The following is a 259,626-nucleotide window of genomic DNA, read 5'->3' on the forward strand; positions in this document are numbered from 1 at the left end:
ATCAGGCACGTTACAAGCGATCTTGATACGAGGGGGACGAAGATATGTTTTTGTACCCGATCAGAGATCTAAAGTTTAACTATCACCTGTATTGATGACTTTGCTTGTCACGATACAGACTCTACCCCAGGGGCGAGCACCTTTGATTGTTTTGGGGAAGTGTTATGTCGCCCAGACTTGGGGAGTTAAAATCTCTCATATGTATACGTAGTTGCACCCCTACTCTACCCTCTGTCTCAATTTAGAATTCTTTAGGGAGAGGGGAGGTTTCCGGGGTGCTATCATTCCCATTATTTTAACCACATTTCCCTTTTCAATGTATACTACTTGAAAGTTAGCCGCCCGTTTCGTCCCTCAAATGTTTGTGACACCCCCTCCCTCCCCGCACCTCTGGCTAAGCCACTGGTTCGAAAATGACATCCTCACGCGAAATAATCACTATATCCGAATTACCCGGTTTTTTATTTCGCATTTAACTTATGTGCAAAATAAATATTGTGTTATTTTTCAATTGATATTCCTGTAGTGTTGTTATTAAGTGTGAGAGAAGCTGGAACATGGCCGAAACTTTAACAAACAGAGGACAGTGTGTCACTAAACCTTAAGCCATGCAATTATTATTACAATCAAACCATGAAAAAAACATTTAGTAGGAACAAACTGCAATCAAGATCGAAGTATGATAATCAATTAAAACTTAACGAACTTGTATCATTGTTATCACAAAATTAAAGTCCTTTTCGTTAGTTGTAAGATTTCTTTAGTCTCATAATCGCCCAGGTAAGCGGACTTCGTGTAACAATATTGCGTGCAAGTGCCCATAAGCTACGAACACGCCTGTGAGCTTGCATGCTGACGCACTGGGTGATTGCCTATGAGACATGTTACAGCACCGAAGGCTCTAGGTACTTGACTTCTTGATGTTTAATTTGTGCGGTGTTATGAATAATATTTATGTTAAATATTTAAGGTGCATCGTATATTGCAAATAAATTGGGATATTTCGCTTGACAATTTTTGTTTAATTCACCAAGTTTCAATTACTACAGTATATATATATTAGTTGTAATGTACCAAAGGTCAATATTCAACTTACAGTGCGGAGCTATAGTAGTAGTAGTAGTAGTAAGTTGAGTCTCGTCTATCCGACAATGCTCAGTGATTAACCTCCGCCACGTATCACGATCTTGCGCAAAGTATATTGCTTCCTCGAAATTGTTAATGTTAACGTCCTTAAATTGCGAAGTAGTCACATGTCTTCCTACTGGTTTCGCAGTACGTCTCAATGCTTCTCTTAAAGCAACGTTTGCTGGAGCGTCCTCCTGGAGTCTTGCTACATGACCGAAAAATATAAATCTTCTATGTGCGACTAAGGATGACCAAGGTGTTTGGTTGGTTACATTGTAGAGCTCATCGTTTGATAACAAATTGTTGGTGAAGATACACTGTTGCTTACGACGGATGTTGTCATTTGTTTTGTACACAGACATCAAAATTCATGAACTCTAAACCCTAAAAAGTGTCTTATTTTTCTTATTTCTTGCAATTCCTTACACCTTCATTAAAAAAACTCACGAATTCTGAGTTAACAGTATTATATAGCTTTCATTGACCTTTGAAGACATTGCAAAGAGCAGGTACGATTGAAAGTGAAGTCTCACTGAGAAATTCCTATATAATCCGATGAGGTGTACGAAAACATATTCTGGCGATGCACATCAAGTACTTCAATGGTCGTAATCGTCTAGCAAATACCACAGGTATTTATTGGAAAGACAACTTTATGACAATTGTTTTACAAAGTTAGTGTAATGATAAAGTTCCACCTTACTGACTTAAGCGTTACTGACTTCGCGATGGCAAGTCTCATGGCCTAACCTATGTACGCTGTGTATGCATGGTTATGCTACTGCCGATATTGCATCTCTTTGTTTAGGAGACCCTCCATCACGTTGGGTTTTTAACGTTCACCTGCATTATCCCTTCCTTACTTTTAAGGCATGATTTGACAAAGGAAAGCCTAGTTCTGGGTCCTTGGTTTAGTAAAAGTTCCGCCGGGGTTTCGCCCGTTGTGTGAAGTATATTTCAATAGTGCAATAAAACCTTAGCAATTTTATGCTGTAGAGTCATACCCAGTTGAAAATTTCGAAAACATTTGTTTGAAAGTTTGTTTTTCAGCCAACCCATTATTAGCTGGGTGGTTGGGAGTGGGGGGTGGTTGTTTAATTCGGTTCGCCTTTAGATAAGACTTGAACTATGCAGCAATAAACTGTGACCAATTGTATGTTACCACTTGTCTTAGGAGTCTATACCTGATCATCAAGGACCTCATTACTGCAATTGTGGCATTGGCAATGGTACACTGCATTTGAATGACTTCTAGTCACTTCGAGTCGCTGCCAACCACCAGACAAATAATTGTTGAAATTTGACCTCTGTGAAATCTAGACGGATTCGCTGCCAGGGTTCAATGGCCAACAGAGTGGCCAACAGAGGATTGACCGGAGGTGTGTTTTGAGTTTTGATGCACTCTAAACAGTATCTTCTATGTCCTGATCCAGTCCAAGCCACCAGACAAAGGAGCAGTCCAGCTCCTTCATTTGACACATGCATGCGTAACATGCATGCAATTCCTAAAGCATTCGCTGTGACGACTCTGCGACCCCAAAGCATTCATCCGTCATGAAGGGTTAACTCAGCCCGAAAAAAGTACTTTCATAAACCTTTGTTGGCACCTTGTTTTTGCTAATGCTCCGAGCAAATTCACTTGCAGTTATTGGTAATGGTTCTGCATCTGTAGTACTAGGTAAGAGCAATCGAATTAACAAATCCGAAATCGCATCATTCCTATTCGTAGAGCGATATTTATTATCATATTGGTATCCTGCTAACATTTTTCACCTAGACCGGCTCATTATTCACCTAGACCGGCCCAGTATTTTTCACCTAGACCGGCCCATTTTTCACCTAGACCGGCCCATTATTCTTTGATATGTTACCTCCATATATGATCACCGTCCTGGGGGAGGGGTATAAGGGGAGGGGGTTTCCTCGCCCCATTGAGATTTTCTGAAGTTAAGGAATGCCCAGATGCAAAATGGTGCTATATATTTCTCAATTTTATAGGTTACAATAATCCTTTAAAAAAGACCCAAAATGATTTTCCAGAAGCAACCACTTGATTTAACTGAGAAAAGTATAGACAAAAATATATGTCCTAGACTGAATATTATTTAGTTTTTCAAGCATTGGTGACAATATGCGTGAAAAAATGGGAAAAAACCTAAATAAAATCCACTAAAACATATATGTTCAATAACACGATTACAAGTCATGTCTACGTGAGTAAGAGCCTACTCAGTTCGCTGCTTCTGGCATCCACACCATCCATGATATTTTTAGTTTCAACTTTGGCCAAGATCCTTTCTTCAACAGACAACAGACGTCAAAATGTTCTTGTGTCATTGTACTTTTCAAACGGTTTTGACTCTTCAAGGCAGAGAAATGAACGTTCACATGCCACTTGTGACACAGGTAGCGTTAGCAGCAGCTTGTAGGCAAGCCCAATGCTCTTGTAAGCATCATGAAAATAGTTAAACTTGGGAAGCACCTTGTAGCAGCAGAGAGGACAGTCTTTACATGACTCACTTGATAAACTCTCTCTGTCCTGTTCAGACTCACCGTCACTGTCCTCCTGCAATGTTTAAGCAGCTGCTACTGATTGTTTCAGTGTTGACCACTGTTCTCCAAGGCTTCGCAGTTTTGTTCGTAGTTGTTCCGCAGTGACAGCATCATCAAATCTCAGCAAATATTTATGCAGCCCTTCCATAGCTCCCGATGGCACCTGACCAAAGTTCCTGGGTGAAGAAATGTAAGATCAGCATAGAATGACTTGACGTCCCTCTCTACACGTCCCTCTATACACGTCCCTTTCTACACGTTCCTCTCCAGTCTCCACACCCCTCTCTCCGCGTCCCTCCTTCCACGTCTCTCCTTCCATGTCCCTCTCCACATGTCCCTCTCTCCATGTCCCACTCTTCATATCCCTCTCTTGAGTATCTTCATGTCACATTCCGTACTAGGAAATCATGATTTTCTATAGGGTAGTCCCCTATACTTACTCACACTTTTGTCGCCCTATTCAATTAGTGTGGGGATCAATTTCGCGAAATCGGTAAACCGAGGACAAAATTTAATACTCAAATTCGTCAACTAACATTCGTCTAATTTGATAACCAAACACCCTACTTTATGTTGGTCATTTTTATTCATACATAATCTCTCAGGACGTAGCTACTGATTGATATCCAAATAATCTAATAAGATTTTACCTTTTTTACTTCGTTTTCTGGAGGACGAGGTGCAGATTAATAAAACCCGTATTTTCTGCCAATGCTATGTATATGTCATAATGCATTGGTCACCTGACTTTTATATTTTGTCGTAAAATATTAGCACGGACGGGTTGCCAATAGCACGTTCTATTGTTACGAACTAACATGGTGATTTCATGAGCTGATTCCACAGTTAAAAATATATTTCTACACAGCCCGTCTGTATTCTATAAAATACTGTGAAAATGTGCTGTAATTTTTACCAGGCTCCCCAGCCCACCGGCCCACCGGGCATTGCCCAAATGCCCATGTGGTCATTCCGCCACTGCTCTGTAGTGTAGTTCCCAAGGGTTGTAAGGTTAATGTGTAACATGTGTAATATAGAGCTATTATCATTCTCTGATATCGTGGAGCTTAAAGCTTCTGGATTGACCTCCATTTTGATATTCTTTCCACCCACATTAATAGCTATCATGGATGGTTTCACCTTACCTAAAGTAGAATAAATACTCTCGCCGACACTGAACATCCGATGTCGCTTAACTAGCCCCAGCTATGTTATCACCACTAACAGTGTCACTTAGGTCACTGCGCACTATCAACAATGTTGACTTCTTGTTTATCACGTCATTGCTCTTCTCTCAGCTGCTTTGTTTGCTTTGTTCAGTATCACTATCATTATTTATTTTATTTTTGGGGTTGCATATTTTGTTTGTTTTATTTTCTATCTCTTTGTTTTTATTCAACCGGTGTAAATCAGGGCTGAGGGGATGATATAAGCGAGTTATCCTCAATTAAATAAATTATAAAATACCAGCGTAACGGTTTAGCATACAATATATCAATTAAATAAAATCCAACAAGAAAGGGAAAAACCTATATATAACCAGTATACGTAATGCATACGTACTTTCTTTACTAGCATAAACATTTTTTGAAGTTTTACGTTCGATTGTTTACCTCCTTGACTTAAGAGCAAAAGTTGTCGGTGATATGGTTGGATATAGGGATAAAAAGGTACTATCATGCCTCTTGCAAAATCAGCACGCTGTCTATTGAAAGGCCGATTCTCTTTTGTCTGATAAAGTATCATTAATTTGCTCATTCCCCAAAACGAAGAAAACGTTTATGGAAAGGAAAAATATATAATCTTGTTTTTGCCTGTTTAACTGTGACAAACGTATTGGGAATAGTAAAACATCATTTTTTCATTAACAGGCTTGGTTAACTTGGTATAATACTTACTTAATTTGTACGGATTTAATTTTAATTCCATTTAGAGCTGTGGTATTGTTTAAGTTTCTCAATGAAGAATATATAAACTTATTTGTAGCAATGTCCATTGTATTCCGTCCAAAACTTTGGACATCGAAATTCACCGTAAGTCTCTGCGAACGTAGAGACCGACAAAACAACAATGACAAGACTGGTCTTCATGTTTCAGTATTGATAGAGAAAAAAATGATTGAATTCCCAGAACGACATATATCTTTATAATCACCAAATTAGACAACAAAGTAATGGGCATATACAATTGGTACAGTTCCAGCTTTCGACGACAACCCAGTTGTGCATTAATTCTGACTGATTTTAAGATAGAGAAATAACCACCTATCTAGTGACGCAGTAGCGGACCAAACGGCTAGTATTGATCTTAAACGTGCAGTCATAAAACCAAACTGGACACAACTAAGAATTCCTTTGGGTCTATGGGTGCAAAATATCAAAATTGCTCTCTTTGGACTCACTATTACTGAAACGGGACCCATTTGCTCGCTGCGACGCCACTGCTCCGTGTAAAAATAGAACTCTTTATGACAGGCAAAGACGTTAGTATTAATGTTAAACGTGCTTCAACTCCTGTCCTTGGGCGCAGTTGCTCTTTTTTTATGGCCCTCTGCCTCAAGGTTCTCTAATTCAAGGTAAATCCAAAGCTTGATTGGAAACCATAAATCAAAATATGATATGTTGCTGTCAGAGTGTAACTATGATATCACATCTTTTTGTATCAAGTACACTTATCTAAAACCAATATGTGACATTTTCGGCTAAATATATATGGTAAACGACAGTGGAGTAGCCAAGGGGGGGGGGGCGTGGGGGCGACAGCCCCCCATGAAAGCTTGTGGCCCCCCAGTCGCCCCCCCCACTGGGATTTTAGGTGTCGAAAAAAATTACATGTGCGAAAAATATATCATTGGTCTGAATGGTCTCGAATCTCCATGATGACCACTCATGAACGACCATTCGACCGCGGAACGGTAGTAGGCTATAGTTGCTGATAAACCGGACTTGACATAGCGCATAGGCCGGGTTTTCACTTCTGGGACGTACCCTGATGCTCTTAAAACCGCTATAAAAACAAATTTTTAAGAAAGGAGACAATACTATCGCTGAGAATCAGTCTTTCACCCTAATAATGTTTCAGAGGGATGTTGAGAAAACTTTAGAGCAGCTTACAAGCATGGACGTCAATCCTGGGGTGGGGCGGGGGACACGTCCCCCCACATTTCGATGGGTGGGGGACACACTATCAAATGCCCCCCCCCCCCCACACACACACATTTCAGTGTAGTGGCTCTATTTGGTTAGGGCTTACACATCTCAGGCTTCATATCATCGAATATTAGAAGTTCAGTTCTATGAAAAGTGACCGAGATTTTTCACATCGGTATGACCTGCAACTTTGTCTGTGTGTCGCGACGAGCAAAACTTGAGATTGAAACCACACGCTTTGTGCGGATAACGGTGCTGCCGACGCCCACAACTACTTCAAGAAGTCATGGCACTTCATAGCTAGAGCCAAAGCCTGTACAGTACATATTTGTTGTTTAGTTGTAGATGGTGTTTCAAAGAAGGTGCCCGTTCCCTAATATTGGGGAATTGAAGAAATAGGGAGCATATTCCGTAAAAATTAAGGCCGCATGAACTTTATTACAGATTTCCTGAGTGACGAATTGTAATTTTCTCCCGAAATCACGCAACTAGATGGCTGCTACCCAGCCTGGCATCTCCAGCGATCTGGCAGGTATTGAAATCTGAAATTTTCTTGGTACGCTGCGCGCCAACCGATGGTGGCGCTCCGCTTAGATAGTACTTTCGGCCGGAATAAATTCGAATCGATCGCGTCCCCCCACGTTCCAAATCGGATTGAGAAGGCTTTGGGAAGTGTCATTTCCAACAATGTAGGAGGCTTTTTCAGCTAAACATTTTCGGTACGCTGCGCGCCAACTCAAGGTGGCGCTCCGCTTAGAGGGTAACAAGACGCCCTCCCAGGAAATGGTCAAGCCCCCCCCCCCCCAGCACCCACCCCACTGAAAATATCCTTGCTACGCCACTGGTTAACGCTATGTAAGCATCCGTATTTATGGTCCGAATAACCAGCGTTTGAATTTTCAGAAAGGCTGCCAGACGTGTGGGAGAGAGAATAAAGTGTTGTGGGAAGATTGCCGAAGGTGCAAAAGTGAATGTTTGAAGGAAAGAGGGGGGGGGGGTGGCAAAGTCGGAGAAGAAATGTTGGCAAAGTCTGTAGAAATTGTTTTCGTAGGTTTATATATCCTCCTCCAAGAGGCTTTATGGCGTTTTTTATTTTGTATGTAAAATGATAGTCTCTTCATCTTTGTAGCAGTAAGTGGTCCTTCATGCTGTTTACAGAACTTACTTTCCCCTCACTCCGATCCTTACCGTTGAAAATGGTCCCAAAAAGGTTACTCTGTGGTCTCAAGTTATAACAAGCTTTTCTCTTTCTCTGAATATTTAAAAATAAAGTAAATCATTTTTAGTCTTTGGCGCATTCCAAGAAATAAACTTTTAACTGCAATTATATTCTTATTGGCAATAAACATTTTTTTCGTTCATCCTCTGCTGACTATTTAGGTATTGTTATTTATCAAAACCTCACTTGGCAACCACATATTCCAAAAAGGTACAGAATCATTAATCGGCTCAGATTCTAACTTTTTTAATTATCTACCTCTTGCTCCCCAAACTATATTATTATTATTCACCTTAGCTATACTGTAATATTGTTTGAGGCAATAACTATATTTCCCGTCTACAAAAAGCGTGTTCTTCTTCAGAAGACAACAACACGCGTTATTGCTAGACAGGACACTACCGTTCTCAAACAGCCCCAATTTTTGCCACTTTGAATTCACTCTCTGTTTTTGACATCTACAAGCTGCATATCACCAAATTTGCTCATCAATATATTTTGTTATCTTCTTCAGCTGATTCCTGAAAATGTTCACAGGTTGATCCACATTTCACAACTGCAACACAAAACATATCAATAATCCACTATATATATATACATCCACCCACAAAGCACTTTGTCTGTCTCACTTGCAGGGGCACAACTACATAAGTACTTCTTTAACTCCTCCTTTAACTCCTGTTTTCAACACAAATGTCAATCTTAGGAATGGTCTAAACTATAGGTTCAATCAAAACGGATAAAATGTTAAATTTTCCAATTCCAGGAAGGGGGGGGGGGGTGAGCTTATCATTTGACATCCCAATGGACTTTCCACAGTATTGTATAATATTATCACGTGGGCCTACGTCCTTTTTACCACCTGCCTGTCGCACTTGTTAAAAGAGGAAATGGGGGAGGGAGGGGAGGGGATGGGGAGCTATTTAAATCGTCCCGAAATGTCATTCGGGATTTAACCTTACGGTAAGATTTGATGTTGTTTTGCTATGTTTTGTTTGTTCTTCCCTTCTTTCTATCTTACTGTTTTTCTTTCCTACTACCTTTCTTTCTTTGTTAGTATTTATAAGTGTTTAGCCTTACTGTTTACATAGAGTACCATCCATTACCTCGATCACCTCAAATCTTTTTATCCATACACGGCATTTTGTCTTAAACAGACAAACAGAGGTACAACAAATGCACTGTTTATTGCACGTTTTATCAGCCAAGAAAAGAGTTCCCAATCACCAAGCTACTCTATTACTGATTGGATACCAATTTTAGAACTTAGTCATTATTATCATCCTAGTATTCACAGATGAATCCTTGGCTGTAGCCGCAGTTTTCGTCATCCCATTTTCCGTAGTCAGAAGTTGTTTTCCAAATCACCGCACAGTGCTGATCCCCATTTAAATTGTCCGGCTGACCACTATCCCATCTGGTGTAGGAGCTAGTACTTCCATCGATCCACCGCCATCTTCCCTCTGAACCAATGTCAGTGTAACCGATTCTGACATGCTTTTTAAAAGAAATTATAACGAGAACTTGTTAGGAAGATAGTCGAGAGGAAAACAATTTACAGATGAGACAGGAATTATAATTATAAGCATTCTGGTGAAATTTGCATTCAGTTCCTATGTATCATTCTCCAGATTCCAGCAACATTTTGCAGCAGAAGTGAACTTGAAGTTAGCAGGCGTAATGTCATAGAAGCACACTAACAACTATGTTTTATGTTTTTCTTGAAAATGTAATTTCAATTTTCAAAATTGAGATGTATCTCAGTGTGAATACACTAGAAATGGGTGTTTTGTTAATAAAGCAGGTGTTATGTCATAGAAGCACACTAACAACTTTGTTTTATGTTTTTTTTTAAGAGTGTAGTTACAATTTTCAGTATGAATATACAAGAGATGGGTGTTTTGCTAATTAAGCTAAATTAAATTATATTTAAGTGATTTTTGTTTTATTAAAGTAGAATACAATGAAATTGAAATTTAACTTAAGCTTAAAAGAAAGCTGTTATTTTAGTTAAGTGGAATACAATTTAGCTTAAGTATAATACAATTCTTCTTAACTGCAATTCATCTCACATAAACTGAATTGTATTCTACTTAAGTGGAATGAATTCTACCTGAGTCAGTAGAATAAGGAGGTAAATGTTAAAGCGGCTTGCCATAGGCGCCCCCGCCCCCCATGTCATCTGTGCACATTGGTCACTCTGTCTAACATCTAAGGACGGGAGTACACTTAATCCTCTCACTCGGATCGCAGTATTATGAGTGGGGATGATAGGCGTCTAACTACTTCTCCTAAGGGCTTCGTCTAGCATAGACATCAACTAGTCCTTCAGTAAGGTGTTATTCTATACAACTATTACCCAAATACTGTTTGGAAATTAATATAATTAATTTATGTAATCTTCTTGCTTGTCTCTGCAGATGCATGGCAGCTTGGAGTGTCTTGGTGAAGGGTCACCATACATTACTAATATTGCCAATACATAACAATTACAACTACACACAAAGAGACAAGGAGTCAACAGTTTCTTCAATAAGAATACTAACTAATAAAGCAAAATAAAATAAGTATGAAATATGAATTAATACATACAAAGGCCCGACTTGACACGGTAGACTCTCCTACCTTTTGCATAAACAAGTACACAAGGGCAATAACAAATAATGACATAACTAACATATACAAGATCCAATCTAGTCACCTCCGCCAGAGTGAAACATAAATGTGAATCTTACTTTACCTAACCGATATGGTACTACGTAAAAAGTATCAAATACATTGATAGTAAAGTGAACCTTCAAAAGCATTTACAATAATATGCAACTGGTCGATCGTTAAACATACAATGACTTGCCTATGTTGCTCACATGACAGTAACATAGTGCTCAATAAATAATTGGACTGTCTATCCCTAGTCGGCATAGCAGTGCGTATCTAGGAATGTCGCTATAGATATACAACTAGAAGCTGGTCACCCTAGTTCCACTATCAGGGGCGCACAATTAACTCTAAAATCACTTACACGAGGTCTAAAAGTGACATTGTATACTAACTGGGAAGTCCCTCTAGTGGGCTAGTAATCAAAACAACAACAGATATCACACTAACTACTGCAACCCATGCATAACTAATGACTTAGACTACAGGTTGCCATGGTAACTAACACATTTTGTTAGGCTGCAGGTACCGAAATATTCCCTGGGTTTCACAGTAAAGCAGACACTATATCACCTAGCCTATCTGCTATATCTGGTCAGATTGAATCTGTACCATATATGAGAGAGGCTAATCATAAATTCTAAACGAGCCTTAGGGTAAGGTTTGATTGAGTTTCTACGGCAGCATCACACGTACGGATGGTTTACATGATATTGCACAATTGATCATCAGTGTACATATTGATCTCGAAGAGAGAAGACGTCTTTGACGTTTCCCCTCTTCGTATAATTATTGGGCGTCAGGAGGCTAATAGGGCTTATCCTTGCTAAGGTTCTAACAGAACAACCGCAGTTCACATAATACACAAAATAGCAACAAGTCTACTAACATCTTGCTACATCTTCTACAACCTACTAGTTTATAAGAGGTTCGGCTATTCCTATCACCATGGCAACTAGTAAAAGTTAAAATTGCATCATGGGATCTAAACATAGCTCGAACAGGCGACATTTTGTTTCAATTAAATAGTGCATATGAGTACATTACAGTAAACGGGGTATATCAAAATAACATAAAAGCACATAATAAAACTTGCTCGTGTTATTTTAGTGCTCCACTCAGATAGCGTCATCATTGTCCCTGGAAAACAACAACCCTTCTCCCCCCCCCCCCCACCTTCCCACACATCTACTTTTGTGTAATACTTCCATATTAGTATGCAGTATGCAGTTTGCAGTTTAATGTTAATGTTGCAAAGTGGGGAAATATTCTAGGCTTAAGTTATGACCTAGGCTAACCTAAGGTAGACCAAGGACAAGGCTACGTACTTAGGCCTATGTTAGGCTAAGCCAATATTCCTAGTAATGAATCCTTAGTGTTAAGTGCAGGACATCTTAACATTCATCCCATGTTATTCTGGCATTGGATCGATCGTTTGGGATATAGTTTTATGTAAAATGAGGTAGTGATAAATTTGTGTAATTAGGCTTTAGTCATATCGCATCCGAAAGGACAGCCGTAGCCGGTATAGTGGCCTAGGCTAACTATATCCAGGGTCCAGTGAATAGCGGTACAGCAGATGAGCAACATGACTAACATTTGACTTGCTTGTATTATTTTAGTGCTCCACTCAAATAGTGTCATAGCTTTATCTGAAAAATGCATTGAATAGGCAAACCTTCCCCCGCCGTACTCCCCCTTGTCACACTCACCTACTTTTGTGTAATACTTCCATAGTAGTCTGTGCATGCAGTTCTTAGTTTAATTTTAATGCTTTAAAGTGGGTATTAGCCTAGTTTTCCTAGTATTGAATTGTTAGTGATAAGCCCAGGACATCATAACCGTCACCCCATGTTATTCTGGCATGTAGATATATCGTTAGGGATACAGTTTCAAGTAAAATGAGGTGGTGATAAGTTTTGTAATTAGGCTTTAGTCATATCGCATCCAAAAGGACAGCCGTAGTCGGTCTAGGGGACTAGGCTAACTATATCCAGGGTCCATTGAATAACAATACAGCAGCCGAGCAGACGACACTAGTAAAGTAATTAGATTCCTATGTAATTGCTTCTACTATCGCTTCCTAAGAATTACCTGTGAAACTGCAGCCTACTGCTACATTTTTGAAGATTTTGGCACCCAAATGAGGCACACAATATCACTATATCGAGTAATGTGTGTCAACTTTATCGCTTTAGTAATGTCAAAGACGTAGGGTTTGTTTTACGCGCCGGTACTTTCTTGCCGTACACGCAAAGCGCCACCAGTTGGATGGTTGGTTTCAGTATATGTATCGCATGACGCCATTCTCCCTACTTCAATTTCTATGCCGCCAACACAGTAGGTGTGAAAAAGTAATTAGAAAAGTCCTGGAAATTCTGGGAAAGGTAGTTTTGACTTGTTATTTCACTGATGGTGTAAAAATATTAGTCTCTACTATGAGGTCACTGCACAATCTCAGGGTTTATTTCTCCTTTAAGCGAAGAATAAAACAAGCCTCGCTTATAACTACTGGATTCGGAAGGGGAAAGTGTGGTTAACAACACCGTCTCCCACAGAATTACTTTAAAACAAAATAATAATAATTATTATTATTGTAGTGATTGTGAATAGAATGCAAATTTCACCGGTATGCTTAAAAAAAATGTGCTCCTTTTTCATCATTCAAAAAAAAAATCCTCTGGAGTTTCATTCAAGAAGAAGAAGAAGAAAAACACTTAGTTGCATATTTTTTAGAAATGCACCCAGCAAAAAATGTACCCTAATTTTACCGCGGTAAACTATGGTAAATGTGTGGTAAATAGGGTAAATGTGTGGTAAAATTGTGGTAAAATCAACCGTGGTACATTTACCGCAGTTTTACCATGGAATTACCGCGGTAAAAGTATGGTAAAAGTGCGGTACATTTACTGCGGTAAATTTACCGCAGTTTTACCATGATACTACCGCGGTATAAGTAGGGTAAAAGTGCGGTACATTTACTGCGGTAAATTTACCGCAGTTTTACCATGGTATTACCGCGGTAAAAGTGCGGTACATTTACTACGGTAAATTTACCACAGTTTTACCATGGTATTACCGCGGTAAAAGTAGGGTAAAAGTGTGGTACATTTACTGCGGTAAATTTACCGCAGTTTTACCATGATATAACCGCGGTATAAGTAGGGTAAAAGTGTGGTACATTTACCGCGGTAAATTTACCGCAGTTTTACCATGATATTACTGCGGTATAAGTAGGGTAAAAGTGCGGTACATTTACTACGGTAAATTAACCACAGTTTTACCATGGTATTACCGCGGTAAAAGTAGGGTAAAAGCGTGGTACATTTACTACGGTAAATTTACCATAGTTTTACCATGATAGTGAAAGTAGGGTTAGTTTATATGGTACATAAACTACATCTGTGAAATTCCTACAATTGTGCCATGATTAACCACAGTAAAAATAGGGTAAAACTATACGGTGCAATTATACTATGGTAAATTTACCATAATTGTACCATGATTTTACCACAGTAGAACATATATGGGTCACACTATGAAACATGATGGTACATTTACAGCAATTTTCCATGATTTTGTCCCATATTTTTGCAATACTGATATGACAAACCTTTTGTTCTATTCATATCTTAATGTTGGCAATATAAATTACCTGTGGATATGAGTTGAATAAAGAAGAGAGACAAACTGTTATTCTTATATGTTATAGTATGCATCTCTTTTCCTAAAAAAAAACAAGCAGAGGATAGATACATAGAGAATTCCTTCATGGAATCCCTGATATATTTGAGAGGAGACACCAATTAATTCTTTTTTCATTATTAGGGAGAACCTAAAAGCCTTTAAAATGAAAAAAGAACTATATAAACTAGCACACATAAGGCATAGCTTCTCTGCCTCAACACTGTGGCACACAAAAATTGACCAATCAGTGTCCTCAGATTTGGGTATTCTCTGTCAGGTCCATTAAATGACTTGACAAGTCTATGTATCTATGATCAGAGTACTCTTTCCATTTAAAACAAGTCTTTGAGGACAATAAGAGATCAAAATCCAATCTGGACTACCAATTAAGTCAAAAGAAGAGAGTCAGGAATCATACCATCTAGGGTAATTGCAATTCAACAAAGCTTTCTCATGTGTGAAACCTCCATGGATTTGATGAATTAAAAACTGTTGCATTCTACAACTGAGGACTTACATGTCAGGCATACAACCATTACAATAAGGGTAAAGGCATATAGCCAAATTATGATACAGTACACTGATGGGTGAAATTCAAAGAAATATATGGTATTATACATGCTGATTGAAGTTAGGACAAAATCATGTTCAATGTTAGGTAAAACTGTCCTACAATTAGTGTAAAATCATGGTAAATTGAGGTAAAACTAAGGTAAAAGCGTAGTAAATCTACGGTAAAATTGGGGTAAAAGTATGGTAAATTGAGGTAAAACTAAGGTAAAAGCGTGGTATATCTACACTAAAATTGGGGTAAAAGAACGGTAAAACTGTGGTAAATTTATGGTAAAAGTGTAGTAAATGCGTGGTCAATCTAGGGTAAAATTGGGGTAAAAGAACGGTAAACTGTGGTAAAAGCGTGGTAAAATATGGTAAATTGAGGTAAAACTAAGGAAAAAGCGTGGTAAATATACGGCAAAATTGGGGTAAAAGAACGGTAAAACTGTGGTAAATTTGGGGTAAAAGCGTAGTAAAAGTGTAGTAAAAGCGCGGTAAAAGTATGGTAACACCGTGGTAAATTGCGGTAAAATTGGGGTAAAAGTGAGGTAAAACCATGGTAAATTTGTGGTAATTTACTGCGGTAAACCGCGGTTTACCGCGTCCATAGGGCCAAAACACCGCGGTAATGTACAACAAATTTACCGCGTTTTTACCCCGGTTTTACCGGGGTAAAAGTGTGGTATGTTACCGCGGTAAATTTGAGGTAAATTTTTTCCTGGGCAAGTTAAAGGGTTAAAGCCAATCCTAATTTATCAACCAAACTTTTTCAATGCTAAACGATTTTACGTATACCTCTCTCTTTTACGTATTATTTGTATGCATTGTTGGAACGTGGGGGGGGGGGGGGGCTACATCACACCCTGCCTTGCGATCAGTCCCCTTGACATTTTCTTCAGGATGTAGAATACTCGTTTAAAAATATATCTAAAAAAGCATCATAAATAGCTAATGATCCAGCAAGGCCATGAAATACTTCTTTAGCTAGGAAAATGTAGGTTCAAAGTTATACAACCGCTCCAACCCCTCCCACCTTTCAAACTGGGGGCAGCGCTCCTCCATGCCAAGCGTTATTTAAATATCGTGTCTTGGATTGTATCACACGTTTACACAACTGAGGCTTTCAGTACGTGGAACAGATAAGACCAACTTGAAGCATATGTTTGCTTTACTGCGTTCAAACTGTAAGCATCAACACGCCCCCTCCCCACACAAATCTACCCGACTTGCTTTCACACCACCGACAAAACACATAACATATGAAAGTAGAGTTAACTAACTCTCTAACATATTGATGACGTACCTGTGTGTCGGAAATTGGTTCTCTTACTGACTTCCACCATTCATGGAGAAAGGTGTTCTCTTCGGATGAGTCGACAGTCACAAGACTAGCACGCTTACAGGAGCAGTTTTCAGGGTCCAATCTGAAGTTTTGGCAGTAGGACTGCGATGCGTCAAAGTTTAGGCGAGGCTGGTTGAAATACCTGGATGTTCCAAACAAATCAAGTGCTACAATGAACTATCAATTGTTATGACTTGTCGTTTGGTTTATTTATTTATATTATACTGGCGTGGTTTTATTGTCTTCATTTCTATACTTCATTCTTGTATTTACTATCTAACAAAAAAAAAGAAAGACTATCCAACAATTACGTCTTAAAACTTCCTTTACAAAAAAACCTTTACCTACTGTAAACAGATTAATTTCTGACTAATTGTATGCTTCATAAAACGGCAATTACTTTCGTGTAAATAAGAATGAATACCACAACTGCTCAACCTGTAACACCAAATTTTTGATTAATTTCAGTTGATAATGTTCATTTGCTTTAGAGACCATTCCGCTATATAATTATATATATATATATATATATATATATATATATATATATATATATATATATATATATATATATATATATATATATATATATATATATATATATATCTATATCTATATATATATATATATATATATATATATATATACCGATTCTGTGTTTTTATGATAATAGTGACCATTTTCACTTTAGTTTGAGCATAAACAAGTTTTCAAGCAATAGACACATCCTTTCATATCAAATGTAATATTTCTAACAACCTACATCATAATTTAGACATATTATGTGCATAATTAAACACCGAAATCAAAACGAGAATATAACACACGAATTTCGGTAACACCTTCTCTATGGATTTTCAAATTGAACAGTGTCCGCTGTATGTTAATTGATACTAAACAGTAGAGAAGTGTAAATGTACATGCATAGGAGGGTTGAATAATGGGTATCAAGTCATTATATCCACGATAAAGACAATGTGTGTTATTTAATACTTTATTCTTAACTAACATTATGTAATTAAAAGTGCATTCTCACTGTTATTCTACGTCTAAAACGACCTGTATTTTTACAGAACGGGCAGTGAACGTAAATTAAAGATGAATGCACATGCTATAAAATTGTCCTGCCGTTAGCCATAAAACACTGTTATAAATACAAACGGCGAGCCACAGTAATATAACGTCGACATTTTACCTTAAATTTACATTTTTTTCCTTATTTTTTAACAGTGTACGTTCATAACGTATTAACATAAGAGATTGGAAATTTTCAAAACGATTTTAGCTTAACCATATTGGATTGAGGATCAAATTCAATCAAACTTGATATTTTAGTCTGTTTTTCAGTAAAGAGGTTGATCAACTTACCTGTAGCAATGTCCATTGAATTCCGTCCAAAACTTCGGACATCGGAATTCACCGTTAGTTTCTGCGAACGTAGAGACCAACAGAACAGCAACGACAAGACTGGTCTTCATGTTACAGTATTGATGGAGAAAAAGTGATTGAAATCTAGACAGTCATACCTTTATATACGGTAAAACTCGTCTACATTTAAGGGGTGTATACCCTTACAAATTAAAACTGTCCCAGCGTTCGAAGCTTACATGCCAGTTTGGCGATAATATGACAAATTGGTGTAAATTAAGATAAAGTGATGAAAGCATTTTGTTAAAATATTTTACAAATCTAACCAAAAGTATACATTCTGTTATTATAAAGTTAATTATTAAGTTAATGCATCACGTTGAGTTGATTTCAATTAGTTTTTCTATACTAAAATTCCATAACAACTGAAGGTCAAGGTCCATTTGAATAGTAAAGTGAAAACTTTAAATTGTTCGGACGATCAAATGTTAATTTTAAGCAAACATTATCGAGGGGCGGGGGTATATATACCCCGTTAACTCCCGGCTTAAAGGCCCCATATAACACTTACTCGGATGTATTGATTGATCATCATCATCATTACATTAAAGTACATTATCTGCAGCCGGCCAGATGATATGACATCGCATAACAAAAGCAGCTGCTTGAGACAAAATGAAATTTCTCTGGTTAACAAAGGTAAACAACATTGCCCTACAGTTCGCAATGAAGTCAAATGATAGGCTAGATTCTTGCGGGTCTCGAAACTTCAGCAAGCAAACACCTTCCTCTAAACTAGACAACTGTAGTGATAAAAGTGCCAAAAGCAATTGACTGTGTGTTGCAGAAAAGAAACCTATTGAAAGTACGTCCTGGGGACACATGGTCACTGCGTTCATACCAACTGTAACACAAATTACTTGACAACCACTCAAAATGGCATATAGCGGCCTCATTTTCCTGTCTCACAGTTGTGGCTTATAGTTTTATCAAGGCCTGAAATGTATTTAAGGGTTGGTGTGAAAGTTACATGGCACAAACATTGTGGCCTCCTGAAGTTTTTGGTGCACGGTAGCACGGAATTAAAATGAACTTGAACTGCCCAGTACTTTAGTAGTACTAGTACTAGTAGAGCTAGGGCCCTATCATCACTAGCTTTTAGGGTTAGCAGTATAGTAGCTGTATGACGATCAGGTCTATCTAGAACTAGGGGTACATCATAGGCTATCCCGTCTAGCCCAAGCTAAACTAATCAAGTCAAACTAATCACTTTGGTGATTAAAATTGAATCAATATGGTTCCTTCATCCAGTCAGTATGGTAACTAATTTCTAAAACTTCACGAACGAAGTTTTCGACATAATGCAAGGCAGAGGGCATAAGGCACAAGACAAGGGGTGGGGGGGGGTTGGAGGAAAGGAAATTGCTCTTTATACCTCATATTTCTTACATTTTTTCGCACAAAAAAATGAATGAACTGCTCAGAAATATTGCCAAATAAAAAAAACTGCTCAAATAGAAATCTAATTGTTTTTTGACAGCCTTGAAGGTAAATTGATATGACCACCAAGTAAGGAAGGAACTGCCGTACATGAAAGAGCGAAAGAGAGTAGAAAGGGTAAGATTATTAACTCCAATTGTCCTGTTACCCACTCCACCCCGGCTTTTATACTGCTCTCTTTCCCCTTCACCTCATACCCTTCACACCACTGGGTTAATTGTTGGTTAAAATTAATTTTAGTTTGGTTAAGAGATCTAAGCCAGAACATATGTGAACTTACTGAGAGGTATCCTACCAGCACATGACAATTGAAAAGGAAAGTTTAAAAAACATTTTGCTTCCTTTGCAAACAACATCATGCAACTTATTGTCTTCAACTCATATCACTATTCCCTCTTTTTATAGATTTTTAATATTTATTTATTGGGATTAGAGGACACAGAAAAAAGGCTTCCCAGCATCAAAACTGGTAGGGTTATTTGTCCTAGCATGCCCTCACGAACATAGGATTGCTAGCGTTGGATACTTCATTAGCTCAAAGTAGTATTACATCTCTCACACAGAAAATAGTTCACACTTGGCCTGGCACATTGTTTTATGTAAAAAAAGAGAGGTATGTACAGGTTAGTTCTTCACAGCTGCAGTACAGCTAGTCCATAAAAGATCCATGATTTGTACCTCGTAAGGAATGTGCACCCAGTAGGTATGTCTGATTCTTGTACAGGACCCCGTAAGGACTACACTCATTCAACCACCCACACACATCCCACCCACCCACCCAAACACGCACGCACACTTAACGTTTTGATTTAACTTCCAAGGGCACTGTATTCCCTCACCCCACCTCTGCCCCACCGGTTTTGCTCACCAGACCCGTCCATCTTGCTCCATCATTCTCATGATTATTGAAAATAGATGAAAAGAGAAATTGTTAGCACTTAATCATAAAATGTATCAGAGAAACACAAAACATTGATTCCGTCTTGGATAAGAGGTAGGGTATTTACAGCTCAGTAGCTAAAGGGTTTTTTACTGGTCAACATGTTGTATTGTTTTGCTTTGATTTTATTGTTTAAAAAAAACTGTGGACTTAAATTGATTTCTCGGAATTCGGCCCTCAAAAAGATCGAAAAAAAGAAGAGAATAGTTAACGGCTTGGAAGAAACCTTCAGTACTGACCCTCTGCCGCCTCCCCGTCAACAATTCCCACGTCTCCCGACAAAGCCATAAAGTGTCGGAATATTGTGTTTGTCTAACGAGGTCTGCATTTATTTTAATCTCCCACTTTTTTTCTCTCAAATAAAACAAAAGAATAAACTGTCTGAAGGGAACAGTTTCTTTAGGCAATAAAACAAGAATGAATACCTATATACCTATTTCAATGCCACCTGTTTATTTCCACGGACACTAAGCAAATGTCAATTTTATAAATTGTCATTAAAACCTCTTAACAACACATGTTACAAATAAATTGACTATGGTTTATAAATATCCTGGCTATTTACATATTTTTTTCTTAAATATTTTCACCAGCGATATACTTTTGTTCTTAGGCTCCCAACGCGTAAAATACGCAACTACGTGTCAATACTTTGTAAGCGAAACAAAATGAGATTTCAATTACAATATGAAATCATACGTATCAATTAATAAAACATTTGTAACCGGAAAATAAAGAGAAAAGTATGACAATAATTTTGAATTAGTTCGTATATTCTGAAATGGTGACGGTTACGACAGTTGTGTCTGCATATCTAAGTAGTGATGGCGCTTTCTGTATATGGGGGTACTGTCGGGTGAAGGTGTCTTTGATGAGAGGAGAGGACTCGGTGAGGAACTTCCTCCGTGTTATATTTGTTTTCTTCCTTACCACCAAGTCCAAAGGCACAGCGTTGTGACGTTGCACACGCTTAAGTTCTGCGCCCATCGTGTTCTAACCTCGATGGGGGTAGATGTCGTCTTGGATATTCCATTTTCCACTTTTCTAAAAAAAAAATTATAATGCGCAAACTTTGAACAATATGGAACTGATTGAAAAATGGCAAAATCCAAACTTTGAACAAGATGTAACCGGTTGAGACGATTCTTCGATGTGAACAATGAGGTATTTTGGAGCATAATCTGGAGCATCATCTAGAATGTAATGTCGCTTGTTAACTTCTGCTTATACTTAGACATCGTTTGATAGAAATTACTCAAATAACAATTTTGGAATTTGAAAATTAACATTGGGGAAATATATCACTTAAATATATTCATCGTCGCGTAGCTTGGCAAGGAATATAGCAGTTATGATGTCATGGCATTAGTTGTTGTACAATATAAGATTTGAAAACTACAAGAGAGCACGTCACATGACCCTACATCATGGATGGTATGGTAATTTGTGTGGGTGGGGGAGGGGGGTGGGACGTCCGTCTCCTAATTGATGATTATTACGAACTGTCGTAAAATTAAGAAATTAATAAAACAACAAAACATAGTCGGTCATCATTTATATATACGCCAATATGTAGTTGCACTGATGGCCACTGTAGTTGCAGTGCTCTTTTGAAAAATTTTAACCACTTTTTCAATCCTAATTGTAATATACAACGCCTACAAGAGAAACAGTCAAAATAGTCACAGTGGAACAAGGAAACATCATTTCTATATTATCAGACAAATTGATATATTGTTCCAGCCCTTTAGCTGAATTACACAGTAAACTTCAACGTATGCTCGAAGTTAGGGAAATTTATCTTGCTCCAAGGAGTTTGACTACCATCTTTACAAGTGAAATTCTTTCTATTTCTGACGAAGTCAATTAATAACAACTAGATAAACCACAAGTTTTCCTTATCTCTCTCTCGCTCTCCTTCCAACTCCCTCTCTTGCTGTCTAGTTACTACGAACTGTCGTAAAATTAAGCAATTTATTAAACAACAAAGCGTAGTCTATGTGGAACACTTCTGTTAACAGGCAGAAACATGTGTCCTTAATTGTTTAAACTGAAATCTTGATGGTGATAACAAAACTGTATGGAAGGTTATTAATTTTTAAAAATTAATAAAATAAATATTATGTACAATATATTTACCACTCCCTCCCTCTTACAATCTCTCGGTTGCTACTTAATTAACGAGGTGTCATAAATTTAACAATTACCGGTAAATACTCTTACTCACATGCAGACTGTAACATCTGTCCGTAATCGTTACATTTGAAGTTAAGTTGGTGAAGGTGGTTAATCATCTGGACATAAAAACTGCTGGTTTACGCAGGGAAAACTCACAAATATGAGCAGACTAAATTATTTCTCAAAAGTGTGGTATAGTTTGACCTCATTCAACTTTCAACATTTAGTAACATTGTAACCACAACGAAAGAGCTATTTGTTAATATTTGTTAAAGTTGAGTTGTTATTATCTTTAAATCGCCTAACTTTTATACATAAAAGACAAGTAGCCTAAGTTAGCCTATGTGTGGCAATGTTTGGAAGAGGCTTTATCAATAACTGATTTCATTGTCCGTTATGCCTAACCGTTGCTGCATTTGCTAGAAATATGTTTTTCTTTTCTTTTGTGCTTCTTTACTTTTAATTTCTTTTCATGCAGAATTTATTTCAGTTTGTTTCATCAATCCCGCCCCCCCCCCCCCGCCACATCTCTCCCTCCTCTCCCCTATGACATCGTCACATCCGGCAGACGTAGATTATCAAATAATTAATGATATTCAAGGAGCATCATACCCTATCTGGAAAAGAGATAGAAAACAAAACTGACTTCTGCGTGGGATTAAAATTCCAAACCTTTCTTTCTTGAAAGAAACTGAAACTCAAAACCTGGTTAAACTCTTGGTAACGCTCATAGAAGGGGAAGTTTCAAGTTACTTAATAAACAAACAAATGATATGGATTTGCAAATGCAGTTTTCTACCTAAATATATTTGCCAAGAAGCAGCACTCCTTCCTGTACTCGGTGTCTGATGTGAAATTGTATATCTTTGAATATCATTTTTTGAAATATTCGTTTTAATTTATCAAAATGTACGGATGTTTTACCTCCTTTCTAGATATAACGTCAATTTCCAGCTCACTAATTGATGGCATTAGCATTGGCTCTCGAACCACCCCACCCCTCCCCCTCCTCCTCCTGCTCCTCTATACACCCCAACGAACAACGGAATTTGAAATGATGGTAGTGTCGTTTAAAAAAACTTTCATAAAGAGATAAAACAGGTTTCAAAATATGTTCCCCACTTAATTGAACCTAATCAATCACTGTATGCCGAATGCAATCGAAAAACTAGGCGTTTCTATATATTTTCCATATTTCTTATTTGTAGCTGTCTCCAATTATGTAATATTTGTTACATGTGTTTATCAAAAGGTTACAACACAGCCAGCTTTAACGACAGTTTATCACCACCAAATCCAAATTTTGCTTTCAGAAGACTGACGTGCATTTTCTGTAACACATTGCAGCCAAGGAGGAAAGTATTATATACCCCTACCTGTATAAAAATGGCGGAGATATTTCAGAACAAATAAACATCAAATATATATAACAATATTGTTTCATGTGTTCTCAAGATGTTGCGACACGCCCTCTACTAACGGCAATCTCCTGTTTGGTCTCTGAGGACACACAATTATGTAGTTGACATTTAATTGTATGTGTTCATGTAGATTAATTGTTATTTTATATTTCATACAACTTCAAACGCTTTTTTTTCTATCTTGAAGATATATCGACGTCTTAGATCATGCACACGTACACCTATTGAACTCTTCATAGTCTCGTTGAAAGACGAGGGTTGGATGATTGGGGGGGGGGGGGTGGTTATATATGTTTATGCTCTCCTGTTTTAGTTTTCTTCTTTCTTGATAGTCTTTTACTTTTTTCTATTATTTATTAATTTCTTGAGAGAAGCGGATACCAGAATACCAGTTCTATAGACTTGTCAAACTATAATACCTAAGCCAAAGTATATATTAAGTCTATGCGAAATCTTTTTATCTAGTAAGTTGGAATGACCTAACGACATATCCTGATTGGAATTATATTTTGATGTGTCTCTCATAGTTGAAATGATCGGAGTAATGTTTTGAGGGGCGGCATAGATGGAATGGTAAAGAATATGTTGAGAATAACCAGTGGTGAACTGTTTCTAAGGCAGCTCTTAATCTTAGGAGTGCGGATACGCCAGGGTTTGATAGTACTGTTGGATTTTGAAACCGGGAGTTTGGACCCAAGGGCAATTAAGGGAGTCGGAGAAAACATAAAAGGAAGGCCTGAGTAGGGAAACGGGGTAATTTCGACTGAACGTTTGACAAGGAGATTATTTGCAAGGCGAAGGCTGTGTAAAAGTGTTTTGCTTGGACCCTTCAATCAATCAATAGTCGTAAGCCAAATTGGCCCGTTGACCTCCCCGAAGTTTATAAACAATCTTAGGTTTGTAACCTTTTATAATGTTAATCCGGTGCCTGCCATTTTCGAGTAGTTGGGCTGCAGAACGGCCGGACCATTTGGTTAAATTGTCATTCCATCGTAAATGCGGTCGGCCTGGCTTACGTTTGTAACCACAGGGTAGCCCACAGAGTACAGCACATGTAAGGCCTCCACAACGTACTGCATGTCCGAAACCTTTTGCGTTATGTTGAAGAACAGTATCAGAAGAGAACAGCCATCGCCCGCGATCTTCGTATTTAGTTCATCATTCGACACATAGTCTCTCCATGTGAGACCAAGCAAACGACCCTTGTGACAGGTCAATTTTATGTTCCTCATTAACAAGTGATAGGTTTAGATAACGAAAGTCTAACAGTAACGCCAGTCTCGTAGGGAGAGTTTACTCCGGTTGCACACGAAGTGTGCCGCGCTGAGATTTCACGCCGGTTACGCACGAAGCGTTACGCGGGTGAAGCACGGAGAGTTTTAGCTGGTTAGGCACGGAGTGTAACGCCAAGGACGCATAAGAGTTTACGCGGAGTGTAACGCCAGTGACGCACAGGGGGAAATTTCGCTGGTTACGCACAGAGTGTAACGCAATTGACGCAAGAATTTTTGCCGGTTACGCACGAAGTGTAACGCCAATGACGGACGAGATTACGCACGGAGTGTAACGCGTGGAGAGTTTAAGCCGGTTACGCACGAAGTGTAACGCCAGGGATACAAGGGGAAGTTACGCCGGTTACGCATGGAGGGATACACCAGGGACTCCATAAATTCTAATCAGCTTGCTTATATCTTTATTATCACCAAATTTGACAAATAATTAATGAGCATATACAATTGGCAAAGTTCCAGCTTTCGATGACACACTCCAGTTGTGCATTATTTCTGACTGATTTTAAGGTAGAGAAATAACCACCCGTCTAGTGTAGCTGGTGTTAGGCAAATCGACTAGTATTGATGTTAAACGTGCAGTCAGAAAACTAAACGCGACCCAACTACTTATTCTCCTGAGTCTACGGGTGCCAAATATAACAATTTCTGTCTTGGACACTCTCCTGACGCCCCTCTCTATTACTGAAACGGGGCCCATTTGCTTGTTGCGACGCCACTGTCCAGGTTGAAGATGGAAATCTTTGTGGCAGGTGAAGAGGCTAGTATTGTGCTTCAACTGCTACACTTGGGCGCAGTTGCTCTTTGTTATGACCCTCTGCCTCACGGTAAAGTTGGAACTCATTCCAATTGAAGGTGAATCCAAAGCTTGAAAGGAAACCACTAAATCAAAACATGGTATGTTGCTGTCAGAGTGTAATTATGATATCACATAGGCCTATGTTTGTATTAAGTAAACTTACCTAAACAAAAGATGTGACATTTTCAGCTAACAATATCTGGTAAACGCTATGTAGGCATCAACATTTATGGTCCGAATAACCAGCGTTTGAACTTTCAGGGAGGCTGTCAGACGTGTGTGAGAAAGAATACAGTGCTGTGGAAAGCTTACAGACGGTGCAACAAAGGTATGGGGTATGATCTGCCGTTGAGTGAATCGTTATTTTGAAAAGTGAGAGTCGTGCACATAGACTTGCCCCTCCCTCACAAGTTGAAAGATTGGGACGGCTGCCCCTGGTCCTACGCCTATGTAAAGGAGTTGTTTCCAACAAAAATGTCAATCTTAGGAATAGTCTAAACTATAAGTTCAAGCAAAATCATGCGGGAGAATGTTATAGTTTCCCATCCCAATGGGGTGGGAGGGGGAAGGGGAGCTTATCTATTGACATCCCAATGGACTTTCCACTGTATTGTATATTATCACGTTTACCCCTTGCCTCTCGCACTTGTTAAAAGAGGCAAGGGGCGGGGAGGGGGTGCTATTTAGAACGTCGGAATGTAGCCTAACCTTGTGGTAAGTTTCGATGTTTTGTTATGTTTTTTTTCTCTCTTAGTACTTATTTTTGTTTAGCTTTACTGTTTACAAAGAGAACCATTCCTTCCTCGATCACCTCATATCTTTAATCCTTACCCGGCATTGTGTCTTACACAGGCAAACAGAGGTACAACAAATGCACTGTTAATTGCACGTTTTATTAGCCAAGAAAAGAGTTCCCAATCACCAAACTACTCTACCACTGATTGGATTTCAATTTTAGAACTTATTCATTATTATCATCCGTGTATTCACAGATGAATGCCAGACTGCTGCCGCAGATTGTATCATCCCATTTCCCGTAGTCAGTAGATGTTTTCCAAATCACCGCACAGTTCTGACCCCCTCTGGCATTGTCCGGCTGACCACGATCCCATCTGGTGTAGGAGCTAGTACTTCCATCGATCCACCGCCATTTTCCCTCTGAACCACTTTTAGTGTAACCGATTCTGACATGCTTTATAAAGGAAATTATAACAAGAACTTGTTAAGAAGATACTCCAGAGGAAAACCTTAAAATTTACAGATGAGACAGGAATTAATATTATAAGCATTCTGGTGAAAATTGCATTCGGTTCCTATGTATCATTTTCCAGATTCCAGCAAAATTTTGCAGCAGAAGTGAACTTGAAGTAAGCAGGCGTAATGTCATATTGGCACATTAACAACTATGTTTCATGTTTTTTTTTTGAAAATGTAATTACAATTTTTAAAAATTGAGATGTATCTCATTGGTGTATTGCTAATGGAGCACATAGTTAAAGAACCGGCATGTGCTTGTAACACAACTACAAGATACAGCTGATCAAGGGAGGCAGGGTGCCAACTTCTGCAACGAGTCACATACCTTTGCGAGAATATAACTACAAGCAGGGCTAACCCTCCCGCCCCCCCCCCCCCCACACACACACCATATTCGCCCATGTAGTCGGCAAAATTCTGCACCAGTCGGCAAAATAAAGGAAAGAGCAAAACGAGGGGAAGGAGAGAGGAAAAGAAGAGAAAGAAGGAAGATAAAAGGAAGGGAGAATTAAGAGAAAAGAGAGACAGTGGCGTACGGTGTGCGGTTCTTCGGGTTCCAGTATGCCATGTCATGTGTTAATATAAGATTAAAATATGACACTTAACAGACAAGGCCTAACATTAGCTTGTGGTAAAACCTACCAGAGACTACAACAGGGAAGAGTGTGCTCCTCTTTAGCAGAATTGAAACAAGCAAACAATGGGGCTTATACGGATACAGAGTCACTGAACTCTGGGAACATAACTATGTAGGGGACAACAAGGAAAATGAGAAAACAAATGAAGAGGAGGAGGTATGCCATACAGGGGAACAAAACATATAGACACTGAAATTGGGGGTGCTATACACTAACTTCACACCCTCTTGAGTAAAGTTGGAATCCTTACCCGATCCAATTTGTATGTATGTATGTATATTAGATCCTCCTGCAAGCAGGAACTCGCGACGAAGAAGCCTAATTGGCTTATCAAAGCCGCAAGCTGACCGAAGTCAGTCTCTCACATTCATATTTAACGTCCATGATTATTAATTGTCAATTGTCAACAACTCTGTAACTGGACGACATACATTAATCTGGGAGTGACTCGAACCGGGGACCTTATGATTGAAAGGCACCGGTGTTAACCACTGAGCTAACACTCCATGAATTTCAAAACAATAAAGTGAAAAAGTAATTGAAACAAAACATTTTGCTGTCAATGTGTAACTATGGCATCATAGTTTGCTTCAAGTCTACTGATGGTACAAACTATGACAGTTTCAGCCGTCAATATCTTGAGAACGACATGTAGTGGTTGTGAATAGGATGCAAAAATTTCACCAGGATGCTTACAACGTGCTTCTTTCTAGTCATTCAATAAAATAAATTTTCCTCTGAAGTCTCATTCAAGAAGAAGAAAAACACTTAGTTGCATATTTTTTTGAAATGCTAGTTAGGCGGTTAAAGCCAATCCTAATATATGAACTAAACTCTTTCAATGTCAAACGATTTTGTATACCTCCCTTTTTAACTTATTGTTTGTATGGATTGTTAGAAAGGGGGGAGGGGGACCTAAATCATCACCCTGCCTTTCGGTCAGTCCCTTTGACATGTTCTTGAGGATATAAAATACTCGTTTAAAAATATATCTGAAAAAGCACAAAGAATAGCTAATGATCCAGCAAGGCCATGAAATACTTCTTTAGCTAGGAAAGTGTAGGTCCAAAGTTATCCTACCACTCCAACCCTTCCACTTTCAAACTGGGGGCAGCGTTCCTCCATGCCCAGCGTGATTTAAATATTGTGTCTAGATTGTCTCACACGTTTACACAACTGAGGCTTTCAGTACGTGGTACAGATAAGACCAACTAGAAGCATATGTTTGCTTTACCGCGTTCAAACTGTAAGCATAAACACCCCCCCCCCCCCTTCACACACACACGCACACGCACACACGCATACCCGACTTGCTTTCACACCACCGACAAAAAACATAACATATGAAAGTAGAGTTAACTTTCTAACATATTGATGACGTACCTGTCTGTCGGGAATTGGTTCTCTTACTGACTTCCACCATTCATGGAGAAAGGTGTTCTCTTCGGATGAGTCGACAGTCACAAGACTAGCACGCCTACAGGAGCAGTTGTCAGGGTCCAATCTGAAGTTTTGGCAGTAGGACTGCGATGCGTCAAAGCTTAGGCGAGGCTGGTTGAAATACCTGGGTGTTCCAAACAAATCAAGTGCTACAAAGAACTATCAACTGTTACGACTTCTCTTTACCACGTCTGTGCTCTTAATTTCATGTCTTTTAGTGGATGTCTTTCTTTCTTATTGGCGTGTTTCTATTGTTTTCATTTCTGTACCTAATTCTTTTATTTACTTGTTATGATGTTAATGAGGGCTGGAGGCAAGATATTAACTTCTGACTACCCAGTAATCCAACAATTACACTGTAAGAAAAAGTTGTATTTTTGCGTAAACTACCGGCAGCCAGGAGGACGCATGTGCTATCACGTTATTTAAGAGCAGTGTCACAAGTAAAGGAGTAATCCCCCACCTGGACACGTCTCAATCTGCTTAGCGCTCGACACTCGAGACGAATGACATAAATAAATGACAAACTACCAAGAATTTTGCGAAATGAAACATATAATTTATTTACAACTCGACCAATGACTTTTTGGTCTCGACAAAAGAAACATATATATACCCAACACAAAAAATACACACGTCGGTTAGCATTCGCTAACCCAACCAACCCTTCCAAATAACTCTACTAAGGATCTGCCCTATCGCTTAAGTCTTCCCTATCGCTTAGACTTCTTCCCTATCGCTCAGACTTCTTCCCTATCGCTCAGACTTCTTCCCTATAGCTTAGACTCCTTCTCTATCGCTTAGATTTCTTCCGGCTGGTACCCTGCAGGTAAGCTCCAGACGGTACGGCGAGCCCCTCACACCAGCGTAGCCGTCGGGCCCCAACACTGCAACCCTATATGACAAAAACACAACAAAACTACTCCCAGGCATGCGCCAAATGGCAAACACATGGCTATACTTATATCTATACCAACGAATATTGTCAAACTATGACGTCAAGAGCCCCTATCTGACGTAAAATCAGCAAGCAAAACACAACCAATATGGTGTCACTAATTACCAAATAATACCAAGAACCTCCGGGTCAACCCTTACCATGAAACACATAATAGCTAATCGATACTATATATCACAATAACAAAATGGCGGCAGCCCGATGTTTGGAAACAGAACATGGTTAGAACGCCCTCAAATTGGCGATAACTACCCGTTCCACTACATGATAATATACAGAATCAATCAACCCAACCAAAGGCACTAAGGCGAACTTATAACTCGTACACACTTATACGACCTAAAAATACCTTAAATGCTTTAAACGCATTTGACCCTAAACAATTACAAATTCGTATGCCTAAGCATGGATAAACATTTAACAAAACTGACTGAATTGTGAGCCATAGATCGAGGACTCTTTAAAACACAATACATTAATTTCTCCACAAACCCTACTGTGCCATCAACAATACAGATACCAATTAAATGCGTAATACGGACAAAAAAAATCAACTTACGGGATCGTCCTATTAGTAAATCCCGGATTAACTTGGTCAAACGGCCAGGGACGTAACACACAGTAAAACGGCCCTTTGCGGTGTACATATACACAGAAATGTGTCCAAAATGATTTCGTCGAATAAGACAAGAACGGATACACACAGTAATCCTCGGGATACGCTGATATGGCTTAGGGTAAAACACAACGCCACAAAATATCAACGTTCCCAGTCTTTAGGCTCATACAAAGAAGCCTAGGCTCATACAAAGAAGCCTGGGTAACGGCTAACACACAGAAGCCGAGGAATAAGACGGCGAAGACCGGACGGTGGTGAGACTCACACAGAATGCCTCATCCAACCACACCCCAATCCTTATATAGCGACCTTAAGTTGACCCCTGCCCTTACCCGCCAAAGCACAATCTACGAATTCCGATGGACCCGTTTCCCATTATGCACTTGCTCGGATCTACATACATTACCCGAGAAGAACCCGTCTCCCCATTGTTCACCTCCTAGAATTTGCATAAATTACTCGAAAGAAGAAATGAACAATTTGCAAAGGCATAGGCTACCCGGTGGAAATTTCCACCCACAAGGAATGCTAAAATACAATACAGGCGTGACAAGCAGTTTGTGTAAATCGGTGGGACGGTTTCTAACTGGTACATTGACAAATATCGTCGTTAAAATTCCGTCAAAAGAACTTACCTACTGTCAACAGGTCCATTTCTGTTTAATTGTATACTTACTTCTTAAATCGGCAATTAATTTCGTGTAAATACGACTGAATACCACAACTGCTAAACTTGTAACATCTAATGTTTGGATGAATTTCAGTTTTAAAAGTTTTATTTATTTAGAGACCACTCAGCATATATATATATATATGAGAAAAAAATCTCATTTGGAGCACCAAATTGCATCTAAGTCAAGGTGAAAATGCAAAATTATTTACAAAATGAAGTGGGTGTTGAAGTGTGCTATATTGCACCAAATTGCATCTGAGGCCACCTGGAAATGCAAAAAATTTCCAAAGGGGAGGGGGACACCCCCTAGACCCCTCCCCCAGGCCGGCCATCAGTCTTCAGCCCCCCCCCCCCACTCAAAAGTACCTTCCTACGCCACTGGTTCTTGATATTCAATGAAAGGTCTTTGTTGCTGCAACTCCTGTTGAAGTTATTTCGGTCACGAATAAGCTAGTTCGGAGTTTGGCCCTTTAACGTAGACCAAGGCTAGGCTATATTGTATAATGTTTATAAACAGTACTCAACGCCGATCCGCTACAGATTTAGTGCGTAACGAACCTGTGCAATTGAAATACCTTCAGAGTGTATGTCAAGCTCCATTGAAAGTTCACCGATCAGCCAAGCAGTTGATTGAACAGGACACTTATAAATCCCACTATTGAAGAGAACAAGCGCACTACAATAACAAATGAAGGACAAACTCTATACATGTTTAGCTCACCTGAAAGCGTTCAGCTGAGGTATAGTTACCATGCGATTTTGACGAAATTCTTTCACTTTTTTGAATGGCTACCATTTCGTCATTTTTCATTCGATTTGGCCGATATTTCCTAATAGGTTTGTGTTAGTTTTCATAACACGGGATCATATTTTATAAATTTGAAGGTCATTGGAGGTGACGAGAGGTCATTTCTGATAAACGTAAAAATATGCTACTCATCCCAGAGCTTTTGTCTAGATTTGCTGAAATGTTGTGGATATAACAAACATGGTATCTACAAGCTTTTAGCAGATGTTGCCAACTGTTATACTTAGATAGGGACTTTATTGATATTATTGTTGGTCAAGAGTCATGTGAAGTCAACAGGATAAAACAGTGTAAAACATGATTGTAACCACCTTATCTCAAGAACAGGAACATGTAGGTTACCTATTCTGAGTTAGACAAACCCCTTGGTGTTAGTCATTTGACGTCAATTAGCTCAAATGTGAAAACGTTGTGACCCCCAGAGCAACGGAAATGTAACAAATCACAAGTCTCCTGCTTCCATGAGAAGGTATCATTTTGATAATAAATGTATTGCTTTTGGTGAAGGTCAAAACTCGTCAAAGGGTCAACAGCATCTGAAGAACTCATATAATCCAACCATTTTCAAGATATCTTACAATGATAGCATTGGCTCATACCATGTTATGATGAAGTCATTCTTCAAACCTCAATACAGTTTTGAATTCTGGTTTAGAGATATTACAAAGGTAGCTCTGCATTTTATGTATTCAAGAACACAAATTAGCGGTAATTACTGCCTTTTTGACTTTTCTTCTTTTTTGAATTTACTTCAAACTTGTATCATTGTCCATTTCAATAAAAATAATAAAATACATTTATCTTTACGTTTCTTTTTCAAAACAAATTCTTACAACTTTCTTTAACATTGTAACAAACTATGTCTACTAAGAAGGAAAATAAGCAAGGGGGAATGAGATGGGAGGAAATGGCACCTTTATACCGCCTATGTCTTACATATTTCGCACAAACAAATGGATAAACTGCCCAGAAATATTGCAAATCAACGCAAAATTCTCAAATGGAAGCTTAGCTGAGCTTCTGTAGCGTTGCTGCTCCTGATTAGATATAAAGTACAGTATGTTTCAGCTTTCCTCTGTCCGCGATATATTGAAAACTACTGATGGATCTGAAATCAGAACAGGAACGGATTAGCAAGTTACCGGTAATAGCTTAAATAGATCATTTTAAAAATCTATGGCTGATGTTTTGATAGTACTAGTGACTTAGTTTAAGCAATTTTTCTGTACAACTAGCCTAAAATGATAAATAAGGAGAAAATGCAACATCAAAGCATCAATTTATGATTTATATTGAACAAGGAAAAATATACAAATCAGACACTACTGAACATGAAATAACCAATAGCATGTACATTGCGACAATCAATCTAAGACGACAAATAGTGATTCCTTGCCGATATGAAGCAAGTTTGGATGCAAGATTTTTCAACTTCCTGCGGTGTTGACCCAACATGACCTTTGACCGACATTAACAACAATATAATTCATCTAATCACCAAGTGCCAACTACATACCAAGTTTCAAGTTCAAGCAACTTGAGATTGTGCATAATAATTAGGAAGCCATATTATTAAAGCTCAGTAAACATTACTATCTTTTAATGAACTTTCACGATAGAAAGAATCAACCCTTCATAATAGCCCATGTGTATGGTGTACGTACCCTACATCTCATTGCAGCTTTTGTGAACGGTCTTCTTAATTACTATACGCAAGAAGCGTCACTGGTTTTACTCTTTTGTTATGTCCAGTGTCTATTGGCATTAAATTGTGGACTCTTCTGAGTACTGTTATTGGGTAGGCTAAGTAAGCTCCTGGCTGCAATTGAGAAAACTATTTGAGGATTCAGTCAATACGTAAGAGAATAATACAAACTCAACATTTCGCTTACTAATGTATTCTGCTTAAACTATTGATTTGTATCATATAAAATAGCTGAAGTTACAGGTGCTGCATGTTGTTCAACAAGTTGCTTGTAAGATTCACTATATGTCTAGATTCAGCTTTAAATCTGGTTGACTGAACAAAGGTGAAATGAGCCATTGGATCCAAAGCATTATGAAATACATCCCATTCTTTGAAACATCATATTATAGATAGATATATAGATAGATAGATAGATAGATAGATAGATAGAGATTTATTTCGTCCATAAGATATGGAAATTTGTCGCCAAAGTTTTAAAGTTACATACAGAATACAGTTAAATATTAGTATAAACAAAACACAGAGAAGTTGAATGAAAAGGTAAAAATATCAATATGTATTTGAACAACATGATGGTATGTTATTAACTGGACTGGAATTCTTTGTTCTTTTATTTGAATATTCTTGTCAGTCAATCCATGCCATTTTCTCCACATCGAACATCATGGATGTGGCTGAAATAGTGTGTTGCCACATGTCCTTAAGGGCTGTTAAGTTGCAAAGGGATGGGTCGCTCAGCTTAGATACAGAGGATACTTTTCTTTCAAAGAATCTATACATAAAATCATAACAAAAGGTCAAAGGATATTTCTGAACAAGAAATGCTGCTAGTGAAAATTGTTAACTCTGTGAGCCTATTATGTGCAGTTTTTTGTAGGTGTCATTGTTGAACATAGATTTCCAAAATCTTGTGAAATCAATTTCAAAATAATTTACTTTGCAAACTTTTGGTATTTACTTTACACAAATAGAGCAGGAGCCCAGAAGGTTTGGTGAGCTGGGAAGGTAACCAATTGCTTTGTACATCACAATGTTCACAGTGCATTCCTGTATATGAAACCAGACGACTGGCAAACCTGCTGTGGTGGGTGTGGCTGTGAGGGCAACTTTAAATTCGTCTAAAAGCTAAACTAGATCAGCTTTCATTGGTAACCCCATCAAAGTAAGTACAATGTGTCAGGTATGGCCCCAAAAGCAACAAATGGCCATAGCCAGTGATTATTGGTGGTGGGATAGCTTCGCCAGTCATCAAAAATTGACCTCTCATGGAGGGCCTAGGTCAGCTCATGAGGTAACCACTTGAAACATACTGGAAAATGATGGTTCGGACTCCAGATACAAGGGATGGGCATCTACAGTTATTTCTATTGGTGGGGTATCCCTGCCAGTGGACCCCCAAAATGCCCATCTCTCATTGACCTAGGTCAGCTCATGAGGTAACCAGCTGAAAACTACTGGAAAATGATAGGCAGGACTCTATATGTAAAGGATGGGCATTTCCAGTAATTTCTATTAGTGGGGTACCCCTGCCAGTGGACCCCAGAAATGCCCCTCCCCTCATTGACCTAGGTCAGCTCATTAGGTAACCAGTTGAAACCTACTGGAAAATGATAGGCAGGACTCTATATGTAAAGGATGGGCATTTCCAGTAATTTCTATTAGTGGGGTACCCCTGCCAGTGGATCCCCAAAATATCCCTCCACTCATTGACCTAGGTCAGTTGATGTGGTAACTAGTTGAAACCTACTGGAAAATGATAGGTATCACTCCATATGTAAGGGATGGGCATTTCCAGCTAACCAAACCCTCTGGGCTCCCGGTCTATAACGCTTTACAGTGGCACATTTCCTGATTTTATTTTCTAACACAGAGTTCGCAGTATTCGTAGTGAACGTATTGGTGGAAGGTTTTGGAGTGCTTTAACGAACATTCGGCTTATCGAATAGGCTTTGTAAGTTTAGAACATTCGATCTTTGTTACTAGATTAATTCATGCTGGCTAAAAGTACAAGTTATTGGCGGATATTCAAATGTGAGGGTGTGATTTACATGCTTTTCTTGGTAATATGTTAAAAAACTCTTGTGAAGTTGACTTTATATATTTATTGTTATTATATTTCTTTAGCTACTAAGATTACGTAACAGTTCCATGATCAATTTTGTCCAGGTGTTATATATTGTAATCAAATCTTTACAAGTTCGAAATAAAGAATGAACGTGCACGCGCCGAGCACGAGTATTAAATAAAATATATCGCAGTACTGAACCAAACATATCCCATTATTAATAAAATATATACCAGTATTATAGTCTACCAAGTATATCTCCCCTTATTAAATCGAATATAGGCCTATCCCAGTATTTAATCAACCAATCACATTGAAGGTACGGTTTCTTCTGAGACCATGGCACGTGTCATGGTCCGTCTCGTGGTGTTCTTTTATTCACAAACCTTTCCAGGACTAACTCTCTTCGAAAAAGCCTTAGCCTAACACATATTAACATAAGACTGATTAATTTACTGGGCATATATGTATTACATACACATCGTCGGTACAGCACTAACTTAGTGATGGTTGCAACCACTGACACTAAAATAACGGTTATCATCCTTCCACGTTATTTTAGTTCCGTGGTAACAACTTACTTCGCTATACTGGATTAGTCATTGCGCAAAAGAAACCGTACCTTCAATGTGATTGGTCGATTTAATACTAAAATATATAAAATTTAATACTGGGATGGATTTTAATTTAATACTAGCATATATTCCATTTAATACCAATATATATTATTTTTTATACATGGGTATAAATTCGAATTAATACTAAGACATATTCGAAATAATATGGATATATTTCCATGAAGTGTTGGTATCTAAAAACAGCCCTGTGATTGGCTGTTAACTATCCAAGGCTTACCTCGAACTAATCCTGGTATAAATTTTAAAATAACTGTGGAGAGACCATCGTACTTTGAAATGTATTTAGTCGATTCGGATTCGCTACACTGGTGAAGGGAATGGTGAAGGTTTATGTTGAAAACCAAGGGAATGGTGAAAACAAATCCACTTTCAAAACAACTTTCTAAATGAATTACCATATGGCATATCATTATCTTAAATGATTCGACATACGGGGGAGGTAGAAGAGGGGTCAATCTGGGGTGTGGTGGGATGAGAGTGGGCAACAAACGTCGAGAGGCAGTGGAGCGTACATGTGACTAGAATTTCAGGGATGAACTTCAGTTAAGTGAACACAAAACAAACATGCTCTGTGCATTCCGTATAGAAAGCAAATTTGAACTTGATTGTAAGTGTTTTTGTCAACAAAAACGCACATTTTTGTTTTCTTCCTTAATTTTTTAACGACATGCCACTGTTTCATTACAAGTGTTAATTCTTCAACATATTCCAGATGTAGTCTTTTTAACAATTGGGCACAGTTTATTTACAAAGAAAGTCGAAGCAACAGCTTCGATTGCCCAAAAAAGTGGCATTTCTTTATATATGTGAAAGGGATACTAATGAGGTTTTCTCAACACCCCTGGCTCCACAGTCCCTGCTGACATAAATACAGTACTTTTACCACTTTTCAACTAAAAGATGATCGAGATATTTCTTGACACAATGCTCAAGCTCAAAAGATTAGGCAATACATATAAATTAATGACCACGTTTCCACTGCTTTCAGGAAATCAGGAATGAAGATCGATCGATTGCTTAATGTATATGGATGTATGTTGTTTTAGAACCTCCTGCAAGCAGGAACTCGCGAAGAAGCCTCATTGGCTTATCAAAGCCGCAAGCTGACCGAAGTCAGTCTCTTACATTCTTACATCTCTGGACATTAATTGATTGAGCTTATAGTGTAGTGTTGTTCACGTTAGTACTATATCACAACTGTATCATGAAACAGTTTGTAAAGGGGACTAAACCATTCCTTCTTGTTTTACTTTATCTGGAAGATGATCTTTGTCAAGAATAACTGCCAGAAACAGCTAAGAAAAAGTTTGATCTATTTTATTTTTTGATATATCATAGTTTAAATGTCCTGTTTGGGACTAGCTGTCATTTTGCGAATGTCTTATGTCATAGTGCCACTAGAATCTGAAGCCTGTTACTTGTTTTTTTTTTTCTTTTTTTCCCCCCTTTTTCCTTTCATATTTTCAGGTAGAATATGACTAGTTGTGCTGACATTGCATGAGACCAATGCCATCAGTGTAGGCTAGGTCTAGTAAAGGTCTCCAATATTTTAGATTAAAATGTTGTAATACCCATCTCCATGCATGAAAATCAACCTTTGAAAACTTTTAAAAAATAAAAATAAAAAAGAACATGTAACATCACATTTAGACTTAATCAATTTGATTAAGCCTTGTGTGTGAAGGAACATGTACTTTAGAATCCTCCTGCAAGCAGGAACTCGCGAAGAAGCCCCATTGGCTTATCAAAGCCGCAAGCTGACCGAAGTCAGTCTGTTACAATTACATTTAACTTCCATGATTATGAATTGTCAATTGTCAACTACTCTGTGACTGGACGACATACATTAATCTTGGAGTGTCTCGAACCGGGGACCGTATGAATGGAAGTCACCGGCGTTAACCACTGAGCTAACACTCCTAGAACACTAAGTAGAAGTCATATACTCTACAATGATCACGAGGAAGCCGGCAGTCGGATATTTATACATCCTGCAAATACATTCCAGCTCCAAACAATGTAGCCGTCCTCTACACATCTGACGCTAACTGTCTTGTTATTGAATTTGGGTTTTATCAATTATTTCATCAGTTATTGAAAGATATGGATAGATTTTGTCAGATTTTATTGTTTTCATAATGTAGGCCGAAGTATTTTGACAAACCTAGGTCCTTAGGTCACAGGGGTGAATTCAGTCGGCTGGGTGGGGAAGGTTAACTGAGGGAGGATTGGAAGTCTGTGGGGAGGGTATTATTTTTGGGGGGCGGGGGGGGGGTCTGACAACCGCTTTCCAAACTCATCTTTTTGTCAGTTTTCATTTAAATAATGTACTGGTGTGCTACTTTTTAACTTGATAAAGTTTGGTACATGGGTCAGATAGGTTCAAATCGACCATACGTGGGGACTTTTCATGGGGTCTGGACACTTTCAAGAGGTCTGGACCACCCAACCTCATCTGGAAAGAAATTGTGAATGAATCGTAGTTATTTTAAGGGGTCATACCAGGGGCGTATCTAGGATTTTCTATCCCGGGGGGCACGAGTTACTATCTAAGCGGAGCGCCACCATCGGTTGGCACGCAGCGTACAAAAAAAAATTGGTTTTGATACCCCCTAGATCACCGGAAATGACACTTCTCGGGCTTGAAAATGACCAACCAGATGTACACTTTTGCCTGAGAACCAAGTATTTCCCAATAGTTCTTTCCCAATCCATAACCTATTTGAAGATTTTCACCAGTTACACATCATGTTCGACCTCGTTGCCTGTCCTGTGGATCATTGCTTTTGTAGGTGATTATACGTCGCGGCCCACAATACCCGACAGCCCCACTTTTTAAGGTTTTCAGCCCATTATTTGTTCCGAATTTGAAAATTCACATTTCTCGTGAATAAATTCACTTCAAAACATACCCATAATGTTGCAAAAAATGTCATCTATGGACAACCAATATAGAAAAACCTCCTTCAACCCTAACAGACCGGTCAAAATTACACCAGTAGTGGGAAGTATGATTAAGAATGTCGGTCAGGTAATTTTCGAAAATAATTTATTGGTGTACAAATATTAAACCTTCTTATAACGGCTATTATAAAACTTGGTTGGAGAAAATGAAAAAAATACCAGATATTTCCGAAACCGAACACAACACACATAGGCGTAGGATGCGGGTGGGGGGGGGGGGCTACTGAAAGAAAAATAAATTGCAATGATGTAGCCAAAGGAAATGAATCTCCTTGATAATTAAAATTTTAGAATTTGACATAATTTGACCTCCATGCTTTTACTACATCTACATAAGATATTTCGTTGTTTACATTAGCATCCCGCTTGATACTGCGCAATTTCCACGGACCGTACGGTACACGATGGCATGCGATAATAACCGATGCTGCATATATGATATTGACTTTAATATATAGAACGCACGCGGAGCACGCGAAAAACTTTAGGTTATATTTTTCGGGCAAGTCGTTACAGCCCCCCAAATCAAATTTGGTTCCTATGACTACACGCACATCGACAGTTTTACGAGCTGTTCAACCTGGACCGGCAATTTTCATGCTCACTGATATGATGTGATATCTGCTGTTTGCTTTACAAATTCGAACAGGCGAGTAGCGAATAATTTGCCAAGGGACAGGCGAAGCCTGTAGGCAAAGTACGCGCAGCGCCACCACGAGTTGGCGCGAAGCGTACAAGAAAATGTTTGCCGAAAATGCCTCCCAGATCGTTGGAAATGACCCTTGCCATGCCTTCTGAGTTGCATCTAAGCATTTTCTTTTTTTAAATTACTAGCGATATCATAAAAAAATACATACTCATGGGGGGGGGGTGGCGTTCGCACCCTTCCCGAAATGCGTCATGTTCCCCGACGACTCGGTCGAGTTCGAGACCAGCCACAGTTGGTTTCATAGCACAATTGTTTAAGGCGTCCATACAAACACGCGCGTTATGATAGACCATATATAGTATATATATATATATATATATAGATACATTAGTGAGAGAGGATAAATGGAAACGCCAAAAATAGGGTTGGGGTAGGTAGAGGTGCATGCCCCTTCCGAAATCCTCGATCCGTCACTGGCTACCCGGCCATGTGTATATAATAGGGATCAGCGCTGTAATTATGTCACCGTTCCCCTTTCTCTTCCCTTGGCGTTTTTTTCTTTTACTCTCTCCTTTTCTCCTTTTTTCTCTCTTTCTTCTTTTTTCCCCTTCCTTCCTCTCCTCCTCCTCTTTTTCCCCCTCTTTTTCCCTTTTTTCTTCTCTTTTTTTCTCTCCTCTTTTTCTTACCCGGGGGGCGCGCGCCCCCAACGCCCCCCTGGATACGCGCCTGCATACCTGGGTGACATAGGATGAATTCTTTTGTCGCTCCCAGTCTAAATAGTTCAAGGTAGTTCCTCCACTATAGACGTTGCTCACCAGTCACCTGTATGGCAAGCCGTTTTATCATTAAATTTACTCCCTAATTTTGCTTAAGTAACATGCATCCTACTTAAGTGAAATTCAATTCCACTTAGAATTGAATTTTACTTACGTCGAATTGAAAATGCAGATTCCACTAAGTAAAATAGAACATTTGTATTCTCTTTAAGTGGAATTCTATTTCACTTAAGCGAATACATTTGACTTAAGTCGAAGACTATTTCACTTCAGTTGAATTGAATTCGACTTAAGTAGAAAAGGCCTATATTTAATCCATATATATCGTTATATGAATTCGCCAAGCAGGCACATTTCTTAGCTCAAAATACTCTTTTAAATATGAATAAATTAATCGCTTCAAGTTAAATTTCGATATAAAAAATAACCCTGGTTTGTCAACGTAAGTACCAATTCGTAACAATTTGAACATTTTCCTGCTGCTGAATTAATTAGCGAAAAACTCCTATACCCCTACTATTCCCCCCCCCCAACCAGCCCCCCCCCCTTCCTCACTATACTGACATTTATACACGAACAATATTATACGCAAGAGACGAGAGTTTTTTACTTAATTAATTAATACTTTATTTTGCATTCACGTACATAATGCATTGATAATGTTTATTTCACATTGACGCACGTTTCAGGTGAACTTAATGATCATACGGCATTTACGAAAGATCACTCCCATGATGCGCTTGGTCATGCAGTAATAACTACCGGTTCATAAATAGCAGATTGAGCTCTCAAATTTTTCTCTCCGTAATCAACGGCGGGTCAAACCTTCCGCTAAATTATAGGTTGCACTGCAACACATATGAGTCTGGATCAGTTGTTATAGATCGGAAGAAACACGCTATTGTTCATAAATTCCTTTGTCTTTCAGAGCAGACAAGCAAAGATTATTTCCCACCATGCAATTCACTCAGTCATCACATTATACCAAAGGATTGAGTCAATTATCTCAAAATCTCTCTCTCTCTTTATCCGTTTGATCACGTAGGATCAAAACTTGTGCTCAAGAATCAGCTGCACCGTAGCACTGCGCGCCTGGATCAGTGGTGATCGATCCCGAAGAACCACGTTATTGTTCATAATTACCTATGTCTTTCAGAGATAATAAGTAAAGATTATTTCCCATCATGCATTGCAATCAGCCATTACACAATGCCAAAGGATTGAGTCAATTATCTCAAAATCTCTCTCTCTCTCTTTCTCGGTTTGATCCACAGAGGATCCGAACTTGTGCTCTGCCATCAGCTGCATTGCAGCACTGTGTGTCTGGATCAGATGTTATAGATCCCGAAGAACCACTCTCTTGTTCATAATTCCGATTATTTCCCATCATGCATTCCACTCAGCAATTGCATAATACCAAAAGATTGAGTCAATTTTCTCAAAATCTCCCTCTCTCTCTTTCTCTGAGTCAATTTTCTCAAAATCTCTCTCTCTCTTTCTCTGTTTGATCCGTGGAGGATCCAAACTTGTACTCAGGCATTAGCTGCATTGCAGCACTGTGTGACTGGATCAGTTGCTATAGATCCTGCAGAACCTCTCTCTTGTTCATAAATTCCGTTTTCTTTCAGAGCAGACAAGCAAAGATTATTTCCCACCATGCAATGCACTCAGCCATTGCATGATACTAAAGGATTGAGTCAATGATCTCAAAATCTCTCTCTCTCTTTCTCTGTGTGATCATGATCCAACCTTGTGCTCAGCCATCAGCTGCATTGCAGCACTGTGTGTCTGCATCTGTTGTTATAGATCCTGAAGAACCACTCTTTTCTTTGAGAACAGACAAGCAAAGATTATTTCCCATCACGCATTTCACTCATCAATTGCATAATGCCAAGGATTGAGTCAATTTTCTCAAAATCTCTCTCTATTTCTCTGTGATCCACGTAGGATCCAAGCAAGTGAAATTTTATTTCAGATATCTGAAATTGAATTCGAGATTTCTAAAATAGATTTCGAGATATCTGAAATTTTATTTCAGATATCTGAAATTGAATTTGAGATATCTGAAATTGAATTCGAGATATCCGAAATTGAATTCGAGATATCTGAAATTCTATTTCAGATATCTGAAATTGAATTTCAGATACCTAAAATTGAATTCGAGATATTTGAAATTGAATTTCAGATATCTGAATTTATAATTCGAGATATCTGAAATTGAATTCGAGATATCTGAAATTGAATTCGAGATATCTGAAATGCATATGTAGAACTACAGGTGGCTGCCATCGTTGCGTCGACGTATGGGTGGTATTGAATCTAGCTTGCTTGCTGGCTAACATTAGGCCTAATATACATAATATGCATATAATTAAGTAGTTGTGGAATTAATTCGAGATATCTGAAATTCTATTTCAGATATCTGAAATTGAATTCGAGATATCTGAAATTCTATTTCAGATATCTGAAATTGAATTCGAGATATCTGAAATTATATTTCAGATATGTGAAATTGAATTCGAGATATATGAAATTTTATTTCAGATATCGGAAATTGAATTCGAGATATCTGAAATTGAATTCGAGATATCTGAAATTCTATTTCAGATATCTGAAATTGAATTCGAGATATCTGAAAATGAATTCGAGATGTCTCAATTATTTGTAGATATCTGAAATAAATTGGAGATATCTGAAATTTAATTTGAGATATCTGAAATTATTTCAAGATATCTGAAATTCCTTATTAAATGTTAAAACGGCTTTCCATACGCCCGTCTCCTTCGTCGCTTAGCATATATATACAGCGCCCGATTTTGTATCGCGCTGTGGCATATCTCAAGGTAAATCTAACATGCGCACCAGTTTCTTGGCAGGTGCGTATCCAGGGGGGCGTTGGGGGCGCGCGCCCCCCGGGTAAGGAAAAGAGGAGAGAAAAAAAGAGAAGAAAAAAGGGAAAAGGAGGGGGAAAAAAGAAAAGGAGGAGAGAAAGGAAGGGAAAAGAAAAAGAAAAGAAGGAGAGAAAAAGTAGTCCTAAATTCGGTTACAAGTTGTTCTCTAGTTATTTATACATTTTTACAGAGGTGCCTTTCAGTAGTGTACCCTAAGGCAAAGTAATTACGTTACCTTGTTGATGAAATATTCAAAATTATTTATCGGTCGTCAACATAACAGCAGTATTAAGAAGGGAGCGCACTTATAGTAAAAAGAATAGGTAGGGCTCGAAAATGTATATATCGCTGAAAATATTCTCGAATGGAGGATCGGAGGGTGTCCTGAAGCGTGGGTTCTTGTAAAAACAAAAAAGGACTAGAAGACAACTGAACTGACTAATACCAACCTTCTCAGCTATTGTATGTTTGGAGGAGGTGGAATCAAAATATACGTGGTGTGATATGAGCTGAAGGATATAAGGAAGTACATCGGATAGAGATCTCGTTCAATAGATATATTCAGTGCCGGTATTTTACAAATCGAGTTAGTTACTTGCAAGGCAAAAACATTATGATGAATAAGTCACTTTCATCATAATCATACTTTAAGACGTTGGGGAGGCCTGTGTTTGTAAACGTACACCTCCACAAGGTACTTATTTAGATAACAGCTATCTTTTTAACTTGCAATATTAACACTAGCCGTTTTAATGATTCTTCAGAGAATAGTCTTAACAATGTTGTTTCGAGAGGAATCTGACGACATGGTAAAACATTCAAGAGGATGGACGAATTTTCATCTCAACAGAGCTGACGTTGCAGTTATTAAACCACTCAGAGAAGATGTTTTCTCCGTTGCCTCCATTGTAGTCGCCATTGAGGTTGTCATTAGTGCAAACTGAGTGACAGTTCCCGTTGTATTGGAAGCGATCGCAATAGCTGGTCATACTATGGCAGCTGTTACAAACATTACTAGCGTTGCCATGCCACCAGCCGCTTCTGTGCTTCTCGGCGCAGTGATAGTGACCACATGCGTCATTGTCTCGGTCATGCGTGCTGAATTGTTTTCCCTTGCCAAAATCGAGTTGACTACCTGCAAATAGGAAAGAAGGGGGCTCAGTTGATAAGACATGGCCGATAATGTTTGGGGAAGGTAGGTGGGGGAATAAATAAATGACTATGTAACATTGTGAACCAGGCTTCGACTTATTCAGTTTAAATTTTTAACTAGTTGTTAGAGATTGCCGAATTAATTTTTATTGTTAAATTTTTTGCTTGTTTGTTACAAAGTCGTTGATTTAAGAGGGACAATTCAATTTTAGCCATTGTAACCATTATTAAACTTGAAATTCATACACGAATAAAAATAAATAATTAAATTTCGATCAGTTTCTGTAGAAAATTGTTTTTTCCGGCTGTTTTGTCGTTGTTGATATACGTACCATTAATATAGGTCTATGTATATGGTATTATCAAAACAGTTCAATAGATATCTGTATTCAATTCGTTATATTAAAATTGGTCATTGTTATAGGACTAAATTGAGGACTGGTGTCTTTTGCATATCAAGGACAGGTTTGTTTCACTTATTATTACAGTCTGTATTCCGTGAATATAAGTTAAAAATAAAAGTTCAACTTTGTCTTCGTATGTTTGAAATAATAATCATTGTTTTAACATTCCTTCAACTCGTTAATGCTTTAGGTCTTGATAGTGTATTTATAATACCACGCAATCATGGCAATGTAGGGAAAAGGATTGTTGGGTTGTTAACTGTGTATATTAGTGTAAGCATTGCAAGCAATGCATGCCTGTCTGTAAATATTTGAGGAGAAATGTGACTAACATGTCCTTACAGGCACAGTTAAGTTTTGATATTTAACTCATAATTAGATTATCGGCAAGGTAAACGGTTGTGAAATAGAAAACAGCACTGTGATACTATGTGTGAATTTTCTGTCTGTGTGAAGGAGAATAGGACATATGTGTAAAGGAACTGTTATCTGAAATATGTATTAACCTCACAGTTCTTACTGAAGTTACCTAAAAACAAAAAGCTTAATAGCAACATGAAGGGATTAACTGGAATTAACACCAGTAAAATTCTATACATATATTTTAAGTCACTGATATTTCCAAATAATTGCTGTTGAAACAACAAGCAATATATATATATTCGATTTTCGGTACAGCTACAGAGGACTGCATATATATATATATATATATATATATATATATATATATATATATATATATAGATAGATAGATAGGTTTTTATTTTCATAGTTAACAGGAAAGCCACTTTGACTTAACCTATCAAGTAAAGCAAACTCCAAACACCAAACAAACCTGTGTTTCCACTGCTACGATCGGCGAGTTTATTCATGGTATAGTTGCTGCTTTCAGAATCTATTTGAAACTCTGGATATTCAGCATATTTAGCAGATCCGCTAGAAGTAGTGATGTCAAAGAGAAGCTTGTAGTTTCTCTGGTTCGTCAAGTAATGAAGCTTTTCATTTCCTAGCCATAAGTTCCTGCTGTCACCAAAACCTTCTTTGTACGCAGTCCAGTTTTGATAAAAACTAGTAGATCCATCAGTACGACGTTGAAACACCTGAAAAGATAGCGAGTAAATATAATAAAAGAAAGATAATGATGAGAGTCGTGAAGCATGCTAGCAGACAAACCTAATTTAAGAAACACCACACGAATATATATTTATAGAATACTATTTCAGTAAGACAATTGTAGGACTTTTCTTTTGTTTTCTTTAGGGGGTGGGCAAGTTTTTAGGATTGTCACACTCTTGCTTCCACTTAAGTTATTTTGATACACTCAATACCTGGTAAGGTATTATAAAAGTGCAACTGAACCGAAAACAAAAACTTGGACTTGCATTACCGTCTACAATAGACTTAGTCAACAAAACTCACAGAAACATACTTGAAATATTCATATTGTTTCAATCAAGACTTACGGTCCATCCTCCACCGTTTTCCATTTTGCAAGATACGTTGAATGGTAAACCAGGCCATCCAGTAGGCATGATTGTATAAACGCCATCTTGTCTATGTCCAGCGTCATAAACATCCTGACAGTCTGTATACAATGGCTCGCAAGTTTCACCGTCACCTTCGTATCCCTCATTACAATAACACTGTCGTACTTCATTCTTGACATCACACACAGCATTAGTACTACAGCTGTAGTCATCTTCACAGATCAGTCGGTTATTGCTACAGGAACACTTCTGGGTGCAGTTATCGTTAACGTATGTTTTTCCATTCTAAAACAGATCAAATGTAAAATGTTAAGTTGGAAGAAAAAAATGTTGTCAGATAAACTTCATTCTGTGATCAAATATCCATTAGAAATGTTATCTGACATTTAAATAGATGTCAACCAAACTCACCGATATAACCAAGTTGGCCTCTGTAACGAAACAGCTGCATCTACTCGCACTGATACAGTCAGTTCCATTCAGCATTAATCCAGCTTTGCAGATACAACCCGTGCTACCTAAACAGGTACTGTTACAAGCAGACTCTCCTTTGGGATCTTCACATGTTGCTTCACAAGTGCAGTTTCCATAGATCATGTTCGGAGGACACGTATATATCGAAGAACCTGCATGGAGAGCAGTTTAGCTTTTAAATATCATGATTATTATGTTTTGTTTTTTTTTTCCATGTAGTAACATCCTGATATGAACTTAACGACGGAAAGCTGATTGAGACTTTAAAGAAAGCATGTAAATTAAATCGAAATGCACATTAATTCAAAATTAATGAGATTTATCCTATTATCACATGATATGGGTAGTGCGCTTGATATGCTACGGGACCTACCTAGAGTCGTGCCTTGTGGTTCAGTAGTAACTGTAGTAGTTGGTTCCTCTGATTCTTGCATTGTCTTACCTAAATAAGGATAGTAAGGATGTTTACGAAAAAATGTAATAATGCCATAATTAATGTGATTTCTTCTATTATCACATGATATGGGTAGTGCGCTTGATATGCTACGGGACCTACCTAGAGTCGTGCCTTGTGGTTCAGTAGTAACTGTAGTAGTTGGTTCCTCTGATTCTTGCATTGTCTTACCTAAATAAGGATAGTAAGGATGTTTATGAACAATTTAATAATGCATAATTAATGTGATTTCTTCTATTATAACATGATATCAGTAGTGCGCTTGATATGCTACGGGACCTACCTAGAGTCGTACGTTGTGGTTCAGTAGTGACTGCAGTAGTTGGTTCCTTTGATTCTTGTAATGTCTTACCTAGAAAACATGATAGGAAGAATGTTTACGGACAATTTTGTATTAATAGTAACGCTGTAAAGTGGGTTCAATTAAATAAAAATAGAATTGTCTTGAATGAGGCCCCTTTCTGTTTATTTTGCACTACAGTTTGGACCATAGACATATCTTCTTTCGTAAGAAAGTGGTATAAGATGGTGGAAAATGAGAATATCATTAACAACACAAATTAATTAACGGCTAATTGATAACGTATTCCCCTCTAACCAGATAATAATAATTTTCAAATCTAGTGGTCTTATTTTCGTCATGATGTTATCTTAACATACCAAAATGAAGAAAAGCGGATGTTTAAAAAGGCTGTCCATGTAGACAGAATGTTGCTAATAATACTTAAATTGTTACATCCTACTAGCAAGTTTAATGGGGGCGATATCTCATAGACCAATAATTTATATTTGCAAACTCACCCCAGTAATAATACTGTCAATTTCTATAACGAACCAACACATACCGATATTAAATGATGTGTCTCAAACAATGGTATTTTGTATTAGTATATTTGGTTTAAATGAAAATTGAACGAGCTAAGAAGACGTCAAGTTGGAAAACCACCTAAATCACAGGCACAGGAAATTCATCAATTTTGTGGAATGTTAAACTGTTTACAATATATAAATAATAATTTGACAACATTCTGTGTTCTGTTTACTTTTTACTTACTTTTACAAGGTGAAGGTAAACAGTGGCTTCCTTTACATGGAAATTTCGCAGCAAAATCACACAATTCTATGGAAAAGAAAAAAAGAAGAAAAAAGATCAGAAACAGCTACATACACAAGCGTTAAAAATACTCAGCAACAAAAATAAATTATGATAAAAACAAGACAAGATAAGACAAGACAAAACGAAACAGACGAAACGCAAAAAAAGCAGAACAGAACAGAACAAAACAAATGCTTAAGATTTATTAAAATGGTTAAGTGTGTGGTAATGGTTATAAATATTTAATTCTTTATAAAAGAAGTAAATAAGTAAAATTTAAATAAAATTGATGGTATAGAAAACCAATATTGAATCGTCAAAACGTTAATTAAGTTACTAGTAGCAGTTCTCGTACTGCAAATCCCAGCCCATATATGTTTCTGTACATGTTGAATTGACTGTACTGAGAGTAAAGAAAATTGTCCCGGTATGCTGGCAAGTTATGTGGTAACTTTATACAACTAATCTATTTGGCAGTTTTGTGACATTGCTTCCCTGGTAAAAATACCTAGAACTAGACTAAAGTTCTTACGAAACGTATTACGTAATCAGTCAGTCCATGAAAAATAATGCACAGTGTAACGACTGCGCAAATTAAACCAAGACATGGTTATGACGGTCGGGAATATTTGAAGTCGGCAAACATTGAAGAAAAACAAAAAGGTTGATTTTTGTGACGATATTTGTTGATATTCTCTTTGGATGACTGGTGAATACATTCTCCCTTACATTGCGACACCCCCATTGACCGTTAGCCTAACCTTAGACTTAGCATTGAGTCTACGATTAATAAATCAACTTTAAACTTTAAAATACCAATATCGTACGCGAACTACAGTATACTCGGTAATATATATCTTAAAGATGAAAGGGTGATAAAACACTCACAACTCGGCCATTAGGATTGTCATATATCAATAGCCATAGGAATTATAAACAGCATATTCCTAGATACCAACTGGTGTAACTATAAAACTCCAGTTAGACATGCATAAGTTAATAAAAATATAGGTGAGCCCGCCGATGGTTTATATTTTACAATCAATTTTCTGTAATCCAGACGGGGATATATGTAGGGAGGTGTAGTTATGTTAATATTCAAGCAGCTCGAGTACTCATAAAAGTGAATTAATCTTGAAGAACCCTTGCTCGAAATTTGCTGAAAGTTGCCTTGCTCACGTTGCTCCTAATTCACAAGGTTGCCAAAATAAGCCTTTAGAAAAACTTCAAGCCTGCTGCAGTATGTCTAAGAATAATGTGATATAGAAAAGTGGAATTCTACATAGTTAATCGAACATATATATTTTTTTAAAGAACACGATGTACTTTATGTATGCCCAAACCCCTCAACCAAGACAGCCTGACAACCCCACGGGAGACTCTAAAAGACTCAACATATTGTTATTGGTAATTAGAAAGAAAACGGAATCCATTACTCTTATTATCATGTAAAAATATATACTTACTTCCGGCATCCGTCATATCGATGAGTATTAGTGCCATATGGAAAAGATGAAAAAATTTCTTTCTCTCCATTGTGTTCTAAGTTGACCGCTCTACTTGTCATTGATGTTCTCTGTAAATTTTTAAATGACCGAGTTGGATGATGTGATGTCTTTAATATAGACTAAATAACATAGTCTCAACAAATATGTACATGTATTACCATAAATCTGATTGGACGAATCGAATAAGTATCAATATCAGAGCACGAATTGTACAACGTGAAACGTACAACTGTGATTACGTCATTGACGGAAGGTCAGCTTTTGTCACTTAGGTTTACATTAGTTATCTTCATTAGAAGTAGACAATAAATCAATCTTCCAGCAATATATAACGTATACTTATATAGGAGATCAAGCTTGGCGCATAGAGACTCCCGGTCTATTCAGTAGATATATTTTCAACCGTTTCTTATTTGATTTACGTGATAACCTTTTATTTATTCCCAGCTAAAGCAGACGCGCTTTTGTTACTAGACAGGCTTTTTATGAATTCGAAAAGTAATTAAAAAAGAGGTTGAATGTTAACAAAATAACACTGAAAACGCATATGCTCGATATTTTGAAGCAATGAATGGGGTTACAATGTAAGCATTGTTATGACTCTGAATAGAGAGACTGGTTAATTACCTATCTTACAGCAGATATATTAATGATAAAATAGATTGAAGCAAATCAATAAAAAGAGAACTGACTAAAAGGATTAATGACCATTTTTCAATGAGCATCCCCTTTCTTCTTTGCACATATCACCTTCGTTCTTAAACAAATATCAGTATACCAATATAATGTAGATTGGTCCAAAAGTGGTAATAAGCTTTGAAAATGCTTATATATCAAATGACTTGTATTAATATAGTAGTGCAATGAGTATTTCACCTAGCACTGCAGTAACTGTGGATATATATCTCTATCGTTAGTTTTTTTTAGAGTTTCATTCTTCAGAAATTTCATTTGATAATGTCAGAACAAACTTAAAGACTATATCTATAACCATGAACAATCTACATATCTCAACTATCTATTTCTATAACCATGAACAATCTATATATCGCAACTTTCTATTTCTATAATAAACCTCTTTAAATACTTTGTAAATATTATTGCTATGGAGATGGAATTCTTGGGCGTGAGCCAGTGAAAGTCCGAAAGTTGGTGCTTATGTAGGTCAGGCAGGATGAAGGAAAGATAAGGGGAGATGGGGGTCAAGAGGGGTTAGAGATGTGTGTGTGTGTGTTTCTACAGTGTATGCTATATGTCCAGACTACTTGTGATATTATGTGAGAGGAAGGGAGTTCACTGTCCACTTTGACTTTGACTTGGACATTGGCCTTGTGTTGTTGTGCTGGCTGTTGGGTAAATGAAGGGTGTGGCTGAGTGAAGTGACTGCAAACTGATAGAGACCTGAGAGATTGAGTGAAGGAGTTTGGGACTGGAGTAGTGAAGGAATAAAAGTCACAGAACATTATAAATATTCACTATTCTTATCTTTGGAATTCACGCTTCCGCATGAAACTTTGCAGCTTTGTCGGGACTAAACTAACATCGATCCTCTACTCGGCAGATAATGCTAAAGTTTGTGCTATTTGAATATATTATGCCTACTGTTTTAGACTGTGGGGTATATTGTGGGGTATCTTGCTATGAGTAACTTTCAGTTAAGTGGTTATATGATTAGCCTTTCATGTGTAACATTGAAACTGAGAATATTGAGCACTTGTTTTGGAAATGTCCCGTTACAGCCTCTTTCACTTTATATGTTGAAAATTTGTTGCTTAAGAAGCAGTTCTTTTTTCAAAACAAGATATCTTTTTTGGTTATAACAACGGGAAAAGACATCCCTTCAAATTTCTCATACTTCATATGAAATACTATATTTATGATGGCAAACGAATTGAACGAAATCCAATTATCGATGAGGTTTTCTTTAAATTTAAATTCATAATTAGAACTGAAAGGTTTAACTATTTGAGAACTTGCAGATTAAGAAAACATAAAGTTACTTTCGTGGAACGCCTTTTCCTTATGTCCTGATTTATACAGTTAGGCTTTTTCGATCTGTTTGCTACTTGTACATGTTCTCGCAAAGTGTTGTTCCGTGTTATATACATATACAAAATGAAGAATAGATGTTACAAATCATATGCAAGTTTCTGATCACATTGATGATAAACGATAAATAAACGTAGGAAAAAAAGAAAAAAAGATCATTATTGTGATATCATCATCGTCATCGTCGTCATGATCATCATGATCATGATCATGATCATGATCATCATGATCATCATGATCATCATCATGATCATCATGATCATGATCATCATGATCATCATCATGATCATCATCATGATCATCATCATGATCATCATCATGATCATCATCATACTCATCATCATGATCATCATCATCATGATCATCATGATCATCATCATGATCATCATCATGATCATCATCATGAGTATCGTCGTCGTCATCGTCATCGTCATTGTCACCGTCATCGTCATCGCCATCGCCATCGCCATCGTCATCGTCATCGTCATTTTCATGTCATCCTCATCGTCATCGTCAACGTCACCGTCACCGTCATCATCATCATCGTCATCATCATCATCATCATCATCATCATCATCATCATCATCATCATCATCATCATCATCATCATCATCATCATCATCATCATCATCATCATCATCATCATCATCATCATCACGAAGTTGATCATGATCATGATCATCATGATCATTTTCACCATGATCATGATCATCATGATCATCATGATCATCATGATCGTCATGATCATGATGATGATGATCATGATGATGATGATGGTGATGATGATGATGATGATGATGATGATGATGATGATGATGATGATGATGATGATGATGATATTGATGAAGATGATGATGATGATGATGATGATGATGATGATGATGATGATGATGATGATGATGATGATGATGATCATGATCATGATCATGATGATGATCATGATGATGATGATCATGATGATGATCATGATGATGATGATGATGATGATGATGATGATGATCATAGCTATGTCTATACTGAGGCGAAAATTATTCTTTGTCTGCCCACGGCAAGGCGCTTCATTTATTTACCATTGAAGACTTTTATGACACGATAAATCTGACATTGAACCTACGATACATTTTTTTAACTCAATTGTGGGCAATATATGGTACCGGCGAAGCGTCTGTTTTACAGAAATGTCAACAGACCTGAGCAAAAAAGCCATTGCTCTATTATATTCTTTAAATAAAAAATATGAGCTTACATTACAGAAAAAGGAACAATTCACTTTTTGATATAATGGCGCTTCGTTCATAGCACACACGGTTTTTTTTTTACTTTGAACAAACGTCGTAGAATTTTCTTAACCCAATAGAGTAGTTAAATTGATATAAATCTCATAGCCTATGTATGCATAATTTTTCTTTAATTAAATGGAATATAGAATATTTACCACTCTTACAGGTATAAACATATTTTCAACAAAATGTTGGAAAGGAAATGTTTAGTGGGATGCCATCTCTTCATTATTGGAAGATAGTGAACATCCTAAACAGTTCTTAAATGCAAAAACAGCAAACATGTTCGATAATTTATTATAAATTAATAAGTTGATGTAAATACGTATATAAATATATATATATATATATATATATATATATATATATATATATATAGATATATATATATATTTATTTATTTTTAATTGTTATTATATACATATATTCTTAAATATATTATAAATATATATGTATGTATAACTATATATATTTAACTCGGTGCCTTCCAATCATAAGTTATATATTAATATATATTGCTGATTGAATGTATATGTCTGTTTTGACTTGCTAAGCCCTTCATTTTTTCTAGGGTGTTCTACCATACGTGGTCTGCAGTGATGTCATACTGGGAAAAAATCGATACCTTTGCTATATCTATTAAAATCTCCTGTTTGATTTATCCATAAACCTGATAGGCCTTTAGTCTCAACATTAGCTTGGCTGTCGACGTTCACAGTATTTAAAGTTCATTAAAATTCAAGTTTCCTGTTTGTGGAAATCGTATTCTTCCCTGTGTACATGCAAGTTAAATATTATATGTTAAAACAAGAAGATTTTTCAGTTCAATTGCCGTGATGACATCATTCACTTTACTGTTGCCAGATGCATTCATATATACAACCGAATTTGAAAACTTAATATGTGTACCAAACAAAATACTATCAGGATTTTGTTTTGACATCAAGATGCAAAAACTCCAGCATTTTTATTTAGCAATCAACTCCTAAATATCATATTAGCGTGTACCGATCATTATGATTAATTCTATATCTCCATCTTTTACTTTCATATTCATAGTTTCATATATCGGAAATGAGCTTATGGACATCCGTATAATCTAACACTGAAAATACGAACATGTTTGCATTGGCTTCAACGTGCCGCTCGGGTGCCTTATTTTGCGTGCAGAAAAGTGTACTTTGTAGTTAGGCGGTTCTATTGGACGTTTTCCTTCGTATTTACTTCAGGTTTGGATGTAGTTTCGTTGTGACCAGGCAGCGTTAATGATCTCAACAGATCTTCTAGTTAGATATTTTACTATGACCAATCTCAATGCGAAATAATTGTGTAAAACGGTCTAAGAATCCTATTGCTTGTGAGGTCAAATCTCCTTTTGGTCAACAGAGGTCAAACCCTGAAAAAACCTTTTACATGATATCTAACGATGGAAATTGTGGATACCTTTAGTACTTGGTGTGCGGATCAATAACATTGAGTACAATACCCCTATTGTTTTTGGTGAAGTGGGGGTGTAGGCGGTTTTACACTATCTAACGCAACGTAGTAGCCAAGAACCTGAAGTATTTTTAAGGGAGGGCCCGAAGAACATGAACTTATAGCATGCTCCCCATGGTGAAACATAATTGCACCTATTAGGTGAATTGAGTGTACTTTTAATAGTAAGAAAGACTAGCGTAGGTTCTTATGACCAACTAGACCGGTTTCTGCTCTCAACTTTTATAGGAGGAGCTTCATCAGTAGTAAGCCTTTGAATTTTTTATATTCGGCATGAGCGTCTCGTTCTCAAAATGCATCTATTTTCTGTGCACGAGTTTTTTATGAACTCATAGTGCATCTATAAGAGCATCTAAAAGAGCTTCGTGTGAACCTTGAGAGTCAGCTGATTCTTCGTTAGTACGAAACCTTGAGTTAACAAGTAAATCTTTGAGATTTTGGGCCCTTTTGTAGGCAAGAATCGGTTCTTTTGGAAACAGTTTGGATAATTCCGCGTGTTGCGAAATTAAGTGCCAATGTTTCAAAAGTGCTTTTTTCAAATGCGTGGTTTTGATGTGGGGTGTATAGGTAAGCTTGAACACCAGTGGTGGTTCCTTTTGTTTAGGATTGGTAGTGAGGTATTGCCTACGGTTTTCAAATTTTATGCCTTTAGTGGCTGTGGCAATTTCCTCTTTCTTATAGTTACGGAGTATCAGTTTCTCTGTGAACGCATTCTTTTTCTCTAAGAAGTCAGTCTCGTTGTTACAGAGACGTGCGTATCGTAATATTTCCCCTTTAATGAAGCCTTTAAAAGTGGCAAGTGGGTGTGCAGAGTTTCTGTCGAGGTATTGGAAGGTTTCAGTGGGTTTGGTGTGGACTTTAGTGTCTAATAACCCATTGGTTTCGAACCTTGTACCTTTGAAGATTTTCAAATTTAGGTATGTTACCTCGGTGTTTGATATTTCTACCGTAAACTTTAAGAAGCGGTGAATTTCATTCAACCTTTTTACTAGGTGTTCAAGCTCCTGATGTGTACCGTCGTAGAGCAATAGAATGTCATCTCTATAGCGGAGCCATTTTAAGATTTTATTATCTGTCGGTAAAATCTGGTTTTCAAGTCTATGCATGACAATATCGCAGATTTCCGGAGAGGCTTAGCTACCCATGGCGCAACCGATCTTTTGTAGATAGAATTGGTTATTGAACTCGAAACAGTTTCTTGTTAAGATGAGTTCAATTAGTTTGCGCATGGATATGGAAGATATTTTATTTATTCCATATTCGCTTTGTTCCGTCTTTTCATAGACTTCTTGACATATATCTAATGCCTCCTCTTGGGGAGTATTGGTATACATGGCGACGACATCGAGTGTAGCGAGTACTACCGTTTTTGGTAACGGGGTGGCTTCCAAAATTTGCAGAATGTGATTTGTGTCTTTCACATAAGTGCTTTGCTTTATTACAATAGGAAGCAAAAAATAGTCCACAAATTCCAATATTTTTTCGGTCGGTGATCCGTTTCCTCTTGTTATCGGTCTACCGGCAAATTTTGAGTTAGCCGGGGGTGCTTTATGAATTTTTGGTAGCACATATATGACCGGTGTGCGGATCTTGTGGCTATATGGTGACAAGTACGCGAAGGTGCTTTTATCGATCTCTTTTGCAGAGAACATATCAATTAGTGTTTCCTGGACTAAACTTTTAGTTTGAAACGTCATATCACTTTTTAACTTCTCGTAGTGGTGACTAGCTAATTGCCTTTCAATTTCGGCTTGATAGTCTGAGTGATTCAATATAGCAATGCCTCTACCTTTATCGAAGGGTTTGACAATAATAGAGCGGTCGTTTTTAATTGCATTTAGTGCAAAACGTTCCGCCTTATGTGTGTTGCTATTGGCGTTTCGGATAGTAACACTTGCCAATTCGGTTTGTGTTGCTTCCAAATAGTCCTCTAGGTTTTTACTAAAAGTCATGTTAGGTGACCATGTAGAAGGTAGACGGAATTTTGTAATCCCTTTTTGCATTTTATTCTGCATGATGAAGCGGATTCTCATTTTTCTTTTTAGGTCTTTTAGTGACTTGAGAAGATCACTTCGTTTAGGTTTTACTGGAGTTGCTTTGAACTTCAGACCTTTTCCCAACGCAATAAACTCTATATTGGACATGTTTCTGTCTGATAGGTTCTTTACGAACTTTTTTAGTGTTTCTGCTTCTTTTCGAAGATTTTGGGCTTTTGAGTGACAACGTATAGCCTGTAGCTCCCTGTTGTTGGTGCGGAATTTTTAGGGGGTTTTATTAGCTTTCACTGAACGGACAAATTTGCGTCTTTTAGATGACGATGGGAGGGGTTGACAGAGAGAAAGTACATTTTGCATGTTTGGAGGAGAGGAAGGTAGCTCTTTCTGGAAAATTTGTTGGCCCTAAAAATGGCCGTTTTTCTTGAGCAACTCCTACTTATACCTTTTATAAGGTTGCTTTCTGTTCCTGGCCTTTGGACGGCGTGCCACTCTGGTCTCCTCTCTTTTCGCTGACTTCTGGAGGATGGTCTTCAAAAGCCTTTGTGCTTCAGGAGCTTCCAGTGTTGACTCTAAGTCTGTCTCAGCTCTAGATCTCTTCTCGAGAAACCTGTCCCGTTGCCTTTTAGCTTGGCGAGATAACTCTTCTCTCCAGATTCTGCGGAGGTTCCTGCCTGCTCGTTGGAGTACCTGATTCCAGGAATCAAGAAACTCCTCCGAGTGGTTCAGTTGCGCCGGGAGTCTGGGTGGGTTTCTCTGAACCTTGAGTTGGTGATAGGTAGCGTTTTTATCGCCGTCTATCCGGGATATCTCTGTAGTGAGAGTGATGAGATTGGACTGGAGCCCCTTCAACGTCTCTGCGTGGCTTTTGACCTTCTTGTAGGTGTCCTCTTGAAGTTGGATCCTGGTGTCGTTCTTTTTTGTAGGAGTTTTTTGCCCACACGGTATGTCTTCTTCTGAGGAGAAGGATAAGTCTTTATTGACTGGTGAGGCAGGGATCTCTGGGATGAATGAGTCCATGACTTGAAGGTGTGTATAGCCACATACAGTAGACTGACCTGTGTTTATCATGCAATGCATAGTGGCAGTGTAACAGCTAGTTATGGTTATAGTTAACAAGCAGAAGTCTAGTGCATTGAAGTCATCGAAACCTCAATGCACTTTGCATTCTGGTTTATATTCATATTCCATATTTAATGGTAATATACTTAGCCTTTTACTTTTAAGCTCAATATACACTCTCGTATTAATAATTTGCGTGTACCGATGATAATGGTTAATTCTATATCTCCATTTTCTACTGTCATATTCCAATTTTAATGGTAAAATACGTAGCCTATTACTTTTAAGCTCAATATACGTTTCCGTATTAAAAAAAAACATCGTTTAGCGCTTGTTTTCATAGAATATGGTCCATTGTTTACTATCAAGACGCTACAAAGAAAGAATTGTCGTATGTTTACGTTTCCTTGCAATATTGTAATACATTAAATATAACATCGATCAAAATATGCCCATAAAAATGTTTTCCTATTGTGTTCCTGTATACATGGATATTAATGCAAATAAAGGTTGACACAAAATCTTTTGCAGTTGATTAACTACACCGGCAGTGTCGACTCTTTCTCAATCACGCGACGTGATAAAAGATGTAATGACCCTTTTTGAATGGAAATTTAAATTCACATATCAATGCCAGCTGCATATAAAGTATAATAAATATCCAAAAAGAACACGAAGCCGTGGCATTGTTTTCTCTTCGTTAACAGATAAGTCTTAACTTATAAGGTTGCATGCACTCTGTATTGACGTTACCACGAGTTGGTTGACAAGTTTTGTATTCCATCGCCGAAGAAATTATAATCCTAATGTTATCATGGTAATCGTAATCAACTTATTGGGGCTATATTTAATGTCATTCCAATTGAATGGAGGAGGTCTTGTTTTAGTAATGTTAACTTTTCAAATCCATCTTCTGAATTGTTTAAAAGGTGTATTCGTCTAATTCAGCATTTCGATTCTGCTGCCCACTCTATCTAAAAAAAAAAACTCTAGGCCACCTACCGCCATTCACAAGTGGCAACATACTTTTGTTTGAAATTACCGAGCACGACTGATGTCGCATTTTTATATTCCTTGGAGCACCCTTCTGAATCCAAGCTTCCATTTTTGGTTCCGAGTATAATCGTAACCTATGCATTCATGCAGGCGAAGGGTGTGTGTATGCGTGTGTGTGTGACGCCTCGCTTGTAAACACAATATCTCAAGAAAGGAAGCTTGGACCAATCTTATACTTGGTGTACATGAGTACCACATTGAGTAGAAGAATCCTATTGTTTTGTGGGGAGGTGAAAGGTAATTTGGTGTCACCAGGGGCCAAATAATGAAAACCCTGTAAACACGATATCTCAAGGAGGTAAACTTGGACCAATCTCATATTTCGTGAGTAGGGGGACCAAATTTATGAGCAACAGCCTATAGTTTTTTTTTTGTGGATATCAAAGGTTATTTGGGGTAACCGGTGGATAAATTGAATAAACCTTGTAAACACGATATCTCAAGAAGAAAAGCTTGGATCAGTCTCGCATGTCGTGTGAAGGAGTACCACATTAAGTTCAATGCCCCTATTGTTTTTGGTGGAGTTCCAAGTCCTTTTGGGGTCATTAGTGGTCAAATTGTGAAAACCTTGTTTAAGGCCCGGTCACACTACAGCGATATTTTATCGGAATATGGTCCGATTTTAGGCCGAAGAGTGAGGTTTGTGGTAGTAAATGTAATGAATGAAGTGGAATATTCGAATACCTTCTCAAAATCTGAGGGGTTCTGGAACGGACTACATTCTGAAGTGACGTCACATCGAAAAACGATAAAAATCGGAAGAGAAATCGGATAGCTATCCGATAAAAGGAAACGGAGTCAATATCAAAAGTTAGGAGAGGGCTTTTCCACATCGGAATGGCTCAACAGATAGCAAATCATGTCCTTTATCACTGTGGCTAGAAGACCCGAACGAAAAACTGGCTGTTTCGATTCCTCTGGGAAAATCGGATAGTATTCCGATAAAAAATCGGTATAGTGTGACCGGGCCTAACACGATAACTCAAAAAGGTAAGGTTTGACAAATCTCATATTTAGTATGTAGTTGGTACACGGTCAGTACAAGATTTTATTGAGGTCAAAGGTCAGTTGCAGTCACCAGACGTCAGATCGCGAAAACTTTGTTTTATAAGCTACCGTATATCCCACATACCAGCCTATCAGATAACATGTGGGTTATGCTTCATAAGAATTGGAGGCAATTGGCAATTGGAAATGAGCTTATGGGCATCCGTATAATCTAAAACTGAAAAGACGAACATATTTGCATTGGCTTCAACGTGTCGCTCGGAAGACTTATTTTGCGTGCAGAAAGGTGTACATAATGACAGCGGTTCTATTGGACGTTTTGCGTCGTATTTATTTTAGGTTTGGATGTAGTTTCGTTGTGACCAGGCAGCGTTAATGAACTTAACAGTTCGTCTAGTTTTATTTTTTACTATGACCAACCTCTATGCGAAATAATTGAGTAAAACGGTCTAAATTTGGTAGTGATTTCACGAACTTTAGTCTGGATAGTCTCTTCCATCAGTTTCAGCATAGAAAGTCTTAAAAGTTAAGTTTGACTTTCGTCACGTTAATGATTATGGGACAACTTGAACAAACCTAGCTAGGCCGGTGAGCAATTTCATGTTGTCTAGGCCAGCAACGGTTGGGTGATATAGGGTTTGTTAACACAACAACGTGAAGAATACCAGTCAGAATACCAACACACTTAAGATGGCAAAACATCTCCTTAGATATTTCTTAAGGCATTTTCCTACTGGCTATCAGTCATAATTTGTAAATTATCGAACAATTTAAAGGGGTTTTGAAACAAATTTGCTGTTGTTGCTGCTAGGAGTTTTGGAAGATAGATGCTGTTACAACTTTAGATTTTCATTGTATCAAGAATTAATTTTCATGCTGCAAAGAAACATAACTTTCCAATGCGCAATTACGTAGCACCATATACTTCCTTACTGCCTAACCATTGTCCATAGAAAGAACTGATGTTGCAGATCTATACTTTGGAGACCTGAAAAACAATGATAGGTCTATTGGCGAGTGAAATTGGGTAAATAGATGTTTAGCCAAGGTCGCTAAAGAGCGAGTACTTTTAAAAATATTTGTCGAGGCCTGAAAGCATTCAAAATAAAATTTCTCATGGTTAGAAATGATGTATATTTTTAAAAATAAATGGTATATTGGATTTGTCATATTAGTTACAAGATATTTATTGCTTGTGAGGTCAAATCTTCTAAAGGTCACCAGAGGTCAAACTCTGAAAACATTTTACATGATATCTAACGATGGAAATTGTGGATGATAATACTTGTACTTGGTGTGTGGATTAATAACATTGACTACAAAACCCATATTGTTTTTTTTGTGGAGGTGTGTATAGCCACGTACAGTAGACTAACCTGTATTTGTCATGCCATGTATATTGCAACAGCTTGTTCTGGTAATACTAACAAGCAGACGTCTAGTGCACTGAAGTCATCGAAACCTCAATGCATTTTGAAATGTGGTTTACATTCATATTCCATTTGTACTGGTAATATATACAGCATGATACTTTTAAGCTCAATATACACTCAGATCTCGGGATAATAATTTGCCTGTACCGATGATTATGGTTAATTCTATATCTCCATTATTTACTATCATATTCCATTTTTAATGGTAAAGTACTTAGCCTATTTCTTTTAGGCTCAATATAGGTTTTCGTATTAAGAGAAACATCGGTTAGCGTTTTTTTCCATAGAATATGGTCCATTTTTTTACTATCAAGATGCTACAAAGAAAGAAATGTCGTATGTTTACATTTCCTTGCAATATTCAGGTGCGTATCCAGGGGGGGCGTTGGGGGCGCGCCCCCCGGGTAAGAAAAAGAGAAGAGAAAAAAAGAGAAGAAAAAAGGAAAAAAGAGGGGAAAAAAGAGGAGAAGGAGAGGAAGGAAGGGAAAAGAAAAAGAAGAAAGAGAGAAAAAGGAGAAAAAGGAGAAAAAGAGGGAGTAAAAGCAAAACGCGAAGACACCGTGAAGAGAAAGAGGAACAGTGACATCATTACAGCGCTGAAGGGTAGCCAGTGACGGATCAATGATTTCGTAAAAGTGTGACTCACCTTACCCCTTATACCGACAACTCCATTTTTTGACGTTTCCATTTTCCTCTTTCACTAATGATCTATATATATACTATATATGGTCTATCATAACGCGTGTGTAGAATTGTGCTATGAAACCAACTGTGGCTGGTCTCGAACTCGACCGTGTCGTCGGGGAACATGACGCATTTTGGGATGGGGGCGACCGCCCGCCCCCCCCCCCCAATTCAGCATTTTTTAAATGATATCGCTAAGTAATTTCAAAATAGAAAGTGCTAAGAGGCAACTTACAAGGCCTGGGAAGTGTCATTTCCAGCGATCTGGGAGACATTTTCGGCCAAAATTTGCCTGTACGCTTCGCGCTAACAAATGGTCCTGGGTAGTGCCATTTCCAGCGATCTGGGAGGCATTTTCGGCCAAAATTTTCTTGTACGCTTCGCGCCATCCTATGGTGGCGCTACGCTTAGATAATTTGCCTACAGGCTTCGCCCCTCCCTTGGCAAATTCCTCGCTACGCGCCTGTTCGAATTTGTAACGCAAACAGCAGATATCACATCATATCAGTGAGCATGAAAATGGCGTTCCAGGATGAAAAGCCTCAAAACTGTCCGACTTGCCTGAAAAAATAACCAAAAATTTTCGCGCGCGAACAGCGCGTTCAACGTGTTCATGTCAATATCATATAAGCAAGCAGCGGTTATTACATCGCATGCCATCATGTACCGTACGGTCCGTTCAAATTGCGCAGTATACCGCGGGATGCTAATGTAAACAACGACATGTCTCATGTAGATGTATAAAAAGCATGGAGGTCCAATTATGTCAAAACTCTCTTTTACATTAGTAATGGCGAATTAGGGCCTGCACCCCGCCGCGCAGTGGCGGAGCGTCCATATGGTCAGGGGGGCGAATGCCCCCCTGACGGACTCAAATGGACTGCTGGCGCCTTTTTCAGCTCTTTACCACTTTTTAATTATTCTAGATTATTGACTTTTTTATTGCGCTCTCATCTACTTATTGACATTTGTCACATTTTGTTGGTGTAATTTGGCGATGACACCTTATTCTTCGTTTATCTGCAAATTAGCCAGGCCCGGAAAGGGTCATTTCCTGCGATCTAGGGAGTATCTTGACTCAAAAATTTTCTGTACGCTACGCGCCAACCAGTGGTGGCGCTCCGCTTAGATAGTGTCGAAAGCGCCCCTTCAGACCATTCTCGCCACTCCTGACCAATACCCCTAGCTCCGCCACTGCCGCCGCGCCTCCTACGCCTATGTGTGTAGTGTTCGGTTTCGGAAATATCTGCTATTTTTTCATTTCCTTCAACCAAGTTTTATAATAGTCGTTATAACAGGTTTTAATATTTGTACACCAATAAATTAACTGTGTCTGAATTTTCGAAAATTTCTGACCAACATTCTACATCACACTTCCCTCTACTCGTGCAATTTTGACCGGTCTGTTAAGGGTTGAAGGAAGTTCTTTTCTATATTGGTTGTCCATAGATGAAATTTTGTACAAGATTATGGGTATGTTTTGAAGTGAGTTTATTCACGAGAAATGTGAATTTTCAAATTCTGAACAAATATGGGGCTTAAAACCTTGAAAAGTGGGGCTGACGGGTATTGTGGGCCGTGACGTAGAATCACCTACAAAAGCAAAGACCCACAGGAGATGCGATCAGGTCGAACATGATGTGTGCCGGGTTGACAATCTTCGAAAAGGTTATGGATGGGAAAAAAAACTATTAGGAAATACTTGGTTCTCAGGCAAAAAGTGTACATCTGGTTGGTCATTTCAAGCCCGAGAAGTGCCGTTTCCGGTGATCTGGGGAGTTTCAAAACAAGAAATTTTCTTTTACGCTGCGCGCCAACCGATGGTGGCGCTCCGCTTAGATAGTAATTCGCGCCCCCGGGTTTGAAAATCCTGCATACGCGCCTGAAAACGATATCATGAACATAAATGATCTGTGACGGGATACAATATTGAAAATATATATATTCTGGAATATACACGTCTTCGCGGAAATATTACATTAAAATCTGAAATAATTACTCTTATGATACAAACCATTTAGACACTTTCATAATTAATCATCAAGAAGATTATTTGTCTCTGAAATTCGCTTACATACCGTGTATACGCCATAATTAACACGACTGAACCTTGCTCATTTTTATTAATAATAGGCCTATATGCACAGTATTGATAAAGCCATATGACAATAAAAATATCATATATGGAAACATAATAAGAAAATTCTAAGAATAGATATATTTACCTCAAAGTAGATTTACCATGCTTTGTGGTGATAAATAATAAAAAATTGTAATAATCTAAAGAGATACAGAAACCTTCCCAATTATACCGTATTATGTTGAGTTTATATATTGCTTGTTGAATCACTTAAATGGCCAATTCAAAGGAACATTTCTGTCTCAATAGATATATCCTACTGAGAGTACAATGGCCGCACACATGGGTTTGAAACTGATTATCTCTAAACACAATTAAAATGAACGACAATGGGTTGATTATCGGCAAGTGTGTCTTTAAACTGTTCATTGTGAACAAATAATCAATCTTGATAGAAGCAACCACGGCTTCAAAATTCTACATTATTAAAAAAAAAAAAAGTCGTCCGCTTCAAGATTCTTACTACCTCATTAAAATCATAGCCTTAAGTTAAGTTCATTTTTTTGCGATTACTGATTTTTAATTGTTCCTCTTGTAAACATATGAGACGAAATGAACCATAATTCTTGGCTCCAGTGTTTAACGACAAGGCGTTTTATATAGCCTTTTCTGAATTGCAAGCAAGATGACGGTTGTATTATTGCTTAATCGCATAATAGCAGATGTAGAAAGAAACTTACCGTATATGAACAAAATAATCGAGTTCAAGGAAGAGGGGAATGTAAGAGGGTGAGAAGGGGCTGAGGGGATGTAAGAGGGGGAGAAGGAGGTGCATGAGGACAAGAAGGGGTAAGGGAGTGTCCAAGTTAAAACAGTAAAATGTATGCTATATAATAATTGCATTTATAGGTCTTTAAGATCACATTTTAAAACGGTGACGCCCCACCCTCCACCGTATCCCTGCTCCTAGTAGAAAGTGTCCAATTGTTAATATAACAATTGATATATATATATATATATATATATATATATATATATATTTATATTTATATATATGATATTTGATTGTGTGATGAAACGAGTTTATGTCATCGGTGAAGAGTTTTAGATTTGCCTCGCCATGGGTCCATATCATGAAGATGAAACGTAACCACGTGTGTGGTTTCAAGTTTTGTCGAGATAGAAATTCTTTCTCGAGGTTTGCCATAAAGATGTTGGCAAAATATGGTGTTATTTTGGTACCCATTGCGGTGCCACGAATTTGGAGGTAGTGTTTGTTGCCAAATGCCAGATTATTGCATTGCGGGTCAAGATTAGCCGCATGAATTCAGCCAATTCTTCCTTCGTGGGGGTTTTGTATATACAAGTAGATTAACTCAACAAAGGATAACAACACTGGACAGTTTGGACAGTCAAGCTATATATATATATATATATATATATATATATATATATATATATATATATATATATATATATATATATATATATATATATATATATATATATATATATATTTTGTGTCGTGTGTGTTGTGTTGATCGTTAATAATATTTTCTGAAGCCATACCTGTCTAGCTAAAATCGAAGAGAAAATATTGTATTGATTTACATCTTCTTTTCTGTTCAATATACCATTCAGAACATTCATTAATGGCGTTGATTAATTATCGCTCAAACTCTTGTGAAGAGACAGCAGTAAAGGTAATATAAATACCGTCCAATCAGATATCAACAACGTAATAATGAAATGTTATTTTCGGTTATTCACTATCAATAAAATTGAAGAAAATCGAAGTTTTTAATAAGGTGTGATTCTCATCTTACCATATTAAAATTGGTTCATTGGCAACTGCAACAAAGATATATTTACAAAACCATTCTAAATTTCTCGATAGTCATGCCTGTCCATCGTAACCAAAAATCGAAGGAAACATTTTCTTTAATAAAGCTTCTTTGTGTTCAATACACCAATTAATATATTCATTATTGGCTGTGAGAACTGACTATTTGTTTTAATCACAGCTAGGCTTTATGCATTAGTTCAAAAGGTCAAAGATCCATGATGGGATCAATCACTTATAGAAGATCATCATGCCTGGCTTCAGTAAATCAGCTTCAAGGTACACGCGAAGAAGCGGTGATGTACTTAAACTGAGGTTAAAAAAGTACGGAAGGTTAACTGTAATAAACAAATGCACACGCGATCATACATTTTGCCGCTACAGTTGGTTTTGTCCTACAAGCTCTCGCCAAGGAGGTGTTACCCCTTGTAGATTGATCCAGGGCTCCCAAACAATGGCCAGAACTTCCAACATACTCATGTTTCAAACTTTGTATTTGCAATGACGATATAGGTACAGTACCGTAACGATATCGATGGTGCCAACCTTACAAACCAGAATCAAGCCATGTTATCTCTATGTTGGCGTTTCAAAGTTGTGGAAAACAATGTCGACGTCAGCCACCTCACTTTGTTCTACTTTGTCATAGTTTTTATTTACCATTCTGTCCTTTTCTAACTCGATATTGGTTCAAAAAGGTATCCATCAACCATATACACTCCCACGCGTGCAAAAAGTACCGCATGTGTTTTAGGTTACGTCACATGAATTGAAACGTGTGTGTTGTTGTGATTATAAAGCTGGTGTAAAGTGATATTATCTGATCTGATGAACAGAAAATCCAAAATAATTGTATATATTAACCTGAAATAACATTATGGTAGCCAAACCCTTGCTCACAGCCTCCAATAAAAAGTCTTGACCATATCCGTTTAAAAATCTATATTTAAACATTTATGAAATTGACACATTTACGCTTAATGGCATCGTCTGTGTGAGCGATATGTAATGATCGGATGTGATGTTAAGGAAGCTTCATGGCAAACTCCATTAAGTGCTTAAAGGACGTGGACAAAACATGTCGGATCTATACACTATATGTTGTAAGATACTGGAAATTTAAGTTTCATATCTCTCATATATAAAGATGATTGTTAAGTGCTGAATTCGCCTCTTAACAGCATCGACGTCGTAGTTACTCCTCGTTCCATTCTACTGTTTTATTTTAAGTTGTGTCAATATTAACATTTACAATAAAAAGTAAGTTGTGTTTCTGCAAAGATTGAAGCAATACCAATAATTTCGGTTATCACGGTCAATCAGTATAAATAACATGTTATCTCACTAAACTATTGTGGTTCAGTGATATTCTTGCTTCGTCAATGGTATTGGTTGCGATCTCTTGAAATTACTTATTTCATATCACTGTCTGAAAACCAGGAACCGAGTGATCAGGGTTTCATGGGAAGGGATGTCTCCTCACCATTTTGATCCACTTCTGTAAAAAGTAAGGCTGCTGAAATGCAAAATTGTGTTATCTTTTGCAATTTACAATAAACAACTACTTTCAAGAAAATCATACTGGGGGAGGGAGTGGGGAAGTTATTCAATCTTGGGGGCACAACACTTAATTAGGGTGCACAATGTTTATTTGTGAATGCTATCAATGGGGAGGGGTCTAAGGGGAAGGGGTTCCCCCCCCCCTGAGATTTTGTAAGGGACCTTAGGTGCAATCTGGTGCTATATTTTGCAACTTGAAGTAACTTTATGTTCAAGATTTTTTGGGCTTAGTCTGTCCGATAGTTATGTTTCTAATTGAGGCGGATATAAAAGAGAAACAAAATATAATTAACCCTTTGGCATTGATAATGTTTTTACGAAGATTCATGCAGGGTAATAGTAAAGATTAAGCAATAGCGGTTCACGCCGGGGCGTTTCTGACCTTGTAAGTGAGAAAACAACTGGTTATTGTGATGGTCGGTGGAAAGAAGTTTACTGATGAACATAATACGTTTCGTCCTTTGCAAAACAGTTTTTGTTTGAGTAATTCTTGTAACACTACAAATCGCATCTTGGGGGCAACTGGGGGCACGACTTTTTTGGTTGGGCGGGTACGTGCCCCCCGCCCACACCAGGCCACCCCTTGGCCACGCCACTGAGTAGGGTGGAGGTGCTGATGAAAATATTGCCAGTAGCTAGTCACATGGTAGATAAAGGGTAGATTACGTTCGCACTAGGTTTTCATTAATTCGATTTGTGGGTGTTTCCGTTCCACAAATGGAAACCATTTCGGTCGATTTCAAATTGCAAATAACATATTATCAGTAGTTCGACAAAGAATTAATTCAACAGAGATCCAGTTGTACACAAACCATTATATTACAATCTGCATCGTAGTGCAGGTGCGTATCCAGGGGGCGTGCGCCCCCCGGGTAAGGAAAAGAGGAGAGAAAAAAAGAGAAGAAAAAAGGGAAAAGGAGGGGGAAAAAAGAAAAGGAGGAGAGAAAGGAAGGGAAAAGAAAAAGAAAAAAGAGAGAAAAAGGAGAAAAGGAGGGAGCAGAAGATAGCCAAGACTTCGGGAAGAGAAAGAGGAACAGATCCTTATCCTTATTATATACACAGGGTAGCCAGTGACAGATCAAGGATTACGGAGGGGGTGTGCGCCTCACCCTACCCCTTACACCGACAACTCCATTTTTGACGTTTCCATTTTTCCTCTCTCACTAATGTATCTATATAAATACTATATATGGTCTATCATAACGCGTGTGTGTGTATGGACGCCTTAACAATTGTACAGTTGTGCTATATGGAACCAACTGCGGCTGGTCTTGAACTCGACCGAGTCGTCGGGGAACATGACGCATTTCGGGAAGGGGCGACCGCCCCCCCCCCCCCCCGAGCAAATTTTCTTTACGACATCGCTAGTAATTTCAAAATAGACAATGCTTAGATGCAACTTACAAGGCCTGGGAAGTGTCATTTCCAGCGATCTGGGAGGCATTTTCGGCCAAAATTTTTCTTGTACGCTTCGCGCCAACTCATGCATGGTGGCGCTTCGCTTAGATAGTTTGCCTACAGGCTTCTCCCCTCCTTTGGCAATTACTCGCTACACGCCTTTTCGAATTTTTAAAGCAAAGAGCAGATAAAACATCACATCAGTGAGCATTGAAATGCATGTTCCACTATGAACAGCCTCAAAAACTGTCTGTGTGTAGTCATAGGCGTAGGAGCCAAATTGGATTTGGGGCTGTAATGACTTGCCCGAAAAAAAGGCCAAAATTTTTCGCGCGCGAAGCGCGCGTTCAACACATCGATGCCAATATCATATAAGCAAGCATCGGTCGTTACATTGCATGGCATCGTGTGCCTTAAGGTCCGTCAAAGTTGCACAGTATACCGATGCTATGTAAACAACGAAATGTCTTATGTAGATGGAGAAAAACCATACAGATCCATTTATGTCAAAACTCTCTTTTACAGTATAGTAATGTCGGCCAAGCTTACAACTTTATTTTAATTACCAAGGAGATCATTTTTAAGCTATTCATTGCTATTTATTTTTCTTTCAGTAGGTGCCCGAAAAAATGGGAAAACATTTGGTTGCGGGAAGGGGGAGGGGTGGCTGCAGCCCCGCCTCCTACGGGACCTAAGCCTATGTGTGTAGTGTTCGCTTTCGATATACCTGATATCGGAAATATCTGCTATTTGTCATTTCCTTCAACCAAGTTTTATAATAGCTATTATAAGAGGTTGCAATATTTCTACACCAATAAATTAACTGTGTCGGAATTTTCGAAAATTTCCTCACCAACATTCTTCATCATACTTTCCTCTACTCGTGCAATTTTGACCTGTCTATTAGGGGTTCAATGAGGTTTTTCTATATTGGTTGTCCATAGATAAAATTTTTTGCAACATTATGGGTATGTTTTCAAGTGATTTTTATTCACGAGAAATGTGAATTTTCAAATTCTCACAAATAATGGGCTTAAAACCTTGAAAAGCGGGGCTTTCGGATATTGTGGGCCGTGACGTAGAATCACCTATACAAAAGCAATGATCCATAGGACATGCAGTGAGGTCGAACATGATGTGTGACTGATGACAATCTTCAAAAAGGTTATGGATGGAAAAAAAAACTTTTGGGAAATACTTGGTTCTCAGGCAAAAGTGTACATCTGGTTGCTCATTTTCAAGCCCGAGAAGTGCCATTTCCGGTGATCTGGGGGGTATCAAAACCAGAAATTTTCTTGTACTCGCCGCGCCAACTGATGGTGGCGCTCCGCTTAGAAAATAATTCGCGCCCCCGGGTTAGAAAATCCTGGATACGCGCCTGCTTGGTAACCATACACGACTTCTGCAAACACACATATCACTATAGCTGTATATAGAAATTGATAAGGATTCTATGAACTGTACTTATATGGCGTTATCGGGCGGCAACACTATATTTAGTCCGACAGCGGCAATAATGTTTTGTACACTGTCATCCATATTCCATGTTATATCATCATTCCGATAGAGAGGATGAGATATTGGAGTGTCATTAGAGTTGCTCACCGGTCGCCCGTATGGCAAGCCATTTTAACATCAAAATCATGCATTTTAATTTCTACAAGTCATGAAATTCAAATCCACTTAGAAATGAATTTTGCTTAAAAGTCGAACTGAAATTGCAGATTCCACTAAGTAAAAGAGAACATTTGTATTCTCTTTAAGTGGAATTCTATTTCACTTAAGCGAAGACTGTTTCACTTAAGTTGATTTGAATTCGACAAAAGTAGAATATATATGAATTAGGAGGTAAATGTTGAAACGATTGGCCATACACCAATTCGACAGCTGTGAAAAACCAACCCATCTGTACTAGACTGTTCACCAGTAAAACAGGATGCGGACATTTATTACTCAATAATTCGAAACATGTTACCGTGTTACTAATATAGGTCAGTTTTAATCGAGAACGGTTCCTCACCTTTACCAGTTTTAAGTTTCCCACCGTTCGTAGGCTTTTCCGTCTATACAGTAAAAACGAAGCGCTCAGTATAAACGATATCTGCATAGCCCCACCTCGTTTCTAAGCAAGCAAATATCATAATCTGAGCTGGCGCGACAGTCAAAATGATTGCACAATTACGATGTGAATTTCGTCTTTCATGATTTCTGAACTCGCTGAAGGGTCCAATTCAATACCTCGAGTCATCCGGTCAATGTAAAAGCCGCCAGGTTGACTATATTAAACAGTTTGATCTTATAATTTTGCAGTCCAAAATGCGGACCATGTTACGTTCATCAGGAATTCGTAGGCCTTATTGACTTTCAGTTAGGATAGGCATAGCCTAGTCGTTCACTAACATAGAGTTGGTGTATTGTCTCTGTACACTAACAGTAACAGTTTCACGTAAATTAGGAGTTTTCGCGCATTAGATACGCGTACAAATTAAATACGGGCAATCAATTACTGCGTTGTCGGACAATTATCGACATTCTGTAGGATAAGGCTACATTCCTTTAATTTAATAAGTGAGGCCACTACTAGTTAACGCAGGGCGAGATTTAAGAGGTATTGCGATCCCCCCAGACGACCAAATGTCTGTTGGGGACAACAAAAAACAGCTTTGGTGATTTCAGTCTGTGATCGTTACTCACTTATTGTTACTTGGGGTCACACTAATTAGCGTCAACAGGCCGATTTCACGACAACTCATGACAACTCAAGACAACAAGTTTAAAATACCATCAAATACAATTGATGTTATCAGAGCATATCTGGAAACACGTTTATAACTGACTGGAACCAGCGTGCATACATATTTTTCATGGGAAAAAATGTTTTTGTCGTAAAAATCGCCAACTTTTTCCTAACGTTGAATTACACGACGTGATGCTATTGCGCTTGCGCAATGACATTGGTCCGAACCATTACACAACAAGTAAGTGTAATTTTTCATTCGAGAATGGTGCCCACACACAAAATAAAATACACAGAGAGAATAATAAAACCAGGCAAAATGATGGTAAGCAAGACTCTGTAAAGTTGATAATCACATATGTTAATTACAATGGAAAAACAATAAGAAATATTCATTATTTTTAAAACATTAAATAATTTGATTTCGAGTTCATTCACCATAATTTGGTGCTTTATTACTACGTCAACCCACCTTCCGACACTGTACACTGCAGTTTCCAAACCTAGCACAAACCAACCCATATTATAATGGTTCGGTCCGATGGCATTGCGCAAGCGCAATAGCATCACGTCATGCTATTCAACGTTAGGAAAAAGTTGGCGATTTTTACGACAAAAAACATTTTTTCCCGTGAAAAATATGTATGCACGCTGGTTCCAGTCAGTTTTAAACATGTTTCCAGATATACTCTGATAACATCAATTGTATTTGATGGTATTTTAAACTTGTTGTCTTGAGTTGTCGTGAAATCGGCCTGTTGACGCTAATTAGTGTGACCGGTTACTTGTGTACATCAGATTGCAATGTAATTCTCAAAAATATGTTAAATGATAAATTGGTATTGCCCTTTTGAGATACTGAAACAAACAAGAAATGGTTGCATGCATATGATCCAGTAAAGGGTTTGTGTTAGGCCTTAAGTATCAGTATCAGAACTCAACTGGCTTAGGCTAGGCCTTATTTTAGGGTGTTACTGAACATTGTATTTTTATTTTTATTAATCATTATGCAGGGTGAACAGATTAGACAGATGAGGTACTAATAAGTATGATAAATGGATAAATAAACAAAGCAATAACCATTGATAGGCCTAGATGTTTCCAAACACAGACATTTGGTTTTAAAGTCACTAATACTTAGGCATATTCATTATATTGGAAGTGATAATTGATTGTTTACTTAGGGAATACTGGAACAATGTGCTGTAATACTTACCTGGTACAGTTTTTGATTTTAAAGATAACTGCTTTTACAGTAGTTCACTGATACACTTGCAGTCCACTATAAACTGTTTGTTATGTAATATGTGAAAATATAAAACTACAGTAGACTGAGCAGATATTAGAGTTTTTGAGTGTAAAATATGATAAAAAATATGTTACTATTCCTGCCAAGAAAGTTTGATGAAATGCATATAAAGTTCACCATGAAATGTGTATGTACTATACTGTATGCTAGATACAATTTGTCACCATTATATCCATACATGTGTTTGCTGCACAGTAGCTCATTTAAAGGATTTCTCCCCTGAACGGTCCCAGCTAGGGTTGTACATAGGGTGCCCAAAGGTCCAGCTTTAGGCCAGACAGTCAGAAATTCCCTGTATCATCCTCCCTTCTGGCATGACCTCTTGGAGGACATAGTTTTGTCCAGCATTTCTAAAGAAAAAAAAGTAAAACTAACAATCAACATTTCATCTTTACAGAATCCACACAGCTATGCATTATTAAACCTTGCAAGTGATCTAAACTGACATCGCCATATACTGTATTGATGTATATGCACATGCAATTTGCCGTTAATACCACTGCAAACATACATGTACAATTTCCTTAGTTTTTATAATCTTTCACAGCTTTATATATGCCTTCAGGAAATTGCTTGCATTTATTCCGTATGTCCAATGGGGCATTGCACTGACAGGGTCATAAAGATGAACACTTGTAGGTTACAAAACTTTATCAATATATGACTGAGAAACATTATTGGGGTAAAATATCACACATACACGTGTTGGATTTTTAAAGCAATTGCATAAGACTCAGTTTTTATACGGATGTGTGTCCTTCATAGTATCATCAGATAACTGGCGAAATGAGCAGTGAACATTCAGTCTTACTACAGTATGTGTAACTGTACTGTACATGTATATACTGTATGGGTCATTCCATATCAAATCACCAGATTTTGGGGTATGTTGTAGTTCGACATTTTTGAAAAATTCCCAAATTTATTGTATGAGTGGACCACCATAAAATAAGCATATTCTGAAAATTTCAGTTGCATTGCTTTACAATTGGCCGATTTATCACACTTTGAAATTCCGCAATTTGACGCCACCATGGCAATTTGGCATTTTCTTGACTTTTGGGGTCTCATTTCTCAGCAATTACACATTCTACTACCTTTCTATTACAGATGCCTATAGAGTCTAACCCAAAGAACAGGAAAGTAAAAAATTAGGCTACAAATATATTGTCTTGTGGAGTTAGGTCAACTTAAAAGTGTCAAAATATTTAATTTTTGTACTTTTCACTAAAAAATGTGCTATTTTGAGTGATGAATTGCTCCTAAACCATTGCTTCAGGGTACTTGATTCTTTCAGAGGTTATTATGTCTAGTACAAACATTACAAAATAATGATTACAATGCTTTCAACCAGGAGCAGACAAGTACATTGCAAATAGTATTTTGTTATATGAAATTAAAAACTGCACAGTATTGAACTGAATGACCTTGAAAAACAGTACAATACCCAGGGTCAAAACTCATGGAACATCAAATCAGTCAAAAAAGTTTTTTGTAAAAATCCCAAACTTTGAGGATTTTTCATTTCAAAATAAGGCAAAACACCCTCCTGAAATTTTTTGTACAAACAGGGTGGTACTATATCTCTTCCAGAAAAATTTATCAATTTTTTTTAATTTGACGCGTTTTGAGTTATTGGCCGTCAAAAACGACCTCTTTTGTACATCGGAGCAACTTAACAACTTCATAAATTAATATTGAGAACAGCTAGAACCCTGAAATTTCTTAATGTGTAAGAACTTTATACTTATTAATAAAGTATAAACCCTGACACCTCTAACATGGTTACTTTGGTATAAAGAAATTGGCATCAAAACCCCTACCTCATGCTGAATCGCAGCATGAAATAGCAACTTTAGAGTTGCACAACTTGCAAACATATTCTAGGAAAGCATTGTAATCATTATTTTGTAATGTTTGTACTAGACATAATAACCTCTGAAAGAATCAAGTACCCTGAAGCAATGATTTAGGAGCAATTCATCACTAAAAATAGCACATTTTTTAGTGAAAAGTACAAAAATCAAATATTTTTACACTTTTAAGTTGACCTAACTCCACAAGACAATATTTTTGTAGCCTAATTTTTTATTTTCCTGTTCTATGGGATAGACTCTTTAGGCATCTGTTTTAGAAAGGTAGTAGAATGTTCAATTGCTGAGAAATGAGACCTCAAAAGTCAAGAAAATGCCAAAATGCCATGGTGGCGACAAATTGCGGAATTTCAAAGTGTGATAAATCGGCCAACTGTAAAGCAATGCAACTGAAATTTTCAGAATATGCTTATTTTATGGTGGTCCAATCATACAATAAATTTTGGAATTTTTGGAAAGGGTGCAGCAACAGCCATCCGTGATTTGACATGGAATGACCCGTATAGCAACATTAGCCCTACAGTATATGCCCATAGCATAAACCTTAATTAAAGTAACTAAGTTGAATGCACCATAATGGATGAAGGGGACCCACTAAAATTAGTAAACAGATACCGGGGAACATTTTTTTTTACCTTTTTGCAATTGGATACAAGACTTTTCCCTAGCTTGTTTTTATAACAGTTTTCATTCACATCCATACACATGAAATATGATGTGATGCAGATAATACTGCCGCTTAGTCGCTTACCTGTAATGACATTAGGATAAAATTAGGCATCCTGTTGAGATGATAATTTGATGGTTTTAAAAGTACTTTATGAAAAATATGATACTTTAATTAGTTGTTCACCTGCTGTCTTCCTAGTTCCTACCCTCATTCTCTTTCCTTCCAATCCTTATTCCACTGATTTATAGAAGGCTCAGTAATAGTTGGGGAACTTCTCATAGACTGACAAATGTAGGTGAACCTTCTCAATTGAAACAAGTTTTATTCAACTAGTATCAATACCAGTGAGCCAACTGCAAAGTAAAGTGGTCAACCAGGGTTCTGAGCTAAAGTGAATATTTGTATCAATTTAATCCTTTACCTAAGGTGAAGTCATACAGTATGTATAACCAAAGCAGTTTTTTTCATTTTTCATATTTTTCAATTTTTCATAACTTACCAACAATCACACAGTTTGTAGAGCTCTATTTTCATGTCATAAGATCGAAATTAAAGAAGGGAGAAGGTTTCCATGAGGAAATTGGCTCCTTAACAGCACTCTTAGCTCAATTAATGGGTGTGTAGACTTGCACAAAATGAAATGTCTATTGCCGTTAGACACCACCATTGATCCCAGAAAATATGCACACAGCTTGCTACCTTCGGTAATTAGACACTAGTGCACAGTCAGTACATACAGCTGCAGTCAATACCCACAGCACAGTGTAAAAACGATACAGCGATGGACATCTCAGGTCCAGCTAAAGATAACAAGGTACCATGTTTCATTACAATCTGCATTTTGTAGCGACTAGCAGAAAACTTCACTTGCAAGCAACGGAAAGTTAACTTTTTCAGAGCGCGGCACGCGTTTTGGAGCGAGTCTTCAATGCCTTTGACAGCACTCTTATCTAAATTAAATGATTGGTAGCAAACTTGTATAGCATTTGCATAGGGCCTTTAGTATGTAATCTTCACAACATTACACATTGAACCAATTTCATTTTCCAAAAGTGTCAAGGACGAAACTCACAAAAGAGTCTTCTTTCTTTTCTCGGCAGTGTGTGATCATGGCTCCAATTGACTGGGACCGTGTGATGACTGCCAATGTGGAGGGCCTCTCGGAAGATGATGCGGATGAATTTTACGAGGTCTTGGCAGAGGTAACACTTGCATTGTTTGATATGGCCGACGTGGTGCACAGACTACAAGTTTCCGTTAGCCGACTATTTCGTTATCTGCCTTTTGCTAGACTCAGTTTTGATAACATGAAATTTGTTACTGTATATCTCTTTAGATTTTAAAAACTGTAAGTAGGTCAATGCAGAAATGTTCTTCTAACACACTCGTACAAAGAGAGAGTATTACGAAAGGTTTAACTTTACTTTAATATGCTCTACGCTTTGGGTATTATGTAGAAATTAAAATGGGCAAGTTCAATCACAGCGGTATTCACTAAGAAATCTTAGTTAACTTACACTTTAACATTAAGTTTTTTAATTGGAAAACTGCTGCCTCATTTACTGGTATAACCAATTCCACCCTTTTCAAGTAGGAGAAATACCTCAGGATGTTAAGGGTTCAGAAGAATGCAGCAGTGGTTATTAATGGTAGTGGATTATGGTTTTTTCATTACAGTAATGACATACAATGCTTTTAAGGGTTAGAGTTTACTCTTTTGATGAATTTAATACTTTCATCCTTCTCTGCCCATCTCCTTTACACCAGGCTGATGATCCAAAGGGTAGCGATGAAGAACAGCTCCTGAAGCTGTTTGAGGTCACTCGTTCCGTCATGCTGGTAAAGGCTACTCAGGCCGTGGTTGCTCTGGACGAGCTCGAGAAGATGGCAGCAAATCAAGGAAAGGAAAATGTATACAATGGTGAGTAGTCATGATGAAGGTGGTGAACGGTTACACCTTTTTTTTGGGGGGGGGGGGGAAATAATTATGGCATATGTGACGAGAAAATTGTGATGAGGGGGTGAGTATTGTGATGAGGTATAAGTAATTGTGATGAGAAATGAGTGTTATGTTAAGGGATGACTAATTGTGATGAGGGGGTGAGTATTATGATGCAGGTGGTGAGTAATTGTGATGAGGGAATGAGTAATTGAGAGGGAGAGGTGAGTAATTGTGATAAGGGATGAGTAATGTTGATGAGGGGTGAGTAGTTGTGATGAGGGGATGAGTATTTTGGTGCGGGGTGAGTAATTGTGATGAGGGGATGAGTAATTGAGAGGGAGAGGTGAGTAATTGTGATAAGGGATGAGTAATGTTGATGAGGGGTGGGTTATTGTGATGAGGAGATGAGTATTATGATGAGGGATGAGTAATTGTGATGAGGGGGTGAGTATTGTGTTGTAGGTGGTGAGTAATTGTAATGAGGGGATGAGTAATTGAGAGGAAGAGGTGAGTAATTGTGATAAGGGATGAGTAATGTTGATGAGGGGTGGGTTATTGTGACGAGGAGATGAGTATTATGATGAGGGATGAGTAATTGTGATGAGGGGGTGAGTATTGTGTTTTAGGTGGTGAGTAATTGTGATGAGGGGATGAGTAATTGAGAGTGGTGAATAATTGTGATGATGAGGCAAGTAATTATGATAAGGGATGAGTAATGTTCATGAGGGGTGAGTAAATTGTGATGAGGAGATGAGTATTATGATAAGGGATAAGTAATTGTGATGAGGGGATGAGTAATTGTGATGTGGCGGTGAGTATTATGATGAGGGGTGAGTAATTGTGATGTGGCGGTGAGTATTGTGATGCAGGTGGTGAGTAATTGTGATGCAAGTGGCAAGTAACTACTGTATGATGAAAAAGTTCATTTATTCATGATACACATTGTGAAGAAGATAGAAGGAGTGGGGTGCTGGAAGGATGTAGAAAATTACTCTACAAAGACAATGTTTTTTAACTGGAAATTATACAAAACATCCTAAATCAATACAGAACAAATTCCCAAATATGAACAGAAAGATCTCAAGGTGAGGAGTGCTTTGTTTTTGTATTTGGTAGGGGGCTGTAAATCTGAATCAGATATTCTGAATTATTGATTTTCTCAGCTTTACCTACAACAAGTTTTTTTCAATCTCTCTAAAATGTTTATACTGTACTTACCTATTTGCTATAGATTCTTATTTTAGAACTCTTTGTGTGTTACATATTCATAGATCAAGGGCTGAAGGACCAAATCCAAGAACTGGAGGAGGAGAACAAAAGATTGCAAGTATGTGAACACTGAATGTCTTATTATAAGTACAGTTTTTCAATGTGATTTGCTAACGTATACCTCTCGTCACAACAATAATGTGTGGTTAGTCTGTTATTTAAACAATTGTTGACCATAAAATCAAGTGAGTTGAAAACAAATCTGATAATAAAGTGCAGTTAGGTAATAATTAGCATCAACAATTAATGTCAAAACAATGTCTGCCCCTGATCCTTGTATGCAGAGAAGTCAAGGCTCATGGATTTGGTTTTATATGCTTCAGAATTTGTTTTATTAAAAAAGTCTGGATATATTTTGTAAATCAACAGTATGTATGAAGATCACTTTTAATAATCACTCTTGTGGCCTAAGGCCAAAATTGATCACTAAGGTTCAAATTTCAATCATTTAAGTTTTCTCCAAACCTATATGCCTCATTGAGTCATCTAAGTATCTAATTTATTCCTTCTCAATGGCTAGGAAAACATTTGGCAGATCAGAGCATCAAGGGAAGTACTGTTAGCAAAGAATTAGCATGATAATACCACAGCATGACCTTTAACCTGATGACCTTTGATCAGGGTTCAAATTAAGCCACAGTGACAATGTCAAATTATTGTAATGCTCTTCATAATGCTCTTTTACAGATGGCTGAAATCCATGTCCCTTGAATCAAGTTTTCTTGGTCCCATTTCAAATTTCAGAAAATTGTCTCGCTACCCTAAGTTTGAACTGACAAGTTACTGTGGTGTCCTGCAGCTTTGATAAAAATCACAACAGAATTTCTTATTTTCCCCTCCCCCCCTCCCCTACTCCCTAAAGGAAAAAGGTTATTTCCTTGATACTTAATTCCAGCCATGAGTAGTAAACTAAATTTACTACATTTCTTTTTTATTTGCAGAGGATGGGGGGAGGAGCTGGCTCAAGAGACATGCGTTCCCTCCAGAATGAGATCCACGAACTCAGCAGACAGGTGGATCTCTTGCAAAGAGAACTAAAGGACAAGGACAGAGAGCTGATGAAGGAGCGAAAAGATGGGGAAAGGGTATGATTTATCAACTTCACTAATCCCTGTTACCCCCCCTCCCCCTCACTGCTTTTATACTGCTCTCTTTACCCTTCTCCTTCTTCCCTTCACACCACTGGGTAAAATTGAACATTTAGTTATTAATAAATGTGGTTAAGAGATCTAAGCCAGAACATATGTGAACTGACTGAGAGGTATCCTACCAGCACATGACAATCAACAAGGAAAATTTCCAAAATTTTTTTTGTTTCCTTCCTTTGTATACAACATCAAGCAACATAACTGCAAAATACAAGAAGTGCTTTTAGTTTTTTGTCTTCCATTCATATCATTTTTTCCCTGCTTTTTTTATATCTCATATTTTTCTTTTGTCAGTTTGCACAAAGAGCAGAAGATGCAGAGAAGGAGACCCGAGAACTGAAACGTGATGTAAGTAACATCTATCGTCCGCTTGGATTGCAGGACACAGTGGGGGCGTTGTGGTCAAGTGGTCAAGGCAGTGGACTGGTGATCTAAGGATTACAGGTTCGAGCCCTGGCCAGATCATTGCGTTGTGTCCTTGGGCAAGGCACTTTATCTCCATTGCCTCTCTTCACCCAGGTGTATAAATGGGGACTTGCGAGGTAACTTGTAAATATAGTTGCGTGCACCGGTTTGTGGCTGCCCTATGGGAAGTCCCCCGGGAGACACGTGGTTGTGATGCACTGTGGTGCCCCAGGAGAGATTGATTGAATTGCGCACACTTTGGTGTGTAGGTGTGACAAGTTACCAATGACCAAGGCTAGGTTGTCAAAGCTCTACGATAAGTGTCTAATATGTATGTATGTATGTATGTATGTATGTTTCATTATTAGCCATTGGAATCCTTGAAGACCCCATAAGGAAATGCCACTTTTGGGAGTTGATCAACTTTTGGGAGTTGCTGCACAGTGGCAAAAAGTTGAAATGAAGATAATGTGTGCTGTTCATGGCTTGTGAGACAAAATAGAACAAAGTTACCCCCCAACTGGCTTAAAGTGGACGTGAATTAAGAAACTTGTATCTCTTCTTTTGCAGTACCTTGAAAGTTGAAGTTTAAGAGTACGAAGAGGCCGACTAAACCTATGTATATTTGATACAGAAAAAAGTTCACCTTTAAACAAAGTATCAATATTTAATGGATACTCCATGATTCTCAGCAAAAGATCTGGTTTTTAAGTACCACGGTGACTCTTGTCATATTAAAAAAAATATTCCTATTTAGAGGTTTTTTTTTCTTCTTTCAGAACGATTTGTTGAAGAACGATTTGAGGGATTACCAACGGCAGATGGAATCTCAGAGGGAGAGCCTGCTGCAGAAGAGGGGCGATGATGTGGAATACCAAGACAAACTCCGACAGAAAAATAGAGATCTGAATGAACAATTGGAAGAAATTCAGGTACCTTAGATCAGACATGACAGAAAAAAGGGCTTCCCAGCCTCAAACCTGTGAGGGTTATTTTTCCAAACATACCCTACACAGCCTAAAAGTTAATGATTGCTCGGGTTGGATACGTCATTAGTTCATAATGAGATTATATACGTCTCTCACACAAAAACTACTTCACAAATGGCCTGAGGCTAGAGCAAACAGTCTTACTACCCTTGCACTTTGAGATCTTAATTCTGTCTGGCCCTTGCTCAAACTGATACTTATTTTTATTCTCAGGTCGTTTGGAGAAGGAGTTGAGAACTTCTGTTATACTAGGTTATTCAGTGTTGTGAACTATGTAAAGGATTATCAAAATTAAAGACCTACATGTTTTAATCTGTATGCATTGTTTCAGTCCTACTTCACAGTGCAGTTGATTAACCATTGCAGTTTGGACAAAACTTATGTTTAACAATCTGCTTTCTTCATAAAAGAATCTGACGGAAGCAAACGATCAGCTCCAGAAACAGGTCTCGGACATGTCCGAAAAATTGAAGAATGCAGCAGAAGAGATGGAGTGGATGTCTAAGGACTACTCTAACCTGAAATTAGTCCTACAGAAGTCAGACACTGTCACAGAGAACCTGAATCAGGAGAACATCATCCTGAAAGAACAGGTAAATAGCAGTGAGCTTTGTTTGTCTCTTGTGTAACTGTAGACAGCACACTTCACTTGTGAAACATTACCAAGAGATGTCTGTGAAAAGCGTGAGATGTCTGTGAAAAGTGTGAGATGTCTGTGAAAAGTGTGCGATGTCTGTGAAAAGAGTGAGAGCGGGGGATGTCCGGGGAGAGCGGGGGATGTCCGGGGAGAGCGGGGGATGTCCGGGGAGACCGGGGCATGTCCAGGGAGAGCGTGAGATATCCGCGGAGAGCGTGGGATGTCCGGGGAGAGCGTGGGATGTCCGGGGAGAGCCGGGGATGTCCGGGGAGAGCGTGGGATGTCCGGGGAGAGCGTGGGATGTCCGCAGAGAGCGTGGGATGTCCGCAGAGAGCGTGGGATGTCTGCGGAGAGCATGGGATGTCCGCGAAGAGCGGGGGATGTCCGCGGAGAGCGGGGAATGTCCGCGGAGAGCGGGGGATGTCCGCGGAGAACGGGGGATGTCCGTGGAGAGTGGGATATTCCTTTGTTGGTTTACACAAGTGGAAATAAGCTGACCCAAACTGAGCTGAAATGTCAGCATTGGAGGCTTGACCTTTGTGCTACAGGAATTTGTAACATTTTTGCACAAATTTCTTCATTCCTGTGCCATTAAGCTGGGACTTAACCACCAATATATGAATGAAATTGTGCACACATAGTGCATGAACAGAACTCCTTGAAATGACTTGATCAAACTAACAACATGGTCTAAAATTGACCTTCGCAAAATAAACTTTGCGTCACTTACCCACAACTGCTGGTTAAAATTCCTCCCCAAATTTGGCAGGTATTACAATACTAGCACTGTTTGTGACCATGAGTAAATCTACAATGTTGGCATGTCAACCCTACTGGTTCCTTTGGCGCATTACACCTGTTCCTGGCAGTTTCGGTGCAGGGTCAGTCTGCCCCTGTTTTGCAACCTATTCTATCACCTAGGATGGAGGAGGGGATGGGAGGAGGGGGGGGGGAAGAGGTGCAAAGATGCAACAAGTTACATTGGTCTGCACTATTCTGCTGTTTAGAAGTTGGATCTTGTTTCATTTTTCAATTCTAGATATCTGAGCTGTCCGAGCAGGTGCAGGCAAACACAGGTACAGACGATGAAGTGATGCAGGCCCTGAACAAGAAGGTGGATGAGTGGAAGGTAAGCTATAATACATCAAGCCCTTACTCAGCTCTTTTGGGTTTGGTCAGTATTTTTTAAGCAAACCTACAAGAGTATTGCCCAAAAGAAGATAGCATTTGATGAAAGTTTAGATGGCTTTGTTGAGTGTCACCAAAGTAAGGTTTTATCAAACAAGTGAAATAGATATTGACTTTTACAATTGATGACTTTCTTTAAGGTATTGGCCTACATTGTCGTAGGTTCTCAGTTTATCTTCTATGTGGGCTAAAGCCAGACATCGAGCCAGAGGGAGTTAAAATACTCACTGTTCCTATATTGAGCAATGAATACCAGTACGTAGGTCGCTCAAAGCCTAAAGCAAGATCATGGGCCATTTTTTTTTTTTGTCACTGACCAGACTGAACGCATTTCAGGGCCTGATTTGGCCCAGGAGCCACCTGTTGAGTGCCCATCGTTGGATTTTAGTATTGAATAGCCTTGACTCGATTACCAAGCATATCTTCAAGGAACTGCTTGAACAGCAGATGACTCGATCTGCAGCATTATGTCCCAGACAGGCAAATAACACTTCAGCACTAAACACAGATTTAATCATGGCTGTAAAGAGGTGTATAAACTCTTGACAAAACAGTTCTAAAGCAAACATCAAAATGCACCCCAGACCCACCCATGGATATAAGCAGAGGTACTCGGTATACATTGCATATATCCCAACCTTCTTAGAAGCTCTTGATGTCATTAACTGATGAAGCGATGAGACTAAATGCAGCAAAAAGTGAATGAAAATATTAAACGAAATATTGAACGAAATATATATACGAAATATAATAAGAAATATTAAACAAAATATATTGAACGAAATATTGAACGAAAAGATTAAATATCATTAGCTCTATCCATAGCATTGCATTAGTAAGTACAGGTTGAGTGAGTCTGGCGAAGAGTGAATCAATCTGTCACAAAAGAATGATGATATGTGCATTAGGTTTGCGTAAGGTGACAATTCATTTTACAAAGATGTGGACTTTTAGGAACTTGTATAACGTTCAGCATCCCTCATGGTAGTTTCAGTTAGTTGCAGTTTTGCCCGTCACTTCAACTTTCTTTGCATATCATTTTGTAGTTCACTAATTTCAACTGATTTACGGGTTTTTGTTCTTGAAAACGTGAAAAAAAAAAAATTATATATATTTTTAGTATCACTCACCTACCTTACTCTAAACCCTCAGTTTTATTAATATTTTCCTGATTTTACAGACTGCCATGAAAGTTAAGGATGAAGAGATAAATCAATTAAACAGGGTAATTCGAGGACTCCGGGACCAGCTGACTGCCTCTGAGATTGACACAGATAAGACTTCAGTGCAAGCTCTAGCAACGGTAAGTTTCATTCACCCGGATTCTTCTTTTAATCTGAAAGAGACCAAAAAGAAAAATTCAGTCATGCATTTGGGACTGTCTCCATCTGGTAATAATTTTTAAGTCTCATTCTCTTGGCCACCCTCGACTGTTATTTAACAAGTATGCCGCTCTGTAGATTTGTTCATAGTTTTTTGTTCATAGTTGTTACAGAATATTTTACAATTGCACTTTGCAAAGTAAAATCATTGGGTATTTAATACACAGCAATGGAAAATGTTTTGAAGCATTGAATCATGCTTCCTTGATTTCTTACTGTACATTTTTGATGCTCTGGTAGTTTTTTCTGTTTTATTGCCATTTTTGCTTGTCATTGCCCCTCTCATTGATCTTCCACGGATGGTATTGTTGAAAGCTGACAAATAGTATATCTTACTTCTAAACTAATCAAACCGTACAGAAATGTTGCTATTGTAATTACTCCACCAAATATTCACAAAACTGCAGCTACTGATAGTGCAGTCCTGCACAATGTAGTAATGTTTCTATATATATTTTAATATCTCTCTTTGATGGAGGAAAAAAATGCTATACGTCTTGTAGGGTAAATGTTTTGCTTAAATTTAAAGAGATTGCTTGTGACTTTTGAAACTAGATAGAAAAAACAGGGAAGAGAACTGTGGAATTCTCCTAGCATTTTTTTAAGACTCTATAACACTTCTTATCCTGTTTCTTCTCTATTTTTGGGGGGTATCATTGGGCTGTTATTTGAATCCAAAATGTGGCAAATAATAACAATAAAAAAAAATAAAAAAAATATGTGACCTAAAGTTGCATAAATGTTTGTTTTGCTACACAGGCATTAAAACAGAAAGATAGTCAGCTAGAGGTCTTGAAACAGGAACTGGAACAATCAGCTCAGGAGATGGAAGAGCAAGCTCAAGAACTGGAGCAGCTCAGACAGGATGCTGTCAAAGGTGGAGGTGAGTCCACCTTGTGCCCCTGACCCTGCCCCCTCCTACAGGCACTACCAAGGATATGGTAAAATGTGTAATAATGTCAAACTAAATGGCTCCTAAAAGAAACCTTACTACACAAGGTATGAAGCCAACTTGTTGAACTAAAGAACATCACGTTTAAAACAATCAACAATCGTCAGTCATGTATAATAATAAAATGCTAAATGGTATACCAGTTATGAATTATCCTAACCCAGCTACGCAATGTATGAAGCTAACTTGTTAAACTAAGAAACATCACATTTAAAAACTATCAACGATCAACAGTTATGTATAAAAATGTAATACTAAATAATATACCAGGTACGACTGATCCTATCCCAGCTACGCATCATATGAAGCTAACTTGTTAAACTAAGAAACATCACGTTTAAAACAATCAACAATCAACAGTCATGTATAATAATGTAATACTAAATGGTATACCAGGTATGAATGATCCTAATCCAGCTACGCATCATATGAAGCTAACTTGTTAAACTCAAAAATGATCTCCTCTTATTCTGTAATATTGTCATAATCTGAAAGCTGTTTGTTGTTTGATGTTGTTTTTGTTGATGGATAGACACTATCATATCGTTGGGAGTGCTTGAAAACACTGAACATAACTGAAATGCAACCAACCGCTTTTAATAGAGGAAATGTAGGAATAGTAGAAAAGTTTTATAACCAAATTCTACTTCCTTTTGGATCCAGTAACATAAATCTGACAATGTTCCAGACAAAATGCTATGAAAATAGAAATATACTTCCCTCAAGAGAAGTGCAATGAGCTGTTATAATTAACCTGTAGTTATTAGAAACACTTTGCTTCAGTTCCTATGAGCACAAAATATGGCTAGAACATTTGAGTGCACATTTGATATGAAAGTATGACATTTTTTGTTGTTGTATCGTAACAGTCTGGCCCGAGGAAGGGAAGGGTGGCTGCACTACTGCACTTAGACATGAATGCAATGTATGGAGAAACATGGTGCGGTCTACTGAAGGTTTGCAGTCTTGTTCAATGCCAAGGCCCTCTCAAACGACTTTACAACTCAATCCTGGTCATTGGTAACTTGTCACACCCACACACCAAAGTGTGCACAATTCAATCAATCTCTATATTTACAAGTTACCTCGCAAGTCCACATTCATACACCTGGGTGAAGAGAGGCAATGGAGGTAAAGTGCCTTACCCAAGGACACAATGCAATGATCTGGCCAGGACTTGAACCTGCAATCCTTAGATCACGAGTCCACTGCCTTAACCACTTGACCACAGCGCCCCCCACCCCACTCCTTCTGTAGTAGTCTATATTCATGGCGAGAGGTCTTACCTCTAGCTTACATCAGGCATTGATCAGTTGTCAACTGATCAACAACTTCATAATGTGATAATATTTGGTCTTGCTATGTGCATTACACAATCGGCTCTCATCAGACCAGGGTCGATTTTATAACTTTTCTCGCAACAGTCGAAGGCTGTCAATTTTTCCATGGACCAGCCTAGTGCAATGATGGTTTATTTGATAATTAATGTTGTCATACTTGTCTACTTTTTCACATTAATGTAATAACCAGAGCACTTGGCGGTTCACTAACTGTGATCGGTAACATTATTGCCATGCACAAGTTACGGCTTATTGAGAAATTGCAAATTAACGAATTACTCGATTCCATCGATTGTATCTTCACAGCTCCTCAAGTGAAACTACAGAATCAGGTGAAACAGTTAAAGGAAGCCATGAAGGAGCAAGAGAGGGAAGCAAAGGCTGCCGAAGAAAGAACTCAGAGAGCTGATGCAGATGCCAGGGAGAAGGACAGAGAACTGAATGAAGCTTTAAACAGAATGAGAGAATATGAAATGGTTGGTCATCTCTGATTAGATTATTGTATGTGTCTGTTGGTGTTGATATGATCTGTCTGTATGCATGCATGGATGTCCTCAGGAATATTTGAGTGCCAAGCAGATTTGTGCAGTAGTGTGATCCACGTCCTGGTGGAGGGGTCTCAGGGGGTTGCCCCCGTCCCCTTTGGAATTTTTTTTTTCAAATGAAGTATGCTTAGTTGGTAACTGGTACTAGCTTTTCCTGTCCTGGCGGTAACCTCTGTGCCAAGTATTCACCCATATATTGGTTATGATAAAGTCGGTTAAATTAATCATCAAAAAGAGTGCCGGACGGAAATGTTAAAAAGAAAAATGTTTGCACTGGGCAGCATTCAGAACTGCCGGGCGCAGCTGCCTGCCGCTGCCCGACCTGAGCATATCCCTGTGTATGTAGGTATGCTTGTTGGCAAGTAATAAAAGCACAAGGAGATGCCAGGGAAAACAGTAGCCAGAATTTTTTTTTTTGCCGAAATGCCTTTCAGAATGCCGGAAATTGCACTTCTCAGGCCTTGTAGTTTGCATCTAAATAGTCTTTAGTTTGAGAGGAAAGTTAAACCTGGAGGGGAAATTCGATATTGTGTCCCCCACCCTTCAGAAGTGGGGGACGCCCCTGGTGACATCTGGGTTTCGAGCACTGTGACCTCCGGGTTTCAAGCACAGTGACCTCCGGGTTTCAAGCACAGTGACTTCTGGGTTTCAAGGACAGTGACCTCTGGGTTTTAAGGACAGTGACCTCTGGGTTTCAAGCACAGTGACCTCTGGGTTCAAGCACAGTGACCTCTGGGTTTCAAGGACAGTGACCTCTGGGTTTCAAGGACAGTGACCTCTGGGTTTCAAGGACAGTGACCTCTGGGTTCAAGCACAGTGACCTCTGGGTTTCAAGCACAGTGACCTCTGGGTTACAAGGACAGTGACCTCTGGGTTTCAAGGACAGTGACCTCTGGGTTTCAAGGACAGTGACCTCTGGGTTTCAAGGACAGTGACCTCTGGGTTTCAAGGACAGTGACCTCTGGGTTCAAGCACAGTGACCTCTGGGTTTCAAGGACAGTGACCTCTGGGTTACAAGGACAGTGACCTCTGGGTTTCAAGGACAGTGACCTCTGGGTTTCAAGGACAGTGACCTCTTGGTTTCAAGGACAGTGACCTCTGGGTTTCAAGGACAGTGACCTCTGGGTTTCAAGCACAGTGACCTCTGGGTTTCAGCACAGTGACCTCTGGGTTTCAGCACAGTGACCTCTGTATAGTATTAGTGAGCCTAGTAGTGAGTTTCTTATAGCCATTTATTACAGCATGTCTAAGTGCACACACTATCACCCATCCACTGAACCCTAGGGAAAATTAAATGTTTGTGGAAGCCCCACACATAGGGAGTAACTGGAATAACCTAAGGCCCCACCATGGTTGGAACTGGGGCCAGGAAGATGTCAGGTTGCTCTTGTCAGGGAGATGTTAATGCGCCCCTTTTGCTATTACTTATCCCGTTGCCCTCACAGACCCAAGTGTGTTAAACATTGGTTTCAAACATTGTTTTTTTCTCTCCTTGGGCTGACAGGGAGAATATGGATTATCAGATGCCGTCCAAGAGATCAAAGAATGCAAAAAGAAAATTTCTCAGAGAGATGTGTGAGTAAAATAATATTCTTTTGTTTAGAGACATTCTACTCTGATTAAATTTTAAATTTGAATAATCAGATGATTTTCTTCTGTAATTTCTAGTAGTTTAATTCACAGATTTTCTTCAAAACATTCTTTTATTGTTCTTACTATTTTGTTTACTCTGTGATTTTTTTTCTTTTTTTTGTACTACACATCAGTGATTATCTTAAAGAGATGCTCAAAAGTATTGCAATGACTAGAAGTTTCACCAGTATGTGAAAATCCTTATAACTTTTCTTACCAAAACTTGCATTTGACATATTATGTAATACAGTTTTATTCATGGGGTTGACCGTTTTAATCATTTTGATCTTTCCATAACCCCCAGAAATATTGAGCAGTTGACCCAACAGGTCAATAAACTTGACCTTAGGATGAATGACCTCATAGAGGAGAATGAGGAACTTCGTGGTCGGTTAGGCTTGGATATCAACCAGCCAATAGACATGGACCAAGCTAAGCTGTCTAGAGGACTGCAACATCAGCAAGACAGAGCTCTAAATCAGGTAAGTAAGCTATTGAATATTCATTAGGCTTTGACATAGACCAAGCTAAGCTGTCTAGAGGACTGCAACATCAGCAATACAGGGCTCTTAATCAGGTAAGTAAGCTATTGAATATTCAGTAGGCTTTGACATAGACCAAGCTTAGCTGCCTAGAGGACTGTAACATCAGCAAGACAGGGCTCTTAATCAGGTTAGTAAGCTATTGAATATTCATTAGGTTTTGACATAGACCAAGCTAAGCCTGCTAGAGGACTAAAACATCAGCAAGACAGGGCTCTTAATCAGGTTAGTAAGCTAGTGAATATTCAGTAGGCTTTGACAAAGACCAAGCTTAGCTGCCTAGAGGACTGTAACATCAGCAAGACAGGGCTCTTAATCAGGTTAGTAAGCTATTGAATATTCAGTAGGCTTTGACATAGACCAAGCTAAGCCTGATAGAGGAGACCATCAGCATGACAGGTCTCTAAATCAGGTTAGTAAGCTATTGAATATTCAGTTGGCTTTGACATAGACCAAGCTAAGCTGTCTAGAGGAATATAGCATCAGCAAGACAGGGTTCTAAATCAGGTTAGTAAGCTATTGAATATTCAGTAGGCATTGACATAGGCCAAGTTAAGCTGCCTAGAGGAATATAGCATCAGCAAGACAGGGTTCTCAATAAGGTTAGTAAGCTATTGAATATTCAGTAGGCTTGACATAGACAAGCTAAGCCTGATAGAGGAGACCATCAGCAAGACAGGTCTCTAAATCAGGTTAGTAAACTATTGAATATTAAGTTGGCTTTGACATAGACCAAGCTAAGCTGTCTAGAGGAATATAGCATCAGCAAGACAGGGTTCTAAATCAGGTTAGTAAGCTATTGAATATTCAGTAGGCTTTGAATGGACCAAGCTAAGCTGTCTAGAGGAGAACATCAGCATGACAGGTCTCTAAATCAGGTTAGTAGGCTATTGAATATTCAGTAGGCTTGACATGGACATGGACACCATCAGCAAGATAGAAATCTAAATTAGTTCACGACAGCCAGTTAGGACAATTTTCTAATGCTAATACCATTCTATACTGTCCTCTCATATCATGCTTCAAAGCACTCGAACACTGAAAGTACAAACAGTTCCTAACCTTTATCTTACAAGTAAGTGACATTCCTACTGTCAGTATGAGTGGAACAGGTCTCAACTACATGGGCCAGACTATGATGTCTGGAGGCTGTAATATCAGTAATACAGCAATCTTAATCATTCAAATAAGCTCTTGAATATTCAGTAACCAGTTGACATGCATCAGGCTAAGCTAAGCAATATATGGCTGCAAACCACATAAGCTATTAAATATTCATAAAGCTTGGATGTAGATCAACCGTAAGATTTGGTCAAGCAACCTAAAGATTACAGCACCAGCAAGATAGAGTGACCTCAATGTTCTTGAACGATAACATGTGTGGAAAAAGTGGAAAAAAGTGACCGGATATCACAAATCCTGAATCCTTTCGTCTGAGCTGGATCTGATGTTGCTATAGTAACTGCTTTTTCCTCTGGACATATTTAAGTGTCGATTTATCCATTGCTTTCCTCTTACTCTTCCCGACTTTCACAATTTATTCCCCAAAGTTGCGAACAGATTTAGAAATATTGATTTTTGATCAATCTTGTTACAGGTGCTGTCGAAAGAAGTTGAGAGATTGGAAGAGGAGAGAATTGTGCTCAAGAAGCAAATTAGGACATTAGCATCACAGAGAGCTCAAAGGTAGGATTAAAACAGATTAAACCACTTGAGAAAGTAAATCTTGCTATTTCTTATCTCATCTGCTCAAAATTTTCTTGTCAGTGGCTCTGAGATTATTACTCTCCTGGGATTACATTTGCCTCTCATAAACAGTTGTTATCAGTTTACATTGATGTCATCAAACATCTGGCTCAGTTTCTCTGATTTCACAGCTTATTAATGTGCCTTGTAGTTGTCTTGATTGATTCAGACACAAGGAGAATACCATTGTGAAATTAGTTTCAGCAGATTTGGATTGTAATCAATAGATCTGGACCTTTTTTGGCGGTTTGTCTCCAAATGAAAGGCTGCACAAAATGTCTGTTAACATCATGTCCATAGTGCAAGGTAGCTCTCATGAATTCTGCACATCGAATCAGAGGGTTGGGGGTGTCTAGTCAGTCATGGCTCAGTTCTCACTGATGATCCTAGGTTGTTGGCCTAAAAAGTTAATGGAACACTGCTGTTAGACCGTGTATATGTTACATAAAATATGTAGTGAACAAGGGTTTTGTAAACTGATTTTGTGAACTGAATATAAGGTACTGTAACCCATCTGCCACTGTTTGAAACAGAATGTTGACAATACATCATTGTTAATAGCCAAACAGGAGGGAATGCCCCACTTATAACTCAAAGGTTTATGCGACTTCCTTGTCTTACTTAAAGAGCTGTAGCATTGGGCTTGACTTCAGACGATCTAGTGGCCCTAGACGAATATGCCGTGGAGCTGAAGAATCGCAAGAAGGCAGGTAGTGGTGCTCCTGAGGGCAGTGTTAGGACCGTAGATACAAGTCAACTCTCTGATTCTCTCCGACTGAAGGTGCGTGGTTGTTAATGAATCATTTTAGACTCTTTACTCAAAAAACTTTTGTTGTCAAACTCTGTGATGCTGAAACATAGCTAGGTATTTTGCATGAGGTATCCCATCCACATGAGCTGGATAGGAGCATTGTATAGTGGAAGTGTAGCTTCACATGTTCCTACAATGCAAAACGGTGCTTATCATAAATAATTCCATTTTTGTAATTACAAAGACAAGGTAAGCCCATGGCTTGTTAGTATCTGTATAATTTCTTTCTTGATTAGAGCAAATTCTATCAAAGAACAACATATGAATTTTCTCCCTGGACCAGCTACAAATTAAACCTGGTATTATTCCACTGAATTTGATGAAGTCGTTAAGAAGCACTTTCTAACTTCTAGACACATTTAGTTTTGGATGCACAGTACCACTTGTTTAAATTTGGTATCTTGTTGCAAGCAAAGGCCTCTACATACACTGTGTCATTCTCTTTGTGTTATAATACTTTTATCTTTCTCTAGGCTCACCGATTAGAGCAAGACATTGGAAGAGCAGAACGTGAAAGTGAACGACTCAGGCAAGAGTCGTCTCAGCATAAAGTCGAAAATAAGAGACTTCTAGAGGAGAATGGTAAACTGGAGAAGGAGATGAAGAACCTTGTGAGGGCAGTACACCAGAGTGAGGGCAGTGGAGTTAACATGGATATCCTAGGACCATCTCTAGAGAGATTGCTCGCTGTAAGCATTTGTTTGTGATTAATTTCAGTTTCGATACGGTTTCTACTCTGGTAATTTGAAGATAATTTCCTCTTCTGCTAAAAGTTAGATTTGTAAACTCTAACAAGCTGATTGCAGGAAGAAATGAAAAAGCAGGAAAACCTGTTTGCTTTTGCTAAATACTTTCAGGTTTAATTCCAACTTTTTAGTAATCTGTAGGCTATTTTTGTTGGCAAAACATTTTAACAAAAGATAGTTGTTATTATCCCTTTTTCCCCTCTTTATTGTTGTTGCCATATTTGCAAAAATGATTTTCCCTCAGTCATATTGATTTCATAAAGTGAACAAATAATGTAGGCCTACAAATATAGCATCAGCTTAATTCTTGTAGAGGGATGTTAAAAAAAAATCATTTTTCTCATAATTCCCACTGGTAACCTTTTTCACCTTCTATTTTAAAGTTTTTTTTTTTTGAATTTTTGTTGTTGCCATATTTGCAAATGATTTTCTCCCAGTCATATTGATTTCATAAAGTGAACAAATAAGGTAGGCATACAAATATAGCATCAGCTTAACTCTTGTAGAGCAGGGTTGTCCAACCTACTGCCCGCGGGCCACAGTCCGGCTCGGCGCATGGTTGCATCCGGCCCGCCAGAGATGCTCTACGGTGCGAAATGTAGTGAGCAGATTTATTGATAACAATTTAAGCTATATAATCAATCATTTGAACCTTCTGGGTCAAAAAAAACACAGGTCAGTTTGTGTGACACTCTCTCAGCGGAGGGGGGGGGGGGTGACGGCTGGACTTCATGTTTTATCAGGAAGGAAAATAAATCAGTGCGCTCCGTGCGCAGTGCTCATATCTTGTTGCCTTGGGCTTCGGGCAAAAATCGAAAAATCGAGCGTAGGGTTCATGCGGCCCTCCTCTGCAAAAGGTTGTACAACCCTGTTGTAGAGAATGTTAAAAAGAAATCAATTTTCTCATAATTCCCACTGGTAACTTTTTCACCTTGGTTTTTAAAGTTTTTATTTTTAAATTTTTTTCCATCTTTATCTGATCCCAATCAGATGTTTGAAAAGAAAACAGGGAGTGACTCTGTGGATTACGAAGCCCATGTCTACTTGAAGGCGCAGGTGGACCAGCTGACAGGGAGGAACGAGGAACTCAGGAGGGAGCTGAGGCAGGCCCGCAACGAATGTGACAAGTCCATGGTGGAGTTTGATAAAGCCAAAACAAAGGTAACCATACCCACAACAGTGTAGACTCGCTGAAAGAGAAACTTTTCTTATAATGTCCGAAAATATTGCTCTCTAGTGTTTCTTAGTACAATTGTGAGACGATGAGAGGTAAAATATTGAACTATCAATTGAATAACTTTTTGCTGTTGTTTATTTTTTTTATCATTTTTGTCTGTCATTTCTCTTTGAATCGGTTGTAAGGCGACTGGTGTCATTCTCATTACGCTTCCATTCCAGACAGTCACATGAAGGTAAAATATTTGGAAGGGTCCAACTTCAAGTTGGTTAATGGGTGTATCTTGTAGTATACTGGATCAAGTCTGTTGACATATCACAGACTTGTCAGGACCTAATTAAATCATTAAATATTCATTGCCATGTAGTCTCGAATGATATGTTTACAGTGCATTACAAATAATCCATGAAAAGGACAGATGGTGATGAAATTCTCTTTGTTGGGTGTAATTCTGTCTGTGTAAAGCTAAACAAAATTTATAAGGAATAGGTAAGACAATAAGTTTATGTAAACAATAAGGCTTTACACCTAGGAGCTAAAATCCTGTCCAAATTTTTGCTAAAAGAGCATTCTAGACATTAACAATTTTAAGTTGTTAATATCGTCAAAACCTATATAAGGATGACAAGTTTTCATTTCAAAATTTTTCAAAATGTAGGTTTTGTGTCTTAATGATTGTAATGTTAATAATGTCTGCAGGTTGATACATGTTTGAGTAGTCATTATCATGTTTGTGAGCAAACTTGGTAGGTCAAAGGTCAAGCTGTCACTCGACTCTATCAACGTCTCCATTGTCTCTGGATATAGGGAGGAAGAAAGAAAGAGGTTTGGTAGCACCTCATCTAGTAGAAGTTATTATTTTCACCTGAAATGCATTGTTCTTTACAGATAACAAGATTGGAGCAAGAATTGAAAGATCTTCGTGACCTAGGTCAAGGGGGAGGAGTTATGACTATGCAACAGATGCCCCTCCCCCAGGGGTTAGCTGTTTCATCGGCAGAGGTGATATCTTCGCTCAATGAGCAACTGATTCAGACCTTACAGGTAAGCCCATCATCGTCGTTGTTGTTGTCATAGTTACTGTCATCCTTGACTCATACCAAGATGTAGACTCGTGAGTTAATCCAATCAAATGTCTTGCATCTGTTCATCTGTTTTGTGGTTTAAATAGTTCTTCCACCCATACACGATCTTACACAACTTGAAATTTGACAACCCCTGAGACAATGATTCTTATCTTTATTTTGTAGAATTTTTGTTTATTGTTTAACGAAGACAGTTTGACATTTGTACAAGATAAGATATTTGTTCTGCAATGGTAAATGGTTGTTGTGTTATTTGTCATCAGTACCTAGCCCTTAATTATGAGTCCTTTTCATGAGGTAAATAAAATAGTTTAAAGAAATAGTTTGTGTCCCTTGGTTCATATAAATGTTACTTTAAAAGTAACATTGTCCTGAATAGCTGACCTTGCTAGAGATGTGTGATAGCTCAAGATGGTAGTGGATGTGACAACAAGAACACCTTTTGATGATTGACAGTCATGATTATCCATCTCTCACAGGGCATCTGCCTCCTGTCCCCTCCCGTCCTGTCCCCTCCCGTCCTGTCCCCTCCCGTCCCGTCCCCTCCCGTCCTGTCCCATCCTGTCCCTTTGCTGAGTTTGCTGACTTGTGTCCTTTGTTTCTAAAGATTTTAAATTAGCCAAATTTGTGTGAATGTTAGTAAACTTAGAATGGTATGTACCATCAATTGTCAAACATCTTCCCTGCCACCACCCACCACCACCAACCCACCACCAGCCCACCATCAACCCACCACCAACCCTCTGTTGTGAAATTTCTGAATGCTTAACCGGCCACTTAAGTGGCGCAGTTCGTAAAGATTTTTCATTTGTGTGAGTAATATCTACACCCAAGGCAACACAATTCATTGATGCCTTATTTTCTATCATTATTAGGAACTCACAACAAGGGAAGAACAGCTCAGTAAATGCGACAGCGCCCTCGTGATCTTTCGTCGAAAGTTTGCGGTGCTGCGCCATCAGCAGGGTCTGCTGTACAAGGAGCAGCAGCAGACAGAGGACGAATGGAAGAAGAAAGAGCAAGAGTGGAAAGATGATAAAGTGAAATTACAAGAGGCAAACTCTCTCCTGGACTCCAGAGTTAAAGAATATAATGTAAGTGCAATGATGCAATGTGAGGGAAGTAAAGTTGACCACACACTGCCCCCAGACTGAACAAGACCCTTCTGACGTTAGGGGGGGGGAAGTATAGCTGACCATACACTGACCCGGACTGAACAAGACCCTTGTGATGCTACGTAATGGTGACCACACACTGCCCCCAGGCTGAACAAGACCCTTCTGACGTTAGGGGGGGGGGGGGAAGTATAGCTGACCATACACTGACCCGGACTGAACAAGACCCTTGTGATGCTACGTAATGGAAGTAAAGCCGACCACACACTGCCCCCAGACTGAACAAGACCCTTGTGATGCTATGTAAGGGACGTAAAGCCCACCACACACTGCCACAGGACTGAACGAGACGTTGTGACGTTAAGGAGGGGGGGTGGAGGCAAGTCCACTACACACTGCCCCATATTGCACGAGACCCTTGTGACACTATGTAAGGGTAGTAAAGCCCACCACACACTGCCCCAAGACTGAACGAGACCCTTGTGACGTTAAGGGGGGGGAAGTAAAGCCGACCACACACTGCCCCCAGGCTGAACGAGACTCTTGTGATGCTATGTAAGGGAAGTAAAGCCGACCACACACTGCCCCCAGGCTGAACGAGACTCTTGTGATGTTAAGGGGGGGGGGGAAGTAAAGCCGACCACACACTGCCCCCAGGCTGAACGAGACTCTTGTGATGCTATGTAAGGGAAGTAAAGCCGACCACACACTGCCCCCAGACTGAACGAGACGTTGTGACGTTAAGGGGGGGGGGGAAGTAAAGCCGACCACACACTGCCCCCAGGCTGAACGAGACTCTTGTGATGCTATGTAAGGGAAGTAAAGCCGACCACACACTGCCCCCAGGCTGAACGAGACTCTTGTGATGCTATGTAAGGGAAGTAAAGCCGACCACACACTGCCCCCAGGCTGAACGAGACTCTTGTGATGCTATGTAAGGGAAGTAAAGCCGACCACACACTGCCCCCAGGCTGAACGAGACTCTTGTGATACTATGTAAGGGAAGTAAAGCGGACCACACACTGCCCCCAGACTGAACAAGACCCTTGTGATGTTAGGGGGGGGGAAGTAAAGCCGACCACACACTGCCCCCAGACTGAACGAGACCCTTGTGACTAAATTTTGTATTGCTATCAAGACGCAGTTTTACAAGTGACACATACACTGTACGACTGATGAATGTTCACATGACTGCTTCCTGAAAATGAAGGGAAAACATGAAATTTGAGCAAAAATGTCAAAAGAGTTATCATATGACGGATGGAAGGATTTTTTAGTGAATTTGAAATGCGACTGACTGTCTGCATTTGCTTGCAAAATGAAATATGTTAATTTGTTCGTAATAGACACTTAAAAAACTTAACTGCACTACATTTTATTATTGTCAAAACTTGACATCAGGGGTATGGGAGGAGGTGGGGGGGGGGGGTAAACTGTTTAAGATGAGTTGGGATTATGACTCTCCTCTGTATGCATTGTTTTATCTGTTCAAAGAGGCTTCTGCTTTCCCAAAGATTTCCTCTCAACCTTGACTAGCCAACTTTAATGTGGAATAACAGAGATGTTATGAGCTAAATGAACTGTCTACTTTTACCACAGCTTTAGCTGTACAGTGCAAGATTAGACAATTTCCATTTTATATTTCAACCTACAACGTTTAGAGAATATCTGAAGTTCATTATAAAAGAATTGCCATCCATTTAACAGTAAAACGTTTGATGGATGTCACATTTGAAATTCGTTCATAGAGAACTCATTTACTTTTTGTCTAGCTCTGATATTTTCTGCATCAAACATAAGTTGAGGGTCGCAATCTGTGAGTCTATAATTCTTTTATTTGTATTTGAGTATTTGTATCATTATCTTTGTATTTGTATGTGAATATTGGTATCCTTATCTTTGTATTTGTATGTGAGTATTTTTATCCTTATCTTTCATGCCCTCCGATTACAGAGATTATTGGACACTCTGAACCAGAGCGGGGATGAACAGCAGAAGAGGATGTCCGATGTGACGAGAAAGATCACCGTTCTGAGAGTGAATGAACAGGCACTGACCAGAAGATACAAGGCCTGCCAAGATGCAGAAAATATGTTGAGAAAGGTAACATGACTGGTTATTGTTTATCTTGATTGGTAGCATTCATGAAACTAAATCAAGTTGAAAAACAAAGAAAAGTTTATGTTGGTTACTAATGTTATTACTGGGAATAACCTCTTCCTCTCCCCTCCCTCACCTTGAGAACACTCATGTGAGCCAAATTTTAATATTCACAAAATGTACAACCCCAAACTGTTCTTTCCTCTCGTATGCCATCTACACCCTCTCCCGGCCGTTTCTCTTTTATCCGTGTTATCTAAGTGTAGTATTCTTTTGTCATAAAGGGGAAGGGAGAGGAAGGGGTGGTTCTGTTTGTTGTTTTGCTTCTCTTTTCTAAATGTAAAGTTCTGTTGTTTTTTTTGGCAGGGAGTGTCACTTCCCAACAAGCCCTTTAGGGTATTTTAGTACACTTCCTTTCACAAGTTTTATTTCTTATCTCCTTATATGTTATATGTCATACTTATGTTGTGATAGAACAAAAATAAATGAAATGAAAACTGCACTTTGCTCTTCTGGACCATTTGTCACACCCCAAACTAAAATATGCTGGTTTCATGAGGTTTTTACTTTGCAACCTCAGAATAGTTATTTGCTAGCCTGGATCATCCCCCCCCCCTTCACTATGTCTCCCCCCTCCCACCCTTCAGGTCCTATTTAGTCTACATTGATGTGACTTCAATTTAAAAATCCCAAAATTAACAACTGTAAACTTTTGTTTGGTCATCTCAGATCTTTCACACATCTCCTCTCACTGCACCAACTTATCTCCAACCCCATCATCTCCCACCCACCCTCCCCCTTCTTCTCCCTCCCTACTCCCTCTCCCTCCATCCCTTCCACCCTTTTCATTGAAAGCCATGTGACCTACAAATTTGTAACCCACAATTAGGATACCTTTGTATCCTGTGTTTCTTATACCTGTTATGAAATTTTTAACTTTTAGGAAAACTTGAAATTAAGAAATGAAGTTGTGGACATCCAATCAGCTATCTCGGAGAGGATGGGATACTTGCAAAGACAAAAGGTTCCTCTCTTTTTATTCTTTTAATTATTGTATGTAATTTAATTATTGTATGTAACATCACTACATCATACCTCTGTTGTTATAACCTGATCAGATTTGCAAAAATCATTCATTAGGTACAGTTTCTCCATTTTTCCTAATAAAATAAACTGAATGCATTTTATATTGTAAGTAAAGTAAATCATCAATAGACCTACTGACTGGAAAAATTATAACCAATCTGAGAAAAAAAAAAAATGTATACAAAATATATATAAAAGATACGTATTTTCCTTAGCATTTTGAACGACTGAACTGAATTGAAGAAGATTTTTACTGTGCATTGTTGCGATGCACTTGTAGATGCTTGTTTCATGATTAGATATATTTCACAGATTTACCAAAATGTTATTGTTTTGTTTGGTTTGATTTCCAGGAAATGTTACAATTCAAAGTGGCCTCGCTCCAGCGGTCGTTAGATGAGAGTGTGCCCAGTGCTGACTTGGAGAAATATGCTAGAGACTATAAAGAACTAGCTGTAAAGTACAGAGACATGCTTCAGAATGATAACAAACTGGTTGCTAGGAATGCTAGAATGGATGAATTGGAGGTAAACTTTTCATTTTCTTTGATGAATGTTATAAGACCTAATGTTAGATTGGAAAAGGAAAGGTCTTTGGTAAAACTGTAAGGATTAAAACCAATGTTTTTCAAGTTTGAGTGAAAGCAAAAGCAAATTTACATGCAATACTGATACAACAGTGAAAGAAGAATTATGGAGTGATAGAACATCTGGATATATTAATTAAACTTTTGTATGATATTAAGTTTATTTGTCAGCTTTATAATTCATTACCCTTTTTTGAAGTTGTTTTCCTTCTGTAACATCAACACCATAATAATACTCACTTGAATATGAATCTCAAAGCAAAAGAGAAATGTTATAATAAACTTAAAACCGAATGTGCCTATCCATAGCATAAGTTGGCCTATATTTTATTTGTTTCGGTTAAAAGAAATTTTATGGTTCCATAATGTTGTTTCTTCTACACAGTCAGAAAATGCTAAACTAGAAGAAAACGTTGAAGTTTTAAAGAAAGAACTCTCCACAGAGAAGGAGAAACTTCACACCTTGGAACAAGCTATGCAAGAATTTGGAAATATTGAAGGTAAAAGGCAGAGGAATCTCTAGGAATTTTAACTGAAGCTGCTGTAATAATGAATATTGATGGTGGATGTGAGGGTGTTAGAAGTAGGACTGTAGGAGTTGCAATGTTGGCAATGAAGAGTATTAGTTTGATCGTGGATGTGAGGGTGGTGCGAGTGTAGGAGTAGCGATGGTGGTTATGAAGACTATTGATGGTGGATGTAAGGGTGTTAGAAGTAGGACTGCAGGAGTTGTAATGTTGGCAATGAAGAGTATTAGTTTGATCGTGGATGTGAGGGTGGTGGGAGTGTAGGAGTAGCGATGGTGGTTGTGAAGTCTATTGATGGTGGATGTAAAGGTGTTAGAAGTAGGACTGTAGGAGTTGCAATGGTGGCAATGAAGAGTATTAGTTTGATGGTGGATGTGAGGGTGGTGGGAGTGTAGGAGTGGCAATGATGGTTATGAAGACTGTTGATGGTGGATGTGAGGGTGCTAGCAGTGGGACTGTAGGAGTTGCAATGGTGGCAATGAAGAGTATTAGTTTGATGGTGGATGTGAGGGTGGTGGGAGTGGTGATGGTTGTTATTAAGACTATTGATGGTGGATATGAGGGTGCTAGCAGTGGGACTGTAGGAGTTGCAATGGTGGCGATGAAGAGTATTAGTTTGATGGAGAGGGTGCTGATGAAGATGGTGGTGTCAACATCCTTCAGCATACTGCAGATATCAAAATTAAATACAGTTATAGTGAATACTGGTGATGGTAGGGGTACTTCAGAGGTGAAGAGGTATGATTGAGGAAATGTTCCTAATTTTGACCATCACTATTAATTTACTACAGAATGATGGTTGTGGCAGTGATCATGATAGATGGATGATGATAATTGAAGGTTTCTGTTCTTATTGATGATACTAGTGTACTAAAGAAATTAAGATCATGTTGATGATTGTGGTAGTTATCATGATAGATTGTTGATGATAACTGAAGATGGTTTCTGTTCTTATTGATGATACTAGTGTACTAAAGAAATAAAGATCATGATGATGGTTGTGGTAGTGATAATGATATTTGAATGATGATAATTGAAGATGGTTTCTGTTCTTATTGATGATACTAGTGTACTAAAGAAATAAAGATCATGATGATGGTTGTGGTAGTGATAATGATATATGAATGATGATAATTGAAGATGGTTTCTGTTCTTATTGATGATACTAGTGTACTAAAGAAATAAAGATCATGATGATGGTTGTGGTAGTGATAATGATATATGAATGATGATAATTGAAGATGGTTTCTGTTCTTATTGATGATACTGGTAGTTATTGTCTGTGTAACATGTGGTTGTATGATACAGTATCCTCACAGTCACCATGTATCACTTTACTTGTCTACCAAGTTGAATTCTACCAATCACTGTAGAAGTGTATTTTATCAGACATCAACCAGCAAGGTAGGTTCAATTGTTACTCATACAAGATTTTTGGAATTTAATGTGAGGTTAAAAGCCTAAAAAATGGTCTCTTGTCAATGCACAGAAAATTATAAGGGTAGAAGCTCAGGAATGGATGAAACCAGATCTCTGAGTAAGAGGCTGACCGTGGTAGAGATGAAGGAACTCAATGAGAGGCAGAAAGCGGATCATGCTGTCCGGATGCAGGATAAACTCAGAAACACTGTACACGAACTGGAGAAACGTAACATGGAACTGGAGGACAAATTTGAAACAGTAAGTTTTATGATATTAAAAGGGAGGTGGGAGGGGAGGGGGGGCTGGAGGGAAAGTGGGAGGAGACTTGATAAAAGCATGTCCAAAATAACTGTGCAACCATGGTTTGTTGAAGAAATATTACAACAATTCTATTCTGGATAGAAAATTTGAATTATTATTAATCATTCACACCATCATTATCAGCAATGGTGTTTGTCATTTTGTTGGGAAGTTAAAGGCATTGAAGACTCGCTCCAATCCCCATGCGGCCATCTGAAAAAGTTAACTTTCTGTTGCTTGCAAGTGAGGTTTTGTTTGTGTCGCAGACAGTAATGAAACGTGATACCTTGTTATTTTTAGCTGGACCTGGGATGTCCATCGCTGTATTGCTTGTATACTGTGCTTTGGGTATTGACCGCAGCTGTATGTAGCGGTAGAAAGCTGTGTGTGTATTTTCTGGGATCGATGGTGGTGTTTAACACTTCTGTTACACCTGATTCGAAACTAGGTCAAATTACCGGCATTAGATGTTTCTTTTTGCGCGAGTCTTCACACCCTTTAATAAGTGAGACCTATAAATATATACAAACCACAGTCAAAGTTTGTAATCAGTTTTACAAGCAATTTTTTTTTTTCCTTTCCAGCTGACGAAGATTAATCTTGCCGCACAGAAGACTGAGGAGGAACTTCGAGATGAGTTGTCCAAGTGTGTGACTAAAGCTGTCAGTGATATCGATAGGAGAAAGATTGTCGACCTAGAAAAATCCAATCACACTTTAAGCTTAGAGAACGAAAGACTCAAGGTACGGAGAGTTGAAAGTTCTTATTGATGCCGGATTGTGAAATTTTTTCTCAGTATAATTTCTAATGAATTTTTCGGTGAAAACAGGCAGTTTTCCAGCTGGAAAGGGCCCTGAAAGATTAAAAAAATGTCTCAAACTGCATCTGGTAAGGCCTTTTTTAGCCTCTGTTGCCTTTTAAGCTGCAAATCGCAATTTCAGTAAGAACAGGCAGTTTTTGTCTGAAAATGGCCACAGTAGGTCAGAACGGTGCACTTTACCATAAGCCCATATTCTTTTCTTGGCTTTGAAATCCATTTTGTTATGTATTATTTTTCATGCCTTTGAAAGTTATGTTGTAAGCTCTTTAAGCCTGAGGTTTGAAAAAAAAAAATCATGTTGGAATTATTTTAAGAACTTTTGTAATTCTTCTACTGGAACATAAACTGGATACAAGGCTCAAAGTAACTGACTAATAAAAAAAGTTAGATACAAACGGATTGAGGGTCAACTCAAAAATGAACTCTTTAGAGCAAAACAAGTGACACATTGACTCAAACAGCAATTGAGGAAACGCGAAAGGAAACAAACTGGAAATTTTATAAAACTAACGAGTTGATATTCTTGGATTAAATGGACTGGACCAAAATAGAGTGTATAAAAGTAAACTCTACAAATTGTTTGCTTTTAGTTAAGTAGTGTATTTTTCAGCATAAAATGGTAATGGTAATTCTTGTTGTTTAGTTGATGTGAATCATCATCCGCAATTCTGCTAGAGAGGTTAAGAATGGTCACCAATTTTCAAACTTTTTGTTAAACTTTTCTGTCTCCCATTACCCTGGTACAATAGTGCAATCCTCATCAAAATTTTTTTTAGTTTCCATGATTTCCTCCATTTTGAGACTTTGATTAAATTTGAGGAATACCACTGCCAAGAAAATACATGTGAGATATGATGTGAAAGGTGTCGGAGAAAAGTACATCTCTGTTTCATGTTCATGCGCTAAACTTTGTAGACGATACAGTTGAACTAAACAGGCTCTGGATACAAACCTCTCATGTTGAACTGTAAAAAATGCATAAGAAATAAACAGATGGTAAACATAATTTACCTTTACTCAGTTTCATTGAAAACTGTAAAAAGTGGAGAGAAATGGGATGTAATCCTTACTCTAATAGGTAGTGCTGAATTGACTTAAATTCTTTTTTCAATTTTTTAATTCACAAGAAATGAAATATGCCTGAGAATTTGTGAAACAAAAGTTAATTTTTCGACTTTTTTGACAGGAAATGGTAGATGTGTCCAACTTTCAGAACAAAGCCTTGGAAGCTCAGCAGATATCAAGAGAAAAGGAAGTGCAGTCTCTGAGACAGCAGCTGTTAGATATTCAAACGCAAAGTGATGAAAAAGCCATCATCGGTAAGGTCGCATTAAAACCAACCCCTAGCATAGATCTCTGTGAATCTAAAGAGTGTGAAGACTTGCGCATAAAGAAACGTCGCATGCCGGTAATCTGACCTAGTTTCGAATGAGGTGTAACAGAGGTGTTAGACACCACCATTGATCCCAGAAAATACACACACAGCTTGCTACCGTCGGTAGTTAGACATTAGTGCACAGTCAATACATACAGCTACGACACAGTGTATATAGCAGCTATGGACATCTCAGGTTTAGATAAAAGATACCAAGGTATCACGTTTCATTCTGCATTTTGTAGCGACAAGAAAAATCCTTTACTTGCAAGCAACGGAAAGTTAACTTTTTCAGAGCGCGGCACGCGGTTTGGGGCGAGTCTTCAATGCCTTAAAATATACTATCCCCTTGACAAACCACATGAAAATGTAGTACATTAGCCTGTCAAGTTTTCCATTTCGGATAATGCAGAAAAATAAAAGATTTGAAACAGTTCTGAGTTGATCCTTTGTAAGTGATTAATACTTCAATATAAAAAAACTATAAAGTGTTTGGCAGCAGTGCTTGTATACTTATTTATTCGTTCGTTTGTTCGTTCGTTCGTTCGTTCATTCATTCATTCAATCATTTATTTTATATTTAATGAAGACCTTTTTGATGTGAAATGTTATAATTGTGTTTTAGTTTGGTCATTTTCAATCTTACTTGAGTAATACTGGTAGCTTTCGTAAGTTGCTTTTGGCCTAATTTTAAATTTTAAATTTATCGAAGACTTAGGTTTATAGAGGTTTGTGACTCTTCGAGTACTTGGTACTTTCCAAGTCATTTTGCGGAGAAGAAATATTTAAATGACACTGAAGGAGAATTAATCCTATGACCATCATCATTAGTCTCAGTGATAGAGATAACCGTGATGAGCAGCTCCCCCCAAACGGCTGAGAAAAAGTGTAATTCATTTGGGAGATAGCAAAGGTTTAATATATTCCTTCACGAAAAGGCTTAAGACTTGAGTAAGTCTAAGAATGACATCATTGAGGCACATATGCTTGAACTGTAAATGGTTTTTTATTTAGTAGTATGTTTATTCTGTTATAGAGACAGTTATAAAATGATACATCTACATTGATGAAGTTTTAAACAGGACTGGATATTGGCATCGGTTTTATCGTCCATACTCCCTAAAATCCATCTTGAAAGTATGAAAAGAAAACAAACGGAGAGTAAAAAACGTTCACCTTCTAGTTTGCACTATTTTATCTAGAGTACAAAATGGCTGCCCACTGACACGACATTTATGCCATGATATCTCCAAGGGAGCAAACTTTTTGTTTGATTATTGGGGGAGTTCAGGCATTGTCCATCTCACAGATGCCTACTCTTAAGCTAAAGATTATAAAGTTTTGTCTTCTCCTTTAGTATGGAAAAATGTGCTAATCACTTGAGTGAATTTGGTGGGAAATAGCACATGGATAAATTCTGTGACTGTCCAACCTTTGTGACTGTCCAAAATAGTTGGTGAATATCTGTTAGGATAGAATTTGACCTTTTACCTTCTTCCATCATCTACAGGCAAGCTCCACCATCATATAGTGGCACTCCAGGTCAGCGAGGGGACTGCTGTACGTAAACTGGAAGCAGCGACAACCAAAATAAGACAACTCGAGGTCCAGCTTTTACGAATGGACAAGCACCTCGATGAGAGAGAACAGAGCCTCTATCACTGCCAAGTGGATTCCAGAAATCGTAGTCGGCATTTGCGACTCACAATCCAGGTATGAAGTGGACCACTCTTTACCTGTGTTTGTGTGACTACCATGCTGGACTGGAGTAATCGTTGGGCCAAAATGGGCCCTGTCACAGCGCCCATGTTCTACAGTGTCACCAAAGTGACCAGGCAAAAAAAAAAAAACGGGAAAAGAGGGGGGAAAAAGGGGGGCGATTGTGATGTATAAGAGTGTGTTTAGATGATCGTTTTTGTTGCCTCTTAGTAGGATGTTCCTAAGTACAAGGAATAGCAAATGAAACATCAACAGGATGTCATTACAATGCACCCCGATACTGGATGTATACATATAATACATAGGGATTAACAGTGCACCTGGATGTTATAATGTCAACGTAATGTTAGCTTGGTTTCCCTCACAGCGAGTCGGAGCCCCAATATTTATGTCTGGGTACCCTTCTAGGTAAATCCAGCCCTGTTTACATGCAGTGGCACTTTCAGTACGGAACAACGGAATAGTGGGGCATTAAAACTGCTGATCCATATGGTATGGTATTTTACTGTTTCTGTATAGCTCTTGAAAATAGAAGAAATTATTATTATTATTACACCGGTGCTTATATAGCATAAAATCCCAGGGTTCAATGCGCTACAAAACATATACAAAATACAATTCAGGGGCGGATCCAGGATTTTGAGAAAGGGGGGGCCGACATCCCGATGGTAGCACTTTAGTGATCTGTGTACTGGGGGAGGGGTCTAGGGGGAGGGGTTGTCTTCCTCCCCCTTGGAAATTTTTGGTTAATTGTGAGTGCTTAGATGCAAAATGGTGAAACATTTCGCCAAAAACTAGAAAAACCAGAAACGTTGCAGACACGCTTTTTTGTGCACATATTTTTTCTTGATAGACACATATTTAACAACGCTCAACAGTGCATGTACAATGGATACACTATTATTGCGTCGATTCGTTTTTTCTTTTGCGCGAAAATTATGACACCAGATTCACCCCAAGAAAAAACATAAAACAAGATATATTCAATGAGATAATTATGATATACTTATTAATGAAAGGGGGTGTAGGCGGTTTTACACTATCTAACGCAACGTAGTCGCTAAGAACCTGAAGTATTTTTAAGGGAAGGCCCGATAATAAGCGGAAACGGATCACCGACCGGAAAAATATCGGAATTTGTGGACTATTTCTTGCTTCCTATTGTATTAAAACAAAGCACCTATGTGAAAGACACAAATCACATTCTGAAAATTGTGGAAGCCACCCCTTTACCAAAAGCAGTAGTACTTGCTACACTCGATGTCGTCGCCATGTATACCAATACTCCCCAAGAGGAGGCATTAGATATATGTCAAGAAGTCTATGAAAAGGCGGAATAAAGCGAATATGGAATAAATAAAATATCTTCCATATCCATGCGCAAACTAATTGAACTTATTTTTAACAAGAAACTGTTTCGAGTTCAATAACCAATTCTATCTACAAAAGATCGGTTGCGCCATGGGTAGCCAAGCCTCTCCGGAAATCTGTGATATCGTCATGCATAGACTGGAAAACCAGATTTTACCGACAGATAATAAAATCTTAAAATGGCTCCGCTATAGAGATGAAATTCTATTGCTTTACGACGGTTCACCTCAGGAACTTGAACAACTAGTAAACAGGTTGAATGAAATTCACCGCTTCTTAAAGTTTACGGTAGAAATATTACACACCGAGGTAACATACCTAGATTTGAAAATCTTCAAAGGTCCAAGGTTTGAAACCAATGGGTTATTAGACACCAAAGTCTATACCAAACCCACGGAAACCTTCCAATACCTCGACAGAAACTCTGCACACCCACTTGCCACTTTTAAAGGCTTCATTAAAGGGGAAGTCTTACGATACGCACGTCTCTGTAACAATGAGACTGATTTCTTACAGAAAAAGAATGCGTTCACAGAGAAACTGTTACTCCGTAACTATAAGAAAGAGGAAATTGCCTCAGCCACGAAAGGCATAAAATTTGAAAACCGTGGGCAATACCTCACTACCAAACCTAAACAAAAGGAACCACCAATGGTGTTCAAGCTTACCTATACACCCCATATCAAAACCACGCATTTGAAAAATGTACTTTTGAAACATTGGCACTTAATCTCGCAACACGCGGTCAGGGGCGTAGCGAAGGTTTTTTTGTTGGGGGGGGGTATGGAGGATTTGATTTTCCGACGGATCTGGAAGTGGTGACTGAAATGGGGGAGGGGTCTAAGGGGAGGGGGTTCCCCCTCCCCTTTGGAAAATTTTTATTTTTGAAACGCCCTTAGATGCAATCTGGTGCATATTTTAAGTCAAATTTGGCACCGTAGAATTTCCATTTCGATATTATTTTTATGGCAGTCGGCAGAAGAAGAATTAATTGGGACCAATTATCGAACTGTGTTTTCTCTTTCACCGATCGTTGAAATAGTGAAACTTCGTGATGAAAATGTTCAGAAGACTTTCCGGTAATGAGAAATAACAACATTCATTGATATACAAGCGAGAAACGTTAAAAATTGTGTACAATTCGTGAGCCGTGTCCTTAAGTTTTCCACGGAGAACGAATGACATCTGCGATGACGTCATTCTGAACAGAGGCTAATAACAACACGTTGTCACACGATAGCACGACTCATGGGCTGCGGCCTATACGGAAGCCTTTAATTCCATTTCTTTCACTGAGTTGCCGGCGAATCTGGCACTCGTCTAGCTGAGCCTGGCTACAGTAGCTATACTGACGGCCGTGACATTATCAGTTATTTGCCGAGAGGTTTTTAACTTGCAGGCGTCGGGTGATTGGATTGGTGAAGGAGTTTATCAGATGAATAACTGGAAAATCGAAATAACCGATAAAGAAGCTCCCGTTCTCCTTTTCTCTATTCAGCTTTCCTTCTTTCTTCCCCTTCCGCTCTCTTCACCTTTTCTCCTTTTGCCGACAGACCCAAAATTTGCCGACAGCAACCAAATTATTGGGGGGTGTGACACCCCCTCACCCCCCCCCGCTCGCTACGCCCCTGCACGCGGAATTATCCAAACTTTCCAAAAGAACCGATTCTAGCCTACAAAAGGGCCCAAAATCTCAAAGATTTACTTGTTAACTCAAGGTTTCCTACTAACGAAGAATCAGCTGACTCTCAAGGTTCACACGAAGCTCTTTTAGATGCTCTTATATCTGCACTATGAGTCCATAAAAACTCGTGCACAGAAAATAGATGCATTTTGAGAACGAGACGCCCAGGCCGAGTATAAAAAATTCAAAGGCTACTACTGATGAAGCTCCTCCTATAAAGTTTGAGAGCAGAAACCGGTCTAGTTGGTCATAAGAACCTACACTAGTCTCTCCTACTATTAACAGTACACTCAATTCACCTAATAGGTGCAATTATGTTTCACCACGAGGAGCATGCTATAAGTTCATGTTCCTCGGGCCCTCCCTTAAAAATACTTCAGGTTCTTGGCGACTACGTTGCGTTAGATAGTGTAAAACCGCCTACACCCCCTTTCATTCAGATAATTATGATATACTTGCTAACTGTGCATTGATTTTCCCTGACAGTAATAGTCAGCACTATAGTACTGAGCCGTATCTAATTAATACGTGATGTCGCGTAGGCCTGATAATTGCCTTAGTTTCAAATTTGGAATAAAAACGATCGCGTTTCAGGAAAGAGCAGCTGGATATATATTAGGCTTTTCTTTCACCAAGTTATGCCTATTAGGAATTTGAAGTACTCCCACATAAAAAAAAACGCAACTGATTTCCAAAAAGGGGGGGCCGGGGCCGGGTCGGCCCCCCCCCTGGATCCGCCCCTGCAATTGACTACACTTAAACTTAACCATGGGTTTGTTTGAAATAAAACGTCTCTAAAGCTGATTTGAAAGTGCTGAAAGAAGTGCTGATACATCTGACAAGTTTGATTAAAAGGGAGAGTCTTATGGCATTCAAACTCCCGTTCACCAATTACATTCTATTATTATGATTGTAGTTGTATTGATATTTTCTGTTGTCTTCTGAAATATCTTTTTTCTTTAATATTTGTTGGACGAACAAAACAACATAGCATCATCAGCTAGTCCACATCGGCCAATGTCATTTCATTTCATTTGTTGAGATCCTCTTAAAGGGTGTGAAGACTCGCGCAAAAAGAAACGTCTAATGCCAGTAATTTGACCTAGTTTCAAATGAGCTGTAACAGAAGTGTTAAACACCACCATCGATCCCAGAAAATACTCACACAGCTTGCTACCGTCAGTAATTAGACACTAGTGTACAGTCAGTACATACAGCTGCGGTCAATACCCACAGCACAGTATACAAACGATACAGCGATGGATATGTCAGGTCCAGCTAAAGATAACATTTCAGGTATCACGTTTCATTACTGTCTGCATTTTGTAGCGACACGAACAAAACGTCACGTGCAAGCAAAAGAAAGTTAACTTTTTCAGATGGCCGCACGTAGTTTGGGGCGAGTCTTCAATGCCTTAAAGTAACAATATGTTGGTTTGCTTCCTGCAGGAGCTGAGACGGCAGTACAGCGGGACAGCTCCTCTAGCCGACCTTGAGAAGTTCTCCAAAGTGATGATGCAGTTAAAACAAGACAAAGAGAAGATGGAGAAGGAGATGAAAGTGGTAGGTTGCCATGGAAATGGTAGTAGCCTGGTAAAACCGAAAGCCTCTTTGCTTTAATACATATTAAACTGCTTACAGTACTTGTTATGTTAATAAAAATATATATTTTGTGTGAGAGATAAATGAAATTACATAACACATTAATTAATATTCCATAGTAGCCCTGAATTTTTTTACTATTATTGAGTTCCCTGGCGAAAAAAAAAAATACATTTTTACGACGGTGATAGTGTGTTAGTGCTATCACTCCATAATACAGTACATGTTTTTACATTAATTGGTTTTTTGGCAGTAAGTTGCCAAAATATTTCACCTTCTAGTGATATAAAAACATTCATTCATAAAAACTGTCAAGGGGTCATGTGGTCGAACTAATTTGTTAGTTCAATTAGGTAAAAAATAAAGTCCATGGCTTGGCAGTGCATCTATGTGACTATGCCACACAGGTAGACTTGTTCTGGGTATTAGAGATAGTTTGGTATAGTACAATACATCAGGCATATGACAATATCAGGTTGACACTTATCGGTTGGTTGGTGTTCGTAAGTGAGTGATATCTGCAATAGGTTAAGAGAGCTGGAACTCTCTGATGATCCACAAGTAGGATGCTGAGAGGGATGCACACACTGGATGTATTCTTTATTACTGTGTAGTTCATACAATGGATCACACAGCTGATCTGCAGAGATAAGCCCAGGGATGTGCCCACACTGGGTGGCACTGGGCGGCCCTGCCCAGTACTAAAAATTACCGCCAGCACTGTCTTAAAAATTGTGAATCCCGCCAAGCACTATTTTCATCTAACAATATATTCAACATAAATTGGGCCTAGCCTATGCCAAATCATACAGACTAATAATGCATCAGTTACGCATGCGAGAAACATTACTTACGGCTCTCAATCGGTCTCTTGTAAAATTGTAAATTGTTAGCAAAACTAGTACTTGTGTATGTGCTTAAAAAGCTACACAAGTGCCAGCATTTGGCATCTGAGTACCTTCAAAATTCGAAAAATTTCTCAAAGGGCCCTTTGAGAATTTTTTTAGAAACCTCCCATAGGACAGCGATCAGTATACCCGGCAGTCAGGAAATCCTGGGCACATCCCTGTAAGCCCTATTGTTTGATTGTTTTGATTGGTCCTAGCTGAGTAAGATCTTTCAGCTGCTGCAGCTTTTCTATTTAACACGATGCCCTCGTTCTCTATCATGGTTGCTCTATCAAGTAGGTAATTGCATGTAAACTATTCAAGGCAAGGAAACACACAGAGCCTCTGGACTTTCGGAATGATATTTCACAAAGATGTTTATGAATAAAATCACCTTTTTGATGTCTTTTACAAAATACAAGTAATAAAAATTCCCTCTTTCAGATAAAACATGAAAGAGAAGAAGTTAACACCCAGCTTCTGGAACTGGAGGTGAAACACCAAGGATTGCAGGAACTTATCCAGACCCTGAAGGACAGTAGGGGGGCAGCTAAGGTATCGGAGTGGCACGCTAAGATGCAGGAGGTCAGGTTACAGGACCTACGACTGAATCGACAGATCAGTAGATTACAGCAGCAGGTAATAACGTTTGGTTTTGTTCTTACTCTTTGAGAATCCAGATACTATATAAACATACTCGGCATTGAGCAATACATCAAGATAGCACTGTAATCAGTGCCAAGGGGGGTTGGGGGTGGGGGAACTGTCAAAATAACTGAAACTTAAAGAATTTTTTATGAAGAGAATTTTGCAAGATTCGTACTGCTATTTTGACAAACCACGAAAAACAGACAGCTAGCCAGTAATGTGATGACTGCTCCCCTCCTTATTAGAATTTTGAATATGATAATCAAATACAAGGCTAAATATCCCAAGCTAGTTGTTTTTCAGTGTTACTGCTATGTCATTTTCTAATGACCCTTGATGTTGGATATTCCATACTTGTAAGTAATAGGAGATCTCCAGCCTAGCTTGACATAATCTCTGGCTGGAGATGTGGTTTGAATCGACCTAAAAAGAAGTGAGAGGGGGAAAAAATGAGCTTTTAATCGATTGCAATTCAGAATGGTAGGGAGATATTCAAATTTAAAGCTGCAAACGCCTGCATCAGGTGAGTAGAGTTACTGTTTAATTTTTCTCTTACTGCAAATCTGCACCTTTGAGCTGTTCCTTTGCACCGAATGACGGTTTTCTTTGAAATTTTTAACATTCCAGTTTAAGTACCAGGAGAACATGATCTCTACTCACGAACAGACCATCAATAATCTAGAGAAGGAGAACATACACATCGGCCATCAAGCTGAGGAGAGACAGTTGCTATGGGAACATAGAGAGGCAGAACTTGAGCGTATGATTGACAGTCTTGAGAGGCAACAGAAGCAGATGGCAGATGCAGCTCACAGGGTAATCACAAAGGAAAAGTCGATGACGGGATGTGTGTTAATTAATACTCCGTTACTGGTTCTAAATGAAGCTAATTCATTTTAGTGAATGTACAAATACACAGTCAACCTAATTCTTAGTGGAGGGTATTTCATAAATGTACTATATCGTCAGTGAAGGTATTAAACGTTTGAGAATACCAGACAATATTTAAAAACACGAACTAGGATTTGACGAACAAAAACATAATAATAGTAATATCAAAGCAGTTTATCAAGAAGAATCAAAATCTCACTATACCTAGATTTGAGCAATGTGCATAGTAAGCTGGGCAAGTCCTCAAGCCAAAGGCCTTAAGGGCCCACATCATCCTGATAAGCGCAAGATAGTGGGCCAATTTTCTTTGAGGGCCAGAGTAAAATCGCTTTGGGGGCCGGATTTGGTCTGCAAAACCCATTGTGTCATAACAAAGCAAATTGGTTACCTTTTGTATGCCCATTTAGGGTGTCACTCTTTTAGGGTTTTGGTTAACCTTTAAATATTTGTATCAAAGATATTTAATTTTCCTCTACTGACAGATGTTTGTATAGTGCAGGTTCCACAGAAGTTATACCATGCTCGATGTTGACATACCATGTAGCAATGTTAATGTTGATGAAATATTATGTGGACATACCATGTTAGACCATATGACATTGCAATAGTTTTATATATATATATATATATATATATATAGATACATCATGTAGCTACACATGACGACAACTCAGTTTATTCTTGATTGGCAGCTCGATATCCTTTCCCAGGGCTGACATTTTAAGAAGGCTTTCTGGTTGTTCTTTGAAAGGGGTGAAATGCAAGCAAATTAAACCTGAATAGGTGTTTTTTTTTGGGCGGGGGGATAATCAGTTAAGTTGTCTATGAACACTGGTCAGCCTAAATACTTCTGGCCCTTAATTAGAAGGTAGGATGGAGACTTTAAATATTACTGGATGTCCTCCAAGGCAATCTTAAGACTGATAAACAATCCATGTAAATCTTGAAATGTTTCATCCCATATTTCTTGGTTTCTAGTTTGAGGAGGCAACAGGTTCACTGCCAGATCCAAGTCTACCCGTGGCTAGTCAGCTAGAACACGCTATCAGGACCATCAAGATACATATAAAGACAATACTGGACTTCAAAGAAGAGAAGAAACAGTATGACAAGGTTAGTCATATCTTCATCTATAGATCTATTAATTCAAGTACTAATAAAAAATATCATTGCCTATATATATATATATATTTATATGTAAATGCAAGATGGAAAATGGATCCCCATGCTTGTTAAAGTTGTGACATTTTGTGATCTTCTTTTGAGGAGTGATGTATGTTGGTTAGTGTGCAGAATAATTAGAAGCAGAAAGTGTTAATACAAGGATTCTCAAACAAATGATGCCAAATAATCTAACTTTGAATGCAATTAAGTAATCATATAGTAAGATTAAAAGAGTAACAAAGCACCTTCCCATTACCTTCCTCTTCTCTCTCTTTCACTTCCCCTGCCAAAATCGGATTCCAAAGATGCTGCTAACCGCATCGTCCTGTAACGTTACTGTTGAAAAATCTTTGAGAACCATCCTTGGCAAAATGCAGTTCACTTTCTCTGATTATACAGTCTCGTTTATATGTATGAGGGTTGAGAAAAGGAGGAAAGCTTCCACAAAGTGTTTTATTTGGGTCACTAATGTTCCCTCTCTCTTTTCTGCATATTTTTGCAGAAACTCAGCGAATCAGATCAGAGGCTTAAAGAAGTGGAAGCAAATCTCCTCACCAGAGACAAGATAATCAATGAACTCCGACTTCGTCTGCCAGCATCCTCCGATCGGGATGAAGTCATCAAAGATGGCATGTCAGCAGGCGTGGCTTTCAAGGAGATTGTAGATTGTTGCGAGCATAAGCAAGCATTGAAGGTCGCCCAGACACAAATAGAGGGCCTTCAGGTATGATTTGTATGTGTGTATGTATGTATGTATTTTAGATCCTCCTGCAAGCAGGAACTCGCAAAGAAGCCTCATTGGCTTATCAAAGCCGCAAGCTGGCCGAAGTCAGTCTCTTAGATTCATATTTAATGTCCATGATTATGAATTGTCAATTGTCAACAACTCTGTAACTGGACGACATACATTAATCTTGGAGTGACTCGAACTGGGGCCTTATGATTGGAAGGCACCGGCGTTAACCACTGAGCTAACACTCCTTAAAGCTCTTTTCTTGTAAAGCTCTCTTATAAATTTAGACATCAGGATGAGAGTGTATAGCTAGGTAGCATAGAGGTGTTGTAGCCTTAGATAGTAAGGAGGAGGGACTTGGCTCTAGATAGCAAGGGACAGGGTTTTTTCTTGTATTTTTTTGGTTTGTTTCTTGAGCAGACAACTTAAAATTTAAGGAATAGTTGGCACTATTTATAAATACATAAGAACTGTGCAGCCTACTTCACTGAGTTTAAACTACCCTCACTAATGCTCCATATTCCAAACTGCCAATTCATTGGGAAAACAATTTAACATTACAACAGTCACAGCTTTTTGCTGCCCAAATTAAAGAAAGTTTATATTTGATGGTGAATGTTAGCTTGATTCTAAAAGACTGACTGTTCTTATTCAATGGCAATCTACTTTGTAGATACTTTGTTAAATTTAAGTCTTCATTGAGTGTTTATTGGTCAGAATGGGAGGGCTGGCTTAATGTAGGATTGGTTTAGCTCATTGCTACGGTAACCCCATAACACTATCGTAGTGAGCAGAGAACACAATGTTCCGTTAAGCTATTTGACAACTCACGGCCATTCGTTCTGCAGGTTAGTTGGAATTAATATGTCATGTTAATAACCAGTTTCCAGGTTTACAATCATAGTGCATATAACACTCCTCACCAAAGATTAAGTCTGTCAAAATGTATGCCTGCTGACATTTAACCACATTCTGTACTTTTAATTAGTGATGTAATTGACAAAATATCACCTGCTGCCGACCTAGCCACTTCACTGTGGTGAAGGCATGGTGAAGCGGTAAGGGTGTCTTCCCCCTCCACCTTCCCCACCCCCTCCACTTCCCATACTCCTCCCCTTCCCCCTCCCCTCCCCATCCCCATTCCCCTACAATCATTAGGTTGCAGGTTCCAACCCTCATCAGGAACCAGATTCTCTTGACCTATATTTTCAAAGTTGCTGGTTAACCGGAGCCGTCCGTGGATTTGTATTTTCTGGTTTTGGTATTATGGTTTGCTTCTCTCCTTTCAATGGTTCCTCTTTGTTCACCAAAGCTGCACTGCAGTGATCGTGAATTGAGTTTCTTCACCTACCTCAGTATTTGAGAAAGTGGTCAGTGTGTTGAGGCACACACTGTGGTCCGTCGGATCATGGGGAGGTTAAATGGCAGTCCCAGGAGCAGGAATGGGTGCAACAATTACACCCCTGCCCTGTAACTCTCTGATCACTCATCGAAGAGAGAAGGCTTGGTACAAGCCGGTGTTCATCCAGGATCATCCCAAGCAGATAGGGTTGCAAATACTAAGCCTGGGAATTACTAAGCTAGACTAAACCAAACCCCATCAATCCTTCCTCTTGTCAAGTAGAAGTAATACAATATATTTACACTGAAACTGTATCTCATGTTAAAAAAATGCAGTTTCATTTTATGTATTTTGTTTTTGTTGACAGATTCGCATCCAACAAAAGGAAGAAAACCTTCAAAAGTACATCGATTTATTGGATCAGTCAAGACAGGTAAGAAACTGAAAACTTGAATCGTAATTATTCAAAATTATTCCTCGGAGAAGTCTCTTTCTCTTTCCCATGGTACGAACCAAAACCAAAACTTTCTAAATGTGTCTTTAATATGTATTAAAAAGCGCATCCATCTCTTCTAAACTTATTTTGGCCCATCTAATCTTGACATGGTTTTCTTTCGTCACAATCAAAATATTCCTTAGACGAAGGTGGCCAAGCTGACACTATCCTGCGTTAGGATGTGCAACGTATATCCCCACAGATTTCAAGCTGGGAAGATTGTTGTGAATCAGGAATGAGGCTAAGAGAAGGATGCTGTGTGCAATTTTGTCTTGTCCAATGATATATTTGTTAATCCTTTGCATCAATTGGTTAATATATTTTTTATTTTTAATTCTCAGGAATCTGCGGATGAAAGCAAGAATTACATGCAGGAGATTCATCAGCTGCAGGTTAAGCTTCATGCGCAGTCAGACATCGCATTCAACAAGTTTAAAAAAGCTGCTATGGTAATATTTTTATATTAATTTTCAAGCTGCGTCCATTTTCTTTTTCGTATTCATATTTTAAGGGGTTTTGTCATTTTGTTACTTAAATTTACTTAAAACTCACTTTTTTCTTTTTAGGAATTTCACTGTAAATTCTATTTTTAAAATTATTCCTTCGTTTATATATATATATATATATATATATATTATTAGAGAAAACCAGAGAAATAAGATATGACTCATAATTGACAAATAAGGAGTAAGTTTTAGAAAATACTCCTTATTTGTCAATTATGAGTCATATCTTATTTCTCTGGTTTTCTCTAATAATATTTTCTTTTGGAGTAAACGTGGATTTTTCGTTATATTATATATATATATATATATATATATATTTTATATTAATATTTAAGCTGTGTCAATTTTATTATTCATATTTTAAGGGTTTTGTCACTTTATTGTCATTGTAAAGCGCCCTTGAACTTGCTTAAGCATGAAAAGAGCGCTATATAAATTTGGTAAAATAAATAAATAATAAATATATGTTTTATCTTTTTTACCCTTCATTATAAGTCTAATCGCCTCTGTGTCTGTTTTTACAGAAGAACAAGTGAGTGAGCCAGGGGTGGGGGGGGGTGGAGGGTGAATTTGAATTGCTTTTGGTGTCTCACATCCATCCATTGATAAAATTTTCATTACCATGATATTTATTTTTATTTTTATTTTTATTTTTTTTAAACTTTGTGATAGGACCTAGCCAGTAAACCTGCTGCCCCCGTACCAGGCAGCAAGGAGTTGGCCAAGTTACACGAACTCGAGGATATAGTCGCCCAGCAGGATAACTCGTTGGCAGCGATGTCCCTGAAACTGAAAGCAGCTCAGACCGAGACTGCCAAATGGAAGGATGTTCTTCAGAGAACACAGGCCGACAATAAACAGAAAAAGGAGAGGTTAGTAATCAATGCTGCAGTGACCAATGGAAAGTGTCAATGTTTTCTGGGTTAGATTTTCAAATCCCACTATTGCTACTGAGGAGAGATATAACTAAATTACTAGAATAAGATTGGGAGGAGAGGTACCCAGATCGTTTTGTTTGTTCCCTTTGGCAAGGCACTTTTTATCTCCATCGCCTCTCTCCATCCAGGTGTATAAATGGAGACTTGCAAGGTAATTATAAATATACATAGTTGTGTGTGCCGGTGAGTGGCTGCACCCTATGGGAATTCTCCCAGGGGACAAGTGGCTGTGGTGCACTGTGGTGCCCCAGGAGAGGTTGTTTGAATTATGCACACTTTGGTGTGTAGGTGTGACAAGTTACCAATGACCAGGGGTTAAGTGTTGTAAAGTCATTGAGGGGGGGGGGCCTAGACCTTGAACAAGACTGTAAACCTTTAACTTTAATTTAACCCTTTGCTAGTATTTCTAGAAAACAAGGAAATCTCACAGGTTGCCAGCAATCTTGATTTTACATTTAAGTAGTGTTTAATTGTTGTTTGGTTTCTCCCTTCTATTTTTCTTTAAACCCCATTTTTTTCTTTTTTTCAGACTACAAGAAATTCATGAGGAGGAAAAAGGTGAACTTCAGAAGGAGATAGAGAGACACCTAATTACCATATCTGAGAGGGAAGGAGATGTAAGATTAATCCTCTATTTATTGATTTTTAATTTATAAATAGGACTGAAAACATTGTCCAGGGAGACCTTTAGAGTCATCAAAAGATTTCAGATTGTTCTACAAGTATCTGTTGAAATTTATTTCCCAACTAAGTTTGAGCTTTCAGAAATAACCGTTTTGGTAAAATACTTGTAAACATCACGTTACATCGACTGGGTCTTATGCAGGGAATACATTCAAAGACATTTTAATTACTCTGTTAGTTATGTTTCTTAATAATTTCATGTGGAGATATGTTACCGACTTATACATGTTTTCTTTGATTGAGAAACACTAACACTAAACTAGTTTGTCAAGACTGTGTGATAGCTTCATATTAACTAACAACTACACAGAGAAACCATCTGTAGAGTGAGTAAGTGCAAGGGGAAACTTTTAGGATGCTAAATTTGTCATTAAACAGGCATCAGCTTTTTCCGCGAATTCGCGTAATATCCGTAATTTCTTTTCTACCTCCGAGATTTAAACCTCTCCATTTCCGTTAATTTATAACAACAGAGTTGTATCATTTGATCCGTTGTTCCCATGTTTTTCATAACCTATGGATATCCAACCTGCAGGGGGACAAAAACTATTATCCTAACACGCTGTAGCATAAGCAAACTGGAGTGTTTTTTTTTTACCTCAGGCTCATCCCTGATTAAAAGAAACTATGATAAATTTGTTGCTCTGCGGCAAGGTTTTATCCTGGACTAAATGAAGGGTAAAGGCTGGTAAGGCCTGCAGTTGAATATGAGACCGCGGCTTATGTTAGGGGGGGGGGTGGTTGGAGGCCGGGGACTACATCTTACTTGTGGCCAATGCAGAAATTTGCCTGCATGTTTCTTGATACTGTGAAGGTTCTTTGGCGAGTGTATTATTCCCTTTCACAGGCTTTTCTTTTCATCTAACTATGAAACTATTTTTCATTGCTCTTGATCAGGCCTGAAAACTTATCTTTATAGGCTTGAGTATGGGCATTAATCTTATTCACATTACATTGTTTTATTCACAGTACTGTGCCCATTTTTATGGATATTTATATTTATATTTTTATGTTCTTTATTGTGGTTTATAACCCTGTCTTATATCATGTTTTTACTTTTACTGCTGTTGTTATTACTTTTAAGTTTTCCTAAGTTTGGTAATTTTATATTACAGGTATTGGTTCTTTTGTACAGTGCTCTTGAGCATGTTTTATTTCATGATAACAGCACTTTAATGTATGGTATTTATTATTATATTATTATTTTTATATCAGATCAAGCTACTCAATGAACAGCTTGATCAGCAGATACAGGCAAATACCAAAGCACCCTCAGCGACAATGAAGGCTCTAGTAGAACGACTGAAGAATGAATTAGCCCTGAAAGAAGGGCAGCACAAGGTAGGGACTACTTTATGATGGCTCGTCAAATTAAAAAATTATGCGTCATCGTAATAGCTTGGAAAATTATTGCAAAATATATGTTCCAAACTTACCTCTATTTTTCAATGCAAAGTTTGAGATCATTTCATATTAATTGTTAAAGCAGCTTTTTTTAGTTTGAATTTGAGAAATATTTCAATAATAATCAATAATAAACCTCACCGCAAAGAAATTCATAGTTTGTTTTTGTCCAGTTCCATTTCAAGTAGTGAAGCAAAAGCCGAAAACTTTGAAATTTGCTTCTACTTGTATTTTTCACCACTAAGAAAAGTGTCCGTCAGACGAAATGTTGCGGATTTGAATCAAATTCATTAATCTCTCACTCAACTACTAGAAAAAAAATCTAGAAGGAGTCTTGGTATGGTTTATTAATTGCAACTATTAGTTGAAGAAATATTTTGTTATTTGTTTGGTAAAACTTTTTCTTTGTATGTTTCAGTCATTGAGTCAGGCTCTGCTACAGCTAAGAGCTGACATGGTAGAGACGGCCCAGGAGAGTGCTAAGGCTCACGCCTCCGAGCAGGAGCAACAGATTAACGTACAGGCGCTAGTAGACAAGGAAACCAAGAAAATAAAGGTATTCATGAAGTTATATTTCTTGCAACATCTCCTCGCTGGTTTGCAAACCAACACCTTTAATTTTGATCAAAATGTCCTGTATGTTCTCTCATTATTTCTTCAAATTAAAGATTCTTGCATTGTGTATTGTCTGCTGATAATTGGTTAACTTGACAATGTTCTAAATTTATGTACAATTAATATATAATATACACGTCATTCATAATGCAAATAGGCTAATTTATTATTTGCCGTCTAGTAATAATTTGCTCGATTATGCCACAGTTTTGGTGATGTTGATCCATTTACTCTGGCCAAATATGTTGATTTTACTTCTCAACTGTTGTTGACAGTTGTTGTTGACGGTATTTTCTCATTTGTTTTCATTTAGTACTTGATTAGGTATTAGCCTATATAAACCAAGCCCATCAATCTTCTGCACATGCAGATTACAGAAGCCAATATTGTGGCATGATTCTATAAATACCATTAACCAGGCTGAGATCATATCAGGGACTTGTAGTAATTAGGTATTAGCCTATATAAAACAACACCATCAATCTCCAGCACATGCAGATTACAGAAGCCAATATTTTGGCATGATTCTATTAATACCATTAACCAGGCTGACCTCATATCAGGGACTTGTAGTAATTAGGTATTAGCCTATATAAACCAACCCCATCAATCTTCTGCACATGCAGATTACAGAAGCCAATATTGTGACATGATTCTATTAATACCATTAACCAGGCTGAGCTCATATCAGGGACTTGTAGTAGTTAGGTATTAGCCTTTATAAACCAACCCCATCAATCTTCTGCACATGCTGATTGCAGAAGCCAATATTGTGGCATGATTCTATTAATACCATTAACCAGGCTGAGCTCATATCAGGGACTTGTAGTAATTAGGGATTAGCCTTTATAAACCAATCCCATCAATCTTCTGCACATGCAGATTACAGAAGCGAATATTGTGGCATGATTCTATTAATACCATTAACCAGGCTGAGCTCATATCAGGGACTTGTAGAAATTAGGTATTAGCCTTTTAATATAAACCAACCCCATCAATCTTCTGCACATGCAGATTACAGAAGCCAATATTGTAGCATGATTCTATTAATACCATTAACCAGACTGAGCTCATATCAGTGACTTGTAGTAATTAGGTATTAGCCTTTATAAACCAACCCCATCAATCTTCTGCACATTCAGATTACAGAAGCCAATATTGTGGCATGATTCTATAAATACCATTAATGAGGCTGAGCTCATATCAGGGACTTGTAGTAGTTAGGTATTAGCCTTTATAAACCAACCCCATCAATCTTCTGCACATTCAGATTACAGAAGCCAATATTGTGGCATGATTCTATAAATACCATTAATGAGGCTGACCTCATATCAGGGACTTGTAGTAATTACTGTAGGTATTAGCCTTTATAAACCAACCCCATCAATCTTCTGCACATGCAGATTACAGAAGCCAATATTGTGGCATGATTCTATTAATACCATTAACCAGGCTGAGCTCATATCAGGGACTTGTAATAATTAGGTATTAGCCTATATAAACCAACCCCATCAATCTTCTGCACATGCAGATTACAGAAGCCAATATTGTGGCATGATTCTATTAATACCATTAACCAGGCTGAGATCATATCAGGGACTTGTAGTAATACTCCAGTCTGTACTTGTACCCACACTGCAGTCCTGTTTATGTACTAGTACTGGTACTTCAGGTTTCTACCCATCCTTTAATAGGGAAACCAAAACTTTGTACTCCTACGCACTCACGGCTTTGTACTCGTGGTGGCTAATTGGCTAAGGCGTCGGACTCGTGATCCAAGGATTGCTGGTTCAATTTCTGCCTAGTTCATTACTTTGTGTCCTTGGGCAAGATGCTTTATCTCACTTGCCTCTCTCCACCCAGGGGTTAAATGGGTCCCTGTGAGGTAACTTGTCATTGGGCGCAGTATATAACTGCTGCCGACTGGAGGGATTGTCTCTGGGAAAGGTTATCATTGACCAGGGGTAATATAATGTCTGTAAAGCGCTTTGCGACCTATTGAGACCTATTACTCGTCTATTGCTTTCGGGATGTCTTTCTCATATTCAGCGTGTTGAACAAGCAATCTAAAGCATATTACGTACAATAGCATATGGACGTAGCTTCATCAACACGGTATTTTTTGTGGGGGACCCTAGCATTCCAAATTTTAGCTGCAGTTATTGGCCACTAATTGAAAGGTCTGTTCGTAAAGTTTTGACTTGTGAAAGTAAGTATGAAGGGTTTTGATCTTTATCCCAAATATTTGTACCATTTTTGTACTTCTATTTTAATCTTAGGAACATGCAGATGAACTCCAAGCCAAAATGGAAAAGGCAAGAAAAGAAGTCAAACGGCAGAAAGATAAGGTGGCCAGTCTCACCGATGAGCTAGATGGCCTGAGGAAGGAGGTGGAGAGAAGAAGACATGTGTCTACAAAGGTGGAGGAGGAGAAAATGGAAATGGAGAAGAAGATGAGAGATTTGGAATCATCTCGTAGCGACCTTCATCAGGTGAGGTTGACTTCAATTGTATGGTGGTCTTTACCATTCGGTAATAATGTATGTATAAAAGTACTTTGGTGGCAGGATTTATGGAGTATTCATCTCCCACCCTGACCTCCCCCCCCACCCCCCTTCCTATGTTTCATTTGAGACTGATGAAGCTCGTAGTCTTTAATTTGTGATAAATAGGCTGTTTTAGTTTTCTTTCTCCACAATTTTTGCTTTCCCCTCTGTTCCCAGTTTTAGCCAACCTATATCTATGTGACATCCACAATATAACGGAAACCGTTTAGATCAAATTAATACATATTTGGTGATAAATAATAGACAGTATAGACATATACACATATTACACACAGAGTCTTAACAAGTGCAAGCTGTATTTGATCTTGGCTTCCCCTTAATATTTCACCCTCTCACCAACATGTTACAGGAATGCACTAAAAACTGGGTAGCTTTTTGAGACTTAGTGGCAGTAGTAATAGTGGTAGTGGCAGGAGTAACAGTGGTAGTAGTAGTGGTAGTCGTAGTAGAGACAGCAGTGGTAATAGTAGTAGTTGTAGTAGTAGTGGTAGTAGTAGTAGTGGTAGTCGTCGTAGTAGTAGTAGTAGTAATAGTGGTAATGGTAGGAGTAACAGTAGTAGTAGTGGCAGTCATAGTAGAGACAGCAGTGGTAGTAGTAGTAGGAGTAGCAGTAATGGTAGTGGTATTAGTAGTAGTAGTAGTAGAGACAGCAGTGGTAGTAGTAGTAGTAGTAGGAGTAGCAGTAGTGGTAGTGGTAGTAGTAGTAGTAGTAGTGGTAGTAGTAATAGTGGTAGTGGTAGTGGTGGGAGTGACAGTTGTAGTTGTGGTAATGGTAGTAGTGGTAGTAATGGTGGTAGTAATAGTAGTGGTTGTGGTGGTGGTGGTGGTTGAGGTGGTGGTAGTGGTGGTAGAAGTGGTAGTAGTAGTAGTAGTAGTAGTAGTAGTAGGAGTAGTAGTAGTAGTAGCAGTAGCAGGAGCAGTAGCATTAGTATATTATAATAATTTTCTTTTCACTTTTATATGAGATTAATTTTGGAAGAAGAAATCTTGTCAACAGATGTTTACACTTTCTTGTAAACAATTGTAGCTGATTTAAAGATGAAATTTGTTCTCGATATTTGTAGGTTCCTGAGAAGGATGTCCCTGATGTGGCTGTTCTTCAAAAGAGGATAAGAGCTTTACAAGGACAGATCAGTGATTTGAAGAAAACTGAAGGCAAGGAAACTGAGGACCCTAAAAGAATGCAGGTAAAGTTTACAGCCAAAGACCAATTTTAAATTTGATAATTCCATTATTTTCTCTCTGTTTTCCTCTCGCTTTTATGTCATACAAGTGCTCTCATGACTACAAGTACAAGTTTCTTGAACAATTTCTACGTGAAATTATTTTCTTGTCACCTTGCAGGAGGCCTAATAAATAAATAGACAGCTATAACTGTTCCTTATTCCAGACTAAGTATGAAAAAGAGGCTGTTGGACCTTATCTGCTATGATATTTACGGCCTTGGTTTAGTGCTGGTAATCGTGTCATAATAAGTAACTTAACAACTTTGTGATTTAATTATCTGTTGTGACAAAGCACGACTTCAGTATGCTCTTGCATACTGGTATAGAGGAAAGTGTCAGTTGTAATTACAAGCAGGCTTACATGTTAAGTATACTGTACATTCCCGACTTTACTATGCTCTTGCATACTCATATCGAGGGAAGTGTCAGTTGTAATTACAAGCAGGCGTCCATGTTAAGTATACATTCCTTTCCGTAGTCTGCAGTGGAGGTTGCTAGATGGGAAGAGAGCAAGAAGTGGGAAAAGAAATTGGAAAATATGCGAAGCAAAATCAAGGACAAAGACAAGGAAATTGATCAGCTCCAGAAATCTTACAAGATGATGAAGGACATACACGAGAGGTGATTTCAAGATTAATTACAAAATAACTTCGTAGTTTTGCTACTTTTTGATTCCGTGCCAGAGGCAAAAGGAATCTATGCAGTCACGCTTGATTGTGTGTGTGTGTGTGTCTGTCTGTCTGTCTGTGGCACTTCCTGTAAACACGATATCTCAAAACATTGAACTTTGATGAAGCTCATACTTGGTATATTGATCCCCATTGGGAGTACATGGTCCCTGTTTTTTTGTGTGCTAATGTCATGACTATTAATGAGTAGCCGGAGCTTAATGCCAAATCCGTCAAACATCAATATCTCTGCAACCATACACCCAATTTGTTAAAACTTGATGGAATAAGTTCAAGGTGGTACATTTGCTTGCAATTTAATTTAATTGATACTCGTGGGCCGAGCTTAAACAATATTTTGACAATTTTGCCTTTAATCAAGGCCATATAACCTATGGATAAATCTCATACTTAGGTTTTCGCATTGTGAGAGTACAACCCTTAATTTTGGATGAGGTAAAATATCATTTCAAATTGTTCTGATTCAGACAAGGTTTAAATCCAAATGCAAGGAATCACAAAGTCATTGACTTTCTTGTTCTTATGTGCAGCTGTGGTAATGTTGATGAAAACAGCTCTGGATTAGGATCAGCAATGCTAAGAAGCGAAATGTACTTATGTCAGATACTGGGATGGCTTTGACTTAATGATTAACATCAAGAGGCCGATCAAATAAACATGTTTAACTCATTTGGGATGAATTTTGTTTTACAAAAAGGTTGGAAAATATTGGCCAGTGCATATGAGCAAACTTTGGAATGTTCTTTGATAAGCAGTCACACCAGCAAGCTACAGCTTAACCTCCCCCCCCCACCCACATCACCTACCCCCATGCCCAGCCTCCGAACATTTCCTTTCAGGTAGCATAGGTTTGAGAGTATCTATAAAGATGTCACAAATGTTGTTTTTTTATTTCCTGAGAGTGTTCTACTTTCTTTATAAATATGAGGGTTTCCCTGAGATTGCTACAATTCACAACCTTTCTTGTATGCCTAATCTACTTGAATTATCTTGTATTTTGTTGATTATACAAAAACAATGTATCAAATGAATGTAACAGATTTATCTCTGTTAATCCAGTCTTCTCATTTTAGGTAAAGAATGGCTTAAAGGGCACAATAGATAAACCATTGATTGTTTCTAGTGATTAATATCTATGTATGTTGGTGTCCCTCAGATCAGAGAGAATAAAAACCAGCCGAAACTCTGAGCTATTCTCAAAACAGGCGGGCCCAACACAGGCCGAGATGGATGAATTGAATGAGAAGAACAGAAGACTACAAGATGAGGTAGGTAGAATCTGTAATTAACACCGTTAATAACCCCTTTAAGGTCATTTCACACTAGGCGCTACACCATGCGACCAAAAAAATTTGCAATAATTTTATTATTTAGACCCATTTACACTAGGCGTGATGCAAAGCGGCACGATAAATTTGAATTAAAATAGTGTCAACTTTTGTCGCTTGTCATTTTTCGTGTGACCAATCAGTGCCCTCTGTAAGATCACATGATTAGCCAAGAGACCCTTTCTAATCAGGTGTTGGTTATAAGCAACTTCCTGTATGTCTTGTTCCGAAGAAAATCTAATCCTGATTGTTCAGGATCACACCGAGATATGAGATGTAGGCAGCAGAACATACAGGGAGTCTGAGAAAATTCAAAATGTCTGGAAGGAATAGCAATCAGCCTGAATACAAGCACTGAGTAAACTTATTATATTTGAGTTGGAAATTCAACGCCATCCCAATACATGTGCATACACCTATACACTTGTTGAAGGCTCGCATTTTCACAGGTCGATTTTGAAGGGTCAGATCGAACAATATGGCCTACATGATTGATGTCAGAACTAAATGTTCCCTGACACATTCTGCTTTCCATCCAAACAAAGTTATTCTACCAGTCGGTGGTATTTGCCGAAATCATTCCTTTCTTTCAAGATAGGGTGTAGCCACAATGATCTATTTCTCTTCCGTTTAACTATTTTACACAGCAAAGCTATATCATCTAAATCTATTGCATCACAAGTTTGTAAAACCTCTTGCAACATCTTCATGACATGATGTCGAGTGTCGTTGTACAAATATTGCACATATAATTGTTAAGTATACATATCATCATGTGAACCGGGACAGAAGAATTTCCCGCCATGAAAAAAATCGCAGAGCGATAAAACAAAAGTCACCTGTATTGTGAAAGCTAAACATTCGCCTGGTGACTTGTTTATCATGTCACATCACATCATGTCATTGCACCTAGTGTGAAAAGGGTCTTTATTCTCAGTTTGTACCTGAAATCATTGCATCAAAGGCACTTTTGTCAAGGCAATGTTGAAAGTTGTTGATTTTTTTTCAACAAGTAAGATTTTCAAATGCAAGTTTTGGTAAAGTCAATTAATCCACATTAATTACTCAATTAATCAAATAATCAATTAATCAATTAATCATTAATCAATTAAAACCACAAAAGGTCAATACCACGTTGTATTTGGAAGAATTAGAGAGAGACTCTTTGTCAAGAAGTAAAATGTTATTAAGCAAATAGAATTCTAAACAAACAGTGATTATTAAACATGAGTGAATATTAAAAAGAAATTATTTTGAATAATCAGTCTGGACATGAATGAAGAGTTTAACCATTCAATGTTCATCCTTCGACTGTTGTGTTTCTGTTGTGTCTCTAATATTCCAGAGAAAATGCAATTATTAAAACTGGTCACCACTGAACATTTTCTTCTGTTACAGGTTTTCACTCTAAGAAGACAACAGTCCTTTACTCAAGATTCGGCAGTCCAGGAACTTGAAAATAGAAACCAATTTCTCACGGGAAAAGTTTCAGATTTACAGAAACAACTCATCGAAAAGGAAATGGTTACGTCAAGGGTAGGACTTAGTATCCATATCTGTAAAAAGCGACTTGCTTAGTATCAATATCTGTAAATATCTGTAAAAAGGACTTACTTAGTATCAATATCTGCAGATATGTTAATTGTGTGGAAAGGAATAAAAATATTGAAATAATAAGCAAGAACTTTTCTTAGTAGCTTCTTAAGAACGCCAGTATAATTTGTTTGTTTTGTAAAGAACAAAAGACTACTCTAACACTGATAAGATCTACTTTGGACGCATACACAATCTGTGACTTTAAGTGTAGCCAACCCTTTTATTGTGTGTGTGTGTGTTTTAGTGCAAGTTTCACACATTTTAAATCTGCCTGTGAATAATTCCTCTGAGTTCACTAATTTTAAATCTACCCACTCTGCCTCAATTCAGCCTGCCTCCGTCCTCTCTGCGACTGCTCCGAGATCGTCGTCGCACGACGAAGATAATAACCTCCAGAAGAAGGTTCTAGAACTCTCTCAAGAGAACATCGAGCTCAGGTTCGAGTTAGAGCAGGCAAAGGTGGACTTGCCTCGGTTAAAGGAGAGAGTCACAGACTTGCAAAAATATAACGATGCCTTGAAAGCTGACTTGGAGAAAGCCAAGAGAAAATTAAAGGGAAGTTCAAGCCACGGTTCAAGTAAGGTAAGATACAGTATAGTTCCTGCAACATTGCACAACAGGGATGTGCTCATTAATATTTGAGTGCTGAGCAGATTTGTGCTGTATTGTGATCCAAGTCCTGGGGTAGTAGTCATAGGGGTGGGGGTGCCCCCCTCCCCTTTGGAAAATTTTTGCAAATGAAGTATGCTTATATCTCAAATGGTGCTATCTTTTTCCTATTCTGGCGCTAACTTCTGCGCCAAGTATTCACTCATATTTTGGTACTGGTAAAATGTGTTCAATTTATCATCATAAATAGTGCGGTGCGGAAATGTTTAAAATACTGTTTGTGCTGGCGGCATTCAGAACTGCCAGGCACAGCCGCCTGTTGCTGCCCTATCCCTGCACCATATTTGTCTTTCTCTCTTGTTTTAGGTGTACCATGTGATGTTTGTAACCCAGTCGAAGATCATTAACCCTTTTCACAGGTTCACACATAAACATAGACTTGACTTATTCTGACAGAAAAGTAAGACGGTACACAACATATCTGGGAGCTCATTAGGGAGGGAGATGGGGTGGGGGGGGGGGAGGAGGAGTTTGCTTAGCTTATTTTTTACAGTATTTTAGGAAGATATGCTTTTCAAAATATTGTTCTGTCCGCCAGAATGATATAATAAGATTCTCTGCTCCTCGCTGTGTTGCTCTAATATGGAACATAACACTCTTGGTATAAAGTGTCCGCATAATACTTGCTAAAGCAGCTTACTGAGTTGAGTTGAGCTCATTTAACCTTCATTTGGTTGGGAAAGTCAAGACCAGTGTCAAAGCATGGGTCAATTGCAATCCTATTTTGAGCAATACCAGGCAGGTTTGGAAAAATTGCCAACAACTGAACTCAACAAGCTGCTCATTGCAGAAGCTCATTGTATTAATTGTGAGTTTGGTTTGGTTGCTGATAGAGGTTCTTTCCGTGCTTGTTTAGGACTTGTTATTAATTCCATGGTATCTTCAAACAGGAAAAGGATTGTTTGTTGTTCTTTCTTAGCTGTTTGTGAGCATGGTTTGTTCACCACAGGGGTTTCTATCACATATCCTTCTTCCGGTAACTTGGTTCTCCGCTATTGATACACTTGGCTCACCGCTATTGCTACATATTGCTCCATTGAAAATTCAAACTTAAATAGATACAGTTGAAGTCAAATATTTATTATAAAGTACAGTATTAAGTCAGATAAGCTTAATAATTAATGTTTTCCAGGACAAACAAGAAAACTTAAAACTGGCTAAATTTAATTAGTATCAATACTTTCATTAAGAATTTGTCTTTGTGAATGCCTAATTGTGTCACATGGATTCATCCCCACCCCTCTTCACCTCCGTACCTTTTCTCCCCTCCCTATCCACCACCATCACTGTGATACCTTTGCCAGCTCTGGGAAATTGTGTCATTAACAATTTGCATGGAACCTATAAATTACAGGCACCTGGTCAGAATGGTAAGAATGAAAATTACTAAAATTTGATGATGTCAACTTTTACATATCGATGAATTTCTGGGATTCATATCCAGCAGGGCACCAGTGGTAAATCTATCCCAGAGCTTGAAAGGACCATCGGACTGATGAAGAAGGTCGTAGAGAGGGTCCAGACCGAGAATGAGACCCTAAAGAAGGCGCCAGGGGTGACCACGCAGACAGAGATTCACTCCTTACGTGAGGAGAACAAAACCCTTAAGGTGAACAAAAAAAAGTAAATTACTGGCCGATTCCACCATTGAGGAAGAGAAGGATATTTAATTAGTTTTATTGATCTTTTTTTGTCTGTTTATCATGCAGTTCTCTTTTACTCAAAAGGACATATGAAGAGGGGGGTGAGGGGAGGGGGGCAGGGGGTAATAGCAGATTCATTTGTAGGTCAAAAAGATGTACTTTATTTATCTCTCATGATGTAAAATTAATGTTACAGTAAGTAACTGCTATAACCATCAGAAATTACCACAAATGTTACATTAATGTCATTTATACCCATAATGCAACAGTCAGATTCACTTTAAATCTCGCTACATTTCAAAAATTCATGGTCTCAATTCCTTCTTCTTTATCAATTACATTCATCTATCTTTTTTTTTCTTTTTTTTTCTTTTTGTTCTTTTTTTTCCTTTTTTTCCTTTTTTTGGGGGGTTCTCCTTTCATTTATGTGGCATTTTTTTTCATTTCAGAGCGAACTTGAAAAGTTGAAACTTCAAGTCGGAGGACAGCTGAGTACTAGATACGAGAACACCCAGAGAGGCATCGCAAAGATGGTCACGGAGAACGACAGGCTGAGGCAGGATCTACACAGGGAAGTGGAATCGGCAGAGAAGCATCGAATCAACCACAGCAGAGCTCTGAGAGACAAAGAGAGATTGGAAAGACAAATTGAAGAAGTAAGAAGAATTTAATTCACTTCATGAATAAATTATCGTTTTCCAGAAGTGCTGTCGTCCATCACTCAATTTCATTTCAACTGTATCATTTATTTCATTCCAGTATAGATGTAAAATGTATTAGTAAACTCAGTTCTTGAAGCATCATTTTCCTTTCACTAAAAGTATATCGTAATCTAAACTGACTATCCTTCGTCAAAAAGATGCTAGTCTGTTTACACTGCATATTAATATGTTTGGACCAACATCTTTGCTGTTCATGCAACCTTCCAAGATAGTTACAGTTATCCAAATGATAACACAAGCACTGCCAAAAGAATGATTTGCATATTTACTACCAAAGTAACTCTTTGAAAATTTAGGTTAGCGATATACTGCAAAGTTTGCGATTTTCTTTTCTTGCACACAAGATAAAGAGTGGTGTTATGGGTTAACAGGCCCCATTCAATTTCTGGTTTTCACAGTTAATTTAAGGGAGGGGGTAGGGAGTGAGGCAGAGGTGTAAACCGTAAAGCTTTGTCCCCTCTGAATTTTTGACACCATTCGGTTGTTGTCGTCTTATTTGTGCTTGCAAAGCGATAAACGATTACACTGACTTTCTTTCAAGGTCAAGGAAAAGCAAGAGATAGAGCAGGCCAGAGGACCAAAGTTAGAAACAGCCGACTCAAAGAGCTGGAAATCCATTGTGGTGACTCGAATGTACGAAGAGAAGATGAAAGGAATGGAGGAAGAAATGGATAAAAAGGTATCAGTGGGTTACTGGCAAGATGAGATTGGTCACCACCAGCCCCCCCTCCCCCACCCCCATCCCCCTCTAACCCTAGGGTAAAATGAATTTGATTCAGCTATTATGTGTCATACTGATTGCATTGTTCATGCATGAAGGCTTTTTAGAATGTTTGATTTGCTGCCGTTACTAGTGGTTTGATATGCTCTCAATGTGTCATCACATTTGATCAACTCCTAATTCTCTGTTTAAAGTGATATGATATGAACTTCAAGCTTCAATCCCTTCCTTTATAAATAATAAAAATAATATTTGCTTTTTATATAGCGCTTTATACCAGCGGTAGGTCTCAAAGTGCTTTACAGACGTTATATTACCCCTGGTCAATGATAACCTGTCCCAGACACAATCCCTCCAGTCGGCAGCAGTTAAATATACTGCACCCAAAGTTCCTCACAGGTTCCCATTTAACCCCTGGGTGGAGAGAGGCAAGTGAGATAAAGCATCTTCCCCAAGGACACAACGTAATGAACTAGGCAGGAATCGAACTAGCTATCCTTGGATCACGAGTCCAACTCCTTACCCAATTGGCCAGTGATTTGTTCTGCCATGAAAGTTTAACTGATTTGATTCAGGCTTTTTGAACTTTTTTTTTCCATCATTTTGCTCTTAATTTCAGATGCTTTGACAAGATTGAATAAATTTGAAATCATTTTCTTGCCTTTAGTTTTAATGATTTGTTCTGCTATGAAAAAGTTTTAAAATGAATTTCATTAAGTTTTTAACTTTATGAGTTGAATAGTATGTATCTCATTGTTCATCATTTATGATAGAACTCATCTCTGGGAGACATGAAGAGGTTGCTAAGAGATGCGGCCCATAGGGAACAGGAATTACTCCACGAGGTCAGGGACCTTCAAGAGAAAGTCTCAGTCCTGGAGAAATTCCCAAACGACATCACTTCGGATTCAGATCTCGTTCAGCAGTTACAGCACACCAGGTAATGTGGATGGATACATACTGGTTTGAAGATTAGAAGCTAGCATTGGAATGTCAACTGTTACCACATAGGGCACTGTATTGGGATTACACTATAACTTTTGATCATGCAAATACTGTATTAAATGTATACTCCTGAACATATTATTAAAAAAATAATCTGTGTAAAAGTAAGTTGGCCTGACATTTCGATCCTAGCAGGATCTTCTTCAGAGGCTAAATGAGTAACAGTAACAGAAGGGTCAAAAACATGCACAGAATACAAACAGGTTAATGAGCATGGTGAACACAAAGAGATAGATGTAAGGGGATTAGTAGACAAGGGATGGAGAGAAGAAAGCAACAGGGGAAGAGGAAAGGTAGGAGATAAACAGTGGAGGGACAAAGAGAGGATTAAGGAAAGGGGGTAGGGAATAAATTTATCTAAAAAAATAATCTATGAGGTGGGGCTTATAACATGGCTTACTACTTTATAGTGAGTTATCAACCGTGTGAACCGACAGAGAAAATTAACATAACCATAGGTCGATGTGTGATTACTTTGTTCCAATTACGAGCAAAGGAAGTCAAAACAACAACAAGTCATCAAATTGGTCATATTTTCAGACACATTGTCTTTGGTGACAAGAGTATGGTAACACAAGATTGGGCCAAATTCGACACGGCAGTTCGTTGTTTTACATTTAACCTCAAATGGCGATATTTGGTTCTCGCTGTTTACTCGCAAAGGAAGTCTCAATCACTTTTTGTAATCATTTTGTAATATTCATTATACATTACCAAATACCACTATTTTAAGCATTTCTTCAAACTTGGCGAAGAGCAATTAAAAAGAGAAAAAAAAACAGCGAACAAACTTTCAAAAATTTCGTTCTTTAATTGTTCTTCTCTAGATTAAAGGTAAATCGTCTGGAAAATGAAAAAGCAGAACTTTTAAACGAGATGAAGATTAGAAAACTACAGACTGGTGCAGAGAATGGGACAGAGGTAAAGCAACTTCATCTTGTATCAGTAAATGAAGGAGGATAAGTTCGATTATGTATTTAAAGGGTGTGAAGACTCGCGCAAAAAGAAACGTCTAATGCCGGTAATTTGACCTAGTTTCGAATGAGGTGTAACAGAAGTGTTAAACACCACCATCGATCCCAGAAAATAGACACACAGCTTGCTACCGTCGGTAATTAGACACTAGTGTACAGTCAGTGCATACAGCTGCGGTCAATACCCAAAGCACAGTATACAAACAATAAAGCGATGGACATCTCAGGTCCAGCTAAAGAAAACAATAAAGGTATCACGTTTCATTACTGTCTGCATTTTGTAGCGATACGAACAAAACGTCACTTGCAAGCAACAGAAAGTTAACTTTTTCAGATGGCCGCATGTGGTTTGGGGTGAGACTTCAATGCCTTTCAGGAGATTTGAAATGCTTTCTGGTAAATCCCTACTTTTGATCATTCAACAAGGATCCCTTCTTTGGTACTGGGAAAGTAAACGAAATGCAGGTCATTTTCCTTTGGCAGGGTACATAACGTTTATTTTACAAACACTAAGGTTTTAAGATATTTGTGTGATTATTTTCATCCACAATCTTTGTAATAGGACTCTGAATTTGTCGAGAGGCTACGTAGCAATACGAAACTTATGGAGGAAAATGTTGAAATCAGAACAGAGCTGAAAACTAAAGAACTGGAAAGTGAGAAGATCAAAAGAGAAAACGAAAAGGTTTGTTTAACGTTCTGATGATTTCTCTCTGTCGGTCATCTGATCTTGTCCAGAAAAAGTTTTATTTTGACGTATCGGCTGGAAATTTTCACGATTTTACCATAGCAACAGAAAGTGAGTCCAGAGTGTGCTATTTAGTAAGTGTCTCAATGTGTTCTTCACAAAAGTGATGTCAAATGATGGGCAGGCATAAATTCGCAAAGCTACATCCAAGACATCACACTATCCAGTAACATATTTTTTTTTCTTTTAGTAGCTTACATGTCAATTCAACTGTAAAAATTGAAAGAAATATGTAGAGTTGTTTTTTCTGGATCTTTCTTGGTTTATTTCTGTTATTTGTCTTGATATAAGAGATTGGTACTTGTAAGTCATGCTAGGCCACTCCAGTGAAGTTTCTGATGCATTCCACTATACTTACACTATATTTTAAGGAGAATGTGCATAATACATACCAAATGGCAGTAATTATTAGCAGAAGATTGTTCTATTGCATATCCCCAGTGTCCACCAATATTTTGTCGAAATACGCAAATATAGATTTGCAATTTGTTAATACATTGCAAAACCTAGATATGTAAATCACAACTAGAGAAAGTTATTTGACAATGAGTACACAATTTGCCCATTCAAAGGTCTTGTGTCGTAATTGAACCCAGCACGATTGCTACTGGTTGGAAGTATTGAAGGGGATGTGGAGGGAGTTGTGAGCTCCTAGGTCAAGTTCTATATACATCATGTCCCTACTCCACCAGTCCACTGTTGACTCTTCCCTTTGTCTTGCTTGCCCTGTGACTTTCCTCTCTTCTCTTTTGTTCCATTTTGTGTTTTCTAAAAAAAAGACTAAAACATGTCCTTCCATCTATGTACGAGTTGTGTCTCAAGCGAATGAATTTTGTACATGTGTATTAAACACTTCTTTTCTTCTCTGTTCACTACAGCTAAGAGGAGAACTTGAACAGTTTGATCCGTCCTTCTTTGAGGAGATTGAAGACTTGAAGTATAATTACAGAGAAGCCATGCAAAGAAATGTACAGTACGAGGAAGAACTAAGGAATCTGTCTCAGCAGTTTGGTGTGACTGTACACATTCCACCATAGCAAGGCATGCATACAATAGTTTATAAATGGCAAGCTGAAACATGTATTCATCATAGACAAGCTACCATGTGGGTTCAGATATTCTATTGTGACATACAGAGTTCAAACTATTTAGTAGAACAATACAGGCTATCTGTTCAATCTATGTTGTATTGCTAAAGGGAATGGAAAGTTCGGTTGTGCACGGAGCCTATGTGACCTAGTGCACTAGATACTACAGAAAGTACTACTTGAAATCTCCTTAAAGTAACTGGTTGGCTTCCAAACCTGTAGTCCACTTTTATGAGATACACTCATGTAATATGTGAGCAATTTTCTTCATGAAGTCTATGATTTTTGGTTACATTCCCCTTCTCCCCCTCCCTGCCCCTCCTCAGCTCTCCCCTAGGTGCTACTAGCTGACTGTTAGCCTCAACAGTTTTATAACTTCAGCCCAGATTCTTATATGTAAAGTAGGCTACAGTAGAGTAGTTATCTCTAGCAAAGTGTTGTTAATAGATCATCTTGTAAAGATACCTGTTGTGTTACTAATGCTGCATGTTAGCCAGTTGGTGTTACAGCATATAAGATGGCAAAGTGAATATGTCTGATACCAATGCAACCACCCCGGTTGTCCAGCTATCCTGCCAGTAGGTGTTACAGCATATTAGATGGCAAAGTAAATATGTCTGATACCAATGCAACCACCACAGCATGTCCACCTATCCTGCCAGTAGGTGTTATAGCATATTAGATGGCAAAGTAAATATGTCTGATACCAATGCAACCACCACAGCATGTCCACCTATCTTGCTAGTTGGTGTTACAGCATATTAGATGGCAAAGTGAATATGTCTGATACCAATACAACCACCACAGCATGTCCACCTATCTTGCTAGTTGGTGTTACAGCATATTAGATGGCAAAGTGAATATGTCTGATACCAATACAACCACCACAGCATGTCAACCTATCCTGCCAGTTGGTGTTACAGCATACTAGATGGCAAAGTGAATATGTCTGATACCAATGCAACCACCACAGCATGTCCACCTATCTTGCTAGTTGGTGTTACAGCATATTAGATGGCAAAGTGAATATGTCTGATACCAATACAACCACCACAGCATGTCCACCTATCCTGCCAGTTGGTGTTACAGCATACTAGATGGCAAAGTGAATATGTCTGATACCAATACAACCACCACAGCATGTCAACCTATCCTGCCAGTTGGTGTTACAGCATACTAGATGGCAAAGTGAATATGTCTGATACCAATGCAACCACCACAGCATGTCCACCTATCTTGCCAGTTGGTGTTACAGCATACTAGATGGCAAAGTGAATATGTCTGATACCAATGCAACCACCACAGCATGTCCAGTTTTCCTTTACTTTGATCTCTGTCCTTTTTCCTACTCGTGTGTATTAAACAAAAAAACGTACAAAGTTTTGTTTTTTGGCTGTTTAATGCATGATATCAAAATGCAGGGAATTTGACGGGAAAGTGTGTGGTGACATTATCTATGTTTGCCAGAAGTTGTCAAAAGTACTTTCCTGGATGATTCTGATACTGCATAGTACTCCATTTAATTGAAGATAACTAAATAACTCAAGAGTGCACAACTTCTTTATGATTGGCCACAGTAAAATGCTTGTTAAAGTTTGGGCATGGGTGACCATTATCTGACTTACTAGCATATTAGGGCTCAATATTGATGACCTTTAAAGTGGAGGTGTGTTTTTCAATAATATTCACCTTTAAGAATTTCCACACATTTGTTTATCCACTGTGAGCTGTTCAGTAATTAATGAATAAAATAAATGTTATATGTCTTTGATATGTATGTAAGTTATCAACGGAGGATTGAGCTATTCTTTGTTACATACATGCTATGAAACCGATTCTTTCAAATAATGTTTATTCTGAAATATATGCATAAAGCTACTACAATGTGATTGTAAACTGTGTTGTTGAACTGATCAATGCTTTAAATTGCTAGATACCACTTAAAGTTGGTTTGCTTTGAAGCATCACTGTGAAGCCTTAAAAATGATCTTTGCTCTAAAATAAACTTGACATATTCGATGAAGTTCACAGGTCGGAAGAGTTTAAGTCCACCTTTAATACATGTTGATTATAGCTTCACAACTGAAGGGTCAAATTTTCAACAAAAGACATTTGTAATGTGTATGATAAAACACCTTGAAATTTCTTGTAATATTTGGTTTTTTGTGCAATTTACTTTATATATATGTAAAAAACAATTGTACAATACACAAATGATTAAAAGAACTGTGCAAGACTTTTTATTTTTTATTTTATTTGTTCAACTCTTACTACACATTTTCTACAGAAATGATATATAATATCTTGTACACGATGTTTTTTCCCCCCTTCAACTTTCAGCTTACCCAGTCATTATTTCACTGGCTCACTTCAGACTTTGGTACATTTCTGAGCTGCTGCAAAATCAATTCAGAATATGAAGAATATATTGTAACATTTTCCATAAATATATGAAAATGTCATCTCATCCATTCCATCCCTCTTTTATAACACTGTTTAATTATTCCTATTTTTTTAATATTCTATTATTTTCAGGCTGTTTTAAAGATTTTTGTGACACTAAATGTTAAAATGTGTTGCACTATCCTTTAACTTGCCTGTTATAAGACAATACCCTGTGAAATTAGTGGCTGGCTGTTACTTTAAATATAGAAAATTAGATTTACCTCCTCATTTACATTTGTACATACACATATGCCAAAAGTCACGTGAGAACCCATTGGTGAAATACTCTCCCCCACTCCAGGAATGTGAGCTGTCACACACAGACCCATAGGTGAAACTTCACAATCAGGAATGTGACGTCTCAGAATTCTCACATCAGTAATGTGAGATATGTCACAAAAACCCATTGGTGAACCAATTCTGACACCAGAAACGTGAGTTGTCCTACACAAACCCATTGGTGAACCAATTCTGACACCAGAAACGTGAGTTGTCACACACAAACCCATTAGTGAACCAAGTTTGACACAAGAAATGTGAGCTGTCTCACACAAACCCATTGGTGAACCAATTCTGACACCAGAAACGTGAGTTGTCCTACACAAACCCATTGGTGAACCAATTCTGACACCAGAAACATGAGTTGTCCTACACAAACCCATTGGTGAACCAATTCTGACACCAGAAACATGAGTTGTCACACACAAACCCATTGGTGAACCAAGTTTGACACAAGAAATGTGAGTTGTCTCACACAAACCCATTGGTGAACCAATTCTGACACCAGAAACGTGAGTTGTCCTACACAAATCCATTGGTGAACCAATTCTGACACCAGAAACGTGAGTTGTCACACACAAACCCATTGGTGAACCAAGTTTGACACCAGAAATGTGAGTTGTCTGACACAAACCCATTGGTGAACCAATTCTGACACCAGAAACGTGAGTTGTCCTACACAAATCCATTGGTGAACCAATTCTGACACCAGAAACGTGAGTTGTCACACACAAACCCATTGGTGAACCAATTTTGACACCAGAAACGTGAGTAGTCCTACACAAATCCATTGGTGAACCAATTCTGACACCAGAAACTTGAGTTGTCACACACAAACCCATTGGTGAACCAAGTTTGACACCAGAAATGTGAGTTGTCTCACACAAACCCATTGGTGAACCAATTCTGACACCAGAAACGTGAGTTGTCCTACACAAACCCATTGGTGAACCAATTCTGACACCAGAAACGTGAGTTGTCCTACACAAACCCATTGGTGAACCAATTCTGACACCAGAAACATGAGTTGTCACACACAAACCCATTGGTGAACCAAGTTTGACACCAGAAATGTGAGTTGTCTGACACAAACCCATTGGTGAACCAATTCTGACACCAGAAACGTGAGTTGTCCTACACAAATCCATTGGTGAACCAATTCTGACACCAGAAATGTGAGTTGTCACACACAAACCCATTGGTGAACCAAGTTTGACACCAGAAATGTGAGTTGTCTGACACAAACCCATTGGTGAACCAATTCTGACACCAGAAACGTGAGTTGTCCTACACAAATCCATTGGTGAACCAATTCTGACACCAGAAACGTGAGTTGTCACACACAAACCCATTGGTGAACCAATTCTGACACCAGAAACGTGAGTTGTCACACACAAACCCATTGGTTGAACTGTATCTCACACCAGAGATGTGAGCTATCACACACAAATCCATTGGTGAAACTTGATCTCACACCAGAGATGTGAGCTATCTCACACAAATCCATTGGTGACACTTGATCTCACACCAGGAATGTGATTTGTCACACACATACGAACATTTTTCCTCACCAGGAATGTGTGAGTTATGTCACAAACATGCATTGGTATGGTCAACCTTTTCTTCACACCAGCTATGAAAGTTGGCAAAACAACTCAGAACCAGTACGGTGACAAACTTGCATTTGAGGAAACATCAGCTATTGGGGTACCAAAAATCCAAAATATCCCACACCTCGCTTCAGCAAACTGAAAGTAGCCCTTTTGCCTATCATGAAACGTTTTCTCTCTCTTGAGAATTTGCCGTTCTTTTGATACAGGATTCTTGATGCCTTCTCTTGGCACTTGGATCTGAATATGCATTACCACAGTGTTCGCATTTGAAGGGTTTCACGCCAGTGTGTATCCTCTCGTGCTTTATCTTGTTACTTCGATCCGCAAACTCCTTTCGGCAGTACAAGCATTTGAATGGCTTGTCACCTGTGTGTGTTCTCTCATGTAACTGCTGGGACCTCGCCCTATGAAAGTTCTTGTTACAAAAACGACACATGAATGACTTGGTGCTACGGTGAAATTTAAAGAGCTCTGAAACAGGAGTGTGAGGTGTTTGATTTATAGAGGAAGTATCGTCCTTCGTAACATGCTTCTTGCTTGCTCTAACAGTATGCGAGTCTTTCACCCTGGACGATTTGTAACTGACTGGGATCATCGGTGAGGAAGTGGATGGTACAAGTTGCAATGAGCCATGATCTCTACATATTGCATCATAGGTCCACTGACTAGAGGTCGTCGGATAGGCTCCAGAGAGGTCACGTTCTAGACCCATCTCAGCAGGTACTGATACCAGTGAATCAGCTTGGACGCTGCCGTCGGGGTGTCGTCGTACGATCATTGTTACTGTATTCTCTGTCATATCGTCCTGATACCGCCTAGAACTTGCAGCTGATTGGTGTAAACCATGGTAAGACGATGAAAGTCTGTCCTCTCCGAGAGGAGTGTCGACCGGTTCGTGGAAGCTTGCACTGTTCACTTCGACGGCAGGCTCCCTTTGGGTACTTTGATTAAGACCACTGCTAGACCATCTTTTAGCTTTTCTTCCTGTGAGACTTCCTCGCATATGGTTGTCTATCAGCTGGAACGAACCACCAGATTTACCTTGGAACTGGCGAAGGCCATCATCGGTGGGAGTACCTGAAAGCCGTTGGTTGTTATCACTACTTTGTCGATTGGTGCTATGGTTAGATGATTGCATGCCGGGGTGTGCAGTCTTGATAATTGATAATTCCATGGCACGTGTACTTTTGGAGAGGGTCATTTTGGACAGAAGCTGTTGGTCCCTGCCATTGTGTTGAACAGCCATGGGGAGAACATTGTTAGGTGGCTGGTGGTGGTGGCTTGCAGTAGACTCTGGGTTTTGGAGAGAAGTCAGACCTGAGGAGATAAAACATAAAGAGACAATAGTGTGCTAAGCAAACATACATTTATTGTTAGTAGTTGCCCATGAGGTATGATCAGTTCCCATATTTATAATGTTATTCTCAGCCGTCAGTGTGTAAGTTTTCGCAAAATCTATCATTTCATATTTGATCATAACTCCTGACCTTTGTAGGGTGTCATTCCTGTTTCTCGACTATCTTGAGATTGCTCTGCGGTATCAGTCACATCGGCCATTTCACCCATTTCTGCTTTGATCACAATGTCTTCTGTCCAAGAAGAAAACGACAACTGTTAGTCATAAAACAGTTACATTCAGACATGCATGTTCAGCGATGAGCCCACGCTGGGCGGCCCGGCCCAGCACTAAAAATTTACCGCCCAGCACTGTCTTAAACATCGTGAATCCCGCCCAGCACTATTTTCATCTAAAATCCCGACATTCCTAACAATATATTCAACATAAATTGGGCCTAGCCTAATAAATGTCAAAATCATACAGACTATTAATGCATCAGTTACGCATGCAAGAAACATTACTTACAGCTCTCAATCGGTCCCTTGTAAAATCTCTTTGAAAACAAACTAACAACTTTTACCAGGTACGTAATATATTTCACTTAAAAAAATGTTTTAAATGTAAATTGTTAGCAAAACTAGTACTTGTGTATGTGCTTAAAAAGCTACACAAGTGCCAGCATTTGGCATCTGAGCACCTTAAAAATATCACGCCCTCCCATTAGACCCCTCCCCCAGGATGGCGATCAGTATACCCGGCACTCATGAAATCCTGGGCACATCCCTGCATGTTGCTGACCTCTGTAAGAGGACTGGGTGATTGGAAGAATCAAGGAGAAAATGAAATTCTGTTGATAGCTTGTGTAGCAAAGAGTTTAACAGACACAGCCATTGTTTTGCAAACACAAACAATGGCGCTGATGATACTGGAGAAACTTGATCTTCAGACTGTGTTTTCAAACAATAAAGATAATTACAAAACTGAATTGTATACATATCTGTAATGTAACATTTAACACTTTGCGAATACGTAGGCATTCAAAAGTGTATTGTCATTCAATAACTGGAAGCATCATGACTCATCAATTAAAGTGGTATGACTATCCTAGCAGTCTAAACCACACTGTCACACCATTAGGTTAGTTCCTCAGATGCAATGCAAAAGTCAATAGGCACGAATTAGATTTCGATGGCCTCAAATAGCATCTTTACAGTGCAATGCAAATCTGTTGTCAAGGACAACTGGTGTTGAATGTCATCCAAGGAATCTCTGTTATTCTTCAAAAGTTAGAAGGAAGTTTGAATTTATAAAAACAATAGATTAAATCCAGCGAATAATTTGGTGTTAAAATCTTATGTAGCAGTTTTGAAGGTTCTGAAGTTGTTGTCTTATAAACTAATATGGTTCCTGTGTGCACAAACACTGCTATACATCTTTAGACTTGTAAAATTGAATTAAATTGACCCACTTTGCATAGTATTTTGCTATGCGATACTGCATAAATTATTCCCTGGATTATCATTAATGATAAGGCCTGCACTAATGAGGGAGTAAATGTCATCAACAATGAAGCTGTGAAGGATCACTTTTAGAAATGTAGCATAATTTAAAGTAGAGTATCCTTAAAAACCAGAATAGCTAGAGAAACATTACCAACACTTGAATATTTCTCTTTTCTTCCACTTTTGACCCATCAAGACTAAAGTTCTGCCTAATAAAGTTATCCTTTAATGTCACTGGCCAAATTTTCAACTTAGCAACCATGTCAGCTGTGAATCAATGACATACACAACTGCTTATGTTAATGTAATAATTTGACTGACCAATGAGAATCAGAATTTTCTGCACAGCAGCAGCTGTTATGACAGTTTACTTGCAACTGTTCTGATTATACTTGGGCCAACCCAAGTCTGAAATGGTTGCCATTTCAGAATCAGCCTACAGCTGTAAGAAGAGAAAGTGATAGATCCGACCAATCCCATTTCTTGACATCCAGATGGACTTTTTAGTCAGTTTAACACATACATACATACATATTAAACACTTATATAGCGTTGCTACATCGAGATCGTAGCTCTTTCACAACTTAGCCTTGGTCATTGGTAACTTGTCACACCTACACACCCAAGTGTACACAATTCAATCAATCTCACCTGGGGCACCACAGAGCACCACAACCACATGTCCCCCAGGGGACTTCCCACAGGGTGATGCCACAAACCGGCGCACGCAACTATATTTACAAGTTACCTCGCAAGTCTCCATTTATACACCTGGGTGAAGAGAGGCAATGGAGATAAGTGCCTTGCCCAAGGACACAACGCAATGATCTGGCCAGGGCTCGAACTTGTAATCCTTAGATCACCAGTCCACTGCCTTAACCACTTGACCACAACGCTCTCTCTTAATGTCACAGGCTGCAGGCTAGGAAGAACGTTACGTTACAAACTAATGCCTTCTTCGTCCATTGTGATATCTCCTACATGTTTTCTCCTGCTCTCATTGCTCAGATCACTGAGACCAATAAGAAGTCAACAATTTAAATGATAATACTGCTTCTCACCTTGCTCTGACACAGTCTCACAAACATCAAGATCTTCCTCAAATTCCTCTTCGATTCCCACATCATAATTGACAGATTCTGTAAATTCAGCATCTGCAATGGACAAGTACAAAGATACCCTTATGGGCTTATTGCACTACACCCTACCTATCAAGCTTACAGAGAGAGAAGAAAGAAAGGAATTCAAATCCAGAGAAAAGGAGTTACGAGGCAGATGTGTGTAACTGTCGCAACCATTCCTGCTACGGGACCGCCATTTAACGTCCCCATCCGACGGACGAGAGGGTACCTCAGAATCTGACCCTTTTCTCAAATACCGAGGGAGGTAAAGGCACCCGATCCATAATCACTGCAGTACAGCTATGATGAGCACAGTAATTTTGCAGCCATTGTTTATAATACTGTACCATAGGACAGTGAACGACCTATTAAACCCATGACAAAAGGATGACCTGAGTTAAACACTAAGTGATGCTCTGTCATAGATTAACAACAAACAGAAAAATAACAGTGTAAGTTATGCTTTTACGATATTCATCTTTAGGAAATGTGCCGCTTTAAGGCTGAATGAAGAAACAGAAACTATGTATAGTCATTTGAGTAAAACAAACCATTATTCAATTTGATTGCTTTCCAAATCATAAATTATAGCATCTGCATGACTGATGCCTTTGAAATCGGTCATGGAAACATCAGAAATGGAAATGATGCACACATCTTCAGACAAGCTGAGCCAAGCTCAAATGATATCATTGTGCTCCCATGAGCTATTTTATGAAGAGACAAATATAAATTGGACCAAATACTGATATAAGATATAATCTCATATGAATACATTTTGCAACTCTGGAGTCATTTCATGTGACAATGCATTAAATTGTAAATCAATCTTGCCAACAGTACACGTTCATTCATACTTGTTAATAATTCTCGAATCTGATTGGCCCCTTGATGTCAGCTGACCGTGCATTAACCAATGGATAATGCACAATAAACTCACCAGCGGATTAATATCAGTTGCACCGGAAAAATAAGCAAAGTATCTTGGCAAGCTAAATCCTGATCGCAGCTAGATGCCTGAGGTAAGTCAAACTACCAAACAAAATCAACAAACCCCTTTCTGAGAAAGCAAACTCTCCGTTTGATTGAAGTATACTAACCATACGATTCGAGCAACTAATCAATTGAAATATCATAGAAACATCATTACAGGACTTGCTCTAGACTAGTGATGCCTACATGATAAAGTATGAAAGTGAATACTGTTTCATTCTTTACTGTACCTTGTACATTATCAGAGTAATAAAGCATCCGAGGTGTTTTAACAGTATACCCTGTGATGTAGACTGTACCTGGAATGAAACAGAAAAGAAAAAAGCATCCTATTATGCTGATAGTAGTATGTTGAATAACGCCAAGAAATCATAACGGTTTGCAAAGTGTAAGCCATTAATTAAAGGACTGTAGATATCTGTACTTCATCATAATATTATGCTTCCTGTAAGATTCATTCATGGGACGTGTGCTGTGTGAACTCTATGTTGAAATTTTGTTCTTATTGTGCACAAGAGACAATTTATTAGCAACCCCTCATAGTGACAATATTAAACATGTGCAGCTCAAATACATATTCTACAACAAGTGACTGTAGGCTAGGTACAACTACTCTCAATGTAGATCTAGGCTAAGTTCTAATGTGTGTTAAGAAAAATATTTTAGAATTTTAAATTTTAAATTAGATTTGAAACGTGTTGTCAAATTAATGAGAAAAATTAACAGTACAAAATCTGTTTAAGGACATTTGACAACAAGAGAAGATTTTACTTGAGAGGTACTTGCATTGTTGAAAATTTATCATTCTAAATGTATGGTAGAATTAGGCTAAGTTCTAATGTGTATTTAGAAAAATGTTAGAACTTTCAGATTTGAAAAAAGTCTCAGTTCAAGGAAATTTGATCACAAGAGAAGTTTTTACGAGAGAAAAATGACAGTCTTGGTGCTGTCAAGCATATACAAACAAAATTATTCTATTCCTAGCAATATTTAAATTTAACATGGAAATAAACACTTTTTTTGCAAGTTTCAGCCATGAGTGATTTTTTTTAGCCTAATCTCAGAGAAAGTTACTACTCTGTGAAACATTTTAGTCAACTTACTTGACCCTTGAACTTTGAAGGTGACCTTTTCATCTGGCATAAGCTTGAGGTCAAGGCATTGCTGAAAGAGCACTCCGTGTACAAGGGTGCACAGTAATTGTTCAGCTTCCTCGGTTGCAAGTACGACCTGTGAGTACGACTTATTGTCAACTGCAAAAAAAAAAAACAGAAAATAAAAAATGGAATTAAAAGAATATATACATCCTACTGTGTATACATGTACACTTGTGTCATGATGGGTGACAATATACCATCACTGAACATTTTTCTCTTAAGCTTCACACAGAAAGTCAAACATGCAAAGGTAAATGTCCTAAAATATTTAACAGTTCTTGGCTCAGCATAAACAGGATATTTTGTTGGCTATAATTCATAGTTTAACAATATTGCTGGAAATTTGTCCAACCCCAGTAACTTTGTGGAGTTAAAAAAAAAAAAAGAGGACATTGGTGATTGTCTAGGAATGCATCTGAGTGACGTCAATGATTGGATGAAAACAATACTGATGAAATAGTAAATGCAGACAAGTTAAGATATCATTTATGATGACCGAGCAAACATTTCAAAGGTACAGTATCCGATTTGAAGGATAAAATGATAACAGTACTTATGATGGAAAAATGAACCTTTTGAAGTACATCTCTCACAGTGACGGCACAGACAACCTTGCTGGAATAAGGACGGCATTATCTAGTAAACTTAAATTACTAAAAAAATACAAACAACCACATTTAGAATGAGGAACATGATATTGAAAAGGGGTTTTCAATAACGAGTGTAGAAGAGTTTTGTTGCTCCTCCATGTTAGTGCCCCATTGTCTGCCAATGGACTTTCACTTCAATGAAATAGTAATATCCACTTTCCTGAATTCAGAGAGTGTCGTACTGTAGGTCTTGGCCAACTCGTTTTATACAAGATCTCATGGAAAGTTGCGAGTTAATCCAAACAGATCAACTCTACAATAGCATTTGGTACAATTGTATAGTAAATAATGACAATCATTTTGGCCCATTTGCTGTGATCCAGCAAACGAAAAATTCAAATCAAAACAAAAGTGCCCCGTTCTTTGTTACTGTTTTGGTTGAGATGAAAGCAAGGGTCCCACTGTGTTATTATCTCGACCAAAACGATAGCAAAGAACGGGGACACTTGTGTTGGTTTGAGTTTTGCATTCGTTCGATCCCTGCAAATGAGCCCAAATTTTGGAAAGTCTGAGTGCATCATCGTGATGGTGTGATTATTTACTACACAATAGTACTGTACTGAAAAAAGGATTGTTAAGACCGTCAAGATGGAATGCATAATAGAGCTTTCAAAATTTGAACTAAGGATTGTGCTACATTCTACTATCAAAGACGATCAAAACGCACATCTACTTGAATGTTGGGACAGTTAGCAGCTAAGCTATAGTGGACTACTTTAATTCTGCATTCAGTGTATGGTAGGTCAGTCATAGGTAGCTCTTTGAGGATGAAGGGAGAGTGAGGGGGGAGGGGAGAGGTAGAGGAGGGGAACTAAGTTGTGACCGTAATTATTGATAACAAAATGCAATCCTTGGAAGAGAGCAAATTGTTTTCTTCCTTAGTTTATACAATGCCCAATAGAAAAAATTTCTGGGGCAAAAAACAACAAACTATGAAATGGATGGATTTACCATCTTCTAGTCTGCTCTCCAAGGCTGCAAGAGATAAATGAACTTCCTCACTAAGCTGCTCAGTGTACGATTGACCAGGCTGCAGAGTGCATCCTGTAGAAGAGAAAAAACCCTGTTACAATGATGACATAATGACATTGAAGCGTCTGTCAAGTGAGACGGCTTTGTATTAAAAATATGAACTGGTTTACAGTACTCACAAATGACATTTCTTGAATTCAATATTCCATACAGAATGCATAATGTAGTTCACTTCACGATGAAGGTAACATAGTGAATATTTCTCTCATTCACGTGAAGACCTTGAGCACTTAACAATATGTGCCTTAAAAGTGAAATGCTGGGGTTTAGCAAGGACCCACATTCTATGACTATATCAAATAAAACTGTATTTGCATGCATATAAACATGTTGTATTCTAGTGCACATGGGGAATGATGGGGCATGTAAACTGGTTGCAGTTGGTCATTCATCGTTGCACATTGGCTACAGTGTCATTTAGTAACAAAACGCTGTTACGACATTATTAATTGTGGGAAAATTAAACTTTTAAGGTATAAAGATATTTTGGCAAAGTTATGTAGCAGAATTTGTTTGTAGGCCTATCCTAGGTTTTATTTTACACTAGTCGTGTACTTATATTCAGAGACTTATATTTTGGGACTGAAACTTCCCGAGACAGGGTACAGTAAATGGGGTGGTGTCAAACAGGTGGAGATTGGACCGATACTTATGATGGAGCTATATAAGCTGGAGTAGACTTAACCATTAGCTCAGACTGTCTAACTTGCATTGTGACTCACAATCGCTAGTTCACAAACACAAGTTTCATGAATTTCAACCGGACTTCTAAGGATGCTCCCTAAGATTTAACAGGCCTAAGACCCACCTTGCTACATGTATAAGCAGGCAATAATTTGTGCTCGAATTTCGTACAGCAATCTGAGTGTATTCCCGTACCTGTGTACAAAAATTGCTATACATGTTTGAACTTGTATAGCTATTTACCCATATTTGCATGGCATTTTGTGATGCAATATTAGATAAATTATTCCCTTTGGCTTTAGATGGGCCTGCTGGATCCTCATGGCTGTGTGGTATGATTGTGTATACAGCTAAAGATCTCACAGGCCTTGTATTCTTGAGGCTATGTGACAGCGGGTTGTTGTGTGTGTATTTGATGCAACAGTCTAGTTTGATGGCATTGAACAATATGCTCACCATTGAGCTCATGTTATGAAAGGCCACTAATTCAAGGTAACCGTATCACTTTACTATGAATCAGTCTGCTTGATTTCTTTAATCCCATTCCAGATGTATACCGCGGCAGAACTGTTGCAATCACTGTGCATTGACATTTTTGCAAAACTCTAAAAACTGTGAAATATCTGCTGTTTAAATCTATGTATGATTGCCCTTCAAATGGACTCATTTACATTATGTGCACTGGAATAGCCATTGTGAGACGGAACACCCTATATACAAAGATCTTTCACATAGCTGACCCTTGTTATTGAAATTCATGATGGTAAAATATAGGAAACTCTTACTTTCACTGACCAGAGTAGTGTAGGAACCACTGTAAAGCAATAATGCTAATATTGTAGCACCTAACAATAATTAACTAATCATAGGCTTTGCTAAACTGAGGGCAAGATTTTAATGTTGTGATCAAGTCTAACAACTCAGGTACCAATTGACTCATATCATGGTACTGTCACTATTGGCATATTGCTTAAACTAGGCCTAACTTACATAGGTCAAGCCTACCTTATTCTAGACTGAGTTATGCCTAAAGAGTGCCATGCATACAGTAGCCTAGACTAAGGACAGGCCTAAGTTCGGCTTCAGTAGGCCTGACGTGAGATCTATGCTATAGTTAACTTAGTTCAATTCAAGTTGCGTTACTTTCCCCAAATCATGATGACTCAAATTCGACAAACGTCACCCAATTTTAATATAAAACGGATTATGCTAGCAACTCAAGCCTCATTCGTTCACTTCTGTCTTCTTCTATCGTTTCCTTGCTCTGCCTCATCTACAGTAAAGAGCTGCATACTGTTTTGCTTTTCGAGACAGTGTTGCGCAACCCACCAAGGTCTAATTAGGATATAGGGTGTACCGAAACAAAGTTGACTCTCTTGGCCCGTGGCGCTATTCGAAGCACGGTTACTCGCGAGAGTAACCCTTGCGAAAACAGACACAAAATATAATATTTACAACCCGTTTAAACGGGTCCTTCCAGAACCACCGGTATCCGCCGCATAAAGTTGCACCAAATTTCGAAAAGACAATAGGGATGTGTTGTTTTAAACTGTTGGCGATATGTGTACTTTCGAATAGCCGAAGCCTTAAGCCGAGTTATTAAACATGATGCGCACGGCACATTGCATTCCGAAGTGACAGGATCAACTTAATTATACAAAACGTTATCATAACATTTTTAAAAGAGCCTCTGAAACATGTTTTTATAACGTTAAATGTGGTGTTATAAAAACGTCGGCATAACGTTTTTATGAGATATTTATGTTATATTAATTTTATATTAATGTTTTAACGAAAATATGTTTTGAAATCATAGCCTGAACACGTTTTCGTGACATATTTATTACACCACAAATAACGTTATCAAATCAAAAGACGAAACGTTTTAATCACGTTTTAAAACATTTTTGCGTTTGCTGGAAAGTTTATATACAAACAAGATGTACCCTTATATTAATCTGCAACAATTAACAATTAACAATTGTCTTTTTTCTCTCTTAGCAATCAACGGACTTCTTGTATGATTGATTTCTTATATTGAAGAGGTAAATAACAGGCTAGCAGTATATTAATGACAGCATCCTAACTAAAAAATGGCTTATGGTAAGAAAACCCCAGCCCAAGCATACATGCAGTTGCTCGCTTCCAGTGGCGTAGCCAGGATTTTTTTCAGTGGGGGGGGCGCTGGGGGGCTTGACCATTTCCTGGGAGGCCTCCCAGGAAATGGTCAAGCCCCCCCCCAGCGCCCCCCCCCCCCGTCCGGGCGTCTTGTTATTATCTAAGCGGAGCGCCACCATGAGTTGGCGCGCAGCGTACCGCACATTTTTAGCTAAAAAGGCCACCTAGGTCGTCGGAAATGTCACTTCCCAGGCCTTGTTAGCAGGGGCGTCAATCCAATTTGAAACGTGGGGGGGGGGGGGGAACGTAATCGATTCGAGTATCCCGGCCGCAAGCCATATCTAAGCGGAGCGCCACCATCGGTTGGCGCGAAACGTACCAAGAAATTTCAGATTTCAATACCTGCCAGATCGCTGGAGATGGCACTTGCCAGGCTGGATAGCAGCTATCTAGTTGCGTGATTTCGGGAGAAAATCAAGTAAAAGTTCGTCACTCAGGAAATCTGCAATAAAGTTCATGCGGCCTTAATTTTTGGTGGATTATTTCTGTTGTTAGTGATTCAAATTGACATGAACATTAGAACCCAGTGCAAGTTGACAAACGAAGCGGCGAACTGGAAATCCCAGCCCCATTTTGCCCTATGTTTCAGGATAAAATACCCCTCATTTGTTCGAGCCCATGACAACTAACAATCTGTGAATAAATTTACTTCGAAATGGGCACATTATATTGCACCAGTTCGGTCAAGGAATGAACCCAAGGCCTCAGATATAGGCCTACAGGAACGATGTCCCAAAATGTCCCCGGACAAGCTAGTATACTATAGGCGAAGGAAGCTATCCGCCGCGACTGCATGTGAGTTTCTCGACTTGCCATCCTGGGAGTCATACCACAAAATGGTGCGTTTCCTCATACGCCATTATTAATAATTTAAATAAGTAACTAATTAGGCATAGTCCAGATCCGAGTTCATATAGTGAGTTTAGCGCAAATTTGGCTAAAAGTCGTCATACGCCAGCATGTTAAACCACCAAGTTTAAATGTTTTGCTATGTCTACGAGAATACATTTCTATGAAATTTGAAACAAGGATGGCAAGACAAACCACTTTAATTATATTTTCAGGACCTCACACATGTGCATGTACTGTCAGACTTAGAATAGGTCCATGTGAGTGGTGGCTAAGTGATGAAGGCATCAAAATAATGCTAGGTGGGTCTGCATCTGGTAATCGGGTGAATTCTGGTCGGAGCGTACTATATAACCACCGTGTACCCAGTGTTCTCACTGTCGGGTATACTCTGGTATCACTCAACAACTAGGTAACATGGGATGCGCTGCCACGGAATATGCTCCCTATTTCATTTCCCCAATATTAGGGAACGGGCACCGTCTTTGAAACACCATCTAAAACTAAACAACAAATATGTACAGGCTTTGGCTCTAGCTTTGAAGTGCCATGACTTCTTGAACTAGTTGTAGGCTCCGGCCGCACCGTTATCCGCACACACTGGCTTGTGGTTTCAATCTCAAGTTTCGCTCGTCGCGACAAACAGACAAAGTTGCAGGTCATACCGATGTGAAAATTCTCGGTCACTTTTCATACCACGACACTAAATGTGTGTGTGTGGGGGGGGGGACATCTGATAGTGTGTCCCCCACCCATCGAAACGTGCCCCCCCCCCCCAGGATTGACGCACATGACGCTTGTAAGCTCCTCTAAAGTTTTCTCAACATCCTTTATTTTGAGATCCCATGTCTTGATATGGTCATCAAATAGTTTAGTGAAATAGAAAGAAAAACACCAGTCTGGTAAGTTACTTTGAAATATCATGACATATCTTTTGTGAGTTTGACACAGGCATTGACATTTTGCGACAAATCTGCAAATTGCGCGAGGAAAATAAGGAAAGATTGACTGTGCTCAGCCAAGTATAACATACTGAATGACCGAACTATATGTCAAACTGACATCAAAGATTGCGTCTGAAGCATTATTAGACTAATTCTCAGCGATAGTATTGTCTCCTTTCTTGAAAATTTCTTTTTTTAGCGGTTTTAAGACCATCAGGGTACGTCCCAGAAGTGAAAACCCGGCCTATGCACTATGTCACGTCCGGTTTTTCAGTAACTAAAACCTACTGCCGGTCCGCAGTCGAAGGGTCGTTCATGAGTGGTCATCATGGAGATTCGAGACCATTCAGACCAATGATATATTTTTCGCACATGTAATTTTTTTCGACACCCAAAATCCCAGTGGGGGGGCGCGACCGTGGGGCGACAAGCTTACATGGGGGGTTGTCGCCCCCCCCCCACGCCCCCTCCCCTTGGCTACGCCACTGCTCGCTTCGATCTCTGTAGGGATAAGACTACATTTAATCGATACGCCGCTGCAATTATAGATGCTCTGACCCTTTACCATTTTTTGTCTTTTCTCATTATCGTTTTTGATCTCTTACTATTAACAATAACTACAACTTTACCATACATGATATCGTTGTTCTCGGTAAGAGTACTTAATATAGTGTAAAAGGTACAGGTGAACTGTTGACAGTGAGGAAACTAGAAACGTACGTGCATGGTTACGCAAATTGCACAAACACTGTCCATGATCGATATATTGCTTTTCCAGAAAATGTTTAAATGAAATTAATTTCACATATTGAGACACAGAAGACATGGCTAACTTTTTCTTTATAGCAAACGTTTAATTGAAATGTGCAAAACGAACGGAAATGAATGTGTGTAGAACTTTCTAACATGCTTCTAATCTTAATAAATATAAAAATAAAACTGTTAGCAAACTGCTTATCCACTAAAGAACCTGTAAAAAAGTAAGTTGGCCTGAAGTTTCGATCCTAGCAGGATCTTCTTCAGAGGCTGAATGGCAAGTAACAGTAACAGAAGGGACAAATAAACGAACAAAATACAGACAGGTTAACGAACATGCTTCTAATCTTGTAACAGTTTAGGATACATACTGACTATCACAGAAAATACAAATAGCACAGCTACAGTACTTAAAATAAAATATAAAAATGTATGTATGTATCTGAAATGATCGCATAAAAATACATGGCATTTGCCCTCACCAAAAACAAACAGGTTTGAAGTTAATCGCACAAAAGTGACAAAAATGCATACATGGTAGGATTTATAGTAAGTTGTTGCTACTAGCACGGAAGATGGCGTGGGTATGACTATTTTACATGCATAGCGTATGTGCGCGCGCACCGTATCTGCTGGTAAACAATAAAGCCAGAAACAACATACCGTACTACATTCAATGCGGAAGCTTCTTTCCATGTTCTGTTTTTTCAGCTTTTCAAATAAAAAGGACAATTAATATTTGCATATTTCTTAAAATTGAATATTTTCTCGAAATGGGAAAGAGAAACTGAAAGAAAAGAAGTAAAAACGTTGCAAAACTTTACAAGTACCGATCCAGTGTATGCGAAATTACCGTTTCAACAGGCGGTTTATATGTAAACCAGGCACCTGACTCCTCCTATCACTCAGACAAACAACTACAATCATGACCGAGCGTCCGAGCCGCGCCAGATAGCAAATGATTATCGTACATCAGATTTGGGAAATTAAAATGTAGCTCTGCTTCAATATGATTCCAAAATTTATTTCTGTGGTCTGTGAAAACGAACAGACATTCATTTATCATTTGGGCTATTCATTTTATTTCTGGAAAAACGAACATTGAATTATTATGAATTTCATTGTACTTTGTATTAATACTCATTCTGATTAATATGAAAATGTTCCTTACGGTGTAATTTAAGTTAATAATTTGTTTTAAAGCCAAGTCCATTGTTGCCTCATCTTCCAAAGCCATGCACGTAAACGAGATGTGGGATGTGTTGAACGAGATCGGCAAATCTACCTGTACTGTGTTAACGCGTGACGATGTACTAAGCCGGCTACATCGTGGACTTACGTGTTGGTGGGGTAGTTGATAGCAATTCAAACGTTATGCGTATCGAAAGAAAACACTATGTTTGCAATACTGACAGCGATTTACATACAAATTACAGCCAAACTTGACGACATACTTTCTTTCGGCTGCCCATGATTACCTGACACAATGAGCTCCAAGGCAGCCCTATATATGCAATGTTAGCCGAGTGTCACTGAACGAAAAAAAATGTCATGTGGTATTCAGGGGAAGCCCAATATTTGACTCGTGTTTGTCATAGCCAGTAATAAATCATCGTCAGCTGTGGTGGTGAATTAATACAGATAGATCATCAAAGTAACCCCATTGGGTAAAGTATTACACAAAATTGAGTAGGGTATTTATTTTATAGAAAAGTTGCTAAATCTTTCAAAGGTACAGCAATAATGCCGGAAGCGCTAAGCAACGTCACTTGAGGCCATTTGGCGTGCCATACGAGCGATCACCTAGTACCAAGCTGTAAGCGTATACAATTGGCGGAAGGACCTATTCCATAATCGTTAAAAAAAGTAGTACATTTAACGATTTTCAGTGGCTTGTTAGGTGATATTTTTGTCTTCAGCACAACTATTCTGGGTGTTCACGAAACTTTTTTGAAGCAATCTATGCTACTCTCACAGTACGGAGGGTGACTTGTAAGTATCCTAAACTTTCGGTTAGGCTATACCTAAGGCTACAGTAGCATGGTGACTTCGAAGTTCGGACACTTAAGACTTAAAACACCCCAAAACTAAATCTTCTGGTATAAATCACCTGAAAATATACTTCATATGGTGGGAGAATTGTGTTATAGTACGATACACGGCCAAACTTTCTTTCCTGCAAACTGTTTTCACGTTGTTTTCCAAGAAGATTCTTCGTGATTGTGGAACTGGTATTTCTTTGCTAGAGTATTGTGAAGTTCGGACACGCAACCCACAGTGTGGCGCTGGTGATAAATTGGTGGCGCTGTTGCTCTTTCAGTAATTATAACAGACTTCATAGATCTTCGTCATTTTATTGACAAATATGTAATTTCTTGCACACGGGTCATTTTGGAGAGAAAATAACTGTAGCTTCGTACTTTTTGGTGAAATTTGGCTCTTCCTGTAGGTTTTCATGGTGAAATCGTGTATTTCTTAGGGTGTCCGAACTTCGCAGTATGCCGAACTTCGCAATACTGACTACTGTACTGTAGATAAAGGCTTCGATACGCCGTAGCCTGTAACAAGTAACACTAAACAGGACTAAAATTTCAAGTTTACTCTAGGGCAGGCTGTAGAATAGGCCCATTACTAGACTGTAACGTAATGGCACAACGCGAATGTCATTGTATATTTTGGCCAATATCTCGGTACAATTATCGAATTCCTCGCCTTTCAGAAGGCTTTTCCTTTTTTTTGTACGGTAATTATGACTATCCGACCGTGACCTCAACTCCAGCAAAAGTTATCCTGTTACTGTAAGGAATATATGTAGACCCCAAAAGCATCTATGAAGTACTTGATATAGGCCTATGTTACTGTAAATGTAATGATAATTTCGTATTTCCCCACTGTGTGCATATTTGGGTATGTTGCAGGTGAAGGAGTGATTCAGCATTGTTATATGATATACAGTACTTGTAGCATGAAAGCTGATACTTCAGTAGTAACCTTGTTTACCAAAGCTGACCAATTGTCAGTTGGTAGTGGGGTTGAACTTAAAATGTGCACATGAATAGGAGTTCAAAGGTCATATGAAGTTAGTAATGTTCAGCCAAAGCGAAGAAAGCTTCAAAGCAGCATTTCAAGATGAATTCAAATGAATGATCAGATTCAGTAACCAATGATTCAGTCCATGTAGTGGCACAAGAAACAGTACAGAAATATAATTCAAAGGTCATGATTGACCATGTGATGGTGAAAAACAGGGGAAGTCGGTTGCAGTACATGTTAACTTGTCACAGTCAGTCTTTTAAGGGTGTGAAGACTCGCGCACAAAGAAACGTCTCATGCCGATAATCTGACCTACCGTACAGTAGTTTCGACTGAGGTGTAACAGAAGTGTTAGACACCACAATTGATCCCAGAAAATTCACACACTGCTTGCTACCGTCGGTAATTAGACACTAGTGTACAGTCACTACATGCAGCTACAGTCAATTCCCCTTATACAGTGTATATAGCAGCGATGGACATTTCAGGTCTAGATAAAAGATAACAAGGTATCACGTTTCATTACTATCTGCATTTTGTAACGACAAGAAAAAAACTTCACTTGCAGGCAACAGAAAGTTAACTTTTTCACAGGGCGGCACGCGGTTTGGGGCGAGTCTTCAATGCCTTTTACAGAAGTATTACATAGTGTCAAAGGTGACCTCTGTGTGGGCAGCATTCAAGCTTAGTTCTAAGTTTTATGCAGGGGTCAAACTGTACAGTATGGTTTTTATTGTTCGAAACAGATTGTCCTTTTCAAAAGTCACTTTGCAGAGTCACTTTGCAAAAGCACATTGAGCTACAACATTATTGATGTTCTAGTTTGGAGAAATTTGTCACTGGAAGTTGGAATTGAAGTGTTAAACGTAATTTTTACTCACACCTAGAGTTAACCTGACATTGAATGTTTGGTGAATTTGTTTTAGGTTTTATTGACCACCCAGTCAGCAAACTTTATACTGTAGTTAGTATCTAGAAAGATACAACTTTTAATTGAATGACTGGTAATAATATGGTGTTCAAATTTTGTGTAGCAGTCTTAATTTAGCTATGAATTTTCTTTGATAAAACCCTATGGTTCCAGACTTCCAGTGTGCAAAACATGCTGTACATGTATATTTAAACTTGTATTATTGTATAGCAATTTGCCCATTTTGAATAGCATTTTGCAATGTGATACTGGATAAATTATGCTCTAAGGTGTATTTTAGTTTACCTTTGGATGGAGTGTGATCGAAAGGTCAGGAAATCTCACACTGTAGGAATTTTTATTTTGTTGTTTGTTAATGATAACTGGATTTATAAGCATACAGTATCTAATTGAACTTGTTTTTTCTGTTGCTTTGGACACGAATTGATCAAAACTTCAGGAAATGTTATAGGTACTTTGATTTTGTTTCTTGTTAGAGATAACTGGATGAGTATAAATCTTAGAATTGAGCTGTGTTTTTCTTTTGCTTTGGACAAGAATTGATCAAAACTTCAGGAAGTGTTATAGTTGTCTTTGATTTTGTTTGTTGTTAAGGACAAGGATATTTCTTCCCGATTTGCTGGGATTAAGGATATTTTTCTTGATTCGCTGAAATTAACAGTTTTGCATTATACTGTATTGTTCTCTCCTTTAACCTATCGTAGTAAAAACTAGCCTAGGCTTAATCAATATTTCATGTTAGTTACCAAGAGTTTGTTTACTTAACGTTTGGTTTAGCTGGAATAAAGATCATATTAACTCTGATTACTTCTTTTGCCTACGTATCATGATTTCAGTAAGAATTTTTCTTTGTCTTTACAGTAGTTGGAAGATGGCAGCTACAATTGAGAAAAAGCACAAACTCTCAAGTACAGAAAATCCTTGCCCAAAGAGAACCTACGTGACTGCAATATCAAACTCTGCAGAAGTGGAGAAGAACACAAAAACTATTTTTAAGATCATTTTGAAGAGCAAGTTTAGTCACAAACAACATGCTGGAAGTCCAATTGTAACCAAGGAAAGAAAAGAAACGAGTGAGAAGAAGGAGAAAGTCCAAGTATCTAAGCGGTCATCGACTGCGACTGGAGGCCTGATGTTTGATGGCTTACGTGATGATGATACCTTTACGGCACAGTCAAAAACTGGTACAGTAAGATATGAGTCAGTGTATTGACAGTACAGTATGCTGGTTTCCATGGTGACATGGTTTTGTTTATATTCAAGTGTGTACAAACATAACGACCGACCAAGCTGCAATTTGAACGTGGGTAGCAGAATCTGCAATACTTACATACTTTTTAATAGTCATTTGTAAAAAATATGGCTGACCTTGTTTAAAGGAAAAGTATTAACTGAAGTAAAGCCTAGCTTGTATTCTCATTGGGCAATGTGACTATAGATGACCCAGGGACGAGTGTCCAGGGGTTACAATGTATGCAAATCTCAAGACTGAAGTTTAATAAACATTACATATATTACATGTATTAGTTTTGAGATCTCTGCTCTTTCACTGTAACTGTCTGTTTTCACTGCAAAATCGGTTGTGACTTAATCCTTTTTCAGTGAACCCTAAATGGATTTTTATGATGGCACTGAATAATTCCAATATCTGTTTTGTTGAAATGATATTAAAAATTAAGGACCTTTTGTTGTTTCTTCACCAAAATGGGTTAAACTAGCTAAAAAGAAGTTATGAAGCTATGACAAACTGTATCTAGTGTGAAATCAGATATGATGGAATAAAGAAAAAAAGAACAAAAAAACTTCCTCAAGAGACCAGTGGATGACTTGTTACAGAGTGTCAGTTTTTATATTTTTAATACAGTAGAGAGTAATGAAGATGAAGAAGAATCTCAAGAATCTCAAGAGGGGAGCCTAAACTCCCTTAAGTTCACATCAGATATTGAGAGCGATTCCATTGGTAGTGGTGCAGCGAAGAGCGGTGGCGATGGCGATGAAATAAGGAGGGCCTTAAATGAGGAAGACGATGAGGAAGAGAACGGTAAGATATACCCTCCTAAGTTCAGTTTAGTGGAGATTGGGGGTGGGGGGGGGGGAGGATCAAGAAAGAGATATAAAATCCCCTTCAAGGAACCTATACAATAAAAATGTAATCACATATACCTCAATTCCTAATGTTTGCAATTCTTCAAAATTACAACCATCCGAAGTACATATTCTTGAAAGGCATTGACACTTTTAGCTAGGACAACCAAATCAGGTAAAGCATTCCTTCATTCACAACCCTCTGATAAAAAGAAGTTATATATAAAGAGAATTTATAAATATGAGAGATTTTGCCTTGTATCTTTGCATGTTATTCTTTATCTATAAGCCAAAGTAACATTATACATCATAACTCCAATGTATCCAGCTCCCAAGTTAACAAAATTAACTAAATAGACAAGCATCCTCGCTCTCGAGTGAGCTTTTCGTTGATCTGTTACTTTTTAGTGTTTTCATACAGTACAGTGGTGTGCTTCTTTTGACATATATTCTTACAATGTTTTCTTGGCGTCCTCTCTCCTTAGACCCTGAGAGACAGAAAGCATTCGAAGACGTCGCTACCCGATTGGCAACAATCGGTGATGACGTTCAGGCAAATTGCCAGGTAAGAGATTTGTACAGAGATTTTTTGCGCATTATTTACGTATGTTAATAAACAAATTAAACAACGGCACAGTGACTGGAATCTTAACCAAATTTTGAAAGAGCAAGAAAATGTTGGCTTAAGTATCAAAACCAGTTGACCTCAGGGATATATGTGTTCTGTGCTTAATTTATCTACTGAGCTGTTGTATATACTGTAGCACTTCGTTAGTGGATCCTAAGGTAAGTGTTTGCTTGTAGAGGGTGACAGTGAAAAGCCACAGTACCTTGCACACCATGTAACAAGTAATCACACCCTTGCTTCAATGGATATTAAGTTCTCAGGAAGCAGTAGGGAAGCAGTTCCAGGAGAATATTTAGACGTTTTACACAGACCTTCTCTATTCTTAATTTCGTTTACCCACCCATCTTGCTACTGTTAATTGCCCTATAGGGTAAAAGATGGTCAAAACAGAACCGAAACAATCTAAGATTCAAAAGGTAGAGCAAAAAGGAATTTTAAAAGAATGTCAAGTCATCTCCATTCAAGTGTTTACTGAACATTTCTGTATGAAGAGTTAACGCATAGGTGGCATTCTGTGAGGTCATAGGCATCCAGTATGTAACTCAGGCTGTACACTGTATGCAATGTAGTCAATAAGAGTGGCTGAACTAACAAGTCTAACCCACGGACCATCAGGTCCCTCAGATGCAACACAAAAACGGTACATGTGAAGGAAAATAACAGACAGCATTTTGCAGTTGATATTTCAACAAACCATACTAGAAGAGATAGAGAAGGGGCTCAGTACACAATAGGTCTTCAACAATACCTACATTCATCCAGGAAATGAAATCTGCTTCAAAGAATTGCTACTCCTGTGTTGGGTGATTTAAACACACTCAAGTGGCCCTTATCAGTTTTCACCCTCTGAGCTTCAAGGGGTCAAAATAGGCCTTATTTTTTCTGATTTAAACTAAATGAGCGTAAGTGTTTTTTAAAAGTATTTCACATAGGAAGACTGTTCTTGGTGGATTTTAAAATCAAAATTCTATATTGTAAAGTCCTTACAAGTGAATTATAATTGATTGTTGCCCACAAGGGAGTGCTACAAATATGAGCTAGAAATCTCTGATCTTTCTGGTTCTCACTTCATTTCTTGGATAAATTTAACTCACTTACTCCACATTAATCAGATTGGTACTGTATGTGGAATTGTGTGCAAATTATATGGCAAGGAATTACAAAACCAACTCGCTTTCCGATTCAACCAAACCTACTACTTCTATCGTTCTGTTTAAAATACCGAAAATTTATACATCTTTGTCTGCATCTGGGCGGAATCGTCCATTAATACTTTCAAAGGAAACACTTCAGCTACTACACCTTCCTGAATATAACTTTCAGTTTACACTGAAAAACCACTAAGATTATCTTGTTTCTTTGTTTCTGAAGGGGGATGGGGCCATCTTCGAGCAGGAATTGCTCTCCTGCGCCACCTCCATCACGTCCAAAACAGTCTACCAGTCATTTGAAGCCACAATGGACACTTTTCTGAACAGCCAACAGCAGCGTCTGCCAGACCCTAGTGACCCGTACAAAGTAGCTTTGGTGATGTTGTGTACGCAGAAGGCCATCAGCTTGGCCAACATATCAGTACAAGCAGCTAGCAGTGAGGCAGATGAATTAATCAACCTTGCTGTGAGATTTGTCTCCAATCACTTCCCAACCTGGTTGGGAGGCTCAATTTAAGCCTTAATCACACTCCCAGGGAATGGGAGAGTTTTGATTTATTCATGAAAGTATTACTGGAAAATTAAGGACATATCTGTTTCTATAACAACAGTTGCAACTGGCAGAAAGTTAAAAAAAAGGGGTGGGGTGAGGGGAGGGGAGAGGGGGTGTTCAAATTTGTTGGGTTTATGACATTTTATGGTAATTATATCTTTTCAAATATGCAAATTAGGTCACCAATTTGACTTTTGGGGGTTGACCAGAGTCAAAAGGTTAACAACTTTGAGGTGGCATCAATGAAAGAATGCCTGTCAGGTTGTATGGTGTTTGAAAAGGATTTTTATTGTATTTAGAGTACTATGGAAGACATAGTATTTTATAATACAGTTTAGTGAAGTGTGGGAAAATCACAACATTAGGTCAATGACAATATAGTGGACGCACTTCCTTACAGTAAGAATAAACTTTGAGAAGAAAGACAGAAAAGGAAGGACCTTTCTAAATCCTTCGTAGTCTGAAGATTTGTGATTGTAGTGTACCGAAAATCATGTTGCCATGGGAATAAAGTACATAGGCTGATCCAAATCTGGATTATCTGTTTGTCTAGAGCAGACATGATGGAATACAGGATGCTTGTTTGACAGAGGGGAGGTGGTCCAGCAATTCCAAGGTTGAATGTATGGGTTGGGTGCGGGGAGAGGGATTTTGTTTAAGATGGTTCCAATTTTCATCGTATAGCGTGAAAGATTGGTTCAACTGTTCAACTAGAGCTAATTGCAGATAATGATACAGTGTTAGGGTGGTCTGTTAGTTTGACAGCTAAGCATGGATGATCCTACCATCATCGGAGTTCATGGTAAAGGATCATCCTAATCAGGATCATCTTGTTATGTAGTAGGGATGATCCTACTAGTTGGTATGGTCTCGGTGGTAAGTTGTGAGAAGCCCACGTTGTCCTGTACTGCTAAACGGGTGAGTGTTGCCAAGATGTTAGTCAGGGTTTTTATCATTTCCAAAGATCACCTTACTAACACCAATCATGTGTCTTCTATATAAGTCAGGATTTGTACTTCATTTCAAATCTGTGTTTGGTGTTGTCAACCTTATGAAGTATGCTATGTATAAAGATGACGACGCATTTCATTTGTTTCTACAGTACTTGCTATGTCTTTGTCTCGTACTAGTCTGAAATGAAAGTCTCAGACGTTAATCTACATCGATCATTTGTTTTATCTTTTTATCAAGATCATATTTTAGGATGCAATTCTATTGAAAGTTTGTGAAATAATGGTACTCAGTTAATGATAGTCAGAAACACTAACTTGCAGCTGATATATATCTATATAACAATATTTCTTAATTATGAAATTCAACTCTTTCATCATTATTATTTGTAAGAAATTCTTAAGAGAATCTGTGGTGTCTATGCCAAAGATACACATATGAAATGAAAATATTCACATTTTACTTAAATTTTCTTCATTTCTTTGTTAAATTAAATGATTACAGAAATTCTGATATTGGTCGTTTGCAAATGTCAATTTTTAGATTGTTATTACAACAACATTTTGAGTTGTGCCAAGTGAAATTTTAGTTTTTAATGCTGTTCGAAAGCAAAATGTCTTAACGAGGTACTGTAGGTTGTAAACTTGTTCGATTATGGCAAGTTTCATTTCAAAAATTAACTAAAAAGTAATGTTTGATATTTCCCAAACTGCTTGTAGTTGTGTTTATTCTTCAGTGAAATTGTCCAGATGAAGAAATATTGAGAAATTGAATGGAAAATCATTAATTATTTGCTCTTTTTAAAGGATATTTAGAGAATAAAATGTTTAGGAGGAGGCTCATAAATTGATCAATTGCAAACACAGTTTTAGAAATACTCTGTAGATGTTTTGTTTTATCATAGTGCCAACCAAACTAAAAAAAGATATTTTAAAGCAGAGATACAATTTCTGCCACTGCAGTGTATCGTTTGTCATCTTCGTGTATCTAAGAGCTCATCATAGCTGATTTTTAGAGGTCTAATAATTAGGTTAATTCGATAATTGGAGTTTAGAAAATTGACGTTTTGAAAAGTTAATACATCAAAGCCACATAGAATGATGATGTAGCTGTTGACACAAATATTTTATTGTTTAATTTCGCTCAGGGCTGTGTAGACCTGCTATTGTACAATATTGTTTTATCCCTTGAGTATTTGCTCAAATTCAAGTGTGCGGTTACTTTTTTTCCTATGTATATATTTTCGTTCGAGTGTCATTGTTTATGGTTTCATTCTTTAGAAATTTGAAAAAGCATGAATTCTATAACTTTTTTTTCAGTTCTTTTACCCTTCTTTTATCTTGAGGGAAAATTTCGTGTTTTCTATAAGATTACTAATGTAATAGGCTAATAACACAGATGACTGGGTAGTGTTGTATCAACATGTAGGAGGGTTGGGACCAGAGGTAACAAGTGCTCAAAACCGAATCGTAGAACTTCTACAAGTTGATCAGTTTTTTTAATTCTCCTTCCCTGAATTTTTTCTACACCCTTTTGTTTACGTTAAAATATGGTAAAAGTATATTCTCATAGCTTTTGTTATGACCAAAAAAATTGCACAACCTAGAAGTTCGTTTTTGAGGCGAAGGTGCTGTTCTTATTGCTCAAATAGTCAAATAATGTTTAACAAAAGAAACGAAATGTATTATGTTTCTTATCTCCATGGTAATAGAGACAATAAACTTAGAGGCTATACCTTGTTTTGTTTCTAAAACTCAGTCACAAATGCTAAGTCACCTTCCTCGATATTTTAAAAGTCTGTAAAACTTTGCCTTTAATGTTCCCTGCATTTAAGGTCACTGCCGTGAACGCCATGTACCTTGTGTGTGATTCATCATTTATTACATGCATGTAAAGGTAAAACAGTAATACATTAAGAAGACAATTTGTATTATGATGAACAGAATAATAAGTGTTGTTTTCTTCTTCGTTCATTTTCTCTACTTTGTTGTGTTGCTGCTTTCTTATTTATTCCTTGACAAAGGCAAAATGAATCTATGCTATACTGTAAAATCCTTACCAGTGAATTAATTGATTGATGCCCACAAGTGAGTGCTACAAATAAGAACTGGAAATCTTTGGATCAAGTTTACCACACTGGCTCTACACCGGTCAGGCAGTTAAGTTGAATTTATAGCAAATTATGTGGCAAGGAACCACATTCCCTTCAGGATTTCTGTGAACTTGTTAGTGCGAACACTTGCAAATTTAGGGGGCGCTCATCCACTTACCAGAGCCCGCTCCACAACTAACCCTACGGTACTTGAATAAATTATATCATGAATCAGGTTGTGAAGTACAAATGATAATGGCGTGATGCAGCCCAGACGGAAGCTTTGATGAATTATGATCCTACATCAGAATATATCTGAGTAACTTTTTCAATTTGTATTCAATTGTATTGTGAAACAATTACTTAACAAACACCGTACCCATTGAAATCATCGTTCACCATAGTTACCATTGCATCACTTACTTGGCCGACGATCGGGAAATAAGCAGACAGCCAGCAAGTTCAGTTAACCAAAGAATGGGTGATGAGCTAACAACATTCTGTAAACAAGATTTTCAAACTATGATCTCTGTCGACCTCAGGTAATGACCGAACAACACGGAAGTGGTGTACTCAAATGCGTAGCCCAACATATGAGGCTTTTTTTTTAAAGCTTTACTTTTGGAGTATTTGTGTTTATAGAGTTTTCAAACCAAAGTTGACCACATATGACATTTGAAATCCATCCCCACTACTCCAAAGGTGGATCCACATACTAATTATGGAGTTAATCCAAGCTATACTTTGAAGTCATTACGTTCAAAGGGTTTTTAAACTTTGACCTATGTTGACTGAAATGACCTTTTGCATCCACAGAAAGTAATAAGACTCTTGCCCTCAATAATGTGGATCAAAATATCAATTATGAAGTTTTTCCAAGCTTTACTTTTGAGTTATTGTGCTTACTCGGTTTACAGGCTTGACCAATGTTGATGTTAAATTACCTTTAGGCTTTAACCATCACAAATGTCAATGGGGTCTGTGTTCTTACCAAGGTGGGTGGGTCTACATACCAACCTAAAAGTCATCGATGCTTCACTTTCTAAGTTATTATATTTACAAAGTTTTCAAAATTAGAAATTTGTCGACATCAAATGGCCTTTGACCTACACAGAAAAAAAAAGGTTTTGCTCGTGTACTCAAGATGAAGTCTTCGAGTTATCTTTATTTGTTAACATGCTTTGACCTATGTTGACCTCAAATGACCTTTCATCTCCACCAGTTTAACTGTGATCCTTTTACAAAATACGGGGAATCCATATACTATAGGTAGAAAAGGTCATCCAAGCTTTGCATTTTTAGTCAAAAGAAAAACGTCATATACAAACATTAACTATTGGTGAGAGCATGGTCGTATATTCAATATTTAGCCATGAATGGTAACAACATAATTGCCTTTATAAAATAAGTTAGTACGTGATCTCTGTAGTGTGAAATGTGTACGCTACACCATATATGCATTGCGATGCTCAAGCAAGTTGAATACCTGTCAGTAATTTTGTCATACAGTTTTACATCTTCATGCAAGTTCGCCCCATGGTATTCGATGACCGTGTTAAAAGTATCTTTGCTGTAATCGTAAATATAACAGCGCTGTATTTATCACCCATTTCCCGCCAATCTCAATGTCACTGTGTCGCGGTTCTTTAGTTTAAAGGGATTGGTTAAATCCATGTGATTCTTGAGCAATGATATAAAAAAAATTACTTTCAATCTGTTGATTAACTTACTTGAATTACTATCTATGTTGTTATCTGTATGTTTCGTGAATGAGTAACTCTTCAAATCAATTAAGACGAAATGGCTCCACCAAGTAGACCCATGGTTAAGATTTTCCTTTTTCCTTCCTAGCATTATACATAACAGACTTGATCAAATCTGAAAACGAAATCACAGAGCCATATGAACTGGTGCTTGAAGTCTTTATTGTTTGAACTTTCTTTTAATGCGTTACTTTGGTTGATGTCTTCGGTATATATAGTGGTAGCCGTGAACATTGTTTCGAAGTTTCTTAGAATACATAATACTATCACTTATAGCAAATAGTGCATACGTCTATCGGGACAATTTGAGAAAACAAAAAACAAGGGGAAATAAGAAGTTTGATTTTCTTTTCACACAATGCCTTCATTCTTTGACTTTTAAACCATCATTCAAACTGAACGACACTTCATTTTTATTCTTTTGTTGAGACAAACACCGAACCATCTTTATTATTGACATGATATAGTTAACTGTAACGTACAATTTACCCAAAATGGTAAGAAAAATAGTATTTTACTTGGTAGATATCACGGATCTAATGGTTCTTCACAAACATCGGTGAAGACTTGATCAAGTCCAAATATGACATCATGGACACCCGGATGTGCTTTCAATCGTTTTTACGTGTCTGTTTCCTTCAGTACAACTGTTTTATTTTCTGTAATAGAGATGGATTTTTACAAATGTTGAATCTAAAACATTGTAATGCATGATGCTGCTGGTGTTATTGTTAACACTGTTCACACTGTACAATGAAAATATGAACAGTGAAAACAAAGACAGTGTAAATGTTTCAGATCGTATCGTGGCACTCTGAAATAACAGATTAAAACAATGATAGTTCTCTGACACGACATTTAATCAATTGAGGATGTCTCCCAAACGGACAAAGGTGTTGTCTTAGCTGTTTAGGGGGATCGAGTTGTTTCTAACTGTTCATAATTAACAAGCATCTCTTTCAAACCGGACCAGTAACGTGTAATGGACATCACGAAATTCACAGTAAGTCGGCGGTATCGTTTGGTACTTTATTTTAGCTTGTTTTTTAACTAGACTATCCCTTTAATATGCACAAATACACGAAACGCTTGGCAACAAGATGTAAATAGAAAGCCAGCTACCACAAATATCAAAAGGTAACTTGATATGTTAAACAACTTCGAGGCTGTGAGAGAGTTCACATTTTCGGGCAAAATTATGATCGGTCGGGTCATGAACAATGAACAAAAAGAGAAATACGACTTTCTTCATTGAGCGTCTTCGCGTTTATTATTTTATTTTAATGGTGCTATCGACAGTAAAAGTACCACTTACGTGTTTAATGCCGTAAGTGTTGTCGCAAAGATTTAGACCTAGTTTAGCCATTTTTCACTATAGTATCATATAGGCTATTAAAATACTGATAAAGTAAGACGAAATTAGCATAAAGGAGTAAATGTAGTCTCCAGGCACCGTTTGTATTGTTAAGTGGATAAAATCCCTCGATGGCCAGTTGAATCCTTCTCCTATAGATACATATGCCATTACCCTATGAATAATACATAATTTTCGATCCCTTCGGCTTATTTCACGTCTTAAAGGTAAAGATGGTTAAAAAGTATCGGTCCCAAGGTTGATGCTGTTTTCATTCCCTCTCAACTTCCCACAGCCACCCCCTATCTTCTCCTCTTGATTACGTTACTTGAACATTAATGCGTTTGACCATTAATGAGAAACCTCGACACAACAATCGCACGTAGAAGGTTCCACAGAGGTTGCTAAGGCTAATTGGTACGAACAACTCTATACTACAGAACTGGAGCCTTCAGTGGGGATTCTGGGGAATCAGGATATTTAGTAAAACACTGGGATTTCCTTTTAAAAGGGCAACTGTTGATTTGCAATTTGGCAAGAATGCAATAAGAGAAACATTAGAAATAAAATGAGTTTGGGTTACATATTTTTCTTTTTCGGTTGATCTCTAATCTTCGAGACATTTCTTCGACAATGTCATTTCAGTGATGACATGTCCTGTCAAGAAAAGAAAACAAAGAAGTATATCAAGGATGATTTTAAGTCCCAACTAGGAAATATGGATTCTCTCATCTTATTATATATCTACTAATATTTGCGAGAAGTCAAAATTTCCGAAGTTGTGTATCTTGCAATAGCACTGTCCAATATATTTAATTTCTCTATATGTCACGAATCTATGTGTCATTTTATATCTATACTTCTTAATCGACTTAAATCCATTGTTTAAACTTGGATGAAACTTGCCAAACAATATCGGGAACCGGGAGATACATACATCTTGTCATATATTCATAAATTCTTTTATTTCAAATATAATTTCAAGTATCATGATCCCATACATTTCATGTATGTTTTCAAGTATATTTTGTTTATTCCAGGATATTTCACATACCGTGACCATGCACTAATACAAATGTTGGTATATATATTTCGCTGCTTTCACTGCTTTCGTGTTGTTCACGGAGATTTTACATACCGTGAACATAACGTTTATTTCTAGTATATCCCTTGTAGCTTATATTTCTACATGTGTGATGTTTATTAGTTATAATATATTGATAGTCTGGTAACTTTGTTTTTAAAGCAACCTCAAGCGTCGCTGTCTACAATTGTATTGACAACGGATTGTCTCTTCCTCTGCTTCACGCTGTGTAAGACATATTTTATGAATTTTGACTAGGAGAAGAAGTCTTCTACCTTCTTAACTCTTTTTTCTTTTCATTATTCAGGGCGTGGTGGGGGTGGAGGGGGCGGGGTCCTTTCCTATACTTACCATGATTAATTTTCACATCGTCACATACTTTTTGATAAACTCCGTTGTCCCTGATCCTTTGAAATGCTTCATTCCACCAGAGGGTCAGTTTGTTATCTGGCCGAGTCATTATCGGCGATGAGGACTTACTGCATTTGTCTTCTAAGCCGCCTGCTGTAAGAACTTGAAGATCGGTTTTGAGTGGCTCGATATAAAACATGAACCCACAATCGACCTGAAACGTAATATGGATAACAAAAAAACAAGAAAAGCAAATGAGCAAACTAGTTGTTGGCTAGAACGGGGTTCGAACTAGCGATCCTCAGTGGATTACAAGCTCAGCGCTAGAACAGGGCCTGCAATCCACACAGAGGTCACTCGTTCGAATCCTATTCTACTTACAAATTGATTTGCTTTTTCCTTTTGCCTAAACCTTGCCAGGCGTTTTCCGCTATTCAATTACTTAGTTTATATATAAAATAATAATAACAAAAAATAAAGAGTTTTAACAAGTAAGACTGAAAAAATGAAGGAAAGAAAAAACAACACAAGAAGACATTAGGTAAAAGACGATTAAACAAAGCGACTTATCAGCATCTTTTCATCTGGATCAATAATAACTGGTTTATTTTCTATTCTTTTAAATTCTTTTCTGATGTACGCAGAACACAAAAGGCATCAAATGCATTGGTGTTATCTCATAAAGTACTTAATTAAATATTGTTGAAGGACATAAAGTTCATTACTTTGTCGCAATCCTCCTAGTAACATGCAATTAAGTATATAAACAATGGGGACAACTATAAGGAATAGTTAAAGAATCACTTTAAAATTAATTTTGAAATGTTGTAAACCATTCAAAAATACTGCATATTAGACTAGATTGTATTGTTATATAATTAACATGCTTTTTTCTTACAAATGCCCCTTTAAACAGCAAGGGCCGGGAAAATATGAGATAAATGATATTGTATTTTCATTTTCATAAAGGAAATCTGAAGTGTAGAGAAAATGGCCTCTTTGTCATAAATTGTCCACGGGGCGCAACCAGACTCTCGACTCCTCTGCTCCAGTATAAGAAAAAGACTATTATTAAAATTATTAAAATAAATAATTGTCATTTAGGGTTAGCACAGCGTACCTCTCCGCTAGCAATAGCTCGTGTGAGAGCTTCCAAAGTTTGGTAATGGCGAGCATTTGATCTGCTGAATCCCTGAGAAGAAAGAAAAACGATAAAGAATGTAAGAAAAGGGATCCACGCTTTCATGTGCCGGGAAAATTGATACCAATCATCACAAGCAAAAGTATGACATTTTAACTAAATTAATAGTAGAAACATGACAACGGACATAAAGAAATTCCGAAAAAGATTATATCCGCCAAAAATGTTATCCACGATTGGTTGGGCAGACCTATCCAGTATGGAGTAAAATACTTTTGAAGCTTTTAGCGGAGGGGTGAGGGGGGGGGGGGAGTTGTTATAGTAGGTCTCGTTCACCTTTTGGTCAGGGCCGTCCACCTCAAGACAACACCACTACCATGAGTGTAGTTGTCTAACTTTCATTTAGTACATAATGTGACCTCTATGGGAATTTCTATCAATGGTTCGTAATAAAATGTGTATAAATAAAGTGACGTCATTCCCATTCATATATTACCACATATTCCTTAATATATATTAGATATATATATATATATATATATAAATATGTTAGATGCAAAATATCATCAAAATTCGACCATAACAGACGTTTTTGATGGATTTTTGTCTTTACCATACCAAATCACTATCTGTCATTTCTGTCGGAAAAACACAGTGCTTTGGCGAATGTAATTTTATCGAGAACATGTAACAACCTATGAACACGTGACTATAAAGAACGTTTGTAACTCAAAATAGTCTGTGCTCCGATCGGGTGAGATTTATTGTTCTGGTGTTTAAAGCCCCAAGCAAACTGTACGATTGATCCCGAACACACTCATCTCGACCGCCATTACTTGAAAATTCTTAATCATGTTAAATTTTTCTTCTTTTGTCAAAATTCTTAAAATCTGTAATGACCATATTCCTGAAGCAGAGAACTTGATAACCCGATGTCAATACGTTTCTCGACAACGACGTTTGTGGTTGCTTATGATACAAAGTAATCATGACTACATGTAATATTCGTAAAATATGCGAAACATAGGCTACTAGATCATATACTAGAAATTACTTAATGGTACCTAATGGTACCGGTATGTACTGAAAATATTCGTGACATACACGAAATATGCCTCAAAACTATAAAACAATGAACTACGCGAAATATGTATAGGCGTATACATAGAATGTTAGTGAACTGGGTTTGTGTATGGTCACGGTATGCGAAATATACATGAATCACACAAACTGTATTGTTTTTCAAGGGAATTTCAATTTTTTTATTTATTTTTGCACAAATATTCTTGTCATACTGAAAAATAATTTATCTCACGACGATTATGTTCGGTTTACCGTGATATCGTCATACATCGACAGACAAGTGTCATCGGTTAGCCATCCATCTAAGAACCCGACAGTGAGGTTAGTCAGATCCCACCAGTTGATTCCTGATTTTGATTTTGCGGTATAAATAGCTAATTTAAATCGGTCAGGTACTGATCACTAAACTTGAAGGTATTTTGTCGATTTGCGGTATTGGCCCAAGCTGAAAAAATGGGGAAAAGAGAGAGACAAAGAGGATGTTTACTCGATTTACATAATTCTTCATAATGTTACACATAGTTGAGATAATGTGAGTCGAGGTTTCAAATGTCAGAGATTTCTGTCTATGAGTAGCGTATATATTCAGGTACATTATAGTTATTGATACATGATGACGTCATTTGCAGATCTGTCCAAAGACACATTTTATTACAAGTCATTGCTATGACCCCTTTTGGGAATAATTCTCCGCACCCCTCCCCCCCCCTTCCTTCCCCCACGAGAGATCAACACTCATTTGAGTGTTAGCTCTGGAGTATTAGCTCAGTGGTTAACGCCGGTGCCTTCCAATCATAAGGTCCTCCAAGATTAATGTACGTCGTCCAGTTACAGAGTTGTTGACAATTTATAGTCATGGACGTTAAATATGAATCTAAGAGACTGACTTTGGTAAGCTTGCGGCTTTGATAAGCCAATGAGGCTTCTTCGCGAGTTCCTGCTTGCAGGAGGATCTAAAATACATACATATCCTACATACATTTGACTATATTTCAAACAAACACTGTTGAGAACACCCCTTGAATACCGACCTGTGCATCCGTCGTACCAGCGACCCAGTAGACCCTGGCCGCCATGAGCTGCCATTCCCGTCCCTGAGTCCCAACAGTTCTCGTAAAAGTCCCAAATAATTTCACAATATTTGTCTGCTTCTTGGCAAACTTTTGAGAGAAAATAATGAGGATTCACATTAATATGCAACTGATAAAATGTTATCCCAACTTATTTTATATATAAAAGTATGTTAATATCAAGAATTTGAAATATTTAACCTTCAATCTTATTATTTCAATTGCATGTACAATGTACACATAGAAGAGCAGCTTTCATGCACCGGTCTTTTACCAGATTCACTACAGCGGTTGATGTTGAGTGAACAAGCTTCCGAGGAGTGTTTCACCTTTCTTTGTCAATGTGACCCCAAATGACATTTGTCCTCAAACGATAACAAAAGCAACCGAGAATCGTCTTACCATCTCCATGATTCCGTTTGTATTTGATAAGGAATAATACCTACTTGTTGGTCCCCCAAATGGTAAACCTTACGTAGCCTATGTGAAACAGTTCGTATCACCTTAACTTGCTTTCCTTGTGTATGGAGGTGGAGGGTGGGGTAGTGGTAGGGGAAGGTGAAGGGGGTGGCGCACTATATGGTTGCGACGATCTTCGTTCAAAGCTTACAGGTCGGTTCTTATATAGCATTTTAAATGGCTATAAATACATTAATAGTATACAAGATATATGGTGATACCTATATATATTTGTTCATGTGTAAAATATATCAATATTCTCGTCTTACCTGCGTTTACTAAATCGATCGAGAAACCTCGAAGTTGTCCGCTTCTTTCATCTCTAAAAGAGTGAAACAGAAAATACCTTTGTTATTCGTCTATCAAGATGAGTCTACATCAGTTCACAACTATATTAAAACTAGGTGTTTACTGTAGCAACATGATTTGGTGGGGGGGGGGGGTGTTTAGGCAACAAGGTGTAATGAAACAGACATGATGCGCAGGTCCTTTTGGGTGGGCATAGGAGAACAATATTTTCTTTATGTGAGTAGTATGAAGAGCAAACGTTGGCAATATTTTCAGCTTTTTTTCTCCCTGTTGGTAGATAGGACAGGGCTAGGATGGGCGAATCTACTGATTTCTAATTTCATTCAAAACGAGGGTTATCAAAATGTCAAATTTAAATATTTTTATTCATTTCAATCTAACCGAACACCGGCTCGATACTCGATGTGAATGATTGAGAGGTGGGGTTGGGGGGGGGGGGGGGGCGGTGAGCAGTATTTTCTACCGATACCTGTCTACAGGGTTCCCTTTTCTGAGAAATTCTGGATTCGCCAATAGCTATAAATGTAATTTTTGAGAACGATTTGTTTTTAGAGCTAAATTGATTGTTTAATAAAATCTTCGCTAAGGACTATTCTTTTCAGGGAACTGAATCTAGTAGTTTGTCTAACTAGGATCTATAACACCTTATTTAAAGGTATACACGAATTAATTGACAGATTGTCGGAAATTTCCTTTAATGAACTCACATGTACTCCAAAGCGTGTCCGGAATGGCCTGCTGCAAAAGTCCATACATAATCATTTGTGGCAGCTGTATCTGTAGATCTGTATGTAGGAGAAAACACATGGTCACCATTTGTGACGTCACTCGCAACAAAATGCATGTAATTACTGATAAACTATTCATCGCTACTAGCCTACTAGTGTATATATATATATATATATATATATATATATATAATATATAAGAAAGAAAACATATGCATCATTTGTTTTTTTCAAAAAGTACTTTCCTGGAGGTCTTTACTCTCCAAATTGTTCTCAGACATTTTTAAGGAACACAATGTCCCAACAAGGACAATTTTTTCGAAGGTTGTTATAAGCACAGTTTAAGAATTTTGGCCAAAGGTGACCATATTTGACTATCTAGCATATTTGGGGCCAATACAGCATACCTTTAAGGAATAAGGTTGTCGTTAATGGTTGTACCTTTTACCCAAGTTATTCATAAATGAGTGTTTCCATCTAGAATGACCTCCATACTGTAAATTAACATAGATGATATTAAATGTATTATATCATATGACTGAGTGTGACTAAGGTTTGACAGGAAAGCGAACAATAACATATTTGTTCTCTCAAAGTGTTGTTCTAATTACAAAGGGCGCAAATTTCATTTGTGTCTGTCCGTCTACGTAATAGAATGTATTTGTTGAATGTATTTGTTGAATGTATAGGAAAGGGGTATTATATTTAAATATAGTACAAATTCATAAATATTCAAATATAAGAATTATCAAGACTTTTAAATAACATTTAGTGCCATATCAGACAACGGTTAAGAAAATGTTAATTGATTTTCACTTTTTAACTGATAATTCTCCATTCAAGGGATATTCCGGTGGCGGATAATGTCCCTAGGTAAAGTATATATATAATGTCCCTAGGTAAAGTATAGTTGATTGAATGTAACTTATTTTTGACTGGCTAAACCCTTGATTCATCCCTGGATTAGATCACTGTAGATATATAGTCTTTAATGTTATATCGGCAAACTGGTCTTCAAAAGGTTTATTTCCTGTTATATAGTCTTCTTGTTGATTTAACCTTGAAAACAGACACATGTGGAATGTTTGCTTAGCTGACAAGGTTCACTGTATTTAAAATATGCACCATCTTTCTAAAGATATTATTTTCTTCTGTATATATGGTCTAAGTGAGTTCATAATTATTATTAAAAAAAGACGATTTTAAGCTGAAGGGCCGTGATGACATCATTAACCCTATACTTTTGCCAGATGCCTTCACAATATTGTTAATATTATGTTCCTCTGTATATAAGTGAGTTCATAATTGTAACGAAAAAAAAACAAAACAAATTTAAGCTGAAATGCCTCGAACATTCTTCCTATACTGTTGTCAGTTGCATTCACAAGATTCTTAATAATTTTTTACCTCTGTTAGTGAGTTCATAATTATAACGGGAAAAACGTTTTAAACTGAGATGCCGTGATGACATCATTAACCCTATACTGTTGCCAGATGCATTCACAAGATTCTTAATATTATTTTCCTCTATATATAAGTTAGTTCTTAATAATAACGAGAAAAAAAATTAAGCTGAAATGCCATGATGACATCATTCACCCTATATACTGTTGCCAGATGCATTCACAAAATACCACCAAAAAGGTGCAAATTTTTCTCCAAAGAAAATGCTATGAGGATGGAGGTTTGACCTCTAGATTGCAGACAAATGCAGTTTTATCAACCAATCAACGTCAGCCAACGGATATTCCATTTAACAATTCAAATCCTCAAGTTTCAACTGAAACTGTCAAAAGATTAGAAAGCGCTAAAATAAACAAATGGAAAACATGTGGAAATTACGTACAGCCTATATAACGGTGAGCCCCTCCCGTTTGATCAGTTGAAATTTGGGGTTGAAACATTCAAGGTACACATATCACCGAATGGTTATTGATTTATTGCTAGTTTGGAGTGTTGCAAGATGAATAATATACCATAAACACTAACCGTAACCCTAGATCAAGGTTTTGGGCATGCGTATTAAGTTGAAAATGAATTATGGAAGGCACGTCATAGCGAAACCATGTACAGGGATAAAACGCAGATCAAATTGAAAATACAATATAAAATCGAATGCTTATATATACTTTGGCATACCTTTATCACAGTGTAGTCTTAGGCCAAACACAGGTGTTGCACTCGTAACCTAATGACCCGAAATCGTGACATTGTATATGTATATTGTGACAGAGTTATTTATTACCCATATCTCTATCTCATCGGTAAAGAAATTATTTTTTTTGACCTTCCAATAGGACTCAGTTACATTCCACCAGCATCATGGTTAATCATACCATCTTTATTATACCGCAATACTTGGCAAGATTGGAAGGAATTATTCTCAGGTATAGAGATGTAGCCTCCTATAGATATACAGTTTACAGTGTCCATGGATGATAATACCCTATATGCAGTATTGTACGTGATCCATCAAAATACATCTAACTGTATTCCTTTTTTCTATATCAATAGATAAGTGGATCTTTAACAGTTTACTTTGACCTTCAATCATCTTCTTTACGAAGCCCTTCTGCCAGATTATTAGCTCTACATCGCGCCACTGTATACTAATCAGAAAGCCAGTTAGCTTTGTGATTCATTGCCATACAATGTGTTCAAAATTCCACATAACTATCTGACTGTAGAGCAGCTGAGTTCAATTTGTCCAAGAATTAAGAGAGAACCAGAAAAGATGTGTAGCAACCCTTGTGGGCATCAACCATGTCATTCACTCATAAGCCTTTTTCAGTATATACATAAAATTGTTTCAATATCCAGAAATAACAGTCTTCCTATGTGAAATATAGACATGTTTTACCAAATTTGAGCTGGCTTATCCCTTCAATTATTGTTGAGAGTAACATGACATTGTTTATACACTGTGAAATAGTTTTGAGAAAATAGCCAATTTTTTCCACCATTTGAGATAACCTGTTGACCCCTCAGAGGGTGAAAACTGATAGGAGGTTTAAGTACACGTTTTAAGCACGAGTATGACCACTGACGCAGATTTCATTACCTGGATGCCAGGTATGTTTCGTTGAAGACCTATAGAGCCCCTTAACAGACTGAACGGAAGTGAATTTGACCAAACTATGTTCATCCAAAGAGAATCATAGCATTGGAGAATTTGCAGATTAATTGCAGCTTCAATTTTATCAGACTTTGATGCCTGTTGACCTCATGTGACCTTTGATTTCTACCAGTTTCAATGATTATCCTTGCACTCACCAAGTTAGATCTACATACTAAGTATGAAGTTCGAAGTACTTCTTGTGTTATCGTGTTTACAAGATTTTCAGATGTTGACCACATTGACCTTTGACCTCCACCAATTACAGTAGGGTTCTTAAACTCAACAAGCTGAATCTACATATCATGTACGTGTTATTGGCTGGATTGCAGAGGGCCGCCATTGGCGCAGAACCATATCATGTTTCTACGTGGCGAAGTACCCGGAAGTGGCAACATTTGTTCTTAGTGATTTTGAAGCACAAAATACATTTTAGAAAGAATTAGCTAAATATATCTTGCGAACACATTCTCTTTCATTCTTTTTTTTTTAGCTATTTATTGATTCATGTGGATGGGTCACTACCCCCGACACTCCCTCACCTACCACTCCAGTTGATACGCGTTTGTTGTAATATGCAGATGCTGCTAATAAGTTGCCAGATTCTTACCAGTGTCACTGAAGGACTTCGGTGAGCGTCCAATCGCAACCGAGGAAAGAATAATCGCTAACATCGAAACGAACACGACAAATACAATGACTACCAAGATGTAAAACCGTGGAACACCGCATGTATCCATTGGTTTAGTTTCATTATTCGTGGATCCAGAGATCATCCCCAATGTATCCGAGTGTACTAACGAATCCATTCTTTCTTCGACAGGCATCTTGACTTTCTGACAAATCAAAACAGGCTAGACTATACCTGAATGTGTCAATCAGTGATCGGGCGTAGTATATGGTTCAAACTAACTTCGAACTCATGTCTTTAATGACACATAACCTCACGTTCCAAGGGACGCCAAAAGTATAGAAAATATTGACGGCAAATCACGTACAGGACTCGTCCTCTGTTCAGTGTTTGGTCATGAAGCAACCATATCATATGATATTGTCATATGTGGAATCTATTGAAGTGCGCACTATAAAAACAAGGGGGTCAGTTTGAAAGAGATCATTGAAAGAGGTTGGGAGCGATAGAAGATGGAACGTATTTCGTCACAGGCATGGGCAAAGGCAAACGAAAAAACCTAAAGGCGTGAAGAAATGAGCTTACTTGATTGGGAGGGGGGGGGGGCGGAATGTCTGGTGGAAAGATACCCAATAAACGTTGTGCTATTAACCATACATGACATTACCCCCGTGTTTTCGCCATTATATGGTATATATTGTTGGCATATCGAAATTCGCAGTCCCTAACATTGCTTCTTTTTCGTTCCCCGGCACATAATCCTTTGCCTGGAGGTCACCGCCCTACATTTTCAGTATTTCATATTTGATTCCCTTCCGTGACCTTTCAGGTCAAAGAATCTACATATACAATGGCGTGGTTTGAATTCTCTTGACGAAAGAGAACCTTTATACTAGTATCCATAATTAATGGAACTCACTCAAAACATGTGATAACAGTTCACCGAAAGCCCATCACTACCTGGGGACTTATCATCATTAACCATTGAACTTAAAACTCGGAAACATTCATTCAGGCTAAGCTCTCCTTATCCCTAATCCCTCCTAATCCCCTGGCATAGAGTGTTGTTGCCGGGCAGATCATCTAAAAATATGTCCGGAAAACAGTTACCTGAAAGTATATAGACTACTGTAAAAGTCCTTCATCTCTGAAAGAATACTTACGTTGTTAGTGATTTCATCGCCGTCCGTATTAGTAGTGTCTACAAATCCTCTTATATCTTTCTCTTTTGTGTTCACCCTGCTCATTAACCTGTCTGTATTCTGTGTGTGATTTTGTCCCTTATGTTACTGTAACTTGTCATTCAGCCTCTGAAGAAGAACCTACAAGGATCGAACGTCAGACCCACTTACATTTACACTTTCTCTTACACAGGCACTTAAGTGGATAAGCAGTTTGCTAACAGTTTTGTTTTATTTAAAAGTTAGGTAAAACTCATGACTTGAAAATATCCTCACAATCCTCATTAGGTGGCGTCTGAATCCCAACAATGCGAAAGTTATTTCGTCTTGACATGCGTTCCAGTTTGAAACCAGTGCAGTCTTCAGGGCGTCTACTCTTTTCTTGAAGTCATTTGTCTCATATTCCTTCGTTATTAGAGTGTTCTCTATTTCGTCAATTCGCTTACTTTGAAATATCAGGACGCGAATTTCAATCTAATTTGAATACTCTTGTTGTTATTTAGGCTTCTTTCAATCTTTCGATCTCTAGGTTTCAAACGTATTGTGATACTGACAGAAGTCTAGTCGTTTTGAATCGGATTGTCGGAGATTAGTTGAACATTCACGCCAAGGATGGGTGATTAAATATATAATGTCAGTTATAAATAATGGAAATATTGTATTTCTTTCACAATTTTAATATCATTTCAAATTGAAGTCGTAACGATCAACGTTTCATAAGTTTGGCTATCAAATCGAGTTGTCGGTATTTTTATTAAATTCCGTTCATGCCGTTAATTCATTGGCGAGATTGGACACCTCCCTTCCCCGTACGCACATCCTCCGACCACGGGCAGGTGACATCATGTTACTCAGATTCTCAAAACTGCGATGTTCAGCCGAACATTTAGAATGTTCATGGCACATAAGAGCAACTTAACAAGATTGGTCTTTGCCAAAGGTTTTAACCTACTCCTTCCTCTCCCCTCATCTCACGCCCCCACCCCACCCCACCCCACCCCACCCCACCCCACCCCACCACCAGAACCGAAAACAAAATTAAAGCAAAATGAAATAGAAATAATTGCAGATATTCAAGTAGGCAGAGGTTCATATTTATTCGTCTTTTTTTCAGTTATCCATGCGAATTCTATCCTTTCAATTCTATTCCTTTTATGTTATATTCTAAATGGACCCTTTAACCTTTAAATGTATAAAATACATGCCCTTTGTAGCACAGAGAATGCACCGTGGAAATTCGTACGCAATATTCAGCAAAAACTGTTTTGTTTAAGTTCATGCCAGGGTAACTGAATTTGGCTAAGTGATAAAAAATATATATATATATATAAAAAACGGATAATTCGTTGAAAAATCGACAGGCTACAGTTCAAAGAGGCTTACTATATTTCAGTACAGATGTTTCATTTTATACAACACAGCTGCATCTCGAAGTGCACGAGTTAAAGACAGTCATTTTTTTGGCATGAAAACTTGCCGCTATGCCTTGGTATGACACAGAAAATAGTTGTCGATTTTTTTTTTTGTAGAAAAGCTCTGTAATTGTAAATGTAATTGTAAAATTTTCTATCATGTTTTTTTTTAAGATTTGTTATTGATATTTTAACCTCATTGTAATAATTTCTATGATGTTTTTTTTAAGAGCTAGAAACAATTGAAGCGTAAAATTTCAAACTTGATTTCAATTTATCACTCTAATATTTTTGATATTTAAGATATCAATTAAACAAAAGTGTAAAAACAAGAAACTTAAGTAGACAACTGACTGCACCAAACACAGCTTGTTTCACTGGCGTGACGTCAGGACTTCTTCTGATATCACGTTAAGAATCCAGACATTTCGATGGTGTTCCCTGTGCACGTTTAAAATCTGTTGCAAGTAGAAAACATATGACGATTTGAAGAACTGATTTGGGTTTAACTAGCTTCGATTCTCTTGGGATGAAATCCGTTGTGACACTAAAATGGTGGCATGACAGGCCAAACGAATCAACACATATTCGAATGCCAAAGATAATATCGATAACGAGGACAGAAAATTTGGTGACGATCAACGCGATGAAGAAGATGATTACTATAACAATGATTGGCGATGACGACGGTGGAGATGGAGATGGAGACGAAGATGAAGATGACGTTGACGATGATGAAGAGGACGATGACGAAGGCGACGATGACGACGATAGCGATGGCGATGACGATGGCTTAATCGTTTCCTCGATGATAACATGTTCAATAGGTTATATCACGCTCAAATAAGATGAACATAGTCCTAAATAGAACGCAATTCGAATTAAGCCCAACGGAATATCCCAGCTACTTGCCGGACATATCATTCTCTAGTGCATATTTGTAATAGACCGAGGAAAGATCATTCATTGAGAAAAAGAAAACAAACTCCAGAATAGGTATATCAAACTTCATAGGCATATGAAGGAAAGTGCAACACGTTTTGATATGTGTTATAAGTACAAATACAAGTCAGCCTGAGTTTTAGGTTAGCTTGTAAATATTCGCAACTAGATAGCAACTATAACATTTAAAAGCAATATCTCTAACATTGACTCTTGCTTTACTTTACATACCATTAGCAGTCAGACTTATTGATTATTTCGACGCAGTCCCAGAAAGGTAGACAACAGTTATTTGGTCATATCAAGACTGATCTAATTATCGTGCAATTAAAGAAATGTTTCTCATGTAGCATAGCATTTCCCAAATCACCTTTACTTCGAAGCTGTAATACGGTAACTAAATTACTTTGGATATGTTGTTAATATGGGCGAAAGATACTGCTATTATTCTAGCTTATCTTCTATATCGCTTTTAATTATTGACAAAATGTCCCTTTGAACATCTAAGCCTCGACAATGGAAGTGACTGTTCTATTTACACTAGCAAACAGACCATTATGTCATTTTATCAGGTGCAACATCAAACTAAATACGAAAATATAATTAAATCAATAATACTTAACGTTAATATTTAGGCCAGCAATGAGAAAATGACGTCAGCATCGATTTAGCTTAAAGGAGCGTTCCTAAGATTTAGCATATTTATTAAGTTGAATATTTTTATTAAGTTGAATATCTTGAAAACCGCAACAGCAATTGAAGCATTACCAGCACCTTTCTTGTTTTTTTTTCTCCTCTTTTTAGGTTCGTGTTCTGTAATTTATCTTGGACTATATGAGATAGCAAAACTAAAATTCTGTCTAATGTTACATTTTAATACCTACCATGTGCTTCGTAGAGATCAGACCTCGCTGTATTTCCCATTGGCTCGAATTCGATCAAATGCTTCATTCCACCATGTGTCCAGTTGGCAATCCTGTCTCATCATAATAGACGGAGCGGAAAGAGTACACTTGTAGTCCAATTCGTTTGTTGTTAAATGATGTAATTCCTTTTGTAATTTTTCAGACAACGCAGCGAATCCACAATCAACCTACAAAACATTGCAAAAGCAAATAAAACATAAAGCGCAACAGTTATATATTTATATCTTTAAGCAGAATTTGTAGGAAAAATTGCGAGTGCTCGTTATTTTGCTATTTGGCATTTCAGTATACGCCACCCGATACACACAGAGAACACAGTTACTATTGTAAATCTTAAAGTTTTTGTACCGAAGTAAGAACGGAACGTGCTATAAATCGGTAGCATGTGCTATTAAGATTACAATAAGAACTGAGGTTATGTTTAATCCCAACAAATCCAGTTGTCGGGATTTGTCGGGATTACACATAATTCTCAGTTCTTACATGTAAACCTAATAGCACATGCTACCGATTTATCATATTTATCAGCACAATCCAGTTTTTACCGTGTTACAAAATTTAAAGATTTACAGAAATTTACTGTAATCTCTCTGTGAATCGGCTGTGTATACACAATAACATATGTAAAATGTCTCGAATGCTTCAGAGTATTTACTAAATTATAACATATCAGAGTACTTCTTTGTAATCTGTTGTCAAACATATAAATAACAAATCAGGGGCTGAACACGTATTGACCCACCCCATACCCCACGACCCCATACCCCACGGCCCCATCAGCCCACGACACTGTCTGTTGCACATATAAGTAACGTTTCATACCTCTTTTTGTTTGAAACCAACGATAAATTCTTCTATTGAAGGATAGTATAGCGAGCGTTGGATTTGTCAAAACACTGCGAATTGAAGGGAAATATATATTTAACAAAAATAAAACCCTATTATACAGTAACGGTGCACTGTCAAGGGAAGGAAATTAATCTCTTGCATACTTTATGTGATCTTCATTATCATCGAATATTTCTATATTCCATATCTCTCAAAAGAAACAAAATATATTGCCTCTCTCATTCAGTTACTTCTCAATTTGATCGTCATGTCACGGCTAATCAGAGGAAACCGTTTGACAATGGTCTTATTTCAATTTCCAAACAATAAAAATGGAACTTAAAATATCACGTCAAATATCAATACAAACAGCTGACAAGAAAGGTATTGTAGGAGCGCCATCTCACCATTGTGGTTTACAAGACGTGTCGACGGATCGCAGTGGTCTGCTAACAGTGCAAGTACGGTACGGTAAGGTGATACCAACTTATACAAACAGTAGTGGCGCTTTGACTGTGACCTTGATTTCGTTGGTAGTGTTTCCTGAAGAGCACACAAACCGTTGGACATCACAATAGCGATGGCTTCTTCAGAACCGTCTCGATATGGTCTGTTTCTTGTATTTGCAATTTGTGCGATTGTTTCATTATTAGCCTTGCTACTTTCGTCAGTTGCCATTGGTAGATCCTCAGCTAGTAAATTCACTGTTAACCCAGGTAAGATATTTCATATATGTTATTAGTCTTACATCATTAACATTGCTTGAAGTGACAGTAATGCTTTAGCCCTTAACTGTTGATAAAAGGCACCACCACCATCAGCCATCAGCAGCTAGATAGGTTACTTATTATTGCAACACGTACGTTATAAACATGGCATGGATAAACCATGATCCTTACGTCACTCAACTTGAGATTATATGACGTGGTCGTCCATAGAGTCTCTATATTGTTCCACGTAGATCCTCGGTTTAAAACTCGGGCAACACAGGTGAGTCACGTGGGAGTAGCAGACCTGACTGCGACAAACACGCTCTTAGTCTTTGAATGGATCCATTAATCTTCAAATATTACCTCCTTGTTCCTTGTATGTCAATGATAGGTATACAAAACTCTTCAGAGCTTCTCGAGTTCGTTAGTATGGTGTGATTTTAATCTACCCATTTTGTCTCTTTTTTGTCTCCCTTCGTTTGTCTCTGTTTATTATTTAATCCTGGCACAAAACCAGTCAAATACACATATGAAACATACATCCGTTGTACTTGAATGAAAGCTATTTTTTTTCTCAAATTATCAATACCATATTCGTTTGCATGTTTATGTCTGCGATTTAACCTGTCTATATAGGAACATTGAAACAAGAAGATGACGATTACGTGTGGACATTTGCTGCAGGTCACTCTTGGCACGGATTCGAATACAGGTGGGTCCAGACAGAGATATGAGATAAAACATCCAATAACCTTTAAACCAACGGGTTTTTTTTGGTATGATAGAGATCTTTCTGATGAGTAACTTCTCAAACAACCGAGAAATGTGTCGCTCCGTTTCAGCGATATCCGTTAGTGTTAATAACGTTGTGTCTAGAGGATGAATCACTTTGTGAACCTATGATGTCATAGTGTCACTCGAATCTGAAAACACATAATTTTTACAGTTTTCTTTACACGTTTCCAGAGTAGAATAATAGTGTTGACAATAAAACCAAGTTCATCATTTGGCCATGTGAAGAGTTCAAGACTTTAGATTTAACATTTGCAAATTCCATCTCCATGTCATCAACGAATAAAAATGTAATAAATAAAAGTAAAACATAGAAAATGTGAAGAATATTTGTGGTTCGATGATGCCATACTTTAGACTTGACCAAGCATTCAGCCTTGTGAGTGAAGGAATATTAAATCGTTGCGAGTAGAAATCTTCCGAGTAGAATCATATTTTTCGTAGCTGTTTGATATAGTTGTTCATGACAGGAATTTCAATCACGTAGACTAAATGATGAAGGTTGATTTTATAATTCCTGTCAGCATATCCAGGAGTATCATATTTCAGCTTGGTCACTTGCATAGACAAATATGACCAAAGTCAAAGTTCGTTTCGCAATGATTAAATCAATAGACAACAATAAGATCTTGTACAACTTCCGATACAAAGAAGCAAAGGTTATCTTCAGTCAGTTTCAAAGTTATCTTTTGCTTCTCTGATTACTGATGTCCTATACCCGCCACTTCCATGAACGCTAAAACCATCACCGTGACGTCATCAGTCAGCATAAATGGCGAGGTATGAATATTGTCACATCTTTGGCTTATTACTGTTTTAGAAGTTTATAGCTATAACAAATATCAGTAAATTTGTTGCTCTGTGAACATTGAGAAGTGTTTACTTTTCTGCCCAGTAAGAAATAATAACATATATTAAGGGCTATACAGTACTGACAGTACTGAGCAGTTCATGGTTTAATTAGATGGAGAGAATTCGTTACTAATTAAGGCAATGTCGATGTATCATAATGAGAAACAAGAATAAACCTAAAGTGAACAGTTAGATTTCTGTTGAGTATAAGTTGAAAGGAATACGACACGCCACCAGTAACTGTTAATATTCTTCAATATTTCCCCTATATTTTAAAACAAACCATTCTCTTACATATTAATACTCACTTTGAGCGTATTTCAGAAGGCTACGGACCAAAGTTCAGTGATGCCATATGCCACTAGTTTGTTCAAATTGTTACCAGCTGGCGTGGGTAAGGGAAGACAGGGCAGAGGTTTATGGAACCCCTGTTGAATTCCCACATCACTGTTGTATAATTCAGTCAATGCATGTATTCAATCCTCACAAGAATACGGGTTCAGAAAGCCACATTGTGATTTTTTATTCTTGTCCGCAGGGATGAATCTACTGGTGAGTTGCGAGGATTTACGGTTGACCTCATCAATGCAGGTAAGTTGAAGCTAGATGCTTATAAATTCATGGAAAAACGGGATTACTTATTACAAAAGTGACGTTTTCATTACATAAGCTGCTCGATCAACAAAAAGTGACAATTGAATCGGTACAATGCAATGTGTAAGACGATTCTCCATCATGTACGGAAAGTGACAAATCGATCCTGCTCAACTCAAATACTTTTATCCTCATAGAATCAGTGTATAAAATGAGCTCACAATAAGATATATATACAAAACACAAACTAGCATGTACCTGTATGATCATCGCATAGCGAATCATATCTAATAGATTCATATAAATTCCCAAGGTTTAATAGAGAGAATAATTTCTTTTGCTTATCTCATGTCATAACATTAAAAGCTTTGACACATTAATTTGACGAGTTTTACCATCGACGCCAACTGTGTATGTTACATTAAAAATTGTCTGACACATCTAAACGATTTACAACGGTCTCGCGTTGTCTTGTAAAAAGTGAACCACAAAGAATGTGTTTCTGTCGTCAAAACCCATCTTTTTCAACCCTAAACTACTGGGTACGTTTGTAACGTAACTTTTCCCATCACTTGACAATAATAGTATTGACTAAGATACAATAGTTTCTTCCATAAGGGCCTTTGAGTCCCTTTGTCATAACAGGTATATAAAATGTGAACTATTAAGCGGATGACTACTCACACGTCAAACACTTAACACACACCCACCCACCACGCCTTACAGCAGACGTTAATAGCGTAGCCTAATTTTTCATATACGAATCGGAAACGACGTTGTACTTAATCTAACCCACTACTGAAGACGAAATCATTCATTTATAGCTTACGTAGTACATTCATATTTTAACTGAAAATCTGGTGATGAGAAGGGAATGCAATTTCGTGCAATTTTCTTATGTCCAAATTTCCTGTTGTTTCTCTAGTATGCCAGGAAGCGAACAAAAAGTGTGAAATTATTAGGGATCTGTATATCAACTGCTGGGATGCGAAAGCAGGAGGTCCTGCTCACGGTGGTACCGGTCTAATGGGAGGCTGGTACGACGGTTGCTCCGGTAAGATTTGGTACCATAAGGAACAAACTTATAAATATGCATGATCTTGACCTGTAGATTAGAAAAACTATATACTGGGATAGTTGGAACCCAGCCTTTCCTTATCTCATTTACATGGAACTAGTTTGCTTTAAAGCATTACATTTCGTAATGTCATGTTTTTGCCCCCATTCTCTCCCCCCCTCCCACCCCCAAAAAAAGTTGAGGCTGTGTGGACCCCAAACAGTGAAATGCACTGCCATGAAGAAATTTCTGTGGCAAGTTACGTCTTACACGGCTATCGGTATTACACTCTGTAATATGTGAATTGAATACGTTTTAGAAAGATGAGATATTATCATAATTCGTCAGAGATTGCCATATATATAAGGTACCATACAGACTACAGGGACCAATACATATTTAGATATTAAAAACATACTAATAAGACATATGTAGGCCTATGTGGTATTATGACATGAAAGTAGCCACCATCTCACTATGCTGCCTATTAAGGCTACCATGCGGATGATTTGACCAACATATCTAAATGTTTTCATCCTCATTGAGAAAAAGACAAACTGAGGTTCTTGGGAGGATTTGGATAAAAAAAATTATCTTTTTCACTGAATAACATTTTTGGTTCCTTGCTTTAGCAAAAGGAACCTATGCAGTCAGGTTGGCGTGTGTGTGTATGTGTGGGTGTGTATGTGTGTGTGTGCGTCTGTGACACTTGCTTTGGTACGCTCTATCTCAATAAGGGAATGCTGGATTGAGGCCAAACTTGGACTATAGATCCGCCATATGGAGAAGGTGTGCCCTATTGTTTTTGGTGCCCACAAAGGTCACCAAAGGTCAGTTATGATCCAAAAACCGAAAATATTAAAACTGCAATAACTCCCAGTGCCAATGTGCGACAAGGTTGCTATTTTGGGACAAGTTGTGAACTGGTTAGGGGAACATTTTCAAACCTAACGGTCATGTGATCCGAGGTCACCAAAGGTCAATTAATGATAAAAAACTAGTATTTTTGCGATAACTTGAGAACGAAATGTCCGTTAGGGTTGGGAGTTGCTTCAATGTTATCCAATTGTCGACCCGCATCTGGGTGACCCTTGACCTCAATTTGACCTCTGGTGACCTTTACGTGTTTTTGAGGATTTTTACAGTTTGATGCTATTTTCAGATGTCAAAGGTACCTTCTGATCATAAATGTCAATAGATTGACCCGGTGTGACCTTTATGTGCGAAGTTATATGGGGTCAAAGTTTTTCGGTCGGAGTTAGGATGGTTGTACAGACATATCGTTTTGTTTTTTGGAATCAGGAGATTAAACTACATCTGAGACCAAGGTCAAGAGGTCAAAGGTCACATTAGAAAAAATGTGCTTATTTTGGGAGGAAACGAGCAAAAAAGAAAATGTTTGGTTTTGATGCTAGATTTGGATATCAAAGGTACCTTCCGATCAAAAATGTCAATAGGTTGACACCCGTGTGACCTTCGTGTGCGAAGTTATACAAGGTCAAAGTTAATTTTCAGACATTTAATGCAATAACTCCCAGATCCAAGATGTGACATGGTTGATATTTTTGGACAAGTTGCAAATAGTATAGGGGAATATTTTCAAACTTAACGGTCATGTGATCCGAGGTCACCAAAGGTCAATTAATTGTTAAAAACTAGTATTTTGGGGGGAGAAAATGGGCAAAGAAAAAAATGTTTGAATTTGTATAGTTTGATGCTCTATTTAGGTCTCATTGATCAAAAATGTCAATAAGTTGACCCAAGGTGACCTTTGTATGTTAAGTTATTTGAGGTCAAAGTTAATTTTCAGACATTTAGTGTAATAACTTCCAGTGCCAATGTGTTACACGGTTGATATTTTGGGAGTAGTTGCAAATGGTAAAGGGGAATATTTTCAAACTTAACGGTCATGTGATCCGAGGTCAACAAAGGTCAATTAATGATAAAAAACTAGTATTTTTGCGATAACTTGAGAAAAAATTGTCCGTTAGGGTTGGGAGTTGCTTCAATGTAATCCAATTGTCAACCCGCATCTGGATGACCCTTGACCTCAATTTGACCTCTGGTGACCTTTTCGTGTTTTGTGGATTTTTACAGTTTCGATGCTATTTTCAGATGTTAAAGGTACCTTCTGATCATAAATGTCAATGGGTTGACCCCCGTGTGTCCTTCGTGTGCGAAGTTATACGAGGTTAAAGTTAATTTTCAGACATTTAATGCAATAACTCCCAGTTCCAAGGTGTGACACGGTTGATATTTTTGGATTAGTTGCAAATGGTATAGGGAAATAGTTTCAAACTTAACGGTCATGTGATACAAGGTCACCAAAGGTCAATTAATGATAAAAAACTAGTATTTTTGCGATAACTTGAGAAAAAATTGTCCGTTAGGGTTCGGAGTTGCTTCAATGTAATCCAATTGTCGACCCGCGTCTGGGTGACCCTTGACCTCAATTTGACCTCTGGTGACCTTTTCATGTTTTGTGGATTTTTACAGTTTCGATGCTACTTTCAGATGTTAAAGGTACCTTCTGATCATAAATGTCAATAGGTTGACCCCCGGATGAGCTTTGTGTGTGAAGTTATAGGAGGTCAAAGTTAATTTTCAGACATTTAATGCAATAACTCCCAGTGACAAGGTTGTTTTTTGGGACAAGTTGCGAATGGTATAGGGGAATATTTTCAAACTTAGCGGTCATGTGATCCAAGTTCACCAAAGGTCAGCTAATGTTAAAAAACTAGTATTTTGAGGGGAGAAAATGGGCAAAAAAAAATGTTTGAATTTGTACAGTTTTGATGCTCTATTTAGGTCTCACCGATCAAAAATGTCAATTGGTTGACCTCCGGGTGACCTTGTGTGTGTGAAGTTATGATACAAGTTCAAAGTTAATTTTTAGACATTTAATGCAATTAAATCCCAATGCCAAGGTGTGACATGGTTGATATTTTGGGACAAGTAGTGAATGGGATGGTGGAACATTTTCAAACTTAAAGGTCATGTCATCTGAGGTCACCAATGTTATCATATCTGTTGACCCGCTTGTAGGTGACCTTATATTTCTTACATTTTCGAAGCCATATTTAGATCTCAAAACTGCCTTTTGATCAAAAATCCGATCACATTTTGTGATCACAAAAGTGTTGGCTATAGTGCTGGTTACTTTATGGGAACATGTAGGACCACAATTACTTGGACTATTTGAGCCCAATCTTGCTTGATAATATTATGTGTATTGTCATATACCCCAAGCAAGGAACCACAGTGCCCTTGGGCTCTTGTTCTAAAACGAGATCCCATTCGAATTTCTTTTTGTGTATTACAGCTTGGTCGCAGACAAGACAACGACTTAACACTTTTAAGTTTAGTAAACCATACGTACAACAGCTTGCCGAAAAGATTACATTTTACACAGCTGATGCCGACAGTGATCTCGACTGGCGCGACCTCACTAACCGGACTGTGGCATTCTTGGACGGATGGCCAGCTAGCGAGGACTGTATTGTGCTCTACGACGAAATTAATGTAATTGTCATTTCAAATTATTGAGGTAACACTTGATTAGTATAGCCCATTGAAATAGTGAAGCTACAAGAAGCACGTATCTACTTTTCATTTCAGCCTTTACTGAATAATATCTTTGATACGGAAACTGTTTACATCAATAGCAATGGCACACAATGCAACACCGCAGAGAATATTCACAGCTAAGAAAGCATTTACATATATCATGTTTCAATCATACAACAATAAGAAGATTATAATACTTAAGAAAGTAAAGCTTTTGGATAACTGCCTCATTTCATAACAAACCACCTACTGTGATTCACTAATTTGAGTAAAGGCGGGCATTAACCATTCAACACAGGTAACATTCACCGACCATATCTTAAGCTCGGCACGAGATATTAAGATGTGCTTTCAACTAATAGTGTTACAATGTCTGCCTCTGGACTATCTCTTTAAATGTTACTAAGGTCCAGAATCATAAACATTACATTCGTAATTGTCCTTTCATCCATCCATCAACTTGTAATTATTAGAAAGAAAGTGACAATGAGCCAATTTAGTGTAGTGTATAGTCAATAGTGTATTTTTAATGGTATGTAGTTGAACATATAAAATCATGTCTGAGTATCATTGATATTCTTAGAAGAGCTTTCCTGTGTCTGAAAGAAAACAATTAGACATTACGACAGATTCATTTCCTTCCCTTGACAATTCACCGTTACTGTATAATAGGGTTTTATTTTTGTTAAATATATATTTCCCTTCAATTCGCAGGGATTTGACAAATCCAACGCTCGCCACTATCCTTCAATAGAAGAATTTATCGTTGGTATCAAACAAAAAGAGGTATGAAACGTTACTTATATGTGAAACAGACAGTGTCGCGGGCTGATGGGACTGTGGGGTATGGGGTATGGGGTCGTGGGGTATGGGGTATGGGGTGGGGTCAATAGGTGTTAAGCCCCTGATTTGTTCTTTATATGTTTGACAACAGATTACAAAGAAATACTCTGATATGTTATAATTTAGTAAATACTCTGAAGCATTCGAGACATTTTACATATTTTAATGTGCATACACAGCCGATTCACAGAGAGATTACAGTAAATACTGTAAATCTTAAAGTTTTGAACCACAGTAAAAACAGGATTGTGCTGATAAAATATGATAAATCGGTAGCATGTGCTATTATGTTTACATGTAAGAACTGAGAATTATGTGTGATCCCGACAAAACTGGATTTGTTGGGATTAAACATATCCTCAGTTCTTACTGTAATCTTAATAGCACATGCTACCGATTTATAGCACGATCCAGTTCTTACTTCGGTACAAAACTAAGATTTACAGTAGTAACTGTGTTCTCTGTGTGTATCGGGTGGCGAACACTGAAATGCCAAATAGCAAAATCACGAGCACTCACAATTTTCCTTCAATTTCTGCTTAAAGATATCATTAAATAACTGTTGCGCTTCAAGTTTTATTTGCTTTTGCAATATTTTGGCAGGTTGATTGTGGATTCGCGGCGTTGTCTGAAAAATTACAAAAGGAATTACATCATTTAACAACAGACGAATTGGACTACAAGTGTACTCTTTCTGCTCCGTCTATTATGATGAGAAAGGATAGCCAACTGGACACATGGTGGAATGAAGCATTTGATCGAATTCGAGCCAATGGGAAATACAGCGAGGTCTGTAGGGATCTCTACGAAGTACATGGTAGGTATTAAAATGTAACATTAGACAGAATTTTAGTTTTGCTATCTCATATAGTCCAAGATAAATTAAGGAACAAGGACCTAAAAAGAGGAGGGAGAAAAAGAAGAAAAACAAGGAAGGTGCTGGTAATGCTTCTATTGCTGTTCCGGTTTTCAAGATATTCAACTTAATAAATATGCAAAATCTTAGGAACGCTCCTTTAACTGCTAAATTGATGATGACGTCATTTTCTCATTGATGATAACATCATTGATGATAACATTAAAACAAATGTTTTCGTATTTAGTTTGATGTTACACCTGATAAAGTGACCTAATGGTATGTTTGCTAGTGTAAATAGACCAGCCACTTCCATTGTCGAGGCTTAGATGTTCAAAGGAACATTTTGTCAATAATTAAAAGCGATATTGAAGATAAGCTAGAATAATAGCAGTATCTTTCACCCATGTCAACAATATATCCAAAGAAATTTAGTTACCGTTTGACAGTTACGAAGTAAAGGTGCTTTGGGAAATGCTGAACTGCATGTGAAACATTTCTTTAATTGTACGATAATCAAATAAGTCTTGATATGAGCAACAACTGTTGTCTACCATTCTGGGACTGCTTCGAAATAATCAATAAGTCTGACTGCTAATGGTATGTAAAGTAAAGCAAGAGTCAATGTTAGAGATATTGCTTTAAATGTATTTAAGAAGTTTCTCTTATAGTTGCTGCAAGGAGTATAGTATTTAGTTGCGAATATTTATAAGATAACCTAAAACTCAGGCTGATTTGCATTTGTACTTATCAAAACGTGTTGCATATTCCACCATATGCCTATGAAGTTTGATATACCTATTATGGAGTTTGTTTCCTTTTTCTCAATGAACGATATTTCCTCGGTCTAATACAAATATGCATTAGGAAATGATATGTCCGGTAAGTAGCTGGGATATTCCGTTGGGCTTAATTCGAAATACGTACTAGTTAGGACTATGTGCATCTTATTTGAGCATGACATATCCTATTGAACATGTTATCATTGAGGGAACGATTAAGTCATCGCCATCGTCGTCTTCATCGTTGCCGTCGTCATCGTCGCCGTCGTCATCGTCGTCGTCATCGTCGTCGTCGTCGCCATCGTCAATGTCATCTTCATCTTCATCTTCATCTCCACCGTCGTCATCGTCATCGCCAATCATTGTTATGGTAATCGTCTCTTCATAGCGTTGATCGTCACCACATTTTCCGTTCTCGTTATCGATATTATCTTTGGCATTCGAATATGTGTTGATTCGTTCTACCTTTCATGCCACCATTCTAGTATCACAACGGATTTAATCACATGAGAATCGAAGTTCGATAATTAAACGCGAAACAGTTCTTCAAATCGTCACATGTTTTCTTACTTTGCAACAGATTTTAAACGTGCACAGGGAACACCATCGAAATGTCTGGATTCTTAACGTGATATCAGAAGAAGTCCTGACGTCACGCCAGTGAAACAAGTTGTGTTTGGTGCATTCAGTTGTCTACTTAGGTTTTCTTGCTTTTACACTTTTGTGTAATTGATATCTTAAATATCAAAAATATTAGAGTGATAAATTGAAATCCAGTTTGAAATTTTACGCTTCCATCGTTTCATGCTCTTTAAAAAAAATCATTATAAATTTTTTTACAATGAAGTTAAAATAACAATAACAAATCTATGTATGATTCGAATACTTTACTTGAAGTATATCATTTTGAAAGAAACAGTGTATGGTTCCCACAATATATGAATGTATTTATTATTTTACGAATTAACACTACGATATTGGATACGGTATTTCATTGCACTCTATGTTTAAATCCTTGCAATATGCATTTTTTAAATGATTTATTTTACTATAGGATCTCCGTTATGTGCACCAGTGTGAATCAGTTGAAATGATCTCTGTTCCCTATCGATAAAGCCAGATTGTGGGAGCAAACTTCAAGTATCGAAGGATAGGCCGTAAGAATTTGTGGCTCTCACAGGTTACTCTCAAGGTTGAAACCCCGCCCATGTATAGACTTAGCTAACCTAAAGTTGGTGTCATTCACTGTGTGACACATGTTAATGTAAGTTTAGAGTTTAACAGACTTATACCGTCTTGCATATTTCCTTATATAAAAAACAAGCTTTTCTACCCCAAAAAATGTCAACAATTATTTCCTGTGTCATACCAAGGCATTGCGGCAAATTCTCATGCAAATATACGACTGTCTTTAACTAGTACACTTGGAGATGCAGCTGTGTTGTATAAAATACAACATCTGTACTGAAATATAGTAAGCCTCTTTAAACTGTAGCCGGTCGGCTATTCAACGGATTATCCGTTTTTTATAGTTTTCTTTTATCACTTAGCCAAATTCAGTTACCCTGGCATGAACTTCAACAAAACAGTGTTTGCTGACTATTGCGTACGAATTGCCACGGTGCCTTATCTGTGCTACAAAGGGCATGTATTTTATACAGTTAAAGGTTAAAGGGTCAATTTAGAATATAACAGAAAAGGGATAGAATTGAAAGGAATATAATTCGCATGGATAACTGACAAATGGACGAATAAATATGAACCTCTGACTACATGAATATCTGCAATTATTTCTATTTCATTTTGCTTAATTTTGTTTTCGGTTGTGGTGGGGTGGGGTGGGGGTGGGTTGGGACGGGAGAGGAGAGGAGAGGAGAGGAAGGGGTAGATTAAAACCTTTGGCAAAGGCCAATAATGTTAAATTGCTCTTATGTGCCATGAACATTCTAAATGTTCGGCTGAACATCGCAGTTCTGAGAATCTGAGTAATATAATGTCACCTGCCCGTGGTCGGAGGGTGTGCGTACGGGGAGGGAGGTGTCGAATCTTACCAATGACTTAACGGCGTGAACTTTAATGAAAATACCGACGACTCGATTTGATAGCCAAACTAATGAAACGTTGATCGTTACGACTTATTTGAAATGATATTAAAATTGTGAAAGAAAAACAATATTTCCATTATTTATAACTGACATTATATATTTCATCACCCATGATTGGCGTGAATGTTCAACTATAGGCTGCGACAATCCGATTCAAAACGACTAGACTTCTGTCAGTATCACAATACGTTTGAAACCTAGAGATCGGATGATTGAAAGAAGCCTAAATATCAACACGAGTATTCACATTAGATTGAAATTCGCGTCCTGATATTTCAAAGTAAGCGAATTGACGAAATAGAGAACACTCTAATAACGAAGGAATATGAGACTAATGACTTCAAGAAAAGAGTAGACGCCCTGAAGACTGCACTGGTTTCAAACTGGAACGCATGTCAAGACGAAATAACACTAGCATTGTTGGGATTCAGACGTCACCTAACGAGGATTGTGAGGATATTTTCACGTCATTAGTTCTACCTAACTTTTAAATAAAACAAAACTGTTATCCACTAAAGTGCCTGTGTAAGAGAAAGTGTAAAAGTAAGAGTGCCTGACGTTTCGATCTTAGGATTTTCTTCAGAGGCTGAATGACAAGTTACAATAACAGAAGGGACAAATACACACATAATACAGACAGGTTAATGAGCAGGGTGAACACAAAAGAGAAAGATGTAAGAGGATTTGCAGACCCTACCTAATTTTTCTCAGATTTTGGGCAAGGACGGCGACGATCTCACTTACAACGTTAGTTTCTTTCAGAGATGAAGACTTTTACAGTAGTCTATGTACTTTCAGGTAACTGTTTTCCGGCATTATGTTTAGATGATCTGCCCGGCAAAAACACTCTATGTAAGAGGGGTTTCCGACTATTGCGAAAGAGAGCTTAGCCTGGATGAATGTTTCCGAGCTTTAAGTTCAATGGTTAATGATGATAAGTCCCCAGGTAGTGATGGGCTTTCGGAGAACTTTTATCACATGTTTTGAGTGAGTATGTATACTAGTGTATGCAATCTATAGCGGTATTATTGCCCTTTTACTAAAGCCCCCAAATTACACCCATCCCTCTCACCCATTTTCTTGCTAATTATCGCCCACTCATCCATCTAAATTGTGACTACAAAACTGTGGTGCCAAGGCAATTGCTACTTGACTTAAGGGTGTTATTAATAGTATTATTGAGCCACTCCAGACTGTCTTTTTGAAAGGAAGGTTTATTAGTGAAATCATTCGCTTCGTTCTGGATCTTGTAGAACCATATTCGAATATTAACATTCCTGGTTATATTTTTCTCTTTGAAAAGGCTTTTGAAAAGTTAGAATGGAAGTTTCTGAATTCAGTGTTGTATTAAACTTTGGTTTCGGTTTCAGCTGCAGGCACTGGATTATAAGTATTCTATATTAATATTTCTGCTTGTGTGTGTAACAATGGGTTTGCTTCTGGTTTTTTTTCACTCTGAAAAGGAGTGTGAGACAAGGTTGTCCCTTCAGCCCTAATCTTTTTATCCTATGTGTAGAAACCTTAGCCTTACAACTTAATTTAAATAATGGTATTTAAAGTGTCGTGGTTGGAAATTCCATGATTGATATTTTACAGTACGCTGGTGACACTCAATTGTTCCTAGACAGTACCAAGACTCTTTGCAAGAGGCCCCGCGCGTTTTGAATATTTTTTAGGTGGCTTACGGTCTCTCTAGCTATTACTGTTGAGAAGTCTAGCCTTTTCCCCTTGGATCGTTAGTTCACATGCCTCTAGCTTTTCTGTATAAGTTTAATCTTAGCTTGAAGTTTTGTCCGGTTGGTATGTTGGGTGTGTATATTTTAAGCATAATGGGGATGAGCTGTTTCGCTTGAATTTCATGCCAAAGCTTTCTCGTCCTAAAATTGTCTCCGTATCTGGTCTTCTCGGGACAATCACACTCCCATAGGACGTAACAATAAAGTAAAGACTTTGACAATGTCCCAGTTAGTCTTTCTATGTTGTTCTATAATCCTCCGGAGAAATTTATTAAAGAGTTATAGAAAGTGTAATTTTGATTTCTTTTGGGCAGGGAATCCGGACAAAGTCACACGGGCCTCTACGTTTAATGATATAAGTAAAGGGGTCCTTAAAATTGTCCATGTGAAGAGTTTTTATACAAATTCTAAAATGTAATTTTTTTGGGTAATTGCAAACACTTAATATCAGATAGGTATAGTCTCTGCTTGGTGTGATGTTTCTTTTACTGAGTCACACAGTGATTTCAGCAATCAAATTATCTGGAACATATCTTACATTAAAATTAACAATAACATAGTGTTCAACGAATAACGTTTTAATCGAAGTATTGTATATGTTAATGATGTCTTAGATCATAACGAGAGGCCTTTAGTATGGGATAGATTTCGTAACAAATTTCCAGACAGTGGTGTTTCATTCATAGTTAACTGGGGCCTGGTATCTAGTATACCAACAAATTGGCGAGTAGATACAGGTGGGCGAACCAGGCATTCTATTACAATACAATCCGTTCTCCGTCTGTACCTCAGTTTGTTTATCGTCGGTAAAAACCCCAACAGCCTTGCCAAAGTGGGAAACGAAGTTTACGGACATTTCGATTAATGATTGGGGGCGCATTTTCAGATGTGTCCTCCGTTCACTACCAGGGATTCCAAAACTCTTATTTTCTTCAGTTTAATTTTTTTGCATTGAATTCTCCCCACCAATAGGCTTCTCCATTTAATGAATAAATAAATTGTACCTAATTAGTGAACTTTGACGCAAAGAGGTGTGATTTCGTAGATGAACGCAAACAGGTGTGATGTCGTAGGTGAACGCAAACAGATGGGATGTCGTAGGTGAACGCAAGCGGGTGAGATGTCGTGGGTGAACGCAAACAGGTGTGATGTCGTAGGTGAACGCAAGCGGGTGAGATGTCGTGGGTGAACGCAAACCGGGTGTAATATCGTAGGTGAACGCAAACAGGTGTGATGTCGTGGGTGAACGCAAACAGGTGTGAAGTCGTGGGTGAACGCAAACAGGGTGTGATGTCGTAGGTGAACGCTGACAGGTGTGATGTCGTGACTGAACGCAAACAGGTGTGATATCGTGGGTGAACGCAAACAGGGTGTGATGTCGTAGGTTAACGCTGACAGTTGTGATGTCGTAGGTGGAGGCTGACAGTATTTGTTTTATTTTTTAACTTACTTTATTGTTTTGACCTTGGGTTGGAAAGAGTTCCAATTTCGCTTCAACGATATCTGAAGTTATCGATCCCCAAAATGACTATAGTGTATTCAAATGCATACTGTAACCCAATTTTGAAGACAATCGGAAGCAGAGTTTAAAATAAAATCATAAAACAGTGTGCATGTATGACATCACACATGGTAGCGTCAGATTCACTTTTGGTACGAACATGTCAACTTCCAATCTTCCAATCTCCAAAACGATAGGTAAGAATTGAATGCAAATTTCACCAGGGTACTTTGAATACTGACTTCATTCGTTAGTCAAAAAAGTACAGTTTCCTCTGGACTATCGTTATAATGTAGAAAGCTGGTTGAAGGGTCACCCATATTATCTCACAATTTCAGTACTTCAAATTACTAAACCTTTTCAAAGGTAATCCATGAGGTCACTCGTGAAGAAAAACTGTCCAGATATTGGAAAATTAGACTTGGAATATTTCTGTTGAATAGTAGTACAATCGTAACAGACAGAAGGGAAGTAGGCCAAAATGAAACCACTTTCTATTTTTCTATCAATATTGATGCTAAAATCCATTCCCCAAGAAAATTCAAGCCTCGCCATTGTAAATGTAAATTCATTGACCTGAATGGTCACGGAAGGGAATAAAATTTGCAATACTGAAAATGTAAGGCGGGAACGAAAAAGAAGGAATGTTAGGGACTGCGAACTTCGAAATTCCAACAATATATACCATAGAATGGCAACACGGAGGAAATGTTATGTGATTTTGGTTAATAGCACAGCGGTAAATAGCACATAACATGGTTAATAGCCCAGCGTTTTTGCTATCTTTCCACCAGGTACCCCCCCCCCCCAATCAAGTAACCTCATTTCTGAACGCCTATATGTTGGTCGTTTGCCTTTGCCCACACCCTATCACTTGTGACGAAATACGTTCCATATGCTATCCCTCCCGATCTCTTTCAAACTGACCCGTTGTTTATACATGCCTCTAGTGCGCACTTCAATAGATTCCACATATGGCAATATCATATGATATGGTTGCTTCATGACCAAACACTGAACAGAGGACGAGTCCTGTACGTGATTTGCCGTCAATATTTACTATACTTCTGGCCTCCCTTGGAATGTGAGGTTATATATTTCATTAAAGACAAGAGTTCGCAGTTAGTTTGAACCTTATACTACGCCTGATCACTGATTGACACATTCAGGTATAGCCTAGCCTGTTTTGATTTGTCAGAAAGTCAAGATGCCTGTCGAAGAAAGAATGGATTCGTTAGTTCACTCGGATACATTGGGAATGATCTCTGGATCCACGAATAATGAACCTAAACCAATGGATACATGCGGTGTTCCACGGTTTTACCTCTTGGTAGTCATTTTATTTGTCGTGTTCGTGTCGATGTCAGTAGCGATTATTCTTTCCTCGGTTGCGATTGGACGCTCACCGAAGTCCTTCAGTGACACTGGTAAGAATTTGGCAACTTATTAGCATCTGCTTACTAAAACAAAGGCGTATCAACTGGAGTAGTAGGTGAGGGAGTGTCGGGGGTATAGTGACCCATCCACTTAAATCAATAAATAGCTAAAAGAAAAGAATGACAGAGAATGTATTCGCAAGATGTAGTTTAGCTAATTCCTCTTTCTAAAATGTATTTTGTTCTTCAAAATCACTAAGAAAAATGTTGCCACTTCCGGGTACTTCGCCACGTAGAAACATGATATGGTTCTGCGCCAATGGCGGCCCTCTGCAATCCAGCCAATAAAACGTACATGCTATGTAGATTCAGCTTGTTGAGTACAAGAACCCTATTGAAATTGGTGGAGGTCAAAGGTCAATGTGGTCAACATCTGAAAATCTTGTAAACACGATAACACAAGAAAGACATCGCACTTCATACTTAGTACGTAGATCTAACTTGGTGAGTGCAAGAATAATATTAAAAATGGTAGAAATCAAAGGTCACATGAGGTCAACAGGCATCAAAGTCTGAAAACCTTTAAACTTGGTAACTCCAAAACTGAAGCTGCAATTAATCTGCGAATTCTCCAATGCTATAATTTTCTGGATGAACATAGTTTGGTCAAATTCACTTCCGTTCAGGCGATTAAGGGGCTGTATATTTCTTCAACGAAACATATACCTGGCATCCAGGTAATGAAATCTGCGTCAGAGATCATACTCGTTCTTTAAACTTGCACTTAAACCTCCTATCACTTTTCACCCTCTGAGGGGTCAACAGGTTATCTCAAATGGTGGAACAAAATTGGCCATTTTCTCAAAAATATTTCACAGTGTATAAACAACGTCATGTTACTCTCAACAATTATTGAAGGGATAAGCCAGCTCAGAATTGGACAAATATGTGTATATTACACATATAGGAAGACTGTTATTTCTGGATATTGAAACAATTCTATATGTAGACTGAAAAAGGCTTATGAGTGAATGACATGGTTGAAATCCACAAGAGATTGCTACACATCTTTGCTGGTTCTCTCTTAATTCTTGGACAAATTTAACTCACTTGCTCTACTTTGGTCAGAAAGTTATGTGGAATTTTGAACACATTGTATGGCATGAATCACAAAGCTAACTGGCTTTCTGATTAGTATACAGTGGCGCGATGTAGAGCTAATAATCTGGCAGAAGGGCTTCGTAAAGAAGATGATTGAAGGTTAAAGTAAACTGTTAAAGATCCACTTATCTATTGATATAGAAAAAAGGAATACAGTTAGATGTATTTTGATGGATCACGTACAATACTGCATATAGGGTATTATCATCCATGGACACTGTAAACTGTATATCTATAGGAGGCTACATCTCTATACCTGAGAATAATTCCTTCCAATCTTGCCAAGTATTGCGGTATAATAAAGATGGTATGATTAACCATGATGCTGGTGGAATGTAAGTGAGTGAAAAAAAGGTCAAAAAATTAATTTTTTTACCGACGAGATAGAGATATGGGTAATAAATAACTCTGTCACAATATAATGTCACGATTTCGGGTCATTAGGTTACGAGTGCAACACCTGTGTTTGGCCTAAGACTACACTGTGATAAAGGTATGCCAAAGTATATATAAGCATTCTATTTTATATTGTATTTTCAATTTGATCTGCGTTTTATCTCTGTACATGGTTTCGCTATGACGTGCCTTCCATAATTCATTTTCAACTTACTACGCATGCCCAAAACCTTGATCTAGGGTCACGGTTAGTGTTTAGGGTATAATATTCATACTGCAACACACCAAACTAGCAATAAATCAATAACCATACGGTGATATGTGTACCTTGAATGTTTCAACCCCAAATTTAAGAAGTTGAACTTTGCAACTTTTTGGTGGTATTTTGTGAATGCATCTGGCAACAGTATAGGTTAAATGATGTCATCATGGCACTTCAGTTTAAAATCGTTTTGTTTTTCGTTATAATCATGAACTCACTTATATACAGAGGAAAATAATATTAAGACTCTTGTTAATGCATCTGGCAACCGTATAGGGTTAAGGATGTCATCGTGGCATTTCAGCTTAAATTCGTTTTTTTTTTTTTTTTTATAATTATGAACTCACTTATATAGAGAGGAACATATCTCCAGAAAGATGGTGCATATTTTAAATACAGTGAACCTTGTCAGCTAAGCAAACATTCCACATGTGTCTGTTTTCAAGGTTAAATCAACAAGAAGACTATAACAGGAAATAAACCTATTTGAAGACCAGTTTGCCGATATAACATTACAGACTATATCTACAGTGATCTAATCCAGGGATGAATCCAGGGTTTAGCCAGTTAAATATAATTTACATTCAATCAACCGTACTTTACGTTAAGGACATTATCCGCCACCGGAATATCAATTGAATGGAGAATTATCAGTTAAAAAGTGAAAATCAATTAACATTTTCTTAAACATTGTCTGACAATGTCTGATATGGCACTAACTATTATTTAAAACTCTTGATAATTCTTATTTTTGAATATTTATGAATTTGTACTATATTTGAATATAATACCCTTTTTCTTACATTCAACGAGTACATTCAACAAGTACATTATATTACGTAGACGGACAGACACAAATGAAATTTGCACCCTTCGTAATTAGAACAACACTTTGAGAGAACACACATGCTATTGATCGCTTTCCTGTCAAACCATCGTCACACTCAGTCAAATGATATAATATATTTAATATCATCTATGTTAATTTACAGTATGGAGGTCTTCTAGCTGGAAACACTCATTTATGAATAACTTTGGTAGAAGGTACAACCTGTTTGTCATTAACGGCAACCTCATTCCTTAAAGGTATGCTGTATTGGTCCCAAAATATGCTACATATTCAAATATGGTCACCTTTGGCCAAAATTCTTAAACTGTGTTTATAACAACCTTCGGGGAAATTTCCTCATTGGGGCATTGTGTTCCTAAAAAAATGTTTGAGAACAATATGAAGAGTAAAGACCTCCAGGAAAGTACTTTTTGAAAACTTCTAGCAATTATAGCGTGCTATAATTTGGGGCCAATACTGACTACCCCTGCGTCGAAATGTCAAAATTAAGATCTTATCCTATACTGCTATAGCTGTTTTGTGTCGATCCATTATTCGATTATTCAATAATTTTTCGGATTATTATTCAATTAGTCGATCAACTATATTCATTACTACCGATTTGCAAAGTTCTTATATTTCCTCGGAACATGAAATGACTATATGACAAATGAATGTGACGTCGTATAAAGGTTGAAAATATTTTAATTAACTAGGTTATCAAGTTTCAAGACAATGTAATCCTGACCAAGTTAATATGTTTAGAAGTAATCAACAAATTTATTAATTTTCTTATACATTTAATAAGTGTATACAACTCTTTATTTATTTGAAAAAAAGACAAATCATTAGCTTTTCAAATCTCAACAAATTAACATTTTTGCAGCAAATTTGTAAAAGTTATAAATGATTTAGCCATTTTTCTTACAAATATTCTTACGTGCCACTGTAGGTTTGTTACTGTGAACACAGCTGACTACTAGAAATCTAAAACTTGTGTATTGTGAATTTATGTGTGGACAATAATCGAAGATTATAATCCATGAAAACTGTCAACAAAGATACTATTAGCCATAGCGTAAAGTAAAACTTTTTCTCATTTATCCTCAGATCAATGATAAGTAGCGTGTATAGCCTGACTGTAAAATGTCTTTACTATTAAGTATTACGATAACAGTGATCTCTTAAATATATCTACATATACAGCTGCAACAAATGATGTCTATGTGTTTTCTCCTATGTATATATATATATATATACATATATATATATATATATACAGATACAACTGCCACAAATGATGACTATGTGTTTTCTCCTATATATATATATACATATAAATATATATATATATATATATATATTTAAATATATATATATATAGAGAGAGAGATACAACTATATATATATATATATATATTTATACAGATACAACTGCCACAAATGATGACTATGTGTTTTCTCCTATATATATATATATATATATATCTACAGATACAACTGCCACAAATGGTGACCATGTGTTTTCTCCTATATTCATCTACAGATACAGCTGCTACAAATGATGACTATGTATGGACTTTTGCAGCAGGTCATACCGGACACGCTTTGGAGTACATGTGAGTTTCATTAAAGGAAATTTCCAACAATCTGTCAATTAATTCGTGTATACCTTTAAATAATGTGTTATTGATCCTAGCTAGACAAACTGCTAGATTCAGTTCCCTGAAATAAATAGTCCTTAGCGAAATTTTATTAAACAATCAATTTAGCTCTAAAAACATATCGTTCTCAAATATTACATTAATATTCATTGGCGAATCCAGAATTTCTCAGAAAAGGGAACCCTGTAGACAGGTATCGGTAGAAAATACCGCTCATGCCCCCCCCCCCCCCCCCAACCCATCATTTACATCGAGTATCGAGCCGGTGGTAAGTTAGATTGAAATTATTAAAAATATTTTATTGTGACATTTTGTTAACCCTCGTTTGAACTAAATTAGAAATCAGAGGATTCGCCATCCTAGCCCTGTCCTATATACCAATTGGCAGAAAAAAAAGCTGAAAATATTGCCAACACGTCTGTTTCATTACACCTCGTTGCCTAATCACACCCCCCCCCCCCCACCAAATCCTATTGCTACAGTGAAAACCTAGTTTGAATATAGTTGTGAACTGACGCTCGCCGCTATATCTACACTAATCTTGATAGACGAATAACAAATGTATGTTCTGTTTCACTCTTTAGAGATGAAAGAAGCGGACAACTTCGAGGTTTCTCGATCGATTTAGTAAACGCAGGTAAAGACGAGAATATTGATATATTATACACATGTACAAATACATATAGCTATCACCATATATTTTGTATATTATTTATGTATTTATAGCCATTTAGATACTATATAAGAAACGACCTGACAGCTATGAACGAAGATCGTTGCAAACCATATATTGCCCCACCCCCTTCACCTTCCCCTATCCCTACCCCCCCTCCAAACCCCTCCATATACACAAGAAAAGCAAGTTAAGGTGATACGAACTGTTTCACATACGTAAGGTTCACCATTTGGGAGATCAACAAGTAGGTATGATTCCTTATCAAATACAAACGGAGTGATGGCGATGGAGATGATGAGACGGTTCTCAGTTGCTTTTGTTATCGGTGGAGGACAAATGTCATTTGGGGTCACATTGACAAAGAAAGGTGAAAACACTCCTCGTCAGCTTGTTCACTCAACGCCAACCGCTGTACAGCGAATCTGGTAAAAGACCGGTGCATGAAGGCTGCTCTTCTGTTTACAACGGGTGCATGCAATTTAAATAAACAGATTAAAGAATAAATATTTCAAATTCTAGATATTAACATATTTTTATATATAAAATAAGTTGGGATAACAATTTATTAGTTGCATATAAACGTGGTTCACCATTATTTTCTCTCAAAAGTTTGCCAAGAAGCAGAAAAAAATTGTGAAATTATTTGGGACTTTTACGAGAACTGTTGGGACTCAGAGACGGGAATGGCAGCTCATGGCGGCCAGGGTCTACTGGGTCGCTGGTACGATGGATGCACAGGTCGGTTTTCAGGGGTGTTCTCACAGTGTTTGTTTGAAATATTGTCAAATGTATGTATGTATGTATTTTAGATCCTCCTGCAAGCAGTCACTCGCAAAGAAGCCTCATTGGCTTATCACAGCCGCAAGCTGACCAAAGTCAGTCCCTTAGATTCATATATAACGTCCGTGATTATAAATTGTCAATTGTCAACAACTCTGTAACTGGACGACATACCTTAATCTTGGAGTTACTCGAACCGGGGACCTTATGATTGAAAGGCACCGGCGTTAACCACTGAGCTAACATTCCAGAGCTAACACTCAAATGAGTGTTGATCTCTCGTGGGGAAGGAAGGGGGGAGGGGTGAGGAGAATTATCCCCAATAGGGTTCATAGCAATGACTTGTAATAAAATGTGTCTTTGGACAGAATCTGCCAATGATGTCATCATGTATCAATAACTATGATTTACCTGAATATATACGCTACTCAGAGACAGAAATCTCTGACATTTGAAACCACGACTCACATTATCTTTTTCTCTCTCTTTTCCCCTTTGTTTTCAGCTTGGGCCAATACCGCAAATCGACGAAATACATTCAAGTTTAGTGACCAGTACCTGACCAATACAAACTTTAAATTTGCTATTTATACCGCAAAATCAAAATCAGGAATCAACTGGCGGGATCTGACTAACCTCACTGTCGGGTTCTTAGATGGATGGCTAACCGATGACACTTGTCTGTCGATGTATGACGATATCACGGTAAACCGAACATAATCGTCGTGATATTAATTAGTTTTCAGTATGACAACAAGAATATTTGTGCAAAAAAATAAAATTGAAATTCCTTTGAAAAAAATACAGTTTGTGTGTTTCAGGTATATTTCGCATACCGTGACCATGCACGAATCCAGTTCACTTACAATCTATGTAAAGGCCTATACATATTTCGCGTAGTTCATTGTTTCATAGTTTTGAGGCATATTTTGTGTATGTCACGAATATTTTACATACCGGTATACCAATAGGTTAATTTCTAGGATATATCTAGGAGCCTGTGTTTCGCATATTTGACGAATATTACAGGTAGTCATGGTTACTTTGTTTTATAAGCAACCACAAACGTCGTTGTCGAGAAACGTATTGACATTGTGTTATATCGTTCTCTGCTTCAGGAATATGGTCATGACATATTTTAAGAATTGTGACAAAAGACGAAAGTATTACCAAGATTAAGAATTTTCAAGTAATGGCGGTCGAGACGAGTGTGGTCGGAATCAATCGTATAGTTTGCTGGGTGGTTTAAACACCAGAACGATTTAATCTCACCCGATCGGAGCACAGACTAGTTTGAGTTACAAACGTTCTTTATAGTCACGTGTTCACAGGTTGTTACAGGTTCCCGATAAAATTACACACGCCAAAGCACTGTTTTGTCCTAACAGAAACGACAGATAGTGATTTTCAAAAACGTGTGCTATAATCGACGTTTGATGATATTTTTCTACTAAAATATTTTTTTTTGAGAAGGAATATGTGGTAATATAGGTGAATGGTGAATGACGTCACTTTATTTATACACAATTATTACGAACCATTGATAGAAATTCACTTAGAGGTCACATTATGTACTAAAGGAAAGTTAGACAACTACGCTTATTGGTCTGGAACTGGGCGGCCCAGAACAAACATCCTCTCCCCCATCCCTACAAACATCCCCTCCCCCATCCCTCCCCCGCCCCATCCCCCTCCCCTCCCTCTTCCCCTAAAGTTTCAAAAGTATTTTACTCCACACCTGATATGTCTGCCCAACCAATCGTGGGTAAACAATTTGGAGGATATAATCTTTTTCTGATTTTCTTTTTGACCGTTGTCATGTTTCCACTATTGATTTAGTTGAAATGATTGGTTTAAAGTTTTCCGGCACATAGAAGCGTGGATCCCAAGGGTGGGGAGACGCGTCTGCAGAACATAACTGATGCATCTGTGCACCTTTTCTTGCATTTTTTATCGTTTTTCTTTCTTCTCAGGGATTCAGCAGATCAAACGCTCGCCATTACCAAACTTTTGACGCTCTCACACAAGCTATTGCTAGCGGAGAGGTACGTTGTGCTAAATCTAAATGACAATTATTTATTTTAATAATAGTTTTTCTTACACTAGAGCAGAGGAGTCTGGAGCAGATTTCCTTGATGAAAATGAAAATACAATGTTATTGATCTCATATTTTTCCGGCCCTAGCTGTTTAAAGGGGCATTTGTAAGAAACAAAATAGTACAATCTAGTCTAATATGCAGTATTTTTTAATGGTTTACAACATTTCAAAATTAATTTGATCCTATAACTATTCCTTATATATGCCCCCATTGTTTGATTAATTTACATGATACTAGGAGGATTGCGAAAAAGTAATGAACTTTATGTCCTTCAAAAATATTTAATAAAGTACTTTATGAGATAACAACAATGCATTTGATGCCTTTATTGTTCTGCGAACATCAGAAAAGAAATTAAAAGGATAGAAAATAAACCAGTTGTTATTGATCCAGATGAAAAGATGCTGATAAGTCGCTTTATTTAATTGTCTTTCACCTAATTCTCAAATCCTTCACCTAATGTCTTCTTGTGTTTTTTTTTTCTTTTCTTTTCTTCATTTTTTTCAGTCTTACTTGTTAAAACTCTTTATATTTGTTATTATTATTATTTTATATGTAAACTAAGTAATTGGATAGCGGAAACAGCCTGGCAAGGTTTATGCAAAAGGTAAAAAGCAAATCAATTTGTGGGTAGAATGGGATACGAACGAGTGCCTTCTGTCTGGATTAGAGACCCTGTTCTAGCATTGAGCTTGTAATCTCATTAAAGATTGATCTCACTAAAGATGACAATATTACAACAACAAAAAAAGCACCGAGGGTCGCTAGTTCGAATCCCGTTCTAGCCAAAAACTAGTTTGCTCATTTGCATTTTTTTATTTTTTTGTTATCCATCCTACGTTTCAGGTCGATTGTGGGTTCATGTTTTATATCGAGCCACTCAAAACCGATCTTCAAGTTCTTACAGCAGGCGGCTTAGAAGACAAATGCAGTAAATCCTCATTGTCGATAATGACTCGGCCAGATAACAAACTGACCCTCTGGTGGAATGACGCATTTCAAAGGATCAGGGACAACGGAGTTTATCAAAAAGTATGTGACGATGTGACAATTAATCATGGTAAGTATACGAAAGGACCCCGCCCCCCCCCCCCCGCAACGCCCTGAATAATAAAAAGAAAAAAGAGTTAAGAAGGTATAAGACTTCTTCTCCTAGTCAAAATTCTTAAAATATGTCTTACACAGCGTGAAGCAGAGGAAGAGACAATCTGTTGTCAATACATTTGTAGACAGCGACGCTTGAGGTTGCTTTAAAAACAAAGTTAACAGACTATCAATATATAACTACTACTATAATTACTGATATACATCACACATGGAGAAATATAAGCTACAAGGGATATACTAGAAATTAACTTTATGGTCACGGTGTGTAAAATGTCCGTGAACTACACGAAAGCAGTGAAAGACGCGAAAATATATAAACCAACATTTGTATTAGTGCATGGTCACGGTATGTGAAATATCATGGAATAAACAAAATATACTTGAAAACATACATGAAATGTACGGGATCATGATACTTGAAATATATTTGAAATACAAGAATTTATGAATATATGACAAAATGTATGTATCTCCCGGTTCCCGATATTGTTTCGCAAGTTTTGTCCAAATTTAAAACGATGGATTTAAGTCGATTAAGTAGTGGATATAAAATGACACATAGATTCATGACATATAAAGAAATGAAACATATTGGACAGTGTTCCTGAAAAATACACAACTTCGGAAATTTTGACTTCTCGCAAATATTAGTAGATATATAATAAGATGAGAGAATCCATACTTTCTAGTTGGGACTTAAAATCATCCTTGATATATTTCTTTGTTTTCTTTTCTTAACAGGACATGTCATAACTGAAATGACGTTGTCGAGGAAATGTCTGGAAGATTAGAGATCGACCGAAAAAGAAAAATCTGTAACCCAAACTCATTTTTATTTCTAATGTTTCTCTTATTGCACTCTTGCCAAATTGCAAAACAACAGTTGCCCTTTTAAAAGGAAATCCCAGTGTTTTACTAAATATCCTGATTCCCCAGAATCCTCACTGAAGGCTCCAGTTCTGTATTATAGAGTTTTACATTCCAATTAGCCTTAGCAACCCTCTGTGGAACCTTCTACGTGCGATTGTTGTGTCGAGGTTTCTCATTAATGGTCAAACGCATTTATGTTCAAGTGACGTAATCAAGTGGAGAAGATAGAGCGGTTGGCGGTGGGGAGTTGAGAGGGGATAAAAACAACATCAAACTTGGGACCGATACGTTTTTTACCATCTTTATCGACGTGAAATAAGCCGACGGGGTCGAAAATTGTGTATTATTCACAGGGTATTAGCATATGTATCTAGGAGAAGGATTCAACTGGCCATCGAGGGATTTTATCCACGTAACAATACGGTGCCTGGAGGCTACATTTACTCCTGTATTATGCTATTGTAATCTCGTCTTACTTTGTCAGTATTTCAAAAGCCTATATGATACTATAGTGAAAATGGCTAAACTAGGTCTAAATATTTGCGACAACACTTACGGCATTAAACACGTAAGTGGTATTTTTACTGTCGATAGCACCATTACAATAATAATAAACGCGAAGATGCTCAATGACGAAAGCGGTATTTTCTGTTTTTGTTCATTGTTCTTGACCCGACCGATGATAATTTTGCCCGAAAATGTGAACTCTCTCACCGCCTCGAAGCTGTTTAACAGATTAAGTTACCTTTTGATATTTATGGTAGCTGGCTTTCTGTTTACATCCTGTTGCCAAGCGTTTTGTGTATTTGTGCATATTAAAGGGATAGTCCAGTTACGACAACGAGCTAACAAAAAGTGCCAAACGATACCGCCGACTTACTGTGAATTTCGTGATGTCCATTACACGTTACTGGTCCGGTTTGATAGATATGCTTCTAAATTATGAACAGTTAGAAACAACTCGACCCCCCTAAACAGCTAAGATAACATCTTTGTCTGTTTGGGAGACATCCTCAATTGATTAAAAGTCGTGTCAGAGAACTATCATTGTTTTAATCTGTTATTTCATAGTGCCACGTTACGATCTGAAACATTTACACTCTCTTTGTTTTTTGTTGTTGTTCCTATTTTCATTGCACAGTGTGAACAGTGTTAACAATAATACCAGTAGCATCATTGGATCATGTAAAGAGCTACAATGTTTCAGATTCAACGTTTGTAAAAATCCATCTGTATTACAGAAAATAAAACAGTTGTACTGAAAGAAACAGACACGTAAAAACGATTGAAAGCACATCCGGGTGTCCATGATGTCATATTAGCCTTGATCAAGTCTTTACCCTTGTGTGTGAAGAACCATTAGATCCGTGATATCTACCAAATAAAATAATATTTTTTTTACCATTTTGGGTAAATTGTACGTCACAGTTTTCTCTACCATGTCAATAGTAAAGATGGTTGGGTTTTTGTCTCAAAAAAAAAAAAATGAAGTGTCGTTCAGTTTCGATGATGGTTTAGAAGTCAAAGAATGAAGGCATTGTGTAAAAAGAAAATGAAACCTCTTATTTTCCTTTGTTTTTTGTTTTCTCAAATTGTCCTGATAAACGTAAGCAGTATTTGCTAATAGTGATAATATTAGGTATTGTAAAAAACTTCGAAACAATGTTCACGGCTATCACTATAAATAGCGAAGACAACAACCAAAGTAACGCATTAAAAGAAAATTAAAATAATCAAGACTTCAAGCACCATTTCATATGGCTTTGTGATTTCATTTTCAGATTTGATCAAGTCTGTTATGTATAATGATAGGAAGGAAAAAGGAAAATCTTAACCATGGGTCTACTTAGTAGAGCCATTTCGTCTTAATTGATTTGAATAGTTACTCAATCATTCACGAAACATACAGCTAACAACATAGATAGCAATTCAAGTTAATCAACAGATTGAAATTATTTTCTTTTATATCGTTGCTCAAGAATCACATGGATTTAACCATGGAGCTATAAACAGAGCCGCGACACAGTGACATTGAGATTGGCGGGCAATGGGTGATAAATACAGCGCTGTTATGTTTACGGTTACAGCAAAGATACTTTTAACACGGTCATCGAATACCATGGGGAGAGCTTGCACGGAGATATAAAACTGTATGATGCAATTAATGACAGGTATTCAACTTGCTTGAACATCGCAATGCATATATGGTGTAGCGTACATATTTCACACTACAGCGATCACGTGCTAACGTGTTTTTATAAAGGCAATCATGTGTTTACCATTCATGGCTAAATATTGAATACACGACCAAGCCCTCACCAATAACTAATGTATTTATGTGACATTTTTCTTTTTTACTAAGAATACAAAGGTTTGATGAACTTTTCTACCTATTATATGGATTCCCCGTATTTGGTAAAAGAACCTCAGTAAAACTGGTGGAGATGAAAATGTAATTTGAGGTCAACATAGGTCAATGCATGTTAACAAATTAAGATAACTTGAAGACTTCATCTTTCGTACACGAGCAATATTTTTTTTCTGTGAAGGTCCAAGGTCATTTGAGGTCGACGTATTTCAAATTTGAAAACTTTGTAAATATAATTACTTAAACAGTGAAGCATGTGTGAGGGAAGGTGGCGAAATCCATATTCATGAACTCTCCCCTTAGCAACTAGTTTGACCTGTGACCCGACAATTTGCCTGTATCTACGCGCGTAGCACAGTGGACTGTATTGTTTATCTGTACTGTCACTCACTAGAACAGTGGCTTTTATTGTTTTGGTGTACAGCATCCCTTCCGTTCTAGCTATCGTGAGCGTTGTTTCTGCACACACGCCGTCAAACCACTGTAGCAATATCACGTTATCAAGCAATCAACAATTTCTACATATATCTATTTTAAAGTTTTATCTATCGCATTCGGGATGTGAGAAGCTGTAAAGGTAAATATAAATATTCACTTTGATCACCCAATATCAATTTTAAGTTAAGAAGTGGTTCATTCACGTGAAATATAGCCAAATTGTGGTCCTCACGTGTGCTTGTTAGTCAAGTATTGGCAACATTACTCTCCTTGTTGCATACTCACTGTGTAATAGTCCTGTAGGCTAATCGTAAACGATCGCTTACGAAGAGTCTACGTATTATGTCTAATTATACTTAAATGATTGTTTTCTAGATCACACTCAATTCAAATGTTACGTTTATAATACCGTATTTACGCTATTTCTTGTAGCCTAGGTCTAAAGTATATACAGTGTGAGCCTGTTTGTAAATGCCTTACACTGTGTATATGGTAATAACGTGCTAGGTCGTTGTGTAAGAGCGCCACCTATTAAGATGGCGGCCCCCATGTATCGTTAGATTTATGTACATTACATATTATATTCAAGATGGCTGCGCCCATGTACCGTTAAGTGTATTGGTTCACCATATACATATTGTGCTGAATATTGCATTGAATATTGTATCCTAAATAATGCAACGATGTCATAGTATGTCCTATATGAATATCTCGGAGGTTATTTAGCTGCATTTTTCAGTTAAGGTTAGAATGCCGTACCTCAAAGTAAATTAACTTGCAGTTTATGGTCATGAGTTTTAGTTTATGAATCGTTGTATCAGTCGAGGGTAAATCGAAATGGATAGGTACGATGTCATATTAAATTGTGTTAATTTGTTTTTAGAATGCAATTGTGGTTGTTTAGAGGCAGACGTGCCATAACTTAAATGTTACTTCCACTACTCATCCTGAAGTGTTATTTTATGAATCGTTTAAGGTTTGATGCATGAGTTAAATACCTGTGTCATGGCATTTATTATTCATGTTGTTTCATAGACCTATATATTTTGCAAGGAGGTATTTTGTCTTATTAACCGTTGATTACTGAGGTTTCATTTATGGATTTATACTTATGATTTCTTTTCATATTTTTATTAACAGTTTCAGAGCTTTAGGCATCCGTCCGGTGGGTTGTACCACCGTCCTCTTTTTATCCTCTTCTATATTTTACTGGCTCTTACACCCAGTAAAGGCTAAGAAACCCCTAATAAATTGGAGCAGAACTATCCGTCTGTTTTTGATTCTTCTTTCGTGAATGCTCTCGTACGGCATCACACATGGATGACTTTTAGGTTGGTATGTAGACCCACCCGCCTTGGTAAGAACACAAATCCCATTTACATTTGTGATGGTTAAAGGTAATTTAACATCAACATTGGTCAAGCCTGAAAACCGAGTAAGCACAATAACTCAAAAGTAAAGCTTGGACGAACTTCATAATTGATATGGTGATCCACATTATTGAGTGCAAGAGTCTTATTACTCTTTGTGAATGCATAAGGTCATTTCAGTCAACATAGGTCAAAGTTTAAAAACCTTGTGAACGCAATAACTTCAAAAGTATAGCTTGGATTAAACTCATACTTAGTATGTGTTATCCACCTTTTGAGAAAAAGAATCCTGTTGTTTTCTGTTGAGGTGAAATGTTATCTGTGGGCAAGTTAGGTCAAGGTTTGAAAACTCTGTAAACACAATTACTCCAAAATTAAAGCTTGAAAAATATTCAAGCCCCGGGGCTTGGAATATTTTTCAAGTAGTTGAGTACAACAACACTTCCGTGTTGTGCGGTCATTCCCTGAGGTTGACAGAGGTCATAAATTGACAATCTTGTTTACAGAATGATGCAAGCTCATCACCCATTCTTTGGTTATCTGAACTTGCTGGCTGTCTTGCTTATTAACCGGATCGTCTGCTTATTTACCGATCGTCGGCTCAATAGGTGATGCAATGGTAACTATGGTGAACGATGATTTCAATGGGTACGGTGTTTGTTAAGTTGTTACCCAATACACATTGAAAAGGTTCCTCAGATATATTCTGATGTAGGATCATAATTCCTCAAAGTTTCCGTCTGAGCTGTATCTCGCCATTAACATTTTTACTTCACAGCACTACACTGCACGAAGCTAGTTTCTATAGGAAAATTGTTACCCGATTCATGATATGATTTATTCAAGTACCGTAGGGGTTAGTTGCAGAGCGGGGTGCGAATTTTTTTCCCAAACTGAACTGACACTGAAATTATTTCCTCGATTCTGATTGGCTCTCAGCGAGCACGTGATATACTTTAGTATTCAACATGGATCCCTCCATACTCTGTCGATATCAGTATGATCAACACGAACAAATTCAAGATATTCACATTAGCAACTTTCCAGAACGTTTGGTAGGTATATTTGAACGAAAGCATATAGTGTTCTTAACACAATGAAGCAACTATTCCCAGCTACTGCGCCCATTATAGGCAGTCCTCGATCGTTTGTTTACTCGCTTGACTCCGCTCTACACAACACATGCAATGTAGCCTATTGCACTGTGTATAGTATACAACACAATAAAACACAGTGCATTTGTTATTGTATACATGTAGCCGATGTACATATTTACGAGCTGTTTGTGTACATTCGGAGTTGCGATACTTTTAGTTTTATAATCATAAATTCAAAATGTAATCAGTCAATGAATCATGATAGGCCTAGTCGAATATGCAGTGGCCATGAAGACGGCGAGCGATTTTGTGCCAGCCAGTGAGTGTACATAAAAAAAGGCATTTGACAATATGTCTGTGTCTTTTGACTTGTTAACTAGTTGTATATAGCCTTATTCATTGATGCATTGATAAACGCAGACTACCATTCCGGTTAATTAGCCAATCAGAATCGAGGAAATAATTTCAGTGTCAGTTCAGTTTGGGAAAAAATCGCGAGCGGGCTCTGGTAAGTAGCCTACTGGTAGGTGGATCAGCGCCCCCTTTAATTTTCAAATGTTCGTACTAACAAGTTGTAATAAACAGAAAGCCTGAAGGATTTGTGGTTCCTTGCCATATAAGTTTGCTCAAAATTCCATTTCACTGCCTGACCGATGTGTGGCAAGTGTGGTTAACTTGATCCAAAGATTTCCAGTTCTTATTTGTAGCACTCACTTGTGGACATCAACCAATTAATTCACTGGTAAGGATTTTACAGTATAGAATTTTTATGTCAACGTTTTAAATATCCAGACGGAAACAGTCTTTCCTGTGTGAAATATAGACACATAAGTGTTTTAAGTATGAGCAAATTGACATTTGCAATTACCTTTACCTATTTTGAGTTAGCAAATCAGCTCTGCCGCCGACCATCCCTTTAATAATATAGTGATTAATGAGTAAGAGTTACATGATAATGTTTATTCGCTGTTAAATAATTTCCCAAGTTACTGCCGGAATCCAACGGACGGTCATCCAGTATGGTATATATCAGAGGATGAAGCCAATTTGTTACCATTTGAGATAACCTGTTGACACATTGACGCTCATAGGGCGAAAACTGTTGATTGTGTTTAAAGCTAGACTATTGATTATTTGAAGCAGATGTTGTGTCCTGTTTGACTGTATGTAATGTTGAAGACCTACAGAGCCCCTTCACAAAACGAAATTGAACTTGATCAAACTATGTTCTCCAAAAGACAATCATAGCATTGAAGGATTCACAGAATATTTGTAGCTTTAATTTTGGAGTTATCATGTTGACTTTGACAACTATTGACCTTAAGTGACCGTTGATATCTACCACTTACAATATGGTTCTTGCACTCACCAAGTATCTGCATACTAAGTATGAAGATCAAGATAGATGTATTTCTTGAGTTATTGTGTTCACGAGATTTTCGGACCGTTACTTATATGCTGACTGCAAATGACCTTTGATCTCCACCAATTGCGGATACAGTTCTTTTACTCACCTAGCTGAATGTACAAACCGTGTATATGAAGTTCAACAAAGATGTACTTTTTGAGTTTATCATGTTTACAATGTTTCACATAGTACCAAATATGAAGTTAATCCATTATGAACTCTTTGAGTTATGTTTACAAGCAAGTGTCACATACACACACATATGCCATCGCCATCGTGTAGACTCATTTTGCCTTTGTCAAGGAATACAAAAACAACAACCACAGCAACATAACAAAGCAGAGAAAATGAACGAAGAAGAAAACATAACGCTTATAGATATTCTGTTCAATGCGATACAAATTGTCTTCTTGTTGTATTACTGTTTGCCCTTTACATGCATGTAACAAATAATGAATCACACACAAGGTACATGGCGTTAACGGCAGTGACCTTAAAATGCAGAGACCATTAAAGGCAAAGTTTTACAGACTTTTAAAATATCGAGGAAGGTGACTTAGCATTTGTGACTGAGTTTTAGAAACAAAACAAGGTATTGCCTCTAACTGTATTGTCTCTATTACCATCCCTCAAGATAAAGAAGGGTAAAAGAACTGAAAAAAAGTTTAAAGAATGAAACTGTAAACAATAACACTCGAACGAAAATATATACAGAGGAGAAAAAACACGAAAAAAAACCCCGCACACTTGTGTGTGTTACAATTTGAGCAAAAAGTCAAGTAAGGGATATAACAATATTGTACAATAGCAGGTCTACACAGCCCTGAGCGAAATTAAACAATAAAGTAATCGTGTCAACAGCTACATCATCCTATGAGGCTTTGATTTACTAACTTTTCAAAACGTTGTCAATTTTCTAACCTTTAATTATCGGCTTAACCTAATTATTAGACCTTTAAAAATCAGCTATTATAAGCTCTTAGATACACGAAGATGACAAACGTATCTATGCTTTAAATATCTTTTTTGAGGTTGGTTGGCACTATGATAAAACAAAACAACTACTGAGTATTTCTCAAACTGTGTTTGCAATTGATCAATTTATGAGCCTCCTCCTAAACATTTTTTTCTCTAAATATTCTTTAAAAAGAGCAAATAATTAATGATTTCCATTCAATTTCTCAATATTTCTTCATCTGGACAATTTTCACTGAAGGAAAAATTACAACTTTGGAACAGTTTGGAAAATATCAAACATTACTTTTTAGTTAAGTTTTGAAATGAAACTTGCCATATTAGAACAGGTTTACAACCGACAGTACACTCTAAACACAATCTAGTCAAGCGAGGCTAAAGTCTAGTCATATCGACTGGTTTACGTTAGTCAACGATTATCCCGCCATAATCTTGGTAGAGATGCCTTCACGACTAACCCAAAAGGTCGCCTGACCAGAACATAATGGTCACAGTTTTATTTTAATCTGGTCCTACAATAAATGTCAGCACTGGGACGAAACTCACTAGTCAATCAGGTTGATATATTCGTCAAATGAAAAAGCGCGGGAAAATATTAACAATTGTAGCGCCACGGTACGGCCTAGCGTACTGCACTGAACTATAGTACATTGTACACATACGTACACGACGAGCAAGGAACGTACAGCAGGGAGTTAGCAGCCAGACGGTTACGGTACGAAAAATCAAAAAAATATTATCATCCAGTGATATTGTCAGTAACCATTGCAAGGTTAGTATATTAGACCAGTTTTCTTTGGCCAGTGTCGTTTGTTAGTCACTTAAAAAGTATATAGTATATTAGACCATAAAGTGTGTATTTTCGATTATTCCAACTTGTGTACGAACAAGCTAAGATCTAGGTCCTAGGCTAAGCCTATCATGCAGTAGCTATAGGCGAATTGCCTAACGTTAAACCTAATGACGTTAAGCTGCCTTGTAGTTGTAGTAGTTGTACAGCACAGTTTATCGTAACAGTAGGCCTCCGTATATTTACAGTATCATGGTGGCCCCGGTATTCACGCGTTTCTCATGTTTGCAATGGATAATTTCTTTACAAAATAACAAACCTAAATTAAACTTAATATTTATAATCTGTATTAGAAACTTTAGCCTTAGGGGGATAGGCCCTTGGCTATATTATTCTTGAAATATTTTAGGGGGATAAATTCACAGCAGTGTTTCTCCTGCACTTTCAGGGGGGATATAGCCTAGGCTTAGGTCCTAGGCCATATTATTTATACCTAGATTAGGTTTGAGTTAAGGATTAGCCTCCAATTAGGGTCACCCTAAGATAACGAATTAACTAGAATAGTGTGTATGGGATTGTGTAGTTGCGTGCGAAACTGTTACACTAAATAAGCTGATTATTCCTAGGGCCCTATAGCCCCCCCCCCCCAAGGCCTAGCCCTAAATAGTTTTCATAAAATACAGAGGCTAGGCCTATGTTTCATACGAAACATCAACTGAACATGACGCCAATCTTTTATTACCAGTTTGTCCACTGACCATCCTATCCAACAATCCCGTTAACAATTCACAGGAGAATACACTCCCCCTTCCAAAATAAACATTGGGGACCTTGGAGCAATCTAACAGCCTATTGCTGCCACAGCTGTGTCATATCAATTTATAGGCCTAGTTGTCAGTAATATAGAGGGGGAATATTTCTGGACAATTGCACTGACTTGTCCGGAATTTTTGGCTAAAATTTGTTATATATTCTAGCGGCATGAGTTGGGACAGTTTTTCCTGCTATTTTTTAAGTTTGTACAAAACAGTTCCGATTCAGAACAAAGGTGGGTGGGTGTTTAATTTGTTGTAGCTGTTTGTAGGGAGTCATATAGCCTTGGACTAGGCTTTTTTCAAGATGGAATATTCCTCGCTTTACCTGTGGTACCGTGAACCGCAGTTGATCCCCCTAGGCTAACCCTAATTCCATTGGAAATAAAATAGGACATCTTTTACGGGGTGTTTCATTCAACTTTTTGGAAATACTACAATTTCAAACATAAATGTATTTGGTTATCATTGTACACTTGACAAATGAAAATGTAGCTACCATAGCGGATTGATTAATGTTTGCACATGTTTCTTTTCCATACAGGTATCAAATGCATTCAGGCTTCTGTATCACTGCATAGTAATTTCACTTCCATTTCTACTGTACATTTTAGTAATGGGATGTGATTAAATAGTTGAATTGTGACTGGTATCGTACCGTACATGTTTACCCACATGCTGTACAAAATATGCACATGAACATTAGGGATGTGAACAAATAACAAAAGTTGTATGTCTATCACATTGGCAGATAGACGTCGTTTAATTGTGGAAGAGGATGCTACTAGCGAAGTGGTTAAGAAAGTCTATCCTTGGCTATTTGAAGATGAAGAGGTACTGTATTAATATGTCTTTGTAGATATTATTTATGATACAGTAGTCTGCGTAAAAGTAAAATTCAATCTTGTGGTTTCAAAAGTTATGGACATTTGAATATATTCACTTTATGCGCACCACTTGTTCGAACCACTGCTTTATTTTTCAAAAATCAATTCAAGACAGTGTTGCGCTAAGCAGCGCGATTGCAAGATTCCCACACTTTTTTTGCTGATACCGCTATTAGGAATTTGTAGGGGGGATGTTCCCCCTTAAAAAGAAAACCACTTTGTTTTATTCTGAGCTAGAGCCCGATCTATACCTTTATCAGCAAGATCACTCCGCAAAACCTCATGTCCTCATCCCAAGACTTGGGGAGCCTACTGCTCCTACATTGACCAGCTACAGTAGTCTCTCTCTACTTCTTTACCAATTCGCATCTTCCATCCCTTTCGACATATCTAAACCATCTCAATCTACGTCTCTGAACATAATCCCGAATATGTGTTAGTCCTAAGCGATCTCTTAACTTCTCAGGTGAATTTACCATATGTACTGTATAATCTAATTGATCTCATTTAACCATAGATACTACTTGAATTAAAGCGACTTGAAGGAAAGACGACAATGGCACAGTTGCTTGGTGAAGGGCTTTCCAAGTATGGAGATGCCATAATCCGCTGCACTTTGAAGATGAAGCATCCCACTGTCATAGATACATCCATGGAGAAGGACGAGGGTGCCCGTTAAGGTACATTAGTAACAATTCAATCTGTAATTCACTATTCAAGTGATCATCACCCAGGTATGTGGTGGGTCTTCAAAATGGACTACGAGCAAAGTCTGAGGCAAGGGTGGATGCAAAATATGTCTTGGTGAGGGGGTATAACCATTCAGATGTATGGTAGTGAAAAATAAACACCTTCATTAGACATTAACGTTTGTCGTCTTGCATCATACAGTCTGAGGAAAATAGGGCGCATCCGTACATACTCAGACTGTGGTAGCACTAAAAGGCTAGTGCACGCATTTGTCTCTTCACATCTTGACTCTTGCAACAGACTCATTTATGGACTGCCAAATAAGCTCCAGCGTTGTACGAGCTGCCAGGTTGGTTACCTTATCTAGGAAGTGTGAACACATAACCCCCATCCTTGTAAATCTCCACTGGTTACAAGTGAAGCAGCGTATCATGTGTAAGTTAATGCTTTTGACCTACAAAATATTAAATAAACTTGCTCCATACTATCTATGTAAACTTCTCAATATCAATGAACCGGTACATATTCTCAGGTCAAATGCTGCTACAACACTTATTGTACAAATGTCAGCACCATTACTTACGGTGAGAGTTCTTTTTTCAGCAGCTGCTAAACTCTGAAACCAACTACCACCACATGTTTGAAATGCTAAATCTATATGTAAATTTAGGACCTTGTTAAGACTTACTAGCAGAGGGTTGTGTGATTTTAAATTATGCTGATTTAAATCAGTGTTTTTTTTCAAATCACTGATTTAAATCACTTTTCTAATTCTTGGCAGGAAAAGTTGAATTTGTGGTCAGCATATTCTCTGAAATCAAGCAGTTCCTTATAAAATAGAGTCTCAATCAAGTATCAAAGCAATTTCAGTAAATCTGAAGGGGGGGGGGGTTGTATTTTCAGGGAGAAAAATCCTTGTCACATACACCGGTATGGCATGAGGCCTATCATGCTAAAACAAATTGAACAATTCTAGAAATTGCCTGCTAGAATCCCCTCAGAGTTCAGTTAAGTTCAGTAGAATAAGGATCAGGATGGACCCTGTGAAAGACCCTGTACCACAGATAACCCAGACTGCCAGATATGATCATGGATGAACACAATCAAGTGCTCAGATGATAATGAGACAGGCTGTGTATTGACGGTAGATTGCATAAATTATGGCTGTGAAATACTTCATTTGGTACAAACAAGTGTCTGTGTTCAACAAAGGGAAATTGGTACAGTATCATGGGCCCCTTAGTGGAGGGGATATAGGGCCTAATTTTGAAATTATATTCAAGACTGTTGACTTCCCTTGATTGTCCCGAAATCAAATTAAATCATTGGGCTGACTGCTCGTATGTGATATGGGTGGGTATAGATGTTTTTGGAAGATTTAGGTAACATTTGAGAGGAAATTGAACTTTTGATTATTGCAAAATTTATTTGATTATTAAAAAAAAAATTAAAAAATCAACTCTGAATTAGCGTGTATATTTGCAATATGGGTAATGTTTTGTATAATTATATTTTTTCTGTGTGCAGTGCATTGCAGCATTGTGGTCTTGGACGGAATGCCCTATATAAAAACGTTTTATTATTATTAAGGTTATTATAACATGTTTGAAGTTATGGATATGGTTATAGAATGTCTATTCCAATTTCCAAAAATATATCGTTCAATATGCAAATCCATGGGTGGAAGTAGGTGGTATGTGACAACCTGCCCCCACTTCCCCCTATATGCCTATATGTATTATAGGCTACACGATATGCAGTTTGATCCATTTATATGATGCAATGTTACATTGTTACAAGCTGAGTATATGGAAATCTAGTCTACTTACTCTACTTTGGAAACAAGAGGCATTTCAATTTATCACTGTCTGCATATTCTCAAATAATATCTTCCTTGTTCAACTTTCACACTGAACATGCTCTGTTGCCAGCTGAATCCTGAGGTTCAAATTTTCATGTGTCAATCTGCTTGCTAGTCTGCTCTCTATTATCTTCATTTTACTGAAGACCTCAGAATATGATATATGGTTGTTAATTCAGGGAAAACATGTTCTCGGACTTCAGGAATCTGTAGGTATCAATGACACCTATCTGCTTTGGGTCCAAGATACGAGTTTGACAACTGATACATATTCTTGACAAATGGAGCAACTCTTTCAATACAATCTCAGTATTTGATATTTTTCCATTAATGTTTCTATATTTTGCTTCAAATGTTCCTTATCAGTTATCATTGTCTTGAATCCCTCAAGCTGAAACAATGACATGGATGCAATCATTTTTTATGGCCCATGCCAGTAGGGGCCCACGACAAATAACTGAACAATTGGCATAACTTAAAGATGCTTGCTTGGGTTGAGCTCATACCCTGTACTTGATATTACTTAGCTAAGTAGCCTAGACCATATCAAATGATACAAATATCTTTGCTGAAAATAAGACCTGTGATGTATTTAGTACTCTACTTTAATATTATCACCTAAGCAATTTATCGAGTATTGAGTATTGCTCTCCGGACTGCAGATGAGTGAATCTGTGATATTTTTGTCCTATCGATGTTACCAAATATGACATAATATCACTCTTCTGAAATGTCATGATGTAATGAGTGCTTTAACATTCTGTTGTTGATTTTTCTTTTAGAGTCTAGAATGCATGCAGCAATTCTGTCAGTTCCGATTCTACTGAATGAGAAGTTGGGTGCTATGATTGTATTTGCAGATGAGGATAGTGTAAGTACCCAATGTATTATTTAAATCAACAGTATGTAAACTATGGGTCAAGGCCATCAGAGGTGGTCTGATATTGTATGTTACAGTGTCGAGGGTTCATCATGATAGTGCCCTGGTAGTGTTTCCTTTGGGGTATTCAGCAATTTTAGGTCTGATGCCATATGGGCTATTTCAGGAAATAACTCAAAATTAATATTTTCCTACAGATTGTATAGTCACAATGCTTAGAGTTTAATTGTCACGATAGTGTTTTGGTAGTGCTCCTTTGGGGTGTTTGGAATTTTAGGCCAAAGGTCATGTATGGGCCATATGGGCCATTTTGAACTCCTGAACTCCGCCTGAAATCACACAAAATGTTTCTTTTCCTATGAATTCTATGGTGCAGTGTTGAGCATTTTTCACAGTGGTACTTAGGTAGTGCCTCCTTTGGGTTTTTAGGATTTGGGGGCCTAAGTCACCTGTAGACCATATGGGCCAATTTATGAAATCACTCAAAATTATACTTTTCATACAAATTTGCCCTAAAATTGGTTTAGCCCTAACATTTGTTGGGGCATCTTTTTTTTGGGGGGGGGGGGCATTTTTTGGCATCCTTATTTCTGGGGGGCCTTGAAATATTTGGGCCCTGAAAACCTTCTGTCTGCAACAAAGGCTCGCACATCTGATCATTACTCCCTAACTAAATATCACATGTATGACCTGGGAGTGTTCATAGCTGTAAATATAGTAAGGGCATCATCACAAAGGTAGAATAGACTAGTATGTATGTGATAACTGGAACAGAATGTTGGACAGATTTCAATCTGTAGTTGCAGTAACCATAACCCAATGTGGATTTCCTGATCAGCCCCAAGTGTATTAAAATCATCTAGTGGAATGAATCCCTACCATGATGTAATTAGCTGTAACAAGATGTCATAACTCATGGCAAATGTTCATTTCTCTCTAAAATACACGGAACCAGTGCACCATTTAGCTCTGTTGTTTCATTTATACTCTGCTATTATTGATATCATCAAAAATAGTATTACTTGTAGTGAATACGATGTACTGTAAATTGATTTGAAAAAATATTTAAGAAATTATTTATTTTGATTCCTTCGTTGGTGGAGTATATTTGTTTGTTGGTCACTCATGGCCATCATGGTGGATCAGCCACCCCTCCCATTTTCTGAAACTGGAAAGCGCTGTATATTGAATACATATACCTTAATATCTTTGCAGGTTACAGACTTGTCAGACGTGCCAGTTTATATCCAGGTGACAGAGGATGAAGGTGTTCCAGAGTACACTGTGATAGTGGAAACCTTGCAAGTAGCTACTTTGAAAAGTTTGTTCGCAGCCATGTGCAATTATTTGGCAGTGTTCTATGTCCTAAATATGGCATAGAGCCTTTGCTGAAGAAAACCCTTCAGTTTTTAAAAAAAATCATTTTGAATGTTGATGATACTACACCGGCAGATAAATCAGTCAATAAAATTCTGGAGAAACTAAACATGCAAATCGCTAAAAATTGATGGCCTAATTACTGCTCCAGGCACCTACCATTGTTTGTACAGTTTTTTTGGCTCAAACTGTCATCACATTTATAACATAGAATACTGCCTATCAATTGCACTAGCATATATGAGTCAAAATAGGCTAAGGTGTTATAAAACTGTAACTAACTTACAAATAATAAGTCATTGAAAATTTTTTCATTATCATTTGAGCTGTTGCGTGTGTTAGTTTTGACTTACAAAATGTTGTTATTTTTGGTTACGGTGCCGAAGGCCGAGTAACCTATGCGATCAAGTTGGCGTGTGTGAGGGTGCGTTAGTTTGCTATCTGACCGAGGATTGAACAAAACAATTTCAGGTCCTCGGTTGTAATTTCTAAAGAATCACCACGTCCTCGGAAGAATTCTGTTGTATGGGGTATTGTTAAGGTTAGGGTACGTGGATTTGAACTAGGGTTGTGCGGGATCCCGGTAGTCAAGTGAATAACGGTATCCCGATACCGGTATTGACTAATCCCGATCACAGTGCAATGTGTAACTACTACCGGTATTGGGAAAACAACCGGTTATTACATTCGTTTCGGTATCATTCCCGGGAATCCCGGACATTAATAAAAATATCTACGTGTTACTATTTGAAATAAAGAAAACAAAACACGATTTTTTCTGGTTTCTGTGTTCTTAGTTTGAATAATATCTGATCAACTTACGTACTGGCCTAGACTAGGCTATATATTAAATCAACTTTTCACGTAGTAATTTGGACCTAGGCTACAATAAATATCGAACGTTACTTGTTATGGGACCTCAAAGTTATTCTGAAATTTTCGTTATTTATTCTTCCTCCAAACGATGATTGTCAAGGTTCCCATGTACAAAATCTTACCCTTATGCATTTCACCTCATTTTGTTATAATAATTTTAACGATTTTATAAATTTTGAGCCAAAACCGCAGGGAGTATATCCAGTTTAAATCCATCTTCGCACGGGACTGTATATTATTATAGCCTAGGATACGGTACTGGTACACAGCAGTGATTTTGATGCTGTAATGAAATGGATTCGTTTATTAATACGGGGGGTTCCACGATGTCATTTATATTTATCTTTCGCTACTTTTTTAATTTTTAAGAACTTTTGTACGAAAGATTGATATTGCACTTATTCAAAGTATATTTCCTGGAGTAAAGAACAGCCGATAAACGATAAAAATAAATCTGTACTATTCTTATGTATGTAGTTTGTAATCCCGTATTTACGTAGCCCCTATGTTATATTCTAATTGTCTGAAGTTCCAAACACGTGGTGACTTGTTGATAGTTAAAAACTTTTCATTGTGAACTTTTGAACTTGAAGGGGTTGCCCTATTCCAATATCATGGAATAGTGGGGAAATCCCAATTTATGTTTGTGTACGGATTACAAGTTTAATCCACGTGCGAACGTGTTAATCTAATATCGTACGTCGAGTGTGAATGAAGGATGGTGTGGGTTGCTTTTTTCCAAGGTTTGTGCTTTTCATTTGGCAGTGTATGTTAAAAAACAAAGGCCCTAATATAGCGTGTTATTTTTTTAATTTTTTTTATAAACGTGCGTGTAAGAGTATGTACATAGCCTAGGCTATGCATATTGAATGTATGACATTGACAGTCTCGTAACTAAGTGCTTTGAACCGTAGATGAAAGTTGAGGAAAATACCGGTTGTAGTTACGATACCGGTATTCATGTTGCAACACTACCGGTTGTGTGAAATCCGACTACCGCACAACGCTAATACAATGGGGTCCTCAGTCTGAATGTAATGCAAACATGTGTGTGTGGGTATGCGTTTGTTTTGCTATCTGACCGAGGACTTGAACAAAAGAATTTCAGGTCCTCGGTTGTGATTTCTAAAGAATCACCACGTCCTCGGAAGAATTCTATTGTATGGGGTATTGTTAATGTTACGGTACGTGGATTTGAACAATGGAAAATACAATGGGGTCCTCGGTCTGAACGAAACACAAACATGTATGTGTGTGTGTGTGTGATGTGACAGCTTGCTCGTAAACACGATATCTCAACAACGACACATTGGATCAATGTCATATTGGACTGGTGATGTGTGGATGGTCCCTATTGTTTTTGTTCTCCATCACATGAATATTAATAAGTGGGTAGGGCTTAAAGTAAAATTCTTAAAATGTCAATATCTTCGCAACGGTATGTCCGATCTGCTTCATACTTGGTATGGTGATGTAAGTGGTTCATTGTCACATGACAATGGAATTTCATCTAATTAATATTCATGAGTAGGTGGGGCTTAGTCCTTAATTGCTAGAAATAGCTTGTAAACCTGAAATCTTAGAAATTAAATGTTGAATTACTGTCATTTTGAACTAGTACATGCTCCATGATTAGTAGATGTTCCCTATTGTTTTTGTTGTTCATGACATGAATATTAATGAGTAGGCAGCAGTTAAAGTGAAATTCTTAAAATGTCAATAACTTTGCAACGGTATAACCGATCATCTCCATACTTTGTTGATTGGTGGTGGATAATAATAGTTACATTTTCATATGAAAATAACATGTAACCTCATTAATATTCATGTGTTTGTTGGCCATATAGCATTTGTTGTCCCTCATTCCTAAACTCCTGTCATTCGTCACGTTTGACATGTTTTCCTGGTTCCTGGGAGCTTGCTGATCTATATTTGTTTTGCTTTATAAAACCATGAAATTGGTTAGCCAGGCCATTAAAGGAGTAGTCCAGTGACAAATTAAACTGGACTGAAAAAAAGTAACCTTTGCAATTAAGTTGGCATATGTGTATGTTGTGATGAGTTGGCATGTTTGTATGTTTTGATCAAGTTTGCGTGTGGGTATGTGTGTATATGTATGTTGCATAAATAGCTGGCTCAGACAATTAAAGGGATAGTCTATAGAGAAAATAGTAAATGAACTTAATAATCTGGTATTACTGTACATGTACCTATAGAGTATAGGGAAATCTTATGTGAGTGGGGTAGATTAATGTGTTGGTAGTAAGGTGTGAAACTGGTAAAATCTGATGGGTGTTAGGTGGGGGGGGGGTTGTCAGATGAGTAGGGTGATGTTGGGATCAGGGTTGTAGGATGGTAGGTGAGGCTGCAGGTGGTATGATGGTAAGGGTTCCGCTCTGGGTTGGGGATATGGGTTGTGTCGTATGATCCCCATGTGTTTGTCTGGAGAGGGGGTGTGGGGTGGTGAAATGCCTAGAGTCAACTATATCACTTTTTTTCAACTTTATATGTACATCAATAAAGGCATTAATTTTTGGTTTTGTTTACGATGGCCAGGTAATCTACAGTTTAGCATGTTTGCAAGTGTATGTATAATCTTAAAAACAATATATTTAATTACTGTAAATGTATTGAATAACTTGTAGATATGCTACATTATCATTACATGGACCTCATTGTTTTTGTTGTCCAGTACATGAATATGTGGGTGGGGCTTGTAATCAAATTCTTAAAATGTCGATATTTTTTTCAAATATATGTCTGATCACCTTCATACTTGGTAGGTTGGTACAGTAGTGCCACATGAAACTGAAATTTCATTTATATTCATGAGTGCAACTGACAACTTTATGTCTGATCAGCTTTAGTTTGGTTTCAGTTGTCTGGCAATAAGTACAATACAGGTATATAACAATATCAAATTCTGACTTATCTTATTTCATAAACTCTCATCGGCATCAGAACCACTAAACCTTTGGGTTTTCTGGTTCTTCAATTACTGATGAAATCAGACACTCTTTTGTACTTACTATTGAGGTGAAGCATATGTAGTGTTTAAGAGAAAATATAAAATGTGATTCCAAATTAATACAGAAATTCTTGCTTTCTTTTTTTCATGTGAGAGGGCTTGATGGTCTAGCAGTGGTTAAGGCCCAATCAGGTTTTATATCCAAGAATTGTTCCCACCAGTTAGCTCAACAGACAGCTTTGTACCTATAAGGGAGTTGTCGCAGGTTCGAATCCGTGGTGGGTCATATAAAACTAGTATAGAAAAACTACTTTTATCCATGGGCAAGACTAACTGGATTAGTCAAGTGACTGCTGGACTAATCATTTAGGTCGCTTGACAAAAGCCTGGTCGATAGAGCATTGTTGAAAGACTAGCAAAAACTGGTCATGTGACTAATTGAATAAGTCAATTGACATCTTGACTAATCGTTTAGGTCGCTTGACTAAAGCCTGGTCGATAGAGGCATAATTGAATGACTAGTAAAAACTGGTCATGTGACTAATTGAATTAGTCAACTGACATCTTGACTAATCGTTTAGGTCGCTTGACTAAAGCCTGGTCGATAGAGGCATAATTGAATGACTAGTAAAAACTGGTCATGTGACCAGGTTTACTTAGTCATATGACCAGAACTATTTGGTCACTGGACCAAAAGTTAGTCAAGTGACTAGAATTAATTGGTCGATAGAAGCATTGTCTGGACTAATGTACTCTAGTCATCTTGACTAGATTATGTTTACAGTGTACCTCGTTATGAGATTTTGCTTTCGAACAGCACAAAAACTAAAATTTCACTTAACACAACTCAAAAAGTTGTAAAAAAATTGACATAAAAATTGACATTTGCAAACAACCAATATCAAAATGTTTGTATCATTTGATTTAACCAAAAAATGAAGAAAAGTGAAGTAAAATGTGAACATTTTCATTTCAAATTTGTATCTTTGGCATAGACACCACAGATTCTCTTAAGAATTTCTTACAAATAACAATGAAAGAATTGATTTTCATAATTAAGAAATATTGTAATATAGATATAGATCAGCTGCAAGTTAGTGTTACTGAGTATCATAACTGAGTATCATTATTTCACAAATTTTCAAAAGAATTGCATCCTAAAATATGATCTTGATAAAAAGATAAAACAATGATCGATGTAGATTAACGTCTGAGACTTTCATTTCAGACTAGAACGAGACAAAGACAGAGCAAGTACTGTAGAGCAAATGAAATGCGTCATCATCTTTATACATAGCATACTTCATAAGGTTGACAACACCAAACACAGATTTGAAATGAAGTACAAATCCTAACTAATATAGAAGACTTGATTGGTGTTAGTAAGGTGATCTTTGGAAATAATAAAACCCTGACTAACATCTTGGCAACACTCACCTGTATAGCAGTACAGAACAACGTGGGCTTCACACAACCTTCCACAGAGACCATACCAACTAGTATGATCATCCCTACTACACAACAAGATGATCCTGATGAGGATGATCCTCTACCATGAACTCCGATGGCAGGATCATCCATGTTTAGCTTTTCAAACTGACAGACGGCCCTAACACTGGATCATTATCTGCAATTAGCTCTAGTTGTACAGTTCAACCAATCTTTCACAATATACAATGAAAAGTTGAACCGTCTTAAACAAAATCCCTTCCCCCTTGCCCCACCTTCTCCCCCAAACACTCAACCTTGGAATTGCTGGACCACCTTCCCTCTGTCAAACAAGCATCCTGTATTCCATGCTGCAATAACCGAATCATCATGACTGCTCTGAACAAACAGATAATCCAGATTTGGATCCGCCCATGTACTTTATTCCCATGGTAACATGATTTTCGGTACTCTACAATGACAAATCTTCAGACTACGAAGGATTTAGAAAGGTCCTTCCTTTTCTGTCCTTTTTCTTTAAGTTTATTCTTACTGTAAGGAAGTGCGTCTACTATATTGTCATTGACCTAATGTTGTGATTTTCCCACACTTCACTAAACTGTATTATACAATACTATGCCTTCCATAGTACTCTAAAAACAATAACAATCCTTTTCAAACACCATACAACCTGAACAAGCATTCTGTAATCGATGCCTCCTCAAAGTTGTTAACCTTTTGACTCTGGTCACCCCCAAAAAGTCAAAATGTTGACCTTAGTTTGCATATTTGAAAAGATATAATTACCATAAAATGTCATAAACCCAACAAATTTGAACAACCCCCAACTTCCCCTCACCCCACCCCATTTTTTACCTTTCTGCCAGATTCAACTGTTGTTAAAGAAAGAGATATGTCCTTAATTTCCAGTATTACTTTCATGAATAAATCAAACTCTCCCATCCCCTGGGAGTGATTAAGGCTTAAATTGAGCCTCCCAACCAGATTGGGAAGTGATTGGAGACAAATCTCACAGCAAGGTTGATTAATTCATCTGCCTCACTGCTAGCTGCTTGAACTGATCTGTTGGCCAGGCTGATGGCCTTCTGCGTACACAACACCACCAAAGCTACTTTGTACGGGTCAATGGGATCCGGCAGACTCTGCTGTTGGCTGTTAAGAAAAATGTCCATTGTGGTTTCAAATGACTGGTAGATTGCTTTGGATGTGATAGAGGTGGCGCAGGAGAGCAATTCCTGCTCGAAGATGGCCCCATCCCCCTTCAGAAAATAAAGAAACGAGATAATCTAAGTGGGTTTTCAGTGTTAACTGAAAGTTATATTCAGCAAGGTGTAGTAGCTGAAATTTTCATTTGAAACCTGGATTAATGGGCCATTCCGGGCAGATGCAGACGAAGACTTCGATTTCTAAACAGAACGATAGAAGTAGTAGGTTTTGGTCGAATCGGAGAGCGAGTTGCCTTTGTAATTCCTTGCCATATAATTTGCACACAATTCCACATACATTACCAATCTGACTAATGTGGAGTAAGTGAGTTAAATTTATCCAAGAATTGGAGTGAGAACCAGAAAAGATCAGAAATTTCTAGCTCTTATTTGTAGCACTCCTTTGTGTGCAACAATCAATTATAATTCACTTGTGGGGATTTTACAATATAGAATTTTGATTTCAAAATCCACCAAGAAGTCTTCCTATGTGAAATACTTTTAAAAAGAAATTACGTTGATCTAGTGGAAATCAGAGAAAATAAGGCCTATTTTGACCCCTTGAAGCTCAGAGGGTGAACACTTGAGTGGGCTTAAATCACCCAACACAGGTGTAGCAATTCTTTGAAGCAAATTTCATTTCCTGGATGAATGTAGGTATTGTTGAAGACCTATTGTGTATTGAGCCCCTTCTCAAAACTAAACTGAACAGAAATTGACCAAACTATGTTCACCAAAACAAAACTGATAGCATCTCACAGATTACTTGTAGCTTTAATTTGGAGTTAGCATGTTTACAGGGATTATAGACTTTGACACTTGTTGGCTTCATGTGACCTTTCACCTCTACCAATTTCGTCAGGGTTCTTGCACTCAACAAGCTGGATCTACACACTAAGTATGAAGTTCAACAGAGATCTACTTTTGGAACTATCATGTTCATAAGGTTTTCAGACTTCGACTTATGTTGAACTCAAATAACTTTTGACCTCACTGAACTTGGACTCAATAAGATGAATCCACATACCAAGTATGAAGTCAATCCACCATGAAACTTTTGAGTTTCCGTGTTTACAAACAAGTGTCACATATACACACACACACACATGCCATCACCATCGCATAGATTCCTTTTGCCGCCTCATTTAATGAGCCGAATACAAACTCCATAAATTTTAGTGTGGTTTGTTGAAATATCAACTGCAAAATGCTTTATGGTGTTTTCCTTCAAATTTACCGTTTTTGTGTTGCATCTGAGGAACTGAACTGATGGTCCGTGGGTTAGACTTGTTAGTTCAGCCACTCTTATTGACTACATTGCATACAGTGTATAGCATTAGTTACAAACTGGATGCCTATGACCTCACAGCATGCCACCTAAGCGTTAACTCTTCATGCAGAAATGTTCAGTAAAAACTTGCATTGTATAACGAGAAGACTTGACATTTCTTTTTACTTTTTGCTCTACCTTTTGAATGTTAGATTGTTTCGGTCTGTTTTGATCGTCATTTATCCTATAGGGCTTTATAGCAATGGAGAGATGGGTGGGTAAACGAAATTAAGAATAGAGAAGGTCTGTGTCAAATCTCTAAGTATTCTCCTGCAATTGCTTCCCTACTGCTTTCTGAGTTATATCAATTGAAGCAGGGATGTGATTACTAGTTATATGGTTTTTAAGGTACTGTGGTTTTTTAATGTCACCCTCTACAAGCAAACATTTACCTTAGGATCCACCAGCTAATTGCTACAGTACTTACAACAGCTCAGTAGATAATATAAGCACAGAACACATGTATCCCTGAGGTCAACTGGTTTTGATACTTAAGCCAAAACGTTCTTGCTCTTTCAAAATTTGGTTAAGATTCCCAGTCACTGTGCCGTTGTTTGATTTGTTTATTAACATTCGTAAATAATGCGCACAACATCTCCGTACAAATCTCTCACCTGCCAATTTGCCTGAAAGTCATCACCGATTGTTGCCAATCGGGTAGCGACGTCTTCGAGTTCTTTCTGTGTCTCAGGGTCTAAGGAGAAAGGAAGCCAAGAAAAAATTGAAAGTATTGTAGTAAAGTGGAATTTCCAGAGTATGTTCTTGTTTTGGTCCCCATGTCGCTTTAACTTAAACAGATCTCACCCAAGGTTACCCAGGGTAGGCATGATTTGTTCCCTGTCAGTTGTTCACGCTGATATTAGTGGGCATCATACAATTTAGTGCCTGTATATTTTCTCTTAATGGGTTGAGGATCTTAGTATTTCTATAAATTTAACTTTCATTTGTATCTAAATGATTGTTTCCTACCTTATATTAAATGTTTTCCCCGTAAATATTCTTGTTACTGGTTAAAATTGATAGTTACGCCACGTGATACGTCTAGATGCTCACATGCGGTGCTTGTGAGTTAATTGCTCTTTGTTCTTGCGCTTGCCACTCACCGATCACTGAAGCGAGACGTCCGATTTCCGTGCAGTATATTGTTAGCCAAGAAGTGACTGTTTATCAAGTGATTTTTCTTGTAGGAATAAGTGGGTGAGTTTAATACGTATTTTTGTACATGCGTGCAAGTATAGATGAAGACTTAATGTCTATTTGAGACCAAAATGAAGTTTATTTTGTTGAAGCTAAGTTCCGTTACGAAGTATTTTAAGTAGCGTGTATCGTAACCTGTTATATACTAGTTTTGCGGATGTATTAGTTACGATCATTCCTTCACCTCGATTGTCAACTTTGGATCATTGTGATTTGAAGATGATAATTTTTTATATGAATAACTATGTTAAGCTCATCTCTAGTTGTGACTAGCGGTGATTATCGATGTTGATTATTTCATATTTTTAGAAGTAACGGTTATGAAATGTATTGTACTTTTAAAGCTAAGGTATCACAGTGAGTGTACATATATGTGAGAGATGGACACGCTCGATGATTTTACGGAAAGAGGGAGACATTCTGATATGCACTATGAATGTTGATAATATGACATACTATGAGAAAATATGGTTATTTGGTGATGAAGTATGATATTATTCCAATGTGAAAATGGATTTCGTTATTTAGTGTTTTCTATTGTCGTATATTGGTTGGTTATCACATCGTTTCAACTCCTAATTCTTTATTGATTATTTGATGTCAAAGTACATTCAGTTGCCATGGTAACGAAGAGTCTTAGTAAAGAATGAACTCAGCAATGGAGGTAGCTGAATTTATAAGATGTTTACAAAAGAACTAATATTTTATTAGGATGGGTTCAGATTTATAAGTTATGGGTATGATGGGATTTACATTCCATTGTGGATGCATATCTTTGGTCTTTTGATTGTATTCTTGTTATATATTGTACACACAGTAGTGTTATTAGATAAAACAAAGGTCAAGATTGTTGTGTTGAGACAGTGTCACCTGAGCTCTATTGATATTTGGAGAATTAACCTGATAGTATCGCTGGAATGTGTGATTATGACAGCATTGAGTGTTCGTAACATGAGTTGATTTCATTCTTTGGTATTTCCAGACATAACACTGTAGAAGGATTCATATCAACATTTCAATGGTTGAATTATGGGAATGGGGTGTCTTGATTATTTTATGTCGTAGTGACCAATATTATATGATTTTTGGTTGGCACATCTCTATTACCTGTTATATTTATTTTTTAGGTAACTGTCCTTGAAGGTGTAAAACTATATCTTTGTGAGGGTACATTTCTACTGGGTATCTGGATGGTGAGTCATGGTGTTTGGTAGTGATGATTATCTTATTTTTCAGTACAGTTCTGCTAAATTACTGCAAGGATATGTATTGGTATCATCGGAACTCTAATTCATTGTTGTTGTTTTTTTTAAACTTAATATTTGAGTAACAGTTTTGTTTACAACTTTATATTTGGACAATACCCTCTACAGAATTTATGCTTCATATTTTATTGCGTGCACTTACAGAGAGAATTTAGTAAGCAGTATCAGTAAAAGAGGTGACTATGGTAAAGATGATCAAGTACCTAAAATTGGCAACATGGGCTGTGACTTGCTTTAATTTAAGTTTTCTCTATAATCAACTATCTCGATTATGAAAGTGATGTTCCAGGTTGGAGATTTTCTATGCTTGATAAAACTTGTTTAACTTGCATAAGTTTTATACAGAAATTCAATGTAGGTTGTTTACGATGAAGCATGGAGCATAATTATATTTTTTTCCTTTATTTATCCAAGTCATTTGAAACATGCTGTTGTGTGAGTGCAAACTTTATTTTATCGTTTATTTACTTTGGTTTGTAACTTGTGAATTCCATGTTTCAGGAGCTGTTTATCCAGTATTGACAATATAGATCGACAGACCGTATACTTCCTGGTTGTGTGATTCTTTCCCGAGGCTTGCTACCTCAAATTTGCGTTCTTCTTCAGTATATATTTCAAAAGAAGCACACAACTGTACTGTATGAAGAAACTAAAAAGATCAACACAAAGCTCACACGAGAGAGAGGATGCTTGTCTATTTGGTTAACTTTTGTTAACTTGTAGCTGGATATATTGAAGTAACAATAACTTCCAGGGTGGTGAGAGATTTTGCCTTGTATCTTTGCATGTTATTCTTTATCTATATAAGCCAAAGTAACATTAGATATGAGGATTTTATTAGAAAAGAGCCAAACTGTGGATCCATTCACTTGACTGCTAATCATTCATCATGCTGGTTAGGTGTTTTATAAGCATTTTCCAGCAATTTCAAGTTGATTTGTACAGTAGACCTAATTTTCAAGTTTATCTTTTATGGGTCTACCTTGAAGTTACTTAGTTGTAAAATCCAGAAATAAATGCTTAAATAATATTGCTATTGTGCTGCCCATGCTCATTGAATTCTTCGTGTCCTCCGAACATGATCTACGGGAACTGCTGTTGCCAAGCAACATGTGAAGATCCCAACGTAAAATCTTGTTGTAATAGTGACTGTTTGGGTGGTGAAGGTTGCATCTGTCCAGCTGGTTTCTTAATGGAAGGGACTAACTGTATCAATGCGGGTGTTTTGTAACAGAGACCAACTTAGTTTTACCAGTGAGTATCAACATAACTTTAATTTCAATGTCACGTGACTATGCATGCGAAGTAGTAATGGCACTTAACGCTACCTGACGTTGCGATAATGAAAAAAATATATAAGAAACAATCCATTGAGTTATAAATGCCATGTTCATATTTTCATCAATTCAATTCTAGACTGGAGAAACATACATCAATCATAACTGCACACAAAAAGTGTCCTTGTAACAACAACCAACTGATCTGTGAAGACTACAGCTGCACTACTTCAATATTTGTGGAATTTGGTGAAAATTGCCTTGCTCACGTTGCTCTTATTTCACAAGGTTGCTTAAAATGGGCCAGTAGAAAATCTTGTCTAAGATGGATGCGACATAGAAGAAGTAGTAGTCTACATAGAACAGAAACACAATTTTTAAGGGAACAGGATGTAGTATATGTATGCCTAAACCCCTCGACCCAGACAAACTGACTACTCCACGGGAGACTTTAAAAGACTAGAAATATTGTTATTTTGTTAATGGTAAATCGAACAAAAAAGGTACTTACTGCCGGCTTCCGTCATATCGATGATGATTAGGGCCAACCGGAAAAGCTGAAACAATTTCTTTCTCTTCATTATGTTCTTAGTTGACCGTTCTACTTGTCATTGATGTTCTCCGTTAGGCTTTGATTGACTGAGTTGGATCATTTGATGTCTTTATATATAAACTACGTAATCTAGTCTCAACATATATGTATATGTATTAATTTAAAGCTGATTGGACGAAATGAATAAGTATCAATATTAAGAGCACGAATCGTACAGCGACATTGCGACGACGTCATTTATTTGACGGAAAACCAGCTTTGTCACATAGGTTTATATTTAGGTATCTCGTTATTTGATAGAAGTGGGTAGAGTTGCAGTACATTATCATATGTAAGCAATAAAATGACTCAAAATAGAGTGACTGGTTCATGAGTTACCTTACTGCAGATATATTAAAATAATGATAAAACAGATTGAAGCAAATCTTTAAAGAGAACTGACTTGGAAGTTTAATGACAAGTTTTTTGTTTTAATGTTCAGCCAAGTTTTGCTTTGCACTTTCAAATTCATTCTTTTTTAAACAAATATCACTATACCAAAAATAATGTAGATTAAAATTGGTCCTTATAGTGGTTATAAAAGGAAAGCTTTGGAAGAACTTCAATTCAATGTTGGAAAGGTCAATATGTCAAAGGATAATACGTGTTCCTAAAAAATAGTGCAACGAGTATATCATATATATATATATATATATGTCTTAAGATTTCCCTATATTTTCTGTCTTCAGAAGTTTCATTTATTTAAGCCAAAGCTTGTGCTATTTCCATTTTTTATGCCTACGTCTTTCTTGACGGTGGGGTATGTAATATCCAAGATATACAATGTGCTACCCCTTTATAACTGCAGCTAGGCTCATTTATAATCTGTGGTCTCGTTGCTGTGGCCTTTTGACCTCTCTCTCTCTCCAGTAGTCGATACTCTTATCTTTATACATAAACAATGTATAATTCATTGCAAAGTAAATGCTGAAACTAAATGTTGCGTGGAATGCATCGAACATAGCTATTTCTGTTTTGGTGACATATTTTTACTTTACTCTAGAGATCAATCATGATGCTCACCAAATCTCACCAAATCATTTGTGAATCCTAACGCCGGATCTCGAAAGAGATGCTTTTAACAAACTCTGTTAAAAAAAATGGAAATAAACGACCAAGGAAAATTAATATAAATACATTTCGAATTGCAATCAGTTGGGAAACCCAGAACAGTGAAAAAATGTCCAACCTTCACCGAGATTCGAACCCGGGCCTCCCACTTTACATACAATATACAGGGTTCTGCCCAGGGTAGATTGAGTGCCGGCAGGACTATCTAAGCGGAGCGCCACCATCGGTTGGCGCGGAGCGTACAAGAAAATTTTGGGTTTTGGAAACCCCCCAGATGGCCGGAAACGGCCCTTCCCGAGTATTCTGAGCCACATATAGACAGCTTTGAAATGAGATCTCATATCTGGAATTTTTCATAATTAATGAAAAAAGTTAGGACAAATATCTGGAGCACCAGAGTACAGACCAGCCGGTGGTGCCTATTAAGTATACTAAAAAGCAATAGCAATGCACCGTGCACGTGGCTGACTAGTTCGTGTAGCCGTCACGTATAGTCACTACGAGGCGGAGTGCGCTGGTCGTGCCTAATGCAATATGATGTAAATTCACCCACTACGAAGGTTAACGGCCGTATGTGTACTAGCTAGCTGGATAATGCCTGTGTCTCGCGCGATAAAAATAGATATAAATGAAACTATCAAAAGTACGATCGGGAGTTGGAAACGGAAACAGTCATTGGTCTGGAATGCGGAACTCTGGTAATTTTTACTAAGTATGACACTGTGATGTGTTGGATATTTTGAATTTGAACAGTTATGAACTGGATTTCCCCTAGTCTCAAACAGATTGTTTCTGTACGTTCGACCCTCCGGCTATGGAGCTGTTTTTTGGAGTTCCTATCGAAAATAAGTGCCGGTCGGAAAAGTCACTCAGGCAGATTGTGGTGGTCGGTAATTCAGCGTGCTGGTCGGGCCCGACCGGCGCCGACCGGCAGCGGCAGAACCCTGAATATACATATAAAATAAGAATATATAGAAAAGTAATATATATACATAAATATTTACATAAACATATATATATATATATTTATATATATATATATATATATATATATATATATATGTATATATATATATATATATATATATATGTGTGTGTGTGTGTGTGTATAATTGAAAATGTAATGAGTTGGAAAATCCAGAACAGTGAAAAAAACTTCCAGCCTCCACCAGGATTCGGACCCGCCCCCCCCCCCCCGCTTTAAATGTTGACACCCCAACCACTAGGCTATGGACGCTGATGGTATGAGAACAAAGCACTCAGGATTATCAGCTGAGAATATAGTGACTTTCTCTACAAAATGCCAAGTTCATATTTTTATTTGGACTATCCCTTCAACAAGTAAGTGGATGGAACTCAGAAAGAAACTTAGGGAATGGGTCATATTTGCAAAGGTACCTACCATGACCGAAACTTCGTGCGCGAAGCACCCCCATTTGAACTCTTTGGCCCCCAGACCCCCCTCCCGGCCTCCACTGAAAAATTCTGGTTCCGCCACTGGTTGCGATCAATATACAATTAATAAAGTGCGTTTTGCAGCTCAATGAATCATGTATTCATTGGCAACTGCAACAAAGAGGTATTTACGAACCATTCTATTAGTATTATATTAGCTATATGCCTTAGTCGCTCGATAGTAATACCTGTTCACGATAACTACAATCGAAGGGAAAATATGGTCTTTCATAAAGCTTCTTTTGTATTTTAAATATACCATTTAGTTTCTTCATTAATGGCGGTGAGAACTAACTATTCGTTTTAATCAAAGTTGGATTGTATGAATCATCTGAAAAAGAACTGTTCTTTGATGAGAACAAAAACTTATAGAAGAGCATCATGATTGATTCTAATAAACCATTTAACAAGGTGCACGCGAAGAAGGGAGATGTTCTTTTAAATTGAGGTTAAAAAAGGTCGGAAAGGTTAACTGTAATAAACAAATGCACACGCGATCATATAATTTGCTGCTATAGTTGTTCATGTCCTACAGGCACTAGTCAAGGAGGTGTTACTCCTGGGGGCATTGGCAGGGTCTGTAACAGGTAGAAGTTGATATTCGAAACTTTACATTCAACGTTATTGGCATCAATCGACTGTTGAGCTACACATTTCCTTTTTCTTTGTTGCTCGTTATCAATCTTTTCAGAGCAGCATGGACATAGGTGATATACAATGAGTGTGATGCACACCTCCTGGACAGAAATTATAATTGTCAATGGGTGACCGAGTGCGAATTCTGGTTAATTTTTATTTATTTTTTATTATTGTCATCTTTAATGAGGGTAGTCCTGCTCAGTGCAGAAGCACTGCTGTCCAGAGGAGCCCTCAATAAAAAATACATATACAAGATTAAGCAGTAGAAAAACGATAAACATCCAAAGCACAAAAAGGACGGCAAAAATATAGACAAACAAATATCAGACATCTAAACAAAATATATAAGTTTTCATACTGCGCTTAAACTATTAACATTTTGGCAAGCATTTCAAATTTGGGGGAAGACTGTTCTACGACCTGCCTTTAGAAAATTTAAAGGACTTTTTACCATTCCCAGATCTAAAAGTAGCAAGTAAAACATTATTAGAGCAGCTAGATCTAGTTCTGTACGAATGACTATCTCTCAGTAGAATAATATTATCAGTAAGGTAATCTGTAGCCAGGCCGTGGACACGTCTATACATTAGAATATTCCTGAATATAATACACGTTGACGGTCATTCAGCCACTTCAATTCAGCAAAAATATCTTTAACATGCACATCCCGAAGCCCACACTACCCGGGACTAATCTAGCTGCACGATTTTGAAGAATTTGATCCCCGTTCAACCAATTTGTTCGTCACCGTAGTCCAAACGGCAGAACAATAATCAATATATGGGGTACAATTATAGCGTTGTACAGAGTATTGCGTGTATGCTGGTCAACATACCATCTTAGTCTTTTTAGAATACCCAGTTTCTGTGATATTTTTGCCGTAATTTTGTCAATATGTTTCTCCCATTTAAGAAACGGGTTAAACCACATTCCAAGGTATTTGAATACAAACATATTTTCAAGAATATCATTATCAAGCTTAACATTGAGGGGATTAACATTTTTTATAATTTGAGAAGAGCCAAATGTTATAACCTGGGTTTTAGAAGCATTGAGTGTCAGCTTATTAGTGTCCATCCAATGAGAAACCGCTTTCATGTCCAAATTTATGATCCTTTCAATATCTAATTCGTTTTTTGAACTATACATGATGGCAGTTTCATCGGCATGAAGAAAAATCTTACAATTCGAAACTACATCATTGTTTGTAAAATTCTTATCGAAGTAAACCTTTCCGCTTAATGCCGCACATATAAATTTTGAATCCAACCAAGATTTTTACTTTCTGATAACTCACTTTTTTTGACATACAGTTCTCCTATGATCCTGTGACGTTATCACAGCCGTTTTGAAGGTGGGGACGTTTCACAAGAAACTATTTGTGCTACAAGTTTCATCGAAATCGATTATTCTTTCGGCTTTTAGCCTTAGTTTGAAAATATGGCCACTTTATCACTTTTATACACTTCGTCGTCATCCCCACAGGTAAAAAAAAATGGGGGGACTCGTATATTATTTTATCTTTCATGCCGTTATATAATACAACACAGCTGTTTTTAAATTCATGCTGGAAATGTAACAGAAAAAGTTTGCTTTTCTAATGTTGTGTATGATGTGTGTGTTTTTGTGTGTGAGATTGGGGGTAACTTTGACGTTTTTGCATGGTTTGCGCATATAACCATTCAAATCAGGCTCTACCAAATCTGGTAACATTGATTTCTTCCTCTTATAGAACAGTTTTAGAGGTAAATGCAACAATTTTCACCCAAATAAATTGAACAGTTGGACAAACTGAGCAACTACGAATTAATGACTAAACATTCTTTAAAATATGATCGCTATATGCTTAATTCGTACATGAGCAAAATTACAAAATTCGTTATAATGTCAATGGTTGAGATTTGTCAACTTGATTTGATTTCAAGGGCAAAACCGGGTTAATTACATAATTTGCAAAATGTAACTTAAAGAACAAATTATCTCGCTATTTACCGTGAGAAAATGATACTGCATCTCGGTAGCGGGGTCTCGAAGTGAAATATGTTAATAACAATAGTTTTATAATGACATGCAACCCGTCCTCGCTCGTAAAGAATGCAACACTTCTGGTTCAATTGGGTTGAGGATGGGTGCGAGAGCACTCCTTCCGCAGATTGTTCTCTGTTGTTGTTATATTTCGAATCAGCCTGCTGAACTTAAGTAGTAAGCTATTCAAATATTTTCCATCACTGCTCATATACTAGCCGTGCGGCTGGGCTATAATGTTTTTTATTCACTTTTCTTAAAGGATGAGTACATCATTTACAAAAGGGCAATGCGCAGCCTATTAATGAGCAAATAAGAAACCAGAAAGTCAAAGATTTAGTGATTCCTTGCCCGTAGGAGATATTTTTTAAGGGCTTTGAATTCAAATTCAGAGTTCTGGATATATCATGTTTGTAAGGTATTGTAGGGCTTTGTTAAACCCCAAATGAGTTTTGACCTTCACCAAAAACAAACGGGTTCTTTTAGTGATATGGGTCATTGACCTACCAAGTACAAGCTCCATGAATGTTATATTTAATAACCAACATCCCATACATACACACCGACCGTCACCTCAGCATAAATTTGTTTGCATAAATTTGAAAGTATCTTAGGTATACCGTAGAATGGGTTTTCAGAACACTACCTCTCTTGACCTCAAGCAAATTGACCTCTATGATATTCCACAGCGACTTTGTTCTCACCAAGGGCAATCTACATGCTAAGTTTTTACATCAACATAATTTCACTTTTAGAAATATTTTTTACAATATTTTCAGACTGTTTTTCTGTATTTTTCATTCTCCTGACTACGTTTAGCTGACCATACACGTATTGCTGAACGAGGAATAATAAGATTAATTAAATGAGTTACTGTCGATATTTGTTACTGAGAAATGTTTGATTACGTCTGTTATCCTACATTTCATTTCCCAGTAACCGGTTTTGGCAGCTTCGGGTGTGTCAAAAAAAAAACAGCATCAGATCATTAAAATCATTAACAAGACATTAAACCACATTGTCGTATTGTGCCAGTTTCTGGAGAAGGTGTGTATCGGGCATGAGGGGTACAAAGGAGAGAGTCGGAGACCCGAGTATCGGTGTTACTTGAATATACCCTCTTTAAACTCTTTTTAAGGACTGATATTTTCTAAATCAGTAGTGTTATGTTATCACTATAAGGTAAAATTCATTTTCATTCTCGCTTCTTTATGGTGAAATTAAAGCTGTATTGTTACTAAGATCAGCGTATGTATTAGGAAATGCTATATACAAACTATATAGCAGCAACACCCCGCTAGAGAAGATAAAGAGTTACCATAGCACTGATTATGTAATTTTGGACTTGGTCTAGTCTTCGCCCTCTCATATGAATGAACATTCAAAGTCCGAAAGGAGCCCAGTTACTCGATATATCTCTTCAAGAAATGGACGCACACTTTTGAGCAGTTTTCATGTTAGTTTCGGTCGATTATCTACGCAGTACAATTATAATGCAGTTCAGTATGTTACCTAATCAAATTGCCTTTCAAACAGTTGAGTAAAAAGGGAAACAAATCGTGCCTGGATTTCGGATTTGTTTTGTGCATGTGGTTACGATATTTTTTGGCCTAACCAGACTTTCATGGCATATATTCCCGTTGCTTTTGCTTTATTTACCGCATGAAATTGCAAACTTACTCTAATTGACATTGCAAAATCGTACAATATGTCTACATGACAATTCTCGTTAAGTAAGTAAATATATTTGTCATTCTCTCGAGAAACAGACTATGGTGACGTATAGCGGGGGCAGATGGACATACAGCTTAATTGTACACTTGTCTTAAAACCGGCCCGGGCATTTTCCACCTAGACCGGCCCATTATTCATTGATATGCTATTTACATAGTGATCGCCGTCCTGGGGGAGGGTTCCCTTCCCATTGAAAGTTTTTTGAAGTTAAGATGCAAAATGGTGCTATATTTCTCAATTTTGTAGGTTACAATAATCCTTTAAAAATGACCCAAAAATAATTTTCTAGAAGCAACACTAGATTAAACTGAGGAAAGATAAAAACGTTAACGAAATAGACAAAAATATATGTTTTAGACTGGATTTTATTTCGTTTTCGAGCATTTTGTGACAACATGCTTGAAAAAAATAGAAAAAAAAAAATAAAAGCCATTAGCAGGGACGGGTTGCTAATAGCACGTTCTTTTGTTACGAACTAACAGACTAACTAACATGTTGATTTCATGAGCTGATTCCTACAGTTAAAAATATATTTCTACACAGCCCATCTGTTTTCTATTAATTACTTTGAAAATGGGCTGTAATTTTTACCAGACTCCCCAGCCCACCGACCCACTGGGCAATGCCCAAATGCCCGTGTGGCCAGTCCGCCACTGATATTTGTACAATAGAACTATGAAAAATAGCAAAATTGGACAGTCTGCCACTGCCCGTAAGTAATGTTCGACCCCATGTGTAATCCATGCTGAAATTTACTCCGTAATTCCATAGTATATTACTACTCTTTAAGAAAAAAGTCGCCCGGGAAAGAACCTGGGCACGAAAACCAAACTACCGAACGACTGATCCGCTCTCAACCCCAGTCCCCTTGCATCGGGACTGTGGCTGTGTGATCATCGTCGGGTGTGCATCACCATTCCCCTCGAAAGGGAACAGATACAACACATGATCCTAGCCAAAAGGCCGAGAAGCGAGTATATTACTATCGTATGGAAATATGATGCGCGGGAGTTATCTACTATATATAATAATACCAAACACCCACACCTTTGCTATTCACTGCCTACGCTTTCGTCAGTTGTGTATTAACACGAGGTTATGATACGTCCTATATATAAACATGTTGACATAAGTACGTAGGGACTGAGTATATCAGCTGCTGGTATAAAATTTGGTGGTTTTATATCAACTCGGCGAAACTATTGTAGTCATGACCGGTTCCCTAGGGGGGTACTAAGTACCTGTATCCATGTCTGATTTTCGGAAACGAGCAATTTTATGAGCAGAAGAAGGGGCCAGAATGATTCGAGCTGTCATTATATCTCAGAGAAAGCAACAAACCAACAACAACCATATTTCCGTTAGTTCACATTTAAGACATACCTTTTGCCTATTCTGACATGAATAGTTGTACAGAGAGAGAGAGAGAGAGGAGACGGAGAGGGGGTGTGTATGGGGGGGGGGATATTAGAGAACGTCTGCCAATCAGTTCCTAATACCACGGTTACGTACATTAGTTTACCCCTCACTCATTCACACAAATGGGAGAATCCCCTACTAGTGAGCCTCTGCCAATCGTTTTTCATGCGATTGAAAGATTGAAAAGAGGTGGGCCACGGTTGTATTATTCACTTTCTTTCGATCTAATGTCGTTAACTTTAAATCCAAACAAAGAATCAAGCAGCATGTTAAGCTCGTTTATGATTGCATAGAGTGTTTATTTTTAGTTGGAATTTCTCACAAGAATGATTTCCCTTTTAGAATTCCTCCCATTTCATGGAGTATAATTCTTGGATCAACGTAATCTCTAATCCTTCAATGACTTGAAAGGAAATGCAAAGAATGTTTCTATAGTTCACATGTTCTCATTGGTTTATTCCTTCCTTTTGATTCTGACTTACAACAGCTCCAAGAATACTTTGTAACATGATGTTTTTACAATATTAAATAAGTTGCATGAATAAATTTGGTCAGGTGATGAAGTGAAAGTAAAGCAGAGTTCTGGATGCGTTTTGGATTAATTTCAAACCCATACTCTATATGAGAGGTGATTCAAATCAGCAGAAAAATGAGGAAACTTTATCTTTATTCTGTTCATCGGAAACTTATGCAAATGAATATTTCATTGTCGTAGAGATCTATAGTTCATGGTTCAGTAACGTACCGGCAATTGTTGGGGAAGGAGGGGCGGTGGTGAAGGGAGGGTAGCTATGAACATGAAAGGGATGCTATTGCCTCATTTAACTTAGGTTTTATATGAGTGATTATAGCTGTTGATGTAGTCGATCATGTCATAGTGTATTGGCGCTCCTCGCTGAGCTGACACGAAAGTTATTTTCGCTCTCACATTTTTGTCGTGTTTTTGACTAATCGTCGACTTGTTACTCATCGCTGTACAACGTAAAATGTAACATCTGGACTAACAACTTTCACTTTGCTTTTCTGGAATATAAAAAAGGATTGGTATGCAGAGTTTTCGTGAGTTTATATTTTTACTCGTTACCATCACGATTGTTTGCCTAACTACAGGCCTTTACCCGCATAGCCTAACACACATGGACATGGATAACCACATACTTACCTAAAGCCCAGATACACTACGAAGTATAAGGTCACATATGACCGATTTTGAACTAAGGCCACGGGTGATTTATAGATTAAAGGAACTTAACATTGTTCGCAGGCGTAGAGGCGCACGAGCCGGTATTCAGGAGAGGTTAAAGCATGCAAAGGCATCAAATTTCAGCTTTCCTTATGGCTTTTCGTCAAATATTAACAGTCTTCAGGGGAAATTTATACATCTAGAACAGACAGTTGGAAATATGCCGAACCATGGGCGTCAACAGGTGGGGGACGGGGGGGACATGTCCCCCCCCCCACTTTCAAAAGTGGAGGGGATATCATATCATTTGTCCCCCCCCACTTTTCAGAGCAGTTATTAAAAAAATCACATGCATATGCGCGATGTTCTATCACAATTGCTGAGCTGATTCAAGTAGAATCTAACTTAAGAATCATTATCAATAAATTGCACTGGAAATTAGAACAGTGCTTGGCCCTTTATCCCCCTTCCTCCGATATTCACCCTCCCCGCTTCGTCCGAGACCTCTGATAAAAGTTTGTGCGATGTTTGAACGATGTTTTAGAGTGTTTTGTGGAAGCACCCCTTCTCGCCAGAAATGGAATTCCCCTTGCCCTACACTGTGAATCAGAGAAAACGACGCATTTCAACTTGAAAACAAGTCGAAGACCCCACCAGGAAGGTAATATCATATATTTTAGGCCCTACAGACAGTATTCTGCCTGTATGCAGGGTATTATATGATACCAAACTACCGAAAATATTTCGTTTGAGATGGACGCTGTGTAATTCGTTTCCCTTGGTGTCAGAACGGCATCTTTCTACCAGTACTTTCTGTCGGAATTTAGTTTTGTGAGACAAAATTTCTCCTCACAGATCTGGTTCTGATGTAACTAAAAACGACTCAGGAAGGCCGTCTCCTGCGATCTAGGGGGTCTTATGTACCCACAATTTTCTGATACGCTACGCGCCAACCAATGGTGGCGCTCCGCTTAGATAGTATAGTGTCCCCCCCCCCCCACCTTCTGAAACCTGCTGACGCCCATGTGCCGAACCTATGTTTTATTGCCTTGCAAGAAACGAAACTTCAAACAGTTGGAAACAAATGGGAAGGTGAGAATGTTCAACACCAAGTCGCTGACGAGGCTCTTCAAATGCAGAATTTCCACATGTTCCGCCAAGATCGCGGATTCACGGCTAATGGCGGTGGTTTGATGACCTACATTTCGAAGGATTGGTCTATCAATACTCCCAAAGTGTGTTTCACCTTGTCAACACTAGACATTGAGTTACTTGCTGTGAGAGCTCGTCCTCGGTTTCTGCCCAGTGACATATCAAACATGACTATCGTAAATGTGTATACTCGCCCTTCAGCAAACTTCACGGTTTCGAACGCAGCGTTGAAAAATGCTTTAACATCAATTTTAATGGAGAATCCGCGTTCATATATCATTATTGTTGGGGATCTCAACAGGGACCGTTTACCATTCCTCGAAACAATGGGCTACAACAACCTCGTAAATTTTGTCACCTTTCCAAAGGTTGGAGTTACTTCACTGCCAAGAAAATGCATCCTATAGCTACATCAGATCATTTCAGTGTTCTAATTATGACACGATACACAGAACGTTATCGAGAAGTTCAAAAGATTCCAAGACCAAAGGAAAGAGACACCAGGAAGAGTAATGTTGACAATTTACGAGTGATGTTGGATTCAACAGATTGGAATGTTTTTACAGATACGTGTGACACATTAGATGAATTGACACAAGTAGTATCATCTTAGATCAATTTTACAACTGATATCTGCATCCCTTATAGGACAATGTCACACTCAGAAGTTATGAAAAGATTGCCAGCCGATGATAAGATCAAGCAGTTGGAGAAAGAGAAAAAGGAAGCAATTTATGATGGTGACACTACTCTACGGAACAGGTTACAGAGGCAAATAAACAAACATGTGTTCAAGAGGAGGAATGAATACTTTCAAAAGGTAACAACAGACAAACAGTCTCTCTGGGATCTACTCAAATCAATACGGAAACCGAATGAACAGCATAGAAACTTGGTAAATGATGAGTTTGGTCAAAAATTAAGTCAACACTTCGGACGTTTTAATGATGCTTCGAGCAAAGATATTTCACTTATACTACCAGACCTATCAACTGCTGAACCACCAGTTATACTAAAGAAAGATGTAAAAAGACAATTTGGACTTGTTAAGATAGGAATTGCGTCTGGTTTTGATCAAATTCCCTGGTGGGTGTACAAGTATTGCTCTGAAGAATTAGCTGGCATATTCACTAATTTATATAATGTAAGTTTAATTGAGAATTCAATTCCGTCCCTATGGAAGCATGCTAAAACATCACCTGTGCCTAAAATCTCTTTTCCAACTTCTGTAAATGATTTTAGACCAATTGACATGTCCAGCATTGGTTTTAACTGTATGCAAAAATTATTATTTCCATACTTGACGCAGGCCATCGTATCACACAGTGATAAAAATCAGTTTGCCTACAAAAAAGGCGTGTCCTGCACAGATGCTATACTCAAGCTCGTACATTGTGTTGTTTCTGGTTTAAATCAGAGTGACACAACAGTCACTAAAGTTTTATTCTTAGATTTTTCAAGTGCTTTTAATACGGTTTTACCAAATCGGTTAATCGAAGGTTTGTGTAGTTTTATCGATGAGCCATGGCTTATACATTGGTTGGCTAATTTTTTACAAGGATGGTCCCGACAAGTCAAGCTACAGAAAGGTTATTCAGAGGAATCAAATATTACAGTGGGAGTCCCCCAGGGAGGTCCTCTATCTGCGTTACTTTTTACAATATACACAGATGATTTACGTTCTTCTATGGGGTGTGATGTAATTAAGTACGTTGATGATACAGCTATATCCTGTAACATTTCAAAGCGGACACACCTTGAAAATCAAAATGACTATAAATCCTGTATTGGTAATATGGTCAATTTGTGTGAGCAGAAGAACCTCTTACTTAATCCAAAGAAATCTAAAGAAATAATTTTTGAAAACATTAACATTAAACATCAAGGTCTCATTCAGACCAGGGATCAGAAAACTTATGTTCAAGGCTCCATTGTTGAGCGGGTGTCTCATACTATGTACTTAGGAGTTGATATTGACGCCAAGTTAACCTTTACTAAACATATATCTAAATCGATGTCTAAGGTGTATTATATTGTATCAACGTTGGCATACATTACTCCTTATTTTCATTCTAATGTTAGAGATTAGGTTTTCAGCTCATCAATTCTGCCAGTGATTGTATATGCAGTTCCTGTCTGGTATCACTTTCTACTTGAAAAGGACAAGAAAAGAATTAGAAGTTTCTTGAAATACTGCTCCAAAATATTTAATCTCGACTTTGAAAGCCTTGTTGGTAAAGTAAACACTGCTGCTAAAAATGAATTCATAAGACTAGCTAAGAATATACATAGTTCTAAAGATCACCCACTTCACTCAGAGTTGATCTCTCTGTGCAATAGAACCAGCAAGTACAATCTACGTAATCCTACTATCTTGCCATCTTTTAGAATTATGCTTTTTAAGAACTCATTTATCTACAGAGCAGCCATTTGTATTCAAAATGGGTTCTTAGAATCTCTGTTATAATCCTTTTAATCTTTAATCTTCAAAACTTCTAATCCTCTATCTTACTTCTTGTTTTTGTTCATGCTTTCATTTTTGTACATGTTTACGTCTTTTATGTATCATTTTTATGTGTCCTATTTATAAATGTTATAATTTATACTGGAATAAAGAAATTGACATATGTAGTGCATTGCACATATAAAAGCTATAAAAACATACAAACCCCGTCCTCGTCACCGTCCCTTCCTCATTACCATTCAGTCTTTCAAAATGCAACAATTGTAAACGACGTGATCAAGTTGGTTGCTAATAGATCAACATTTGATATTTAAAAAGATGATTCTAATACTTTGTATTAAGCTAAATACACACTTCTGTATAATATGTGGAACACAGTCATTTGGGGGCGGGGGGGGGACCTATCCACGAAAATGCCGCAGTTTCAGAGGATCAATAAGCACATTTATTCACTGCGGACTAAACAAAGTCTTGTAGTTGACGAATTCCCGATCCCCGTGTTTCCCAAATCTACTTGCATAAACTCGAAACCCTATGAATCCTGTTTCGGGTTTCTAATAACCGTGCTATTTCCAGCCATTCAGATCCCTAAATAAGATTAGTCACATGAAGTTAACGTGTTGACTTTGCATTGTCCCATTCTCATTCAAAACGGTACTGAAATGTGAATAGGTATTGTTTGTTGAAATTTCAGGCTTACTCCAGTTCATGATCGTCTGCATAGAATATAGTTGTAAAAGAACACAACTTACAGCAAGACCTCTCTTGCGAGCATGATCTTAAGCAACCTTTTGTGAGAAAGAAGATTTCACGGAATCCGTTTGTCTTTTACTGCTTTCTTCGAAGTCATCGATAGTATCGGGGCTTAAGCCTTTTGTACATTTACGTCTTGGAAGGAAACGACATTCTTACTGCTTGATGCAATGTAAACAAAGACAAGCGTGAGCTTCTTGTTAATAAATATATTCAGATCCGTTGTTCTAATGAGTGTAAAACAGGATGAATAGAGATTTCGTTGAAGGCAGTGTTAGGCCGTCTTCCATGTGCCAAAAAAGTGCTTAGTTTTTGGATTTTGCTCAATTTTTTAGGGAATACTTGATTTGAGTGAAAATGAGTACAATTTGATATAAGGTTTGGTTTTCTGTTTGTTGGCAGCGACCAAATGTGCACACGGCTGTGCCAAGAACCAAAATGGCGGCTAGCTGCCCATATATGGCTATGATGAATTTGGAAGTTTTTTTAATAGCCAGGGTGGAAGAGTAGAGTAATATAAAACAATCCCTATGGAGGGTCTTCTGGAGAACAAAAAGCCCACCAAATTTGACATTTGTCCAATGCTGACTGGGGGAACAATTAACAGAAAACCAAATAGAGGGCGCCCTTTACTCGTTGATTAGACTTTTTGAGAAAATCTACCGACCTGTTTAAAAAACAATACAGAGGTTGTATGTAATAATTTATGACTGAACGTTACATATACATGTGAAATATGGTATCATAGAATACTCAATGCTATTATGATGACTTCAGAAAGTAGTGCTGTTGCCAAGGTAACCAAACATTTTGTTGTTTTTGAGGATTGACCAGAAGGAACTTTAGCTGTGATATCTCTATATCTACTTGAGCTCTGACCTCGAACCTTGATAGGAATGTATTATTCTTGATTGAGACCAGTTTCATTACAACTTTTCTTTGGTTTCTGTGGTATAAATAGATTTCTGGTGGTCAGAAATTCATGACACACTGGCTTCTGCTTTCTGTATAAATTATAGGGCATATTGTAACGTTAACTCAGTCTAAGATTCGGGGTATGGGGGGGGGGGGTTGGTGCCTTAATATTCCCTACTGAGGACTGGTGGTGGTATGGAAACGAATGCGGCTTCGATGGCAATATGTTACTAACGATGAGCCTTGAACCTCGCTATTACATGCAAAGAATATAACACATAGATTAAAGAGTAGAGAAGGAGCGCTGAGATTTTGCAATCTATTACTATAATCAGCCACAGTGCAAACAATACATCGGCACGAAGCCCTCAATAATAGGTAGAAAACATGCACTTAAACGAAATTGTCACAAACGAGGTCTCAATACCGAAATAGAGTCCTATAACTATACATACAATAGTGTATGAAAGACGAATACAAAACAGATACAAGTATGACCACAATGATCGGAGCCAGGGCTACTACCGGACCAAACGATTCAGAACGGGAGCGAAGACTGATGCACAATCTGATCCAGCTGAGTTGATGAACAAACGTCACATGACCTGTAATACTTATGTCACTGTCCGCATCGAAAGCACATGTGGCTGAAAACAGTGACATGTAGCCTAGATAATAGAGGTCGACTGATATGATGACCAACTGGCAGCCAAAACACATCAACTGTATGTACTTTAGGTCAAACGAAGTGGGAAGTTGGTTTTTTATTAGAATTAATATTTTTCATCAATGTGCATTTCTGTATGTACACCAATGTATATCCTCACTAATTTTTCACACTTGTTTCACTTATGTAATTATATTTCACATTTGAAAGCAACAAAAACATGGGGTACTTGCAAATAGATGATACTTTTTTAAGATATTTGATGATGACTCTGGAAATAAATTATAATTGCTAGTTATTTAGATTTGCTAAAGGCCTTCCTTCATATTATAGAATATACACTCCTCTGGTAGCACATTCTGTGACCTTGATGAGGAAGAAGCCAACTTTGATGATCAGAGGAGTTGTTTTTCCAGAGGTTCATCAATTTCTGTTTGGTGATCTTCAATAGAGGTATCTAGATCTGAAATCAAATTAAAAAAATGTAAAACAATTAAAATCCCTCAGGAAACCTCCTCTATCTGAAAGTGACATACAGTTGCTTTGCAAAACCTTGGTTGTTTTATCAAAACGTCTTTGTCTCTTATTGACTTGTGCAAAGCCTAGCCCAATTGCATCTAATGTACAGTTACAGTAATTACAATTATAAATCAAGCAAATTTGGCAAATGGATAAGTCTAGCATCTATGCCAGTAGGCTAATCATTAGGGTTAGTCTGAGCAAGTATACCATCTACGATCTAACGTCACCATCACTTAAGTAGGCCCATGCCAAGAATGGTTCTGATTATTTATTATGTTAAAACTAAATAGGAGCAACAACTAACATTAGGCGTAGGCCTACGCCAATACAAATTGATACGAAAGTCAACCCTGCTCACTGCAGCAATTCCTCGATTAGAAATCTAGGCATAAACAACATTGGATGTACCAAAGTTCAATCGTCCGTATGAGGACATCATAAACTAGGCCAAGCATAGGCATAGCCTATATTGTTTGCTAAGTCTAATGTCAACGAAGACATTGGTCAGGCAGATATATAATGTAGGCTAATGCAATATCGCTATCCCAACCGGCGTTGGGCGTTACAACTTTGCAGCGTAGGCCTACGTACTTAATCAACAGAAATTTCGACCTCATTTGCCTACAATATCATACAAGTGTACACATATATTTTATGACTTTTTTTTGCGTCTACAGTTATTCTATTCTTACCTTTGTCAAAACGTTTTCTGATCATTTGGACTGCCATCTCCGATAGATTGGAACAATGGATGGGCTACAGGCTCTATATGCAGACAGTGCGTGCTCTAGGCTAGCTACAGTAGATGTAAACAAAATAAGTTCGGGCCGGGTCAAAAGGTCACGAGAAGCAGCCCTATGATTGGTCAGTTGGTCAAAATCAGGCATGTCCCATAATCAATTAAAATACTACAGTTTTACTGCATTTTTAGAGTAATGTGCAACAATCGTGTTGTTGGCATAGCAAATTATGAATCTCGTGATTATTCTCCGCATTTTAAGCTACAGTAACACCATTCCCCTGAAAAATTGAGCAAAGGAAGCGAAAAGCAAGCCATGGAAGACGGCCTATGTCGTTCACTGTTACCAATAGATTGTATCCAACCAACAATACTAATTTACGCTCGTAGAAAGTTAACTCGTCAAATGGTTCAGAGGGTAGAGTAGTGGACTGGTAACCTGATGAACTGAGTTCGACTCCATCAATGATTATACACGTTTAAAAATTCTTTTTCTCTTTCAGCGGTCCACGCTGAAGTCTTGATATATTAATTCAACCATATAATATACTAGCTGATGTGGTGGCCGATGTTACAGAGGGTGACGAAAGACTCATTCCTCGTCGGTCGTGTAAATCGTGGCTAGGGTTCAAGACAGGCCTCTGGCGATAATACCTCTGGCTGTGACATGGTGCTTTTTGTGGCCTAGGATCCCGTACCATGTCTCCCTTGTTGTCGCAAAAGAACCCGGGAGGATGCGCAGAGGGTCGGTCAAATCGACCAGAAGCGTTCTAGGTGGCGTACGTGAATCCTTGCCTTTGGCCAGAGGTGGAGACACTCTCTACGACCGGCATGCTTGCAGCCACCGTCCACTGAATACGTGGCCTGATGAGGCGCTATTCTCCTAAAAGTGAATTTACGGATGCTTTAAAGAGCCATATAGTTATTTTATATTAAAAAAACACCCTGTTTCAAACTAGCGCCATCGAATTCCTTAAAAGCCGTTTTTTTTTCTTGTCACTCTGAAGGTGAATGAATTTTATTGTAATGGGTTATTTGTGGTAAGCCAAGCAAAACATTCAAACAGTCATGCGGTTCACAAGGGTTTGCAGGAACTTAATTAAACTCATTGTTTGACATAAATGTGTTGGCAAAGATTTACACTACCTACACCAAAACAAGCATTATATTCGTTGCAATGCAAGAGACATACAAGCCAGCAAGACCATGAGATAAAATGTTAATGTACATAGAATTCAATCTATATCACTTTTGCAAGAAAACAAAACTGTCAATATGGTCCAGCCACAGTGTTGTAGCAAATTCTCATACCGTATAGTAGGTAGTTTCGGAAACAGTGATTCTTAAGAACCTTGTTTGAGGTTCACAAAATAATACCCGTATTGTGTTTTGATAACTTCAGGAACAAAATTAACTTTGATATGCCGTGGACCGATAAAAACCACTGCTCTCAGTCTAGCTAGGGTTGTATTCCTATAACAATTATTTTTTGTATGTTTTTTGGAATGACCATTTATACAGTTGAGGTTCACTAGTTAAGTGACTGGACCTTTTAGTTTAGTACACAACCCATCGGACTAATTCCTCAGTTGCACTACAAAAGTCAATGGGAAAATGTAAGATTATATGATCTCAAATGTTTATAATTATTACAAATTTATTAAGGACAAATGATGTTGAATGCCACCCAAGGGTGCTCTGTTGCTTATATGAAGTTTAACGAACGTATTGTGGTTGAATAAAAACATATCTTGAAAAATACTGGAATAGCTACAGAAACATTATTGGACTCAAAGTTGTCTGGGTTTTTTTTGGGGGGAGGGGGTATTATAACATATCAAAACTAAAATTCTGCCTTATTCATTATTTAATTATTTAATTGAGTTCTAAAGATATAGCAAAATCTATCTGTCGATCATTCTCCCATGATTGAATACCGGGGATACTGTTTTAAGAAAAGTCACCCAGGAAAGAACCTGGGCACAAAAACCAAACTACCGAACGTCTGATCCGCTCTCAACCCCAGTCCCCTTGCATCGAGACTGTGACTGTGTGATCATCGTCAGGTGTGTATCACCATTCTCCTCGAAAGGGAACAGATACTATACATGATCTTCGGGATGTCTTCAACTCTTCGGTCAATCTGTTAGTTGTACACGTCTCAGGATAAAACTAGTTTGATCTCGGAAGAATTGTATCCGATTCCTTGTTCTTTATTCTATTTGTTTTATAAGTCAATGAACTGCATTCTGATGAACAATGAACCGATGACGATAACTGCCATTTCTGGAATACCAAGTACTCCCCGTTATGTTGAACACGTAACTCACTAATGGACTTTATCGATACTCAATGACGAACCACATATGCCTTATTTGAAACAAGTTTCTAACAATAGATATTAACGCCATTCAAGTGGTCCATATGCTTTCATACTTCTCAAACCTGTACGACAAGATGTTAACACCATATGAGCAGTCGAGAATCACAGTGAACGTTTAGCGCTTTAATCGGCTTCCGGCAACACGTATCAAGCATTCAATTATTGATGACTATATAACGACGAAAAGACATTAAGCACATTGACATTAATTTACTCTTACTTGAGGTACGTCCGTGAGGCTCATTTGCTTTCATTATTATAATTTGCTGCAAAATCAACTTTGGTAGATTATTTTCACGCAATCTGGGAAATTAAACTCGACCTCTTCAAGGAAACTTAAGGTCCCTGAAAAAGCACCGTGTAATCGTATCCCCTCGGTAGGACCAGGGACGATTATATAAGAAAACCCCTTTCATAGGTTCCAAATGAGCAAAATAGAAGACCGAAAATTAAATTCGTTTACGATTTGTTATTTGTACAAGTGGATAGATCCAGTTATGTTTTTGTACTACGCTGTTTGGTCAAAGTAACGCAAACCCGGTCACGAGGGAGGGCGGGAATGCCCCCGCCTCCACAAGATCCTTCAATCGCATCTGGCTGTTTCCATAAAATTTCAGCCTCCTATACCTAATTCACCGCTGCTACTGGCTGTCTCTGTTAATCTGTTAATGCTTGTATACAAAATAATTCTCTAATAATATATTTACATGCCCATCTTAGAAGAGTCTTAGTTAAGGTAGCAGAAGCACACCCAACCATCATCAGGTGTCTATGTGATAGAGATGAACGACATACCCCCCCCCCCCCCAAAAAAAGAAGTTAGAACATGTTTATTCCACATTGCAGGGAAATAGCAACTTAAAAGTTCTTTGACAGACAAAAGTGATGGCTTGAACAAATCAAAATATTACAGACCGATTCTCATTTGCTTTGATTTTTATAGACTTATTATTTATTGCAGTACCTATTTTCCGTTATAATGTTGGGCTTCACAAAATAATGGTATTTAAGACTATTTTTTATTTTCATATAAGACTATTTTAATCTCAAAATATCAACTTTTCTTGAAAATTCGGGATCATTACATATTTAGGTGGTATAAAAAAGGAGAGTGTATGAGGGAATAAAGAAAGGTCCAAATAAACTGTTGAATGATTTCGGTGTTTCCCTCAAACTTTCGACTTTTTCGACATTTCGAAATTTTTAAGGAAAAAGCCAAAACTTCCACGGACTTTGGTAGGCCTATGACAAAACACAGAATGATCATTTGACGGTTAGCTAGCTATCTATTTCCTCATAGAAATGAAACCGGGTACTGCTTTTACGTCGGTATACCAATGTGCTATGCAGTAATACTTGTAACATTGACTCGAATTTTCAATGATTACATCTGCCTGGGTTATTATTATACATGTTTAGACATGGCAAAACAAAAAGTGGGGGATAAATCCACACCTCAGCTCCCCCTTCTCCGTCGTTCCTGTAGAAGGTGAATAACCGGCACGCGATTGTAGTAGGCTATTTATAGAAGTGGTCAAAATCGTGCAGAAAAGTGTGCTGCAAAGTCATTACTAAAAAAAAAACGGAAATACTTCGAACGCTTGAGCTTTTGTGATGGACTTTATGTTTTTATGTAATGTTGAACCATTGTGGTTCACGATCCACACGCTTATGTGGTCTGAATAATTCTTACGTCACATTTTGGTTCATTCTCCTCCTTTAGTTCGACCTCTTACGACTGTGTTTAGTACATTAAACCTATACAGATGGCCAATACAATCGCTCTGTCTTTATGATTGATTACTTGCAGTGAGTTTATATATACCTAACACACACATGCCTCATCGATGATGATGCCATTCATTTTATCCCCGACGATTTGAGCAAATAGCACGTAGGCAGTGTCTGTCTGTAACGTTACCATCCACCTCATGTCCTTAAACTTAACAAAAATAATAAAAAAAACGCCAAGCTATAATTCGATCTAATTTCCATGGTATTTGTAGGACAGACATTCTAGCTGAAGTTACAGATTAAAGATCAGGTTGTAAATGCTGTCCCGAAAAGCATGATTAAATTAAAGTTTAGGCGAGTATTTCGTACAAAAAGGAAATGTAAAGGCTCCGACAAATCTCGAAAACCTCTGCAGATGATTTTCGAATCAGTTTGATATAGTAAGATAAACACACTGGCTGCTGACACAATGGACCAACCATGGTTACATCAAGAAGGCAATCAATGCAGTTGATAATCCAATTATTTGCATGATGATAACTGCAAATGCATATATATCTTATTTTAAAATTATTCGAGGTTGTCAAGCCCCCCCCCCCCCTTTTCAATTTCAAAAAAAAACAAATCGGTAAAATGGTTTGAAAGTCAATGGTATTATATTTAGTGATATGAATTGGCTTATGAATTCTCGACAAACAAGAAAAATACACCATTGAAACGGTAAGAGATACTCCCGCCTGAATAACTTTTCATAATCCGCTGCACAGGTATATATATGTGATACACGGGTTTGTGTCTGTAACATTTGATATGAACTGGAATCATAATACACACATTATTATTTTTTGTTTAAGTTAAGTCAAGCTGGAATGAAGATCTTTTCTTTTCTTTAATTTTTGCTTTCGTTTTATGTATTTTTTTCTTCTTATCATTACTATTATTATACTTATCCTCCTTATAGAATTCACTTTTTCCTCATGTATATGTCTTCTTTTCAACTTCAACCCTTTAAGCAGTTGACGTTCATTAGTTAAAGTGACTGGACTATGTAGTCTAACTATTGGACTATTAGATCAGTTCCATCAGATGCAACACTAAACTCAATGGGAAACACAAGACATTTCATGGCCCTCAGATGACATGTTAACATTTTCCACCTAGACCGGCCCATTATTCATTGATATGCTACTTGCAT

General features: G+C 37.8%; 10 protein-coding genes and 1 long non-coding RNA gene across 26 annotated transcripts; 5 read left to right on the forward strand and 6 right to left on the reverse strand.

The window, feature by feature from the left end:
• Window positions 1–9,228: 9,228 nt before the first annotated feature.
• Window positions 9,229–17,817, reverse strand: LOC139966977 (alpha-N-acetylgalactosamine-specific lectin-like). The gene is made up of 3 exons (XM_071970523.1): window positions 17,660–17,817; window positions 16,253–16,433; window positions 9,229–9,546 (listed from the first exon to the last, which is right to left on the reverse strand). The coding sequence occupies exons 1-3, from the start codon at window positions 17,767–17,769 to the stop codon at window positions 9,334–9,336; spliced, it is 504 nt and encodes a 167-aa protein (XP_071826624.1). The 5' UTR covers window positions 17,770–17,817; the 3' UTR covers window positions 9,229–9,333.
• An 8,649-nt stretch (window positions 17,818–26,466) lies between these two features.
• On the reverse strand, window positions 26,467–32,139 carry LOC139966985 (alpha-N-acetylgalactosamine-specific lectin-like). The gene is made up of 3 exons (XM_071970536.1): window positions 32,093–32,139; window positions 29,065–29,245; window positions 26,467–26,978 (listed from the first exon to the last, which is right to left on the reverse strand). The coding sequence occupies exons 1-3, from the start codon at window positions 32,122–32,124 to the stop codon at window positions 26,748–26,750; spliced, it is 444 nt and encodes a 147-aa protein (XP_071826637.1). The 5' UTR covers window positions 32,125–32,139; the 3' UTR covers window positions 26,467–26,747.
• A 12,273-nt stretch (window positions 32,140–44,412) lies between these two features.
• Window positions 44,413–50,654, reverse strand: LOC139966992 (techylectin-5A-like). Of its 9 annotated transcripts, XM_071970549.1 has the most exons (9): window positions 50,404–50,652; window positions 48,896–48,961; window positions 48,125–48,193; window positions 47,944–48,012; window positions 47,761–47,829; window positions 47,325–47,539; window positions 46,890–47,198; window positions 46,262–46,526; window positions 44,413–45,005 (listed from the first exon to the last, which is right to left on the reverse strand). In XM_071970549.1, the coding sequence occupies exons 1-9, from the start codon at window positions 50,471–50,473 to the stop codon at window positions 44,689–44,691; spliced, it is 1,449 nt and encodes a 482-aa protein (XP_071826650.1). In that variant the 5' UTR covers window positions 50,474–50,652; the 3' UTR covers window positions 44,413–44,688. The 9 variants fall into 9 exon arrangements, with proteins under 9 accessions (XP_071826650.1, XP_071826678.1, XP_071826713.1 ...); XM_071970577.1 differs by lacking the exon at window positions 47,761–47,829 and having other exon boundaries at window positions 50,404–50,654; XM_071970612.1 differs by lacking the exon at window positions 47,761–47,829 and having other exon boundaries at window positions 47,944–47,955; window positions 48,137–48,193; window positions 50,404–50,651.
• A 20,847-nt stretch (window positions 50,655–71,501) lies between these two features.
• Window positions 71,502–137,208, forward strand: LOC139967024 (centrosomal protein of 290 kDa-like). Of its 3 annotated transcripts, none has more exons than XM_071970634.1 (52): window positions 71,502–71,660; window positions 77,080–77,181; window positions 77,747–77,900; window positions 79,193–79,248; window positions 80,132–80,275; window positions 80,633–80,686; window positions 81,523–81,675; window positions 82,143–82,325; window positions 83,409–83,498; window positions 84,738–84,860; window positions 85,699–85,822; window positions 87,538–87,707; window positions 89,281–89,351; window positions 89,713–89,890; window positions 91,548–91,636; window positions 92,324–92,477; window positions 92,981–93,196; window positions 94,244–94,414; window positions 95,319–95,474; window positions 96,391–96,609; window positions 98,584–98,733; window positions 99,674–99,754; window positions 100,170–100,343; window positions 100,788–100,902; window positions 102,419–102,609; window positions 103,236–103,394; window positions 104,658–104,790; window positions 106,357–106,559; window positions 111,070–111,183; window positions 112,554–112,748; window positions 113,385–113,573; window positions 114,627–114,761; window positions 115,315–115,536; window positions 117,255–117,320; window positions 117,725–117,832; window positions 118,562–118,761; window positions 119,357–119,444; window positions 120,727–120,852; window positions 121,334–121,471; window positions 123,810–124,022; window positions 125,162–125,284; window positions 125,802–125,944; window positions 127,169–127,280; window positions 128,739–128,876; window positions 129,267–129,518; window positions 131,050–131,214; window positions 131,698–131,904; window positions 132,512–132,649; window positions 133,465–133,631; window positions 134,524–134,617; window positions 135,233–135,355; window positions 136,297–137,208. In XM_071970634.1, the coding sequence occupies exons 2-52, from the start codon at window positions 77,089–77,091 to the stop codon at window positions 136,453–136,455; spliced, it is 7,419 nt and encodes a 2,472-aa protein (XP_071826735.1). In that variant the 5' UTR covers window positions 71,502–71,660; window positions 77,080–77,088; the 3' UTR covers window positions 136,456–137,208. The 3 variants fall into 3 exon arrangements, with proteins under 3 accessions (XP_071826735.1, XP_071826754.1, XP_071826743.1); XM_071970653.1 differs by having other exon boundaries at window positions 131,053–131,214; XM_071970642.1 differs by having other exon boundaries at window positions 71,513–71,646.
• Window positions 137,209–138,831: 1,623 nt separating this feature from the next.
• Window positions 138,832–150,654, reverse strand: LOC139967039 (uncharacterized). Its single transcript, XM_071970664.1, has 7 exons — window positions 150,467–150,654; window positions 148,557–148,647; window positions 146,902–147,051; window positions 146,029–146,097; window positions 144,746–144,838; window positions 142,331–142,432; window positions 138,832–142,160 (listed from the first exon to the last, which is right to left on the reverse strand). Exons 1-7 carry the CDS (start codon window positions 150,476–150,478, stop codon window positions 141,001–141,003), a joined length of 1,677 nt encoding a protein of 558 aa, XP_071826765.1. The 5' UTR covers window positions 150,479–150,654; the 3' UTR covers window positions 138,832–141,000.
• A 5,042-nt stretch (window positions 150,655–155,696) lies between these two features.
• LOC139967042 (uncharacterized) lies at window positions 155,697–165,341 on the forward strand. Its single transcript, XM_071970679.1, has 5 exons — window positions 155,697–155,715; window positions 158,874–159,196; window positions 159,877–160,053; window positions 160,583–160,662; window positions 162,097–165,341. The coding sequence occupies exons 2-5, from the start codon at window positions 158,884–158,886 to the stop codon at window positions 162,391–162,393; spliced, it is 867 nt and encodes a 288-aa protein (XP_071826780.1). The 5' UTR covers window positions 155,697–155,715; window positions 158,874–158,883; the 3' UTR covers window positions 162,394–165,341.
• A 3,137-nt stretch (window positions 165,342–168,478) lies between these two features.
• LOC139984046 (uncharacterized) lies at window positions 168,479–178,897 on the reverse strand. Of its 3 annotated transcripts, none has more exons than XM_071998802.1 (8): window positions 178,540–178,897; window positions 174,794–174,863; window positions 174,047–174,099; window positions 173,280–173,396; window positions 172,501–172,693; window positions 171,145–171,216; window positions 170,025–170,238; window positions 168,479–169,246 (listed from the first exon to the last, which is right to left on the reverse strand). In XM_071998802.1, the coding sequence occupies exons 1-5, from the start codon at window positions 178,754–178,756 to the stop codon at window positions 172,623–172,625; spliced, it is 528 nt and encodes a 175-aa protein (XP_071854903.1). In that variant the 5' UTR covers window positions 178,757–178,897; the 3' UTR covers window positions 168,479–169,246; window positions 170,025–170,238; window positions 171,145–171,216; window positions 172,501–172,622. The 3 variants fall into 3 exon arrangements, with proteins under 3 accessions (XP_071854903.1, XP_071854196.1, XP_071810595.1); XM_071998095.1 differs by having other exon boundaries at window positions 173,280–173,408; window positions 178,540–178,894; XM_071954494.1 differs by having other exon boundaries at window positions 173,280–173,408; window positions 174,794–174,871; window positions 178,540–178,892.
• A 5,390-nt stretch (window positions 178,898–184,287) lies between these two features.
• LOC139967051 (uncharacterized) lies at window positions 184,288–195,680 on the forward strand. Its single transcript, XM_071970713.1, has 8 exons — window positions 184,288–184,565; window positions 185,196–185,271; window positions 186,742–186,794; window positions 187,723–187,851; window positions 191,177–191,376; window positions 192,136–192,207; window positions 192,868–193,081; window positions 194,483–195,680. Exons 1-8 carry the CDS (start codon window positions 184,430–184,432, stop codon window positions 194,527–194,529), a joined length of 927 nt encoding a protein of 308 aa, XP_071826814.1. The 5' UTR covers window positions 184,288–184,429; the 3' UTR covers window positions 194,530–195,680.
• A 4,543-nt stretch (window positions 195,681–200,223) lies between these two features.
• On the forward strand, window positions 200,224–214,535 carry LOC139967046 (uncharacterized). Of its 2 annotated transcripts, XR_011792831.1 has the most exons (9): window positions 200,224–200,671; window positions 204,815–204,887; window positions 205,517–205,569; window positions 206,218–206,346; window positions 206,894–207,093; window positions 208,362–208,433; window positions 209,334–209,547; window positions 210,336–213,409; window positions 214,411–214,535. XR_011792831.1 is itself a non-coding variant. In XM_071970694.1 (8 exons), exons 1-8 carry the CDS (start codon window positions 200,452–200,454, stop codon window positions 210,383–210,385), a joined length of 1,011 nt encoding a protein of 336 aa, XP_071826795.1. In that variant the 5' UTR covers window positions 200,224–200,451; the 3' UTR covers window positions 210,386–214,535. The 2 variants fall into 2 exon arrangements, 1 of the variants encoding a protein (XP_071826795.1); XM_071970694.1 differs by having other exon boundaries at window positions 210,336–214,535.
• Window positions 214,536–227,050: 12,515 nt separating this feature from the next.
• On the reverse strand, window positions 227,051–238,671 carry LOC139967052 (uncharacterized). Its single transcript, XM_071970729.1, has 3 exons — window positions 237,496–238,671; window positions 233,860–233,939; window positions 227,051–231,969 (listed from the first exon to the last, which is right to left on the reverse strand). The coding sequence occupies exons 1-3, from the start codon at window positions 237,563–237,565 to the stop codon at window positions 231,673–231,675; spliced, it is 447 nt and encodes a 148-aa protein (XP_071826830.1). The 5' UTR covers window positions 237,566–238,671; the 3' UTR covers window positions 227,051–231,672.
• On the forward strand, window positions 233,874–256,022 carry LOC139967060 (uncharacterized). Of its 3 annotated transcripts, none has more exons than XR_011792838.1 (4): window positions 233,874–234,442; window positions 235,570–235,635; window positions 236,209–236,465; window positions 254,818–256,022. It is a non-coding gene; the product is annotated as an uncharacterized lncRNA (long non-coding RNA). The 3 variants fall into 3 exon arrangements; XR_011792839.1 differs by lacking the exon at window positions 254,818–256,022 and adding an exon at window positions 237,124–237,502; XR_011792837.1 differs by lacking the exon at window positions 254,818–256,022 and having other exon boundaries at window positions 236,209–237,502.
• The last annotated feature ends 3,604 nt before the right edge of the window (window positions 256,023–259,626 follow it).

Source organism: Apostichopus japonicus, chromosome 1, assembly GCF_037975245.1.
Source record: "Apostichopus japonicus isolate 1M-3 chromosome 1, ASM3797524v1, whole genome shotgun sequence".
Taxonomy (NCBI): domain Eukaryota; kingdom Metazoa; phylum Echinodermata; class Holothuroidea; order Aspidochirotida; family Stichopodidae; genus Apostichopus; species Apostichopus japonicus.

Bases quoted from the DNA above. Each gene is read 5' to 3' on its own strand.
- LOC139966992 (XM_071970549.1), bottom strand. From the start codon at position 50,473: ATGGAGAGAAAGAAATTTTTTCATCTTTTCCATATGGCACTAATACTC. The intron at 48,962-50,403 runs GTAAGTATATAT...TCTTTTCCATAG, and splicing joins CGATATGACGGATGCCGGAA to AATTGTGTGATTTTGCTGCG. The intron at 45,006-46,261 runs GTTTGTTTGGTG...TCCTATTTGCAG, and splicing joins TCGTAGCAGTGGAAACACAG to GTAGTCAACTCGATTTTGGC.
- LOC139984046 (XM_071998095.1), bottom strand. From the start codon at position 178,756: ATGCCTGTCGAAGAAAGAATGGATTCGTTAGTACACTCGGATACATTG. The intron at 174,864-178,539 runs GTAAGAATCTGG...ACAGATCTACAG, and splicing joins GAAGTCCTTCAGTGACACTG to ATACAGCTGCCACAAATGAT. The intron at 174,100-174,793 runs GTGAGTTCATTA...TCACTCTTTTAG, and splicing joins GGACACGCTTTGGAGTACAT to AGATGAAAGAAGCGGACAAC.
- LOC139966977 (XM_071970523.1), bottom strand. From the start codon at position 17,769: ATGAAGACCAGTCTTGTCGTTGCTGTTCTGTTGGTCTCTACGTTCGCA. The intron at 16,434-17,659 runs GTAAGTTGATCA...TGGAACATCCAG, and splicing joins TTCAATGGACATTGCTACAG to GTATTTCAACCAGCCTCGCC. The intron at 9,547-16,252 runs GTACGTCATCAA...TCTTTTAAAAAG, and splicing joins AACCAATTTCCGACACACAG to CATGTCAGAATCGGTTACAC.
- LOC139967024 (XM_071970634.1), top strand. From the start codon at position 77,089: ATGGCTCCAATTGACTGGGACCGTGTGATGACTGCCAATGTGGAGGGC. The intron at 91,637-92,323 runs GTAGGATTAAAA...TCTTACTTAAAG, and splicing joins GCATCACAGAGAGCTCAAAG to AGCTGTAGCATTGGGCTTGA. The intron at 132,650-133,464 runs GTATCAGTGGGT...CATTTATGATAG, and splicing joins AGGAAGAAATGGATAAAAAG to AACTCATCTCTGGGAGACAT.
- LOC139967051 (XM_071970713.1), top strand. From the start codon at position 184,430: ATGGCTTCTTCAGAACCGTCTCGATATGGTCTGTTTCTTGTATTTGCA. The intron at 184,566-185,195 runs GTAAGATATTTC...CTGTCTATATAG, and splicing joins TAAATTCACTGTTAACCCAG to GAACATTGAAACAAGAAGAT. The intron at 193,082-194,482 runs GTAGGTATTAAA...ACTTTGCAACAG, and splicing joins GGATCTCTACGAAGTACATG to ATTTTAAACGTGCACAGGGA.
- LOC139967052 (XM_071970729.1), bottom strand. From the start codon at position 237,565: ATGAAGAGAAAGAAATTGTTTCAGCTTTTCCGGTTGGCCCTAATCATC. The intron at 233,940-237,495 runs GTAAGTACCTTT...CTTTCTCCTTAG, and splicing joins CGATATGACGGAAGCCGGCA to ACCCTGAGACACAGAAAGAA. The intron at 231,970-233,859 runs GTGAGAGATTTG...TATTTTCTGAAG, and splicing joins ACTTTCAGGCAAATTGGCAG to GGGGATGGGGCCATCTTCGA.
- LOC139967042 (XM_071970679.1), top strand. From the start codon at position 158,884: ATGGCAGCTACAATTGAGAAAAAGCACAAACTCTCAAGTACAGAAAAT. The intron at 159,197-159,876 runs GTACAGTAAGAT...TTTTTAATACAG, and splicing joins TACGGCACAGTCAAAAACTG to TAGAGAGTAATGAAGATGAA. The intron at 160,663-162,096 runs GTAAGAGATTTG...TTGTTTCTGAAG, and splicing joins ACGTTCAGGCAAATTGCCAG to GGGGATGGGGCCATCTTCGA.
- LOC139967039 (XM_071970664.1), bottom strand. The intron at 147,052-148,556 runs GTAAATCCATCC...TTTTTTTTGCAG, and splicing joins GGAGAGCAGACTAGAAGATG to TTGACAATAAGTCGTACTCA. The intron at 146,098-146,901 runs GTAAGTTGACTA...GTTTCATTCCAG, and splicing joins CTTCAAAGTTCAAGGGTCAA to GTACAGTCTACATCACAGGG.
- LOC139967046 (XM_071970694.1), top strand. From the start codon at position 200,452: ATGCCTGTCGAAGAAAGAATGGATTCGTTAGTTCACTCGGATACATTG. The intron at 205,570-206,217 runs GTAAAGACGAGA...TTCTCTCAAAAG, and splicing joins GATCGATTTAGTAAACGCAG to TTTGCCAAGAAGCAGAAAAA. The intron at 206,347-206,893 runs GTCGGTTTTCAG...CTTTGTTTTCAG, and splicing joins CTGGTACGATGGATGCACAG to CTTGGGCCAATACCGCAAAT.
- LOC139966985 (XM_071970536.1), bottom strand. From the start codon at position 32,124: ATGGTAACTATACCTCAGCTGAACGCTTTCAG. The intron at 29,246-32,092 runs GTGAGCTAAACA...TGGAACACCCAG, and splicing joins CCTCAGCTGAACGCTTTCAG to GTATTTCAACCAGCCTCGCC. The intron at 26,979-29,064 runs GTACGTCATCAA...TCCTTTATAAAG, and splicing joins AACCAATTCCCGACAGACAG to CATGTCAGAATCGGTTACAC.